Raw genomic sequence first — 234,566 nt, 5'->3', positions numbered from 1 at the left:
GTTTGCGGACGACACAACCCACCACAACTGATCCAGGATGGGAGGAATCTGCTTACAGACAGGAAGTGACACAGTTGGCGCCCTGGTGCCATCGCAACGACCTGGAGCTCAATGCTATTAAGACAGTGGAATTGATTGTAGACTTTAGGAGAGCTCCCCCTCCCCTCCCCCCACTCACCATCAACAACACCACACTCACATCTGTGGAGTCATTTAAGTTCCTTGGAACCATCATCTCCAGAGACCTTAAATGGGGGGCCACCATCGACTCCACAGTAAAAAAGGCCCAACAGAGGATATATATCCTGCGGCAACTGAGAAAACACAATCTGGCACAGGCAATGATGGTCCACTTTTATACTGCCATCATAGAGTCTGTCCTCGCCTTCTCCATCATGGTCTGGTTTGGCTCAGCCTCCAAGCATGACATCCGGAGGCTGCAGCGCATCGTTCGATCAGCCGAGATGGTTGTTGGCTGCAACCTTCCCCCCCATTGACGAACTGTACACTGCAAGGGCCAGGAAGCGAACGGGCAAGATCATCTCTGACCCCTCTCACCCTGGCCACAAACTCTTTGAAGCACTTCCCTCTGGGAGGTGACTCGGGACTGTCAAAGCAGCCACAGCCAGACATAAAAACAGCGTTTTCCCCCCGAGCAGTAACTCTGCTCAACAACCAAAAGTCTGTAGCCTTCTTTTGCTCTGGTATTTTATTTCATTCTTCACATGTGTAATTTATAATGTTTTATTCTTAAGTGTTTATTGTATGTCATGTTGTTACTTGTGAGCAAAGCACCAAGGCAAATTCCTTGTATGTATACTTGCTTGACTAATAAAATTTATTCAATTCAATTCAATTATTAGGCAAGCACATAACATGTCTCCAACATATTCTTCCGGGTGATGCTTTAATGCAGATGCTAATGAGTTAATATAGGGTTAAAATAGGAGACGGAACATCATGTGGAGGAATCGAGCACTGCTCTGCTGAAATCCGCATCTGCAATTTTTAGCCTAACTTTAGACCTACACTCTAATCCAGTAATTTATCTGCCTCAGAAGATCTTCTTGGACCAGAGCCTTTCATAAACTTGGCACTATTGAGGCTCTGCTGTTCTTATTATGGTAAATGCATGCTGCGAAACAGATGCCACAAATACCAATCTATTTTAAAAGTGATACTGAGCCACTCATCAATTCTGTCACTTGCTCAAATGTCACAACATATTGGAGAAGTGGACGTGGCAGGTATGGAGGTGGGGGTGGTGAGGAAACAGGTGGGGGCGCTGAGGAAGGATGTGGGGGCGGAGGTGGGGATGGGGTCGGGGTGGTATGGACTGGGTTGGTGGGGTAGGAGGCAGTAGTAACGTTGGTGGGGAAGGTAAAGGGGGCAGTGGAGTAGGTGATGGGAAGGAGGTGGGGGTATACGGGAAGTAGAAAGGGGTGGTGGGGACAGAGGTAGGGGTTGCCAGTTAAAAAGGAAAAGAATGCAGATATATGAAGCGGTAAATGAGTTCTTGCTTTAACAAGGAACTGCAAATACAAAAAAAGACACAAAGTGCTGGAATAACTCAGCAGGTCAGGCAACGTCCCAAGAGAGCATGGATAGGTGACGTTTCGGGCCGGGACCCTTCTTCAGACTCGCGTTTCAAGACATGAAACATTACCTATCCATGCTCTCCAGAGATGCAGCCTTTACCAGCTGAGTTACTCCAGCACTGCGAGTTCTTATTTTGTCAGTTTTTTACATTCAACCAGTGCTCAAATGTTCTTCAAACAAGCTCTATTCCATCAGGCAGATGTCAGGCAACTTGTGGCAGGGCCTGAAGACCATCCCCGGCATCAAGCCAAAAGGAGGGGTGATCTCTACTCAATGCCTTCCATGCCCACTTTACGCAAGAGGTGAACACTGTTCGGTCCATCATGGATACTGACCATCTCTACCATCCATGGGATCCTCAGGAAAAGCTGATATTGTAGCGGGAGCGATCGGTTCAGCCTGAAATAAGGCTAGATGCCAGGTTAGTCCAGTCGGGATGCTTTATTAACACAACAAGCTGCCAGTGCACATGTTCACTCTCTTCTCTCTCCACAAACCCCTGCTGAGAAAGCCCGTGGACTGGGCAGTCCCAGACCCTGTCAGTCTCAGTGCCGAGGGTTCGGCCAAGGAGTGGCCTAACTCTCAGGAATCGCCACAATATCATCAAAGACCCACACCGCCATGGCCGTGCTCTCATCTTCGGTAAAAAGATGCAGGAGCCTGAGAACCCTGATCTCCAGGTTCAAGAGGAGCAGCAAGTTAGAATTCCATTGCTCTGGTCTGGCAATTAAACACTCTTGAATATCATCAAAGACCTGCACAACCCCAGCCACACTCATCTTGCTGCTACCATTGGCAACAAGATGCAGAAGCCTGAGAACTGTGACTCCCCCGGTTCAAGAACAGCTCTTGAACACGACACAATACTAACCTCAGCAACAATGAACCTCTCTGGACAGTCTGTGGTAGCACTACAGATTTGGGTTTTTGCATGAAAATTTATTGTACTTTTTGTTTATTATATATTTTATGTATTATTGCATTTGTAGGCCTAAAATGTTGCAGCAAGTAAGAATTTCATTGGTCCAGCCCTGGTACATATCACAATCAAACACACTCTTGATCTTTGATATGAACAATTGTTTTTTTTTGCACTAGTATTTGGATTATTAATTGACTGATTATTTTCTGTATTATATTTTATCTGTGTGCATTGTGTTCACAGGCCTGTTAAGCTGCAATATACAAGAATGTCAATGTTCTGTTGTCAGTATACAGTATATGACAATTAAACTCTCTTGATTCTTGAAGGTTTTCTCTGGTGTCAGAGGCTGAGGGGAACCTGAACAAACTTTATAAAATTATTAGAGACATGGATAGCGGAGACAATCAAAGTATTTTTCCCAAGGTGGAAATGTCAAGGACTAGAGTTGTCTGTGCATATGGCAATGAAACACTCTTGATCTGTGACAATATCTTTGACAACAAAGACTTCAGGATTTTTTTTGCATTAGTATTGGAGTTATTAATTTATTGCTTTTTTGTGTGTTATATTATATGTTATCTGTGTATTGTGTTTACAGGCATGTTAAGCTGCTGCAAGCAAGGATATAATTGTTCATGTCACTTAAACACTCTTTCTCCACAACTTTCTCCACTCTCCACACACTACCAATGCTAGTCTCATCTGCAAACATTAATTTTTGCAGCAAAAAAAACAATGTGCTAATTCAGGGAGCATCTGTGGATAATATGGATAGCTGATTCAGTCTCGACCCTGATTCAGTCTCGACCTGAAACGTCACCTATTCCTTTTCTCCAGAGATGCTGTTTGACCCGCTGAGTTGCTCCAGCTTTTTGTGTCTATCTCTGGTTTCAAAAGTTTCAAAGGTTTCAATTGTACCAATTAAGGTTCAGTGATGTGCAAATTACCATACAGCCATACGAAAAAAAAGCAACAAGACACACAACTACATAAAAGTTAACATAAATATCCACCACAGCGGATTCCCCACATTCTTCACTGTGATGGAAGGCAATAAAGTCCAAACTTCTTCCTCTTTATTCTCCCGCGGTTGGGGCAGTCGAACCATCCACAGTCGGGGCGATTGAAGCTTCCGCAGCCGGCGGTTGAAGCCCCTGCATCGGGGCGATTGAAGCCCCCACATCGGGGCGAATGAAGCCCCGCATTGGGGCGGTCGATGCTCCTGCGGCTTGGAGCTCCCAAAGTCAGTCTCTAACCAGGGACCGCAAGCTCCATGATGTTAAAGTCCGCAGGCTCCCATGGTTGGAGCTCCGAGGTCGATCCCCGACAGGGATCGCCAGCTCCACAATGGTAAGTCTCGCAGGCTCCCGCGGTTGGAGCTCCCGAAATCAGTTTCCAGCACAGGCCGCCAACTTGTCGATGTCAGGCTGCAATGATACGATAGGGAGAAAATCGCATCTCCATCGAGGTAAGAGATTAGAAAAAGTTTCCACCCACCCCCACATAAAACAAACTAAAGAACACTATGCACACAAGAGATTAGTGTGCAAAATTAGAGCACATGGTATTGGGGGTAGGGTATTGACATGGATAGAGAACTGGTTGGCAGACAGGAAGCAAAGATTAGGAATTAACGGGTCCTTTTCAGAATGGCAGGCAGTGACGAGTGGGGTGCCACAAGGCTCGGTGCTGGGACCCCAGTTATTTACAATATATATTACCAATTTAGACGAGGAAATTAAATGTGACATATCCGTTTGCGGATGACACAAAGTTGGGTGGCAGAGTGAGCTGCGATGAGGATGCTATGAGCGGCAAGGTGCCTTGGATAGGTTAGGTAAGAAAATAAGTGCAGATGATGATACAAATCGAAGGTATTTATTCACAAAATGCTGGAGTAACTCAGCAGGTCAGGCAGCATCTCAGGAGAGAATGAATGGGTGACGTTTCGGGTCGAGACCCTTCTTCAGACTGGATAGGTTAGGTGAGTGGGCAGATGCATGGCAGATACAGTATAATGTGGATAAATGTGAGGTTATCCACTTCAGTGGCACGAAAACAGGAAAGCAGATTATTATCGGAATGGTGTCAGATTAGGAGAAGGGGAGGTGCAAGGAGACCTGTGTGTGCTTGTATATCAATCACTGAAAGTAAGCATGCGGGTACAGCAGGCAGTGAAGATAGCTAATGGCAATCTGGCCTTCATTGCGAGAGGATTTGAATTTCGGAGCAAGGAGATCTTACTGCAGTTGTACAGGGCCCTGGCGAGACCGCACCTGGAGTATTGTGTGTAATTTTGGTCTCCTAATTTGAGGAAGGACATTATTGCTATTGAGGGAGTGCAGTGTAGGTTCACGAGGTAATTCACAGGATGGCGGGACTGACGTATGATGAAAGAATGGGTCGACTGGGGATGTATTCACTGGAATTTAGAAGGATGAGAGGGGATCTTATAGAAACATATAACATTCTTAAAGGATTGGACAGGCTAGATGTAGGAAAAATGTTCCCGATGTTGCGGGAGTCCAGAATCAGGGGTCACAGTTTAAGAATAATGGGTAGGTTATTTAGGACTGGGATGAGGAAAAACCTCTTCACCCAGAGAGTTGTGAATCTGTGGAATTCTCTGCCACAGAAGGCAGTGGAGGCCAATTCACTGAATGTTTTCAAGAGTTAGATTTAGTTCTTAGGGCTAAATGGGGAAAAAGCAGGAACGGGGTACTGATTTTAGATGATCAGCCATGAAGGGCTGAATGGCCTACTCCTGCACCTATTTTTCTATTTTTCTATAACTCATTGTCACCTTCCCCTCAGCCAAAGATACTAGAGGAGCAAGATGAACCCCTCCATCGAAATCGCGTATACTGAAGTGTTGTACACAAAGGAGCGGAACGTCCGCCATTTTAATAGGCAAAACCCGCCGTTCGCTATGCCTCCCACAGTGTAATCAGTGTTGTGGGGGAACAGTATGTGTGATGATACCATTAAAATGCAGAAAATATTGCATCTATCAACTCATGTTTTTATCATTTTTATTTTTAAATGTTTTCACCCTGCTTATCTCTGATTTTATGATTTCCTACTGTTTCTTCCCATTTCTCTCCCATCCTTCCTCCCCAGCCCCTCTTTGGTGCAGTTTCCCTTGTATTGCTCAAACATACATTCTGCACAGATTTAACATTATATATATCTATATATATGAATGAATGTTTATGTGTGTGTGTGTGTGTGTGTGTGTGTGTGTGTGTTTGTGTGTGTGAGAGGCAAGATAGAGATAAACACATCTCAAAGTTTCTTCTCATGGATCAGAAGCAACTTTGATTTAAAGCAATGCTCTATTTCTCTCCATCTTATTTTTCACATGATGTACATCACAATGCTTGTGTGAGATGGGTGCAGCACTTAAAAAGCACTTATTGTTTTTTAAAGTAGTGTTTTTTATTGCAAGTCACTTAACATACCCAGATCAGCATGGGGCCCCTATGCTCGTGGGCCACCGGGGCAAGTGTTTCGAAAAAAGCACTTAGAGTGTGTCTGGGGGAGAGAGAGAATGGGGGAGGTCTGAGAATGGGGACTGGGGAGGGGGACAACAGGGGTCGTTGCGGAGGGGGCTTGGTGGTGGGGAAAGAGGGGTACTGGGAAAAGGGGAGGTCCCCCTTCCCCCCTCAACCCCTTCCTCCCCCCTCCTTCCCACCTCCATCCCCACTCCCTCCCCCCCCTCCTCCCCAACTCCCTCCCCCCTCCCTCCCCACCTCCCTCACCCCTCCTCCCCAAACTCCCCCTCCTCCCTCCTTCCCTCCATCCCTCCCCCCCTCCCTCCACCCTTCCATCCCTCTCCCCCTCCCCCCTCCTTCCACCCTCCCTCCCCCCCTTCCGGTTACAATGGAAACCCTACGGGGACGGGCCCAATGGGGAAAGAGGGGTACTGGGAAAAGGGGAGGTCCCCCTCCCTCCCCCTCCACACCTCCCTCCTCCCTCCCTCCCCCCTCCCTTCCCGCCTCCTGGTTACAATGGAAACCCCACGAGGACGGGCCCAACGGGGAAAGAGGGGTACTGGGAAAAGGGGAGGTCCCCCTCCCTCCCCCCTTCCCCCCCTCCCTCCCCCCTCCCCCCCTTCCCCCCTCCCCTCCCTCCCCCTCCCCTCCCTCCCCTCCCCCCTCCACACCTCCCTCCTCCCTCCCTCCCCCTTCCCTCCCCTCCCGGTTACAATGGAAACCCTACGAGGACGGGCCCAACGGGGAAAGAGGGGTACTGGGAAAAGGGGAGGTCCCCCTCCCTCCCTCCCCCCTCCCTCACCCTCCCCCCCAACCCCCTCCCTCCCCTCTCCCTCCCCCCCCTCCCTCCCCCTCCCTCCCCCTTCCCTCCCTCCCCTCCTCCCGGTTACAATGGAAACCCTACGAGGACGGGCCCAACGGGGAAAGAGGGGTACTGGGAAAAGGGGAGGTCCCCCTCCCTCCCCCCTTCCCCCCTCCCCCCCCACCCCTACCCGCCTCCGTCCCCTCTCCCTCCCCCCTAGCAGTATATTGCACCAACTCTCTTCAATTTTACATCATTCAAAAATGAACTTCATAAACACTTCTTATTTCTGTCATTGAGACAGACATGTAAGATTTACATCATTTTGTGTGCGAGATATACAGAGTTGCACTGTTTCGCATATCAGCTAACCACTGAAAAGATCAGGTCCTGATTTATACCACCTCTTCACCTTCCCCCCCTTGTTAGAAGAAGGGTCCCAACCTGAAACATCACCCATCCTTTTTCTCCAGAGATGCTGCCTAACCCAGTGATTTACTCCACCACTGTGTCTATTTGAATTGGATTCATGCTTCTGTACCACATCAGGCCACGTCAGTCTGAAGAAGGGTCTCGACTCGAAATGTCACCCATTCCCTCTCTCCTAGATGCTGCCTGACCTCCGAGTTACTCCAGCATTTTGTGATACCTTCGATTTGTACCGGTATCTGCAGTTATTTTCCTACACGCCAGGCAGCATTGGTCATTTTAGTGACTGTCAAGGATTTTTAACTAATCAATTCACCAATTCAAATTTTCTTGGCTCTAAGTATAAAGTTAAATGTCTTTTCAATTATATTGTGGATACAGTAGATTTCTATTGTTTGCAAATGCCTAATGTTTGCTTCCATTACTTTTTAAAATAAAAAAAAGAAATACAGCTCGTGGAGGTGAAATTAAAATGAACAGAGAAAGCAAAGAACAGTTCATTAAATATGATCAATTGGCCTGATACAGAGTGGATCTCCAGTGCAAATATTCAATCAGTAACATCCAAAGTTTAAAGATCACGAAGCAGCAAATTCAAGAAATAGTTATAAATGTCAACTATCATCTTATCCAAGAAGTTGAACAAAAATAATTGTTTGCAAACATTTTATAAACGAAGGAATCGCAGCGAGTTGTGAACACTGCCCAGTCTGCTTACTAAAATGGCGCGGACATTTACCCATGCCCTACTTCGGTTTTATGAGTCGAGTGGTCTATCTTGCTCCTCTAGTATCTTTGCCCTCAGCCAACAATGAACTATTCCACATTTCCATGATCATCGTCTGCTTTGATCGGTGTAGGAAGGACCTGCAGATGCTGGTTTACACCGAAGACAGACGCGAAATGCTGGAGTAACTCAGCATCTTTGGAGAGAAGGAATGGGTGAAGGTGAGGAAGGCTCCGTCTGAAGAAGGGGCTCCACCCGAAATGTCACCTATCTATTCCATTCCCCTTTTCTCCAGAGCAGATGCTGCCTGACCCGCTGAATGACTCCAGCATTTTGTGTCTAGTTCAGGGGACGGTTTTTCAGTAGAAGAGGATGAGAGGAAGGATGAAAGGAAATAAGGTGCAAGTGCGCAAACACCGTGGCTGGGACTGTTGTGAAGGAGAAAAAGCCGTTGCCATGCGTGAATGTTTACCTTTTTCCCGATAGTAAAACCCGTCCGATATCGTGAACTACAACCTCCAGCATGCATTGCGGTGACCATAATCGGCGCAGACGCAGTGATGCGATCGGGTAAAGCGCACGCGCAACGTCCGAAGCGTCCGTCTCCCCGCCCCACGCCAGGGCGCATGCACAAGGACGATGCCCTCCACGTTGTATGAGATAAAATTGGACTACAACCTCCAGCATGCATTGCGGTGTAAGCGCATGCGCAGAAGTGTAGTTGGGTAGAGCGCATGCGTGTGAATCCGGACCGCCCCCGCCTCCCTCCCCAGGGCGCATGTGCAGCCACCATGAAGCGTCAATAAGAGGCAGTAGGTGAGATTTATCCAATACAATGACAAATGTCAGTCCTGTGAATGTTTTTAAACTGGGGGAAAGTGAACTTCTGTGGAGAGGGTTGATGTTTGGAGGGGGAGAAAATATTGTTGAATTCTCATGGGCTTTTAACCACCTCAGGTCAAGTCGAATTTATTGTCAATGTAATTTTACATAACTACATTCTGTGCTTCTTAGCTGGTGTATTTCAAGTGACATTATTTGTATCACCAGGCAAGTCAAGTCTATTGTCAAACGCACAAGGACTGTGAAATACCGGTACAATGAAAAACATTCTTGCAGCAACATCATAGGCATCAAGACTCAGACAAGGCATAAAATAATAAATTCTGCATGCATTACAGTGAAAAGAAAAAAAATGTCGGTTTGCAAAAAGCAATACATTAGTTCAGAACACAAATAGACAAGTCTATGGTAGTGCAAGAGAGACACAGGGAACTGCAGATGCTGGAATCTTGAGTAAAACTCACAAAGTGCTGGAGAAATTCAGTGGGTCAGGCAGCATCTGTGGAGGGAATGGACAGGCGGCGTTTCAAATCGGGACCCTTGTTCAGATAATGGAAGAGGTGACCCTATTGTTCCATTGCCGAAGTAGGATTAGGGTTGTGTAGAACCTGATGGTGTTCCTGAAACTGAGGGCATCCAAAAGGATTTGGCTGACTGACAGTCATGGTCTCAATGTGACAAGCAATTCTTGGACAACAAAACTACATGCATGGAATCAACACATGATCTGTGAGAATGATTTGGGGATAACTAACTATCAGGCAACCTAGTGGTGGAGGGTGGGGTGGGGTGCAAAGCGTTGAAACTCCACTGCTGTTTTATGCAGGGATGCACATCTGAGGAAGGCGGATGTAGCCTGAGTTTATTACATCTGAGAGGTGAATCCTTATATAGAAAGTGCAACTCGTGGAACAAAGGCCACAGTCCAACAGTTCTTGTTGGTGTTTCTGTGTTTATGTGCAACTAGAACTTCCTACAATCTTTCCATATAATCTCGTAGGTACAGAATTATACAGCATAGAATCAGGCCCTTCAGCCCACCATGTCTATGCCCACCATGTCCATTTCTCCAGCACTAGATGTTTTATCTATCTACATTAAAACATAGAAACAATTAACTGCAGATACTGGTTTACAAAAAAAAGACACAAATTGCGGGATCTACATTAATAACATTTACCAGTAAAAAGTTCAATAGCTTTTTTCTTCCCATGCTATAAGGCTACAAACTATTCTGCACTCAGTATCTTTCTGTTTGCTCTGCCTTTTTACGAGTTTGGCTTGATTATATTCTTATGTTGTATTTTCTGATTTGATTTGATAGCATGTAAAGTGAAGCTTTTCAATGTGCCTTGACACACGTGGCAATAATAATCCTAAACCTAATTAAAGTGCTTGTCCAGATACAGCATCCACTCTGGCTGTGCCGAACAGACGCTAATGACTCTATAGGTGAAAAAGTTAATCATTGCCTCTTATTCTTCACCTTAAACCTATGCCTTCTTGTTGTAGTCAATCTGTTATGTATAAAGGTTCTCTATTATCTATACTATTAGTAGCCCTCATAATTTTGTGTACTTTTAAAAATTCTAGAGTTTAGATAAACGGCAGGGAAACATGCCCTTCAGACCACTGAGTCCACCGCGACCATCGATCACCTGCTCACAATAGTTTTATGTTATCCCACTTGCACATCCACTCCCAACACACTAGGGAGTATAAGAAAATAACTGCAGATGCTGGTACAAATCGAAGGTATTTATTCACAAAATGCTGGAGTAACTCAGCAGGTCAGGCAGCATCTCTGGAGAGAAGGAATGGGTGACGTTTCGGGTCGAGACCCTTCTTCAGACACAGAGGGCCAATTGACCTTCAAACCCACACGTCTTTGGGATGTGGCAGGAAACTGGAGCACCCATTGGAATCCCACGTGGTCACAAAGCACCCGGGGTCAGGATCGAACCCAGATCGCTGCACTGGGAGGCACTAGCTCTATCAGCTGCACCTCTATGGTATGATACTTTTGCCAGGTTCTGTTTCCTCGCCTGCCTTTGCTGCAAGGAAAGTGTTTATGGTGCACCTGTGGCGGCACAGTGGTGCTGCGGTAGAGTTGCTGCCTTACCGTGCCAGAGACCTGGGTTCGAACCTGACTACAGTTGCTCTCTGTACTCAGTTTGTACGCGTGGGTTTTCTCCGGGTGCTCCAGTTTCCTCCCAGAATCCAAAGAGGTGTAGCTTTGTAGGTTAATTGGTTTCTGTAAATTAGTGTACGGGTGATCGCTGGTTGGCGCGATCTCGGGGGGCTGAATGGCTTGTTTCTGTGCTGTATCTCTAAAGCCTAAATTGGTAAGGAATCTGTAGAGATTGGTAAGAAATTATTTGAGCAGAAGGGCTGAATAGAGTTATTTGAGAACCCTGTCATATGCAGTACTGTGGCGGAGGAACCGTGGTAATAAAAAAGGAAGATCTCTTGAAAACAGTGGTGTGGAACAATTGTGAAAATGCCAGTTTATCTGGGAGAATAGAATGGAGTCCATGTAGGAAGCAGAGTGGGAGGAGGTCCGGTCAAGCTGTCTCTGGGAGTCAGTGGGAGTGCAATGGATGTTAGTCACTGACCCATTCCTTGCAAAGTTGTCAATTCTCACAGTTTACGGAGGAAAAATATTGAGAAATAGAAGCCAAAAGCAAAATAGATGCAAAAGATTGCTACTTTTTTTTCATTCTTTTGCTTTTAAATTTAGGCAAATGAGTGCATAATATATGCTTTAGAAGCCATTCCTTAAGCCGCCAACCATCCATAAGAATGCAAAGTGCTGGGGTAACTCAGCAGGTCAGGCAGCTTTTCTGGAATACAAAGATAGGTGACGTTTCAGGTCGGGACCCTTCTGCAGACTGATTGTAGAAGGAGGGGGAAAGAAAGCTGGGGCAGAAGTGAGGCTGGACAAAGCGTGGTAGGTAATAGGTGGACACAGGTGATAAGAACATTTTGCTTGACTTATTTAGCATTGTTTTAAGTACTTGCCAGTTACGTGATTATGGTTTAAAGATTAATAACTTGTATTGATCTTGTTATCTGACATCATTTGAAAAAAAAGCGATATCTGAAATCTTAATTAATGCATGGCCAAACTCACTGAGCATTTAATAACAAGGAACCGCAGATGCTGGTTTATACTAAAGATAGATACAAAATGCTGGAGTAACTCAGCAGGTCAGGCAGCATCTCTGGAGAAAAAGGGTAGGCAACATTTCAAGCCGGAACTCTTAGTTTAGTTTAATTTAGAGATGCCGCATGGAGACAGGCCCTTCGGCCAACTGAGTCTCCACCGACCATCAATCACCTGTTCATAAGAAGGGTCTCGACCCGAAACGTCACCCATTCCTTCTCTCCCGAGATGCTGCCTGACCTGCTGAGTTACTCCAGCATTTTGTGAATAAATCGATTTGTACCAGCATCTGCAGTTATTTTCTTATACTACTTGTTGCTCCACTGCGATTTCTCTTTGAGGTATGTCCACCTGTTCATACTAGTTCTATCCCACACAATAGGGACAATTTATTGAAGCCAATTAATTTACAAACCGCATTTTTGGGATGTGGGAGGAAACTGCGTGAGAATGATCAGCCATGATCACATTGAATGGTGGTGCATCCTAGAAGGGCCGAATGGCCTACTCCTGCACCTATTGATTAAAAAAAACTGGAGCACCCGGAAAAAACCCAATGTTGTGACAGGCAAAACATGCAAACTCTACACGCACAGCATCTGCAGTCAGGATCGAACCTGGGTTTTTGGCGCTGTAAGGTATCTGTGTTCTCCAGTGAGGTTGCCTGACCTGCTGAATTCACACCCTTACCACTGCTGCTCTTTGGATACCACTCCTTCTCCCCTATCCCATCAAACAAGATGTACGGAAGTGTGAAAACGCACACTTCCAGATTCAGGCAAAGTTTCCCAGTTGTTATCAGGCAACTGAACTATCCTATCACCAACTGTTGAGCTGGGTTCCTGAGCTACCATCTACTTCATTGGAGAACCTCGGACTATCTTTAATCGGACTTTACTGGACTTTATCGTGCACTAAATGTTATTCCCTTTATCCTGTATGTGTACGCTGTGGATGGCTCAGTTGTAATCATGTATAGTCTTCCCGCTGACTGGCTAGCATGCAAAAAAAGCTTTTCACCTACCATAGTACACGTGACAATAAACTAAACTAAAAAACTAAGTAACTATACCAGATGCAGGGACAGTTTTCTCCCAGCTGTTATCAGGGGAGGTGTGGGGGGTAGTGGGGGAGGGGAAGTGTGGGGGGTAATGGGGGAGGGGAAGTGTGGGGGGTAGTGGGGGAGGGGAAGTGTGGGGGTAGTGGGGGAGGGGAAGTGTGGGGGTAGTGGGGGAGGGGAAGTGTGGGGGGTAGTGGGGAGGGGAAGTGTGGGGGGTAGTGGGGGAGGGGAAGTGTGGGGAGTAGTGGGTTAGGGAGGTGTGGGGGGTGGTGGGGGAGGGGAAGTGTGGGGGGTAGTGGGAGATGGGAAGTGTGGGGGGAAGTGTGGGGGGAAGTGGGAGATGGGAAGTGCGGGAGGAAGTGGGAGATGGGAAGTGTGGGGGTGGTGATGAACACAACCCTTTCCTCATCAACAGAGCTGCTGTAGAAATTAGTGTCTACTTCAAGTTCTTTGGCATCCATATCGCCAGCAAACTAACCTGATCCCTCACACTGATGCAGTGATCAAGGCAGCGCGTCTTGGACATCTGAGATGATTTAAAAAGGATTGTTGAATCTTGTTGAGTTTCAACAAGAATCCTACAAAGATTCTCTCAATCTTCCACAGATGAGCTTTAGAAAGTATTCTGATGGGATGCATCTCAGCCTGGTGGGGCAACTGCTCTGCTCTTGACTGTCTGACTGTGCAGAGGGTGGTGAACACAGCCCAGTCCATCACAGGCTCATCACTCCCTTCTGTCCAGTCCATCTTCACGGTACATTACACCAGGATTGCTGGAAGTATTGTCAGGGATGCCCGTCACCCTGGCCATTTCCTTTTCTCTTTTCCACCTTCTGAGAGAACATACAGGAGCTTAAAAGCTCAGATGTCCAGACTTAAAAACATCTTCCCACTGCTATCAGACTTCTGAACCAATCACCTCTTTCACACCTCCCCCCCCCCCCCCCCCCGCTGCTACTTAACTGTTCCTCATTTGGTTATTCTGTACTATTCTTGTACTTTAATTTTCTTTTACACGACTGTTAAATGGTTTGAAAAATGTTAGAAAACATTTGGACAGGTACATGGATAGGATAGGTTTAGAGGGATGTGGGCCAAATGCAGGCAGATGGGATTCGTATAGGTGGGGCATGTTGGTCAGCATGGGCAAGGTGGGCTGAAGGGCCTGCTTCCACGCTGTATGACTCTATGACTCTGATTTTGTACTTCAACCTTGTGCCACTCTGCTGTCTGCTGTGAAGCCAATTAACCTACAAACCTGCACGTCTTTGGAGTGTGGGAGGAAACCTGAGCACCCGGAGAAAACCCACGTGGTCACAGGGAGTACATACCAACTCAATAGACAGCACCCCTAATCAGGATTGGGTCTCTGACGACGTAAGGCTACAACACTACCACTGCATCACCGTGCCGTCCTACTGGCTAGTGTAAGAGGATCTGTTTAGTCCCACACGCCTGCCACACCCCTAAAACCCTGCAAATTCTTTCCTTTCAGATACATTTTCAGTTGCCACTGGCAACGCACTGGATCCTAACCACCCTCTATAGATCTATAGTACAGCACAGGAACGGACACTTTGGCTCACAATAAGGGCGGCACGGTGGCGCAGCGATAGAGTTGCTGTCTTACAGCGAATACAGCGCCGGAGACTCAGGTTCGATCCTGACTACGGGCGCCGTCTGTACGGAGTTAGTACGTTCTCCCCGTGACCTGCGTGGGTTTTCTCCGAGATCTTTGATTTCCTCCCACACTCCAAAGACGTACAGGTATGTAGGTTAATTGACTGGGTAAATGTAAAAATTGTCCCTAGTGTGTGTAGGATAGTGTTAATGTGCGGGGATCGCTGGGCGGCGCGGACTCGGTGGGCCGAAGGGCCTGTTTCCACGCTGTATCTCTAAATCTAAAAATCTAAATATTTGTGCCGAACATGATGCCGTTAAACTGATCTCATCTGCCTTCATGTGATCCATATCCCTCTATTCCCTGCACTTCCACGGGCCTATCAAAAAGCCTCTTAAGCAGCACTATCGTATCTGCCTCCACCACCATCGCTGGCAGCGCATTCCAGGCCCCCACCACTCTCTGTATAAAAACGAAACTTGCTCTGCGCATCTCCATTAAACTTCCCCCTCTCACCGTATTCTTATGCCCTCTAGTGTTTGACATTTCTGCCCTGTGAAAAAGGTTCTGACTGTCTACCTTATCCATGGCTCTATCTCCAAAACTACAGCTATTCCGTAATTAGTATTGCCATTGTCCCTTCTCTCCTCCCTTCCCTTTCTTTCATAAAAGTCACATATTAACGAATAGTTAGAACACATGTCTGCCACTTTTTTAAAGCCAGTTTCTGTCATTTCAGTCCGAAGAAAAACCCTGTCCCAAAAAGTCACCTATCCATATTCTCCAGAAATGCTGCATGACCCGCAGAGTTATTCCAGCACTTTGTGTATGTTTTTGGTAGCCAGCATCTGCAGTTCCTTGTTTCTCTATTATTTCTACATTATTAATGGCTGCTGCATTTTACCAATCTTGTTTAGATTCAGATTCAGATTCAGATTAGTTTATTGTCATGCACCGGGGAGCAATAAAATTTCTAGTTCACATGAAGTTCACAGAGTAAACAGGGTACATGCAATAATGATAAGTACATTTATTATACTTTAATTTAGTTTGGTTTAGAGATACAGCGTGGAAACTGACCTTTAGGCCCACCGAGTCTGCACCGATTAACGATTACCTGGACACTAGTTCTATCCAACACACTGGGGACAATTTTTACCGAAGCCAATTAATCCACAAACCTGTTCGCCTTTGGAATGTGTGAGGAAACCGGAGCTGTGTCTAAACGCTACACATTTCGGGTCGATAGCTTTCTTCAGCTTCCCGACCCTTCCTAACCCGAAATGTCACCTATCCTTGTTCTTCAGAGATGCTGCCTGATCTTCAGAGTTACTCCAGCACTTTGCATCCTCTCTTTGTAAACCTCCATCTGCAGTTCCTTGTTTCAACACCGTGAGAGCACCTTTAACATGCAAACGGCAGTATTCGACCAAGAGGTTTGCCAATTCCATCCCTGGACATATCATATCATATATCTACAGCCGGAAACAGGCCTTTTCGGCCCTCCAAGTCCGTGCCGCCCAGTGATCCCCGCACATTAACACTATCCTACACCCACTAGGGACAATTTTTACATTTACCCAGCCAATTAACCTACATACTCATAGAAAACAATTTTGCTTGGTTAGAGCTACAGAGCTTGTGCATTAAATTTCTGAAGCTTGTAAGTGCAAATGTTTCTGCCCGTTAAGATCAGGAAATATTTTCTCATTATTAAATAAACTTTTCCAAAATTAATGTCACTTTTTGTTCTTTGTGAATTCTGATTTTACAATTTTAAACCATCATGCAAGTTATCCAAAGTTCAAATATTGCTTGGGCAAATTCTTTCCTTTGAAAGAGTTCTGTGATCATTGGCATGATAAATCAATGCAGGTTAAACTATGCACAAAGGCAAGCTGCCAGTTAATCTACAATATTGGAGTTAGCTATTTCTATGGGGAAGTTCCCAGCTGAAAGAGGGTAGTGCGAGGGGCAAAGGCAAGCATGTTAAGTGGAGGACAGCTTGAAAGAAAACACCTCTTAAAAAAACACACACAACTGAAAATAGTCCAAGTGCAGAATTTTGCTAGATACACCTTGATATTTCAAAGTATGGGATAAATGTTTGTGCATTACTGTTTCTGGTTGGAAAGTTCCAACTTTACTCTCACATAATTTACTGGCTGAGCAGCTTGTGTTAGTCTTACGTAGCTACAATTCAAATTGTCTGGAAGATACAGAATTGTATTATTGAAGTGATTTGTATAGATGTCCTCCTCAAAATTAAAACCTGTTCAACATCAGAAAAGGATTAGAAAACCTTACGTATTCATGCACAGTACCGAGGTGACAAAAGAATACCACAAGATTGATCGGACTATAACTAATCAACTATTACATATGTTTATAATCAAATAAAGATTCGTTTAGAGGAAAATGATTGATTGCTCTCCCTCTCAAAATATTGAACTAATATTGCAAACACCACTATGAGTTAAATATCGGTCCTGTCTATATCATATCATGATATACACAAACAAAGAACAATGAATGTAACAACTTGTTAAACATGAAGCTATTGTTTAATCATTAAGTTGGTGCTGAACTTGACATGCAAGACGGACGTTGTGGAACTAGTGTTCTTCAGTGCATGGCAGTTACATATTATTCAATGGCACGCCTTAGCCCCAAACTCAAGTATTTTCAGTGTCAGTCAGTTTCCTTTTGCACTAACGCCAAATGTACCTTGCCACAGTGTAATGCAACCTAGCTACGTTTTTTTTGTTGCTAATTTACATTTTTTCATCTAGCATTCTTTCTAACAACTCCCACTCCCAGTAAAACATTAAAAAAATGTCATTTAAAAATGTCTGAAGAAGGCCCCAGACCTGAAACGTCGCCTATTCATGTTCTCCAGAGATGCTGCCTGACCCCATGAGTTACTCCAGTACTTGTGTCTTATTAAGTGGTTTTGTGTCTAGTTTTGTCCGATCGTACTCTAGTAATGTGTTATGTTAAAAGGGTTCTATTTCAACATGAGTGTTGCAGCTCCCTAAAATAGAGAATGCAGTTTGATTCCATCCCTACTGTGGAGAGGAGCTGCAGGTGTTCCTCGAATTACACGTATTAGATTTGCCAATTTTTTATGCCGACTTTTTGTCAGTATACAAGATGGCACCCACTCCAGATGACTCTGCATGCTGGTCCCTGAAGTAGATCTGCAATCATTCATTGTAATCGCTCCACTCGTTTAAACCTTTTATCCTGTATTTGTACACTGTGCAACACCACGATTGTAATCATGTGTAGACTTACCGCTGCCTGGATAGCACGCAACAAAAAAGCTTTTCATTGTGCCTCGATACACGTGACAATAAACTAAACTAAACTAAATCTTTTTTGTAAACTTCGTTGTGTCTCCATTTTAAAAAGGAATAGTTCGAAATAATTTCACCCGATCGATATTCCCTTGAGAAAAACCATTTCATCTTTTGCGCTCATTATAGCCATCTGGTCTAGTCGTTGAGTTCAGTAATTTTAAATAATTATTCTACTAACACCATTTGCAGCTCCTTGAGAAGCATCTCTTATTTCTTTTTACCATGCACCCATTACCTGCTTTTGTCATTTAATTGTACCTCCATTCTAGCACTTTCTGACTTGTTCGTTCTTTCCTTCCCATCTCAAAACACTTTTACCTCCCATTTCTGATCAAAGGTCATTGATCTGAAACATTAAATCTCTACACAGATGTTACCTGATCAAAGTGCTGGAGTAACTCAGCGGGTCAGGCAGCATTTGTGGAGAACATGGATAGGTGAAATTTCGGGTTGACACCCTTCTTCACACTGCTGCCTGACCAGCTGAGTTACTCCAGCACTTTGTGTCCTTTTTTGTAAACCAGCATGTGCAGTTGCGTTTTTCTGTGATCTGATCAACTTGGCTTTAAGCAGTATTTGCACTATTTCACAATTTTCTTTCTGCTTTAATTTTCAGCGGCGGCCTTAATGAATACCAGGGAACACGATGTCTATGATCCTGTTTGCCTATGTGGCCCGGGTGAAGGATGGGCTGCCGCTCTCTGCTTCCACGGACTTCGAATACAACACAGAGTTGCAAGAATGTAAAATGCATCTGAAGATTGTGTCCAAAATGCTGGGGCAATTTCCTGGCCGTGGAACCGTGAAGAACAATCAGCTTCACATACAGTGAGTATGCCACGGGACACATTCAGTGTGAACTCTAACGGTGATTTGGAGTATTGCACGCAGTTCTGCTCGCCCCATTACTGGAAAGATGTGGAAGCTTTGGAGAGGGTGCCGGAGGTTTCCCAGAATGCTGTCTGGATTGGAGGGTTTCAGCCACAGGGAGCGGTTGGACAAACTTGGAATACTTCCTCTGGAACATTGGAGGTTTGGGGGAGATTTGATGGAAGTCTATAAAATGATGGGATAAATAGATAGGGTAGACATTAAAAACCTTTTTACCCAGGGTAGAAATGTCCAACACTAGAGGACATAGCCCTAAGGTGAGATGGAGTGCTGCACAGCACTGAAATTAAAGAAAGCTAAAAATCTCCCTCGCCTGCATGTTAGTGGATATTTTTTTTAAGGTTTCCAGCAATTTGTCCAAAATTTGGTTATCCACCCTCTGGCAGGTGCAGATGCAATTCTTTATGACCTCAGTGAGACCACATTTAGGTATAGTGTTCCGTTTGGTCTCGTTAACTAGTATACTGGCCATAGTAAAAGTAGAGTGAAGATTCACTGAAGATAGACACAAAAAGCTGGAGTAACTCAGCAGGTCAGACAGCATCTCTGGAGAAAAGGAATCGGTGACGTTTCAGGTCGAGACCCTTCTTCAGTCTCGACCTGAAACGTCACCTATTTCTTTTCTCCAGAGATGCTGTCTGACCCGCTGAGTTGCTCCAGCTTTTTGTGTCCATCTCTGGTTTCAAAAGTTTCAAAGGTTTCAAAGGTCTTTTATTGTCACGTGTACCAATTAAGGTACAGTGATGTGCGAATTACCATACAGCCATACGAAAAAAAAGTAACAAGATACACAACTACATAAAAGTTAACATAAACATCCACCACAGTGGATTCCCCACATTCCTCACTGTGATGGAACGCAATAAAGTCCAAACTTCTTCCTCTTTATTCTCCTGTGCTCGGGGTGATCGAAGCTGCCGCATCGGGGCGATCAAAGCTCCCGCAGCCAGCGGTCGAACCTCCTACATCAGTGCTGTCGAAGCTCCTACATCGGGGCGATCGAAGCTCCCGCCTCGGGGCGATCGAAGCTCCCGCCTCGGGGCAGTCGAAGCTACCGCGTCGGGGCAATCGAAGCTCCTGCGGCCTAGAGTTCCCGAAGTCGGCCTCTGACCAGAGACCGCGAGCTCTGTGATGTTAGGTCCGCAAGCACCCACGGTTATAGCTCCGAGGTCGATCCCTGGCAAAGGTAAAATCCGATGTTAAAGTCCTGTAGGCTCCCCGCAGTGGAGCTCTCAAAAGTCAATCTCCAGCAAAGGCCACGAATTCCTCGATATTAGGCCACAGTGCGGACGGGATATGGAAAAAAACGCATCTCCGTCAAGGTAAGAGATTAGAAAAAGTTTCCCCCAACCCCCCCCCCACCCCCACATAAAACAAGCTAAAGAACACTAAAAACATCCATTTAACACATACTATTGGTAGACAGACTGACCATTGCTGGTGACACCCGGTGGATTAAACCAGCATCTGTATTCCTTCCTACACATGAAGATTCACTAAACTGGTTCCCGGGATGGAGGGCTTGTTGTTTGATGGGGACATAAATAGCTATGTTCATTTGATGTCGTAGTGCCGGTCTGTGCTTTGTACCATAATTCACATGAACGAAAATAACCATGGGTCAAAAGAGACATGAGTGAAAGACTTAATTTTGTACAAATCATAAAAGTGCATGTGCTGGGAATCTAAAATAAAAATCAGAAAATGCTGGAAATACGCCAAAGGTCAAGCAGCATTGGTGGAGAGACAAACAGAACACTTGTTTCGTTTTTTATAGATGCTACCTGACCTACTGAGTGTTTCCTGCACTTTTTGTTTTGCATCACAGCGCGGGAGACCTCGGGTGTTGTCTTTGGGGTTTGTGCATTCTCCCTGTGACTATATGGGTTTCCACCGGATGCTCCAGCCCCCCCCCCCCCCACACCAAAAAAGACATGTATTTGCAGGTTAATTGGCCTCTGTAAAATGGGATAACATAGAGCTAGTGTGAATTGGTGATCGACGATCGGCATGGACTCGGTAGGCCAAAGGGCCTGTTTTATGCTGTATCTCTGAACTGAAACTAAACTAAGAATGCAGAAACAAGGAACTGCAGATGCTGGTTTACACAAGAGAACACAACATGCTGGAGTAATTCAGCAGGCTGCATCTCTGGAGAAAATGTGTGTGAAGAAGGGTCCCCACCCGAAACGGCATCCATCCATGCTCTACAGAGATGCTACCTGACCCGCTGAGTTACTCCAGCACTTTGTGTCCGAAAGCTAAATTAAACACTGCTTCCTTGGACAAAGACACAGACGAGACTGCCTTTCCTGATAACTCCAACCCTCCAGATGCAGTAACATCCTTGTAAATCTTTATTTGCATCCTTTTCAGCTTAATGACATGTATGTAATGTCTTCTCTTCCAGTTTTACCTCTTCACAGGGTGTTGCCTACATGACCATCTGCTGTAGCTATTATCCTACAACAATGGCGTATTGTTTCCTAGAGGAACTTGGAATGGCATTTGTTTCTTCCTTTGAGGTTGCTAAAATCCAGCTGGTATCAAGACCCTATGCTTTTCTTGAATTTGGTAAGTTGTTCACAGCCTGCCTGACACTTCCTTGGTTTCTGCTTTAACTTCTATCAGCATACAACTGAGTTTCCATGATCACTTTTTAAAATGGACTGCTGTTACATTTAGAACAATACAGCACAGAAACACAGAAACAGGCCCTGTGGCCCACAATCTTTGTGCTGAACATGATGCTGAGTTAAACTGGTCTCATCTGTCTCATGATCCAGATCCCTCCATTTCCTGCACTCACATGTGCCTATCTAAAAGTCTCTTAAACGGCACTATCGTATCTTCCTCCGTCACCGTCCCTGGCAATGCATTCTAGACCCTCAGTACTCTCTGTGTAAAAAAATACTTGCTTCGCACATGTCTATTAAACTTTCCTCCTCTCACCTGATAGCCAAGCCTTCTAGTGTTGGACATTTCCACCCTGGGGAAATAGGTCATAAGGTCATGTCATAAGTGATAGAAGTAGAATTAGGCCATCTGGCCCATCAAGTCTCCGCCATTCAATCATGGCTGATCTATTTCTCCCTCCTAAGCACATTCTCCTGCCTTCTCCCCATAACCTCTGACACCTGTACTAATCATAAATTTATCTATCTCTGCCTTAAAAATATCCGCTGCCTTGGCCTCTACAGCCTTCTGTGCAAAGAATTCCACAGATTCACCACCCTCTGACTAAAGAAACATCTCCTCATCTCCGTCCTTTAATTCTAAGGCTATGACCTCTAGTCTTAGACTCTCCCACTTGTGGAAACATCCTCTCCACATCCACTCTATCCAAGCCTTTCACTATTCTGTATGTTTCAGAGGTATCCCCTCATTCTTCTAAACTCCAGCGAGTACAGGCCCAGTGCCGACAAAAGCTCACTCATGAGTAGGTTAACCTACTCATTCCCGGGATCATTCTTGTAAACCTCCTCTGGACCCTCTCCAGAGCCAGCACATCCTTCCTCAGATATGGTGCCCAGAATTGCTTACAATATTCCAAATGCGGCCTTACCATTGCCTTATAGAGCCTCAGCATTACATCCCTGTTTTTGTATACAAGCCCTCTTGAAATAAATGCTAGCATTGAGTTTGCGTTTGGTTCTGACAGTCTACACTGTCTATGCCTTTCATAATTTTACATACTTCTATCAAGTCTCTCCTCAACCTCTGCTGTTCCAGAGAAAACAATTCAAGTCTACCCAACATCTCCCTACAATTGAAACCCTCTATCCAGGCACCAAACTTGTATTTTCAACATTTCTCCATTTTTTTAACTGGAAGTTGTGATTGATGTAAAGAGTCCAGCTATAGTGGATTAAACCGTCACTGATCAATGTGCAAATGCACTTTTTACTTCAGAGTATGAAAACATATATAAATAGTGAAAGAGAGCACACGTTAGTTTGTTAGTTTGACATGTAAACTACACAGTGTGCTAAAAGCCTGTGCTTGGAAAGCCAGCGAGAAAAAAAAGCATTACATGGGAATCACAGAACTCCAATTCATCCCTAATGTAAAAGCTTCACATATCCACCAATTATTTTGTGAAATTTTGTGAAATCAATTAAGTGTTGTATGCAACGGCTGATGGGGTGGAAGATAAGGACGAGGGGGACTCTGTCTCTGTTGTGACTAGGGGAAGGGGGAGCAAGGGCAGAGCTGCAGGATACCGTGGAGACATGAGTGAGGGCCTCATCTATGATGGGAGAGGGGAACCCCCATTCCCTAAAGAATGAGGACATCTTGGATGTCCTGGTATGGAACTCCTCATCCTGGGTGCAGATGCGGCGTAGACTCCTTCCCATATAAAAAGGCGCGGAGGCGACGGAAGAAAAGCTCTATGTCGTGGCAAACCCGGAACTCATTGAGGTGGGGGCGGAGGGGAACGAAGGTGAGGCCTGTTGAAGACAGACCTTTCCGTATCGGAAAGGGGGAGGTCGGGGGGATGGTGAGGACACGGCAAGGATGGGGGTTGGGGTCAGAGGAGGGCTGGGGAGTGGACAAAGGCCGAGGCGATGTCTGGTGGGGGGGATGGTGGGTGTTCAGAGAGGAGGGGGGCATGAGGGCTATTGTATGGGTGGGGTGTGGTCGGGATAACTTGGTTAAAAGAGGGGGAAGGGGGAGACCCATCACTACTGAGATTCCTTGTAGGAGGGGGGGAGAAGTAGGATCCAACAGAGTCAGACCACATGGTTTAGGAGTCTGCATTGTGGGTAAACTGAGTATGTTTTGTTTGATTGCAGACAATGTGATACAGAAGATAAAATGGCATTATAACCATTCTAACCGTCCATCATTAAAGATCAGCGTGACAAATATCCAGAGGGAGCTAAAGGTGAAGCCACCTCGACAGGTGAATCTGGATGATATTGTGGTCTCCAATGGGACACTGAATGGACATCTACATTTATGTTCTGGCTCTGGTAAGCTCAGATTAGATAATGCCTTATGAGTCGATCGATTTATATCCAAAATATAATTTTCAACAAACCACTCTCACTTAAATAGCTTTGAGTGAGATCAGCAAGAACTTGCAGGTGGAGACACAAGGAACTGCAGATGCTGGGATCTTGGGCAAAACACAAAGTGCTGGAGGAATCTAGTCCATGCCAACCATCCATCACCCATTCTCTGTTTTCCATTTTCTTATCCTCTCCCTACACACTCAGGGCAATTTAACAGAGGCCAATTAACCTTCAAACCCGCACGTCTTTGGGATGTGGGAGGAAACCAGAACACCCAGAGGAAACCCACGCGGTCACAGGGAGAACGTGCAAACTCCACACAGACAGCACCCGAGGTCAGGATCGAACCCGGGTCTCTGGTGCTGTAAGGCTGCAGCTCTACCAGTTGCGCCCCTCATCTGACCTGTTATAAACGATAGCATATCAGTTCAGCATTAGCTATGATAGGCATTCAATGGTTTAGGATGTTGAAGTTTCCATTCAGCATAGTGAAGTGTGAAGTGAGGATTCAGGTTCGTGGTGCTTAGATTCAGAGAGTTATGCAGCACGGAAATAAGCCCTTCAGCCCAACCTGTACGTCTTTGGAGAGTGGGAGGAAACCGGAGCACCTAGAGAAAACCCACACGGTCTTGGGGAGAACGCACAGACAGCACCCGTAGTCAGGATTGAACCCGGGTCTCTGGCGCTGTAAGGCAGCAACTCTACCACTGCACCACCGTTACAAGGTCATATGTGATAGGAACAGAATTAGACCATTCAGCCCATCAAGTCTGCTCCCCCATTCAATTTTGGCAGATCTTTCTCTCCCTCCTAACCCCATTTTCCTGCCTTCTCCCCATAACCCCTGACACCCGTACCGATCAAGAATCTATCTATCTATGCCTTAAAAATATCAGTTGACAGCCTCCACAGCCTTCTGCAGCAAAGAATTCCATGGATTTACCACTAAGGAAATACCTCCTCAACAATCCCATCGGGCTGCCTCTACCAAGAAGGGACTTTGATAAAAATGTAAATTGTCCCTAGTGTGTAGGATAGTATTAGTGTACGGGGTGATCGCTGGTCGGCGCAGACTCGGTGGACTGAAGGGCCTGTTTCCGCGCTGTATCTCGAAAGTCTATACCACTTAGTCTTTCTGCTCTACACCTATTGACAACACCCTGTATAAATCCTGTCAGGGCTTAATTTCCTTCTTTAGTTGATCTAGATCCTGTTGTAACCTTAAATGTACAAATGATGCCACCTACATTATCATCCGAATAGTTAATCGCCAGAGATCCAGCACTGATCACTGCAGTACATCACTGGTCACAGGCCTCCAATTCGAAAAACAACCTGCCATCATCACCCTCTGATTCCTACCACCAAAGGCAATTTTATATCCAGTTGGCCAGCTCACCCTAGTTCCATTTAATCTTAGCCTTCAAGACCCCAGTAAAATGGATCCCTGGCGCACTCATTTAGGGTCAGGCATATACATTGCTTGACATACAATAGAGCTGTCAGAACAAGAGAAAAAATTAATGGTGGGGAAGGTTAGAAGGGTGTGAGATTGAATAAATCTTGCCTTTTGCCTGCAGTTCTGATCGCCCCATTATAGGAATGGTGTGGAGACTTTGAAGAGGGTGCAGAAAATGTTTACCAGAATGCTGCCTGGATTAGAGGGTTTCAGCCACAGGGAGATGTTCGATAGACTTGGATTGTTATCTCTGGAATGCTGGAGTTATAGGGTCACAAAGAGCCATTGAGACGTACAGCGTGGAAACAGGCCCTTCGGCCTAACATGACCACTCCGACCAACATGCTCCATCTAGGTTGAGAGGAGACTATATAAAATTATGAGAGGCATAGGTAGGGTAGACAGTGGGAACCTTTTTCCCAGGATGGGAATGTCAAAGAGGGTATAAGGTGAGGAGAGCAAGTTTTTTTACACAGTGTGTTCCACACATCCACAGAGGTGGAGGCAGATACCATAGTGGCGTTTAAGAGGCTTTCAGCTAGGCACATGGATAAGCAGGGAATGAAGGGATATGGATCATGTGCAGGCAGAGGAGATTAGTTTACCTTGATCTCATGTTCAACACGGACATAGTGGGGCGAAGGGCCTGTTCCTGTGCTGTACGGTTCTGTTTTCTTTAACACGAAAATGTGCTTTCTATCATGATCCATAGACTTCAATCAAACCGTTCAATTAATAAATAGGAGCGGTGGTTAAACTGATTGCTTCTGATCACTATTTCAAACCTTGTTTTATTAACCCGCAGCACCCAGTTACAGGTTGGAAATTGTGAGTGCACTTGGGATCCTATCGGTTATCCTTAACATTGTATGTGGAGCTCTTAATCTCATCCGTGGAGCTCACCTCATCGAATACAACTTTCAGGTAAATGCAATATAGCTGCATCATTTTCACTGGTGCAATGCAATATAGCTGGAATATTTTCTGAATGGTCCTTTGATAAGCTACGCTACTGACTGATTCACCTCTATACTAGGGGCATTGGACTTTGGAACTGATGTACTACAATGCTGAGAACTTTATTCTGCACTCTGTATCTTTTCCTTTGCTCTACCTATTATATTTGAGTTTGACTTGGTTGTATTTATGTTTCGTATTATTTGATCTAATTGGATTGTATGCAAAGCAAAGCTTGTCACGATGAAACAATAATAATAAACCTAACCCTTAACCAGGAAAAGTGCTGGAGTAACTCAGTGGGCCAGGCAGCACCTTTAGTTTAATTTGGTTTAGAGATCCAGCATGGAAACAGGCTGTTTGGCCCACCAAGTCTGCGCCGACCAATGATCTCCCGTTCACTAGTCCGATGTCACCCCACTATCGGATCCTACACACTAGGGGCAATTTACAGAAGCCAGTTAACATACAAACCTGCACGTCTTTTGGAATGTGGGAGGAAACTGGAGTACCCGGAGAGAACCCACACAGTCACAGGGAGAATGTACGAACTGCGTACAGGTTTGTAGTTTAATTGGCTTAGAAACAGCACCCATAGTCAGAATGGACCCTGGTGCTGCAAGGCAGCAACTATACCGCTGCCCCACTGTGCCACTCTCTGGCGAACATAGATAGGAAGAAGGGTCCCAACCTGAAATGTCACCTGTCCATGTTCTCCAGGGATGCTGCCTGACCCGCTGAGTTACTCCAGCACATTGTGTCTTTGTGTTAACCAGCATCTGCATACAGTTCCTTGTGTCTCCTAAACCAGGGCATTTGAAGCAGCTGGCAAAGATTGGAATGAATGTAGAAACTGCGTTGCACGTGCATTTGTTGAATCCTGCCTTTATCGGCATCTACTTCAGTGGAATCTTTTGTTTCTGATCACTCTGTTTTTCACCAGGACAGTATTGAAGAAAAGGGATCAGTTGTTGCATTTTTCGTAGCTTTCATGAGCTGTGCATTTCAGGTAAGTTAACTTTCTTTTTATTCTTGTTAAACGATTAGATCACTGGAAGTTAACGTGCAAAATGCTGTCTGCTTTGAGGAGGATGAATGACACCTTGGTCTTCATTGCAGGAGGGATTTTAGGGCAAGTTGACTTACAAAAATTACTTGGGAAAGAACATAGCTGAACTATTGCATATAATTCTGGTCGCCTTATGGAAAGAATGCAGAAGAGTTTGTGGAGAGTGTTTCAAGGACTCGAGCGGCTGAGTGAAAGCACGAGGTTGGGCAGGCTAGGACTTTATCCCTTGCAGTGTAGAAGACTAAGGGGTGATCTTTTTGTGGTGTATAAAATCATGAGGGGAATAAATAAGGTGAATGCACAGAGTCCAGATAGGGGAAACAAGAACTTGAGGGCAAAGGTTTAAGGTGAGAAGGGCAAGATATAATCAAAACCTGAGAGACAATGTTCTTTACACAGAGGGTGAAGGGTATATGGAACGAACTGCCAGAGAAATTGGTTGAGGCAGATACAACAATAATATTTTAAAGACACAGCTACATGGTTAAGAAAGGTTTCGAAGGATATGAGTCAAAAGCAGGGAAATGGGGTTAGCTTAGATGGGGCATTTTGGTCGGTATGGACGAGTTGGGCCGAAAGGCTTGTTTCTGTGCTGTGTTACTCTAGGGCTCTGACTGCAAGATTTGAGTCAAGTGAGAATATTTTTATTGTGAGGGTCTCTTAAAGAGATATGATTGAAGTGTAACTTGATAGATGTACAGGAATATAAAGGGAATATGATAGAAAAAATGGAAAATGGTCTTGTGGTGTTGGTTGCTGTGCCAAAGCTATTCCTGAACTGGAGGTCACAGTTTTCAGACTCCTATACCTTTTTCCCAATGGTAGGAGTGAATTGAGAGAGTGGCCGGGGTGGGTGTGGGTCTTTGATGATACCGGCTGCCTTTATGAGGCTGCACCTCCTATATACTCTTCCGACAGTGGGGAGGTCAGTACTCGTAACAGGCAGAGTCCACCACTCTCTGTAAATCTCTTCATTCCTGGGCAGTCGAGTTCTCATATTGACCTTTCCTGCATCTAAAAAAATTTAGTTTAGTTTGGAGACACAGGGTGGAAACAGGCCCTTTGGCCCACTGAGTCTGCGCCGACCAGCGATTACCCATACACCAGTTCCATCCGACACACTAGGGACAATTTACTGAAGCCAATTAATCTAAAATCTGCACATCTTTGGAATGTGGGAGGAAACTGGAGCAGCTGGAGGAAACCCACGCAGTCACAGGGAGAACGTACAAACTCTGTACAGATAGCACTCGTAGTTAGGATCGAACCCAGGTCTCTGGCGCTGAACCAAACCTTCCAGTCCTACTGGTCTATACAGGGGCTTACTGTGACATGACCTCCCTCCCACTAGTATTCATTCAACTTTCGGAATGACCTCCCTTCCCTTTTTGTCTCACATTAGTCAGCTCCACTTGCACTTGAGTTCTAGGAAGTGAGTTGTTCATGTCCTTCATTGTGGTGCTGTGGTTTATTTCTGTCCCCTTGCTTCTCTTTGACCTCTAGTTTTGTTCAGATTAAAACTACTCTGGAATGCAAAATTCTGTAGATATTGGAAACTGGAAATAAAAGGCAGGAAACAGTGAAGGACCCAGCAGATCAAGCAGCACCTGTGGAGAGAGAAACAGTTGACGTGATGAATTTTCATCAGAATCGAAGATTAAAGTTGTGATTTATTCTCTACGAGTAACGCTATTTTCCTGATTAATAGTTCCTGCTTTGAAAATCTACATCATACAACAGCGCAACAAAACCCTTTACATAACCTCATGAGATATAGGAGCAGAATTAGTCCATTTGGACCATCGAGTCTGCTCCGCCATTTGATCCTGGCTGATCTATTTTTCCCTCTCAACCCCATCCTTCTGCCTCCCCCATAACCTTTCACACCCTTACTCACGTCAACAACATAGTTGAACAATGTTCCCAGAGTAGTGAGGGTTGAGATTATTTTCCCTAAAAAACAAAATGGTGGGGCAGTAGTATAATTGTTGCCTCACAGCGCCAGAGACCCGGGTTCGCTCCTGACCAAGGGTGCTGTCTGTATGGAGTTTCTACGTTTTCCCCGCGACCTGTGTGGGTTTTCTCTGGGATCTCCGGTTTCCTCCCACATTACAAACTACAGGTTTGTAGTTTAATTGACTTAGAAAAATTGTAAAGTGTCCCTCGTGTGGGTAGGATAGTTTACATATATGGGGATTGCTGGTTGGTGCAGACTCATGTGGGCTGAAGGGCGTGTTTCCCTGCTGTATCTCTAAACTAAACAGCAACGCGAATGACGTGTAGAACATAGAGCAGTGCAGCACAGGAACAGACCCTTTGGCCCACAGTATCAGGGTCGAACATAATGTCAAGATAAGAAATTCATCAGAATAAGATCTAAATTCATCAGCCTACACGTTATCCGTATCCCTCCACTCCCTGCATACCCATGTGCCCATCTAAAATGACAGCATAGTGAAGCAGCAGTGGAGTTGCTGCTTTACAGCACCAGAGACCTGGGTTCTATCCTGACTATGGGGGCAGTCTGTATGGAATTGGTATGTTCTCCCTATGATCTCATGGGTTTAATAGACAATAGACAATAGGTGCAGGACGAGGCCATTTGGCCCTTCGAGCCAGCACCGCCATTCAATGTGATCATGGCTGATCATTCACAATCAGTACCCCGTTCCTGCCTTCTCCCCATACCCCCTGATTCCACTATCTTTAAGAGCTCTAACTAGCTCTCTCTTGAAAGCATCCAGAGAATTGGCCTCCACTGCCTTCTGAGGCAGAGAATTCCACAGATTTACAACTCTCTGACTGAAAAAGATTTTCCTCATCTCCGTTCTAAATGGCCTACCCTCCAGGTGCTCTGGTTTCCTCTCGCATTCCAGAGATGTGCAGGTTTGTAGGTTTTAATTGGCTTCTGTAAATTCTTTCTGGTATGAAGGATAGAACTATTATATGGGTGATCGCTGGTCGGCATGGACCTGGTGGGCCGAAGGGCCTGTTTCCACACTGTATCTCTAGACTAAAAAAAAATTGGTTCTCACTTTATTGAAACTGTTAATCTTGCGAAAATGTCAATAAAACTCCTTTATCAAGAATATTATACAACCCCTTGCTGCATCAGTTGAGTCATGCTTAATTTATGTTTATTAAATTCATCTTCGACCTTAAATCTACTTAATCCCAAAATAAATTAGGTAGGCAGTCAGAATCTTTTTCTCAGGATGGAAATGTCAGTCTTTAAGGTGAGAGGGGCAAAGTTTAAAGGAAAAGTACAGGGCAAGTTTATCACACAGAAAGTGTGGGTGCCTGGAACTGCTGCCAGGGTTGGTGGTGGAGGCTGACACGATAGTGACGTTTACGCGACTTTTAGATGGGCATGTGGGGAGTGGAGGGATATGGATCACGTGTAGGCTGATGAATTCAGACCTTATTCTGATGAATTTCTTATCTTAACATTACGTTCGATCCTGATACTGTGGGCCAAATGGTCTGTCCTGTGCTGTACTGCTCTATGTTCTACACGTCATTCATGTTGCTGTTTGCAGATAGCTTTAAGCCTCTTATATTGTCCAAAAAAGTTATTGATTCAAGGGGTGGAAGGGTGGCTTCCATTGTACGGATCCACGGTCAAACACCAATTGAATTACTCTGCAGTTTTGGACAGAACACTTCAGGGCGACTGTGAGGTTCAAAGCAGATTGACTATAATACCACGTAATATTGATGGGTTTAATTTAGCAAACAGTTGAATTAACTTAATGTATTCCCTGGAGTGTGGAAGATTAAGGGTTGAACTAATTGAGGTGATTAACAGGATAAAAGGCCTCAACAGAGTCGACTAATCATTCCCCATGAAGAAGAATTCACCACAAGGGAGTGTTTTCTTGAAATTAAAACCAGACAATTTAGATGACTAATGGAAATGTGCACTTTTATTCAAAGGGCACTGGTAATCTGGAACCAGAACAGAAGTGCGAGTATTGTGTAGGAAGGAACTGCAGATGTAACTGCACTGAAGATAGACACAAAGTGCTGGACGTCTTGGGAGTCTTGGGAGGAAATTGGAGCACCCGGGGAAAACCCATGTGTCATGGGGAGAATGTACAAACTTTGTACAGACAGCACCTGTAGTCAGGATTGCTGTAAGGCAGCAACTCTACCGCTGCACCACCATAGCGGTGCACAGGGCTGTTTCTCCTTTGCCCGTGGCCTCGGCTCAATCCAGAGCCCTGTCCATGGTTACTGGTGTCCACAGCTGCTGTTCATGGTGCTGATGGTTGACTTCTCCTGGTCTCTGTGCCGGCGACAGGGATCAGAGCGGCCCATAGGGAGGAATGTGTCATCACAAGAGATATTAAATTATGAGAGACTTGGATAGTGTGGGTGGCCACACTCTTTTCCCCAGCCTGCACTGGAGAGCCTGCAGCTCTCAGGATGTTCAGCTGCAGGAGGCAGTCCAAGTGAAGCCTCCCCAACATACTCCCCCATCCCTCCCCAGCTGTCCTGGGTGAAGAGACCACTCTTGGACAGCAGGTGGCAGCACCAAGGAGCGGGCTGTGTGAGATTTGCAGGGTGACTGCGAACATAGTTACACATCCTGACTGAACATTCAACTCCTTGTGGATGGGATCGAGGTCTAGGATCTGAAACGTTGTCTTTCCATGTTCTCCAGAGATGCTGCCTGACCTGCTAAGTTATTCTAGTATTTGATGTCTATCTTTAGTGTAAACCGGAATCTGAAGTTCCTTTTTATTACGTTTTATAAGCATTAAAAGCAGTTGGTTAAATGCCGCTGTGATGCAGATTAACCATGATCCGATCGAATGGGGTTAATTGAATTAGTGCAGCACACTGGAGGAGCTGCTGCCTCACAGCGCCTGAGAGCCGGGTGCGATCCTGACCTCGGATGCTATCCATGCACAGTTTGCACGTTTTCCCTGTGACTGCTTTGGTTTCCTCCTGCTGCTCCGGTTTCCTCCCACATCCCAAAAACATGCGGCGTTGGACCAAATGTAGGCAGGTGGGACTAGTGTAGCTGGGACATGTTGGCTGGTGTGGGCAAGTGTGCCGAAGGACCTGTTTCCATGCTGTATCATTCCGGTTAATGGGTGATTGATGGTTGGCGTGGACTTGGTGGGCGAAAGGGCCTGTTTCTCTAAACTAAACTCTAACAACTTGCCACTTTCAATTACTCGCAAGTAATTGAAACAACTACTTTTGTCTCCTTGGCTAGTCCAACAGCATCTCCCAATCCCAGGTTCTCCGAGTCAATAGCATCCTGATTTGGAAAGGTTTAGAGGGATAAGGGCCAAATGCGGGCAAATGGGACTAGCATAGATGGCGCATCTTGGTCGACATGGGCAAGTTGGGCTGAAGGGCTTGTTTCTGCGCTGTATGACTCTGTCTCGCACTGTGTTCACTGTAGCCGCTGTTTGAATCTCACTTCTCCCAGCTTGCATGGATTTCTGTAAGAGTCAAGTATTGGTGTTAATGGTTGAATGTTCCTTTTTCAGTGTTACCTGTACCTCTTCTACGTGTCAGCGAGAACAATCAAGGCACCTGTCGCGCTGGTTCTCCTTTGTATATGCAATCTTTATTTATTTGGGTTGAGGAACATTTGGCAAATCGTCTTCCACTTGGGTGTGGCGTGCCTGTCCACGCAGCAGATATTGTCGAGGAGGCTGACAGAGAGACTTGCTGACTGCGGCGTCTGATGCCTGAGAACTCCTGTCCCATTGACCACCTCCGGGAAAAGTCCGTCCCTCCAGCGCTCCCTCTCAAACGTGCCTTCCTTGTGTCCGATAACGTTAATGCCATCGCCCACCACCGCGGCCACTGCCTGGACGAAGAGTAGCAGAACGCTGGCAAGGAATCTAAAATGTGCGCGCCGTCTCTCAGTGGAAGATCCGACAAAAGAGGAAGCGGAAGCACAAGGAACTGCGGGTGCTCTTTTGCAAATGAAAAGACACAAAGCGCTGGAGTAACTCAGCGGGTCAGGCAGCACCCCTGGGGAACATGGACAGGTGACCTTTCGGGTCGGGACCCTTGAGTATTCTTTCAAACGAGGGGATGATGATCACTCTAAAAGTTAGTGCGCCATGATGAATTCGGAGGAGCCACTGGATGATACCTCATTGTGTCCATGGAGAGGGTTGAGGCCTTTGTGTTCACTAGGCTGGAGATAATTGGACTTGGGGAATGCCTCGTATTCCCAGTTTAAAGTAACACATTCTTCCTGTAACTATATTCTTTCCGTATGTTGTGGCGGTTCATTTTGGTGAACTGTAGTGCTCTTGAACTGGGGTTGTGCCACTCTGCAGGAGGTGCAACTGTAAGATGACAGGGACAGTTTTTGCCTCAAGCTTTGCACAGAGCAACGTTCATAAATTCATAAGTCACAGGAGCAGAAACAGGCCATTCGTCCCATCGAATCTACTCCATCATTCCATCATTGCTGATCGACCTTTCCCTCTCAATCCCATTCTCCTCTGCCTTCTCCCTTCTCCTGAGGCTGGAAGGAGGGAGTTTGTTGCTCTGTTAGAATGTCCTGTTTCTGCCCCATTCCGGAGGTCAACAATCTACACATCACTTCCCTTACTGATAAACGTGTTGGGCTGGAGACTAGGGAATAGTTTGTGATCATGTTTTTTTTGTATGTAACTTAGGATAATGATCCTTTTCTTAAAGAAAATAATACCGATTAATAGGACAGATCAAGAGATAATGTCTTTAGAATTTAGCCCAGCAAGACCACAAGACACAGGAGCAGAATTAGACCATTCAGCCCATCAAGTCTTCTCTGCCGTTCGATCATGGCTGATCTATATTTCCCTCCCAACTCCATTCTCCTGCCTTCCTCCCGTAACCTTTGACACTCTTACTAATCAAGAACCCATTCATCTCCGTTTTTAAAACACCCAATGGCAGCTCCACTGCCATCTGTAGCAATGACTTCCACAGATTCACCACCCTCTGGCTAAAGAAACACCTCCTCATTTCCATTCTAGAGGGACATCCTTTTATTCTGAAGCTGTGCCCTCTGATCACAGACTCTCCCATTAGTGGAAACATCCAGTTGTTAATTAATTATGTTGTAATTTTATTCTCTTGGGGCTGATGTGTTTTCCTGACGTTTATCCAGTTCAGGGTAGTCCTATTAATTCTGGTGGGGAGGGGTGATATATTAAGGATGTGTTTTAGAGAGTGGTGGGTATATGGAACCAGCTGCCAGGGAACGAAAAAATACACAAAGTGCTGGAGTTACTCAGCGGGTCAGGCAGCATCCCTGGAGAACATGGATAGGTGTTGTTTCGGGTCAGCACCCATCGTCAGAGCTGCCTGAGAAAGTGGTTGAGGCAGCTATAATAATCACATTTAAAAGACATTTGGACAGGTTTGATATAGGTCAAATGCGGGCAAATAGGACTCGTTTAAATGGGCACTTTGGTTGGCATGGACGAGCTGGGCATGGATGAGTGCCAGTTTCCAATTCGTATGACTCCATGAATTGGAAGTGACAGTAGGTCAACATTTGAATGGTGTTCGTTCGTATTCTGCTTGTGAATAGGGTGAGAATTTTATGCTTGTAATGACTACTGATGATATACCATGACTCCCAATGCTTATATTCATTAGTTTAGAGATACAGCGTGGAAACAGGCCCTTCAGCCCACCAAGTCCACGCCGACCAGCGATCACCCATACACTACTTTTACCCTACACACCAGGGGCAATTTACAGAAGCCAATTAACCTGCACGTCTTTGGAATGTGGGAGAAACAGGAGCACCTGAGAATACCCACGTGGCCACAGCGCCCGTAGTCAGGATAATAACCCGGGTCTCTGGAGTTGTAAGGCAGCAACTGTACTACTGCACCACTGAGCTGCCCCAAATGTCGTCTACAGGACTAGTTAGTGAAACCTGAGGCACTGGATGAGAAACACAAAGTGCTGTAGTAACTCAGCAGGTCAGGCAACATCTCTGGAGAAAAAAGGTGGGTGATGTTTCAGGTTGGGACCCTTCCTCACATTCCACAGAGGGGGAGCAGGGAGAAAGGGTCTCAAAGACCTCCCGTCAGAGAGAGGAGAACTTGGGCAGAGGGGGAGCCGTGAGAGAGGGTCTCACAGAACTGGGGGATGAGTGGAGTTTTGTGCAGATTTAATTTGAAAGCCAAGGTGAACTTTTGCTGAACTTGCTAGGTTCCTACCTTTTGAGATACAGACAGCAACAATGATATTGTTGTAGGTTCATTTGACTGGCATTGTTCAGGCAGTGGTTGAGATTTACTGATGGGTACAATGCTCGTCGTGGATGGAGGGTGAAATACAGCACGTAGAGGGCATAATTTTAAGGGCAAAAGGACAAAGTTTAAAAGAGTTTAGCGGGGCTATTTTTTCTTTTACATAGAGGGTGGTGGGTGCCTGGAATATGCTGCCAGGGGCGGTGGTGGAGGCCGATACGATTGTGGCATTTAAGAGGCTTTTAAGTAGATGAGTGGATGTGCAGGGAATGGAGGGATATGGATCACATGCTGGCATAGATTAGTTTAACTTGGTATGTTCAGCACAGACATTGTGGGCTGAAGGGCCTGTTCATGTGCTGTACTGTTCTATGTTGCTTGGATGCAAATTGTTGCTGTAGCAATAGAAGAATAAATCTTAGTAGAAGGAGAGTAGCGCAACAGTAGAGTTGCCACCTTACAGCGCCAGAGACCCGGGTTCGATCCTGACTGTAGGTGCTGGCTTTACAGAGTATATACTTTCTCCCTGTAACCATGTGGGTTTTCTCTGGGTGCTCCGGTTTCCTCCCACACTCCAGACATAGAGGTTTGTAGGTTAATTTGGCTTCGGTAAAAATTGTAAATTGTCCCTAGTGTGTAGGATAGTGTAAGTGTACAGGGTGATCGCTGGTTGGCGTGGACTTGATGGACAGAAGAGGCAGTTTCCACGCTGTATCTCTAAAACTAAAACTAAAAACTAAAACTAAAACGTGCCCTCCGTCCCAAAAATATTAATTTTCATCCAGGCATCATTGTTTCGATCGCCATTTATTGCACATTTCTGGCTGGTTTTGAGAAGATGGTGATGAGTTGTCTTCCAGGACAAGTGCAGTTTGTGTACTGTGGGCTTTAGCTCATTTTTGTTTTTGATTGAAAGACACAGCATGGCCCTTCCTCCCACAGAATCCACCGCGACCATTTATCACCCGTTCACACACTAGTTCTACATTATCACACTTTCTCATCCACTCCCTACACACACGGGACAATTTACAGAGGCCAATTAACCTACAAAACCGCACGTCTTGGGGATGTGGGAGGAAACTGGAGCACCCAGAGGAAACCCACGTGGTCACAGGGAGATCATGTAAACTCCACACACAGACAGCACCCGACGGCAGGATCGAACCTGGGTCTCTGGCGCTGTGAGGCAGTAGCTCTCCCAAGTTGCACCATTGTGTCGCCCTTCTTGCATGGGTGTTCCAGGCTGTGGTGAAACAGTATATGTCTAGAATAATCTGGAAGTCAGATCATTGATCTTGCTTATTCTAATCTGAATGCACAGAATACGTGTGTGTTTGTATTCATGGATTATGCATGCACTATTATTGATTTTAAATAAGTTTTTATATTCATTGTATTTATTCTGTTTGAAATGTAAACTCTTGGCTAACAAATAATTGTAAGTACATTCATGTGTATAAAGTCCATGCTCTCTTAGAGATCTTTAGCAGCCGGTACATGCATTTTGACACCAAACTGTTTTTGCGGTTGGTTCATACATCTCCTTGTGTAAGAAGGAACTGCAGATGCTGGTTTAAACCAAAGATAGACACAAAATGCTGGAGTAACTCAGTGGGACAGGCAGCATCTCTGGAGAGAAGGAATGGGTGACGTTTCGGGTCAAGACGAAGAAGGGTCTCGACCCGAAACGTCACCCATTCCTTCTCTCCAGAGATGCTGCCTGTCCCACTGAGTTACTCCAGCTTTTTGTGTCTATCCTTCATTTACCTACTTACTTGATTTAGTTTAGAGATACAGCGTGGAAACAGGCCCTTCAGCCCACTAGGTCTGCGCCGACCAGCAATCACCCATATACTACTTCTAACCTATGCACTAGGGAGAATTTACAGAAGCCAATTAACCTAAACACTGGCAAGTCTTTGGAATGTGGGAGGAAACTGGAGTACCTGGAGAGAACCCACGTGGTCACAGGGAGAACGTACAAACTCCAGGCAGCTCCATTTATGAAGATTCACTTAATATTCGGCATAGCTCTAAGGTGAGAGGAACACAGTTTAAAGGAGATAGAGGGTGGTAAGTGCCTGGAACGCGCTGCCAAGGGTGGTGGTGGAGGAGGCGGACACAATAGTGGTGTTTAAGAGACTTAAGGATGAATATGCAGGGAATGGAGGGATATGGTTTATGTGCAGGCAAATAAGAATTTGTTCTGGCATCAAGTTTGGCACAGACATTGTGGGCTGAAGGACCTTTTCCTGTGCTGTACTGTTTCAAAGTTCTTTAAAAATATAGTCTTGGCCTGTCTGGTTTGAAGAGATTAGTTTAGTTTAGAGATACATGATGGAAACAGGCCCTTCAGCCCACCGAGTCCACGCCGACCATCGATCACTCTGTTATCCCACTTTCTCATCCACTTCCTACACAATAGGGGCAATTTACAGAGGCCAATTAGCCCACAAACCTGCAAGTCCTTGGGATGTGGGAGGAAACCAGATCATGTGGAGGAAACCCATGCGGTCACAGGGACAAAGTGCAAACTCCACACAGACAGCACCCGAGGTCAGAATCGAACCTGGCTCCCTGAGGCCAGTGCCCTACTAGCTGCACCACCGTGCTGTTCCTGTATGTGTCTCAACATCCATCCACAGAATGAAGCCACTATGTTGTCAATTCTTCTTATTTCTTTTAATGGAGAAGGAGTAGTTTCCTAATGCTTACATTCAAGGTGACGGGATGAGTTTGTGTTTACCTGACTGGTATATCGGACACACTTCGATCAAGTCAGAGAGATAGCCACCAAAAAAGGCCCTTACACAAGTGTTACAGAATGTGCTGGCTCTTAGATTCACATTTAACTGTGACGTTTGGAGCAAGGAACAAAGTGCTGGAGGAACTCAGCATGTCAGGCAGCATCTCTGGAGGGAATGAACAAGTGATCTTCTCATTTCCCTTCTTCAGATTTAACATTTCTTAAGATTGTTCAGAAGTTAGTCGGTGTGAAATTATAGTGCATTGCCTTGATTGGATGGGAATATGTCACCTAAATGCTACACATTCTAACAATGTAAGAAAATAACTGCAGATCGAAGGTATCACAAAATGCTGGAGTAACTCAGCAGGTCAGGCAGCATCTCTGGAGAGAAGGAATGGGTGACGTTTCGGGTCGAGACCCTTCCTCAGACCTTGGGTTGCATCAGGCCCTGGGGATTTATCAGCCTTCAGTCCCATCAGTCTACCCAACACCAATTCGTGCCTAATGTGGATTTCCTTCAGTTCCTCCGTCACCCTAGGATCTCTGGCCACTAGAACATCTGGGAGATTGCTTGTATCTTAGTGAAGACAGATCCAAAGTACCGGTTCAACTCGTCTGCCATTTCCTTGTTCCCCATAATAAATTCCCCAGCTTCTGTCTTCAAGGGACCCACATTTGCCTTGACTATTTTTTTCCTCTTCACATACCTAACAAAGCTTTTACTATCCTCCTTTATATTATTGGCTAGCTTACCCTCGTACCTCATCTTTTCTCCCCCTATTGCCTTTTTAGTTATCTTCTGTTGCTCTTTAAAAGAGTCCCAATCCTCTGGCTTCCCACTCTTCTTTGCTATGTTATATCTCTTCTCTTTTATTTTTATGCTGCCCTTGACTTCCCTTGTCAGGCATGGGTGCCTCTTACTCCCCTTAGAATCTTTCCTCCTCTTTGGGATAAATTGATCCTGTAACTTCTGCATTATTCCCAGGAATACCTGCCATTGCTGTTCCACCGTTTTCCCTGCTAGGGCCTCGCGGGTCGACCCACGGTGGTTGATGAGAGCGTGGGGGAACCGCCGCGAAGGATGGGGAAGAACAATGGATAATGGAGGACCCAGCGAGGGGGTACTGCTGTGCAGGGGAGAACAAAGGAGGAGCTGGCATATTTTGTAACTTTGTCAGCACTATTTGGTGGCCGCTATTTGTATACCTTGGGTATGCAAGCAAAGAATTTCACTGTGCCGTGTCACGTGACAATAAAGCATTGCATTCCACCAACTGGGGGTCTTGCCTTCCGCACCCTGAAGGTCGGCTGTGGGAGGCGCCCCTGGGGCACAAAGATTGAAGGTGGCCAGGCGAGGAGAGGGACGACAGTTCGCTGGACGATCCGGATCATGGCAAGCTGCGGCCAGCTGCAGCTGGGACTTTGAAAATGGCGGCAAAATCTGGCGACTTGCATATGGACTCAGTGGGCTGTTTCTATGCATTCTGTACTTAATCGGGGATTGTACTTATGTGGGGCAGTAAACTGCCTGATGCAAAAAACAAATTTCACTGTACCTTTGTACATATGTCGGAACCCTTCTTCAGACTGATTGTTAGGGGGGAGGGGGGAGGGGGGGGGGGAGGGGGGGGGGGAGAGAGCTGGTAGAGAGGAGGCACAGGACAAAGCCTGGTCGGCAATAGGTTGATACCAGGCAACTGAACAGTCCTCTCAACAGCTGGAGTGTGGTCCTGGCCTCCCAGTTACCCCTTTGGAGACCTTTGAACTATCTATCGAACTTCAGTGTTATATCTTTGCACAAAATGTTATACCCTTTATCCTTTGTCTTTGCACTGTGGATGGCTTGATTATATGCATGTAAGACTTGACTGGATAGAATGCATACCAAAGCTTTCCGCTGTACCTCTGAACACGTGACAATAATAAACTAAACTAAAGGTATTTTGATAGGCAGGTGGTTGGACAAAGACCAGAGATGAAAAGACAGACGGTGTGATAGACAAAGGCCAGAGTTACTCCACTGAGTTACTCCAGCACTTTGTCCCTTCATTTGTAAACCAGCATCTGCAGTTCCTTATTTCCACAATAGCCTACCAATTCTAGGGCGGCACAGTGGCGTAGCGATAAAGTTGCTGCCTTGCAGCATCAGAGACCCAGGTTTGATCATGACCACGGGTACAGTCTGTGTGGAGTTTGCATGTTCTTCCTGTGATCACGTGGGTTTTCTCTGGGTATTCTGGTTTCCTCCCACACACCAAAGACGTGCAGGTTTATAGGTTAATTGGCTTCGGTAAGTTGTAAAATTGTCCCTAGTGTGTAGGGTAGTGTTAGTGGTCTGCGATAACTTAGTGGGCCGAAGGGCCTGCTTTCACGTCGTATCTCTAAAGTCTAAAGAATGGTGGAGTAGAGTTTGAGCAATCTAAAAACCTGCAACACTGGCAAAAGGCGAATGGATGATTCTAATATAGGTTTGGATAATATCAAGTATTTTAAAATGTTAATAATAATAATAATAATGCATTACATTTATATAGCGCTTTTCAAACACTCAAAGACGCTTTACAGGGATTTCTAGAACATAGAGAATTGAATAAATAGATAAATAAGTAAACGTACAGAAAAAGGAGACAGAAGGTGAGGTGACCTTCAGTGGTTGAAGGCAGTGCTGAACAGGTGAGACTTCAGTGATGTTTTGAATGTGGTGAGTGAGGAGGAGTCTCTGACGGTTTGGGGTAGTGAGTTTCAGAGGGTGGGAGCAGCGATGGAGAAAGCCCTGTCCCCCCAGGATCTGAGTTTGGTCCGGATGGGGGGGGACAGGAGATTGGCAGCAGCAGAGCGGAGGGTGCAGGTGGGAGTGTGCCTGTGGAGGAGGTCAGTCAGGTAGGATGGGGCCAGGTTATGGAGGGCTTTGTAGGTCATGAGGAGGATTTTGTACTGGATTCTCTGGGGGATGGGGAGCCAGTGGAGTTGATATATTTATAAGGCATTTTGGAGGTACATCATAAAACAAGGCTATGAGGTTCATCCTGTCTATACAAAATTGGTCTGGTGCAAGCGTGAGTATTGTGTGGAAATAAATCTACAAAAACATTTGAATGAAAACATGAAAATTTAATACCTTTTGCACTGTTGTACGTAACTGAGAAATGATTTTTTATATGTTTCATTTATCATCAACCTCGATTTTTGCATGTCAACCTGAATTTCTCAATACATTGCTGATGAAAGTACTGATGAAATAAAGATCTATTCTGTGAATGTTTAGTTTAGTTTAACTATGCAGAAACAGGCCCTTTGGCTCACTGAGTCCACGCCGACCAACGATCCCCGTGCATTTGCACAATCCTACACACTTGGGACAATTTATGATATTTACCAAAGCCAATTAACCTACAAACCTGTACTGTGGAGTGTGTGAGGAAACCGGAGAATCGAGGGGAAAACCCACGAGGTGACAGGGAGAATGTACAAGCTCCGTACAGACAGCACCCATAGGATCAAATCCGGGTCTCTAGCGCTGTAAGGCAGCGTCTCTATCACTGTGCCACCTTGCCGCCCAATGTATTTTCTTTAAAACCTGCACTATCAGCCCTCATCTCATTTGAAGTCTGAAGAGAAAAACACAATGTTATGGAACGTATGGACAAGCAGGTCAAAATGCATACAGCACGATATACATCATTTACAGATATGGGCAGAGAAATGGCAGATAGAGTTTAATCCGAATGAGTGAGAGGCGCTGCACTGTGGGAGGTAAAGGGAAAGTATACAGTTAATGGCAAGATCCTTAACAGCATTGATGTACCGAGGGTTCTTGGTTTCCAAGTCCACAGCTCCCTGTAGATGACAACGCAAGTAAGAAAACAGCATATGGTATGTTTGCATTCATCAGTCGGTGCATTGACAATTACAGTCAGGAAGTCATGCTGCAGCTTTATAGGACTTTGGTCGGGCTGCATTTGGAGGATTGAGTGCAGTTCTGGTCTCCCCATTACAGGAAGGATGTGGAGGCTTTGGAGAGAGTGCAGAAGAGGTTTACCAGAATGCTGCCTGTGTAGAGGGTATTAAGTATAAGGGGAGATTGGACAAACTTGGATTGTTTTTTTTCTGGAGCATCAGGATCTGAGGGGAGAGCTGATGGAAGTTTATAAAATAATGAGAGGTATAGATAGGGTCGACAGAACCATTTTTTCCCCCGGGGGTGGAAATGTCAAAGACCAGAAGGCATAGCTTAAAGGTGAGAGGGGCAAAGTTTAAAGATGTGTGGGGTAAGTTCTTTTACTCAGAGAGTGGTAGGTACCTGGAACGCACAGCCAGGAATCTTGGTGGAGGTAGAGTATGATAGTGCCATTTAAGAGCCTTTAGGATAGGAACATGGACATGCCGAGATTTGGGGGATATGGATCAGCGCAGGCAGAGAGGATTAGTTTAACGGTATCACGTCCGGCACAGACATTGTTGGTTGAAGGACCTTTTTCCTTGCTGCTGTCTCAGCGCTGAAGTGTTTCTGAGAGCTAATAAAGTTCTCCATGAGTGAATATTGTTCCTTCCCTGCCAATGTGTTACAATGCGGGTTTTCACCTCCCACGTTGCTTTACAATAGATTTTATCTTTGGAGCAGGTTATTATGCCTTCCCAATTTGGGCATTGGCATTCAGAGTTGTTTGCAATCCTGTTTTATTAATCTCAGTTGACAATTGACCAATAGAAGTAAATATACATTGTCATGGCTAGTTGAAACCACTGGGTGATGCTACAATCCAAATATAAAACTCAATGGAAACTGAGAACATAGAACAATACAGCACAGAAACAGGCCCTTCGGCCCACAATGTCTGTGCTGAACCTGATGCCAAGTTAAACTAATCTCCTCTGCCTGCACATGTCGTCCCTCCATTGGCTGTATATCCATGTGCCCAAGAGTGACACAGTGGCGCAGCTGGCAGAGCTGCTGCCTCACAGCGCGAGAGACCTGGGTTCGATCCTGACCGTGGGTCCTGTTGGTGTGGAGTTTGCATGTTCTTCCTCTGACCACATAGGTTTCTGCCGGGTGCTCCGGTTTCCTCTCACATCCTATAGACGTGCGGGTTTGTTGGTTAATTAGCCTATGTAAAAACAAAATGCGCCTGGTGTGTAGGGAGTGGACGAGCAAGTGGAATAACGTAATGTGAACGGGTGATCGATGGGTGGTGAGGACTCGGTGGGCTAAATGCCTGTTTTCACACTGTATCTTTCAATCAATTCAATCAATCTATCTAAAAGCCCAATAAGTGGCGCTATTGTGTCAGCTTCCACCACTGGCCCTGGCGGCAAATTCCTGGCACTCACCACTCTTTGTAAACCTCTGGATAAAGTGTGGAATTGTGCGAGAAACAATGAAAAACCAAACATTTTCAAAAATGATACATTTGGAGTTTCTTAAGCATTTGTGCGTTCCTGTAACAAATCGCAAGTTGAACGTTCGTAGAGGCTATTTGCCAGGTGTTGGTGAGTGTGATTACTGTTGTTTAGAGATACTGCATGCAAACATGCCCTTCGGCACACTGAGCCCACGCCAACCATCGATCACCTGTTCACGCTGCTTCTATGTTATCCCAGTTTCGCATCCTACACGCCAGAGGCCATTTACAGAAGCCAATTAACCTACAAACCTGCACTTCTTCGTAGTGTGGGAGGAAACTGAAGCACCCAGAGAAAATCCACATGGTCACAGGAAAGAACGTGAAAACTCTGTGCAGCCTATGATCTGACCTTCTGATAACAAAAACAGACACTGCCAGCTAAATAGGGAAAATAACAACACATGGGATGCAATGTAAACAAATCAGCCTGTGTTTAGCCAGGGAGATTCTGCTCCAAGTGTGTGTTGTCTGGTGTGGTTTGACAGCGCGGAATTCAAAAGCTCGGAGCAATTGAGGTCAATCAAATAAGCAGGAAAATACATTTAGTTGATAGTTTTAAGGTGAAAGGGAGGTAGTTTAAAGGAGATGTGTGGGGCAAATTATTTACATAGAGAGTGTTGGGAGCGTGGAACTCGCTGCCAGGGGTGGTGGCAGAGGCAGATAGCATAGTGGCGTTAGAGAAGCTTTTAGACAGGCACATGGAAATGCAGCAAATGGAGGAATATTAATCACGTGCAGGCAGAGGAGATTAGTTTATCTTGGTATTGTAGTGAGTCCAAAAACGAGCGTTATTATCAAAAGACTTTATTCTTGGTAAAAACCGTGACAAGGCGCAACGCACTTACTTTGGACACACACTACTTAACTGCTAACATAATCTAATCTCATCTCCCCAGTTTGGCGCCAGACACAACTATACCTCGCGCTCCCGCACCACGTGACCCGTTAGCCCAACCGAGGGTTCGAGACCCCCCCGCCAATCTGTATGTCCCTACATGACCCCCCCCAGAACCCTCGAAACCATACCTCACGGGCGCCCGGACCTCCCTCCCGGAACGCGTACGGAGGGGGGAACCCGATACCGCCAATGTGACGGGAGGTGGGGAGGGCGCCGCCGCCGGAGGCGATGAGGGGCCACGGAAGTGGAGGGCGTAGGCGACGGAGAGCGCTTAATCGGGAACAGTGGCCCGAGCCCAACCATAGGCGGCGGGGGACCGAGAGGTGGCAAACAAGGCGCTTCTGGCGGGACAAGTGGGGCGGCCATAGGCCGGCCCCTGCACGGCGGCTGGGCCACCGACACAGGGAGGTCCTTGTCCAAATGGGCCGGTTTGAGCCGGGATACCGAAACGAGCTCCTGGCGATTACCCACCTGCAAGGTGAAAGTGGCAGCCCCTCTTTTAAGCACCTGGAACGGGCCCTGATAAACCGGCCAAAGAGGGGGGCGGTGGGAATCTTTCCGAAGGAACACGAAATCGCAGTCCCGCAAGTCCGACGGGATGTGGACTGCGGTGCTTCCGTGCCTGGAGGTCGGGACAGGAGCCAGAGAACCCACCCGTGCCCGGAGGGAACCCAACATCGACGTAACGGGTGGCGGCAAGGCGGGGGCGGAAGGGAGAATGTCACCCGGCACCCGCAGGGGCGAACCGTAGACGAGCTCGGCCGAAGATGTGCCTAGCTCGGCCTTTGGGGCCGTACGAATGCCGAGGAGGACCCAAGGCAGCTGGTCAGCCCAATCGTGGCCGGTCAGTCGGGCACAGAGGGACGCCTTCAGCTGCCGATGGAAGCGCTCAACCATCCCGTTGGATTGGGGATGGTAGGCGGTGGTCTGCTGTAAACGAGACCCATACAACTGTGCCAGCGCGGCCCAGAGGGAGGAGGTGAACTGGGCTCCCCGATCTGTGGTGATGATAGCCGGTACGCCGAAACGGGCCACCCAATGCAACGCCAGGGCCCGTGCACAGGAGGCCGCCGAGGTGTCCGACAATAGGAGCGCCTCCGGCCAACGTGTAAACCGATCCACCACCGTCAGCAGATGAGTATAACTCCTGGAGTAGGGCAATGGACCCACCAAATCCACGTGGATGTGGAAAAAACGGACTGGGGGCACCTCGAATCTCTGGTATGGGGGCTGGACATGGCGATGAACTTTGGAGGTCTGGCACGGAATACAGGCCCGTGCCCAGGCCGCAACCTGCTTCCGCAGGCCGTGCCAGACAAACCGGGCGGCCACCATGGCCGAAGTCGCCCTGATGGACGGATGTGCCAGGCCATGAATGGCCTCAAAAACCTTACGCCGCAGGGCGGCAGGCACCACCGGGCGAGGGCGTGGGAGGGAAACGTCACACCACAACTTGGTACCTGTGGGGCCACACGCCACCTGCTCCAAACGCATTCCCAAGGCTGTGGAGGCGTACACCCCGGCCGTTTTTTCCAGGCGCTGAGCCTCCGCTAGCTCCTGGAAATCCACCTGTCCGCCTACCACGGCCACGGAGGGAATGGCCGGCCGGGACAGGGCATCAGCAACAGCATTAAGCCTACCCGCAATATGACGGACATCGGTGGTAAACTTCGAAATTAGGGTGAGGTGCCGCTGCTGGCGAGCCGACCACGGATCAGAAACCTTAGCAAAAGCGAATGTTAGAGGTTTGTGATCCGTGTTGGCCACAAAAGAACGGCCTTCCAAAAAATAAAGGAAGTGGCGGACTGCTAAATAGAGGGCCAGGAGCTCCCTATCAAACGCACTATATTTGAGCTCGGCTCGCGAGAACTGCCGGCTGAAAAACGCCAGGGGCTGCCATTGACCTTCGACCTGCTGCTCCAAAACCCCCCCCACCGCCACGTCTGAGGCGTCCACCGTCAGCGCCGTGGGGGTGAAGGAGCGCGGGTGCACCAGCATGGTGGCGTTGGCGAGGGCCTGTTTGACCGCGACAAAAGCCGTCTCTGCAGCTGCGGACCATACCAACTCAGCGGGGTTACCCGCGAGGCATTGAAAAAGGGGGCGCATGACCCGAGCTGCTGCAGGCACGAACCGGTGATAAAAATTCACCATGCCCACGAATTCCTGCAAACCCTTGATGGTAGTAGGGCGTGGAAAAGAGCGGACCGCCTCCACCTTAGCTGGCAATGGGGTGGCCGATGTAACCCGGTGACCCAAAAAATCTACCACCGACAGGCCGAATTGGCATTTGTCCGGGTGCAGAATCAGGCCGTGGTCCTGCAGCCTCTGGAACATAGTGCGGAGGTGGACTAAGTGCTCCTGGACCGAACGGCTGGCAATCAAAATGTCATCGAGGTAAATAAACACGAACGGCAAACCTCGACCCACCCGGTCCATGAGACGCTGGAATGCCTGAGCTGCGTTTTTAAGGCCGAAAGGCATACGCAACCACTCAAACAACCCGAACGGAGTAATGGTAGCCGTCTTTGGGATGTCCGGCGGGTGGACCGGGATCTGATGATATCCCCGCACTAAATCGATCTTTGAAAAAATTGTAGCCCCCTCCAGGCTAGCTGAGAAGTCCTGTATGTGCGGAATCGGGTAGCGGTCCGGCCGTGTTGCCGCGTTAAGTCGTCGGAAATCCCCGCATGGTCTCCACCCCCCAGATGCTTTGGAAACCATATGCAAGGGGGAGGCCCACGGACTACTTGAAGGCCGCACAATTCCCAGCCTCTCCAAGTTCAGGAACTCCTCTCGAGCCATGGCCAGCTTTTCGGGTGGGAGGCGCCGTGCCCGGGCAAAAACCGGCGGCCCCTCGGTCGGAATGAAATGCACCACCCCATGCTTCTCGGAAGGTGCATCGAACCGCTGAACGAGGAGCTGCGGGAAATCCGCTAGGACCGCATCAAACTGACCGGGGGCCGTGGTGATGGCCTGGATCGCTGAACTGGGTGGGGCAGCGCTTGGAGGGGCCGCACGCCGGCCGAGGGCTGCAGGCCGCTACCGCGGACGTCTACGACCAACGAAAACGCCCATAGAAAATCCGCACCCAAAATGGCCTGGCCCACATCCGCCACGATGAAATCCCAACGGTAGGTCCTGGACTCGAAGGACAGGGACATAGTCCTTTTACCATAAGTGCGGATGGGGCTACCGTTCACTGCAATGAGGGGCGGCCCCTTCCCCCCCACTTGAACTTCACAGTCGTAGGGGGGCACAATACTCACCACCGCTCCCGTATCCACTAGAAAAACGATCCCGGTCTCTTGGTCCGTCGCGTAGAGGCGGCAATTACGGCCAATCGAAACTGCCTCTACATTCGATCGGCCCAGGCATTTCCCGGAAACGCACACGGGGCTCTGCAGCTTCGGGCTTCACCGCCCCACCGCCGATGGAAGAAACACCAGCCGCGCCTATTCGGCCGTGTTGCTTGTGCCCGCGACCAATAAACATGTTCCGCAGCCCCTTCTTGGCTGGCAGACTGCGAAATAGCGGCCGATCCGTCGCTCTCTCGGCCGCTCCACCGACTGCCGCTGGGCCTCGAGACCCGATTAACCGAGTCATCTCGGGTGTGCCGCTCCCTGTCGAGCGCGTCGGCTTTCTCGGCGAACGCTACCGGGTCTTCAAACGAGACGGCGGCCAACACTAGCCTGACGTCCCGGGGTAGCTTCTCCCGAAATGCCGCTTCGAAAACCATACACGGCTGATGGTCGCCCACCAAGGTCAGCATCTCATTCATCAACTCCGACGGCAGCCGCTGCCCCAGCTCTGGTAAATGGAGGAGCTTCAGAGCCCGCTGGTTCTGGCTCCAGCCGAAAGTCCTCAGTAGGAGCCTCTTGAGCCCTACGTACTGCTCCGTTTGGGGTGGACTGGTCAGGTACTGACTGACCCGCGCAGCCACCTCCGCCTGCAGATAGCTCACCAGGTGGTGGAACTTCTCCTGGTCGCTCTCCACCCTCTTGATATGGAACTGTGATTCCGCCTGCACAAACCACAGGTGCGGCTGATGGGCCCAGAACGGCGGTAGGTGAACCTCGCCCGCACTCGCTCCCACCTGTGACATTCTGCGTGTTCGCTTCAGATCTTACGTTCGGGTCACCAATGTCCAAAAACGAGCGTTATTATCAAAAGACTTTATTCTTGGTAAAAACCGTGACAAGGCGCAACGCACTTACTTTGGACACACACTACTTAACTGCTAACATAATCTAATCTCATCTCCCCAGTTTGGCGCCAGACACAACTATACCTCGCGCTCCCGCACCACGTGACCCGTTAGCCCAACCGAGGGTTCGAGACCCCCCCGCCAATCTGTATGTCCCTACAGTATTATGTTTGGCACACGCATTGTGGGCCGAAGGGCCTGTACCTGTGCTGTTCCATGTTGTATTTATCTGAATAATAATCGGGTGGATTTTCATACTGCGATCAATTAACCTATGTAGAAACAAGGAACTGCAGATGCTGGTTTACAGAAAAAGAGTCATAGTCAAATGGCACGGAAACAGGCCCTTCGGTCCAACTTCTCCATGCCGACCAAGATGTCCCATCTACGCTAGTCCCATTGCCTGCGTTCGGCCCATATCCCTCTAAACCCTTCCTATCCATGTACCTGTCCAAATATATTTCAAATGCTGTTGTAGTACCTGCCTGAACTACCTCCGCTGGCACCTCATTCCATATACCCACCACTCTCCGAGTGAAATAGTTGCCCCTCAGGTTCCTATTAAATCTTTCCCCACCCACCTCAAACATATGCTCTCTTGTTTTCGATTCCTCAATCTTGGGTAAAAGACTGTGCATTCACCCTAACAATTTCCATCATGATATGCAGACAATGGAGGGAAATGGATTACATGCAGGCAGAAATGAATAGTTTAACTTGGCATCATGTTCCACAGACATTGTGGGCCGAAGGGCCTGTTCCTGTGCTGTACTATTCCAAGTGCTGCTGTAATATATGTTGTGGGTGATATGTGAATAAAACCACTGGGGTATCTGTGAGAAGGCTCAGCAAGCCATTAGTAGTGACACAATACACTACAGATGCTGGAATCTTGCGCAAGGCACAAAGTGCTGGAGGAACTCAGCAGGTGAGGCAGCATCTGCGATGTGAAATGGTCAGGCAACATTTTGAGTCGGGACCCTTCAGATTAAAAAGAGCAGCGGGGAGAAAGCTGGAAAAGAGAGGTGGGGATGGGTGTGGCAAGTGCTAGGTGGATCACGACAAGGGGAGATGATTATGTGCAGGAAGGAACTGCAGATGCTGTTTCTTACCGAAGATAGACACAAGAAAGGTTCCAACCCGAAAGGTGACCTATTCCGTTTCTCCAGATTTGCTGCCTGACCTGCTGAGTTACACCAACACTTTGTGTCTATCAAGGGGAGATTATTGGCAGAGAGGTCGTGTAAGTGACGAAGGCTGGAGGTGAAAGGGTGTCAGATGGGAGGGGAGAGGAGAGGAGAGGAGGAGATGCAATGAGACATGACCTTGACATATGCTTGAATTGAGTGGCCATTTTAGAGGTAACCACATTGCTGTGGGGCTGGAGTCACTTTTGGTTCCGTGGTAAGAACAGTCATGAGATTGTAAGGCACAGGAGCAGAATTAGGCCATTCGGCTCATCGAGTCTGTTCCACCATTCGATCACGGCTGATCTACCTTTCCCTCTCAACGCCATTTCCTGCCTTCTCCCCATAATCCCTGACACCTTTACCAATCAGGAATCTGGTAATCAGCACTTTAAAAATACCCAGTGACTTGGTCTCCACAGCCATCTATGGCAATTAATTCCACCACCTAATTCCTCCTTATCTCCTTTCTAAAGATATGTCTTTTTATTCTGAGGCTATGTCCTCTGGTCCTAGACTCTCCCACTGGTGGAAAGATCCTCTTCACGTTCGCTCTACCAAGGGTTTCACCCTGGCCTACACCCTGGGAATTGTTCCTGGTGTGTCGGATAGAACTAGTCAATGGTCGGCGCAACCTTGGTGTTTCCATGCCGTACCTCAAAAGTCAACGAAGCTGATGGTTCAAAAACACCATTCGCTCTAGCCAAGTAGTGTAGAACTCAATCGCCAACAGATTTGGTCTGCGATAACCAAAATCCGTTATAAAGTGGGCCATTAGACAATAGACAATAGGTGCAGGAGGAGGCCATTCGTCCCTTCGAGCCAGCACCACCATTCAATGTGATCATGGCTGATCATTCTCAATCAGTACCCCGTTCCTGCCTTCTCCCCATACCCCCTGACTCCGCTATCCTTAAGAGCTCTATCTAGCTCTCTCTTGAAAATGAGGGTTTACTGTACCCTTGTTTGAGGGGCATCTGCCAACATTTAAGCTATTGCTTTGTGACAGAGTCATATAGACCAATCTTTCTCTCCCACACATCCCACGATATCTTGTTCTCCCATCGTACACAATGCACTCACAATGTCATGTCTCGATTACTCATACACTCCAAACAACATGGAATTATTTAATTAGGTTGAACGAATCAATGCTAAATGATTCCCCCATCTCCCTGCAGAGCCATGGAAAACAATGACCATTCGCCTACTGAAATGTTTCTTCTGCAGATTAATTTACAATTTACCTTTCTTTCAGCGTAAGGCCTCGTTTAGTTTAGTTTAGTTTTGAGATACGTCGCAGAAACAGGCCCTTCGGCCCACCGAGTCTGCCCCGACCAGCAATCCTCATACTCTAGCACCATCCTACATATTAGGAACAATTTATAATCTTTACCGAAGCCAATTAACCTACAAACCCACACGTCTTTGGAGTGTGGGAGGAAGCCGGAGCACCCGGAGAAAACCCACACGGTCACGGGGAGAACGTACAAACTCCATACAGACAGCTTCCAGAGTCAGAATTGAACCCAGGTCACTGGCGCTGTAAGGCAAAAACTCCACCGCTGTGTCACCGTGCTGTAAAGCCCCATTCTTTTAACTCATGGTTTCCAGGGCAGTTCATTGCTTCTTTGAAACCATCCTGACAATCGTACATTGGAGTCATGGAGACGTACAACCATGGATACAGGCTATTCGGCCTACCACATCTCTACTGAGCCTTGGGCACCATTCACCCCACCATGGTCGTAATGATGAGGGTTTACTGCACCTCAATTATGTTCCCTTTCACCTTCCTCCAGGGAAGCAGACTCAGCCTTTCTAGTCTGTCTTCATAACCCAAATGCCCCATCTTAGGCAACATCTCAGTGAAAGATAGACACACTTGTTGGAGTAAATCAGCGGATCAGGCAGCATCTCTGGAGCAAAAGGTGGGTGATGTTTTGGGTCGGGACCCTTTTACATACAGAAAGACCATTCTTCTTCAGGCCCCTACCCGAAACGTCACCCATCCTTTTTCTCCAGATATCCTGCATGATCCACTTTAACACTTTGTGTCCATCTTTGATAGGAACTTGTGGAATTTATTGCCACCGATGGCTGCGGAGGCCGTCAATGGGTATTTTTAAGGCAGAGATTGACAGATTCGTGATTAGTAAGTGGTGTCAGAGACTATGGGGAGATGGCAGGATAATGGGGTTGAGAGGGATAAATCAGCCATGATTGAATGGCGGAGTAGACTTGATGGGACGAAAGGCGTAATTCTGTTCCTAGAACTTTTGGACCAGCAGATGCAGTTCCTCGTTTCAACATCCTGGTGAATCTCTCCTGCACCCTCTCCATATTTGGCACGTCCTTCCGTGTGAGCAGTGCCTAGATCCGTGGCGATAAATGAAACACACAGGCTTTCCATGTTACTGTACTCATGAAGGTCACAGCCCAGAGCTCCTCAGGGGCATGTAGAGTCAGGAGTTCTTGGTGTGTCAGAGTCTTGCAGCCCAGAAACAGGCTCTTTGGCCCACCGGATCCATGCCAACCCTTTTGTCCAATCTTCACCAATCTAATATTCCCACATTGAGACCATATCCCTCTATGCGTTATGAGTCTGAAGAAGGATCCCAACCCGAAACATCACCTATCCATGTTCTCCAGAGATGCTGCCTGAGCCGCTGAGTTACTCCAACAATTCATGCCTTTCTTTCTGTGCCTTTCCCATTTAGACTTTAGAGCTACAGCACCGTTACAGGCCCTTCGGCCCACCTTGTCCGTTCCGATCAGCGATCACCCCGTATACTAGCACTATCCTACAACCCGAGGCACAATTTACGATTTTTTACCAAAGCCAATGAACCTACAAACCTGTACGTCTTTGGAATGTGGGAGGAGACTGGAGCACCCGGAAAAAAACCCTTGCAGTCACAGGGAGAATGTACAAACTCCGTACATTCAACACCCGTGGTCAGGATCGACCCTGGGTCTCTTGCACTGTAAGGCAGCAACTCTTCCGCCACTCCACTCTGTCCTCCCCCCCCCCCCAGTATGTATAAATGCCTCTTAAAGATAGTCATTTTATCTGATCCCTTCACTTCCTCTGGCAGCACGTTCCATGCATCGACTAACTCTGTGTGAAGGACTTACCCCTCAGATCCCCTTCGAAACTTCTTCCTCTCACATTAAACCTGCACCCGCTTCTCTGTGATACCTCTAGCATGGGATTTTGACTCTCCATCTTATCTCTACCTTTCAATCTTATATACAGACGTCCCAAGCTTACGAACACTTGACTTATGGACACTGCTACATCCGATCAAGCTCCTTTTATAATGTTAAAGTCAAATATCCTACTGAGGTACGTACGTTCGATCCTGCAAACGGTAGAACTAGTTTCTCCTCTCTCTCCACTCTAACATTGTTCTTTCTCTGGAGCAGTGAGGCAGCAACTCAAGCAGTTTTGTGATGGAACTAGGATTGTTCTCTCTGGTCCCTCGGATGGTGAGGGGAGTCCTAATTGGTTATTAAAATTATGAGAGGCATCAAAAGGGTACCTTTTTCACTTATTATAAGTGATAGGAGCAGAATTAGGCCATTTGGCTCATCAAGTCTACTCTGCCATTCATGGATGATCTATCTCTCCCTCCTAACCCCATTCTCCTACCTTCTCCCCATAACCCCTGACACCCGTACGAATCAAGACTAGAGGGCCTAGCTTTAAGGTGAGAGGAACAATGTTTAAAGGAGTGGAAGTGGAGGAAGATAACGATAGTGGTTTTTAAGAGGCTTTTAAATAGACGCGTGGATATGCAGGAAATGGAAGAATATGGGTCACTTGCAGATGGAGGAGATTAGTTTAACTCGGCTTCATGTTCGGCACAAACATTGTGGGCTGACTGGGCAGTTCCTGTGTTGTACTGTTCTGCGCCTCATTAACTATGTCACTCCATCGAGTATACACCACTGTCGCTGCCATTCAGTTTAACAAAGTGGCAGATCGAATAAGCAGGCTCTCAAAGCAAGGATTTCTGTTCAAGGATTTTACCAGGAAAAGCACTTGAGACTCTCAGAAGGCTCACAATGCCCTCTGTGTCAGAGGTAGATACTACTTATTGCCAGCTGTGGATAGTAAGTGGATTCTTTTCACTGCCCTTGTGCAATAACTAGCAGCCGGCTGTCATTTTGCTCTCCAGGTGGCTCCGAATCTTATCTTTTCAATTGCCTTGAAAAGGGCTGATGGAGTAATAGAAATCTGATAGAATCATAGCAAAATCCGCACCAATCATCAGCCACCCAGTCACACTAATCCTACATTCATCCTGATGTTTTCATTCTCTCCACAATCCCATGAACAGATTCTACCACTCACCCACACACCAGTCAATTTAAAATGGCCAAATAACCTTGAGACCAACGCAGTTTTGGGACATGGGAGGTTTAGTTTAGTTCATAACTTAGTTCATATGTTCATAAGTTCTAGGAGCAGAATTAGGCCATTCGGCCCATCAAGTCTACTCTGCCATTCAATCAGAGCTGATGTATCTTTACCTCTCAACCCTATTCTCCTGCTTTCTTTCCATACCCCATGACACCCTTACTAAACAAGAATCTGCCAATCTCCGCTTTAAAAAAACCCATTGACTCCACAGCAGCCATGGCAATGAATTCAATGCCACTGTGCTGCCCCTTTCTAGGTTCACAGACTAGTTCTGTTATCCCACCTTAATGCCCACTCCTTTACACACCAGGAGCAATATTACAGTGGGCCAATTAACCTACAATAACTAAAGAAGACATAGGAGCAAAATTAGGTCATTCAGCCCAATGAGTCTGCTCCCCTGCATTTCGGTGGGCTGAAGGGCCTGTTTCTGCACTGTATCTCTAAAGTCTAAAATAAAGTCATTGGTATCAGCAAAGATCTTCGTATAGGGTCGTGTTAGCGATTGGATTTGCATGGGTTTCCACAGGTAGCCTATACACTAATGGTGCTGTTGATAAATCAGCTTTTTATCTGTTGCTGGACTCAAAAGATTAGACAAACTCCCCTGGAGTGCAATTGGAGTATCAGTCCATTATCCTGGTGTAATTGCTAGGTAACCACCACATCCCAACTTCATGTTGGCCGTGAAAAGGGGTGGCAATCTGACTGAAGAAGGGTCTCGACCCGAAACGTCACCTATTATTACAATAATGTTTTGCAAACCATGCTTTTCTTCTCCCCTGCCATTGAACTAATTGCTAACTCCAATCCCCTTCTCCTTTCTTTCATTTTAGACAATGAAAATAGGAGCAGAATAGGCCATTCAATCATGGCTGATCTATTTTCCCTCTCAACCCTATTTTCCTGCCTTCCCCCTATAACCTTTGATAATTGGCTTTGGTAAAATTGTAAATTGTCGCTCGTGTCTAGGATAGTGTTAATGTACGGGGTGATCGCTAATTGACATGGACTCAGTGTTTCTGTTCTGTATCTCTAAAGTCTAAAGTAAAGTCAGTGATATCAGCAAAGATCTTCGTATAGGGTCGTGTTATCGACTGGATTTGCATGGGTTTCCTCCAGGTGCTTTGTTTCCACGCCATATCTCCAAAGTCTAAGGACTATTTCCACTTTGAGGGGAAAAAAGATTCTGTCTACCCTATCTATCTATACCTCTCATCAGTTCATCTGCTTCTGTCAGGTCTCCCTTCAGCCTTGGAGGCGGCAGAGAAAACAAACGGAGTTTGTCCAACCTCTCCTTGTACAAGAGGGCTCCACTTTGGTTATTACAGTTTGTTTATATGGTAACATAAAAAAGTAGATTCATTGCAAAGTAATGAACATCACAACTGTGTTTGGTTTGCGATGATGAAGTTTACTCACAATAGTTTATACATTGATTTATGGACAGACTAGAGAAACTACTTTCACGATAGATGGACAGCTTTAATTTCCACAGGTAGCCTATACACTAATAGTGCTGTTGATAAATCAGCTTTTCATCTGTTGCTGGGCTCGAGAGGTTAGACAGATAAAATCTCATAAGAAAGACGGTACTTCCACCAGTGCAGATGTCTTCGGCAGTTAAGACACAAAGTTCTGGAATGATGTAACCTATCCATGTTCTCCAGAGATGCTGCTTGTTTTTTTTGGTAAAGCAACACCTACAGTTCCTTGTGTCTCCTGGAGTTTAATTAGAGAGTCTGTCCATTATCCTGGTGTAATTGCTAGGCCAACCACCACATCCCAACTTCATGTTGGCCGTGAAAAGGGGTGGCAATCTGACAAAAGGGGTGGCAATCGAAGATGGGTCTCGACCTGAAACGTCACCTATTATTACAATAATGTTTTGCAAACCATGCTTTTCTTCTCCCCTGCCATTGAACTAATTGCTAACTCCAATCCCCTTCTCCTTTCTTTCATTTAGACAATGAAAATAGGAGTATTTTTTTATTTTTATTTTTATTTCATATTTCAGATACAGCGCGGAAACAGGCCTTTTCGGCCCACCAAGTCCGCACCGCCCAGTGATCCCCGCACACTAACACTATCCTACTCACACTAGGGACAATTTTTACATTTACCCAGTCAATTAACCTACATACCTGTACGTCTTTGGAGTGTGGGAGGAAACCAAAGATCTCAGAGAAAACCCACGCAGGTCACGGGGAGAACGTACAAACTCCTTACAGTACAGCACCCGTAGTCAGGATCGAACCTGAGTCTCCGGCGCTGCATTCGCTGAAAAGTAGCAACTCTACCGCTGCGCTACCGTGCCGCCCACTGTAGAATAGGCCACTCAATCATGGCTGATCTATTTTTCTTCTCAACCCCATTTTCCTGCCTTCCCCCTGTAACCTTTGACAATTGGTTTTGGTAAAATTGTAAATTGTCGCTCGTGTCTAGGATAGTGTTAATGTACGGGGTGATCGCTAGTTGACACGGACTCGGTGTTTCTCTGCTGTATCTCTGAAAGTAAAGTCAATGGTATCAGCAAAGATCTTTGTATTATAAAGATCATGTTAGCGACTGGATTTGTCAATTTCACAACTTCAGTTAAACTCAATTAAAACGTACGAAATATAAAATTAAATATCAATTAAACATACAAAAAGTAAAATTAAATATTGCAGCATTATAGGCTGTGGCAAAAAACAGATCTCACAGATAATTAGATGGCTAACAGATCCAGTTCTTTAATAATAAGTATCACCAATATCACACCACATTTGACGTAAAAATAAGAGAAAAGCCTGCTTTTATGTAACGCCACAAAACTAAAGGACAATATGTGTGAGCAATAATAACAACTTCACCCATCCTTGAAAATAATAATCAGAAAATGTCAGAAGCACACAGCAGATGTGGGAAAAGTAACAGGTAATATTCCAGGTTGAGGAACTTTCAACTCTGTTTCTCTTCCCGCAGATGCTGTTTGACCTGCTGAGTGTTTCAGGCATTTTCTGTTTGGTTCAGATACCCAGCATCTGCAGTTTTTGATCTTTACATCAGGGTCATTCTCAGAACAGCACAGTTCTCAATATCCAGAAAGGAAATGGATGATCAGATATTACAGGTCAAACCAGGGACTTTGCAATTTGCGTCAACGATCAACACTTTAAGTTAGCACGGTGGTGCAGCTGCTGGGCCATTGCCTCACAGCACCAGAAACCTGGGTTTGATCCTGACCTCGGATGCGGTCTGTGTGATGTTTGCACTTTTTTCCTCTAACCCTGCGGGTTTCCTCCATTTTCCTCCCACGTCCGAAAGACGTGCGGGTTTGTAGGTTAATTGTCCCCCTGTAAAATTGCCCCTACTGTGTTGGGAGTGGATGAGAAAGTGGGATAACATAGAACTACTGTGAACAGGCGATCGATGATCAGCGTGTGTTCGGTGGGCCAAAGGGCCTGTTTCCTTGCTGTATTTCTAAACTAAACTTAGTTTAGTTTAGTTTAGTTTAGAGATGGAGCATGGAAACAGGTCGTTGGCCCACTGAATCCACGCATTGATCACCCGTTCTCACCAGTTTTATGTTATCAATGTTCAATGTTCAATTCTACGTCTGAAGAAGGGTCCCAACCCAAAAGGTCACCTATCCATGTTCTCCAGAGATGCTGCCTGACCCGCCGAGTTACTCCAGCAGTTTGTCTCTTTTTTTTTTTACACCATGTCTAGCTTTATCCTTGTAATAGTTTAACCAGGTGAAAAAAAACACCCACGGCCTTCTCTCCTAATCTCAACCCATTGGGAGTTCAACACTACAATATCAAGAAATACAACAATGATCAATTCCCATCATTTATTTTTTGCTGCATCTTCCCCGGAAGGCTGGTTTTCGAAACAAATCGATGGTACAAAGGTTAGGTTTAGTTTAGAGATACAACATGGAAACAGGACCTTCGGCCCACCAAGTCTGCACCAACCATCAATCACCCATTCACACTATTTCTATATTATTCCACTTTCTCATCCACTCCCTACACACCAGGAAACAAATTACAAAAAGCAATTAATCTACAAACTTACCCACACGTCTTTGGGATGTGGGAGGAAATCGGAGCAGCCGGAGGAAGCCCACGTGGTCACAGGGAGAAAGTGCAAACTCCACACACACAGACTACACCCGAGGTCAGGGTCGAGCCCGGTTCTCTGGTGTTGTGAGGCAGTATCTCTACCAGATGTGCCACTGTGCCACCCTAACTTTGCCCTAGCAAATGTCTGTGCATCTTTGAGTTCCTTCCCAGGGTTAGAGTTCAGCTGAAGCCTGGGTCTGCCTGGACCCAGGAGACGGAGGACTCGGCCTGAATGCTGGAGTCTCTGGTCTTGGGGCTGCACTTGGTCAACATGGAGATTTGGGTGGTGCAGTTGGTGCCATTGCTGCCGACCGAAGGCTGGTGATATTTCATGTCTCCGACCACCCTCTTGACGTGCCAGCGTCTCCACTTCCTCTTCAGCTCCGACCGTACCTGCACACACACACACAGTAAATCAACAATTTTGCATGTCCACAACCATCAGCAACTTCTCTCGATGCGTCGTAGAAAGCATCTTATCGAGATGCATCACAGCATGGTTCGGGAATGGCTCCATCCAAGACCGCAAGAAATCGCAGAGTTGTGGACATAGCCCAGACCATCACCCAAGCCGACCTTCCTTCTATTGACTCCATCTATGCTTCACGCTGCCTCGGCAAGGCCACCAGCATAATTAAGGATCAGTCTCACCCCAACTACTTCCTCTTCTTCCCTCTCCCATCAGGCAAGATGTACAAAAGTTTGAAATTGTATATCTCCAGATTCAGGGACAGTTTCTTCCCAGTTGTTATCAGATAACTGAACGGTCCTCTCATCAGCTAGAGTGTGGTCCTGACCTCTCATCTACCTCACTGAAGACCTTTGAACTATCTTTAATCGGACTTTATTGGACTTCACTGTTATATCTTGCACTAAATGTTGTATCCTTTATCCGTGCACTGTGGACGGCTTGATTGTATTCATATATAGTCTTTGACTGGATGGCATGAAAACAAAAACTTTCACTGTACCTCGGTTCACTTGACAATAATGAACTGGACTAAACAATTCTGACAGTAGTCTTTTCCGACCATTGCTTCAATGGACTGTATGCTGATTCAGAGCATTATCCCGAAAGTGGCTTTGCAGGTGCATAGGGTGGTCATGTTATCCAAGTAGAACATAGAACGGTACAGCACAGGAACAGGCCGTTTGGGTTTGAACATGATGCCATACGACCAGAGGTCATAGGAGCAGAATTAATACATACATATACATACATATTCCTTGAAAGTGGCATCACAGGTAGATAGGGAGGTCTAGAGGGCTTTCAGCACATTGGCCTTCGTCAGTCAGAGTACTGAATATAGAAGTTGGGAGGTTATGTTACAGTTGTACAAGACATCAGTGAGGCCACATTTGGAGTATTGTGTTCAGTTTTGGTCACCCTATTATAGGAATGATGTTGTTAAGGTGGAACAGGTGCAGAGAAGATTAATGAGAATGTTGCTGGGACTCAAGAACCTGAGCTACAGGGAGAGGTTGAGCAGGCTAGGACTTTATTCCATGAACCACAGGAGGATAAGTGGTGATCTTGTAGGGGTGTGCAAGATCGTTAGGGGAATAGATCGGATAAATGCAGAGTCCTTTACTCAGGGTGCGAGAGTCATGAACCAGAAGACATAGGTTTAAGGTGAGGGGGGAAAGATTTAAGAGGAACGTGAGGGGCAAATTTTTCCACACAAAGGGTGGTGGTTAAATGGAACATGCTGCCAGAGGAGGTAGTTGAGGCAAGTACTATCACAACATTTAAAATACATTTGGACAGGTACATGAATAGGAAAGGATTAGAGGGATATGGGCACACGAGGGCAGATGGAACCAGTGTAGATAGGGCAACTTGGTCAGCGAGGGCAAGTTGGGCTTGTTTCCTTGCTGTATGGCTCTATGACTAAATCAGATAATACTATACATAAATACAATCAAGCCAAATTGAAGTATAATGGGTAGAGCTAAGTGGAAGAAGCGGAGTGCAGAATTTAGTTCTCGGGATTGTAGTGCAACAGTTCCAAAGGTAAAGGGGGTACTGAATGATTCACCGCAATGGGAAAGAGGTGAATCAGACAGTACCCGAGCTGATGGAAGGACCATTCAGAATCCTCTTAACAGAGAAGCAGCGGTTCTGTGAAGTGCACCTTTAAGCTTCTGTACCTTCTGCCGGACGGGAGCAGGGAGAAGAAGGAATGACAGGGGTGGGATAAGTCCTTGATTATATTAGCTGCTATCTCGTGGCAACGTGAAGTGTAGAAGACACAATGAAAATGCAATTGGATTCGATCCAATTGTTTGCCAATCTGTCCTTGCCTGATAACATTTCATAAAAATCTGTTTACATTGAAAACGATGCCCATTGGCTTGCAGAGAATTGACAGGAGCACAGACATTTCTGTGCCTCATGTGGCCTGGATGTGGCCAATGCAAAGGTTATTGTAAAGCACTACCATGGTTAGGAGAATGAAACTGCAATATGACATCTTTATATCTATGAATGTTGAAATAGGAAAATAAAATGCAAAAATAGTTGACAGTGACATAAGTTTAGTTTAGAGATACAGAGCGGAAACGGGCCCTTCGACCCACCAAGTCCACACCGACCAGCAATCTCCGCACATTAACACTATCCTACTCTAGGGACATTTTTTTACATTTACACCAAGCCAATTAACCTACAAACCTGTACGTCTTTGGAGTGTGGGAGGAAACCGCGTTCTCGGAGAAAACCCATGCAGGTCACGGGGAGAACGTACAAACTCCATACAGACAAGCACCTGTAGCCAGGATTGAACCCGGGTCTCTGGCGCTGTAAGGCAACAACTCTACCGCTGTGCCACCGTGCCGCCCAAATAAGTGCGATGCTTAGAAATAAAAAGTTGTAGCTTTTGTGCATATGTACATGTAGATACAAGGATGGACACAGAAAGTTGGAGTAACTCAGCGGGTCTATTGGGTCTGATTCAATGGCATATTTCTTCTCCTAGAACTGATGAACATGAGCACGTAGGTACAGATTTAACATATGTAACACAGATTTCTCATCTCGCCTCTCTTACCTCTCCGTTCAGGAAACAGTACAGTATGGCCACAATGAATCCCTGTGGACAAGAATATCAATTCTAATGTGGATTAGAAGTTCAATGCATCACTGTTTGAATAAAATACAAGCTGCCATTCAAAGGGTGGCTTTCCCGTTAATCTTTTCACGTGTACATCTTGAGGTGAAGTCTGCTTTAATGAGTTAACTGTTCAATGCTGAGCATATTTTCGTTTTAAGTATCATCGGTGCATTCTATTAAGAATTATCCAAAATCCTCTTTATCCATGAACCTTATAACAGAAAAAAAAGCAGGATGTCCCCACAGAGAGAGTTTACATGCAAGGTTATTGACCCGAGCTTAAGAAGGGTCTCGACCCGAAACGTCACCCATTCCTTCTCTCCTGAGATGCTGCCTGACCTGCTGAGTTACTCCAGCATTTTGTGAAATAAATACCGACTCAGCAGTATGTACGTAGAGTTCTCTAATTTTAGGTAACTTATCCAATCGCTCCCTTCCCCTCCACTCCTTGCTCCCCCCTTCCCCTCCACTCCTTGCTCCCCCCCTTCCTTCACTAAAGGTTTCCACACCGTATCTCCAAACGAAACTAAAGACACTGTGTGGAAACGGGCCCATCGGCCCACTGAGCCCACGCTGATCAATGATCACCCATACATTAGTTCCATGTTATTCCAGTTTCGCATCTACACACTAGGGGCAATTCACAGAATTCACAATTAACCTACAAACCCTCACGTCTTTGGGAAGTGGGAGGAAACCGGAGCACCCGGAGGAAATCCAAGTAGTCCCAGGGAGAACATGCAATCTCTGTACAGCATTGAACCCGGGTCCCTGGCACTTGAGGCAGCAGCTCCACTGCTCGCGCCACTGTGCAGCTGTACTGTGCAGCTGTACATGCAGGTGCATGTTGCATGTACAGCTCCACCACTGCGCCACAGTGCAGCTGTACATGCAGCAGCACAACAGGTCTGTGCTCACAGTATCACACAGTATTCAATAGAGAACATAATAAACAAACAAAAACTCAATAAACTGTGAGAGGAATCAATTGGGTAAATGCACAGTCTAAGACCCAGAGTGGGGGAAATCGAGAATCAGAGGACATAGGTTTAAGGTGAGGGGGGAAGGATTTAAAAGGAACCTGAGGGGCAATGTTTTCCACACAGATGGTGACGGGTATATAGAATGAGCTGCCGGAGGTACCCGAGGCAGATACGACAACAGCATATAAACCATATTTGGACAGGTACATGGACAGCATAGGTTTAGAGGGATATGGGCCAAACGCAGACTGGTGCGACTGGTGTAGATGGGGCAAGTGTGTCGACGTGGGCAAGTTGGGTCGAAGGGCCTGTTCCATGTTCTATGACTCTAAATAAAAAACATTATTGGTGCAAAACAATAGCCCGTCTCTCATTCGTAGTTCGGAGGTTAGTTGATGTTGTAGGATTCAATAACCTGAAGGTTGTTGGGAAAAAACTGTTCCTGAAACTGGAAGTGTGAAATAAATGGAGGGGAGATTTGGTCAATGGGATTGCTACTTTGTGGAACCAGCAAGGTGTTGATGGTCTCCTGGTGTTGCAATTGGTGTGCAAGCAAAGGTGGACTTTACTTGTACTTAGGGTGAATGTAAAGATGAGTTTATTTATTATTATTATATTATTATTTATTTATTAGTTTATTTATGAGAGTTAAGGGCCTGTCCCACTTAGGCGATTTTAAGGCGATTGCCGGCGACTAGGCTGTCGCTGACAGTTCGCTGGGTGTCGCGGGCATGATCGTGAGGAGTCTTCCAAAAATCATAGTGGATCTCGGCGCGTCGCTGAGAAATCATCCGGAGTGAAATTTCTCGGCGACAGCTGGCTTGTCGGCAGGTATCGTTGCTTATTGCGGGCGCTGTCGCATGCTGTCCCCAGGTTCGATAGGTTCTCTTAGATGCATTTAGAAGCACATAATATTAAAATAAGTAGTCATTTCAAAATACCATAAAATGCTTGTGTTTAACCAATTTATTTACCGTCAGGACATTTGACAGGTAGATTGGAGGCGCCAGTTTGACGGTCAGGTAAGCGTGGGAATTTCGCGATGTTTATGGCCATCAGCCATTACATTTAAAGTGGGCTCCCAACCCAGATATGCAACCCAGAAACCAGATATGCATCTCCCGTAAATTTTCAAAGAATGCCCACACACTTTTCACAAAAATCCACTTAACCACTTAAAATTTTTTTTTTTTTAATACAGCTATTAATAAACTGGAAGTAAATCCAGTTTTTGCCTTGTTACAGTGAAGCTTGGTTTTTAAGTAACCCATACAAGATGTTATAGTTCAAAACTCTCAAGTACTTACCGACTTGTCAGTGATTTCAGCGAAAATTAGGACGCTGGAGAAGCATTGACAGCGTGGGAATTTCGCGATGTTTCCGAAGACGCTGTAATCTCGACCTGACTCGGCATTGTCGTGGTCATTGTCGTCGGGTAAAAGAAAAGTTTGGCGATCTGCTGCGACTTTGACAGTCGCCGGCAGTCGCCAAAAATATCGCCTAAGTGGGACAGGCCCTTTAGATGTAGCTCTTTGGGCCAACGGAATCAAGGGATATGGGGAGAAAGCAGGAACGGGGTACTGATTTAGGATGATCAGCCACAATCATATTGAATAGCGGTGCTGGCTCGAAGGGTCAAATGGCCTACTACTGCACCTATTTTCTATGTTTTTGTTTCTTTGTTTCTACCATTGCCAGGTGTACCGAGATACAGTGAAAAGCCTTTTTGTTGTGTGCCATCAGTCAGCCAAAAGCCAATACATGATTTCAATTAAACCGTTCACAGTGTACAGATACAGGATGAAGAGCACAATGTCTAGTGCAAGATAAAATCCAGTAAAGTCCAATTAAAGATAGTTCTTAGGTCTCCAATAAGATAGATGGGAGGTCAGGACCGCTCTCTAGTTGATGAGAGGATCATGTGATAGGAGAAAATCTTCACATCCACTCTATCCAGAGCTTTCTCTATTCAGTAAGTTTAGTGAATGTGGTCTGACCAGCGCCTTATAAAACCTCAGCATTACACCCTGCTTTTATGTTCTAGCCCTTTTGAAATAAATGCTGGCATTGCATTGCATTGCTCATGACCAATTCGACTTGCAAATTAACATTTTGGGAATCCTGTACCAGCACTCCCAAGTCCCTTTGCATCTCAGATTTCTGAATTTTCTCCCTGGTGGCCTTGCCGTGGCAGCGTGGTGTAGATGGGGGAGTTAGGGCCAGGAGGTTTTGCACAACCTGGATGTAGTGACGGCATGGATCTTACCTGAAAGGATCCCAGAACAAGATCAAAGACAATCTTCACTATTGGGTTGAATTCATCAGGGAAGAAAGCGAATGCAATGTAATTGATTCCAAACAGTGGGATCAGCAGAAGGGTCGACTTTGCCAGCCTCCTGTTCAAAGCAGGTGAAGAGAAGTCACACATTAAGACAGCCACTCTCGTCAGCTCTCACTCGAGTCACTGGTCTGTGCCAGAATAAAGAGGAGACCAGAGAACATAAAACAGGTCCTTCGGCCCACCTACACACTGGGGACATTTTACAATTTAGAGAAGCCAATTGACCGACACGTCTTTAGAGCACGGGAGTACACTGGAGCACCCGGAGAAAACCCACACGGTCATAGGGAGAATGTACAAACTCCATATAGGCAGCACCCACAGCGCTGTAAGACACAATATCGCTGCATCACTGTGCCAGCCCTGTATACCAATACCAATACTAAAACATATCCAGACTTCCTAGTCTTCCCTTATGACCAAAACATTCCACCTCAGGCGAATCTCCTCCACTCCCTCTCCTGTGCCTTTTAATTATCAGAATGTTTTCTTCTTTGCAAAAAAAAAATTAAGCTCTTCGACACTTAAAAAAACAAATGTGGTGCCACATTGTTAAGTGCTTTGTTAAGATACAACACGGAAACTGGCTGGCCAGCAATCACCCTGTACATTAGTTCGATCCTACGCATTAGGGACAATTTACAATTTACACAAGTCAATTAACCTACAAACCTGCACATCTATGGAGTGTGGGAGGAAACCGGAGCACCTGGAGAAAACCCACGTGGTCACGGGAGAACACACAAACTCCGTACAGACAACACCTGTAGTCAGGATTGAACCTGGAGCTCTGGTGCTGTAACGCAACTCCACCGCAGCGCCACCGTGTCGCCTCGCTCGGAGTGCGAAGCCTAGTCTAACTGATGGGATTTACTTCTGATCTCCCCGCTAATCTGAGCAGTGGTATATTCAGCGGAAGACTTACAAGTGCTGGTTGGATTCATTCAGTCCCACGTCAGGGGAGTGCAGCTTCTGTATCAGTATTCGGATAATGCACGTGAAGAGAACAAAGTTCACCTGCAGAGGGAAAGCCATGTTAGTGCTAGAGAGATGGGAGGAGAAAACACTCTCCCTTTAATTGAGCTAATGTCCTTTACTCTATAAGCTCGCTGCTCACTCCGTTTAGACTTTAGAGACACAGCGTGGAAACTTTGGCCCACCTGGTCCACGCTGAGCAGCGATCCCAGTTCACTAGCACTGTCCTTCACACTAGGGACAACTTATAATTTACAGAAGCCAATTAACCTGCAAACCTGTACATCTTTGGAGTGCGGGAGAAAACCGGAGCACCTGAAGAAAACCCACGTGGTTACAGGGAGACCATGTAAACTCCGTACAGATAGAACCCGCAGTCATGATCGAACCCGAGTCCCTGGCGCTGTGAGGCTGCAACTCTACTGCTGCGCCACTGTGCCACCTTGCAATTGGCATAGAGATGGCACTAGCTCCACCTCAGACTCTGAACGTTCAGACTACCCCTCAGGAAAAAGTGAAAACGACAACTGCTTCCTTACCAAGATGGCGATGATGATCGGGGTCCGTATGATCCACCAGAAAGGAGAGTCAATGATCTGCCAACATCTGCAAGGATGAGAACAAGTCAATGGTAGAACACAAAGCGTTGGAGGAACACTGCAGGTCAGGCAGCATCTCAGGAATAGTGTCGACCCAACCCTACCTTACAGACAGGCGGAAGAACAGTCTCAACATCGAACATAGAACAATACAGCATAGGCGGCACAGTGGAGCAGCGGGTGGAGCAGCTGCCACACAGCACCAGAGACTCCAGGTTCGATCCTGACGTCGGGTGCAGTCTGGGCGTGGAGTTTGCACGTTCTCCCTGTGACCGCGTGGGTTTCCGACAGGTACTCGGGTTTCCTCCCACATCCCAAAGACATGCGGGAGATGAAAATAAGTGATGTTACACTGGGGAGGGGAGCGTAAAGGTGTTGAGAATGTGGGAAAGGGAACAAAAAGGGGTGATCATATAAAAACCATGAAGGGGATAGGGTAAATCCCCAGAGCATTTTACCCATAGAAGGGGAATCGAGGACCAGAGGACATGGGTTTAAGATGAGGGAGGAAAGATTTAATGGGATTCTGAGGGGTAGTGGTAGAGTTGCTGCCTTAGAGCGCCAGAGACCCGGGTTCAATCCTGACTACGGGGGCTGTCTGTATGGAGTTTGCACATTCTCCCTGTGTGGGTTTTCTCCGGGTGCTCCGGTTTCCTCCCACACGCCAAAGATGTAGGATTTGTAGGTTAATTGGGTTGGTGAAATTGTAAATTGGCCCCAGTGTGTAGGATAGTGTTAGTGTGCAGGGATCGCTGGTTGGTGCGGATTCAGTGTGCTGAAGGGCCTATTTCCGCACGGTATCTCCAAACTAAACTAAACTAAAACTAACTACAGGCCCAACATCTGCCCTGCCCTCCCCTCCCATCCCCTTCCTGGATAGGTAACGTCTCAGGTCGGGACTCTTCTTCAGACCGACTGTGGTGGGGGGGAGGGAGGAGAGAAAACTGGTAGAGACAAAGGTCCCAACCCGAAATGTCACCTATCTATGTTCTCCAGAGATACTGCCTAACCCGCTGAGTTACTCCAGCACTTTGTGTTCTTTAATGCCACTCCTCCACCCCCCCATCCCCCACTTACAGGCCCAACATCTGCCCTCCCCTCCCCGTTGCCACAGCAACCTCCATCGCACTTGCGTAACTCCTCGCACTTACGCAAAATCATCAAAAAGGACTTTTGTGATGATCCAGATGATAACAAACGGCAGTGGTGTCCCTGTCAAAGAACACAGATGAATTCATTTTAGATGGCAGCCAGGACAGAGCAGTCATGTTGCTCATCATACCCGTCCTCCACCCTAATGGTTCATTCCCCCCCACGACCCCACCCCATCACAGAGTGGCTGCAGGGTGCGCGCGCATTGTCCTCACAACAAATACCAGGTGAATGCATGGGTGCGAGAGAGAGGGCATAATGAACGGCCAGCTGACAAACCCACACTATGAACAGTGAATTCACCATCCTCTACAAAACAATCCTTCCCCACCCTTTCACAACCCCAATAACCCTCCCTTTCACCCACCATTAATTCCCCTTTCGTTTTCCTCCCTCACTTCCACCCCTGGGGAAAATGCTCTGACTGTCTACACTATCTGTGACCCCTAATTTTATATACTTCTATCAATTTTCCCCTCAACCTCTGACATTCCAGAGAAACCAGTCCAAGTCTGTTCAACTTCTTCCAGCAGCTGAAACCCTCTAATGCAGGCAACATTCTAGTAAACCTCCTCTGCACCCTCTCCAAAGCCTCCACATCCTTCTATTGAAGCAGCTACCAGAACTGCACACAATACTCCAAATGCAGCCTAATCAAAGTCGCATGACTTTCTGATACTCCATTCCCCTAGCAATGAAGGCAAGCATGCCATATGCCATCTTCACCATCCTATCTACTCGTGCTGCAACTTTTAGTGCTTTCGTTTTTTAGTTTAGAGATACAGCGTGGAAGCAGGCCCTTCGACCCACCGAGCCCACGCCAACCAGCAATCACTCGTACACTATGCCACGCAGAAGGGACAATTTACAGAGGCCAATTAACCTACCAACCTGCACATTGTTGGGATGTGGGAGAAACCTGGAGATGCCGGAGGAAACACATGCGGTCACAGGGAGAACGTACAAACTCCGTTCAGACACCACCCTGTGTCAGGATTGAACTGGGGTCACTGGCACTGTAAGGCAGCAACTTTACCACTGCACTGCTCTCATAGAGTCCTATCGAGCTACATCAAGACTTCCTGACTCTTATATTCAACGCACCCAGCAATGAAGGTAAGTATGCCATATGCTGGATTTTTCTCTAGCTGTGCCATTCCTATTGAGACACAAGCCTGCGGTATGGACCTGCGATCATCCGTACCTACCCCAGCCGATGAGGATGTACCACCCAAAGTATCGTTTCTCGGAGAAGAAGGAGATAACCAGCAGGGTGTGCAAATAGAGGCCCTCCACCAGGAGCCAGAAGAAGTTTGCCATGATGCAGTATTGAAAGAAGACCACTGCTGCTTTGCAACCAGCCTGGGAGCAAAGACAGGACAACATTAGATTTAGTTCATAGTTTAGTTTAGTTTATTAGTGTCACATGTACCAAGCTACAGTGAAGCTTTTGTTGCTTGGTATCCAGTCAGCAGAAAGACTATACATGATCACAATCAAGCCGTCCACAGTGTACAGATACAGGGAAAAGAGAATAATGTCTAGTGCAAGAAGATTTGATTAAAGATATTTCAAAGGTCTCCAATGAGATAGATGGGGGTCAGGACCGCTCTCTAGTTGGTGATAGGACAGTTCAGATGCCCGATAACAACTGGGAAGAAACTGTCCCTGAATCTGGAGGTGTGCGTTTTCACAGTTCTGTACCTCTTGCTCGATGGGGGAGAGGAGAAGAGGGAGTGGCCGGAGTGAGACTGATACTTGGTTATGCTGGTGGCCTTGCTGAGGCAGCGTGGTGTTGATGGAGTCAATGGAAGGGAGATAGACACAAAGTGCTGGGAGTAACTCAGCACCTCTGGAGAAAAAGGATGGGTGACATTTCGGGTCGGGACCCTTCTTGAGACAGGGACCCTTCAATGGAAGGGAGGTTGGTTTGCGTGATAGTCTGATTTGCGCAAGTCCACAACTCTGCAGTATCTTGCAGTCTTGGATGGAGCTGTCCCCAAACCACGCTGTAATGCATCCCGTTAAAATACTCTCTACAGCGCAGAATGGAACAGATTGAAGTTGGATATATTGACTGGGTGATGGAGTCACACAGCACGGAAACAGGCCCTTCGGCCCATCTCGTCCATGCTGACCGAGATGCCCAACAATGTCATGTTGTTGTTCACCAATAACGGCATCACATCACTGGACGGCATGGTGGTACAGCGATAGAGCTGCTGCCTTGCAGCGCCAGAAACCCGGGTTCAATACTGACTATGGGTGCCGTCTGTATGGTGCTTGTACGTTCTCCCTGTGACCGCATGGGTTTTTTCTGGGTGCTCCGGTTTCCTCCCACACTCCAAAGACGTAGAGGTTTGAAGGTTGATTGGCTTTGGTAAAGATCCTCTAGTGTTTGATAGTGCTAGTGCGCGGGGATCTCTGGTCGGCATCGACTCGATGGGCCGAAGGGCCCGTTTCCGTGCTGTATCTCTAAACTTAAAAGAAACTAAACTTCCTCTCGAGGGTTAAATAATAAAAGCAAGGAGCACAGAAGGGCGATCTGTTGTGATCATGACGTGGATGAACTGTCAAGGCTGGGATTCCCTTGATGCGGGTAGGATTAACTAAGTGCCAGAAGATCAAAATATAGTTTAATACAGATCAAACTATCGGGCTGCTTGCAAATAATTTTAAAACCATTGCCCAATGTTTAAGAATGTCCAGCAGCAAGAAGCAGCAGTGGAGATAATTCTCTTCCAGCCCGTTCTTCAGACAATGGGAGCAGGAATACGCCACTCGGCCCTTGCTTAGTTTAGGTTTAGTTTAGTGATACAGCGTGGAAACAGGCCCTTCGGCCCACCGAGTCCGCACTGATCATCGATCCTCCCACATTAACACTATCCTATACTCACTAGGGACCATTTACACACTTATGCCAGCCAATTAACCTACATACCTGTACGTCTTTGGAGTGTGTGAGGAAACCGAAGATCTCGGAGAAAACCCACGTGGTCACGTGGAGAACGTACAAACTCCATACAGATAGCACCCGTGGTCAGGATTGAACCTGGGTCTTCGGTGCTGCATTTACGCTGGCCTCAATTTCTCCTCTGTGCCAGATCTCAATTGCCCTCAAACTTTCAAATATTTATCTCCATCTTAATTATATCTGATACCCATTCGCTACCACCCTCAGGGGTAGAGAACGTCAGAGATTCACAACCCAATGAAAAATGTCAACCCACCTCTGTTATAAATGATTAGCCCCTTATTCGGTAACCGTGTCCTCTTGCACGTCACTCTCCCTCTAGTGAAAAGATCAATGAATGAAAATTTCCAAAGATGTTGCATTCATTAGCAAATAGGTGGAGGAGTTAGGGCTTTTGTCCCCTCTTCTCAGCTATAAGTCATAGCTCTATAAATCCAGTTCCCTGCACTAACCCCACATTGGCACAGTGGACTGGCAGGTGGAGCCACTGCCTCACAGCGCCAGAGACCCGGGTTCTATCCTGACTTCGGGTGCTGTCCGTTTATGGAGTTTGCATATTCTCCCTGTGACCATGTGGGTTTCTTTCGGGTGCTCCAGTTTCTTCCCACATCCTGAAGTCATGCAGGTTTGCAGGTTAATTGTCCTCTGTAAATTGCCCTGTAAATTGTTTAGGGAGTGGATGAGAATGTGTGATAACATTGAACCAGTGTGAACAGAAGATCGATGGTCGGCGCGTACTCAGTGGGCCGAAGGCCAGTTTCCTGCTGTATATCTCTAAACTAAACCAGCATCTGCAGTTCTTTGTTTCTAGGTCTTGGCATCATGTTCGGCACAAACACAAGGCTGAAGGGCCTGTTCTTGCACATTTTATGCACCCATGTACAGTGAAATTCCTTTTTTGCATGTTTCAGTAAAGATCTTACTGTACATAGGCACAGTCATACTTAAATACAAGCGTGTAAGAATAGTAGATTATTCTGAGACTGTACATAATAGTCGCCACGTTTCTTTTCACAATGCAAATGGATAATAGAGTCCACGGGGATTCGCAACATACACATTCTGTGCAAAAACAAAGATAATTCTTGGACCCGGTCTCTTTGTTTTACTACTGGTAATTATTTGCGCACAAGACGGGGTTTATGGAATATGGGATACAGTCCGAAGGCTGGCATGTGGGACTAGTGTAGATGGGATTTCTTGGTCAGCATGGGCAAGTTCGGCTGAAGGGCCCGTTTCTGTGCTGCATGACTATAACAGGTGTAGAAATTGTATGGTGCCAAAGAAGCTACAGTCAAGTCTGAAGACTTGCTGCTGGAAAATTCACTTGTACACAAAGTCCATGCGTCAGAGGAAAAAAAACATGCTTAATCCACACAGGTTTTTGCGTTGTATTTCCAGAATAAGCAGAGAAAAGCAGATATGTTGTGAGTGTAGGTCAAGAGAGTAAGTTTTCTTTTTTCAAATCAAAATCCATTTGGCTAGCTCATCATTCCCTACCTTGTTGACTGAATATTCTGTTTAGTTTAGAGATGCAGTGTTTGAGTCAGACCCTTTGGCCCACCGAGTCTGCACTGACCGGTGATCACCTGCACACTAGCACTCTCCTGCAAACTAGGGACAATTTACAGGAGCCAATTAACCTACAAATCTGCACAATGTGAGATGGAAACCGGAGCACCCGGAGGGAACCCACGCAGCCACAGGGAGAACGTACAAACTCCGCACAGACAGCACCAGAGGTCAGGATCATATCTGGGTCTCTAGAGCTGTCAGGCACAACTCTGCCGCTGCACCGCCTAAAATAATAGACCCAGACAGGGTTAAGAATCTAACAAAGTTTCGCAAAAGCACAAAAAAAAATTAAGGATTATATTTCAATTCTGAAAGTTCAAATTCATGGAGCAGATTTTCCTTTTGTCAAACATGTCAGTTCACACCAGGTTCAGAGTGGATTCAATGACGCACATTGGAGAAATAAGTAAACGTTGGCCGGGTGAGGCAGAGGCGGTGATAGAGTTTGTCTTCCCCTGCGCTCCACCAACAAACAACGCAATCACCTCCCTTTGACCTCAGGCACGATCTTCCATCTTGGTGCGTCAGTTGGCCGCCACCTATTCATTGCGTCCCTTCTCAGAAACGAGACTGTGATAATCCAACCAATTGCTCACCAACCTCACAGTCAGCCATCAGTCCAATCTATACAATGACACCTACTGTACGAGTCTGAAGAAGGGCCTCGGCTCAAAACGACACCTATCCCTTATCTCCAGAGATACTGCCTTACCTGCCCAGTTACTCCAGCACTTTGTGTCTACCTTTATCAAACGTTCTACTTTATTGGGTTTTGGCTGTCAACGCCAAAGCTGGACATGGCTTTGCAGGGCGTCCACTTGACCAAGTCGGAAGGTTGAGGGTTGAAGTCTCACGTCAGAGATGTGAACTGCATTGGTCTGGCAATTGCAGCACTTTGAGGAGAGTGGGTGTCACTTGAGATCCTACCCTTATGGTGAAAAGCAAGGGCAGCTACCCTTGATGTCTAACCCCAAGTTCATAAGTCATAGAGGCGGAATATGAAAGATTGAAAAGACTAGGCTTGTGTTCACTGGAGTTTAGAAGGATGAGAGGGGATCTTATAGAAACATAAAATTATAAAAGGACTGGACAAGCTAGATGCAGGAAAATTTTTCCCAATGTTGGGCGAGTCCAGAACCAGGGGCCACAGTCTTAGAATAAAGGGGAGGCTATTTAAAACTGAGGTGAGAAAAAACATTTTCACCCAGAAAGTTGTGAATTTGTGGAATTCCCTGCCACAGAGGGCAGTGGAGGCCAAATCACTGGATGGATTTAAGAGAGAGTTAGATAGAGCTCGAGGGGCTAGTGGAATCAAGGGATATGGGGAGAAGGCAGGCACGGGTTATTGATTGGGGACGATCAGCCATGATCACAATGAATGGCGGTGCTGGCTCAAAGGGCCGAATGGCCTCCTCCTGCACCTATTTTCTATGTTTCTATGTGATCAATGGTCGGCGTGGACTCGGTAGGCCAAAGGGGCTGTTTCTGTGCTGTGCCTCTTAATTAAATTAAGTCTGAAGTAGGGTCATGACCCGAAACATCACTTATCCATGTTCTCCACAGATGCTGCCTGACCTGCTGAGTTACTCCAGCACTTTCTGTCTAGCTAAATTAAAGTTTATTTTCGTTTAGTCTGATTCTGAAGAAGGGTCTCAACCCAAAACATGGCCTGTCCATGTTCTCGAGAGATGCTGCCTGACCTAAAAAATCGGAGGTGTTTCAAAGTGAGAGTATTCTGGCTTCACTTCTGAAACTGTGGCGTATTTAGTTTGCTGGGGAGCGACATCTATCGTTTGTAACCTACCGTCACTTTGAAGCACGGGTCCAGCTTAAAGACAACCAGGTCCTTGACAAAGACAGCGATGGCCCTCAGGATAAACGATATGAAGAGGTGCATGTGGATGTAGTTCCTGGTGCAGTGCAACTTGCTGTAGAAAGAGCAAACGCACCATTAGTGCCAGGTCGTTACAAACTAAATAATGCAAGCGGTAGAGTTGCCTGCCACAAGTGGGAGAGTCTAGGAACCAGACGACACAGCCTCAGAATAGACAATAGACAATAGACAATAGGTGCAGGAGTAGGCCATTCAGCCCTTCGAGATGTACCGCTATGAGGTGGAATTTCTTTGATCAGAGGGTGGTGAATCTGTGGAATTTGATGCCACAGAAGTCTGGAGGCCGTGAATGGGTATTTATAAGGCGTGGACAAATTTGTGATTGTAAGGGTGCTATAGAGAGAAGGCAGGAGAATGGGGTTGAGAGGGGAAGAAAGTTTAGCCATGCTTGAATGGTGGAGCAGACTTGATGGGCTGAATGGCCTAATTCTGCTCCAATCACATTATTATGAAGGCCCTTCGGTCCACAGAGTCCATGCCGACCATTGATCACCCGTTCTTACTGGTGCTATGTTATCCCACTTTCCCATCCACTCCCTACACACCAAGGACAATTTAGAGACAATTAATCGACAAACCTGCACGTCTTTGGAATGTGGGAGGAAACTGGAGCACCCAGAGGAAACCCACGGAGGTCACAGGGAGAACGTGCAAACTCTGCACAGACAGCACCAGAGGTCAGGATCAAACCCACATCTATGGCGCTGCGAGGCTGCAGCTCTGCCGCTGTGCCACCCCTAACTTCTCTGAAGCTCCACAGATGCCGCATGAGTTTGGGACTTCCCTCGTTTTGTCATTCACGTCCACACAAACATACCTTTCTTGTGAAATGTGCACTAACACCTGCCCCTGCATCTCAGCCCAAACCGTAAACCACCCCCTAAGTCCACGTTCATGCTGGAGGTAGGATGTTACATGATTGTGACGGTTAAAGAGGGTTTTAGATAGGCACACGGTCATACAGGGAACGGAGGGATATGGATCTGGACCTGGATATGGATGACTTGAAGGGTGAGGAGATTAGTTTAACTTGGCATTGTGTTTGACATGGACATTGTGGACTGAATAACCTGTTCCTGTGCTGTACTGTTCTACATTCCATGAGAGGGAGAAGTTTAAAGGAGATTTGAGGCGTATTTTTACAGGGAGTGGCCGGTGCCTGAAATCAAGAGTGCTTAATAGTGCGAAGATAGACACAAAAAGCTGGAGTAATTCAGCGGGACAGGCAGCATTTCTGGAGAGAAGGCATGCTTAATAGTCCTATGTACCAAAACGGAACAATTATTTTTTAACGTGCAGCAATGTAACACGTCTGTATACACAGTATTCAATAGAAAATATAAAACAAACAAAAATAGAAATTCAATAAATAAAACAAAAGCCCAAAGTCCGTAGTGCAACCGAGACAGTTTGTAGATCGAAGTTTAGTTGGTGTCTGTAGTCTCCAAGAGCCAGATGGTTCCCGAACCTGGAGGCACCATATTTCAGACGCCTGTACCTTCTCGCTGATGGCATGAGAGATACGAGAGTGTGGCCAGCATGGTGTGGGAACTCAATGATGCTGGCTGCCTTTTGAGGCAGTGCCTTCTATAGATCTTTTTGATGGTGGGGAGGTCAGTACCCGTGATGGACCGGGCAGTGTTCACCACCTGAAGGTGAGAGGGGCAAACTTTAACGGAGATGTGCAGTTTTGTTTTATAAACAGAGGGTGGTGGGCGCCTGGAACACGCTGCCATGGATGGCGGTGGAGGCAGATATGATGGTGGGGTATAAAAGGCTTTTAGATAGGCACGTGGATATGCAGGGAATGGATCACGTTCAAGTAGATGAGATCAGTTTAACAAGGCATCATGTTCCGTACAGACATTGTGGGCCATAGGGCCTGTTCATGTGCTGTTCTGCTCCAAGTTGTAGAACAACATCGTCCAACAGCCTTGGGACATCCCAAAGCTCTCCCTGTGCAACAGCGGACATTTTGACAGTCTCGTCCCTGGTAGAACATGGGAAAGAAGCTGGGACTGAGCCCAATGCAAAGAGGTGGACATCCTACCTGAAGAAGCAAAGGATGACTATGGCCACTGTCAGAGAGAGCAGCGTGAGGCTGTATCCTATGGTGTAGCCAATCTTGGTCACTCTGTAGAACTGTTTCTAAGGGAGGGAACAGGAGGAGAAACATTAGCAATGAAAGGGGCTGTCCTGGATTTGCTCACCAACACACAGCCAAAAACACACACACACACACAGCCAAAAACACACACAGACACACACACACAGCCAAACACATAACACACACAGCCACACACACACACACACACACACACACACACACACAAACAGACACATATAGGCGGCACAGTAGTTGAGTTGCTGCCTTACAGCGTCAGAGACTCAGATCTGCCCTAACAGCACCAAGCATGCTGGATTATTGGAGTTTTACTCTTGGCATTCAATAGGTCAAGAGTTATTTGACTAACCCAACGAGTCATAGAACATGGTAACAGGCCCTTCAGCCCATCTTTCCCCTGCCGACCAACATTCCCCATCAACACTAGTCCCACCTGCCCGTGTTGGCCCATAACCCTCTGAACATTTCCTGTCCATGTACCTGGGCAAATGTATTTTAAATGTTGTTATAGTATCTACCACAACTACCTCCAATGGCAGCTCGTTCCATACACCTACCATCCTTAGTGTGTAAAAGTTACCCCTCAGGTTCCATTACATATTTCCCCCCTCACCTTAAACCTCTGGTTCTCAATTCCCCATCTCTGGTTTAGTTCTAAAAACATGATTATTGAAGAGTAATTAAATAGGAGTACATGCTGAGGGACTCGCTGAAATTTGGTGAGGCTCCATGGTAGAGGACTACAGGCTCCATGGTAGAGGACTACAGTCTAAGGTGCTTCCGTTGCTACAAGAGACACTTTGTTAACCTCCAGGTTCAGGAACAGCTTCTTCCCAACGACCATCAGGCTATTGAACACTACGAACTCCAACTCAACCAAGAGCTGCCCTGGTTTCACTAGGGACTATGAGAGTGGTCCAACTCACCCATGTTTCACTAGGGACTATGAGGGTGATTTTGTTTTTGTATTTTATTTTTTAATATACATTCTTTTTTTTGTTTGTTTGTTTATTATATTAACTATGAACACTGTGTTGACAAACCTGTTTGTGCTTCTGTTCATAGTCATAGAGTCATACAGTGTGGAAACTAGCCCGTCGGCCCAGCTTGCCCATGCCAACTAACATGCCTCATCTACACTAGTCCACCTGCCTGCATTTGGCCCATATCCCCCTAAATCTTTCCTATCCAAATGTCATAACATGAAATAATTTTATTGTTCTGCTTCAACAAATATGACCATCAAACCTCTTGACTCTTTATTTAAAGATAGATATGGACACTGCTGAGACACTAAAAAATGACTGTATAAACATGGAGAACGTCTGAAGCGTTATTGCACAGGTTTTGTTTGTATTTATTTTTGACTCTGAATAAAGTTTACTTTTGGAAATAAAATTAATCTACAGTTAAGCCCACGTTCCTGGACAGCTTCACTCATTTTACAATAACAAGGAACTGCAGATGCTGGTTTACCAAAGAAAGACAAAGTGCTGGAGTAACTCAGCGGGTTAGGCAGCATCCCTAGAGAACATGGATAGGTGATCAGACCCGTCTATCCTTTGTGCTGTTAAACAGCCAGAGTTAAAATGGCCCAGACATTCTACTCAGGGTACAGCCTCTGAACAACGACGAAGATAGATTTATTACCACTCTCACCCCAACAGCTGTCAAACAGCAGTAGGAATATTTCACCTCAGAACTCCCTCCTGTTACATGTCAATAAAATCCCACAGGAGACAGGCTCCCTCTGACGAATGCTAGGCTAACAAATAAAGGTATAAACCTTCAATAAATTCTATCCCAGCCATTAGCTTTCTGCCGCTGAAGCAAATGCCACTGTAAATATTTTACTTGATGCGATAAAACTTGGGCAGGCGAGTTTACGTTTTTGCTAATATAAATCCTTTGGTATCCCGTGGAGGGGTGGACAGGTGATGATTTGGATCAGGATGCAACTGTAATCAAAACCATGAGGGGAACAGATAGGGTGAATGCAAAGAGACTTTTACCCATAGTAGGGGAAATCAAGAACTAGAGGACATACAGTAGATTTAAGACGAGGAAAGAGTTCAAAGGTTTCAAAGGAGGAAGGTTGAATAGGTACCCGAGGGGCAACATTTTCCACAGCGGGTGGTAGGTATATGGAACGAGCTGCCAGCAAAGGTAGTTGAAGCACATACAATAGCAGGATTTCATAGGCACTTGAACAGACACATGGATGGGAAAGGTTTAGAGTGATTCGGGTAAAATATGACTAGCTTAGATGAGGCAGTAGAGATGAGTTGGGCTGAAAGGCCTGTGTTTGTGCTGTATAACCTTATGAATACAACACCATGGGCAATTTCTAATGGGGGAACCCTAGCTTCTAATATCCATTGCTGCCAATCTCTGCATTCAGCTGACTCCGTAACTCCGTAACTCCACAGATAGCACGTCATATCAGAAAATGTGTGGATGTAGTGTTTGGTTGGGGTGGGGAAGGTTGGTGTGAGGGCAACACGAGGTGGGAGAACCTTGAGGTGGTGACAGTCAGTTACTTCCTGTGCAGACAGGAAGTGCTACTTAGCAATGACCATCGATCACCCGTTCACACTAGTTCTATGTTTCCCCACTTTCTCATCCACTCCTGACACACTAGGGGCAATTTACAGAGGGCCAATTAACCTACAAACCCACACATCTTTTGGATGTGTGAGGAAACCTGTACATGACCCACACGGACATAACCCAAGTTCAGGATTGAACCTGGGTCTCTGGCACAGTGAGGCAGTGGCTCTACCACCTGTGCCACCATCATTACAAGGCAACTACTTGCTCCAGAAACACTCCCTAGCACTTTGTTTGCCTTTCTACATTGTTGGTTTAATTAGTTTAAGAAATAGGAACCAAAGGCATTGTGGGGAGGGGGGGGGATTTTCTTCCCCTCAGTGATGCAAAGTCAGGCTTCGTGAAGGGAGGTGAACAAACCTTTTCGGCAGACGGAGTGCCGTTCTGGTTGTATCCGCAGACTGACATATAGGGGTCCAGGAGCGCTGACCATCCTGTGCTGGTGCAGTTTCTGCTGACGTTGGCTGCAAGACAAGGAGTTTGCACGGGTTAACATACATAGAACTGTACAGCACAGGCCCTTCGGCCCACATTGTCTGTGCTGAACATGATGCCAAGAACAACTCATCTGCCTGCACATAATCCGCATCCCTCCATAACCAAGTCTCTTAAAACTTTGGAAAAATTCACTTTGGAAGTAAGAATAGAAAGGCAGATTATTATCTGAATGGTGTCAAGTTAGGAAGAGGGGATGTTCAACGAGATCTGGGTGTCCTAGTGCATCAGTCACTGAAAGGAAGCATGCAGGTACAGCAGGCAGTGAAGAAAGCAAATGGAACGTTGGCCTTCATAACAAGAGGAGTTCAGTATAGGAGCAAAGAGGTCCTTCTACAGTTGTACCGGGCCCTGGTGAGACCGCACCTGGAGTACTGTGTGCAGTTTTGGTCTCCAAATTTGAGGAAGGATATTCTTGCTATTGAGGGCGTGCAGCGTAGGTTCACTAGGTTAATTCCCGGAATGGCGGGACTGTCGTATGTTGAAAGGCTGGAGCAATTAGGCTTGTATACACTGGAATTTAGAAGGATGAGGGGGGATCTTATTGAAACATATAAGATAATTAGGGGATTGGACACATTAGAGGCAGGAAACATGTTCCCAATGTTGGGGGAGTCCAGAACAGGAGGCCACAGTTTAAGAATAAGGGGTGGGCCATTTAGAACGGAGATGAGGAAGAACTTTTTCAGTCAGAGAGTGGTGAAGGTGTGGAATTCTCTGCCTCAGAAGGCAGTGGAGGCCAGTTCGTTGGATGCTTTCAAGAGAGAGCTGGATGGAGCTCTTAAGGATAGCGGAGTGAGGGGGTATGGGGAGAAGGCAGGAACGGGGTACTGATTGAGAGTGATCGGCCATGATCGCATTGAATGGCGGGCGGTGCTGGCTCGAAGGGCTGAATGGCCTACTCCTGCACCTATTGTCTATTGTCTATTGTCTAAAACACCACTGTATATCTGCCTCGACCACTACCCCAGCACTACACCCATCACCCTCTTAAAAACACATTGCACATCTCCTTTAAACTTTGACCTGTTCACCTTAAAGCCAAGCCCACTTGTAATTCGTTTTTTCATCCTGGGAATAAGGTTCTGATTGTCTACCACATCTTTGGCTCTCAATTTTTTTAAATATATACTTTTCTCAGGTCTCCCCTCAGCCCACTGGCATTCCAGAGAAAACAATTCAAGTCTGTCCAACCCCTCCCTGCAGCTAATACCCCCTAATCCAGGCAGCATTCTGGTAAAAGCCGACACATCCTTGTAATAGGGTGGGTCAACTGTGGGAGAAACTGTTCAGTGATGAACATATATACACGATGGGTGACTTTGGGGCGTTGGTAGCCGATTGATTGAAAGGCACAGCATGGAAATTGTTCCTTCAATCCCCACTGACCAGCAATCATCTGTTCACACATTAGTTCTATGTTATTCCATTTTACAATTCTATGTTATCCCACTGAGGAAGTGGGAGAACTTGGTTTGATGAATTCAAAACCGGCTTACAGATGGAAGCTATTTCCAGTCGTGGGAGAGACTAGAACCAGAGGGCACAGTCTCAGAATAAAAGGACATACCTTTAAAATAGAAACGAGGAAGAAGATAGACAGGGTTGGGTGGAAGGACAACATTTAAGCTGGTGGTTGGGGACCAGTGGAGTTCTGAAGGGCACGTTTCCTTGTGATAAAACTAAACTCTGCACCCACACACCAAACTAGAAGATTGTGTGACTTGCAGAAGGCATAGAGTGGCAATAAAGGGAGCCTTTTCTAGTGGTGTTCTGTAGAGGTTATTGTTGGGTCCGCTACTTTTCAATTTATATTTTATTTATCTGGTTGGTGAATGGATGGTTTGTGGCCAAGTTTGTGGATAAAGCGAAGATAGGCAGGTAGTGTAGAGAGAGCAGGGACTCTACAGAAGCACTTGGACAGGTTGGGAGAGTGGGCAAAGATGTGGCAAAGTGTACGGTCTTGCACTTTGGTAGTAGGAATTAAGGTGCGGACTATTTTCTAAATGGGGAGATGATTCAGAAATCAGAGGTGCAAAGGGACTTGGGCGTGCTGGTACAGGATTCCCAAAAGGTTAATTTGCAGGTAGAGTCGGTAGTAAGGAAGGCAAATGCAATGTTAGCATTCATAGAGAGAACTAGAATATAAATGCTGAGATTTTATAAGGACCTGACGAGGCCATAATTTGAATATTGCGAGCAGTTGTCATATCTGAGCAGAGATGTGCTGGCATGGGAGAGGGTCCAGAGGAGGTTTATGACAATGATCCCGGGGATGATTGGGTTTACATAGGAGTGTTTGAAGGCTCTGGGATTGTACTCACTAGAGTTTATAAAGATGAGGGATCTTGTTGAAACCCACCAGATGATGAAAAGCCTAGAAAGATTGGCTGTGCAGAGGATGTTTCTACTAACGGGAGAGTCTAAAGCCAGAGGGCACAGCCTCAGAATAAAAGGACGTACCTTTAAAATGAAGACAAGGAGGAATTTCTTTAGCCAGAGAGTGGTGCATCTGTGGAATTCATTACCACAGATGGTGGTGGAGGCCAAGTCATTGGGTACTTTTAAAATTGACAGAGATGGAGATAGACAAGTTCTTGATTAGTAAGGGTGTCAAAGGTCACAGGGAGACCGCAGGAGAATGGTGTTGAGAGGGAAAGATAGATCATTCATGATTAAATGGTGGAGCAGATTTGATGGGCTAAATGGCTTCATTCTGCTCCTATGTCTTATGGTCTACACACACCAAACTACACCCCCCCCCCCTCCATTACAACTATCAGATCAGCACAAAAGGGTCTGGAGTTTGGGTTGAACTCATGGCCTTTCAGCTAATGGCAGCGTTCAGTCAACCCAAGCAAATCACTACGAGGCTGAAGGTCGAGGTCGAGGCCGAGGGCAGCCTCTGCTCAGACAGATATGTGGGGAGGCACCAGATAAAGGAACTTACAGCACGAGTGAGTGTGTGCCCTCTGGTCACTACTTTATGGGAGGTTGCATCTAATCTCAGCCATGACACACACAGCTTTAAAAAAAGCAGCAAGTCTTTACCCAGCCAATGGACCTCATGGACTAGGGTCAGCACAATGGCGCAGCAGTAGAGTTTCTGCCTTACAGCGTCAGAGACCCGGGTTCGATCCTGACTACGGGTGCTGTTTGTATGTAGTTAGTATGTTGTCTCTGCTTGTGACCGCGTGGGTTTTCTCTGATTTCCTCCCACACTCCAAAGTTTTGTAGGTTAATTGGCTTCGGTAAAATTGTAAATTATCCCTGTTGTGCAGGATAGTGCTTGTGTCTATCCTACACACCAGCATAGTGTGTGGGTGATTGCTGGTCGGCAGGGACTCGGTGAGCCGAAGGGCCTGTTTCGGCAATGTATCTCTAAAATCCAAAGACAAAAGGCGGCAACAGAAGTCTTAACTTACCTTCGTGGTTCAGGAAAAGGCCAGGCAGCCGCAAGCAAGGCACCACAACTACTTCCCCATCTCTGGCAGGAGGCCAACACGTGAGATTGTCCCACATTCTGTTGCACGCTGCAAATAAGCACACTTGTTCTTGAAATAATAAAGACTTTTATTACACTGCAGAGCGTCAGAGCCGGGGGTGGCACCGTAGTGCAGCGGGTGAGGCTGATGTCTCGCAGCGCCAAACACCCAGGTTCAATCCTGACCTCGGGTGCTGTCTGCGTGTGGAGTTTGTATGTTCTCCCTGTGACCACATGGGTTTCCTTCAGGTGCTCCGGTTTCCTCCTGCATCCGGAGATGTGCAGGTTTGTAGGCAAATTGACCTCTGTAAATTGCCCCTAGTGCGTAGGGAGTGGATGGGAATGTGGAAGAACATAGAACTAGTGTGAACGGGTGATCAATGGTCAGTGTGGACATGGTGGGCAGAAGGAGTCTGAGGAAGGGTCTCCACCTGAAATATCACCCATTCCTTCTCTCCAGAGATGCTGCCTGTCCTGCTGAGTACTCCAGCATTTGGCTCATTTTGTGTCTACCTTTGGTAGGCAGAAGGGCCTGTTTCCATGCTGTATCTCAATGACTAATAGAAAAACCTAAAAAACTTGCATTTAACCAACAAAAGGCAGCTTTCAATTTAGGATTAGCGCATTGTGGCATTCTGGCCCAAGGAACACTTCCAGGAATAAAGAAAAACAAGGTCACCTCTTCACAAATAAACCCTCAATTTTTGGCTCACTGGTTGAACTAATAAAGAACTGGCTGGTATGTATAGCAAAATAACTGCAGATGCTGGTTCAAATTGAAGGTAGACACAAAATGCTGGAGTAACTCAGCGGGTCAGGCAGCATCTCAGGAGAGAAGGAATGTGTGACGTTTCGGGTCGAGACCCTTCTTCAGACTGATGTCAGGGAAGGGGGTGGGACAGAGATAAGATGTAGTCGGAGACAGGAAGACAGTGGGAGAACTGGGAAGGGGAGGGGAAAGAGAGGGACAGAGGAAGTATCTGAAGTTGGAGAATTCAATGTTCATACCGCTGGGGTGTAAACTGCCCAAGCGAAATATGAGATGCTCTTCCTCCAATTTGCGCTGGCCCTCACTATGGCAATGGAGGAGGCCCATTACAGAAAGGTCAGACTGGGAGTGGGAGTTGAAGTGCTGAGCCACACAGCAACCAGGCAGCATCGCTGGAGAACATGGATAGGTGACGTCTTGGGTCGGGATCCTTCTTCAGACCGATTGTAGTGTGGGGGGGGGGGGGGGGGGGGGGAATGGCGCCTAGTAAGTGATAGATGGATACAGGTGAGGGGAGTTTGGTTGCAAATGCGCAAAGACCAGATTTGAAGAGGAGACAAAAGGGTGTCAGACAAGGAGGAAAGAAGAATGAAATAGTATCTGTTTCCACCACCACCTCTACTGGCAGCATGTTCCAGACCCCCACTACCCTCTGTTTAAACAAAAAACTTGCCCTGCATGTCTCCATTACACCTTCCTCCCTTTCACCTTACAGCTTTCTTTGGCACATTGGCCTTCATCAGTCAGTATTGAGTATGGATGCTGGGAGGTCATGTTGCAGTTGTGTAAGACGTTGGTGAGACCGCATTTAGAGCATTGTGTTCAGTTATAGAAAAGATGTTGTCAAGCTGGAAAGGGTACAGAGTAGATTTACTAGGATGTTGCCAGGACTAGAGGGTCTGAGCTATAGGGAGCAGTTGAGTAGGCTGGGGCTCTATTCCCAGGAGCGTAGGAGGATGAGGGGTGATCTTGTAGAGGTATATAAAATCATGAGTTGAATAGATTGGGTAGATGCACAGAGTCTCTTGCTCAGACTATGTGAATTGAGGACCAGAGGACATAGGTCTAAGGTGAAGGGGAAAAGATTTAATAGGAATCTGACGGGTAACTTTTTCACACAAATGTATGGAACAAGCTGCCAGAGGAGGTAGTTGAGGCTGGGGCTATTCCCATGTTTAAGAAACAGTTAGACAGGTACATGGATAGGACAGGCTTGGAGGGATATGGACCAAACGCAGGCGGGTGAGACTAGTGTAGCTGGGACTGGTGTGGGCAAGTTCGGGCGAAGGAACTGTATCCAGACTGTATCACTCTCTGCCCTCAAGTGTAAGGCATTTCTAAAACCATTCTGACAGTCCACCCTATCTATGCCTCTCATAATTTTATATACTTCTGTCAGGTCTCCCCCCAACCTCCAACTTTCCAGAGAAAACAATCCATCCAGCTTTTCCCTGTAGCTGAAACCCTACACTCCGGGCTGCACTCTGGCAAACCTCCTCTGCAGCCTCTCCAATGTTTCCACGTCGGGGTAACTAGAACTGTACACAATGCTCCAAATGTGGCCTAACCAAAGTCCTATAGAGTTGCATCAAGACTTCCTGTCTCTTATATTCAACGCCCATAGCAATGAGAGATTGCAGATTTGGTGTTTGGGCTTATTATTGTCACGTGTACCGAAGTAAGGTGAAAAGCTTGGTTTTGCCTGCTATGCTATCAAATACACTCAACTTAAACTCAAGTACCCTAGGTAGGGCAAAGGGGAAGATACAGAGTGCAGTATATAGTTCTCAGCATTGTAGCGCACCAGCTCCAGAGACAAAGTCCGCAATAGGGGAGAGGTGAGTCGGACAGTACCCTAGCTCATGGAAGGACCGTTCAGAAACCTGACAGAGGGGAAGAAACTGTTCCCGAGTCTGGTAGTGCGTGCTGTCAAGCTTCTGTATCCTCTGCCTAACTAAATGTCAGTGAATGTAGAATGAAAATATTTACAGTGCAGGAAGCCATTGTGTGCATGCTGATGCAGAAAAAACCTCCAATCCAACCCCATCTCACAGCACTGTGTCCATAGCTGTGCAGGCCATGGCTTGTCAAATACTATCTGACTGAGTCAAGGCTGGTGTTTAATTGTCATATGTACTGGCAACAGTACATAAGACATTTTTATTTAGTACAGCTTAACAGGCTTGTAAATGCAACAACATTCAGATAATATGATAATCAAAAATACAAATCAGTGACCATATTAGTTCAAAATCCATAGTGCAACCGAAGACAGTCTATAGAAGTCCATGGTTGCTGAGGTTAGTGTTGTGTTGTGTTCATGAGTGTGATGCTTTTGAATGCTATAAATAACATTTTACTTGCAAGAGTAAAGTAAAGGATTGCAGAATCACTGATTATGGAGTGGATGATAATTAGAAAAGCAACTATGAAACCAAGAATAATTTACTGGAATCGTGCATCCATCTTTCCATCAAATGGAAACAGTCCCCTTGGCCCACACCGACCATACTTTCACATCAGTTCTATGTTACCCCATTGTATCATCCATTCCCCGCACACTAGAAGCCAATTAACCTACAAACCCACACGTCTTTGAGATTTGGGAGGAAATTGGAACACCCAGAGAAAACCCACATAGTCACAGATAGAAGGTGCAAACTCCACACACAGACAGCACCCGAGGCCAAGATCGAATCAGAGTCTCTGGCGCTGTTAGGCAGTGGCTCTACCAGCTTTGCCGTCCATACTTTTCTTTGGAACTTACCACTGAACCAATCTTGGATCCATGTTGAAACGCTCCCTCCAGCATGGGCGGCACAGTGGCACAAAGATAGAGTTGCTGCCCTACGGCGCCAGAGACCAGAGTTCGATCCTGACTAAAGGTGCTGTCTGTATGAAGTTTGTTCTCCGTGAAAGTGGGTTCTGTCCGTGTGCTCCGGTTTCCTCCCACACTCCAAAGACACACAGCTTAGTAGGTTAATTGGCTTCAGTAAAATTGCAAATGGTCCCTACTGTGTAGGATAGTGCTAGTGTTTGGGGATCGCTGGTCGGCACGGACTTGGTGGACTGAAGGGCCTGTTCCCGCGTTGTATCTCTAAAATCTAAAGATCCCGCCATTTGTTTTTTGCCACATGGGAACTGTTCAGGAGCCTTGCTAAATCTATGTAGACTACAGGGCGGCACGGTAGCGCAGCGGTAGAGTTGCTGCTTTACAGCGAATGCAGCGCCGGAGACTCAGGTTCGATCCTGACTACGGGTGCTGCACTGTAAGGAGTTTGTACGTTCTCCCCGTGACCTGCGTGGGTTTTCTCCGAGATCTTCGGTTTCCTCCCACACTCCAAAGACGTACAGGTATGTAGGTTAATTGGCTGGGTAAATGTTAAAAAAAAATTGTCCCTAGTGGGTGTAGGATAGTGTTAATGTACGGGGATCACTGGGCGGCATGGACTTGGTGGGCCGAAAAGGCCTGTTTCCGGCTGTATATATATGATATGATATGATATGAAGTGCACTCCCACATGGACCCTCCTTTCAGCCAAATTATTCAGATACAACCGTTCTTTGACAAACCAAGGCCAGCCATCCCCAATTAATCTTTCTACAATATATATTTTTAAATTTCACTCCCATAATCTTTCAGGCCTAGTTACACAGTGTGGAAACAGGCTCTTCAGTCCAACTTGCCCATGCCGCCCATCATGCCCCATCTAAACGTCTCACCTGCCTCCGTTTGGCCCATATCCTTTTGCTATCCACGTACTTATCCAAATGTTTTATTTAAATAAATCAATCTAAAAATAAATCACGTGAGTTTTCTCTCGGTGCTTCGCTTTCCTCTCACGCTCCAAAGATGTACAGGTTTGTAAATCAATTGGCTTTGGTGAAATTGTAAATTGTCTATTGTGTAGGATAGTGTTAGTGTACGGGCTGATCACTGGTCAGCACAGACTCACTGGGCCGAAGGGTCAGTTTCCACACTGTATGACTAAGGACCTAGTTGTATTAAACCAAAGCTTCCCCATTTTGCCACATCTTGCCCCCTGCACACCTCATAACCAGCAAAGAGAGGTCTAGAATCTTCAGTCTCACCTTCTGTCCCCTCGTATCTCCTACTTAAATGCCTCATTGCCCAGGGACCAATTACACCTACAAATAGCCGCATCTAGACCACTCTTACCAAATCTCTCCTCGGTGAAATAAAAATTTCCCTCCTCCACTTTCCAACCTCTTTAAGAAAACCAAAACTGCAGGTGCTGGCAGTAAGAAATTAAAACAGAAAGTGCTGGAAGATTGGGCAGCATTTGTGAGGGCTGGTAAAGTTGATGAACTGTCTCCCTCCATAGATGCTGCCTGAACTATTGAGTGTGTCTAGCACGTGGGGTGATAGGTTGGGAAGCAGATGGGGTCTGGTGTTGAGGTCACCATAAGAGTGGCGCAGTGGTAGAGTTGCTGCCATACAGCGCCAGAGACGCAGGTTCGATCCTGACTGCGGGTGCTGTCTGTATGGAGTTTGTACATTTTCCCTGTGACCCTGTGGGTTTTCTCCAGGTGCTCCGGTTTCTTCCCACATTCCAAAGACATGAAGGTTTATCAGCTTCTGTAAATTGTTCCGAGCGTGTAGGATAGAATTAGCGTACGGGTGATGCTGGTTGGCACAGGCTCAGTGGGTCAAAGGACCTGTTTCCACATTGTATCTCTAAACTAATCCGCCATTATTGTCACATGTACTAAGATACAGTAAAAAAACTTTGTTAGAGTGCTGTCCAGTCAAATCGTACCATATACGAGTACTTTCATGCCATGCACAAGTACAACAGGTAGTGCAAAGAGAAAAATACCAGAGTGTAGAATAGTGTGTTATTGCATTATAATTTTACAGTTACAGAGAAAGTGCAGGTAAAAAAGTGCAAAAGGACACAAAGTGCTGGAGTAAGTCAGTGGGTCAGGCAGAATCTCTGATGAACATTCAGAGGTGAAGTTTCGGGTCGGGACCTTTCTTCAAGCCAATCGCACCCTCTTACTCACCGTGTTGTCCAGAGATGCTGCTTGATCTGTTGAGTTACTACAGGACTTTGTGCCCTTGTGTAGACCAGCATTTGCAGTTCCTTGCTTCTACAACAAAAAAAAGTGCAAGGTCTGCAATGAGATAGGTTGGAAGATCGAGACTGCACCCCAGCTTATGGGGTTACGGTTTAGGAATCTGACAGCAGCAGGGAAGAAGCTGTTACCGAATATGATTGTATGTGCTTTCACGCATTTATATCTTCTGCCCCACAGGGGAGGGATGAAGAGGGATTGACTGGGGCCAGAGGGGTCCTTGGTTATGTCGGATGCTTTCTGAGGCAGTGTCAATGGTGTCACGTAGGCACAGCACATTGAAATTCTTTTGCACAACCACAAAATGCAGTTGCTACAATTTTGGCGCCGTTTAAAAAAAGTATGGTGTAGATGGAGTTGATAGGGAGGAGGCGGCTCTATGAGATGGACTGGGCTCTAGTCACAAATAATTTCTTGCGGACTTGGGCAGAGCCATTGACTCACAGGCCCAGTGATGGTGGGAGAGAGCTAGTCATCTCCAGAGTTCCTTGCCCACCTTGTTCAAATTCACAAACCAGGAACATGGAATAGATTTTCACGAAGTGTCAGCTACACCTGCCTGCATTATCCGAGTCACCGACTGTTTGCTATTCCCGATATGTCTGGTGTGTGTCACGTGGATCAATAGCGCTCACTAATGAGAAACAGGCGCCCGTCGCTTCACAGTACGTGGGAGGCAATGAACTAACAGCCACTCGCACGAGAATTATTGAGGATTGTTCCAATGGCAGCAATAAGTAACGAAGAAGCATTTACAATGCCATGGGGAAAACTCAGTGCAATGGGGCTAAGTGAATGGATTGCAACAAAACCAACTCTGCTGGATGAGTCAATGCCATAAGTTACAAGGTGTCTAGACAGACCAGCATACACACAATAGATAAAAGTGCACATTCAAATAATGTACATTTATGGGTTTCAATGCATCTATATTGGCCGCTCAAAAATCAATGAATTCGTCTTCCCTGCATCATAAACATTAGTCCCTTTGCAATATGCAAAGATTAGCATGTCAACCACACGAAACACATGGATTTACTTACAACTGCACACAAAATCCCTGCTAAATAACCGATTGCAGTCACCCATCAGAGTTCTAGCTATTGCATGGTTGAAATTAAATGCATCTCTGCAGGGCTGCACAGTGGCACAGCTGCTGCCTCACAGCGCCAGAGACCCGGGTTCAATCCTTACTATGGGTGCTGTCTGTACGGAGTTTGTACGTTCTCCCCGTGACCGTGTGGGTTTCCTCCCTCATCCCAAAGACGTGCAGTTTGTAGGTTAATTGGCTTCTGTAAATTGTTCCTAGTGTGTAATGAACTAGTGTATGAGTTGCTGGTTGGTGAGGACTCCGTGGACCAAAGGGCCCGTTTCCATGCTGTATCTCTAAACTAAACCATGGATAGGATAGGTTTAGAGGGATATGGGCTAAACGCAGTTGGGACTAGTGTAAATGGGGCATTGGTTGGTGTGGCAATGTTGGGCTGAAGGGCATCTTCCCCTTTGCTCTACCCATTGTAGTCAACTTTGATGATAGCATTTATGTATGCCAGACTATTTCACTAGTCATTGGAGCAAAATTAGGCTATTTGGCCGATCGAGTCTACTCTGCCATTCAGTCATGATGGGTATATCATTCCCTCTCAACCCCATTGTCCTGTCTTCTCCCCATATCCTTTGACATCCTTACTATCTGATTGGTCTGAATAGCCTGCAAAACAAACGTTTTTACTGTACCTTGGTACACACATCTACCTACTCTCTGACATTGCACCTCCTGGAATCAGAAGAGCTGCACCCAGTCAAAAAGAACGCCTCAGGCAATCAGAGGATGAAAGACACCCCCTACATGACCACCCTTTGCTACCTCAGCATTTGAAATCACGCAGTAATTTCCTCTCTTCTGTCCATCCCCTGGACTGCAGTGCATCGTCCAGAAGGCTCAAACTCTGGGAAGAGAGACTTGAGAAATCTCCGGAAGACACTCACATGGCAATCGATCCCTCTGAGAAACTCCCACCAGGTTTCGACCAACCGTGGATAACCTGGCGCAGTCTCAACAGGCTGCGGACAGGCATGGGGAGGAGCAAATCGAACATGCTGAAGTGGGGATCTACTGAAGATGCGGCAGACTGCGAGTGTGGGCGGGGCCTCCAGACTATGGAACATCTCCTGAGCTGTGACGTGCTGCATGACACATGCACTGTAAAGGATCTTGCAGAGGCCAACGACGTGGCACTAAAACTTGCTCGCTATTGGCAAACAGTTGTGTGATGACACCAATAATTAAATAAAAACACCCAACAATAATATACTCAAACCCAAAGATGGTTGTGATTGGGTGAGAAAGGTGGTATTACTTCCAAGAAGTGCAGTGGGATTGTCCATAGTGCCCTGGTCAAAATTACTAACGCAGATAACATAATTACCGTTTGTTTGATCTTCTTTTTGGTAAATTGGCTATCATGTTGTCTACGTGACATATAGGTGTAGGGCAGAGTGTGAACCGACTGGTTGTATTATGGTTTAGTTTCTTGAATGCCAAAGAACGACAGAGGCTGCAGAAGGTGGTGGACACTGTCTGGTCCATCAAGTGTGCTGAGTTCACCACCACAGAAGGGATCTACAGGAAGCACTGCCTCAAGGAGACAGCCAGTATTATCAAACACCCATACAACCACTGCCACCCTCTCATCTTACTGTTACTATCAAGGTGGTACAGGAGCCTGGGAACCGTGATCTGCAGGTTCAACAACAGGTTCAAGAATAGGTTTTCAAATGACTATTAAACATTTGACAAAGCAAATAGGTCTTTAATTGACTGTAATGTACTTGTAAATACAGGCCCCCTCTTCCTTTGGAAAGAGGCAAAGTACTGGAGGTGGCACAACAATAGAGTTGCAGCCTTACAGCGCCAGAGAGCCAGGTTTAATCCTGACTACGGGTGCTGTCCGTACGGAATTTGTACATCCTCCCTGTGACTGCGGGGGTTTCTCCGGGTGCTCTGGTTTCCTCCCACACTCCAAAAACATGCAGATATTTAAGTTAATTGGCTTCTGTAAACTGTCTCGTCTGTAGGATAGAACTAGTGTATGGGTGATCATTGGTCGGCGCAGATAAGGAAGGCCGAAGGGCATGTTTCCACGCTGTATCTCCAAGCTAAACAAACTAAAACTAAACTCAGTGGGCCATGAAGCATCTCCGGAGAACATAAATAACTGATGTTCCAGGTCAAGAGCCTTCTTCAGGCTCAACCCAAAACATCACCGATCGATGGTCTCCAGAATTGCTGTCTGACCTGCCAGGTTACACCAGCATTTAGGTGTCATTTCTTGGGAAACCAGCACCTGCAGTTCCTTGGTTCTACTGTCCCCTCTTCCTTCCCCTTGTCCCCTCCATCGACGTAGGTGCCATTCCCACAGCCCACCCTGTCCTCACCTGTCTCCAAGCTCTGGTTGTCTCTTTCAAAGTTCCACTGACATTCATCGTACAGTCGTGCGACCTCTGACACAATGTTGCAATCTGGATGCACGCACAGCACCTAGAAACAATGCCCCATCATTACAACCCCAGAGACAATGCCCCATCATTACAACAACCCCAGAGACAATGCCCCATCATTACAACAACCCCAGAGACAATGCCCCATCATTACAACAACCCCAGAGACAATGCCCCATCATTACAACAACCCCAGAGACAATGCCCCATCATTACAACAACCCCAGAGACAATGCCCCATCATTACAACAACCCCAGAGACAATGCCCCATCATTACAACCCCAGAGACAATGCCCCATCATTACAACAACCCCAGAGACAATGCCCCATCATTACAACAACCCCAGAGACAATGCCCCATCATTACAACAACCCCAGAGACAATGCCCCATCATTACAACAACCCCAGAGACAATGCCCCATCATTACAACAACCCCAGAGACAATGCCCCATCATTACAACCTCAGAGACAATGCCCCATCATTACAACCCCAATGCCCCATCATTACAACCTCACAGACAATGCCCCATCATTACAACCCCAGAGACAATGCCCCATCGAAAAAAACACTTCAATTGGCCCATAAACAATCTCAGACAGCAGTCCCATAAATAAAAACAACCTCTCATGCAGAACTGTGGAACAACCATAAATGTTTTTCTTCTGAAAATAGACACAAAATGCTGGACTAATGGTGGATGGCATGGTGGCGCAGCAGTAGAATTGCTGCCTTACAGTCCCAGAAATCCAGGTTCGGCCCTGACCACAGGTGCATGTCTATACGGAGTTTGTCCATTCTCCCTGTGGGATTTCTCTGGGATTTCTGGTTTCCTCCCACACAGGTTGTAGGCTGATTGGCTTCGGTAAGAATTGTAAATTGTCCCTAGTGTATGTAGGATAGTGCTAGTGTATGGGGATCACTGGTTGGCAGGAGAAACGGGGCCGAGGTCAGTGCCTTTTCCCTGCCCCCCCCCGCCGCCCACGGCCAAGGGGGTACTCCCCGCCCAGCAATGGATCCAAGGTTGGGCTGGGAGGGGGGGGGGGGGGCGGAGAGGGGGGGAGGCTGCACCAATTGAGGAGAGCTTTGGACCAAACGGGTCCACTTAGTCCAGTCTCTTACTAAAACTCTCATCTTGTTTGTTCCCCCGTTTGTTTGTTCCGTTTATTTGTGCCGTTTGTTTGTGTCCGTTCATCCGGAAACACAGCCAAAACAGTACACGATAGTGCAACAATTTTTAGGCCCATCTTACTCACCATTGTCCTGGGGTCTGCAGTGGCAAGTTTTGTTCAAATTGGTCTTATATTTTTAACGTTATTGGCATTTTAAAGTTAAAAAAAATCACTTTTCCATTTACCCTGGCCGTCAGCCGCGTTCGACGCCACAATGGGACCCGCCAGAGTAACGGGAGTGGTGGTCAATGAGGGGGGGCGGGGGGCTGCTGAGCCGTCGAGCTGAAACTTTAATAAATGTGTCCCGCCTGCTGGGAGGACCGGCGCCTGTCCCGGCGCCTGTCCTGGCGTGCCCCACGCCTGACCTTCCTCCCGTGGTGCATCGCGGCGGCAGAGGATCAAGGTGACCTCCCTCCCGACATCACAATGGGAGTAGGCCCGCCCGCGCGTGTGCAGTTGGGGCCCGTTGATCTAATACAGATGCTCCCTGACTTACGATGCTTCGACTTACGATATTTTGACTTTGCGATGGTGCAAACGGCGGGCGGTGTCTGTACGGAGTTTACACGTTCTCCCTGTGACGACGTGGGTTTTCCCCAGGTGCTCCGGTTTCCTCCCACACTCCAAAGACATGCTGGTTCGTAGGTTAATTGGCTTCAGTAAATATCGTAAACTGTCCGTAGAGTGTAGGATAGCGCTAGTGTATGGGGGTGATCATTGGTCAGCGTGGATCCGATGGACCTCTTTCCGTGCTGCATCTTTACAATAGAGCTACATTTGGAGTACCGAGTGCAGTTCTGTGCAACACATTACAGGAAAGTCATGGAGGCTGAGGAGAAAGTTCACCAGGGTGTTGCCTGGATTGGAGTTCATTAGCCAAAAGGCAAGATTGGAAAATCTTTGATTGCTTTCTCTGGAGTACTAGTAGCTGAGGGGTGACCTGATGGTATATAAAATTATGAGAAGCAGAGATAGATCTTAACCATCCATCCATTCGCCCAGGGCAAATATGTCAAATATTAGAGAGATACAGGGAAATTTAAGTGATGCAGGGAAAGCTTAAAGGAGATGTGTGGGGCAAATGTTGCATTTAGAAATAGTGATAGGTGCTTGGAGCATATTGCCAGGGAAAGTGGTGGAAGCAAATGCCACAGTAATTTTTAATAGGCATTGACATGAACAGGATGGGAACAGAAGTGCATGAACCATGTTTAGGCAGATGGGATTTGTTTAAATTGGCATCATGGTCAGAGCAGACATTGTGGCCGAGTGGTCTGTCCCCCTGTTGCACCGATAGAAAAATAAAGCACGGAAATAGACCATTCAGCCCATCGCGTCCACGCTGACCATTGATCACCCATTCACACATGTTCTATATTATCCCACTTTCTCATCCTCTCCGTACACATTCGGGGCAATTTACAGTCAATTAACCTACAAACACACGTCTTTGGGATGTGGGAGGAAACCAGAGCACCCAGAGGAGACCCACGTGGTCACGGGGAGAACATGCAAACTCCACACAGACAGAACAAAACAGAACAGTACAACACAGGCACAGGTCCTTTGGCCCATTGAGTCAATAGACAATAGGTGCAGGAGGAGGCCATTCAGCCCTTCGAGCCAGCACTGCCATTCAGTGTGATCATGGCTGATCATTCTCAATCAGTACCCCATTCCTGCCTCCTCCCCATACCCCCTGACTCCGCTATCCTTAAGAGCTCTATCTAGCTCTCTCTTGAATGCATTCAGAGAATTGGCCTCCACTGCCTTCTGAGGCAGACAATGCTGAACATGTTAGCAAGTTGCCTGCACGTGATCCATATCCATATGGATCTGCCTTCACCACCACCCCTGGCAGTGTGTTGAAGGCACCTACCACCCTTTGTAAAAAAGAATTTGCCATGCACATCTCCTTTCAAATTTGTCCCTCTCACCTTAAAGTTATACCCTCTAGTCTTGGATATTTTCATCCTGGGGAAAAAGGTTCTGACTGTCCACCCTATCTATGCCCAACCATTCTATCAGGTCTCCACTCAGCCTCTGACACACCACAGAAAGTAATCCTAGTTTAATTTGAACAGTCAGGATTATGCCTAGGTCCCATTCAAGTCTGGGGGGGGGGGGGGGGGTGGGGGGGGGGGGAGGTTGCCGAGAGATCAAGATTGTTGAATTCCAGACTCACTTATCCCTCACCTTAACTCAGAGCAAACTGAAACCAGTCTTCACTGTGCATATCACTCCTGTTCTTGCCCTGCTTTGCAAACAGATACCCCTCCACCCCAATGCCAGCTCCAACAATGGGTGACACAACAGACTGCTAATGCAAAATCTTGAGGGGAAGAAACAGAAACAAAGTGCTGAAGGAACTCAGTGTCAGACGCTGAAGGGAGATCTGGAGGAACGGTGCAGGTCAGGTTTATTGTCACGTACTGAGGTACAGTGAAAACCTTTGTTTTGCATGCTATCCAAACGGGTCAGATAATATATATACACATACACAGATACAATCATTAAACTAACTATATGTATGTTTTTACATAGTTGGCTAATAAATTAATTACAATTACAATTGGTAGAGCAAAGTGGAAGATACAGAGTGCAGAATATAGTTCTCAGCATTGCAGTGCATCAGTTCCATGGACAAAGCCCAATGTCCGCAATGGGTTAGAGGTGAATCGGACAGCACCCTAGCTAATGGAAGGACCATTCAGAAGCCCGATAACAGAGGGGAAGAAGCTGTTCCCGAGTCTGATGGTGCGCACTTTCAAGCTTCTGTACCTTCTGACAGACGGGTGCAGGAAGAAGAAAGAATGACCGAGTTTGATTATATTGGCTGCTTTTCCGAGCCAGCGTGACATGCAGATGGAGTCCATGGTGGGGAGCTTGGTCTGTGTGATGGACAGGGCTACATCCACAACTCTCTGCAATCTCTCGTGGTCTTGGGCAGATGCAACCCGACATCTGTGTTTTCTATAGTGCTCCTGTAGCAGTTTGTAAGATCCCTAGAGACATGCCGACAGGCAGCATCCATGGAGGGAAATATGAAGGATCCCACTCCAAAATGCCTTCTCTCCGTTTCCCACCACAGATGCTGCCTGACCCACCAAGTTCCTCCAGCACTTTGTGTGTTTTGGTCTAAGGAAGGGACCCTGCTCCAGTCTTCCCACAGATTCTGCCCGACCCACCGAGTTTCTCCAACATTGAACTAACCCACCACCAAAAGACTCGAATTCCAAGTTCCACACTTGCAGCAACATTTTAAAATTGCTCCATTTAAAAAGGGGATTAATTTCCACCTGGCGTTCATTGGCTGTGAAATAAGATATTCTAAAGTACAAACATAAGAATCATTCTAAAATATTTGGCATTGATCACTTACTAGAAACCTCCCATACAGTTATATCTCACAGATCCCAGATCACCGTCTCTCAAATCCATTCCACTGGTCTGGTGTGATATCCGAGCAGAATAGACAATAGACAATAGGTGCAGGAGGAGGCCATTTGGCCCTTCGAGCCAGCACCGCCATTCAATGTGATCATGGCTGATCATTCTCAATCAGTACCCCGTTCCTGCTTTCTCCCCATACCCCCTGACTCCACTATCCTTAAGAGCTCTATCTAGCTCTCTCTTGAATGAGGCCATTCATCCAATCAAGTCTACCCCACCATTCAATCATGGCTGATCTACCTTTCACTCTCAACCCCTTTCTCCTGCCATCACCCCATAACCCCTGACACATCTTACGAATCAAGAATCTGTCAATCACCACCTTGAGAACATTCATTGACTTGGGCTCCACAACCATCTGTGGCAAAGATTTCCAGACTCACCGCCCTCTGACCAAAGACATTCTTCCTCATCTCATTCCTAAAGGGACATCCTTTTATTCTGGTCCTAGAGTCATCCACTAACGCAAACATACTCCACATTCGCTCTATCCAGGCCTTTCACTATTTATTCAGTGATGTTCAACGCGTCTCCATATCTGTCACCCTCTCCCCGACTCTCAATCTGAAGGGTCTCCACCCGAAACGTCACCCATTCCTTCTCTCCAGAGATGCTGCCTGTCCCGCTGAGTTACTCCAGCGCTAGTCTGTCTGTCTTTGGTGTAAACCAGCATCCGCAGTTCCTTCCTACAAGTTTCAACGAGGTCCCCCTCCCCTCCCCTCCCCTCCCTCCCAGATCCAATCCTCGGATCTCCGTATCTCAAATCCTATCTCTATCTCAGTTTGTCTGACCCCTTGATCTCGGGGGTTTCAGTGATTTGATTCCATCTCTGTTGAAATCAAACACTGGATATACAAACGACGTGATTATTCTTATTGGTCTTATTGTTGAACTGCGGGTAATTTTTTCATTTCACTGCACATTTACGTGTATGTGACAAATAAATGACTATTGATGGCTATTGAAGCTTTCGATCGCGTCCCCCCCCCCCATCCACCACCCACCCCCCCATCACCACCCGACACAGTTTTATAAACGTGAGCATTGACTTACCCGGGGGACGGGGCTCTGGGTGAGGAGGAGGATTAGGAGCAGCGCGGAAACTTGGGCGAAGTTCATGTCGCTGGAACTTGCGGCGCCGCCTCCAGGGGTTCGTGTGTCTGACTCCTCGTGTGTCCGACTGCCTCAGTCAGTCAGTCAGTCACACACACACACACGCACACGCCCTGCCAACCCCGGCCACCTCAGTGACAACGGGAGCGCACTCCTCCCCTTGCACTTGATCTGTTGGAAATGGGAGACAAATCAAAGACATGCCCCTATTTACGTTGGCCAGAAGTGTCCATGCTGCATCTTTCCGAGCTGCTGGCTTGTGCAAGTTGCTGGATGCACCTTCACCCACTCCCATCCTGCGCTCTCCAAGCGCCCACAGACACTCGTTTATATTATCCCTGGGTTTGGTTGACAACGGCAGTGGCCGTTCAGGAAACAGGATGCGCTGTCGTTCGCCAATCGCAGCGCGGTAACGGGGAGGGGAGGGGATGGATGTCAGGTATCTGACTCCAACTCACCCGCACGGCCATGCATCCAGTCCAGTCACACAGCATGGAAACAGCACCTTCAACTGGCCCATGCCGACCGACCGACCGACCGACCATGCCCCATCTACACTCGTCCCACCTGCCTGCCTGCCTTTGGCCGGTATCCCTCTAAACCTTACCCAGCTACGTCCCTATCCAAGTGTCTTTTAAATGCTGTGATAGTACTTGCCTCAACTACCTCAGTCTGAAGAAGGGTCTCGACCCGAAACGTCACCCATTCCTTCTCTCCTGAGATGCTGCCTGACCTGCTGAGTTACTCCAGCATTTTGTGAATAAACATCACAAACATTATTCTGGATACAAGGAACCATTTACAAGACAAGGCACAAAGTGCTGGAGTAACAGCAGTTCAGGCAGCAACTCTGGAGGACGTGGATAGGTGACGTTTCAGGTTGGGACCCTTCTTCAGACTCTTCTAGTTCAGATGATTCTGGGTTGCATGTTTATTGAGGTATTTACAAACAAAAGGTGAAGTTTTCAACAGCCAACATCCACTGCCTTATCCTCATTGCTCACCTCCTCAAAAAGGTTTAGGTTTATTATTGTCACATGTACCGAGGTACAGTGAAAAGCTTTGTTTTGCAAACTTTCCAATTAAATCAGATAATACAATATATGAATCCAATCAAGCCAAATTAAAGTATGGAAGGTAGAACAAAGGGCAAGATACAGAGTGCAGAATATAGTTTTCAGCATTGTAGCGCATCAGTTCCAGAGACAAAGTCCAATGTCCGCATTGGGGTAGAGGTGGATTGTACAGTCTCCAGCTTATGGAAGGGCCATTCAGAAGCCTGACAACAGAAGCTGTTCCTCAGTCTGGTGGTGCACATTTGCAAGCTTCTGTACTTTCTGCCTGATGGGAGCTGGGAGAAGAAGGAATGACCGGGATGGGACGTCTTTGATTTTGTTGGCAGAGTAGAAAAAGATGTTACTTGGTTTCAAATATTTGTTCATTTTTGTAAGACATGACCTGCCGTGTATGAAGCTGTGCTCACTGTGGCTTAAAGTTAATGTGGCCAACTAAATTCTGTACAGCATTCATATTCAGGATTCATAATTCATCACACAAACCACACACCTCCCTTTCATTGATTCTATCTACACTTCACATTGCCTCGGAAAGGCCACCAGCATAATCAAGGTCGAGTCTCACCCCAGTCACTCCCTCTTCTTCCCTCTCTCATCAGGCAAGCGGTACACAAGTGCAGCGGTACAGATTGATTAGTCATGGTGTCAGGGGTTATGGGGAGAAGGCAGGAGAATGGGGTTGAGAGGGAAAGATAGATCAGCCATGATTGAATGACAGAGCAGACTTGATGGGCTGAATGGCCTAATTCTGCTCCTATGACTTATGCACTTAAGAACTTATGAATGAAGAAGTGTGAAAACGCTCAGCTCCAGATTCAGGGACAGTTTCTTCCCAGCTGTTATCAGACAAATGAACCGTACCATCAACAACGAGAGAGCGGTCCTGAGTACTATCCACCTCATCGGAGACCGCTCAGGCTATCTTTTAACGGACTCTAGTGGACTTTATCTTGCACAAAATGTTATTCCCTTTATTCTGTATCTGTACACTGTGGACGGGTTGATTGTAATCTTGTATTGTCTTTCCGCTGACTGGATAGCACGCAACAAAAGCTTTTCACTGTACCTCGCTCTGTACACGTGACAATAACCTAACACAGTAGATGAAATTATGGTTTTGACCTGAGAGTGAACACAGAAACATGGTTGTAAGGCTAAGGCCTCGAGGTCAACTAGTTGGAATCTGGACAGGAAATTAAATGAAGAAGTGTAGCTTAGTTAGTGACGGATGTGGTTAGGGCCAAAATGAGAAATGTTCTCGACTCAGAAAGTCAAAAATCCAGAATAGACTTGTTGGTGAGAAGAAGCAGCCAGGGGAAGGAAGTCACTGTTGTGTGCAAACTACAGGCCTATCAGTGGTTAAACTGTTGGAGTGTGAATGGCACAACTTGCCCTTGCTGACCAAAATCTACCCTAGTCTCACCTGCCTGTGTTGGAAACAGGCCCTTTGGCCAAACGTGCCCACACCGACCAACCTGTCCCATCTACACTATGCGTTTGGCCCATATCCCTCTAAACCTTTCCTATCCATGTACCTGTCCAAATGTCTTTTAAACGTTGTGATTGTACCTGCCTCAGTATGGTTTGGGGAGAGGGCAGGAACGGGGTACTGATTGTGGATGATCAGCCATGATCACATTGAATGGCGGTGCTGGCTCGAAGGGCCGAATGGCCTACTCCTGAACCTATAGTCTATTGTCTATTATCTATTGTCTATAACTACCTCCTCTGGCAGCTTGTTCCATCTACCCACCATTGTTTCTGTCAAAAATATCCTATTAAATCTTTCCCCCCTTACCTTAATCTACAGTATGTAATCTGGTTCTTGATTCCCCTACTCTAGGTACAAATACTTTGTGCATTTACCCTATCCATTCCCCTCATGATCTTATATAAGATCACCCCTCATCCTCCTGCGCTCCAAGGAATAAAGTCCTAGCCTGCTCAACCTCTCCCTATAACTCAGAACCTTGAGTCCTGGTAACATCCTCATAAATCTTCTCTGTACCCTTTCCAGCTTTATAACATCTTTCCTATGACAGGGTGACCAGAAACTGAACACAATGCTCCAAATCTTGACCAAAAACATAAAATCTTAAGACACCCTTCCTGGGAGCAATAAAAAACAATGTTTGAGGAACTCAGCGGGTCAGGCAGCATCTGTAGAGGGAGTGGACAGATGACATTTAGGGTCGGGACACTTCTTCAGAGTGATGGAGTCAGAGAAAGTTAGAAAAGAGAGGTGGAGGGGGTTGAGACAAAGCCTGGCTAGTGAAAGTTGGACAAAGGTTAAGGGGTAGGAATGGCAGATGGGTGGAGTAAGTGACAAAGGCTAGAGGCTAGAGGGTGGCACGGTGGCACATTGGTAGAGTTGCTGCCTTACAGCGAATGCAGCGCAGGAGACTCAGGTTCGATCCTGACTACAGGTGCCGTCTGTACGGAGTTTGTACGTTCTCCCCATGACCTGCGTGGGTTTTCTCCGAGATCTTCGGTTTCCTCCCACACTCCAAAGACGTACAGGTATGTAGGTTAATTGACTGGGTAGATGTAAAAATTGTCCCTAGTGTGTGTAGGATAGTGTTAATGTGCGGGGATCGCTGGGCGGCGCGGACTCGGTGGGCCGAAGGGCCTGTTTCTGCGCTGTATCTCTAAAAAAAAAAGGACACAAAAGGGTGATTGATAAGAAGAGAAGTGGAAGAATGAAATGTAAAGCTGGAGGGATATGGATGGAAGAGGACAAGGATGGAAGGGGAATTAATCATGTAACTCAGTTGTAAAGTGCCACCCCTTCATCATAACCGACACCTTTAGTTTAGTTTATCATTGCCACATGTACCGAGGTTCAGTGAAAAGCTTTTGTTTGCGTGCTATCCAGTCAGAGAAAAGACTATAAATGATTACAATCCATCCACAGTGTGCAGCTAAAGGATAACGGGTACATCATTTAGTGAAAGATGTAATATTGAAGTCCAATAAAGTTTGATTTAAGATAGGTCTCAGGTCTCCAAAGAGGTCGATGGGAGGTAAGGGTCGCACTCCAGCTGGTGAGAGGACCATTCAGTTGCCTGATAACAGCTGGGAAGAAACTGTTCCTGAATCTGGAAGACCTAGTGGAAATGTAGAACATAGAACATAGAACAGTGCAGGACATGAACAGACCATTCAGCCCACAATGTCTGTGATGCACACGATACCTCTTTGAACTAGGTAAAACACAAAATGCTGGAGTAGCTCAGCAGGTCAGGCAACATCCTTGGATAAAATGGATACGTGATGTTTAAGGGCTGGGATCCTTCTTCAGTCTGACAAGCTGTGTTAAGCATTTTGTGTCATGTTGTAGCGACCATAGAGATTGGTCCTGGGAGTCGAACCCTCAGATTGGCCAGCAAGGTCACTTGTGGGTGCGACCATAGGGATTGGTTCAGGGAGTGAGCCCGCTGATTGGACAGCGTCGTCACGTGTGGTTTTGGCGCCCAAAACCAGTGAGTTAGGAGACTTCTTCGAAGTGAACAGTTAGAATTAATGGTTGTCTGTAATCTCGTTCGTTATACTTGGTGATCGAATATTGCTGTCGCAATAAACTTCTTCAACAAAGAACGAGCCTCCAGACTCGCCATATTGGTGACCCCGACGTGATCCAGCCGATCACCTACCATGAGTGAACAGGACGCCTCGTCTTTGGTTCCTATGCCCGGCACACTGCAGCTAAGCGCGGTCAGCGTTCACCTTCCGTCGTTTTGGGCATATCAACCACAATCTTGGTTTGTCCATGCCGAAGCCCAGTTTCACCTAAGAAACATCTCAACGGACGCGACAAAGTACTATTACCTCGTCAGCGCCCTACCACCGGAGACGTCCGCGTGGGTGATGCGGTTCATCGTCAACCCTCCTGCAGAAGACAAGTACGAGGCACTGAAAGTACTCTTGTTACGGACCTTCGGATTCAGTAGGCATGACCGAGCTAAGAGGCTTGTGCACCTACCGGATCTCGGAGATAGGCTGCCGTCCGTTCTCATGGCCGAAATGTTGGCGCTAGCAGGTGAACACACGGATTGCCTCATGTTCGAGCAGGCATTCCGAGAGCAGCTTCCCGAAGATGTCAAGCTCATGCTCACGGATTGTCCTTTTAAGGACCCCGTGGCATATGCAGAGAAAGCTGATGCGCTCATGGCATCCAAATCAAAAAGAAACAGTTCGATCAACAAGGTCTCGGCATCAGCGGGCGGGCCACAGCGGCATCAAGATGGCGCCGCGTCTCCCGCCAATTCTCCAAATCCCGCCAAAAGGATCCGCACAAGCGTGGCTGGTGTTATTACCATCTACGATGGGGTGGAGAATCCCGCAACTGCCGCTCACCTTGTACCTTCTCGGGAAATGCCTCGGCCGATCGTACATAGAGGCGGTTGCGATTGGCCAGAACCGACGCCTCTAAGTCCGAGATCGATTCACGGACACGGAAATTTTGGTTGACACAGGAGCCGTAGTCAGCATCGTGTCGCCGACCGACCTCGAGACCCGATGGGTAAGACAGGGCCTACCCTCATCGCGGTTAACGGCAGCCCCATCCGCACGAACGATACGCGGACAATGTCCCTGGCTTTCGGCACCCGCACGTACAAATGGCCATTCATCATCGCGGAAGTCGGTCAGGCGATCCTGGGCGCAGATTTCCTCTGGGCCTTTTCACTATCCCCGATGTCCTCGGTAACGGTCTTCGACCCTCCGCCAACAGCGATGAGCCCGCCGCTCCACCGGCCGCCACCCCGCCCAGCCCGACTGTCCAGGCCGTCGTCGCAGCCCCCGACCCGTATGCTGCGGTCCTGGCGGAATTTCCGGAGCTGCTCGTCCAGCGGTTCGACGCCCCTTCTGCCCGTCACGGCGTAGTCCACCACATCCGCACCGAGGGGCCCCCCGTTTTCACTCGGGCCAGGAGGATATACATTAATGACTTAGACGAAGGGATTAAAAGTACCATTAGCAAATTTGCAGATGATACTAAGTTGGGGGGTAGTGTGAATTGTGAGGAAGATGCAATAAGGCTGCAGGGTGACCTGGACAGGTTGTGTGAGTGGGCGGATACATGGCAGATGCAGTTTAATGTAGATAAGTGTGAGGTTATTCACTTTGGAAGTAAGAATAGAAAGGCAGATTATTATCTGAATGGTGTCAAGTTAGGAGGAGGGGGAGTTCAACGAGATCTGGGTGTCCTAGTGCATCAGTCAATGAAAGGAAGCATGCAGGTTCAGCAGGCAGTGAAGAAAGCCAATGGAATGTTGGCCTTCGTAACAAGAGGAGTTGAGTATAGGAGCAAAGAGGTCCTTCTACAGTTGTACCGGGCCCTGGTGAGACCGCACCTGGAGTACTGTGTGCAGTTTTGGTCTCCAAATTTGAGGAAGGATATTCTTGCTATGGAGGGCGTGCAGCGTAGGTTCACTAGATTAATTCCCGGAATGGCGGGACTGTCGTATGTTGAAAGGCTGGAGCGATTGGGCTTGTATACACTGGAATTTAGAAGGATGAGGGGGGATCTTATTGAAACATATAAGATAATTAGGGGATTGGACACATTAGAGGCAGATAACATGTTCCCAATGTTGGGGGAGTCCAGAACAAGGGGCCACAGTTTGAGAATAAGGGGTAGGCCATTTAGAACGGAGATGAGGAAGAACTTTTTCAGTCAGAGGGTGGTGAAGGTGTGGAATTCTCTGCCTCAGAAGGCAGTGGAGGCCAGTTCGTTGGATGCTTTCAAGAGAGAGCTGGATAGAGCTCTTAAGGATAGCGGAGTGAGGGGGTATGGGGAGAAGGCAGGAACGGGGTACTGATTGATAGTGATCAGCCATGATCGCATTGAATGGCGGTGCTGGCTCGAAGGGCTGAATGGCCTACTCCTGCACCTATTGTCTATTGTCTATTGTCTATTGATACCGCCCGACAAGCTGGTGGTGGCGCGGGCAGAATTCAGGAAGATGGAAGAAATGGGCATTGTCCGTCAGTCCGACAGCCCGTGGGCCTTGCCGTTGCATATGGTCTCCAAAGCATCTGGGGGGTGGAGACCATGCGGCGATTATCGGCGCATCAATGCCGTCACCACGGCCGACCGCTACCCCATACCACACCTCCAAGACTTCTCGTCTGGGCTGGAAGGTGCCGTGGTTTTCTCCAAGATCGATTTGGTGCGGGGCTACCACCAGATCCCTGTGCGTCCGGATGACATACCAAAGACTGCCACGATCACTCCGTTCGGGTTGTTCGAATGGTTGCATATGCCTTTCGGTTTGAAGAATGCGGCACAGGCTTTTCAGCGACTCATGGACCGTGTTGGTCGAGATTTGCCTTTTGTTTTCATTTATTTAGATGATATCCTGGTCGCCAGCCCCTCGGAGCAGGAACACCTGGCCCACTTGCGGACCTATTCCGGCAGCTCCAAGACCACGGGCTCATCATCCAACCCTCCGTGTCAATTTGGCCTCCATTCTCTTGATTTCTTAGGGCACCGAATCACCCCTGCCGGCGCCACCCCTTTGCCCGAGAAGGTGGAGGCTATCCGTGCATTCCCGTGGCCCACCACAGTGAAGGGGTTGCAGGAGTTCGTGGGCATGGTGAACTTCTACCATAGGTTCGTCCCGGTGGCAGCACGGGTCATGCGCCCGCTCTTCCAGTGCCTCGCGGGCAAACCTGTGGAGTTAGAATGGTCCGCGACCGCTGAGTCGGCCTCTGCAGCTAAAGCGGCTCTGGCAGACGCCACCATGCTTGTCCACCCGAGCGCCTCCGCCCCCACGGCCTTGACGGTCGATGCGTCGGACGTGGCGGTGGGAGGGGTTTTGGAACAGCAGGTGGCGTTTTTCAGCCGACAGCTGAGTTCGGCTGAGCTGAAGTATAGCGCCTTCTGGCTCTCTATTTAGCCGTCCGTCACTTTAGGTATTTCCTAGAAGGCCGCCCGTTTGTGGCCTTTACGGACCACAAACCGTTGACTTTTGCTTTTTCCAAATTGTCCGACCCATGGTCGGCCCGCCAGCAGCGGCACCTGACTGCCATCTTTGAGTTTACTACTGATGTCCGTCATGTCGCGCGTAAGCTTAATGCCGTTGTTGATGCCCTGTCTCGGCCTGCCGTTTCCCCCATTTCAGCGGTGGACTGCGAGGTGGATCCCCAGGAGCTCGCGGAGGCACAGCTCCTGGCAGACACCGCCTCGGCATACCAGTCCACCACTTCGGGGTTGAAGTTGGCTCAGGTGGCCTGTGGGCCTGCGGGCACAAAAGTCTGGTGTGATGTTTCCCTTCCCCGTCCCAGGCCGGTGGTGCCGACCTCCCTCCAGCGCCGGGTGTTTGATGTCATTCACGGGCTGGCGCACCCGTCCAACCGCTCCACCTCTGCCTGAGTGGCCGCTCGGTTTGTGTGGCATGGCCTGCGAAAGCAGGTAGCCGCTTGGGCCCGTTCCTGCGTTCCCTGCCAGACCGCTAAAGTTCACCGCCATGTTCAGCCCCCGGTGCAAGAGTTCGCGGTTCCAGCGGTCCGTTTTTTCCATATTCATGTTGATTTAGTTGGACCTTTACCTTCCTCCCGGGGCTACACTCATCTGCTCACGGTGGTGGATCGATTCACCTGGTGGCCGGAGGCTTTCCCATTGTCCGATACCTCCGCTGCCTCGTGTGCCCGGGCTCTGGCCCTCCATTGGGTGGCCCGTTTCGGTGTTCCGTCCGTCATTACCACTGACAGGGGATCCCAGTTCACCTCTACCCTCTGGGCCACGCTGGCGGAGCTGTACGGCTCCCGATTGCAACACACCATGGCGTACCACCCACAGGCTAATGGGCTCGTGGAGAGGTTCCACCGGCAACTTAAGGCGGCCCTCAGTGCACGGCTGGAAGGCCCGGACTGGGTAGACCAACTTCCCAGGGTCCTTTTGGGCATCCGGACTGCTCCTAAGCAGGATCTCGGTGCTTCGTCCGCGGAACTAGTATATGGCTCGCCACTTCGAGTACCTTTCTTTTATTAGGTCTCTTCCCCGGGGCGCAGCTCGGCCTGCGGTCAATATACACCAGCATTAAAGAGACAGTTATCGACATTGAGACGGGTGTTATTTATCAAATAAGCTACCTTTTGGAAGGGGGGGCCTTTTTAAAGCAAAATTGTAAGAGTTCAGGGTTCATGAGTTTAGGATTCCCTCACAAACTCCTCCCTTCCTCCCCAGGTACTTTCCCCAGCAATAGTAGGAGGTGCAACACTTGTCCCACCACCAAAGGGTTTGGAGAGGGTGCTGGAGGTTTACAAGAATGTTGCCTGGATTAGAGGGTATTAACTATAAGGAGAGGTTGGACAGACTTGGATTGTTTTCTCTGGGACACCAGAGGCTGAGGGGAGATCTGATAGAAGTATCTAAAATTACTAGAGGCAAGGATAGAATCGACAGTCTTAACCTTTCTCCCTAGGATTGGAATGTCAAAGCCCAGGAGGCATTGCTTGAGGTGAGAGGGGATAAATTTAAAGGAGATGTGCTTTTCAACAGTTCAACAGTTCAACAGAGCTTTATTTGTCATTCGGTACCAAGGTACCGAACGAAACTACATAGCAGTCACAAATTGTAAGAGTGGTAAGAATGCAAAGGGTGGTGAGTGCCTGGAGGGGTGGTGGTGGAGGCAGATACAATGTGGATTTTAGATAGGTACAATGTGCTGGTGTAAATCAGCGGGACCGACAGCATCTCTGAAGAAAAAGGATTGGTGACTATTTGGGTCAGGACCCTTCTTCCAGAGATGATTCTCTTGAACCTCTACAGGTGTAAGAGTGGAGAGCATATTGACCGAGCATATCGCCCGGTGCGGCTCGGCCGCGGGGCCTTCCATTGCCCGGCGCGGCTCGGCCGCTGGACTTAACATCGCCGGTGCGGCTCGGCCGCGGGACGTTTCAGTGCCCGGTGCGGCTCGGCCGCGGGGCCTTCCATCGCCCGGTGCGGCTCGGCCGCTGGACTTAACATCGCCGGAGCGGCTCGGCCGTGGGCCGTTTCAGTGCCCGGTGCGGCTCGGCCACGGGGCCTTCCATCCCCTTGCGGGGGCTGTGCGTGTCGGTCGTCTCGGTAGGGGTCGAGCTGCCTGTCCGTGGGCGTGGGGGGAAGAGAGTGGAAGTTTTGTTGCCTTCCATCACAGTGAGGGGTGTTTGGAGTCACTGTGATGGAAGCTTGTGTTGGGGTCGTGTGTCTTGTGTTCTTTTCTTTTTTGTTGTGTTCTGTGACTGCTGTAATTTCGTTCGGTACCTCGGTACCGAATGACAATAAAGTTCTGTACTGTACTGGTTGTACCATGGCCTGGTTCGGCAACATGAATGCTCAGGAGCGAAGAAGACTGCAAAAAGTTGTGAACACTGCCCAGTCCCTCACGGGTTCTGACCTCTCCATCATCGAAGGGATTTCATCATATCATATCATATATCTACAGCCGGAAACAGGCCTTTTCGGCCCTCCAAGTCCGTGCCGCCCAGTGATCCCCGTACATTAACACTATCCTACACCCACTAGGGACAATTTTTACATTTACCCAGCCAATTAACCTACATACCTGTACGTCTTTGGAGTGTGGGAGGAAACCGAAGATCTCGGAGAAAACCCACGCAGGTCACGGGGAGAACGTACAAACTCCTTACAGTGCAGCACCCGTAGTCAGGATCGAACCTGTGTCTCCGGCGCTGCATTCGCTGTAAAGCAGCAACTCTACCGCTGCGCTACCGTGCCGCCCAGAGTCGCTGCCTCAAAAAGTGACCCACACATTCATTTCACCCCTCCCATCGGGAAGAAGATACAGGAGCCTAAACACTGTAACGTCCAGGTTCATGAACAGCTTCTTCCCTACAGCCATTGGACTATTAAACACTACAACCTCCAAATAAACTCTGAACAACATAGACTATTCTTGTTATTATTGCACTATTCTTATTATTTTTTTTAACGTGTACGTATGTGTGCATGTGTACATGTACATATGCATGCATATATGTAGGAAAGAACTGTAGATGCTGCTTTTAATCGAAGGTAGACACAAAATGCTGGAGTAACTCAGTGGGACAGGCAGCATCTCTGGAGAGAAGGAATGGGTGAAATTTCGAGTCGAGGCCCTTCTTTATATCGACATACCCACCCATACACCATATATATATATACACATAGATATATATATATACACACACACACACACACACACACACACACACACACACACACACACACACACACACACACACACACACACACACACACACACACACACACACATGTGTATATATATATGTATATATATCTATTAGTGTGTGTGTGGGTGGGTATGTGTATATATACACACACTGAACTTTATTTCTTGTTTATTATACTGTTTATAGTGTACTATATTTACATATTCTGTTGTGCTACTGAAAGTAAGAGTTTCATTGTTCTATCTGGGAAATATGACAATAAAACACTCTTGACTCTTAACTCTTAACTCTTCAGACCCTTCTTCAGTGTAGATGGATGGATATACAGGCAATGGAGGGATATGGATCATGTACAGGTAGGTGAGATTAGTTTAATGCCATCATTTTCAGCAGGATCATTTTGGGCCGAAGGGCCTGATCCTGTGTTGTGCAGTCCTATGTTGAATGTACGGGGGTCAAAAATATTCTGGGATCAATGATTCAGCCTGACAGCAAAAAGGGTTATGAGCTATTAGTTTTATGGGTCCTCATAAACTCAATACACACCAGCATGAAAGAGACAATTATCTGCACTGAGATAAACATTACATCCTACATCCTACATCCTACATTGGGAAGTGGGAGATTTTTAAACGTGAGATTGTAAGAGTTACACCACTTGCACCATCCCCTCCCCACACACGCTCCCTGGCAAGTTTCAACCCTTCTCTCTCCCAGCAGCCCCCACTGAGTGCATCTTTTTTTGCTCAAGAGTTCAGGACCAATGTATCCCTATTAGCATGAACATAGAATAAGCATAAATGGTGGAGGCAGATACAATAGTGGTGTTTAAGAGGCTTTCAGATGGGCACTTGGATATGCAGGGAATGGAGGGAAATGAATCATGTATTGGCAGAGGAGATTAGCATAACTTGGCGAAATGTTCGGACCATAGGGTAGCTCAGTGGCACTGCGTAGACCTGCTGCCTCACAGCACCAGAGACCCGGGTTCGATCTTGACTGCAGGTGCAGTCTGTATGAAGTTTGTCCCTGTGACCACGCAGGTTTTATCTGGGTGCTCGTTTCCTCCCACATCCCAAAGATGTGCAGGTTTGTGGGCTAATTTGCCTCTGTAAATCGCTTCTAGTGTGTAGGATGTTGATCGAGTGTATGGGTGATCAATGGTTGGCATGAACTTGGTGGGCCGAAGGGCCTGTTACCACTGTATCTCTAAACTAAACTACACATATATCTCAAGCTTCAATGGATAATGTTGGGGTCCTGAAGGAGATATTTAATTTTGTTTCTGGTGTGGTGCCAGATGACTGATTGTTAATAAATAAAGAGAGGGGGTAAGTTTAAAGGAGACATGTGGGGCATGCTTTTTTTACACAGAGGCAGAAAGTGGTGGGTGCTTGGAATGCATTGTCAGGGGTGGTGGTGGAGGCAGATACGATAGTGACTTTTAAGAGACTTTTAGATAGACACATAGATATGCAGGGAATGGAGCGATATGGATCACAAGCAGGCAGAAGGGATTAGTTTATCATGTTCAGCACCGATGTCATGGGATGAAGGGCCTGTTTAGTTTTTAGTTTAGGAACAAAATTGCAGCTACTCGTTTACAACGAAGATAGGCACAAGATGCTGGAGTAACTCAGCGGGTCAGGCAGCATCACTGGGGAAAAGGAATAGGTGACGTTTGGGTCGAGATGCTTCTTCAGACCCGAAGGTTTTTAGATCTTAGAAGTAAAGACCTAAAGTGTTTAGTTTAGTTTAGTTTATTGTCTCGTGTACCGGGCTACAGTGAAAAGCTTTTTGTTGCATAACTTGGCGAAATGTTATTTCGGTCCGGTCAGCAGAAATACTATACATGATGTTTCTGTGTTGTAATCTTCTATGTTCCATGTTCTTAACTTTATGAACCGTTTGTTAGGCCACAGATATTTGTACTATGTACAGTTCTATTTGTCACACAGTAAGAAGGACATGATTGCACTGTAGGAGATTCACCAGAACATTGCCTGGGGTGGAGATTTCATTACAAAGAGGGACTGGCAAGGCTTTACCTGGAGCAGATGAGAATGTGAGAAACCTGACTGGAGAACAGACAGGGTAGATCCTGAAAGCTTTTCTCTTCAGCAGAGGTTTCTGTGATCAGAAGGCGTAGCTTTCGGGCAGCACAGTGGCGCAGTGGTAGAGTTGCTGACTTATAACGCTGGAGATCTGGGTTCGATCCTGACTACAGGTACTGTCTGTACGGAGTTTGTACGTTCTCCCTGTGATCACATGACTTTTCTCTGGGTGCTCTGGTTTCCTCCCACACTTCAAAGACAAGCAGGTTTGTAGGTTAATTGGCTTTGGTAAATTATAAATTGTCCCTGGTGTGTAGGATAATGCCAGTGTATGAAGTGATAGCTGGTCGGCACAGCCTCGGTGGGCCGAAGGGCCTGTTTTCATGCTTTATCTCCAATGCCTAAATTCTAAACATGCAGGTTAGTAGGTTAATTGCTTTCTGTAAATTGTCCAAGTGTGTAGGATGCGAAACTGGGATAACATAGAACTTGGTGGACACAAAATGCTGGAGTAACTCAGCGGGCAGGCAGAATCTCTGAAGAGAAGGAATGGGTGACGTTTCGGATCGAGACCCTTCTTCGGACATAGAACTAGTGTGAGTGGGTGATCATTGGTCAGCATGGCCTAGGTGGGCTGAAGGGCCTGTTTCCACGCTGTATCTCTAAACTAAACTAAATTTGGAGTAAGCAATTGGAGATTTGGTGGGGATTTGTATATATTTCACCCAGTGAAATATTGGTTGAGATACTGGTCATATAGACATAGAGTCTTACAGCGTGGAAACAGGCCCTTCGGCCAAACCTGCCCATGCCAACCGACATGCCCCATCTACATTAGCCCTACCTGCCTGCATTTGGCCCATATCCCTCAAAACCTGTCCTATCCATGTACCTGTCTAAATGCTTCTTAAACAGTGTGATAGTACCTGCCGTGACTACCTCCTCCAGCAACTCGTTCCATACACCCACCACCCTTTGTGTAAAAATGTTTCCCCTCAGGTTCCAATTAAATCTTTCCCCTCTCACCTTAAACCCATGTCCTCTGGTTCTCAATTCCCCTACTCTGGACAAAAGACTCTACCTGATCTATTCCTCTCATGGTTTTGTACACAAGTGGAATTCGAGTCTCTCAACAACATTTGAGAAGTATTTAGGTGCTTACCTGAAAATGAAGGTTATGAGCCGAGTGTAGGAAAATATGATCAATAAATATCCGGCGTAGAGTAAGTTGGACAATGCATCTGTGCAATGCTGTATCTTCCACCACTATCACCCTCACTCTGCTGCAGAGCAACAACTATATTGCTACCAAGTTTTGGTGTTAAAATGTCATTGGTATTGGTTTATTATTGCTGCGTAGACTATAAAGTGAAACGCTTTGTTTCCCTGCTATCCTGTCAAGTCATATCATGTATGATGACAATCAAACCATAGCAGAAGTAAAAACAATATCTGGGTGAAAAATATAGTGATACAGCATTATAGTGTTACAGTTACAGAGAAAGTGCAGATAAGAAAAAAAGTACAAGGTTCACGGTGTGGTAGGTTGGGAGATTGGGACTATACTCTGGCTTGTGGGAGGTCCGTACATTGGTCTGATAATAGCGGGGAACTAGCTGTTCCTGAATCTGGAGGTGTGTGCTTTCAAGCTTTTGCATCTTCTACCGGGCGGGAGAGGGGAGAAGAGGGAATGTGAGTAGTGAGCGTGTGAGTGGTTCTTCAGTGTGAAGTGTGGATGGAGTCAATGGGAGGGGAGGTTGGTTTGTGCGATGGTCTGGGCTACATCTACAAGTCTGCAATTTCTTTTGCTCTTGAATAGAGCAGTTGTCAATTCAAGGTGTGATGTACCCCGATAGGATGCTCTTTATGAGGCATCTGTAGAAGTTGGCCGGAGTCGTTGGAGATGTGCCAAACTTACTTAGCCTTCTGAGGAACTCGAGGCATTGGTGTGCTTTCTTGGCCTTAGCTTCATTGTGGTTGGTCCAAGATAAATTGTTGGTGCTATCTTTACCTGGGAACTTGATGCTCTCAACCATCTTGACTTTGGCACTGTTGATGCTGATTGGGGCATCTACACCACCTCCTTTCCTGAGGCCAATACTAGTTCCTTTGCCTTGCTGGCACCATGTTACTAAGCTCTCTATCCCCTTCCTGTTCTCCGTCTCGTCAGTGTTGGTGATCTGGCCCATCAGGGTGGTGTCATCTGCAAACTTGCAAATAGAGTCAGGGCAGAATTTGGCCACACAAACATGACTTTAGACTTCAGACTCTAGAGATACAGTGTGGCAACAGGACCCTTCGGCCCACCGAGTCCACGCCGACTACGGTCATCCCGCACACCAGCACTATCCTACACACTAGGGACAATTTACAATTTTTATCGAAGCTAATTAACCTACAAACCTGTATGTCTTTAGAGTGTGGGAGGAAACCGGAGTACCCGGAGAAAACCCACGCAATCACAGGAAGTACGTACAAACTCCGTACAGACAGCACCCACAGTTGGGATCGAACCCTTGACACTAGTGCTGTAAAGCAGCAATTCTATTGCCGCGCCAATGTCCGCCCCAGCGTGTATAAGAATTATAGTAAGGGGCTGAGAACCTATCCTTGCGCACCTGTGTTGAGAATTATCTTGGAGGATGTTTTGACGTCTATCCTCACTGTTTGTGGTCTATGGGTCAGGAAGTCGAGGATCCAGCTGCAGGTTGGGGAGCTGATTCCTAGGTCCAGGAGTTTGGAGATGGATTTGATTGGAATGGTAATGTTGAAAGCAGAGCTTTAGTAAATAAATAGAATGTCATTATGACAAAACTAAATAATAAATCATGTGGGACCATCAATTTGTCGTGATGACATTTGTCAATAATTAAATTCTTGCTTTAAATGAAAGGAATGCAGATGATAAAACAGATATTGTACATTGGTATAACCTTTTAAGTTACTTCAGATCTCAGGAGGTGGCACAGTGGCACAGCTGGCAAAGCTGTTGCCTCACAGCGCCAGAGAACCTGGTTCGATCCAGACCTCGGGTGCTGTCTGTGTGTGGAGTTTGCACGTTCTCCCTGTGACCGCGTGGGTTTCCTCCTGGTGCTCCAGTTTCCTCCCACATCCCAAAAAGATGTGCGGGTTTGTAGATTAATTGACCCTCTGTAAATTGCCTCCTCGTGTGTGGGGAGTGGATGAGAAAGTGGGATAACGTAGAGCTAGTGCGAACGGGTGATTGATGGTTGGCATGGACTCGGTGGGCCGAAGGGCCTGTTTCCATGCTGGAACTCTAAACTAAATTAAGCTAAACAGTCTGGGCAAACTACTTCTTTAAGCACCTAATGGTTCAGAAAACCATTAAGGGCTTAAGTCTGAAGAAGGGACTTGACCCGAAACATCACCTATCCATGTTCTCCAGTGATGCTGACTGACCAGGCAATTTACTCCAGCACTTTTTGTCCTTTTGTGTATTAATAGAGGGCGGCATGGTGGTGCAGCAGTAGAGTCGCTGCCTTACAGCGTCAGTGAGACTGAGGGTGCTCACTGTACGAAGTTTGTAAGTTCTCCCCGTGACCTGCGTGGGTTTTCTCCGGATGCTCCAGTTTCCAGCCTAATTGTCTTGGTAAAATTGTAAATTGACCTTAGTGTGTGTAGGATAGTGTTAGTGTGCAGGGATCGCTGGTCGGTGCGGACTCGGTGGGCTGAAGGGCCAGTATCCACGTTGTGTCTCTAAACTAAACTAAAGTAAAGCAGCATCTGCAGTTCTTTGTTTCTACGTTCTGAATCCAATGCCAGACTCGGCAGTCTCCCAGAGTTGTTCCAATTTAATTGCTGGGTTCAGTGAGATTATATTGTTTTGCCGACTGACACACAATTGACAGCGAGGCAGGGTGGAGGAGAATACTAACAGAAGGTTTTCAATGGAACAGGAGGAGCTGACAGGCATTCTTCACATTCAGAACTTCTCCTCGTGAGTTTATTGATTGGCCACAGTCACAGTCTTCAGGGGGGCAGGTTGTGTGGGTTTGACAGTCTGTGTGGAATGAGAAGTTGATTGCCATGCTACCCTTGAAGTCATCAACTGGTGGGGTTGAATTTTCTCCATTGTTTAGCCTCTCTGCTTCCACTGTGCTTGAGTGACCAGGGAAAATAAAATCGAGCCAATTCCTGAAGGACTTGCTTGAGCAAAAAAAAACGATGACTAGAAATCCCTCACACTTGCTTTTTTATTTCCTTAATAAGGAGCTTTAATTACACATTCACAATTTTCAGAGTAATGCAGAAATCAAAACTGCTATTTACTTGTGCAGTGTACACGCATACGAACTATCGCGGAACATTTGGACAGGTACATTGATAGGTTTAGAGGGATATGGGCCAAATGCAGACAGGTGGGACTGGTGTAGATGGAGCATGTTGGTTCGCATAGGACAAGTTGGGCCAAAGGACCTGTTTCTTCACTGTATGACTCGAGACTCCATCGACCATCAGAGTGGAGCAGCAGTAAAGTTGCCACTTCACAGCACCAGAGACCTGGGTTCGATCCTGACTATGGGTGCTGTCTGTACGGAGTCTATATGTTCTCCATGTGACCGCGTGGGTTTTCTCCAGGTGCGCCGGTTTCCATCCACACTCCAAAGACGTGCAGGTTTGTCAGTTAATTGGCTTTGGCAAAATTGTAAATTGTCCCTAGTGTATAGGATAGTGTTAGTGTACGGGGTGATCGCCGGTCGGCGTGGACTCGATGGGCCGAAGGGCCTGTTTCCTATCTAAAGTAAATAAAGTCCACTGCCCAAGATCAATATAACGCAATGGAAATGAAGGCAGAAAATGCTGGAAAACAGGAGTCAGCTTACCAGGTGCCTGAGACTCCTTCAGAACGCATGACTAAAACATTATCATGGAGTCTGCAGTCTTTGACATTTATCCGTTGTTAGTCTTTGAGTCAGAGACTATACAGAAACTCGTAGAGGCTGCACAGTCTTTGACTCAGAGGCTACACAGGGCGGCACAGTGGCACAGCGGGTAGAGCCGCTACTTAACAGGTCCAGAGACCCCAGTTTGATCTTGACCTTGGGCGCTGTCAATGTGGAGTCTGCATATTCTCCCTGTGACCACGTGGGTTTCCTCTCCGTACTCCCGTTACCTCCAACACCCCAAAGATGTGTAGGCTAATGGACCATGGTTAATTGTAACCTAATGTCCTGGTGTCATATTCAGTGTGCACCCTTTACTCTGTGAACTTCAGATGAACAAGGAATTTCATTGCACCCCGGTGTATATGACTATAAGCTTTCCTTTAAATTTTATTGACTTACAATAAATTGGCCAAGTTAAAGGACAAGGTAATAATACTGGAAATTAAAAAAGGACTTTGATTATGTTTCTCGAATTAACTTTGTGAATTCCCTTTCAAAATGTGAAAGTTTTATTCAAGTCGCTGCCTCACAGCGCCGGGGACCTGGGTTCGATCCTGACCTTGGGTGCTGTCTGTGTGTGGTGTTTGCATGCTTTCCTTGTGACCGTGTGGGTTTCCTCCAGCTGCCCCCACATCCCAAAGACGTTCGAGTTTGTAGGTTAATTGGCCCTCTGCAAAATTGCCCCGAGTGTGTAGGGAGTGGATGAGAAAGTGCGATAACATAGAACTAGTGTGAACGGGTGACTGATGGTCGGCGTGGACTCGGTGGGCCGAAGGCCCTGTTTCTGTGCTGTATCTCTAAAACTAAAATTAAAACTAAAACTCAAAGTCTTCACTTTTCGCAAATAAACTATAATCAATGTCCTTTTCTTATTTCCAGTAGTATTACCTTGTCCTTTCCGAGGTTTACCAGATCTGCAAAGGTTACTGTCAAACACAACAATAAAGAAGTCTCTGATTTGTGCTCTGTTCTTTCACGAAAGAAACATATTACTTAAAGTATCATAAAACTGCAGATGCTAGAAATCATAGTTAGTTGTAGGGAGGAGAATGGGTGGGAGCAGAAAGTTTTCTTCGGTAAAGATTCACTATAACTGCAATCTACGTTTCAAAGTGCAGAAGGGTCTCGACCCGAAACGTCACCTATCTATGTCGTCCAGAAATACTGCCTGACCCGCTGAGTTACTCCAGCATTTTGTGCTCTTTTGTGTAGAAGAACCATTGGGTTTATTTCTGAGAGATTATTGACTTTTCAATAAGGATATATACAGTGGTGCAGTTGGTAGAGTCGCTGCCTGACTGCACCAGAGACACGAGTTCAATCCTGACCTCGGGTACTGGCTGTCTGTGGAGTTTGCACGTTCTCCCTATAACCACGCGGGTTTCCTCTGGGTGCTCCGGTTTCCTCCCACATCCCAAAACGTGCGGGTTGGTAGTTTAATTGGCCTCTGTAAATTAGGGAGTGGATGAGAAAGTGGAATAACTAGCATGGAAAGTGGAAGAACTAGCATGAGCGGATGGTTGGCATAGACTCAAGGGGATGGCAGGCCTGTTTCCATGCTGTATCCCTTTTAGATACCCTTGGTTTAGTTTAGTTCAGTTTAGATACACAGTGTGGAAGCTCGTCTTTCGGCCCACCGAGTCCATGCTGACCATCGATCACTCGTACACTATTTCCATCCAAACACATTCAGTTTAGTTTAGTATAGAGATACAACGCGGAAACAGGCCCTTGGGCCCACCACGTCCGCATAGACCAGCGATCCCTGCACATTAACACTACTGTACACACACTAGGGACAATTTACATTTATACCAAGCCAATTTACCTGTAAACCCGTATGTCTTTGGAGTGTGGGAGGAAACCCACGAAAGTCACGTGGAGTACAGACGGGCACCCGTAATCAGGACTGAACCCGGGTCTCAGGCGCTGTAAGGCCACATCGGGCCAGGTATCACAAAATGCTGGAGTATCCATTCAGCAGGTCAGACAGCATCTCAGGAGAGAAGGAATGGGTGACGTTTTGGGTCGAGACCCTTCTTCAGACTGATGTCAGGGGGGCGGGACAAAGAAAGGATATAGGTAGAGACAGGAAGATAGAGGAAGAACTGGGAAGGGGGAGGGGAAGAGAGGGACAGAGGAACTATCTAAAGTTGGAGGTCAATGTTCATACCGCTGGGCTGCAAGCTGCCAAAGCGAAATATGAGGTGCTGTTCCTCCAATATCCGGTGGGCCTCACCATGGCACTGGAGGAGGCCCATGACAGAAAGGTCAGACTGGCAGAGGAAGGGGGCGTACACTTGCCGCCACACAGGGCCAAGTTTACAGAAGCAAATTAACTTTCAAACCTTCACGTCTTTGGAATGTGGGAGGAAACCGAAGCTCCCAGAGGAAACCCACGCGGTCACGGGGAGAACATACAAATACCGTACAGACCACAGCCATAGTCAGGCTCGAACCCCGGTCTTTGGCATTGCATGGCAGCAACTCTACCGCTGATTTATTCACAAAATGCTGGAGTAACTCAGCAGGTCAGGCAGCATCTCGGGAGAGAAGGAATGGGTGACGTTTCGGGTCGAGACCCTTCTTCGGACTGAAGGGTCTCGACCCGAAACGTCACCCATTCCTTCTCTCCCGAGATGCTGCCTGACCTGCTGAGTTACTCCAGCATTTTGTGAATAAATCGATTTGTACCAGCATCTGCAGTTATTTTCTTATAACTCTACCGCTGTGCTGCCCCAGTGGTGTTTGGCTAAGCTCTGATCACTTAAAAAAGAATCAAATATCATTGTTATCTTTTTCCTTGATAACAGGCGCAATAAAGATATTATTCTTTCCGCCTTATCACAGTCTGATTATCTCAAGCTTCCCATTGCTGGAAGATGTAGCAGTGCTCCAAGACCACGATCATTGTCATATTCCCAAGTGTGGTGAGGTACAGGTACAATGAAAATCTTGTTTGCAGCAACATCACATAGACTCAGACAAACACAGAAAAACAAATTAGATTGCACATAATATTCTGCAAGACAGTAAAAGAAAGCAAAAAGTGCAAAAAAACAAGTATCAATTACAAAACAAAATGAGCCTGTGATAGTGCAAGAGGTGGTCTGTGGTGTTCTGTTGCTGAGGTGGGTTTAGGGTTGTGAGGGTCGGTCTAGGAACCTGATGGTTGTAGGAACGTAACTGTTCCTGAACCTGCTTGAGACTCCAGGTTTCTGTACCAACGGTAGCTGTGAGAAGAGGGCTCTTGTCTCAATAGACAATAGACAATAGACAATAGGTGCAGGAGTAGGGCATTCGACCCTTCGAGCCAGGTTAATTCCCAGGATGGCACGACTGTCAGATGATGAAAGAATGGAGCGACTGGGCTTGTATTCACTGGAATTTAGAAGGATGAGAGAGGATCTTATAGAAACATATAAAATTATTAAGGGATTGGACATGCTAGATGCAGGAAACATGTTCCCGATGTTGGGGGAGTCGAGAACCAGGGCCATAGTTTAAAAATAAGGGGTAGGCCATTTAGAACGGAGATGAGGAAAAACTTTTTCACACAGAGAGTTGTGAATTTGTGGAATTCTCTGCCTCAGAAGGCAGTGGAGGCCAATTCACTTGATGCATTCAAAAGAGAGTTAGATTTAGCTCTTAGGGCTAGCGGAATAAAGGGATATGGTGAGAAGGCAGGAACGGGGTACTAATTGTGGATGATCAGCCATAATCATGTTGCATGGCGGTGCCGGCTCAAAGGGCCAAATGTCCTCCTCCAGCACCTATATTCTATGTATCTATGTAAGAAACAATTAAATAAGTATCTGGATAGGACAGGTTTAGAGGGATATGGGGCAAACACAAGCAGGTGGGACTAGTGCAGTTGGGACATGTTGGCCGGTGTGGGCAAGTTGTGCCGAGGGGCCTGTTTCCATGCTGTCTGACTCTATGGCTCTCTCGCCTCAGGGGAAGATCCAACTGTCACCCGTGGGGGATGCTGAATGATCACCACTTCTCCTGCAACTACTGGGTCATTGAACCATTCGTCAGACTGAGGGCCGGATTAATTTGACACTAATGCGGACATGGAGAGGATGCTTCCTCTTGCGGGGGAGTTTAGGATAAGGGGCCACTGTTAAAAATCGGGAAGGTCCCACTGAAGACTGTGTTCGGTTTTGTTTAGAGATATAGCATGGAAACTGGCCTCGGTTCACCAAGTCCACAACGACAAGCCACTTTGTCATCCCACTTTTGTTTCCTGTACACTAAGGACAATTTACAGAAGCCAGTTAACCTACAAACCTGTACATCTTTGGAATGTGGGAGAAAACCGGAACTCCCGGAGAAAACCCATGCGGTCAAAGGGTGAACATACAAACTCCACACAGACAGCACCCGGGTCTCAGGACCCTGCAGAGGTACGTGTACTCCGAGTGCCCTATCAGATGGCACTCGCTGGCCACATTCTTTTTCTGCTGGGGGCGCTGCCTCCAGGAGGGATCACGGCTTCCGGTAGCGGGCATGAGTCAGCGCGCTAGGCGGGAGTTGCCCGTTTTTTACCGTGATCTGAGAGCCAGGAATTTGGTCACCTTCAGCCAGGGCGCTGCTCCTCAGGGGGAGGGGGGTGCTCTGGTTGTGAGGGGGGCCGGTCCTCACCCTGTCACGATGGGTGTCAGGGAGAGGCGTGTGCGTGAAGCGATTCCGACCGGGATTACCCCCGCTCCGTCGGAATTGCTCATCAGGCCCACGGCCTGGGTCCCTTCCCGAGAGCCAGCCCCAGGCAATATGAGCCGCCTTTCCCAGATGCCCAGCGTGCCGTTCCGTGATGCGGAGAGGCGCGTCTTGTACAAGCTGCTCCTGCACATTCTCCACTTCCTCGCTCTCGTCTTCTGTCCGGACACGCCCTGGCGGTCCGTGTTACCACCTGACGGCGGGAGTTCTCTCTATAATGGGGTCCTCCCGCTTTACATCGGGGACCTAGGGTGGAGAGTGTTGCATAAGGCTGTGGCCTGTAAAGGGACTTGAGCCGGTTCACGGTCTCGTCTGCCGCCTGTCGCTTCTGCGGCGAGGAGGAGACCGTGTACCATTTGTATATAGAGTGCGTGAGGTTGCAGCCCCTGTTCGAGTATCTGAAGGGGCTGCTCCTCAAGTTCTGGCTCCATTTTAGCCCTACGCTTTTAATTTTTGGGCACCCGGTACAGAGGGGGGAGGGTCGGGAGGGAGGAGGGGGTCTCCCTGTCGGTCTGTTCCTGGGCCTGGCCAAGATGGCCAGCCGCGGGTCCAGGCAGCGGGCAGTCGACGGCCTGACAGAGGTCGGCTGCCTACCCCTGTTCTGGGCTTACGTCCGTGCCCGCGTGTCCCTGGAGAGGGAACACGCGGTGTCCACGGGGACTCTGGAGGCCTTCCGTGAACGCTGGTCGCCGCGGGGGGTCGAATGTATTGTTGACAGAGGTGGTGGGATTTTAATGTGATAATTGTTTATTTTGTAAACTGCCGATACAGGCGGCTTTTGTTTGATCACATTTTGCTTAGTATGTTTGCATGGTTTTCTTTGGAATAAAACTTTTATATTTAAAAAAAAAAGAAGAAAAAAAAGAGGTCAGGATTGAACCTAGGTCTCTCGTGCTTTAAGGCAGCAACTCTACCGTTGCGCCACCGTGCCGCCCCCGAAGACATGAGGGGAATTTTTATCTTTCAGGTCTTTGGAAAGAAGCCGAAGCGTTGACTATTAATAATTATAATAATATATCCTTTATTCGTCCCACACCGGGGAAATTTTCAGTGTTAAAGCAGCAAAGTGGATAGCAAGAGAGAGGCAGAGGGAGCTAAACTCTTGATAAGTAGCAGGGTTAAATATTACCGGCGTAGGAGGGAAATGAGCTGTTGTTACAATCAGGTCAGCCAGCACGGTGGCTGAACAGCCTCTTCATGCTCCAAACTCCATGCTTCACACACACCACCAGGTCCAGGAACAGCTATTTCCCTACGGCAAAACACAAAGTGCTGGAGGTATTCAGTGGAGGAAAGAACGCAAACGAAGAAGATTCTGAACACAGATTCTGAAGAAGTCTGAAGAAGGACACCGAACCGAAACGTCGCCTCTCCATTTCCCACCACAGATGCCGCCTGACCCGCTAATTTCCTCCAGCACTTTGTATTTTTCTCAAGTTTCCAGCATCTGCAGTTCTTTGTGTCTCTATTCCCTAATCCTGTATCTGTATACTGTGGACGGTTTGATTGTAATCATTTCTTATCTTTCCGCGGACTGGATAGAACGCAACTAAAAAAGCTTTTCACTGTACCTTGGTACATGTGGCAATAGTAAACTAAACTAAACTAAGCTGTCTTCCTGTGATGGTGACACAGTGGCGCAGCGGTAGAGTTGTTGCCTCACAGAGCCATGGACCCGGGTTCGATCCTGACTAAGGATGCTGTCTGTACGGAGTTTGTACATTCTCCCTGTAATTGAGTGGGTTTTCCCCGGGCGCTCCGGTTTCCTCCCACACTCCAAAGACGCACAGGTTTGTAGGTTAATTTGCTTTGGTTAAATTTGTAAATTGTGCCTCGTGTGTAGGATAGTGCTAGTGAATGGGGTTCACTGGTCGGCGTGGACTCGGTGGGCCGAAGGGCCTGTTTCCACGCTAACTCTAAACTAAACCAAACCAAACCAAAGTCAATTAAACTTGATGAGGAGAAACGTTTTCGCACAGAGAGTTGTAAATTTGTGGAATTCTCTGCCTCAGAAGGCCAATTCACTTGATGCATTCAAAAGAGAGTTAGATTTAGCTCTTAGGGCTAGCGGAATAAAGGGATATGGGGAGAAGGCAGGAACGGGGTTCTCCAAATATTTTGACCGAATGGCGCGCAAAACAATGTTTTTCACTGTTAATCGGCAATACACATGACAATAATAAACCAATACCAATAGCAATTATTCATTCACTTCAGACTTGGTCATTGCTGTCAATGGCAGTATTTATTGCCCACTCACAATTTGCCCTTGATAAATAAGGTTAGTGAGTTTGACGTCCTGCACCACAGCCACCCTCTGCTGAAGATGCTCCCACGGTACTGTTGGTGGGGGAGGGGGTTCAGGATTTTGACCCATAGAGGAAGAACAGGGATAGGGGCAGAAGGGCCTGATCCCATGCTCAACAGTTCTATGTCCTGTATGGAAGATTAGCATTGTCCAATCTATTAACATTGTGCCAGTAACAATGTTACTCTTGATTGTAAACTGGCGATTGAGATGTCTGTCAAGCCTGGGTAGAGAAGGAACAAGCCTGGGAGATTTATCACAGCCTCAAAAAGTTTGAAAGGAATCATAGATAACGAACCTCTTGACAATAGATGGATAAAACGCCACAGAAAATCGGTTGGTCGCATTATATTTCTTTCATCTGTACGACAGTCGAAAAATAATTCGATTTATATAACTGCAAGGTATCAGGAAAGAATGAAGCATCTTCAGAACACTGATATCATTTCTCTAAAAGGATTGCAATTGGGACTAAAATCTAGAAGAAGTAGTTTTTAACCTGGAGAAAGGCTTTAACCTTTCTCCAACTTAGACGTGTTCAATCATAGTGACAGAGTAACACAGCACGGAAACAGGCCTTTCAGCCCAACTTGCCCATGCTGACCAAGATGCCCTGTCTACTGTAGTCCCACCTGCCCGCGTTTGGCCCCATATCCCTCTAAACCTTTCCTATTCATGTACCTGTCCAAATGTCAAATGCTATAATTGTACCTGCCACAACTACCTTCTCCGGCAGCTCATACCATATACCCACTACCCTGTGAAAAAGTTGTCCCTCGGGTTCCTATTAAATCTTTCTTCTTTCATCTTCATCCTACGCCTTCTAGTCAGAAAGATATTGCCTGGAAACAGGCCATTCGGCCCACAGAGCCAGTGTTGATCATTAAGCACCCATTTACCCTGGCCCATTTTACACTCCTCACCCGTGTAGGTGACTTCTTCTGGATTCTAGCCCTCTGTTGCACATGAGGGGCAGTTTTCAGTGGCCAGTTAACACAACAACCCCCACACTTTTGGGATGGTGGGAGGAAACCGGAGCATCCGGAGGAAACCAACGTGGTTGAAGGGAGAACGTGCAAACTCCACAGAAACAGTGCCCGAGGTCAGGATAGAACTTCGGTTGCATAAGCTGTGAAGCTTGCATTTGGCCCGTATCCCTCCAAACGTTTCCTATCCCTGTACCTGTCCAAATGTCCTTTAAATATTATTACTGTGCCTGTCTCAACTACCTCCACCGGCAGCTCATTCCATGTCCCCACCAAGCTACCCCTCAGGTTCCTATGGGTGCAGCGGTAGAGTTGCTGCCTTACAGCAAATGCAGCGCCGGAGACCCCGGTTCGATCCCAACTACGGGTGCTGTCTGTACGGAGTTTGTACGTTCTCCCCGTGACTAGCGTGGGTTTTCTTCGAGATCTTCGGTTTCCTCCCACACTCCAAAGACGTACAGGTTTGTAGGTTAATTGGCTTGGTAAATGTAAAAAATGTCCCCAGTGGGGATAGGATAGTGCTAATGTGCGGGGATACTGGTCGGCATGGACCTGGTGGCCCGAAAGGGCCTGTTTCTGCGCTGTATCTCTAAGCTAAACTAAATTAAACTAAACTAAATCATTCCAGTCACACCTTAAACCTCTACCCTCTAGTTCTTTTTTTCCCACGACCAATCACCCTATTAATTCCCCTCATGATTTTATACACCTCTATAAGTTCATTCCTCAACCTCCTGGACACCGTATTAAAGGCCTAGCCTGCCCAACCTCTCCCTATAGCCCTTGAGTCCTGGCGACATCCTCGCAAATCTTCTCTGCACGCTTTCCAGATTAATGGCATCTTTCCTACAGCTGGGTGACCAAAACTGAACACAGCGCTCCAGGTGCAGCTTCACCAACCTTTTGAGTGGCTGTAACATATAGTTTGTGAGGGAGGGCTGGAGAGGGTGCAGAAGAGGTGTCCTGGAATACTGCCTGGATTCCGCCGCCTCCGCCTCCAAGCCTTTTTCCATGGCAAGGAGTCCCGACCCACCACTGATGACCCCTTCTCCCGTCTCCAACGGACCCCCTCCACTTTTACCCCCCAGTATGGCCTACTACCCCCACTAGAACTTTTTATTTCAAACTGCCGGCGTGACATCGGCCGCCTCAAATTTTCCACTCCCCTGACTAACTCCAACCTCTCCCCTCCTGAACGTGCAGCCCTCAACTCACTCCGCAACAACCCGGACTTAATAATTAAACCCGCTGACAAGGGAGGGGCTGTGGTAGTCTGGCGTGCTGACCTCTACCGCACCGAGGCCAGACGACAACTATCAGACACCTCTTCCTACCTATCCCTGGACCATGACCCCACCGATAAACACCAGACCTTCATCACCAGCACCATCACCGACCTCACCAACTCCGGCGAACTACCCCTCAGTGCCTCCAATCTCATAGTTCCCCAGCCCCGCACGGCCCGATTCTACCTCCTACCCAAAATCCACAAACACAATTGTCCCGGCAGACCCATTGTCTCTGCCTGCTCATGCCCCACCGAACTTATCTCTACCTACCTCGACTCCATCCTATCCCCCCTGGTCAAATCCCTCCCCACCTACGTCCAAGACACCTCACACGCTCTCCATCTCCTGGATAACTTCCGGTTCCCAGGCCCCCACTCCCTCATTTTCACCATGGATGTCCAGTCACTCTACACTTCCATCCCCCACAAGGATGGTCTCGAAGCCCTCCGTTTCTTCCTCGACCGTAGAACCAGCCAATCCCCATCGACCAACACTCTCCTCCGCCTAGCAGAGCTGGTTCTTACCCTCAACAACTTCTCCTTTGACTCCTCCCACTTCCTCCAAACCAGAGGCGTGGCTATGGGCACTCGCATGGGCCCTAGCTACGCCTGCCTCTTTGTTGGGTACGTCGAACAATCCCTGTTCCAGACGTACACTGGCCCCATCCCCGAACTCTACCTCCGCTACATCGACGACTGCATTGGTGCTACCTCTTACACCCATGCAGAACTCACTGACTTTATACACTTCACCTCCAATTTCCATCCTGCTCTTAAATATACCTGGACTATCTCTGACATCTCCCTCCCGTTTCTGGACCTCACCATCTCCATCACAGGAGAAAAACTAGTGACGGACATTTATTACAAGCCCACCGACTCGCACAGCTATCTGGACTACACTTCTTCCCACCCGGTCCCCTGCAAAAAGTCTATCCCCTACTCCCAATTCCTCCGTCTACGCCGCATCTGCGCCCGGGATGAGGTGTTTCACACTAGGGCTTCCGAGATGTCCTCGTTTTTCAGAAAACGGGGCTTCCCCTCCTCCATTATAGATGAGGCTCTCACTAGGGTCTCTTCTACATCCCGCAGCTCCGCTCTTGCTCCCCATCCCCACACTCGCAACAAGGACAGGATCCCCCTCGTTCTCACCTTCCACCCCACCAGCCAGCGGATCCAACATATTATCCACCAACATTTCCGTCACCTACAACAGGACCCCACCACTGGCCATATCTTCCCATCCCCTCCCCTCTCTGCGTTCCGCAGAGACCGTTCCCTCCGCAACTCTCTGGTCCACTCGTCCCTTCCTACCCAAACCACCCTAACCCCGGGCACTTTCCCTTGCAACCGCACGAGATGCAACACCTGTCCCTTTACCTCCCCCCTCAACTCCATCAAAGGACCCAAACATTCTTTCCAGGTGAGACAGAGGTTCACCTGCACCTCCTCCAACCTCATCTATTGCATCCGCTGCTCTAGATGTCAGCTTATCTATATCGGCGAAACCAAGCGCAGGCTCGGCGATCGCTTCGCTGAACACCTGCGCTCGGTCCGCATTAACTTTTTTTAAATTTTTTTTTATTTATCAAAAAATACTTTATTCAAGTAATAAATATCATTTACAAAACATCTTTTTTAAACAAACCCATCCGACATTTCCGGAGGTTACATATTCAATACAGGCATTTACTTAGACATTTACATACATTTACATACATATCCCTTATTTGGAGGGGCGTCTATCTCCACCACACCCTGCCCCCCATGTCCGCATTAACGCAACTGATCTCCCGGTGGCCCAGCACTTTAACTCCCCCTCCCATTCCCAGTCTGACCTCTCTGTCATGGGCCTCCTCCAGTGCCATGGTGAGGCCCGCCGGAAGTTGGAGGAGCAGCACCTCATATTTCGCCTGGGCAGTTTGCGGCCCGGTGGTATGAACGTCGACTTCTCCAACTTCAGATAGCTCCTCTGTCCCTCCCTTCCCCTCCTCCTTCCCAGATCTCCCTCTATCTTCCTGTCTCCACCTATATCCTTCCTTTGTCCCACCCCCGACATCAGTCTGAAGAAGGGTCTCGACCCGAAACGTCACCCATTCCTTCTCTCCCGAGATGCTGCCTGACCTGCTGAGTTACTCCAGCATTTTGTGAATAAATCGATTTGTACCAGCATCTGCAGTTATTTTCTTAAGCTATTAAGAGAGGTTGGACAAACTTGGATTGGTTTCTCTGGAGTGTCGGAGTTTGATGGGATACCAGCTCAAAATATATAACATTACAAGAGACATAGAGAGGGTATACAGCCAAGACCTTTTCCCCTGGATTGAAATGTCACAGACTAGAAGGTATAGCTTTAAGGTGAGAGGGTCAAAGCTTAAAGATGTGCGGGGCAAGACGTTTTTACACAGAGTGTGGTGGGTGTCTGGAATGTGCTGCCAGGGGTGGTGGTGGAGACAGATACAATAGTGGTGTTCAAGAGGCTTTTAGATAGGCACATGGATATGCAGGGAATGGAGGGATATGGATCACGTGCAGGTAGAGGAGATCAGTTTAACTTGGTATTATGGCGAGTCCGGAAACTTGTTGGTTGTAGAAGAAGTTTATTGCAGCCGCAATATTCGAATACAGAGTTAAACAACAAGGTAAAGGACAACCATCAAAAACTTACTGTCTTCTTCGAAGACTTCGCCGAACTAACTATTTCGGGCGCCAAACGCGCACATGACATCGCTGGTCAATCAGCGATGTCGCTCCCTGGACCAATCCCCATGGTCGCGTTCACACGTGACCTCGCTGGCCAATCCGAGGGTTCGACGACCTGGACCATTCTCTATGGTCGCTACATGACCCCCCCCCAGAACCCGAGGTGCGGAACCTAGCAGGGAGCCGGATTTCGCGACCATAACGAGTACGGAGAGGGACAGCCTGAACCACAGGAGCCGGGGGTTCCGGACTTGGCGGAACAGCCGGAACGGGAGGTCCTGGAGGAACTACCGGAACGGGGGGTCCTGGAGGAACTGCCGGAACGGGGGGTCCTGGAGGAACTATCGGAACGGGGGGTCCTGGACTGAGCGGAACTAACGGAGGTCGGCCTCTCCTAGGGGTTTGACCGACCAGGACTGGTTGATCCGGATCCAAATGTGCAGGTTTGAGCCGGGACACCGAGACGAGCTCACTCTTGCCGCACATGTCTAAGGTGAAGGTAGCCGTTCCCTTACGCAAAACCCGGAACGGCCCTTGATAGACCCTCTGCAACGGGGCGCGATGGGAATCTTTTCGCAGAAAAACGAACTCACAGTCCTTCAGGGAAGGCGGTTCATGTACCATGGGACACCCATGACGTGAAGTCGGAACTGGAGCCAGGGAGCCCACCCGTTCCCGGAGAGATGCTAACACTGATGGGACTGTAGGCAGCTGGTCTGAAGGGTCCGGAAACAGATCTCCGGGTACTCGAAGTGTCGAGCCATATACTAGCTCTGCGGACGACGCACCGAGATCTAGCTTAGGAGCAGTCCGGATGCCCAAAAGAACCCAAGGGAGCTGGTCTACCCAGTCCGGGCCTTCAAGCCTTGCACTGAGGGACGCCTTAAGTTGGCGGTGGAACCTTTCTACGAGTCCATTTGCCTGGGGGTGATATGCAGTCGTGGGTTGTAACTTGGACCCGTACAGTTCTGCGAGCGCGGCCCAGAGGGACGAAGTGAATTGTGGGCCTCTGTCAGTGGTAATAACTGCCGGGACCCCGAAACGAGCTACCCAATGAAGGGCCAAAGTCCTAGCACAAGACGCTGACGAAATATCAGACAATGGGAAAGCCTCTGGCCACCGGGTGAACCGATCCACCACCGTGAGGAGGTGGGTGTAGCCCCGGGAGGAAGGCAAAGGACCGACCAAATCCACGTGGATGTGGAAAAAACGAACAGCCGGGACCTCGAAATCCTGTACGGGGTGCTGGACATGGCGCTGGACTTTAGCGGTCTGACAGGGAACGCAGGCACGCGCCCAACCCGCTACCTGTTTCCGTAGGCCATGCCAGACAAACCGAGCTGTTACCAAAGCAGAGGTGGAGCGGATGGACGGGTGCGCCAGCCCATGAATGGCATCGAAAACCCGGCGCTGAAGGGAGGGCGGTACTACCGGCCTGGGACGGGGAAGAGAAACATCGCACCAGACTTTTGTGCCTTCTGACCCACAAGCTACCTGGGCCAACTTCAATCCCGAAGTGGTGGACTGGTATGCCGAAGCGGTATCCGCTAGAAGCTGTGCCTCCGCAAGCTCTTGGGGATCCACTTCGCAGTCCACCGCCGAAATAGGGGGAAAAGCAGGTCTAGACAGGGCGTCAGCAACGGCATTAAGCTTACCCGCGACATGACGGACATCGATGGTGAATTCGGAGATAGCAGTCAGGTGCCGCTGCTGGTGGGCCGACCATGGGTCAGACAATTTGACAAAAGCAAATGTTAATGGTTTATGGTCCGTAAAGGCCACAAATGGGCGGCCCTCAAGGAAGTACCTGAAATGACGAACAGCTAAATAGAGGGCCAAAAGCTCTCGGTCAAATGCGCTATACTTCAGCTCAGCCGAATTTAGTTGCTGGCTGAAAAACGCCAAAGGCTGCCAACGGCCACCGACCTGCTGCTCCAGAACCCCGCCCACCGCCACATCAGAGGCGTCAACCGTCAGGGCCGTGGGGGCGGAGGGGCTCGGGTGGACCAACATGGTGGCGTCTGCCAAAGCTGCCTTAGCTGCTGTAAAAACCGACTCTGCGGTCGGGGACCATATCAACTCTACCGGATTCCCTGCAAGGCATTGGAAAAGCGGGCGCATGACTCGCGCAGCTGCCGGAACGAACCTATGGTAGAAATTAACCATGCCTACGAACTCCTGTAGCCCTTTTACTGTGGTGGGCCTGGGAAATGCCCGGTGTGCCCTAGAAAATCAAGAGCAGGAAGGCCGAATTGACATTTGGAGGGTTGGATTATGAGCCCGTGGTCTTGGAGCCGCTGGAAAACGGTCCGCAAGTGGGCCTGGTGTTCCTGTACTGAGGTGCTGGCAACCAGGATGTCGTCTAAATAAATAAACAAAAAGGGTAAATCCCGGCCCACGCGGTCCATCAGTCGTTGGAAAGCCTGTGCCGCGTTCTTTAAACCGAAAGGCATACGCAACCATTCAAACAACCCGAACGGAGTAATCGTTGCAGTTTTCTGTATGTCCTCCGGTCGCACCGGGATCTGGTGGTATCCTCGCACCAAATCGATTTTGGAGAACACCACCGCTCCTTCCAGCCCAGATGAAAAGTCCTGTAGGTGCGGTATGGGGTAGCGATCAGCCGTGGTGACAGCATTGAGACGCCGATAATCGCCACATGGTCTCCACCCCCCAGATGCCTTGGAGACCATATGTAACGGCGAGGCCCACGGGCTGTCAGACTGACGAACAATTCCCATTTCCTCCATCTTCCTGAACTCTGCCCGTGCCACCACCAGTTTGTCTGGCGGTAGCCTCCTGGCCCGAGCCAAAACAGGAGGGCCTTCGGTGCGGATGTGATGGACCACGCCGTGCTTGGCCGAAGACGTGTCGAAACGTTGAATGAGCAGCTCTGGAAACTCCGCCAGAATCTCAGCATACGAGTCGGGGGCCGCGACGACGGCCTGGACAGTAGGGCTGGGCGAGGAGGCGATTGTCGGAGCGACGTGCTCATCTTCGGCGGAGGGTCGGAGGTCGTTACCGCGGACATCAGGGACCAGTGAAAAAGCCCAGAGAAAATCTGCTCCCAAGATCGCTTGTTTGACGTCGGCTATGATGAATGGCCATTCGTACGTGCGGAGGCCTAACACAAGGGACATCTTCCGTATACCGAAAGTGCGAATTGGGCTGCCATTAACCGCGATGAGGGTGGGACCTGTCTTACCCGATCTGGTTTCGAGGTCGGTCGGCGGCACTATACTGACGATGGCTCCCGTGTCCACCAAAAATTCTGTGTCCGTGAATCGATCATGGACATAGAGGCGCCGGTTCTGGCCAATCGTAACTGCCCCTATGTACGATCGGCCGAGGCATTTCCCGCGAAGGTACAAGGTGAGCGGCAGTTGCGGGATTCGCTACCCCATCGTAGGTGATAATAGCACCAGCCGCGCTTGTGCGGATCTTTTTGGCGGGCTTTCGGAGAATTGGCGGGAGACGTGGCGCCATCTTGCCGTCGCTGTGGCGTGGTCACTGATGTCGAAACCTTGTTGATCGAACCGCTTGCCTGGTCCTTTGCCTTGTTTTTAGCCGCTATGAGCGCGTCCGCTTTCGCTGCATATGCTTCGGGGTCCTTAAAAGAACAATCCGTGAGCAGCAGTCGGACATCCTCAGGAAGCTTCTCGCGGAATGTCTGTTCGAACATAGGGCAATCCGTATGCTCACCGGCTAGCATCATCATTTCGGACATGAGGACGGAAGGCAGTCGGTCTCCAAGATCCGGTAGGTGCAGAAGTCTTGCCGCACCACCATGCTTATTAAACCCGAAGATTCGCAGTAATACTTTCTTCAGGGCCTCATACTTGCTTTCCGCAGGTGGATTAACGATGAACCGCATCACGCGCGTGGTCGTCTCCGATGATAGAGCGCTGACGAGGTAGTAATACCTCGTGGAGTCGTCCGATATCTTCTTTATGTGAAAATGAGCTTCGGTGTGTATAAACCAAGATTGCGGTGCGTGCGTCCAAAACCACGGAAGGTGAACGCTTACCGCGCTTGACTCCGGTGTGCCCGGCGCGGCCATCGCCGACGAGGCGTCGGGTCCCTGCATAGTCGGTGATCGTCCACATCACGTCGGGGTCACCAATATGGCGAGTCCGGAAACTTGTTGGTTGTAGAAGAAGTTTATTGCAGCCGCAATATTCGAATACAGAGTTAAACAACAAGGTAAAGGACAACCATCAAAAACTTACTGTCTTCTTCGAAGACTTCGCCGAACTAACTATTTCGGGCGCCAAACGCGCACATGACATCGCTGGCCAATCAGCGATGTCGCTCCCTGGACCAATCCCCATGGTCGCGTTCACACGTGACCTCGCTGGCCAATCCGAGGGTTCGACGACCTGGACCATTCTCTATGGTCGCTACAGTATCATGTCCAGCACGGACATTGTGGGCAGAAGGGGCTGTTCCTATGCTGCACTGTTCTGTGTTCTATGAGACAGTACAGTTTGTCATGGGTTACGTGTAAACGTGGAGACAAGCAGATGGACTACATTAGTCTTCAGTTTTGGCGGTTATTGCCCCTTTAAATTGGCATGTCCGTCTCAAATCTGAATTGCAGCAAAAGAAGCTTTAAAGCAAAGTTAATTTGACATTAATTATTGCATCGTTAGGAGGCAAATGTAGCCCTGGGGTTGTTAGTCAGTTTGTGGCTGGGCTGATAATATATAAGGCAAAAATAGGAGCAAGACTGTATAATGTGATTACTCTCATTCCAAGTCAAGGTAGAGGTAAAAAACATTTGCGTTTATTAAGGTAACTTCAATTCAATGCTTCTTATCTTCATGATGTCTTTATTCTGGTTGCCGTGGATATCTTCCCTAATGACATCAGTCGCAGTATTATGTTGGTGATCATATCTTAAAGCTCGTCTAACCTTCTTCTCACATCAGTTTTGAAGTTGTTTCGACTCCACGTTAATGTCCAAACTCACTGGTAAAGAGGCACCGACATTGCCACTGCCTGCCTCTTTTTTACTGGGCTCAGGTCAGAGAACAACACAGGAACAAGCCCTTCGGTCCACAATGTATCTACCAAACATGATGCCGTTAAACTGATCTGATCTACATGCACGTGATCCATATTCCTCTATTCCCTGCACTTCCATGTGCCTGTTCAAAAGCCTCTTAAGCACCACTATTGTATCTGCCTCCACCGCTAGCATTGACAATGAGTTCCAGTCCCCCAACACCCCCCTACTGTGTAAAACACCTGCCCTGCACGTCTCCATTAAACTCTCCCGCTCCCACCTTATAGCTATGCCCTCTAGTCTTGGCCATTTCCACCCTGGGGAAAAAAGGTTCTGATTGTCTACCCAAATGCCCGTGTTTGGCCCACGTCCCTCTCAACCTGACCTATCCATGTACCTGTCCATGTGTCTTTTAAATGTTGTCATAGTACCTGCCTCAACTACCTCCCCTGGCAGCTCGTTCCATATACCCACCACCCTCTGAGTGAAAAAGTTGCCCCTCAGGTTCCTATTCAATCTTTCCTCTCTCACCTTAATCCTATGTCCTCTGGTTCTTAATTCCCCATCCCTGATTAAACAACACTGTGTATTCACCCTATCTATTCCTTTGTGATTTTATCCACATCGTTAAGATCACCCCTCATTCTCATCCAATGAAGTCCGAACCTGCATAAGATGAGCAATGGGGTTGAGGAATGGATAAATAGGCAATTAAGACATTGATGAGGCCACATTTGGAGTATTGTGTTCAGTTTTGTCACCTTGTCACAGGAAAGATGTTAAGCTGGAAAGGGTGGAGGAAGATTTACAAGGATGTCACCAGGATTCGTGGGCCTGAGCTACAGGGAGAGGGTGAGCAGGCTAGGAATTTCTTCTTTGGAATGCAGGAGAATGAGGGGTGATCTTATAAGAAGTGTACAAGATCATGAGGGGAATGGATAGTGTGAATGCACAGAGTCTTTTACCCAGGGTAAGGGAATCAAGAAACAGAGGGCATAGGTTTAAAGTGAGAGGGGAAAGATTTAATAACACCATGAGGAGCATTTTTTTCACACAGAAGGTGGTAGGTATATGGAAGAAGTTGCCAGTGGAGGTAGTTGAGGCAGGTACTATTACAATATTTCAAAGACATTTGGACATTTGAACATGGATAGGAAAGGTTTAGAGGGATATGGGCCAAATGCAAGCCGTTAGGACTAGTGTAGATGGGGAATGTTGGTCGGCATGGGCAAGTTGAACCGAAGGGCCTGTTTCCATGCTGTATAACTCTATAACTATGGGTGTGGAGTGGGCAAGGAGACAGTTCTTATGGCGTGGAATCAATGTAGGCAATCACACCATCCAGTGTCTTTTGGAAGATAAAAGAAATGGTTCCATAGATCAACTAACTGCCCAATAAAAAAAAAACTATTCCAGGCATGAATCAGGCATTCTTCACTCTCTTTATCAGATTTAAAAAAATCTTTGCAGCAATTTGCATATTATGTGGAGTTTAGTCAGTTATTTTCTCCGGTGAAGACTATCATTTGGATGAGTAATTTATTGTTAGTAAAACAGTGAGTGACAATAATGAGGGAGGATGTGGAAATGTCTTTTTGTGAAGGTTGAGTTCACAGGATGGCCTTTTAAGACAGGCAGCAGTAGCTATTTATTCACTGCCTGGTAAAGCTGATTCATTTTACAATACGTGTACAAAGGAACTGCAGATGCCGAAGATAGACATAAAGTGCTGGAGTAACTCAGCATGTCAGGCAGCATCTCTAGAGAAAAAGGATGGCTGACATTTTGGGGTGGGACCTTTCTTCTGACACAAACGTGTCTACCTTCATTTCACAGTGACAGTTGGGCAGAAGCTTGGAAAGGATGAGAAGGTGAAAAGGGAATGCCAATGAGATTGGGTCTGATTGCAAAGAATGGGCAAGAAACAGGCCCTTAGGCCCACCGAGTTCACACAGAACATCAATCACGTTTAAAATAGTTCTATGTTATCCCACTTTCTCATCCACTCCCTACACACTAGGGGCAAATTAACCTACAAACCTGCACGTCTTTGGGATGTGGGTGGAAACTGGAGCACCCAGAGGAAACCCACACGGTCACAGGAAGAACGTGCAAACTCCGTACCGGGTGTTCCGGTTTCCTCCCACATTCCAAAGACGTACAGACGTTTGTAAATTAATTGGCTTCTGTAAATTGTGAATTGTCCCTGGTGTGTAGGATATTGCTGGTGATTGCTGGTCGGCGTGTACTTGATGGGCTGAAGGGCCTGTTTCCAAATTGTATCTCTAAAGTTTAAAGTCTAAAGGCATTAAAAAAGAAAAGTCTGCTGATGCTGACAACAATGAAATAAATTAAATAAATCCTGGGACTGACACAAAATGCTGGAGTAACTCAGAGGGACACGCGGCAACTCTGGATTGAAGGAATGGGTGATGTTTCGGGTTGATACCCTTCTTCAGACCCTGAAGAAGGGTCTCGACTTGAAACATTCCCCATTCCTTCTATCCAGAGATACTGCCTGTCTCGCTGAGTTACTCCAGCATTTTTGTGTCTATCTTGGGTGTAAACCAGCATCTGCAGCTCCTTCCTAAACAATATATCCTGGGCAGTTAAGTGGGAGGATGTTACCCATGACTGGGGCATCTAGATCGAGGGGGTCAAAGTTTTATGTTCCCGGACAGGATATCTTGGCCTGGAGTGGATGTGGAGAGGATGTTTCCACTGGTGGGGAGTTTTATGTTCCAGGACAGGATATCTTGGCCTGGAACCATCCTATTGACAACTAGAGAGCGGTCCTGACTTACCACCTACTTCATTGGAGACCCTCAGACTATCTTTAATCAAATGTTACTGTACTAAACTAAACATTATTCCCTTTATCCTGTATCAGTACACTGTGAACAGCTTGATTGGAATCATGTATAGTCTTTTTGCTGACTGGATAGCACGCAACAAAAAAGCTGTTCTCTGTACCTCGGTACACGTGGCAATAATAAATGAAACTCTAAACAATGGGCGGCACGGTGGCGCAGCGGTAGAGTTGCTGCTTTACAGCGAATGCAGCGCCGGAGACTCAGGTTCGATCCTGACTACGGGTGCTGCACTGTAAGGAGTTTGTACGTTCTCCCCGTGACCTGCGTGGGTTTTCTCCGAGATCTTCGGTTTCCTCCCACACTCCAAAGACGTACAGGTATGTAGGTTAATTGGCTGGGTAAATGTAAAAATTGTCCCTAGTGGGTGTAGGATAGTATTAATGTACGGGGATCGTTGGGCGGCACGGACTTGGTGGGCCGAAAAGGCCTGTTTCCGGCTGTATATATATGATATGATATGATATGATAATGGTGATGATAATGATGATGATGATACTTTATTGTCACATCGCAACAACCTGGTGCTCAATGCTCTTAAGACGGTGGAATTGATTGTAGACTTTAGAAGAGCTCCCCCTCCCCTCCCCCCACTCACCATCAACAACACCACACTCACATCTGTGGAGTCATTTAAGTTCCTTGGAACCAACATCTACAGGGACCTTAAATGAGAGGCCACCATCGACTCCACAGTAAAAAAAGGCCCAACAGAGGATGTACTTCCTGCGGAAGCTGACAAAACATAATCTGCAACACACCCAGTTTATACTGCCATCATTGAGTCTGTCCTCACCTTCTCCATCACGGTCTGGTTTGGCTCAGCCACCAAGCATGACATCCGGAGGCTGCAGCGCATCGTTCGATCAGCCAAGAAGGTTGTTGGCTGCAACCTTCCCTCCATTGATGAACTGTACACTGCAAGGGCCAGGAAGCGAATGGGTAAGATCATCTCTGACCCCTCTCACCCTGGCCACAAACTCTTTGAAGCACTTCTCTCTGGAAGGCGACTCCGGACTGTCAAAGCAGCCACAACCAGATATAAAAACAGCTTTTTTTTCCATGAGCAGTAGCTCTGCTCAACAACCAATGCTTGGCCAATGCGTGTCCAATGCTTGGCTGAGTAGACATAACTTTTCAGCACTCCCGAAAACAAAGCCCTAAACTGCTAAAAAAAAGACGAACTAAAGGAATCAAGTACTTTAAATTAAATCAGAAAGAATACAGAACGTACGGATGCCTTCCAAGAATGTAAAAGGAGGAGTACAACTGCCACAGAAGCAAGCAAAGGAATCAAGAAAAAAAATCGAAGGTAGGCCCACAGCTCTGATGGAGCCGGGGACTAGATTTGGTGACCCCTCGGCAGGCGGTGAGTCTGGGGAGGGCTCCGGTATGAAGCTGGAGTCTACTACTCCCAGCAAGCGCTCTTTGACTCGGGTCAAAATACGAAGGAGTCGCCGTGAGTTACCAAAAAGGCCCACTGTTTGCCAAGAGGCTGCTGATGTTTTGTCTGGAGTTTCGGACTCGAGTGACGATGAGGTAACGGAAGACTCCACTAGCAGTGGAAGTGGAAATGAGGAAGAAGAAGAAAAGCAAGAAGATACAGAGACTAATATGAAAACGATGCTTCAAGAAATTATTAACAGGCTCAAGAAAATTGAAGGAGATAACAAATTAATGAGGAGAGATAACAAGAAATTTCGTAAGGCTTTGAAAAAAATGGAGGAGAAATTTCAAACAGTGACAAATAAAGTGGATAATATGCAAATGGAAAATGAAATGTTAAAATCTAGAGTGGAAAAAAATGAAGACAGTATTACTGCAGCAGCAATTGAAAGCAGCTGCTTTGGATGCCTTGGAAAACTATAGCAGGAGAAATAATGTTAAAATTGTTGGTTTGCCAGAGGGAGTGGAGGGGGAAGACCCAATTAACTTTTTTCAAGATTGGATAGTGACCACTCTGGGAATAGATAAACAAGGTCCGGTGGAAATAGAAAGAGCACATAGGGCTCTAAGACCGAAACCCTTGGCTAATCAAAAGCCAAGATCTGTGTTGATTAAATTTTTAAGATACCAAGATCGAGAATTGGTTTTCAAAACAGTCGGGAATAATATAAGAGAGGGAAAACCAATAGAACATGAAGGTACTAAAATAATCTTTTACCCAGACATCAGTAATGCCTTGTTGAGCAGAAAAAAAGAATTTAATAAGGCAAAAAATATTCTATGGAAGAAAGGCTATAGGTTTATTTTACTGCATCCGGCTACTTTGAAGATTATGATCAACACTGGAGAAAATAAATTTTTTAAAGACTTTGTCAAAGCAGAAGAGTATGCGGAAGAATTGCCATCGAGAAATGCTTAAGGAGATTCATGAATGATTGATTATTAATAATATCTGTATACTATAGAGGGGATTAACTGCATTAAGGATTGTTAATTTTTAGAAGTACTTGATATAACGGGGGGGGGTTGGAGAATGTGGATGCTCCACCATAATCATGGGCACAAGTGTGGTGCGGACCACACCTCGTATAATAGAGGGGGGTAATGTTGCTAATCTATTTATTAACAACATTAGAGGGAGGGTCTATTTCTCTATCTTTCTTATTTCTTTTCTGTTTTTATACCTGGACTATGGAGAGGAGCACACTGAAATATGGCACAATGAAAATACCGGAAGAGGTATCAAGGTAAGGAAAAATGAAAAAAAAAAAAAAAGGAAAAGGGAAATAAAAAAATTAAAAAAAGGAATGAATGGATAACACATAAAAAATTTTAAGCTATAATGTGAATGGGTTAAATGGACCGATAAAAAGGAAGAGAATTTTAACACAGATGAAAAAATTGGAAGTAGATATAGCTTTCTTGCAAGAAACACATCTAACGGAAAAAGAGCATCAAAAGTTAAAGAGAGTTATTCACAAAATGCTGGAGTAACTCAGCAGGTCAGGCAGCATCTCGGGAGAGAAGGAATGGGTGACGTTTCGGGTCGAGACCCTTCTTCAGACTGATGTCGGGGGTGGGACAAAGGAAGGATATAGGTGGAGACAGGAAGATAGAGGGAGATCTGGGAAGGAGGAGGGGAAGGGAGGGACAGAGGAGCTATCTTTTAACTCAAAAGCAAGAGGGGTTGCTATCCTATTTAAGAAAACGCTACCAATTAAGATACAAAATATTGTAAGTGACCCAGTAGGTAGATTTGTAATGGTACATTGTCAAATTTTCTCAGAATTGTGGACCTTAATGAATATATATGCACCAAATATAGATGATGAGAAGTTTGTGCAGGGTACCTTTTTAAATCTGGCGGAAGCACATGAAAATATATTGATAGGGGGAGATTTCAATTTTTGTTTAGATCCAGTAATGGATAGATCATCAAGGACAAGGACAAGAGCAGCGAAGACAACCTTGAATTTAATGGAAAATTTAAATTTAATAGATGTTTGGAGGAAAAGCCATCCCAGAGAAAGAGACTACTCCTTCTATTCCAATAGACATGATACATATTCTAGAATAGATCTATTTTTGATTTCAGCTCAATTAAGGGGTAGAATAATACAAATAGATTACAAGGCTAGATTGTTATCGGATCACTCACCATTATTAATGAAAATTACGATGCCAGATAAAGAACAGTCAATCTATAGATGGAGACTCAACTCTTTACTATTGAAAAGGCAAGACTTTTGTGATTTTATTCGAGGACATATTGGATTATTTTTGGAAACAAATTTAAATTCAGTTGATGATAAATTTATTGTATGGGATGCAATGAAGGCTTATTTGAGAGGCCAAATTATAAGCTACTCATCTAAGATAAAGAAAGACTATAGGAAGGAATCTGAAAGATTAGAAAAAGAAATCACCGTATTAGAAAAAGACTTACAGAAAACTTCTTCAGATACGAAAAAAACACAACTTGCAAATAAAAAATTTCAAAACAATACTTTACATACTTACAGAACAGAAAAACTAATATTACGAACTAACCAAAGATATTATGAATTAGGAGAAAGAGCGCACAAGGTATTGGCATGGCAACTGAAAGAAGAACAAATATCAAGAACAATAAATTCAATTAGAACAGATCAAAACATTATTACTTATAAACCTAGATAAATCAATGAGGTATTTAAGCAATTCTACACTAATCTGTACCATTCTGAATCTGAAAAGGATGAAATTAAGATAAATAATTTTTTATCCAAGATACAATTACCAACAATCTCTAATGAGGAGCAGATGGGACTAAATGCCTCCTTTACTTTGAGAGAGGTGGAGGAAGTATTATATTCTTTACCAAGTAATAAATCTCAAGGGGAAGATGGTTTCCTGCCTGAGTTCTATAAAAAATTTAAAGATTTGTTGTTACCAGTATTTATGGAAGTGATACATCAAGCGGAAAAAACTTCTACATTACCAGAATCCTTCTCACTGGCAATTATAACCGTAATTTTAAAAAAAGGAAAAGACCCTTTAAATGTATCTTCTTATAGACCAATATCATTGTTGAATGCAGATTATAAAATAGTTGCTAAACTTTTGGCAAGGAGATTGGCAGAATATTTACCGAAGCTGGTTAAAGAGGACCAAACTGGATTTGTCAAAAAAAGGAAAATATCTGATAATGTAGCAAGATTTATAAGTATTTTACATTTAGCACAGAAAAGAAAGGAATTGAGCGTAGCAGTTGCTTTAGATGCTGAAAAGGCGTTTGACAGGTTAGAATGGGATTTTTAATTTAAAGTATTAGAGAAGTACGGATTAGGAAATGGTTTCATTAACTGGGTAAAAGCTCTTTATAAACAACCTAAAGCCAAAGTGGTGACAAATGGCCAATCTTCTCAATCATTTAATTTGGAAAGATCTAGTAGACAGGGATGTCCCTTGTCACCGGTTTTATTTGTATTGGCCATTGAACCTCTGGCAGAGCTAATAAGATCAGATTTAGACATTGAAGGATTTAAAGTGAATCAGGAAAATCACAAAATTACTTTATTTGCAGATGATGTTTTAATTTGTCTTACTAGACCATTGGAATCCTTAAGAAAATTATATTTCAGACTGGAAGAATATGGGAAAGTATCAGGATATAAAATTAATAAAGATAAAACTGAAATAATGCCTCTTTCTGAAGGTAATTATGATCAATGTAAAAGAGAAAGTCAGTTTAAATGGCAAAAAGAAGGCATGAAGTACTTAGGGGTTAAAGTAGATAATAAGTTAAATAATCTGTATAAACTAAATTATAAACCACTAATTAAAAAAATTGAGGAGGACTTGAAGAAATGGATGAATCTTCCAATTACATTGCTAGGGAGAGTGAACTGTATTAAGATGAATATTTTTCCGAGGTTACAGTATTTATTTCAAACACTGCCTATACCTTTACCAAATAATTTTTTTCAAGAATTGAATAAAATTGCGAGAAATTCTCTTTGGAAAGGTAAAATGCCAAGAGTGTCTATGGAAAAATTAACATGGAAATTTGAATTAGGTGGACTGCAATTACCAAATTTTAAAAATTACTATCTGGCAGCACAAATGAGTTTTATTTCATCCTTTTATCAAGAGGGTGGAAAAACAGCATGGGTTAAAATTGAAATGGATAAAATAAAAGAACTATGCCCAGAAGAATTTATCTATAAATGGGAAGCGAAGCTATTAGTTAAGGATCAAGAGTCACCTTTGCTACAACATTTAATTAATATATTGTTGAAAACAGTTAAAGCTAATGATAAAAGATTTTTTCTAACAGCTAAAACTCCATTAGTAAAAAATAGATTACTGCCGTTTGCTTGGAATAATCAAATATTACAAGTCTGGGAACAGAAGGGTATTAAATATATGGGAGATTGCTACGAAGGAAATAATTTTTTGACATTTTCTCAATTGAGAAACAAATATCAAATTCCAGGGAATAGTATTTTTTTCTATTATCAATTACAATCTTATTTAAGGGAAAAGTTAGGTAATTCAATGTTTTTATTTCAAATTAAAGGAATTGAATCCCTGATTCAGGGCAAGGGAAAATTATATCTTCAATGTATAAATTGTTACAAAAATCTAGTCCAAAGACAGGAATTCAAAAATCAAGACAAAGATGGGAAACAGATCTGAATATTAGCATTGATGAACCAAGTTGGGAAAGATTGTGTTTAGAAAGTATGAAAAATAATATTAATGTGAGATATAATTTAGTACAATACAATTTTTTACATCAACTATATTTAACTCCGAAAAAATTAAACAATTTAAATCCAAATTTACCTGAAATTTGTTTTAGATGCAACCAGGATGTGGGTACTTTTTTACACTCCACATGGGCATGTCCTAAGGTAACTCCTTTTTGGAAAGACCTAAAAAACTTTTTGGAACAATTGATGAATAAGACCATACCATTGGATTCAAGGTTGTTTTTATTGGGAGATACTAAAGGAATATTACCAAGATTAATTTTAGATAAATATCAGGAAAGATTTCTCAAAATAGCAATAGCAATAGCAAAAAAATGTGCGGCGGTCACTTGGAAAGATCACAATGAAATAAGAATTGCAAGATGGTATGCAGAAATGCGTAGTTGTATCCCATTAGAAAAAGCTACTTATAATCTGAGAGATAAATATGATTTCTTTTTGAAACTTTGGAACCCATTCACTTTAAAACTAGGATTAAGAATTGGAAATATTTAATTTCAGGATTGTTTTGATACCCCTAAAAAGAATTTAATAAGAAATTAGCCGGAAGTGTTTCCTTCTTCTCTCCAGGTTCCCTTCTTTCTTCTTTCTTTCTTTCTTTCCTTCCTTTTAAAAAAAAATTATTTCTTTATTTTTCTTCTTCTCCTTTTTCCTCTTTTTTCTAACTGGGGGGTGGGGGGAGGGGGGTTGTGGGTGGGGAGATAATACAGAACAATACAGGTATAATCGAATTTAAATGTATAATCAAATTTATAATGTAGGTACCATCGCGTACTATGAGTTCATACATGTATTTGTTTTGTTAAAATTTAAATAAAATTAAAAAAAACAAAAAAACAACCAAAAATCTGTAGCCTCCTTTTGCTCCGGTATTTTAATTCATTCTTCACATGTGTAAATTATGTTTTATTCTTAATTGTTTACTGTATGTCATGTTGTTACTTGCGAGCAAAACACCAAGGCAAATTCCTTGTATGTATACATACTTGGCTAATAAAATGTATTCAATTCAATTCAATTCAATTCAATTCACTTCAATTCAATTCACATGTGCCTAGGTACAGTGAAAGCCTTTGATTTGCATAGAATACACAGTGTGCAAGCAGTCGCCATATGACACCCACAAATTTACAAAGTTTTCATTGTAGTCACGATGATCCCTCGTCATTCTCGGTGCCCCTCCCCCTCATGCCGGGTCCCTCTCTGTTCTCAACAGTCCCCCCACTCCAACCCCCCCCCCACTCCAACCCCCCCCCACCCCTCTGTGCCAGGTCCCTCTCCGTTCTTAACAGTCCCCCCACTCCCCCCCCCACCCCTCTGTGCCAGGTCCCTCTCTGTTCTCTCGGCGGCCCATTCCCTTGCCCCCCATGCTGGGACCCTCTTGGTGCCCCTTCCCCCTCCCCCACGCCGGGTCCTTCTTTGTTCTCTGCAGTGTATCCTTGCCCATCCACCGGCACTCCCTTGGCCCATCGTCGGCCGACCGCTGCCGAGTCCTTTCTTGGATGGCTCCAGGGCACCAGTCCTTCACGATGTTATTGTCTGATGTCGATCGATTGAATGATACAGGATGGAATCAGACTCGGTGGCCCACTGACCCCACATCAACCATCGATCACCCATTCACACTACTTCTATGCTATCCCACCTCTATGTTATCCCACACTTGACACAGTTGGGTGATTTACAGAGGCCTAAGCAAAAACGTAATGATTTTAATGTAGCCTAACCAAAGTCTTATACGGCTGGATGTGATGGGCCGAGAGGCCATCCTCAATCTGAGACACTCATGAGATGGTGGGCCGAAGGGCCTGATTCAGAGCTGTATGCCTCTACATTTTACCGAAGACAGTCTTCTCAGAACCAGGGTTTTTTTTACCAACAGGGGTGTTATTATCGTGTCACGCACTGGGATTGATGCTGGTGAAAGAATCAATTATGAAGACAATACTGACAGGAGGGACATACAGTTAATCGCATTGAATTCTGAACAAAGAGACCCTGTTGCTTCTGAAGAGGTGAAACGCTAAACCTAGTAATTCTGACAATTCTGTGGGAGAAATGGCTGTCAATTTCCTATTGTCTCGTAAAAAAACCCAGAGAATAATTATTGTAAATTCCAGATTTAACTTGTTTTAAATTCATTCATGAGTGTGGGTGTTTCTGCAAAGGGCAGTGGAGTCATAGTCACCTGGCAGGGAAGCAGGCCCTTCGGCCCGCCATGTCCATGCCGACCAAGACAATTCAAGTTGGCTTTATTTTCAAATGCAGAAATCCAATGAGGTATAGAGTTTAGCCTCCTTCTGTGCTTTTCCCTGAGATTCTTAGTTTAATTTAGTTTTGTTTATCATTGCCATATGTACTGTGGTACAGTGAAAAGCTTTTTGTTGTGTGCAATCTAGTCAGCGGAAAGACTACACATGATTACAATCAAGCCGTCCACAGTCTACAGACACAGGATAAAGGGAATAACGTAGCAGGGAACTACAGATGCTGGTTTATATCGAAATGCTGGAGTAACTCATCGGGGCAGGCAGCATCTCTGGATAGAAGGAATGGGTGACTTTTCGGGTCGAGACCCTTCTTCAGACTGAGAGTCAGGAGAGAAGGAGATACAGAGATATGGAAGGATGAGGTGTGAAAACAAGAGATCAAAGAGGACGAAGTTCAAGGAAAATGTAGAATAGATCATTGCTAAAACTAAATTTTATCTTTGTATGCCCCTTTGTCACCTTCCCCTTGCTCCACCTTTCCTTGGTCACCGGTGCTGGCTTTGATTTGTTCTAATCCTTTCATACCTCTAGTTTCCCTGCCCCCTGACTCTCAGTCGGATGAAGTGTCCTGACCCAAAACGTCACCCATTCCTTTTCTCGGAAGATGCTGCCTGACCCGCTGAGTTACTCCAGCGTTTTGTGTCCATCTTTGGTGTAAACTGGCATCTGCATTTCCTTCCTACACATTCTAACTTCACTTACTTTGTCTCTGACCCTCCAGCTCACAGCTTCACTTCCAGTTGACATTCTCCGCCATTGCCTTGGTTCATCTGTCACCCTGCCTGGGTCTGTTGACAGTTTTGTGCAACTATTTCCATTCCTCCCAGTTTGACTGGCAACTAATGAGCATTGCATTTATCTATAAGGAAAAAAACATGAAATGCTTGAAACATCCTTCTTCTTTCTGAAACTCGTCCGCTGCTTGCAGGAAGCAGGATGTTTAGTTTATTGTCACAGGTACCGTGATGGGACAGGTTGGTCGGTGTGGGCACGTTTGGCCAAAGGGCCTGTTTCCAACACAGGCAGGTGAGACTAGGGTAGATTTTGGTCAGCAAGGGCAAGTTGGGCCATTCACACTCCAACAGTTTAACCACTGATAGGCCTGTAGTTTGCACACAACAGTGACTTCCTTCCCCTGGCTGCTTCATCTCTCCAACAAGTCTATTCTGGATTTTTGACTTTCTGGGTCAAGAACATTTCTCATTTTGGCCCTAACCACATCCGTCACTAACTAAGCTGCACTTCTTCATTTAATTTCCTGTCCAGATTCCAACTAGTTGACCTCGAGGCCTCAGCCTCACAACCATGTTTCTGTGTTCACTCTCAGGTCAAAACCATCATTTCATCTACTGTGTTAGGTTATTGTCACGTGTACCGAGCGGGGTACAGTGAAAAGCTTTTGTTGCGTGCTATCCAGTCAGCAGAAAGACAATACAAGATTACAATCGAGCCATTTATTGTGTATAGATACATGATAAGGGAATAACGTTTAACCAGTAAAGTTCGATCAAGGATAGTCCAAGGGTCTATAGTCCACTGCTCTCTGGTTGCGGTGGGGTGATTCAGTTGTCCGATTACAGCTGGGAAGAAACTGTCCCTGAATCTGGAGGTGTACGTTTTCAAACATCTATTCCTTTTGCCTGATGGGAGAGGGGAGAAGAGGGAGTGGCCAGGGTGCGACTTGTCCTTGATTATACTGCTCGCCTTGCCGAGGCAGCGTGAGGTATCAATGGTGTCAATAGAGGGGAGGTTGGTTTGTGTGATGGTCCGGGCTATGTCCACAATTCGCTGCAATTTATTGGGGGTTTGGATGGAGCTGTTCCCAAACCAAGTTGTGATGCATCCTGTGTTTTAAAGAGGCCAAGTCATTGGGAATTATTAAAGTGGAGATTGACGGGTTCTCAATTAGTAAGGGTGTCAAAGGTTGCAGGGAGAAGGCAGGAGAATGGGGTTGAGGGAGATAAGTCGATCAGCCATGATTGAAGATGCATGGTGGCACAGCAGTAGAGCTGTGGCCTTACAGCACCAGAGACCCGGGTTTGACCTGACTGTGGGTGCTGTCTGTACAGGGTTTGTACGTTCTCCCTGACACTGCGTGAGTTTTCTCTGAGTGCTCCGGTTTCCTCCCACATTCCTTGTAGGCTTGTAGGTTAATTGGTTCTCTTTAAATGGTCCCCATGTGTAGGATTGACCTGTTTCCATATTGCACAACTAAAGTAAAGTCCCTGGAGGAAGCAGGATGTGTTTTGAAGAGGCCAAGTCATTGGGTATATTTAAGGCGGAGATTGACAGGCTCTTAATTTGTAAGGGCATCGAAGGTTATGGGGAGAAGGCAGGAGAATGGGGTTGACAGGTAAAGATTGATCAGCCATGATTGAATGGTGGACTAGACTTGATGGGCTGAATGGCCTAATTCTGCTCTTATAATTTATGAACATTAATTTATGAAGCGAGCTGTGTTGTTGTATCAGCACTTAGAGTTTAGACTAGAGTTACAACATGAAAAGAGGCCCTTCGGCCCTGCAATTTCAACAATTTCCAAGCAGAATAAGCAATAAACTCTCAGCATGCCTGGCAGCATGAATTTAGAACATTGAACAGTACATAGAATCTCTGCATCCTCAATGCCCAGGCCCATGAAAGCAAATATAACATATGCCATCTTAAACACTCTCTCTACTTGTGTTGCAAGAAAGCATGGCCCGGATGGAGGAGATCCTTGATGATAGATGCCTCTTCTCCAGGCTTCTCTCATGTAGATGCTTTCGATGATGGGATAGACCGCTGTGCGCAAGATAGACCGGGCTGAGTCCACCACACTCTGCAGCCTGAGCTGAACACATTGTAACAGCAGGTCAAGCAGCATCTGTGGAAGGAATGGACAGATGATGTTTCAGGTCAGGAGCCTTCTTTGAATCTCAAGAATGGTTCTAACCCGATTACATCTCCAATCCATTCCCACTATGGGTGCCACCTGACCTGCTGAGTTACTCCAGCATTTTTGTATTTTACTCAGGAGTCCAGCATCTGCAGTTCCTTGTATCCTACTGTCCCACTATGGGCAACACAGTGGTGCAGCGGTAGAGTTGCTGTCTGAAAGCACCAGAGACCCAGGTTCAATCCTGACTGCGGCCTGTACGGAGTTTGTACGTTCCCCCTGTGACTGTGGGTTTTAACTGGATGGTCCGGTTTCCTCCCACACTCTAAAGACGTACAAGTTTGTAGGTTAATTGGCTTCTGTAAATTGTAAATTGTCCATAGTGTGTAGGATAGTGCTGAATGGTGTGGACTTGGTGGGCACTTTATATGTTGTGTCTCTAGTCTAAAGTCTAAAGAGCTGTCCAAATATTTCCACATTGGTCTCACCATGTATAGGTTTGTAGGTCATTGGCCCCTGTAATTCTACCCTGATATGTAGGATAGAACTTAGTCTCCAATCTCCAGCTCCCTCAGGTCGGCCGACTTGGGGCTACTGACTATCCCGCGGTCTAAGCTTAAGCTCAGGGGTGACCGCGCTTTTGCGGTTGCAGCTCCTAGACTGTGGAACAGCATCCCTCTCCCCATCAGAACTGCCCCCTCCATCGACTCCTTTAAGTCCAGGCTCAAAACCTATTTCTACTCCCTAGCGTTTGAGGCCCTCTGAGGGGGCGCTGTGAACTGTTTATGTATGTGCTGTTATGTTTGTGTGCCATTGTATGTTCGTTCTTCGTACCTGAACTGATGTACGGCACTTTGGTCAATGTGGGTTGTTTTTAAATGTGCTATACAAATAAAATTGACTTGACCTGACTTGACTAGTGTACGGGTGATCATTGGTCAGCATAGACTCGGTGAGACGAAGGTCCTGTTTCCTTGCTGTATCTCCAAACTAAACTAAATCTACTGCCTCTTGCTTTCATGTGCGTTGGAATTACCGTACCGGGCTATGATGCAAGAACCAGCCAGGATACTTTCTGCATCACATCTGTAGGAGTTTGTTACAGTATTTGGTGACATTTCAAATCTCTTTAAAATTGTAAGAAAATAGAGTATGTCTGCATAATTCCTCTGAAAGTGCTTTGTTAAGCAACTGATGAAGGCAGGCGAGTTAAAGGTGCTGTCAGTGTTTGCCGTTGGACTGTCATTCATTGGTGTTCAGTGAGTGCATTCTTTGGCTGGGGTTGGTGGGTGGGTGGACAGTAACGTGTTCTTCTCGACTATCCCTTTGAAGCTTTTCGTTGCCACGACAATCTCATCTTCCCCTCCATTTTACCTCTCATTCTCAGCCGCATTTACAGTACTTTCCTTCAAGGTTTACGAAACCTAAAATCATTAACGGGATACAGATCAGCTACAGTAGTGGCCCGATTTCTTTTAGTTTTAGAGATATGGAATGGAATGGGATACTTCATTGCCACATGTGACATGCACAGTGAAATTCTTTGCTTGCATACCCAAGGTATGCAAATAGTCGTCACATAAACGGTGCTGACAAACATAGAAACATAGAAAATAGGTGCAGGTGTAGGCCATTCGGCCCTTCGAGCCAGCACCACCATTCAATATGATCATAGCTGATCATCCAAAATCAGTACCCCGTTCCTGCCTTTTACCCATATCCCTTGATTTCGTTCGCCCTAAGAGCTAAATCTAATCTCTCTTGAAAACATCTAGTGAATTGACCTCCACGGCCTTCTGTGGCAGAGAATTCCACAGATTTACAACTCTCTGGGTGAAAAGGTTTTTCCTCATCTCAGTCCTAAATGACTACATCTAGCCTGTCCAATCCCTTAAGAATTTTATATGTTTCTATAAGATCCCCTCTCATTCTTCTAAATTCCAGTGAATACAAGCCCAGTCAACCCATTCTTTCCTCATCTGACAGTCCTGCCATCCCAGGAATTAGCTTGGTGAACCAATGCTGCACTCCCTCAATAGCAAGAATGTCCTTCCTCAAATTAGGAGACCAAAACTGCACACAATACTCCAAATGTGGTCTCACCATGGCCCTGTACAATAGCAGTAGGACCTCCTTGCTCCTAAACTCAAATCCTCTCGCAATGAAGGCCTGCTGTTCACTGCCTGCTGTACCTGCATGCTTACTGCAAAGTTGCAAAATACCCAGCACCGGCTCCTCCTCTGTTCTTCCCCCCTTCCCCCACCCCAACGGCAGTCCCCCCCACGCTGGGTCCTCTTTTGTTTTTCACCCTCCCCCCCCCCCCCCCCCCCCCAGGCTCCATTGCCACCGCGAGGCTCCACTGCCACTGTGAGGCTCCACCGACCCAGGCAGGCTTCGTGGCCCGGCTTTTCAGCAGCTTCCTGGGAGGCGATACAGTGTGGAAACAGGCACTTCAGCCCATCGTCCGTGCTGACCAGTGATCACACCTACATTAGTTCCATCCTACACACTAGGGACAATTTTTACAGAAGCCTTTAGACTTTAGAGATACAGTGCGGAAACAGGCCCTTCGGCCCACTGAGACTATACTGGGCAGCGATCGCCCCGTGCACTAGCACTATCTTACACACTCGGAACAATTTTACAATTGTACCAAAGCTAATTAACCTACAAACCTGTATGGCTTTGAAATGTGGGAGGAAACCAGATCACCTGGAGAAAACCCACACGGTCACAGGGAGAACGTATAGGATTTAACCCAGTTCTCTGGTGCAGTAAGGCAGCAACTCTACCGCTGCACCACTGTGCTGCCCAATGGATGGAGTTTAATTGGATCAAGTATGGGATGTGGTGCACCTTGGGAGGTCGAATGTAAGGGGAAAATATACAATTAATGGCATGATCCTTAACAGCATTGATGCACAGGGATCTTGGGGTCCTCGTCTATTCCTCCCTGAAAGTGGCAACACATGGCACAGCTGGTAGACTTGCTGTCACACATCGCCAGAGACCCGGGATTCGATCCTGACCTGTGTGGAGGCACAGAGGGGAGCAATGAGAGAGCCTCCTGTCGGAGAGAGGAGGAGAACTTGAGGAGATTTCGCAGTGGAGCAGTAAAATGGAGAAAGAAGGAACTGCGGATGGGGTTTACAAAAAAGAGACACAAAGTGCAGGAGTAATTCAGTTAGTTAATACACAATGAACTGCAGATGCTGGTTTACAAAAAAAAAGTCTCAAAGTGCTGGAGTAACTCAGCGGGTCAGGATACAGGGACTGCAGATGCTTGTTTACATCAAAAGACACAAAGTGCTGGAGTAACTCAGCGGGTCAGTGACACAAGGAACTGCAGATGTTGGTTTTGCAAAAAGATATAAAGTGCTGGAGTAACTCAGTTCGTCAGGACACAAGGAACCGCAGATGCTGTTTTACAAAAAAAAAGGCTTCTGTAGACCCTTGTGTCACTGACCCGCTGAGTTACTCCAGTACTTTGTGCCCTTTTCTGTAAGCCAGCATCTGCAGTTCCTTGTGTCGCCTAATTTCTCCTCTCTCTTATGAACATAGAACATAGAACAAAACCGCTCTGGAACGGGCCCTTCAGCCCACAATGGTTGTGCCAAACAATATGCCTAGTTAAATTGATCTCATCAACCTGTACATAATCCATATCCCTATATTCCCTGCACTTCCATGTGCCTATCTGCTCTTGTCATGAGAATCACTATCTTTGTTCACTTTTTTTATTTATCAAAACATACTTTCTTCCAGAAATAAATATATACAAAACATGTACCTTTCAAAACTCCACCCGACATTCCCGGAGGTTATACATTCATTCAATACAGATATTCATTGCCAAATTTATACAAAATTATACAGAATCCCTTCCCTTATTTGGAGGGGCGTCTCCACCACACCCTGCCCCCCATGTCTAGCAGCGGAAGGACCCTAGACTGTGGTCTTCCTCCATAGAGCCTTGGCGTTGGCTGCACCAAGCTTCAGAGCGTCCCTCAGCACGTACTCCTGCAGGCTGCAGCGGGCTAGTCGGCAACATTCCCCGACAAGAGAAAAGACACTTGCTCTCAAAAGGAATAGAGCTGAATATGTACTACATAATTATAAATTGCACTGTGATGCAGCTGGTAGAGTGACAGCCTCACATCACTAGATTCGATCCTGACCACAGGTGCTGTCTGTGTGCAGAGTTTGTACGTTCTCCCTGTGACCACGTGGGTTTTCTTCGGATGTTCCAGTTTCCTCCCACATCCCAAAGACGAGCGGGTTTGGAGGTTAATCGGCCTCTGTAAATTGCCCCTGATGTGGAGTGGATGAGAAATGGGGTTAACATAGAACTAGTATGTAGAAACAAAGAACTGCAGATGCTGGTTAGTAACCTAAGATAGACAAAAAGTGCTGGAGTAACTCAGTGATTCAGGCAGCATCTCTGGAGAAAAGATGATGTTTCAGGTCAGGCCGGGTCTGAAGAAGGGTCCCGCCTAAAACGCCATCCATTCTTTCTCTCCAGACATGCTGCCTGATCCGCTAGTGTGAATGGTTGATTGATGGTTGGCGTGGCCTTGGTGGGCCAAAGGGCTTGTTTCTATGCTGCATCATTTAATCAATCAACCCCATCTTAGCCATTCAGTGCCAATGCATTAGAGGTGATATCTACGCCAACTATTTTGTGCTGTTCAAAACCTTTCACCTTTCTCCATGTAGTTTGGTGAGTTGCAGAAACAAGGATCTATTGATGCTGGTTTACAAAATAAAAGACACAAAGTGCTGGAGTAACATGGATAGGTGATGTTTCTGGTCGGGACCCCTCGTCAGTGTGGGTTTGTAGGTTAATTGGCCTCTGTAAATTGCTCCCATTGTGTAGAGAGTGGATGAGTAAATGGGATAACATGGCACTAGTGTGAACGGGTGATCAATGGTTGGCATGGACTTGGTGCGCCTAAGGGCCTGTTTCCATGCTGGATCTCAAAAAACAAAGTGGAGAACTGTGAAACTTGTAAAATGACTAGAGAGGGGGAAGGGGAAGGGGGGGGGGGGGGTAGGAGAGGGGTGTATGAGATGGGTGAAGATGGCCTCCTGTTCCTTTATCCCATGAGGCAGATGCGATAATTTAAGGGCCTGTCCCACTTTAGACGATTTTAAGGCATTGCCGGCGACTGTCAAAGTCGTAGCAAAAGAAAATAACAGCAGATACTGGTACAAATCGAAGGTATTTATTTCATAAAATGCTGGAGTAACTCAGCAGGTCAGGCAGCATCTCAGGAGAGAAGGAATGGGTGACATTTCGGGTCGAGACCCTTCTTCAGACTGAAGAAGGTCAGTGGTAAAGTGGATTTTTGTGAAAAGTGTGTGGGCATTCTTTGAAAATGTACGGGAGATGCATATCTGGTTTCTGGGTTGCATATCTGGGTTTGGAGCCCACTTTAAATGTAATGGATGATGGCCATAAACATCGCGAAATTCCCACGCTTACCTGACCGTCAAACTGTCGTCTCCAATCTACCTGTCAAATGTCCTGACGGTAAATAAATTGGTTAAACACAAGCCTTTTATGGTATTTTGAAATGACTTTACTTATTTTAATATAGTGTGCTTCTACATGCATCTAAGAGAACCTAGCAAACCTGGGGTCAGCAGGCGACAGCGCCCACAATAAGCAACGATACCTGGCGAGAAATTTCACTCCGAGAAATTTACAGCCGAGAAATTTCACTCCGGATGATTTCACAGCAACGCGCTGAGATCCACTACGATTCTTGGAAGACTCCTCACGATCATGCCCGCGACACCCCGGCGAACTGTCGGCGACAGCCTAGTCACCGGCAGTCGCCTTAAAATCGCCTAAAGTGGGACAGGCCCTTTAAGGGGCTTTTAGATAGGCACATGGATATGCAGGGAATGGAGGTAAATGGATTATGTGCAGGTATTTAAGAGATGGTCTTGGCATCATGTTCGGAACAGACATATCATATCATATCATATATCTACAGCCGGAAACAGGCCTTTTCGGCCCTCCAAGTCCATGCCGCCCAGTGATCCCCGCACATTAACACTATCCTACACCCACTAGGGACAATTTTTACATTTACCCAGCCAATTAACCTACATACCTGTACGTCTTTGGAGTGTGGGAGGAAACCGAAGATCTCGGAGAAAACCCACGCAGGTCACGGGGAGAACGTACAAACTCCTTACAGTGCAGCACCCGTAGTCAGGATCGAACCTGTGTCTCCGGCGCTGCATTCGCTGTAAAGCAGCAACTCTACCGCTGCGCTACCGTGCCGCCTTACATGTTGGGCTGAAGGGCCTGTTCTTGTGCTGTACCGTTCTATGTTCTATGTTGTATGTTCTATGTGCAGGCAGAGGAGATTAGCTTACTTTGACATCAAGTTCGGCACATGCATTGTGGGCTGAAGGGCCTGTTCTTGTGCTGTAATGTTCTATGTTCTATTATTGTGAACCATTCCAATGGCATCCAAGGACAGCCTTAACTGAAGCAGCACATCTGGGAGGATGAGTCAATTACTCCAACAGCATATTTTACCAGTGTTTAATGCACCACCCATTTCTGACCATAACTCTGCCAGACATATGGTTTAGAAGAGCTTAGAGTTGTTAGAAACACATAAATCATTTGGATTGGGAAGATTCTTAAAGATCTTGTTTTTAATTCACTTAATTAGATCAAGAATTATATTAAAAGGCACAATAAGATAAGTGTTTGCCTCAAGAAAACATTTTGAACTATGATTGATAACATCAGCAGCTAATTATTTGAGCGCAAACATTGATATGAATGCGATGCTCCTTGATCAGAGAGATCCAGAACTTTCCATATTGATGGAAAACCATTGATGTGGGTGCTTCCAAGAAAAATAAATCAAATCGGATTCTTTCTTCAGGTTTAAATATTTAAAATGTTGGCGTATTTGAGGCTCTGTGGAATCTAAACCTGACCAATTTATCACGACTGTGTTCTAAGTGAATCTTTTTAACTGTTTATGGAGAGAGCTTACACCTTAGCGCAATTCAAATTTTAGCAATCTGCGCGAGAGTTTTGAGCCTTGAGGCTTCAACTTGTTCATTGGATCTGCAAATCTAATTAATAACAATTAGATTTGTCCATTCATTAGATTTTAATACTGTACTTTTTTGTTATTTGAGCCGTACAGTGGCTCAGCTGGTAGAGCAGTTGCCTCACAGCGATAGAGACCCGGGTTCAATCCTGAGGGCGGGTGCTGTCTGTGCATGGAGTTTGCCTGTTCTCCCTGTGACCGCGTGGGTTTCCTTTGGGTTCTCCGATATCCTCCCACATCCAAAAGACGTGCGGTTTGATTGGCCGTCTATAAATTGTCCCAACAGTGCTTTTTTTTGCAAACAAAAAAGATAATGGTACGCATATTAATGAAAAATTAAGCTACGTCTATCAACAATTAGTTTAAAGATACAACATGGAAGCATTTCACGTCTCCTCTCTCCTTATCTGATGCCCTTTGTCTCCTTTTCATCTCTGGGGTTTGACCACCCATCAGCTAATCAAACTGGAGACCTGGATAAACTCCAATAAACTGATTAATTGGAGACCCTCGGACTTCATGTGAGAGCCTTGGACTGTCTTTAATTGAACTTTACTGGACTTTATCTTGCACTAAATGTTATATACCTTATTCCTGTTATGAGCTATCTGTATAATGTGGCTGCTCCAAATGTAATCATGTATTGTCTTTTCGCTGACTGGTTAGTGCACAACAAAAGCTTTTCACTCTACCTCGGTACACGTGACAATATACTAAACTCAAACTTGAACCTCTCAAGGTGATGGGGGAAGGTTTTAATAGGAACCTTTTTTACACAAAGGGTGGTAGTATATGAAATGAGCTGCCAGAGGAGGTGGCTGAGGCAGGTACTATCACAACATTTAAAAGACAATTGGACAGGTACATGGAGAGGATAGGTTTTGAAGAATATGGGCCAAGTTCAGGCAGGTGGGACGTGTAGATGGGGTATGTTGGTCAGCATGGGCCTGTTTCCACACAGTATGACTCTACGTCTCTATGACCTATGTCTGCCTATCACTTTACAGGCTTTGTCCCATCCCCACCTCTCTTCCAGTTATATCCCCCCTTGCCACAGGCTTTGTTCCATCCCCACCTCTCTTCCGGCTTTCTGAAGATTTCATTGAATTAGGTCCATATCCCTCTAAACCTTCCTATCCATATATCTGTCCAAATTCCTTTCGAGGGATATCGAAACGATAACTGAGAGCACAATGGTCAGCATAGGTGTGATGGGCCGAATGGCCTGCTTCTGTGCTGCACAACACTAGGACTCCACCTTCAGGTGCTCCCACAGAAGAAGGGTCCTGACCCGAAACGTCACCTGTCCATGTTCTCCACGGATGCTGCCCGACCCGCTGAATTACTCCAGAACTTTGTGCTCTATTTTGTTAGTTATGTGACTCAGGTAAACCTTGGAAAACTGCTGCCTGAGTGTGTTATGGAACAGAAGCAATAACACAGATTTATATTGTGATTTCCTTTCTGTTTGTTATATGGAGTCGCTGAACTGATCTTTACTGCCAAGAAAAGCAACTCCTTCATGTTTTGTTATAAACCCAACGATGGCAGCTAATTTGATTTGAGTTAATGAGTAATACCTTCATTTCCACTGCCATTAAGGCTTTAGTTACCTATTGATTTTTTTCTGTAAATTTTCCCCCTTCGCTCTCCTATGGATAAAAATAAGTGATGGAGGTTGTGGTGTTTAGATATATCACCAGTGTTAATATCAAAGGCATGGTAGACAAAATGTAATAAAAATGAACTGCAGATGATGGTTTATACCAAAGATAGACACATAGTGTTGGAGTAACTCATTGGGTCAGGCAGAATTACTGGTGAAAATAGGTAGATGACATTTCAGTTCGGGACCCTTCTTTTAGTACTCGTTTAGTACCTCGCCTACATCAAAACCCAAATACCCTCCTTTATCCTTGAGTGGTCCTACCTTCTGCTTAGTTATCCTCTAGTTTCTAATGTAGGTGTAAAAAGACTGAAGGGATTTTCTTCAATTTTCTTTAATCCGACTTGCTAAAGCCATTTTATGCTCCATAGTCTTTAGTCTTCAGAGGTCGAGCGTGGAAACAGGCCCTTCGGCCCACCGAGTCTGTGCTGACCAATGATCGCCACGTACACCAGCACTATCCTGCACACTAGGACAATTTAACTGGGTCGGAGGGGGGAAGTGCGGGGTGGGGTTGGGGGGAAGGCGGTGAACGGATTTTGGGATGGCTGTTTCTTTCACTGGGGAGCACTGTTCTAGCTTCTGGGGGGAGAGGCAATGTGATTAAGGCAACTCTGACAGCAAGGGAACTATCACAGGGGTAGTGCCAGGTGGCACAACAGTGGAGTTCATGTTCATAAGTTGCAGGAACAGAAATGTGGCCGTCCCGCCCATCAGGTCTACTCCACCATTCAATCATGGCTGATCTATCTTTCCCTCTCAACCCCATTCTCCTGCCTTCTCCCCGTAACCCCTGACTCTCTTACTAATCAAGAACCTATCAATCTCCACCTTAAAAATATCCATTGACTTGGCCTCCACAGCCTTCTCTGGCAACGGATTCCATAGATTCACCACCCTCTGACTAAAGAAATTCCTCCTCTTCTTTCTAAAGGTACGTTCTTTCATTGTAAATTTATTTTAATTTAACTTATCCAAAAAGGTACGTTATAGGACCTCTGGTCCTAGACTCTCTCACTAGTGGAAACATCCTCACCATATCCACTCTATCCAGGACTTTCACTATTCGGTAAGTTGCAATGAGATCCCTCCTCATCCTTTTAAACTCCAGCGAGTACAGGCCCTGTTTGTAGGTTAATTGGCTTCCATAAAATGATCAATTTTCTTTCAACATCTCTTTCAACACCACTTACTTAATCGGAACCAATGAGGGTCACTCTCTCTTCTCCCCTCTCCAAGCAGACAAGAGGTACAGAAGTGTGAAAATGCACACCTTCAGATTCAGGGACAGTTTCTTCCCTGCTGTTATCAGGCAACTGAACCATCCTATCACCAACTAGAGAGTGGTCCTGAAGAAGGGTCTCAACACGAAACGTCACCCATTCCTTCTCTCCAGAGATGCTGCCTGTTCCGCTGAGTTACTCCAGCTTTTTGTGTCTATCTACCATCTACCTCATTGGAGACCCTTGGATTATCTTTAATTGGACGTTGCTGGAATTTATCTTGCACTAAACATTATTCCCTTTACAGTTATACAGTGTACAGTGATACATTCCTGAGGTACAGTGAAAAGGTCTGGTTTGCGTCCTATCCAGTCAAAGAAAGGATTATACATGATTACAATCAGGTCATCCACAGTGCACAGATAAAGATAAAGGGGATAGCATTTAGTGCAAAGATTTATGGCGGTTCATTTGTAGAGTTGCTGCCTTACAGTGCTTAAGACCCGGGTTCAATCCTGACCTCAGGTGCTGTCTGTACGGAGTTTGTACGTTCTCCCTGTGACTGTGTGGGTTTCCTCCGGGAGCTTCGGTTTCCTCCCCCACTCCAAAGACGTGCAGGTTTGTAAGTTTATTGGCTTCTGTAAATTGTCCCTAGTGTGTAGGATAGAACTAGTGTACGGGTGATTGTTGGTCGGCACGGACTCGGTGGGCCGAAGGGCCTGCTTCCACGCTATTTCTAAATTAAACTAAGCTAATATAACATTGAAACTCTTGCCTGTTCTCCGTACTCTCGACCACGTCTGACCATTAATAATGACAGCAGGCGATTTTGCAACTTGAATCACCAGCAGGTCGACTCTTTTTAAAATTCAGACGAAGTTATAAATCAACAAGTTAACGCGAAAGGTATTTAAGGTGTCTAATGTGAAGCCGGAGGTGAGATTGCTGCCTTTGACTGATTTCGCCAATGCACTTAACGTACGCTGTCTCCACGTCTGATGTGCCTTTTAATGATATTGTGCCTGCTTTTGATGCATGTGAAAGAGGAAGATTTGATATCCTGTTGATTTGCTGGTTGGAAATGAAACCTCATTTGTTTCCATAAAAGACACCTACGAAATAGCGAATTAAAACAAAATCTGGTCGGCACGAGTCACCTCACGATCCAAGTAATGAAGCAAGCCCCTTAATTATAAATTATTTTCTTAAAATTGCATAAAAAGATTGAGGCAGCACATTAATGACTGCCCTCTGCATTGCCCCTCGTCTGATGAGACTTTAAACTGAGGTCTCTGGTCTCTTAAATGGATATAAAAGAACTTAGGGCACCATCTCAATAAAGAGCAAGGGGACTTCTTCCTGATGGCAAAATTAATTCCTCAACCAACACTAACTAAACTGATTAAATATCCATTAACGTATTACTGTTTATGGAGCTTGATATGGGCAATGTGACATTTTGCCTCCAATACAACAGTGTTTTAAAGGTTTCTTATGGAGGTGTTCAAAATCATGAGAGGAATAGATCAGGTAAATGCACAGAGTATCTTGCCCACAGTAGGGGAATCGAGAACCAGAGGTTTAAGGGGAGGGAGGGAATGATTTAATAGGAACCCGAGGGGTAACTTTTTTTACACAAAGGGTGGTGTGTAGAATGCTGCCAGAGGAGGTAGTTGAGGCAGGTACTATCAACGATGAAGAAATATTTCGACAGGTACATGGATAGGACAGGTTTAATAATAATAATAATAATAATGCATTACATTTATATAGCGCTTTTCAAACACTCAAAGACGCTTTACAGGGATTACTAGAACATAGAGAAGAAAATAAATAGATAAATAAGTAAACGAACAGAAAAAGGAGACAGAAGGTGAGGTGACCTTCAGTGGTTGAAGGCAGTGCTGAACAGGTGAGACTTCAGTGATGTTTTGAATGTGGTGAGTGAGGAGGAGTCTCTGACGGTTTGGGGTAGTGAGTTCCAGAGGGTGGGAGCAGCGATGGAGAAAGCCCTGTCCCCCCAGGATCTGAGTTTGGTCCGGATGGGGGGGGACAGGAGGTTGGCAGCAGCAGAGCGGAGGGTGCAGGTGGGAGTGTGCCTGTGGAGGAGGTCAGTCAGGTAGGATGGGGCCAGGTTATGGAGGGCTTTGCAGGTCATGAGGAGGATTTTGTACTGGATTCTCTGGGGGATGGGGAGCCAGTGGAGCTTGTAAAGGACGGGGGTGATATGGTCACGGATCGGGGAGTGGGTGAGTAGACGGGCAGCGGAGTTTTGAATGTATTGAAGTTTACTGATGATTTTTGAGGGTGCGCCATAGAGGAGGCTGTTGCAGTAGTCCAGACGGGAGATGATGAAGGCGTGGATGAGGGTTTCTGCAGCTGTGGAGGAGAGGGATGGACGGAGACGGGCGATGTTTTTGAGGTGGAAGAAGGCTGTCTTTGTGATGTGTTTGATGTGTTTGTCGAAGGAGAGGGTTTGATCAAAGATGATTCCAATATTCCGGATGTGAGGGGAGGTGGATACTGGGAGACCATCAATATTGAGGATGAAGTTTTGGGTGGATTTGGTGAGCGTTTTTGGACCAATGATGATGATTTCAGATTTGTTGCAGTTGAGTTTGAGGAAATTTGATTGAAGCCAAGATTTTATTTCAGTGATGCAGTTTGTCAGTGTAGAGTGTGTGGTGGTGGAGATTGACTTGGTGGAGATGAGGAGCTGGATATCATCGGCGAAGCAGTGGAAGTTGAGACCATGACGGCGGATTAATTGACCAAGGGGGAACAGGTAGAGGATGAAGAGGACGGGTATGGACCATTAGATATGGACCATTAGCAGGCAGGTGGGACTGGTGTAGATGTTGGTCGGTGTGGCAAAGTTGGGCCGAATGGCCTGTTTCTACGCTGTCTGACTCTATAACTGTCTATCTTATAGAGATGCATCACGAGTCAAGAGAGAGTCCAGAGTGTTTAATTGTCATATGTACCGGCAACAGAACAACAAGAATCATGAGGGGCATAATCAGGGTGAATGCAGAAAGTCTTTTTTCCCAGGGTTAATGAGTTAATAAGTGGACGACACTACAATGAGAGTGGAAAGATTTAATAGGAACCTGAAGGGCAACTTTTACATGGGTATATGCAACAAGCTGACTGAGCAGATAGTTGAGTCAGGTACAATAACAATATTTAAAAGACACTGGGACAGTTACATGGAGAGGAGAGGTTTTGGGGGATATGGGCCAAAAGGTTTAGAGACAAAATAGGACGAGTTTAGATGGGACATCTTGATTGGCATGGATGAGTTGGGCTGAAGGGCCTGTTTCCGTGCTGTGTGACTCCATCACTCTATTCTGCGCCATAAGCTCATAGAGTTTAGTTTAGTTTAGAGATACGGCGTGGAAACAGGCCCTTTGGCCCACCGGGTCTGCACTGACCAGTGATCACCTATACATTAGTTCTATCCTACACACGAGGGACAATTTACAGAGGCCAATTAACCCAAATACCTTTGGAATGTGGGAGGAAACCGGAGCACCCGGAGAAAAACCCACGCAGTCACAGGGAGAACGTACAAAATCCACACAGACAGCACCCGAGGTCAGGATTGAACCTGCGTCTCAGGCACTTTGAGGCAGCAGCGTGACCAGCCCATGAAGTGTCTACTTTACTTCAGAAACACAAAAGAAATGGGAGCAAGAGAATTCTTTTGAATGTGCTCTGAAATCTGTGCTCTGAAATCAGTGGGTGAGTATCTCAGCACCTCCAACAGTTTTAGAAAGTCTGAGGAAGGTTCCTGACCCAAAACATTTTCTGTCCATTTCCCTCAACAGCTGCTGCCTGACACGCTGAAGTCTTACAAACCTCTGCAGATGCTCCTCAGAAAGTATTCTGTTGTGTTGCATCACAGCTTAGTTTGGGAACAGCTCTGCCCAAGACTGGGCATGCCTACAAGGTGAGAGGGGAAAACTATAATAGAGATGTGAGGGGGCAGACATTGTGGGCCGAAGGGCCAGTTTCTGTGCTGTGCAGTTCTATGTTTATGATTTCCCCAAAAGCCAAGAATCTCTTTCAGTGGAGGGAATGTTTGAAACCACACTGTGGCACAGCCGGTCGAGTCAATAGAAGGTTTGGGATGGAAATGTGGCGACTCTTGTGTAAGTTTAGTTTAGATACGCAGCGCGGAAACAGGCCCATCGGCCCTCCGAGTCTGCGCCGACCAGCGATCCCTGCACATAGAAACATCGAAACATAGAAAATAGGTGCAGGAGTAGGCCATTCGGCCCTTCGAGCCTGCATCGCCATTCAATATGATCATGGCTGATCATCCAACTCAGTATCCCGTACCTGCCTTCTCTCCATACACCCTGATCCCTTTAGCCACAAGGGCCACATCTAACTCCCTCTTAAATATAGTCAATGAACTGGTCTCAACTACCTTCTGTGGCAAAGAATTCCACAGATTCACCACTCTTTGTGTGAAAAAAAACTTTCTCATCTCGGTCCTAAAAGACTTCCCCCTTATCCTTAAACTGTGACCCCTTGTTCTGGACTTCCCCAATAACGGGAACAACCTGCATCTAGCCTGTCCAACCCCTTAAGAATTTTGTAAGTTTCTATAAGATCCCCCCTCAATCTTCTAAATTCCAGCGAGTACAAGCCGAGTCTATCCAGTCTTTCTTCATTAACACTACCAAACACGCACTAGGGACAATTTACACTTATACCGATCCAATTAACCTCCAAACCTGCACGTCTTTGGGGTGTTGATGGAAACCAAAGATCCTGGAGAAAACCCACACAAGTCACGGGGAGAACGTACAAACTCCGTACAGACAACGCCTGTAGTCAGGATTGAACCCGGGTCTCTGGTGTGGTAAGGCAGTGGCTCTATTGCTGCACCACCGTGCCTCAGTGTATCTACTATCTTACACTTGTATGTATGATTGTGCCTAATATACAGTAAGATTGTACAACAGGCAAACAAAGCATTTCACTGCACCTAGGTACATGTGACAATAAAGTATCATTGAAACATTGAACCATAGAACAGTACAGCACAAGAACAGCTGTTCAGCCCACAATGTCTGTGGTGAACATGATGCCAAGACCGTCTCATATCTACTTACACGTAATACATACTCCTCCATACCTTGCATATCTGTATGCCAACCCAGATCTCTAAAATACCACTGTCGTATCTGCCTCAACCACCACCCCTGGCAACATGTTTCAGGCACCCACCCACTCTGTGTAAGAAAATTGCCACCACACATCTCCATTAAACTTTGCTCCTCTCACCTTAAAGCTATGCCCCCTGATATTTGATATTTCAATACTATTTACAAGGTTCTGACTATCTACCCTATTTACACCTCTCGTAATTTTATATACTTCTATCAAGTCTCTCCACAGCCTCTGGCGGTCCAGAGGAAACAATCCCATTTCTCGCTATTGCTAATCCCTCCTAATCCAGGCATCATTCTGGTAAACCTCCTCTGCACCCTCTCCAAAGCCCCCACACCCTTCCTGTAATGGTGGAACCAGAACTGCAAGCAATACAACAAATGCAGCCTGACCAAAGTTCTTTCAAGCTGCATCATGACAACCTGATTCTTATTGGTTGGGTTCAGAGACACAGCGCGGAAACAGGTCCTTCAGCAAACCGAGTCCGCGCGACCAACGATCCCTATACACTAGCACTGTCCGACACACTAGGGACAATTTACAATTGTACCAAAGCCAGCTAACTTACAAACTTGTACGTCGTTGGAGTAAACCGGAGCACCCAGAGAAAAGCCGTGCGGTCACAGGGAGAACATACAAAGTCCATATAGACAGCACCAGTGGTCAGGATTGGGAAGAGAATGCGCAAGTGCCAACGGGCCTTCTCGGCTGCCTCCTCTGCCCGGATCAACTGGGGAAAATGTTCCAGACTCTTGTGGGTCCTCGGCACATGAACTCCCTCCCGGAGGAGATGCGGTCTTTCACGTGGAGCACCATGTGCCTCCTCTTTGGGAGTTTGGGAGTCTACCTGTGCCTAGCTGCGGAGAGCTGGCCGGCAAATGGCAGGAGTTAGAGACAAAAGTCGTCGCCCGGCTGGGGCACTGGTTGGGTCTCCTCAGAGCGCTTTCCTACCGGGGCAGGGTGTTGGTCATTAACCAACTCGTGGCCTCCCTGCTCTGGTACAGATTGACCACATTGGTCCCATCAGCCACCTTTGCCGGGATCATCCAGAAGAAGTTGGTGGACTTCTTCTGGGGCAACAGAAAGCACTGGGTCTCTGCAGCGGTCCTGAGTCTCCCTATTGAGGAGGGCGGGCAGTCGCTGGTGTGCATCCGCACCCAGTTGGCGGCTCTCCGCCTCAGGACTCTGCAGAGATACCTGTACTCGGAGCGTCCTCCCAGGTGGCACGTGCTGGCGACGCACTTTTTCCAACGGGGCCGCTGCCTTCAAGGAGGTACGCGGATCCTGATGGTGGGCATCAGCTGTGCCGTTCTGCTGGGGATGCCCGGCTTCTACCGGGACTTGCTGAGTATCTGGAACTTGGTTGCTGTCGACCCGCCGGCGGAGGGCGATGGCCCGGGCGTGAGAGCTGCCAGCCCTTGTCCCGCTCCACTGGGTATCGGGGAGGCTGGAACGTGTGGAGTTTACTTGCGGCTGAGCAAACTCCCGCTCAGCCATAAGTACTCGTCAGACCCAGGCGCCGTAATCCTTCACGGGAGCCGGTGTGACCCTGTAACTATTACCTGACACCTGCCAAAGCCTGCTGTTCGAAAGCAAAGGTGTTCAACGAGCAATGATTGACTCCACTAGGACTAAGCGGTGAAGGCAGATGTACCTGCCTACCTGCTTCACAGCCGTCTTGGACTCTGGAAGGGACATTTACAACTTGACAAGAGGCTTCGTTATCCTAACACGTTTCTACACTGAGCTCCACAATCACGAAATCAGCCACAATTTGTACTCTTGCATTTGATTTTAATAGCAAAACAGCACAAAACACTTCACTGAAATAAATGCTGGGCCACATTGGGGACTTTAAGGATGAGCGATCAGAAATGTTGCCAAAGGACTCGGTTTTAAGGAACACGTTAAAGGTGTATAGGGTGTCAAGGGTTATAGGGAGAAGGCAGGAGAATGGGGTTGAGAGGGAAAGACAGATCAGCCATGATTGAATGGCGGAGTAGACTCGATGAGCTGAATAGCCTAATTCTGCACCTATGAACTCATGAAGAAGCTGTTCCTGAGTCTGGTGGTGTTGGCTATCAAGCTTCTGTATCTTCTGCTGGACAGGTGCAGGGAGAAGAAGGAATGATAGGGGTGGGACGTCTTTGATTATGTTGGCTGCTATTACGAGGCAGCGTGAAGTGTAGATGGAGACAATGGTGAGGAATCTGGTCTGTGTGATGGACTGGGCCACATCTACAACTCTGCAATTTCTTGCTGTCCTGGACAGAGCTGTTCCTATGACTTATGAACATGAATTCTCTGGAATTCTCTGACCCCGAGACATCATTAGATATATTTACGATGGAGCCTGAAGAAGGGTCCTGATGTAAAGCATCATCTATCCATATTCTCCATAGATGCTGTCTGATCTGCTGAGTTACTCCAAAGCTTCATGTCCTTTTACATTTAAGGCGGAGATAGATAAATAAATGAAAGGTTGAGGAATTGAGGGTGATGGGAACTGGCACAGAAGAGGAGAAGATTAACCCTGATCACATTGAATGAGTAAAAAATATTTGGACAGGTACATGCATTGGAAAGGTTTAGAGGGATATGGGAGATGGGGCTAACATAGATGGGGCATCTTGGATGTGGAAAGGATGTTTCCACTAGTGGGAGAGTCTAGGACCAGAGGGCACAGCCTCAGAATAAAAGGTTGTACCTTTAGAATGGAAATGGGGAGTAATTTCTATAGCCAGAGTGTGGTGAATCTATGGAAGTCATTGCCACAGATGGCGGGGAAGGTTTTTAAAGCGGAGATTAATAGGTTCTTGATTAGTAAGGGTGTCAAAGGTTACGGGGTGAAGGCAGAAGAATGAAGTTGATAGGGAAAAGTAGATCAGCCATGATGGGCTGAATGGTCTAATTCTGCTGCTGTGTCTTGTGGTCTTACTGGGCTAAATTCTAAAGACCTTATCTGTCCTGTTAATCGGTATTATTTTCTTTAAGAAGGGAGATGAGAAGGAATTAATGCAGGCAGAGGGTGGTGAATCTGTGCAATTCATTGCAACAAACAGCTGTGGAGGCCGTCATTGGAGTACATGGAGTGTAGAATGTACAAGTGTATATTATGCTGTACTGTTCTATGTTCTTAGACCGATCTGCAGGGAATGGAGGGATATGGGTTATGTTCAGATAGATAAATGATGGTCTTAGTATCATGTTCGGCACAGACAAAGTGGGCCAAAGGGCCTGTTCTCTTGCTGCACTGTTCTATGTTCTTTGTTCTATGTAAAAACAAGGTGTTGTTGCTTTAGTATTCCGTAATGTATTTTGACTAACGGTTCTGATCCATGGGTGTGTTGTCTAATAAAGTCACAGCTATGAAGGGCAGTCCATTAGGCATTAAGAGAACTTATGCCTACACTAAATGGGTAAGTGACAGTCCGCTACTTGAAACAGCGTCTCTGCTGATGGTGCTGGTTTGAACCTTTTGATTAGCAAGGTCTGAAATCTCATTGAGAGGCTTTGAATTCAAAGAGTTTGGCAGCAGGAAAAAATAGCAAATAAATCTGCTTTGATAATTGGAAGCCACACTAACTGGTTATCCGAGATCGGAACATGCAAAGCGGGTTTCTTGTCCATTGTAAGAAGTCCATCTTTAATGAATGCACCCATTAGCTGGGGAAATGGGAGCAGCAAATGTGCATTAAGTTGTAGTTTTAGAGAAAGGCCATGGAAACAGGCCCACTGAGTCCACGCCGACCATCGATCACCCATTCACATGCTAGTTCTATGTTGTCCCACCTTCTCATCCACTCCCCACACACTAGGGGCACTTTTGTAGCAAGGCACTGTGAATGTCAAAGCTGTGTGACGTGGGGGATAGGAGGGGGGGGTGGGGGTGGGAGTAGGTGGGGGTGAGGAGAGGTGAGGGACGGGGAGGGGAGAGGGTGAGAGAGGAATGGATTGGAGAAAGATAGAGGGAAGGGTGACGATGAGGGTTTGAGAGTGGGGGAGAGAGTCAGAGAGAAAGGGGGAGAGGGTCGGGGAGAGAGAAAATGGGAAGGAGTCAGAGAGAGGAGGAGGAGGAGAGTCAGAGAAGAATGGCAGAGGAAAGAGGAGAGAGAGGGAGGGGACAGAGACAGGGATAAGAGGGGGGGGGGAGGAGAGAGAGAGAGAGAGAGAGAGAGAGAGAGAGAGAGAGAGAGAGAGAGAGAGAGAGAGAGAGAGAGAGAGAGAGAGAGAGAGAGAGAGAGAGAGAGAGAGAGAGAGAGAGAGAGAGAGAGAGAGAGAGAGAGTGATCAATTGACTTCTGTGGAAACAAGGAAGGTTACAGAAAAAGACATAAAGTTGTGGAATAACTCAACAGGCCAGGCAGCATCTCTGGAGAACGTGGATAGGTGACGTTTCAGGTTGAAACCCTTTTTCAGCAACAGGTGACAAATTGGGTCGGGACCTTTTTTCAGTCTGAAGAAGGGTCCTGACCCAAAACGCCACCTATCCATGTTCTCCAGGAATGCTGCCTGACCCGTTGAGTTACTCCAACACTTTGTGGGGTTTAGACTCCATCTGTTGGCGTAACGGTGAACTACAGGCTCGGGTGTCCAATTGTTGAATAGTTGCCAAAGAGTAGCGCAGCGTGGTCAGGCAGCACAAAACCTAAGGAAGGGTCCCGTCCATGTCCCCCACAGATGCTGCCTGACCTGCTCAGTTTCTCCAGCACTGTGTGCTTTGCTCAAGATTCCAGCGTCTGCAGTTCCTTGTCTCTTCTCGACTATGTTTAGCTTAGTTTGGAGATACAGGCCCACCACCGATTTTCTGGCACCCTGGGTTCCAGAACCTTTCTGGATTATCCATTTTGTCGGACCAACAGAAGTCAGGGACCCCACGAGGGATCCAACGGTCCCGGAGTGGCTCGCCTAGGCCGCCGTGGGGCTGAGATATTGGCCCGCAATGTCGGCCACGGAAGTCAGCTACAGGAGCGGATCTGGCGGCTTCAGCCGAGCCAGAGTTCCAGAGGCTCAGCCCAGGCACAGGGGGCAAATTCAACACACCGACCGGCCGCATAAGTCCCGATGAGGTCGAGATCTGCCGCCTTACCCAGCGCCACGTTTTCGGGGGGACTTCCGGAGAGGGGAGGGGGATTTCACATACGCTCTCGGAATTTTGTCCGGATTAAAGGAGGTGCCAGATCATCAGTCGCCAGAAAATCGGTGGTGGACCTGTCCAGCACAGAAACAGACCCTTCTACCCACTCAGTCCGTGCTGAACATCGATCACCCATTATCACTAGTTCTACGTGATCCCATTTTCTCACCCACTCCCGACACAGGAGGAACAATTTGCAGAGGTCCGATGAACATATAGATCTGCATGTCTTGGGATGTGGGAGGAAACTGGAGAACCTGAAAGAAACCCACGTGGTCACAGGGAGAATGTGCAAACTCCACACAGAGAGCAACCGAGGTCAGGTTCGGACTGAGTCTCTGGCGTTGTAACTTTCCTACAGGTGCTTTGGTTTCCTCCCACATCCCAAAGACATGCAGGTTTGTCGGTTTAATTGGCTTCAGCAAGTAAAAATGTTTAATTGTCCCAAGTGTGTAGGATAGTGCTAGTACACAGGGAGATCACTGGTTGGTGCAGACTCGGTGGGCCGAAGGGCCTGTTTCCATGCTGTGTCACTAAAGTCTAAAAGTCTAAAGATGCTGCCTGACCAGCTGTTTTTCCTGTGATTACTGTTTTTCTAACCCACAACTGAGGTTCGTAGATCGGAAAGGTTTAGAGGGAATCTAATAATGAGGAACTGCCGATGCTGGTTCACACCAAAGAAAGACACAATGTGCTGGATTAGCTCAGTGGGTCAGCCAGCATCCCTGGAGAACAGTTGTAGGCGATGTTTTGAGTCAGAAGAAGGATCCGTCACTTATCCATGTTCTCCAGAGATGCTGCCTGGCCCAGCTGAGTTACTCCAGCATTTTGTGTTTTTTTAAGGTTGAGAGGAAAATGGGCCAAAAGTGGGCAAATGGGACTAGCTTAGATGGGGCATCTTGGTCGGCAAGGATGAGTTGGGCCGAAGGGCTGTATCCATGCTGTATGACTTTAATTCTCAGTTCCTCTACAGTCACCTGTTACTATTACACAGATATTTATTTCCTTAATTTAACTTAGTTTAGTTTAGTTTAGTTTATTGTCACATGTACCGAGGAACAGTGAAAAGATTATGTTGCATGCTAACCAGTCAGCAGAAAGACAATACATGATTACAATCGATCCATTTACAGTGTATAGATGCATGAAAAGGGAATAACGTTTGTTGCAAGGTAAAGCCAGCAAAGTCCATTCAAGGATAGTCCGAAGGTCATCAAAGAGGTGGATAGTAGTTCAGCACTGCTCTCTGGTTGTGATAGGATGATATAGTTGCCTGATTACAGCTGGGAAGAAACTGTCCCTGAATCTGGCAGTGTGTGTTTTCACACTTCTATACCCTTTGCCTGATGGGAGAAGGGAGAAGAGGTAGTGGCCAGGGTATACAGCTCATCCTTGATTATGCTGCTGGCCTTGCCGAGGCAGCGTGAGGTATAAGGAGGTTGGTTTGTGTGATGGTCTGGGCTGCGTCCACGATTCGCTGCAATTTCTTATGGTCTTGGATGGTATTGTTCCCAAACCAAACCAAACCAATCATTCTTTATTCAGCTTTCTTTTGGGGTTTATTTTCCTTCCTTTGTTAAATAACAGTGTGAATATATAACTCAATGGCAAAGAGGAAGCAGTATATTTTGCGTGGGTGGCTCTCTTGTGCCCTCTGGTGTGTGAGGCAAGAATAACAGGGCATTGGGGAAACAGAACTGCAGATGCTTTGTTTTAAACCAAAGATAGACACAAAGTGCCGGAGCAACCCAGCAGGTCAGGGAGCATCTCTGGTGAAAAAGGATGGGTGACGTTTCCGATCTGGACCCTTCTGACTGAAAGTAGGGGGTGGGCGGGGGACGGGGGGAGTTGGTGAGGGGGGGGGGGGGGAGAGAGGGAGATGGAGCTGTAGGTGAGAAAAGACAGGACTGATCGAGGCCGGCCACAAATGACCTCAGGCAGATCGGTGCCTGGTAGGTCCATTGTTGGCTCGGGACGATGTGATCCCAGGAGACACAACGTGGAGAACTGTGGAACTGGTTAAACAACTAGTGTAGAGGAAGGTGGCAAAGAGGGAGGGGGAGAGGGGAATGTAAGTTGAAGTTATTTAAAATTAAAGAGTTCAATGTATGTTTATTATTGAGACACCAAGGAACTGCAGGTGCTGGAGTCTTGAGAAAAGCAGAAAGTGATGGAGGAACCCTTCGGGTCAGGCAGCATCTGTGGAGGGAAGTGGAAATGGACTGGCAGTGTTTCAGGTCGGGACCCTTCTTCAGACTGATGCTTTATTTATTCTTGTCACAAATTGTGTCAATTGATTTATTATTGTTGCGTGTACCGTGATTTAGTGAACCTGAAGAAGTGGTCTTTGGTTTAAAGAAGGGCCCCGACCTGAAATGTCTGCAGAAGTGTCCTGACCCTAAACATCACCGATCCATGTCATCTGTCCATTCCTTCCACAGATGCTGCCTGACCCGCTGAGTTCCTCCTGCACTTTCTGCTTTTCTCAAGACTCCAGCACTCTGTGTTTTACAGTGAACAATCCAGGCAAATCATACCATAAACGAGGATATTAGACTCCAGCACTCTGTGTTTTACAGTGAACAATCCAGGCAAATCATACCATAAATGAGGATATTAAGTGAAAGAAGCTGGTGGCCGACCACGAGTAGCCGGAGTATCGATGGTGGACTTGTACTTTGCGTTTGATCACTGATTTTCACTACGACAGGATTCTAACCAGCCCACTCTCACCTCACCCCATCGTTTGAACCCTTTCCTACAGATGAGAGAACAACTTTAAAAGCATAATACAAACCGATAAGGAGTGCTGAAGTCACCGAATGTTCCTGTCCATTCACAGTCATCAGGTTTAATTTGAGCACACTTTGGCTCAAATTAATTTGCTAATTTCTCAAAGTGCAGGAGTAACTCAGTTGAACTGGCAGCATTTCTGGAGAACATGGATCGGTGATGTTTAGGGTCAGGACACTTCTGCAGACTGATTGTAGTAGGGGTGCAAAAAGCTGAAAAAGAGAGGTGGGGGCAGGACAAAGCCTGGCAAGTGATGGTGGATACAGGGGCCCAACCTATCCATGCCAATCATGATGCCCCATCAGCGCAAGTCCCATTTACACACCCTTGGCCCAAATCCCTCCAAAGAATGAGAAGGTGGTGGTGAAGTCGCAGACTTCTTTGCAACCATCCTGCTCTGGTTTACTGGAAAATTAGGAGTCAATCAGGTTGTTGTCTACATCAATCTGGCAGTAAAAGTTGGGAGATTTAGCTCGATTCCTTCAGTCAAGAATAACTTCAGGACTGTGCATGATTCACTCTTAGAAGGCTCAGAGTTTATGAGAAAGAATAATATTTGTTAAAGCACACGGTGTCAGGTTGGAATGAAAAAAAAATCTGAAACGTCATCTTTAACGCCAGTGATAACTAGGTCTGGTTCCACAGTCCAATGGGAGAGAGAGGGGGAGAGACAGAGACAGACAGTGAGACAGAGAGATAGAGGGGAGAGAGGGAGAGGGAGAGAAAGAGAGAGAGACAGAGAAATAGAAACAGACAGACAAACAGAGAGAAAGAGAGAGAGAGAGAGAGAGAGAGAGAGAGAGAGAGAGAGAGAGAGAGAGAGAGAGAGAGAGAGAGAGAGGGAGAGAGAGACTGAGACAGAGGGACAGACAGACAGACAGACATACAGGGAGAGATGAGTGGAGCTTGGTGATCCAAGCTCTGGTCCAGTCCGTAGCTGAGGCTTCTTTAACTACGGCTGAGTATGGTGGTGTGTCTTCTAGTCCCTTCTGCTGGATGAGAGCAGGGAGAAGAGGGAATGACCGGGGTGGGACAAACCTTTCATTGTTGGCTGGTTTCCTGAGGCAGGGTGAAGTGCAGATGTAGTCAAAGGTGGGCAGTCTGGTCTGTGTGATGGATTGGGCTACATCCACAAAGGCCTCACCAATGTCTTGTACAACCATAACACAATGTCCCAATTTCTACATTCAACTGCCTGACTGATGAAGACCAGCTTGCCAAAATCATTCTTCTCCACCCTATCTACCAGTAACGCCCCTTTGAGGGAATTCCTTGTTCTCCTAGATCCCTTTGCTCTACAACACTCTCCAGAGCCCTGCCATTCACTGTGAAGGTCCTGCCTTGGTTTGACTTCTCAAAATCCAGCACCTCCCACCTATCTGAATTAAACTCCATTTGCCATTCCTTGGCTCATTTGCCCAACTGATGAAAAACCATCTTCATTCTCTACACTACCACCCATTTTCATGTCATCTATAAACTTACGAATCATTTCTTCAAAAAAATTCTTCAAAATGTCGAAATGGTGGTGGAGGGGTAAAGCTACTGCCTTCTGGTGGCAAAGACCCAGATTCAATCCTAAATATGGGTGCTGACTGTATGAAGCTTGTACGTTTTCCCCGTGACCACGTAGGTTTTTTCCGGGTGCTCTGGTTTCCTCCCAAAGACGTACAGGTATGTAGGTTAATTGGCTGTAAAATTGTAAATTGTAAATTCTCCCTAGTGTGTAGGATAGTGCTAGTGTCTAGGGTGGTTGCTGGTCTGCCTGGACTCAGTAGGCCAAATAGCCTGTTTTCACACTGTATCTCAAAAGTCTCAAAACTTCTTCAAAAACTTAGTCTGAAGAAGGGTCCTGACCCAAAATGTCACTTGTCCATGTTGTCCAGAGATGCTGGCTGTCCCGCTGAGTTACTCCAGTAGTTTTTGTCCTATTGTGCATTAACCAGCATCTGCAGTTCTTCGTTTCCACTCTATAACTTATGAATCAGGCTTTGTACAATGTAAAAATATTTGTCCTAGTTAAAGTCTAACATTACATCTCTTTAATAGAATCTCCGGTCCTTTCTCATCTTGTTTTGACCAAGAAGTCTAAGACTGATTTACAAAATGAGACTGCATAGAAGACACACTCTCTTTGATGGATGATTTTGGGCAGCTATAATATAGTTTATACAGTGCATTCAGAAAGTATTCACACCCATCACTTTTTCCACATTTTTGCTACGTTACAGCCTTATTTTAAAATGGATTCAATTTTTTTTAATCATCAATCTACACACAATATCCCATAATAAAAAAACAAAAACAGGTGTTTAGAAATTTTTGCAAAGTAATTAAAAAGAAATAACTGAAATATCACATTTACATAAATATTCAGACCCTTTGCGATGACACTCAAAATTGAGCTTATGTTCATCCTGTTTTCATTGATTATCCTTGAGATGTTTCTACAACTTGATTGCCGTCCACCAGTGGTAAAGTAAATTGATTGGACATGATTTGGAAAGGCACACACCTGTCTATACAAGGTCCCACAGTTGACAGTGCATGTCAACCAAAACCAAGTAATGAAGACGAAGAAATTGTCCGTAGAACTCCGAAACAGGATTGTGTCATGACACAGATCTGGGGAAGGGTATAAAGCAATTTCTGCAGCATTACAGGTCCCGAAGAGCACAGTGGCCTCCGTCATTCTTAAATGGAAGAACTTTGGAACCACCAGGATTCTTCATGGAGCTGGCCGCCCAGCCAAACTGAGTAATCGGGGGAGAAGGGCATTGGTCAGGGAGGTGATCAAGAACCCGATGGTCACTCTGACAGAGCTCCAGAGTTCCGCTGTGAAGATGGGAGAACCTTCCAGAAGGACAACTATGTCTGCAGCACTCCACCAATCAGGCCTTTATGGTAGAGTGGCCAGACGGAAGCTACTCCTCGGTAAAAGGCACATGACAGCCCGCTTAGAGTTTGCCAAAAGGCACCTAAAGGAATCTCAGACTATGAGAAACAAGATTCTCTGGTCTGATGAAACCAAGATTGAACTCTTTGGCCTGAATGCCAAGCTGGAGGAAACCAGGCACCGATCATCACCTGGCCAATACCATACCTATGGTGAAGCATGGTGGTGGCAGCATCATGCTGTGGGGATGTTTTTCAGCAGCAGGAACAGGGAGACCAGTCAGGATCGAGGGAAAGATGAACGGAGCAAAGTACAGAGAGATCCTTGATGAAAACCTGCTCCAGAGCATTCTGGACCTCAGACTGGGGTGGAGGTTCACCTTCCAACAGGCCAACGACCCTAAGCACACAGCCAAGACAACGCAGGAGTGGTTTTGTGACAAGTCTGTGAATGTCCTTGAGTGGCTCAGCCAGAGCCCGGACTTGAACCCGATTGAACATCTCTGGATGGACCTGAAAATAGCTGTGCATCGGCGCTCCCCATCCAACCTGACAGAGCATGAGAGGATCTGCAGAGAAGAATGGGAGAATTTACCCAAATACAGGTGTGCCAAGCTTGTAGTGTCATACCCAAGAAGACTTGAGGCTGTAATCGCTGGCAAAGGTGCCTAAACAAAGTACTGAGTAAAGGGTCTGAATGCTTATGTAAATGTGATATTTTAATTATTTATTTTTAATTACTTCGCAAAAAATTTTAAACACCTGTTTTTGCTTTTTTATTATGGGGTATTGTGTGTAGATTGATGATAAAAAAATGAATTGAATCCATTTTAAAATAAGGCTGTAACATAGCAAAATGTGGAAAAAGTGAAGGGGTCTGAATACTTTCTGAATGCACTGTATATAATTTTTTACTGGGTTATTTTAAAAATACAACAGTTCCAAACAACCATAAACCAAACCCGAGGTACGTTTATAAATGAGAATCAACATTCTCTTCCTCAAGTGCATGTATTTCTAGCGAGTAGAAACAAGGAACTGTAGATGCTGGATAATATATAAAAGAACACAAAGTGCTAGAGTAACTCAGCAGGTCAGACAGCATCTCTGCAGAACATGGATAGATGACGTTTCGGGTCAGTCTGAGGAAGGGTCCCGACCCAAGATGTCACCCATACATGTTATAGAGTCATAGAATCATACAGTGTGGAAACAAGCCCTTAGGCCTAACTTGCCCACACCGACCAACATGTCCCGTCTACACTAGTCCCACGCCCGCGTTTGGTCCATATCTCTCTATACCTATCCATGTACTTGTCTAAATACTTCTTAAATGTAGTGACAATCTCTGCCTCAACTACCTCCTCCGGCAACCACCCACCACCCTTTGTGTGAAAAAGTTACCCCTCAGTTTCCTATAAAATCTTCCTCCCTTCACGTTAAACCTGTGTCCTCTGGTTCTCGATTCCCCCACTCCATGCAAGGGACTCTGTGTGTCCACCCGATCTATTCCTCTCATGATTTTATACACCTCTATTAGATCACCCCTCATCCTCCTGTGTTTCAGTGTGTAGCAGGGTCCCAGCCTGCACAACCTCTCCGTGGAGCTCAGATTTATTCACAAAATGCTGGAGCAACTCAGCAGGTCAGGCAGCATCTCAGGGGAAAAGGAATGGGTGACGTTTCGGGTCGAGACCCTTCTTCAGACGTATAGCTCAGATGTTCACCAGAGATACTTTAACTTGGTACATCCGGCAATAATAAACCAATACTGATACCAATACCAATACCAATTCTCATGTTTCTTTCTCTCACCATTTCCAGAATCTCTGTTTTTATTCCATATTTTGTTTATTTGAGAACCCTGGATTGGAGTGAGTTGATATTATCTTCTCGTGGGAGAGGCTCTGCTGTAAAGCCCTTGAGGAGAATAAACAGTGAGAACAGGAACAAAACAGCTGTATGCTGGAGGGCAGACTCGGGTGCACATTGGACAGCTGGATCCTCCCACCACAAAGAAGCTTCAAAACCTTTTAACCACTGTCCCCTGTCACTAAATATCTCAAACACAGGAACAAAACATCCAAAGTGCCTTGTGGAGGCAGATCCCAAGGGTGTAGCATGAGTTTGAAAAAGAGAGGATTCTCGAGTGTGGGATTGAATGAACCAGCTGCCTCTGTCCAGGAGTTAGTTGTTGGGGATGGGATTGGGGCAAAGGGCATGTCCAGAACCTGAAGCACCTTGACAGAGGAGGCTCTACAGATACAGCATGGACACAGGGCCTTCGGCACACCGAGCCCACACCAACCAGTGATCACCCCGTACGCTAGCATTATCCGACACACTAGGGGCAATTTATAATTTATAGAGGCCCATTAACTTACAAACCTGCATATCTTTGGAGTGCCCGGGGAAAACCCACGCAGGTCACAGGAAGAATGTAAAACTCTGTACAGACAGCAAACCACAATCAGGATCGAACACGGGTCTCTGGGGCTGCGAGGCAGTAACTTTACCACCTCGCCACCCGTGCCGCCCAAAAGACATTGAGGGGATATAACCTCAATGGAGATACTAAAATGATGGGTCACAAAAGGAACTGCAAATGCCTGAATTTCGAGTAAAAGGCAAAGTACTGGAATAACTCAATGGGCCAGGCAGCATCTGTGGAGGGAATGCACAGGCAATGTTTCAGATTGTGCCCAACTAGGACTCACAGTTTGCACCCCAGCCTTTTTTGAATGGCAGCATCTTTCCACGGCAGCGTGAAATGTAAATGGATTCAATGACGGGATGCCTGGTCTGTGCGATGGACTGGGCTACGTCCACAACTCTCTGCAATTTCTTGCAGTCTTAGGTGGAGCTGTTCCCAGACCAAGATGTGATGCAATCCGACAGTATGCTTTCTATGGTGCATTGGTAGAAGACTCATCAGAGACATTCCTCAGGAAGTAGAGGCATTGGTGTGGCTTCTTGAGTGTTGCGTCAATGTCCAAGAAAGAACATTGGTAATATTTACACCAAGGAACTTGAAGCTTGAAGCTTGAAGCTCTCAACCATTTTCCTCTCCAACTGCATTGGTTGCAAAGGTTTAGACATCTTGCAGTCAATGGGGAGGGATTGAGTTGCAAACTGGTGGAGTGAGTGACAAAGGCTAGAGATGAAAAGAAGGCAAAAATGGTGCTAGATAAGGAGGTGAGAATCAAGCGCGTCTAATTGTCATTGGTGACAAAACGGAACAGTGAAATTCTTACTACCAGCAGCGTAATAGGTCTGTAAACACAGTACTCAATAGATAACACAATAAGCAAACACAAAAAAGTTCAATAAATTAAAAAAACCAATATTAGTTAAATTACAAACCAAAAGCTCGAAGTCCCTAATGCAACCAAGACAGTTTGCAGTTCAACGTTTAGTTGGTGTTTGTAGTGTTCAATAACTTGATGGCTGTTGGGAAGATGCTGTTCTTGAACATAAGAGGCCACAGTTTTCAGCCTCCTATACCTTATTTCCGATGGCAGGAGTGAAATGAGAGCGTGATGTGGGTATCTGATGAAGCTGGCTGCCTTTTAGTCGCAGCAACTCCTATAGATCCCTTCGATGGTGGAGAGGTCAGTGCCCGTAATGGTCTGGGCAGTGTTCACCACTGAGGGAAATGTAAAGCCAGAGGGAGGGATATAGGTGGAAGGGGATGGGAATGTTCACTGTATCTCGATATACAGGACAATAGTAATAAACTAACACCACAACCAAACCAAATCATACCCTACAAGAGAAATTCCCTGGAGCGCAGGAGGATGAGGGGTGATCTTATAGAGGTATATAAAATCCTGTAGGGGAATTAAGAACCGGAGAGCATAGGTTTCAGGGGGAAAGGTTTTATAGGAATCTGAGGGGTAATTTTCTCCCACAAAGGGTGGTGCGTGTATGGAACAAGCTGCCGGAGGAGGTAGTTGAGGTAGGGACTATCGCAACGTTTAGCAAACAATTAAACAGGTACATGGATAGGACCGTTTTAGAGGGATATGGGCCAAATGCAGGCAAGTGTGACATGTAAATGGGACATGTTGGCCAGCGTGGGCAAGTTGGGCCGAAGGGCTTGTTTCAACACTCTATGAGTCTGGCTGTGACACTTCAGAAGGAAGTGCTCAAGCTAAAGATGATACAGGATAGTGCCCCAACAAGTTGGGGCTGTCTGCCTTGCAGAGAGCTTGCGTTGATGTTGTGGCTGCTCTGGAGAGCAAGCCGTCAAGAGTTCAAGTCCTCCTCTGGGAGTTAAGAGAATGAATTGTACCACTTCACTGCATTAGTCTCTCAACTGGTTGTTAAAGGTTACATATCTGAAGAAATATTCTGCATCTTATAACCATAACTCATCTCCCAACAAACGGCACTTGTTAATTTTATCTACCCGAGCTGTTTTCCCAAGCAGAGAACCGTGTAACTTGTTTTCTCCCTGTCTACTTCTCTTCCGTGAACACGGCACACATTTAATAATAATAATAATAATGCATTTTATTTATATAGCGCTTTTCATATACTCAAAGACGCTTTACAGAGATTTTGAGAACATAGGGAAATGAATAAATAGATAAATAAGTAAATAAATAAATGAACAGAGAAAGGAGACAGAAGGTGAGGTGACCTTCAGTGGTTGAAGGCAGTACTGAACAGGTGAGACTTCAGCGATGTTTTGAATGTGGTGAGTGTGGAGGAGTCTCTAACGGTTTGGGGTAGTGAGTTCCATAAGGTGGGAGCAGCGATGGAGAAAGCCCTGTCCCCCCAGGATCTGAGTTTGGTCCGGATGTGGGGGGATAGGAGATTGGCAGCAGCAGAGCGGAGGGTGCAGGTGGGAGTGTGCCTGTGGAGGAGGTCGGTCAGGTAGGATGGGGCCAGGTTATGGAGGGCTTTGTAGGTTATGAGGAGGATTTTGTACTGGATTCTCTGGGGGATGGGGAGCCAGTGGAGTTTGTAAAGGACGGGGGTGATATGGTCACGGATCGGGGTGTGGGTGAGTAGACGGGCAGCGGAGTTTTGAATGTATTGAAGTTTATTGATGATAAGTTTATTTATATAGGCACATACCCAATTTTATAAGACCACTAGCCAGGCGTGGACCCGTTGGGTCCGAACCTCTCCTGCGAGCCCGGCAACCCACTATGCAAACCCTCCCCCAACTGACGACACTCACCCACTCCATCCCCGTCAACACCCATTAAAACTCCCCCGGGGCTGGGGGCGGGCGAAGGGAGAGAGGAACGGTGAGAGGGAGCCACTCACCTCAGCCCCGGGCGGCCATCACAGCAGCCAGCAGCAGGAGAGCTCTCCTCACCCACCCTCATTGGCCGCCACTCCCGTCACTCGGACGGGTCCCGCCCCCCCTCCGAGCGGCAACCCTCCCCCAACTGCGCATGCGCGGATCCGGCGGCCATCTTACTGTTGTGACGCAAGATGCCGTTTGCACCATCGCAAAGTCGAAATATCGTAAGTTGAAGCATCGTAAGTTGGGGAGCATCTGTATTAGATCAATGGGCCTCAACTGTGCAGACGGGTCCTGTTGGGTTCCCATTGTGACGTCGAACATGGCTGACGGGCTGGGCAAGTGGAAAAGGGGTTTATTAAAGTTTAAACAGTTGTAGGGGCACAGGGATTGGTCCAGACCATCGAACCCTCTGATTGGTAGAAGGTGAGGTGGTGCGCAGGTAGAAGGACTGGGCAGTCTGGTTTAGAACTCCGAGAGAGACAGTAAGATTTATGGTGTCTGTCGTTTGGTGCGTTGGTTGTCACGGTTGTTAATATCACAATAAACGTCTACCTCAACGTACTTCGCCTACGACTCGCCATAGTGGTGACCCCGACGTGATCACAGATCACCAAGATGTCCCATCGGGAGGCATCGACGCCGAACGCAGTCGGCGTTCATCTGCCCCCGTTCTGGGCCCACCAACCACGCCTGTGGTTCGCCCAAGCGGAGGCACAGTTCCACCTCCGGGGAATACAGGAGGACGAGACCAGGTTCTACCATCTACTGAGCGTCCTGCCATCGGAAACGTCCGCACGGGTTGCACAGTACGTCACCGACCTGCCAGAAACCGACAAGTATGCGGGCCTCAAGTCGCTGCTGCTGAATACCTTCGGCCGCAGCCAACAACAGTTGGCCAGCACACTCCTGCACTTACCTGAGCTCGGGGACCGACCGCCGTCGGTCCCCATGACGGAGATGATGACTCTAGCGGGAGAGCACACCAAATGCCTCATGTTCGAGGAGGCATTCCGCGAGAAGCTGCCAGAGGACGTCCGCGTAGTCCTAGCAGACGTTACTTTCGGGGACCCGATGGATTTCGCAGAAAAGGCGGACGCACTGGTCGCGGCAAAGACGAGGTGCCCCGGCTCAGTAAATCGGGTTTCAACACAGGTGAGCGACCGACTGCGCGGCCAAGATGGCGCCCATCCGCCCGCCACTTTTCAAAAAACCCGCCAGGCTGCTACGTCGACGGCGGCCATCTTGAAACAGGCCCGCGACATAGAAGCACACCAGCGCGGCTGGTGTTTCTTTCATAGACGGTGGGGAGCAGCGGCATGCAACTGTAGAAGCCCCTGCACATTCTCGGGAAATGCCTCGGCCGATCAAATGTAGAGGCAATCTCGATCGGCCAGAACCATCGCCTCTACCTCGCTGAGCAACATACAAGTACCGTTTTCCTCGTGGACACCGGGGCGATCGTCAGCATTGTGCCTCCATCCTGCCAAGAAGCGAGATCAGGTAAGACTGGCCCCCCACTCATTGTGGTCAACGGCAGCCCTGTCCGTACCTACGGAACACGGGACATGTCCCTGTCCTTTGGTTCCAGGACCTACAACTGGACTTTCATCATCGCGGATGTAGGCCAGGCAATCCTGGGAGCGGATTTCCTTTGGGCTTTTTCGTTGATCCCTGACGTCCGCGGGAAGAGCCTGCAACCGTCGGCCAGTAACGTTGACCCTCCCGCTCCTTCGGTTTCCGTGTCATCCAGCCCGACCGTCCAGGCCGTCACCACGACCTCCGACCCGTTTGCTGCGATACTCGCTGAATTCCCGGAGCTCCTAGTCCAGCGTTTCGACACACCTGCCGCCAAGCACGGAGTCGTGCACTTCATCCCTATGGAGGGACCGCCTGTTTTCGCCCGAGCCCGACGCCTACCCCCTGATAAGCTGGCAGTCGCTCGCGAAGAGTTCCTCACTTTGGAACGGCTGGGGATCGTGTGCCCGTCGGACAGCCCGTGGGCCTCACCGTTGCACATGGTCCCAAAAGCATCTGGGGGTGGAGACCATGTGGCGATTACCGGCGTCTGAACGCCATCACCACGGCTGACCGATACCCGATCCCGCATATTCAGGATCTCAAAACTGGACTTAGTCCGAGGGTATCACCAGATCCCGGTTCGCCCCGCAGACATTCCTAAGACCGCCACAATCACCCCGTTCGGGCTTTTTGAGTGGCTGTGGATGCCTTTCGGCCTCAAAAACGCCGCCCAAGCGTTCCAACGCCTGATGGATCATGTGGGTCGGGGTATGCCTTTTGTATTCATATATCTGGACGATATTCTCGTGGCAGGTCGGTTGGCTCACAAACACCGGTCCCACCTGCGCTCCATATTCCAAAGGTTGCAGGACCACGGTCTGATCCTACATCCGTCCAAATGCCAATTCGGACTATCCTCAGTAGATTTCCTGGGCCATCGGATCACACAGGCCGGTGCCGTTCCCTTGCCTGAGAAGGTGGCTGCTATCCGCTCCTTCCCCCGCCCCGACACTATCAAAGGGTTACAAGAGTTTGTAGGCATGGTGAATTTTTACCACCGCTTCGTCCCGGCGGCAGCCCGGATCATGCGCCCCCTTTTCCAATGCCTCGCGGGTAACCCCACCGAGCTCGTGTGGTCCCCTGCTGCCGACGCGGCTTTCGCGGCAGCCAAGCTGGCCCTCGCGAACGCCACCATGCTCGTCCACCCGCGCTCCTCTGCCCCCACCGCCCTCACCGTCGATGCCTCCGGCGTGGCGGTGGGAGGCGTCTTAGAACAGCAGGTTAACGGCCTCTGGCACCCTTTGGCGTTTTTCAGCCGCCAGCTCACCCGCCCCGAGATAGCTTACAGTGCCTTTGATCGGGAACTCCTGGCCCTCTACCTGGCGATCCGTCATTTTCGCTATTTTTTAGAGGGTCGCTTTTTCGTGGCGTTCACTGACCACAAGCCACTGACGTTTGCTTTATTGAAGGTTTCCGATCCGTGGTCGGCCTGCCAGCAGAGACACCTCACTTTCGTTTCGGAATTTACCACCGACGTTCGGCACATTGCGGGAAAACTAAACGCCGTGGTGAATGCCCTGTCCAGACCGGCGGTTTCCCCGGTTGCCAAGGTAAGTTCCGGGGTGGATTTCCAGGAGCTCGCGGAGGCTCAGCGCCTGGAAGACACCCCCTCCCTGTACCCCCACACCACCTCGGGGTTGCGGTTGGCACAGGTAGCCTGTGGTCTCACTCATACCAAACTCTGGTGCGATGTTTCTCTGCCCCGCCCCCGCCCGGTAGTGTCCACTTCCATGCAGCGCCAGGTTTTCGACACTATTCACGGCCTGGCACATCCGTCCATCCGGGCCACTTCGGCTCTGGTTGCGGCTCGATTTGTCTGGCACGGGCTGCGGAGGCAGGTGGCCGCCTGGGCCCGCTCCTGCATTCCGTGCCAAACCTCCAAGGTTCACCGGCACACTTGGCCCCCCGTCCAGCAGTTCACGGTCCCCGCAGTCCGATTCCTCCACATCCATGTGGATCTCGTCGGCCCGTTACCCCACTCCAGGGGCTACACCCACCTCCTCACGGTAGTCGAGCGGTTCACCCGGTGGCCAGAGGCGCTCCCGTTGTCTGACATCTCAGCAGCCTCCTGCGCTCGGACTCTGGCACTAAATTGGATTGCCCGTTTCGGCGTCCCAGACGTCATCACTACCGACCGGGGCGCCCAATTCACCTCATCCCTGTGGGTGGCTCTGACTCAGCTGTGCGGGTCCCGATTACAGCAAACCACCGCCTATCACCCCCAGGCCAACTGGAAGGTGGAACGGTTCCACAGGCAGCTTAAAGCGTCCCTCACTGCCCGCCTGCCCGGCCCCGACTGGGCCGACCAGCTCCCATGGGTTCTCCTGGGTATCCGCACGGCTCCGAAGCACGATCTCGGAGCTTCCTCGGCAGACCTGGTCTATGGCTCGCCCCTGCGGGTACCAGGCGACGTTCTCCCCCAATGTTCCACCCCCCCTCCCTCCATGCCAGCACTCTTAGCTTCACTCCGAGCGCGGGTGGGGTCCCTGGCCCCGGTCCCTGCTTCTCGCCACGGGGATCCCCCTTCACGCGTCCCGCCGGCCTTGGGCGACTGCAAGTTCGTTTTCCGGCGCATCGATGCCTACCGCCCCCCTTTCCGACCAGTTTACCAGGGTCCGTTCAGGGTAGTGAAGAGAGGCACAGTCACCTTCACGTTAGAAGTGGTACACGACAAGAGGTCGTCTCGGTGTCCTGCCTCAAGCCTGCCTATTTGGACCCAGACCAGCCCGTCACAGCGGCTCAACCTCCTCGCCGGGGCCGACCTCCGGCCGCGGCTCCCGAACAGCAGTTTTCCCCCTCGCTGCCCCCGTTCGGGACTCCGCTTCCCCCGGTCGCCTTGCCACTGCCGCCTCCGGCTCCGTCAGTTCCCCCTCCTCCCGCGGTGCCGGTTTCCCCGTCCCCACCCCCGGCGGGGCCTCCCTCTCCTCTCCGCACCTGCTCCGGTCGGGTGGTCCGGGCACCTGCCCGGTACCACACCGAGGGTTCTGGGGGGGGGGGTCATGTAGGGGCACAGGGATTGGTCCAGACCATCGAACCCTCCGATTGGTAGAAGAGGTGAGGTGGTGCGCAGGTAGAAGGACTGGGCAGTCTGGTTTAGAATTCCGAGAGAGACAGTAAGATTTATGGTGTCTGTCGTTTGGTGCGTTGGTTGTCACGGTTGTTAATATTACAATAAACGTCTACCTCAACGTACTTCGCCTACGACTCGCCATACAGTGATTTTTAAAGTTTAAAAAGTGAATAACTTTTAAAATATAACAACCATTTGAACCACAGGGCAATGGGTGAGTAAGGTGGGCCAAAAATTGTTGCGCTAGCGTGTACCGTTTAGGCTGTATTTCGGGTACGCACGGGTACGTACAAACAATCAAATATATGTATAAGATGAGAGTTTTAGTAATTATATAGATGTGCCCCACAGTAACGAATATTGAAAGGCCTGGATAGAGTGGATGTGGAGAGGATGTTTCCACTTGTCGGAGAGTCCAGGACCAGAGGGTACAGCCTCAGAATAAAAGGACATAACTTTAGAAAGGAGATGAGACAGAATTTGAGTTGAGTCAGAGACTCTCAAAGCATTTAACATGCGGGCTGTACCCTGGTTATGCAAAGATTCCACTGCTAAGAACTTTCTTTAAGCCGATTTCTCCGTAAATTAGAAATATTCTCTTTCAGGAAAGGATGAGAGGTACTGGAAGGTTGAGGGGGGACCATCATTGAAACTTACCGAATAGTGAAAGGCCCGGATAGAGCGGACCTGGAGAGGATGTTTCCACTAGTGGGAGAGTCTAGGACTAGAGGGCACAGGCTCAGAATAAAAGGATGTATCTTTTGAACTGAGTTGAGGAGAAATGTCTTTAGTCAGAGGGTGATGAATCTGTGGAATTAGACAATAGACAATAGGTGGAGGAGTAGGCCATTTGGCCCTTCAAGCCAGCACCGCCATTCAATGTGATCATGGCTGATCATTCTCAATCAGTACCCCGTTCCTGCCTTCTCCCCATACCCCCTGATTCCGCTATCCTTAAGAGCTCTATCTAGCTCTCTCTTGAATGCATTCAGAGAGTGTGGAGTTTGTACGTTCTCCCTGTGACTGTGGGTTTTCCCCGTGTGCTCTGGTTTCCTCCCACACTCCAAAGACGTACAGGTTTGTAGGTTAATTGGCTTTGGTAAAATTATAAAAATGGCCCTAGTGTGTAGGATAGCACTAGTGTACGGGGTGGTCGCTAGTAAGGGGTGTAAGGGGTGATCGCTGATCGGCAAGGACTCGGTGGGACGAAGCCTGAAGAAGACTCCCGACCTATAACTTTGCCTACTCGTGTTCTCCAGAGATGCTGCCTGACCTGCTGAGTTATTCAAGTACTTTGCGTCTTTCAATGAAACTATCGGACATTTGAAGAATGACCAAAATGCCCCACAGACCACAAGGGACACCAGGCCTTGCAATAAATCCCGATGACCTTTCCAACTCAAGCCTGAAATAGCCAACAGCTGGCTATTCCTGTGTAGGAAGGAACTGCAGATGCTGGTTTAAACCAAAGATAGCCACAAAAACTGGAGTAACTCAGCAGGTTAGACAGCATCTCTGGAGAAAAGGAATAGGTGACGTTGAAGCCACTGAAATCTGAAGATGGGTCTCGACCTGAAACGTCACCTATTCCTTTTCTCTAGACATGCTGCCAGATCCGCTGAGTTACTCCAGCACTTTGTGTCGATTAGCCGGTTATTCCTGGTACAATTCTCAAGAGGAGAGCCACTATCTTATCAGCATTCCTCCACTCATTCCTGGCGGCGCTGAGAAATGGGGCCAAGGGGAAACAGACCATGGATAATGTCGGATGCATCATTAATCTCAGCCAATTTAAGCTGGGAATGAATCCAAGAAGTTAGCAGAGATCTTCCACCAGTGCACAAGAAGGATAGGGTTCAATGTTCAATGATTCAATGGTTCAATGGTTTCTTTATTATCACATGTACCAAGGTTCAGTGAAATACATTTTTTGGAAAGAAATTGAGCCACTGTGCTATTGTGCTACCTTCAGGGCAGCATGGGGATGCAGCGGAAGAGTTGCTGCTTTACAGCGCCAGAGACACGGGTTTGAACCTGACAACGGGTGCTGTCAGTACGGAGTTTGCACATTTTCCCCGTGACCGCGTGGGTTTTCTCCAGGTGCTCCGGTTTCCTTCCACATTCCAAAAGTTTGTAGGTTGATTGGCTTGTGTAAATTGTCCCTAGCGTGTAAGGTAGGAGTGTACGAGTGATTGGTGGACAGCAAGTTCCCTTTAAACACACAATACCATGTAGCTCTGAATGCCGATGAACTTTTTAAAAGCATTCTTCAGACAAGGACAGTGATCCGATTTCCTTGAGGATTGTTTGCATCATTTTGGACCAGCTGTTAACCATCCAGCCTGTTGTTCCACAGTTTATCTCATTTCTTTCCAGTAATTCACTCTGTTTCTTGGAAGATTCATCTGTTTTCCAGTGAGTTGAACAGGTTGCCTTTGGCTCTTTTGTAATTTCACAAGCCAACAATGAGGCGGCCATTTTCTTTTCAGCCAAATTTTTCACCGGCAATGTGGCGCAGCAGGTAGAGCCGCTGCCTCACAACGCCAGAGACCCGGGTTCGATCCTGACCTCGGGTGTTGTCTGAGTGTGCAGTTTGCACGTTCTCCCCTGTGTTTGATGATATTTAATTCTTCCACAGTAATTTCCGATATTAAGAGGACTGAGGCAAAATATATTCGGTCGCTCTGTTGAAAATCAAGTATTCCTCAGCCCACCTGCCCAACTGCAATAACTGACAACACCATCTACAATACCACCCACTTTAGTGTCAAAATTAGCCTATAATCTCTGCCCGTAACTAAAGTCCTCCAATCCTGGCATTATCCTGGTGAATCAGCGCTCACGGGGAGATCTGCGCTCTCTCCAGAGTTGTGAACAGAACAGGGAATAACACTCCAGTTGTTACCCAACCATTGGTTTGTACTGCTTTGACATCATTGGTATTGGTTTATTATTGTCACGCGTACCGAGATACAGCAAACCGCTTTGTTTACATGCTAGTCAGTCAAATCATACCATTCATGAGCACAGTCAAGCCACACACAACTACAACGGGGTAGCACAGTGGGGCAGCGGTAGAGTTGCTGCCTCACAGTGCCAGAGACCCGGGTTCCATCCTGACAATAGATGCTGTCTATGCAGAGTTTGCGCGTTCTCCCTGCAACCACATAGGTTTCTTCCGGGTGCTCCTTTTTCCTCCCACGTTCCAAAGACGTGCAGGTTTGTAGGTCAATTGGCCTCTGTAAATTGCCCCGAGTGTATAGGATAGAACTAGTGTACGGATGGGTGATCATTGGTCGGCGCTGACACGTTGTGACGGAGGGCCTGTTTCTATGCTGCATCTGCAAAGAGAAAAGGTTGTGCAAAGAGAAAATGGTCAGAGTGCCGAATATAGTGTTACAGCATTATAGTTGCAGGGAAAGAGCAGATTTTTTAAAAGGTGCAAGGCCAGCAATGGGAGATCGGGACTACATCCTAGCTTATGGGAGGAGAGTTCAGTAGGCTGATAAGGGAGAGGGAGAAGCTGTTCCTGAAAAGATTCCCAGCACTTGTATTCAATGCCTCCATAAATGATCCCCAAAATCCCACGTACTTTAGGCGCCGCTCTCTCACCTTGTCCTGCAACTCGCAGTAGCTGGTGCACATGTCCGCGTAATTCACCGTGTCTGTGCATTCTCTTTGGAAAAACACCATTTAATCCCTTGAGCCTCTCATTCCTACTGACCATGGTAATCAATCAATGCACACTGCTCTGAATATTATTTCATCTGTCACTTCTTTGCCATTTCAGACACTCTCTGTCATCCTGCAATCAATTACTATCCTCCAGGCCGTTTATGAGTTCCAAACTTTAAATCATCAGGGGGGTTTGGAAATATTAATCATCTCAGAGATGGCCAAGTTATCGTAGATTGTTCACTGGTTCTTTGGAAACACTACTGATTATTCAAGGAGACACAAGGATCTGCGAGATGCTGGAATCTCGAACAAAGCACAACGTGCTGGAGGAACTCAGGGGGGTAGGCAGTATTTGTTTAGTTTAGAAAGGAACTGCAGATGCTGGTTTATACCGAGGATAGACCAAAATGCTGAAGTAACTCAGCGGGTCAGGCAGCATCTCTGGAGAAAAAGGATAGGTGACGTTTCAGGTCAGAACCCTTCTTCAGACTGAAGGGTGGGTTTCCTCCGGGTGCTCCGGTTTCCTCCCACATCCCAAAGACGAGCTGGGTTAATTGGCCTCTGTAAAATTGCGTAAAATTCTTCAGACTGAAGAAGGGTTCCGACCCAAAACGTCACCAATTATTTTTTCTCCAGAGATGCTGCCTGACCTGCTGAGTTACTCCAGCATTTTGTGTCTATATGTTTAGTTTAGTTTAGAGATACTGTGTGGAAACCGGCCCTTTAGTCCACTGTGTCCACGCCGACCATCGATCACCTATTCACACCCGTTCTAGTTATCCTACTTTCCAATCCACTGGGGGCAATTTTACAGGGGCCAATTAACCCAGCAGGTCTTTGTGATGTGGGAGGAAACCCATGCAGTCACAAGGAGAACATGCAAACTCCGTACACAGACAGCACCTGAGGACAGGATCAAACGTGGGTCTCTAGCACTGTGAAGCAACGGCTCTACCACTGGGCCAATGTAAACCCACTAATTCACTCTGTCGGTGGCATTCCATTTAGTCCCTTTAGCCTCTCATTCCTGCTGATCATGGGCATCAATCACTGCTCACTGCTTCATCTGTCACTTCTTTACTATTTCAGACATTCTCTGTCATCCTGCAATTAATTACTATCCTCCAAGCCGTTTACCAGTTCCAAATTTTAAATCATCAGCAGTTTTGGAAATTTAAATCTGTATACAGATGTCTCAGTCATTAATATATGTTAAAAAATTCCTCAGTTTGCTCACTGATTGCTAGTAAAAAAAATCAATCACGTTTAACAAAGAAGGTACAAGGAATTGCAGATGCTGGAATCTTGAGCAAAACGTAAAGTAGGTCAGGCACTATCTGGGAAGGGAATGGACAGGCATTGTTTCGGGTCGCGATCCTTCTTCAGACTGATTGTTACAGGGGAGAGAATACTGATAATGAGAAGTCATGGAGTCAGAGGGTCATTATTTTATTATTCATCAGGTTTCTATAAGGTCATTGGTTTAAACTCCAGCGAGCACAGGCCCGGTGCTGTCAAATGCCCCTCATGAATTAAGCCAATCAATGTCCAGGATCATTCCTTCCTCCCTCACACCTGCTCTGTGCTCCCGGGCAGCCATGTTCCCCGCATCGCCGTGGGAACAAGGCGACAATAAAGTCCCTCCAAGCTGGGAGAAGGTGCTGCGTAAATGGATGATTCCATCACCTTCACTTGGGTTTCCATAGCTGTCAGAGTCGACAGTCATTATTATTCTTCACTCTATCTACCTTTGGCAATAACAAGACCCGGCATAGCCAGAACTTGGACATATTTTTATTATGGAATAAACTTGGAGGTAATGGGTGCCAGGTTTTGCATTATCAGTCAGTGACTCACATTCTTCAGTGTAAACTACCTGACCACCTTGAATAGACAGTTTCCCAAACTCATGAAAATATTAGTCCCTGTGGACTACAACTGTCAATTGCTGTTATGTCTTCTTAGACAAGTACTGATCAGATGGAAAAGTGACTCTAGGTACAAATGATTCAGAGATGCTTGCTCCATTGAGCTTGGCCAGAACCACACAGGCCAGCTCCATCGACTACATCAACTAACCCTTTCACCCAAGAGGTTTCTCTTTGTTCTGTTGACCTAAAGGGCTTCTCCTGCTTTGTACAATGAGTCTTATCCACAGAGAGTTGAAGCAGCTCCAGTATTATTCTGCCAGTCAGAAAATTCCAAACTAGTTGAAGACTCTACCTGACTCCGAACCTATCATATGTGTAGGATAGAACTGCAGGTGCTGGTTTACACCGAAGATAGAGACTAAATATTGGAGTAACTTAGTGGGTCAGGTAGCATCTCTGGAGAAAAAGAATAGGTGATGTTCCTTCAGTCTGAAGAAGGGCCTCGACCTGAAATGTCACCTATTCCTTTTTCTCCAGAGATGCTGTTAGTCCAGCATTTGGTGACTATCTCCTGACCTACCGTCTACCTTGTTGGAGACCCTCAGACGATCTTAAATCGGACTTTAATGGTTCAACTGTTCAATATGCAAGTGCACAGTAAAATTATTTTCATACAAACAGTCTAGTAGAGCATTGCCATACCGAAGCACATCCCCCGATAAGCAAGTGTACAGAAATAGTCCACTGAGGCCTCATGCAAGAGGCGCCATGTTTTGGAACCAAAGTCCAGTCCATGCTCTGGTTCTTATGAGTGGTCAGCAATGTGTAACCTTTGCCACCTTGACCTTTACTGGTCTCAGTGTGACTTCAGACCAAAAGCCATTTAATTGATTCTTAATCTTCCTCTGACACAATTCATCAGGCCGTTCAATTATAATAAAACACAGTAAGAAAAACACTTGGCAACAATCTGTTGAAACCTGAGGCACGGGATCAGCTTGCCAGGTGCTACACGCTACTTAAAACACTGCTCATGCTGCTGAGCAAATGCCATAATAGAATCTATACAAATTCCAATTTTATGTACATAGGAATTATTTTATTCAGAACGAGCAGAGTACACGTCAATGCTTCAATAATTCCACGATTCAATGATACTTCATATACCTCGGTACAGTGAAATGCTTTGTTTTGAGGGTAACATCATACAGCAGACCTCACTTCGGCAGTACACAAGTGTCGCCATGTTTCTAGTGCCGACAACGTTACAAAAGTTCACCGAACAGTTCTATCTACTGCCTGCTGCCACATGCGGTGGCTGGCTCCACTCTCTCCCCCCTGGTTCCTCCTTTGTTCTCGGTGGCCCCTCCCCCGCCGGCTCCCCCCATTCGTTCTGGGCAGCCCCCACCAGGTAGTTCTTGACCATCCCGCTCTCTCTTGATTCTCCCCTCGTTCTCGACTTACTAAAAACGTAGCTTACTGGGTCTTCAAAAGTTAAACAATTCTTCTTGCCCCTGGTAAACACACAGAATAAATCATTACTGGACTTTGCACCAAACTTTATTCACTTTTCCCTGTATCTGTACATTGTGGAAGGCTTGATTGTCATCATGTATTGTCTTTCCGCTGGCTGGATAGCACGCAACAATAAATCTTCTCACTGCACCTCGGTCGGTACATGTGACAATAAATTAGACTAAACTAAACTAAACTGAACTCTGACTCTGAAGAAGGGTCCCGACCAGAAACGTCTCCTATCCATGTTCTCCAGAGATGCTGCCTGACTCACTGAGTTGCTCCAGCACTTTGTGTCCTTTTGTGTTGTAACCAGCAACTACAGTTCCTTGTTGCTACATAAAAACTCTGCCCCTACATCCCCTCGACATGTCATGTGATAATAGTGCAAACTGAAGTAGTGTAACTTAGGCAAAGTCCACTGTAGTTTAGTTTGGTTTAGTTTAGTTTAGTTTAGTTTGGTTTAGTTTGGTTTAGTTTAGCCTAGTTTCGTTTAGAGATATAGAGTCGAGCAGGCCCTTCGGCCCACTGAGTCCACACCGACCAACGATCACTTACACTAGTTCTATGTTATCCCAGTTTCGCATCCTACACACTAGGGGGCAATTTACAGAAGCCAATTAACCTTCGAATCCGCACGTCTTTGGGGTGTGGGAGGAAACCGGAGCACCCATAGAAAACCCACGCGGCCACAGGGAAAACGTACAAACTCCGTACAGACAGCACCTGAGGTCAGGATCGAACCCGGGTCTCTGGTGCTGTAAGGCAGCAACTCCACCGCTGCACCATTATGCCACTCAGTAGCTCGGAGCTGAAGGAGGGTTGTGGTAGGTTTTTTCCTGATGGAAACATCTTTTTGTCAAATTAAACCAAAGTTTGGAATGTGATTTAATTTCCTCCATCGTTATTCATAGAGTAATGAAACAAGTCCTTCTGCCCAACTTGCCCAGACTGACCAAATGTCCCATCTACAATAGTCCCACCTGCCTCAACTACCTCGTTCCATTCACCCACCACCCTTTGTGTAAAATTTCACCCCTCAGGTTCCTACTAAATCTTTATCTCCCTCATCCTAAACCTATGTCCTCTGGTTCACGATTTCCATGTGGGGAAAAGATTTGGTGATTGCTGGTCGACGTGGACTTGGTGGGCACGTGGCCTGTTTCCACGCTGAATCTCTAAACTAAACTAAACTAAACCTGTGACTCATCATGTCTGCACTGAGTCTTCATAAATGTGACCTAATAGAGTCTTGCATTTATTCTCCTCCTAGAGTTATAGAATCATATAGCACAGAAACAGGCCCTTGGGCCCAAGTTATCCATGCCGATCAAGATGTCCCACTACACCAGTTCCACCTGTCTACATTTGGCCCGTATCCCTCTAAACCTATCCTATTCATGTACACATCCAAATGCCTTTTAAATGCTGTCATTGTACCTGCCTCAACTACCTCCTCTGGCAAGTCATTCCATATATTCATCACCCTCTGAGTGAAAATGTTGCCCCTCAGGTTCCCATGAAATCTTGTCCCTCTCACCTTAAACCTATGTCCTCCGGTTTTTGATTCCCGTACCCTGGGTAAAGGACTCTGTTCCCCTATCTGTTCCCCTCGTGATCTTATATACCTCTATAAGATCGCATCTCAGCCTCCTATGCTCCAAAGAACAAAGTCTTAGCCTGCTCAACCTCTCCTTATAGCTCAAGCCCTCGAGTCCTTGCAAATTTCCACATGAACAAACTCATCACACACCAGTCTGCGTAATTACAAAATTAAGGCCCCAAGTTGCCCTGCTTTTAGCACAGAAAATGCAAAAGCTATTTTAGCGTTTTGTCACTTGGCTAATGGGCCTTTAATGGCACCATTAGTTTACCAGCCAGTCATTCTATGCAAATACAAGCTGTACACAGATTAATATTCAAGGACAACATAGCAAATAGAAATTTGGAGGCAGACCGATTAGCGTACATCACCAACAACGTAGGCGGAAAATCCGTGACAATAATTACAGTTTATATGATGTCCCTTTTAACAGATTCATCTGTGCTCTCCCTTTTCCACAAGTAACCCTGCTGCAGATATTGTTGGAGATCAATAATTATTATTGATCAATAATTAAAGCAATAAATCTCATACATAGATGCTATATTAAGGATAGAACTAGTGTATGGGTGATCAATGCCGAAGGGACTGTTTCCACCCTGTTCCTCTAAACTAAACTAAACTGTTATTAATAAGGGAGGGCATTATTAATTTTATTTTTAAATTAAAAGTGGCAACTACATTACAAAATCAGAAAAGAGCATCCTGAAGGAACGAAGAGGTGGTTCAATGGTTAAACGATTCTTTATCGCCACGTGTACCTAAGTACAGTGAAATTCTCTCTTTGCGTACAGTTGAGTGACAATCCTGGAGCAACACAGCAGGTCAGGTAGCATCTCTGAAGAAAGAAACAGATGACATTTTGGGTCGGAACCATTCTTCAGACTTCCGACCCGAAATGCCACTGATTATTTTTCACCAAAGATGCTGCCCAATCTGCTGAGTTGCTTCAGTATAAACCAGTATAAACTATCTTCAGTATAAACCAGCATCTGCAGTTTCTTTCTACACTCAGTGACAATCCTGCTATACATGAGGCACACTCATAGTAAGTACAAGTGTAAGATAATAGTCAGTAGTTTAGTTTAATTTTGGTTAGTTTTGGTTAGTTTATATAGTTTAGTTTGGAGATACAAAGGGAATGTGGAAACAGGCCCTTTGGACCACCGAGTCTGCACTGACCAGCGATCACCCGCACACTAGTTCTATCCTACACACTAGGGACAATTTACAGAAGCTTATCAACCTAAAAACATGAACGTCTTTGGAATGTGGGAGGAAATCTGCACGGTCACAGGGAGAATGTGTAAACTCCATACAGACAGCACACGAAGTCAGGATTGAACCTAAGTCCAAGGCGCTGTGAGGCAGCAGCTCTACTGTGGCGCCACTGTGCTGAATCTCTGACACAGAGCTGAACCAACCTTCATTATCAGTCCTGTTCACCTGCCCTTCTGTGCCTTTTGCAGTTCATTTCTGGGAAAACATGGCTGGAAACAAAGTGGCCCCCTTCCAAAGTTTAGAATTACCCTGTAAAAAATATTTAATACTTCAGTGATCTCTTGCCAACTGGAAAGTTTCTGTGATATTAAAACATCCCTACTGAAACATTTTACAACTCCTCTTAAAGATTTCATGAACGCTCGTGGTGAACTCTGAACTGTTCATTGTAACAGAACTGACCTTTTTAGTTACACTGCTAAGCATCCTTTTTGTGACATATTGTCCAAAGCATTTGACCACGTAAACCTCATGTGCAGGTGGGTGTGGGTATCGGGGGCTGCTGTGGTGGGTAGATTTGTATTAGTTTAGTTTATTGTCACATGCACCGAGGTTCAGTGAAAAGCTTTTGCGGTGTGCTATCCAGTCAGTGGAAAGACTATACATAATTACAATTGAGCCGTCCATTGTATACAGATACAGGATAAAGGGAATAACCTTTAGTGCAAGATAAGGTCCAGTAAAATACGATTAAAGATAGTCCGAGGGTCTCCAATGAGGTAGATGGTGGGTCAGGACTACTCTCTAGTTGTTAGTAGGATGGTTCAGTTGCCTGATAACAGCTGGGAAGAAACTGTCCCTGAATCTGGAGGTGTGCGTTTTCACGCTTCTGTGTTTCTTGCCTGATGGGAGAGGGGAGAAGAGGGAGTGGCCAGGGTGCGACTTGTCCTTGATTATGCTGATGTCCTTGCCGAGGCAGTGTGAGTAAACTAAAGTAAAAGCCCTGTGCAGATAGCAGTAAGCAATTCAGCGTTTAATGTCATCCCTTTGTGGGTCAGGCCTTTGCAATTTATCAGTTTTAGAAACCTTCTCGTAAATGAAATGTGATGAAGTGTTGAATCTTTTATGTCGAGTGATTAAAAGAAACTAGAGCCTTGGCAGAGGGCAACTGAAGTGTGATCCTGTAGCAGTCACTGAAGAATCCGTCAGTTCTGTAACACTGACTGCCTCATCAAATCTCTCAACAGCACCTCAAAACGACACAGATCCATAAAGGGCCAATTGGGCATCGACTGACTGAAGTTTAGTTTAGGTTACCGAGATACAGTGAAAAGCTTTTTTGTTACGTGCTATCCAGTCAGCCAAGAGACTATGCATGATTACAATTAAGCCGTCCACAGTATACAGATAAAGGATAACGGGAATAACATTTAGTGCAAGATAAAGTCCAGTAAAGTCCGATTAAAGATAGTCCAAGGGTCTCCAATGAGGTAGATGGAAGATCAGGACTGCTCTCTAGTTGGTGATAGAATGGTTCAGATGCCTGATAACAGCTGGGAAGATACTGTCCCTGAATCTGGAGGTGTGCGTTTTCACACTTCTGTACCTCTTGCCTGATGGATGAAGGGAGAAGGGAAGTGACTGGGGAGAGACTGGTCCTTCTTTATGCTGGTGGCCATGCCGAGGCAACGTGAAGTGTAGAGGGGCCAATGGAAGGGAGGTTGGTTTACCTGATGGTCTGGGCTACTTCCACAACTGTCTTTCCACTAACTGGAAAGCGCGCAGCAAAAAAAGAGTTTCACTGTACCTCGTTACCCATGACAAGAAACTAAACTAAACTAGGGGCTGATCCCACTTCAGAAGGAGAGTTGATGGGATGGGCACTTAGGAAGTATCTGCAGAGAAATAAGTTAAGGAATGTAACTGGAACTGCAGATGCTTGTTTACACCAAAGGTAGACACACAATGTTGGAGTAACTTAGCGGGACAGGCAGCATCTCTGGAGAGAAGCAATGGGCGACATTTCGGGTCGGTAGAAGGATCTCGACCCAAAACATCACCCATTCCTTCTGTCTAGTGATGCTGCCTGTCCCGACGAGTTTCTCCTGCATTTTGTGTCTATCTTTTGAGAAACGTGACTTGAGATTGCAGCCCTGGGACTCAGTAAAAATGCAATGAGCTCAATGGCAACACCAAGAACTGCAGATGCTGGAATCTTGAACAAACTACAAACAGCCAGAGTAACTCAACGGGTCAGGCAGCATCCCTGGAGGAAATGGATAGGCAATGTTTTGGGTCGAGTCCCTTCTTCAGACTGATTGTATTAGGAGGGAGGAGTAAGCTGGAAAGAGATTTGGGGTGGGACAAAGCCTGGTGAGTGATAAGTGGATACGGGTGAGGGGAATTGATTGGCAGAAGGGTGGAGTAACTGACAAAAGCTGGAGACGAAAAGGATGGAAAAGAATGCCAGATAAGGAGAGGAGTGAAATGTAAAGTGTGAGGGAGGGATAGAGGTAGAAGGGGATTGAGGATAAAGTGGCATGATCAGCCACAGAAACTGGCCCTTCGGCCCAACTTTCCCATGCCGCCCAAGATGTCCCATGTATGCTAGTCCCACCTGCCCGCATTTGGCCCATCTCCCCGAAACCTTTCCTATCTGTACCTGTGCAAATGACTTCAATGTTGTTATGGTACCTGCCTCAACCACCTCCTCTGGCAGCTCGTTCCATACACCCACTGCCCTCTGTGTGAAAAAGTTAGCCCTTGGGCCTCTCACCTTAAACCTATGTCCTCTGGTTCTTGATTCCTGTACTCTGGGTAAAAGACTCTCTGTATTTACCCGATCTATTCCCCGCATGATCTTATACACCTCTATAAGAACACCCCTCAGCCTCCTGTGCTCCAAGCAATAAAGTCCTAGCCTGCCCTAACTTATTCTACCTTTCCCCCTCATGATTTTAAACACTTATAGAAAGATCGCCCCTCCGCCCCTTGTGCTTCAAGGAATAAAGTCCTAGCCTGATTAATGTGTTTAGATTCATGTGTTTTAAAATGAATATTTCCTTTGATGGTTTACATTTTTGTGCAACGGTCTTCACGTGTCATTGACAATCCTCAGGGACATTTGACAAGAACTGTAACACTGTAAAACTGTAACATAATATTCTCTTTAGTTCTGTGTTTCTCTTTACACTACCTGTTATACTTGTGTGACAGGTGGTGCATGGTACACCTGAGTGTTTGATTGTACTCATGTATGGCATGATTTGACTGGATAGCATGCAAACAAATATTTTCACAGTCTCTCTTTACACGTGGCAATACTGTAAATAAACCAAACTAAACTAAAACCAAACTCTTTCTCCAATTACCATCTTCTCTTTCTTATATTTATTGATGCGTGCCAAACACCAACACCAATACCAGTACCCATAAACCAATGCCAATAAAACCAATACCAATAAACTGATACCAATAAACTGATACTAATACCTGTCCCACTGAGTTACTCCTGCATTTTGTGTCTAACTGATACCAATACCACTACACCAATACCAATAAACCGATACCATACCAATACACTAATACTAATGGCAATAAACCGATACCAATGCACTAGTATTAATACCAATACCAATATCAATAAACTAATAGCAATAAACCAATACCAATACCTGTCAGTGAGCCATCAAGGCAATCTGTGGGTTGGACTTCACCATCCACCCCCTATGGCCTATTTATCTCCCACAGCCTGTTCTAGCTTGTGAATTAGAGTCACTGAGTCATACAGCATGGACACAGGCCCTTCGGCCCAACTTGCCCATGGTGACCAAGATGCCCCATCTACACTAGTCCCACCTGACCGTGTTTGGCCCATACTCCTCTAAACATTTCTAATCCGTGTACCTGTCCAATGATGAGGCATTAATGCTATCAGCACCCAAGCGAGTCCCGTGGCTATGAATGATCGGTGCAACTAGAGTGGGTGGTAATTGTGAGGCAGGTGTTGGGTCAAATTCCATCAGGCTCATTGCATGAAGGATTCACATAGTGTCCTAGCATGGAAACATGACATTTGGCCCACCATGTCCGCACTGACCCCACCGTATTAAAGTGTACATAATCATAAGAAATATTTACTTAAAACACGTGGTTTTATAAATCCATGCTTTATTCTGGTTGCTGAAAGCAACAGCGAGGGCAGCACAGTGGCACAGCTGGTAGAGTTGACGCCTCACAGCACCATAGACACAGGTTCGATTCTGACCTCGGATGCTGCCTGTGTGGAGTTTGCATGTTCTTCCTGTGACCGCATGGGTTTCCTCTAGGTGCTCCGGCTTTCTCCCACATCCCAAAGAAATATGAGTTTGTAGGTTAATTGGCCTCTGGCCCTAGTTTGGAGGGAGTAGATGTGAAAGTGGGATAACATAGGTGTAGTGTGAACAGGTGATCGATGATCGGCGTGGACATGGTAGGCTGAAGGGCCTGCTTCCATTCTGCATCTCTAAACTAATCTAAACTATACTAAACTAAACTATACATAAAACTAGTGTGAACAGGTGATTGATGGTCTGCGTGGGCCTGTTTCTCTAAAGGGCCTGTTTCTCTAAAGTAAACTAAACATATGATTGAGTTGTCACTAAGTAAGCACAACAGCCTATGTGCTTCCATGTTGTATCTCTAAAACTCTAAATATAATTTTGACTGCTCTCTGAAAGAAGATTATGTGACCATGTTCTGGGATTCTGGGATGGATCGCGTTGACTGTGGATAATTAGATGGCTGAACAGTGGTTGGGGAGAGGGGAAGGGTGGAGTTTTCTAAGATGGGTGATTGGATGTGAACTGAAGAGGCATCCTTTACAAATAGTTTCTGAGCCTTATCTTTAAAGAAAACAGTTCCATGGTCAGAACATCTGAATCATCGTAAATATTTCACCAAAAATCCTCCTCTTGTATCTCTTCAGGGGATAAGGATTATCGGCTTTGTTTTAATGTTCTCCAGCTGCTGAATCAGGCAATCATTTCTCCTTGCTAAGCCAAGGAACCTATTTATAGTTTGTTGCGATGATAGACCCCATCTGTCTGGAAAGCACTCTGACAAAGTGCAGCAACCAATTCCACTCCACCATCAGGAATCCCACAAGTCTTTTCCCTTTCATTCCTGACCATCAGATCCATTAGGAGCTCTGTGCAGTCCAACAGCCTTGCAAGCATTGCATTCCAATCAGCCGTTGGAAACTGGTTAAAAGCAAGCACCCCAATTAATGGAACAAGATGTCCCGTTCTAAAGGACACTGTGACGCAATGGGTAGAACTGGCTCACAGAGCCGAACACCAGGGAGCAGTCCTGACCTCGGTGCTGCCTGTGTGGAGTTTGCATGTTCTCCCTGTCACCGCATGGGTTTCCTCTAGGTGCTCTGGTTTTCTCCCACATCCCAAAGAAATATGAGTTTGTAAGTTAATTGGCCTCTGGCCCTAGTTTGGAGGGAGTAGATGTGAAAGTGGGATAACATAGATGCAGTGTGAACGGGTGATCGATGATTGGCGTGGACATGGTGGGCTGAAGGGCCTGCTTCCATTCTGCATCTCTAACTAAAGTAAACTAAACTAAACTAAACTAAACCAAATTAAACTAAACTAAACTAAACATATAACTAGTGTGAATGAGTGATTAATGGTCGGCGTGGACATGGTGGACTGAAGGGCCTGTTTCCATGCTGTATCTCTAAACTAAACTAAGCTAAACTAAACTAAACTAATCTAAACTAATCTAAACTAATCTAAACTAATCTAAACTAAACTAAACTATACATAAAACTAGTGTGAACAGGTGATTGATGGTCTGCGTGGGCCTGTTTCTCTAAAGGGCCTGTTTCTCTAAAGTAAACTAAACATGCGATTGAGTTGTCACTAAGTAAGCACAACAGCCTACGTGCTCCCATGCTGTATCTCTAAAACTCTAAATATCATTTTGACTGCTCTCTGAAAGAAGATTATGTGACCATGTTCTGGGATTCTGGGATGGATCGCGTTGACTGTGGATAATTAGATGGCTGAACAGTGGTTGGGGGAGGGGAAGGGTGGAGTTTTCTTAGATGGGTGATTGGATGTGAACTGAAGAGACAACATTACAAATAGTTTCTGAGGCTTATCTTTTAAGAAAACAGTTCCATGGTCAGAACATCTGAATCATCGTAAGTTTTATAAAGCTGCAACACGTCTTGTCTTGTACACAGAATCATCTGTGTGTGGAGTTTTCACGTTCTCCCTGTGACCATGTGGGTTTCCTCCAGGTGCTCTGGTCTCCAGTTTGCACCCACGTCCCAAAGACATGCAGGTTTGTAGGTTAATTGGTCTCTGTAAATTGCCCCTAAATGAAAATCTCTCCCCTCTCACCTTATCTGGCCATTTCCATCTGACATTTGGCCGTGTTGTTCTCTTTCTATTAGTGTGGCCTACCCTGCTGGGCATGTCCCGGGCCTTACTATCAGCACACATAACACAGACAAGGAAACATGATGGGGTTCTGATTGCCACTTTAATGCCTTTGGCCTCATCCTAGCACAGATATTCCCGTTGTTTTGTTCTATCCACCTCCCACATTCACTGCCACTGAAAACCAGTTTTAAGAGTCTCTGATCTGAAATGTTACCTCCGTAGTCTCACCACAGATGCTGCCTGGCCTGCTGAGTGTCCCCAGCATTCACTGTTTGCATTTTGTTGTTTCAACATCTTCAGGATTTAAAAAAAAATTGGTTGTCATTTTATGGTTGTGCAGATGTAGTTATGCTGATAACATGCGAGGCTGATGTTGGAGGGCCAGAAGCGTCAAGAGTCAAGAGTGCTTTATTGTTATACTAGACCAAGTGGACCCGTTAGGCCAAACCTCTCCTGCATTGGTGCAGCACCCTCTCCTCCCCCCTCCCCCTCCCTCCCCCTCCCCCTCCCTCCCCCTCCTCCCCCCCTTCTCCTCCCCCCCACTCCATCCCCCTCAACCCCCCCTTATCCTTCCTCCCCCCTCCCTCCATCGGAGATAGATTTAAACTAAAATGTGAATAACTTTAAAAATACAACACCGATTTCAATGAAACTTCTTCCATTAGCACCAAAGGGACGACGGTGAGTAAGGTGGGCCTAAAATTGTCATGCTATCGTGTACCATTTTGGCTGTAGTTCAGGAACTAACAAACAAACAAACGAGAGTTTTAGTATATAGATGTCCAAAAACGGAACAATGAAATTCTGATTTTCAGCAGCACAACAGAATATGTACACATATTACTCTGTAAACCCATAATGAACCACAGAAAAGTACAGTATATTTAAAAAAACAGACAGATAGACAATAGTAGTGCAAAGTCAAAAATAATGTCCTCATCTCTATATTGTTTGGAGCCTTTTTGGAGGTTGTAGTATTTAATAGCCTGATGTTGGGTTGTTGGGAAGAAGCTGTTCCTGTATCTAGATGTTACATTTTACAAGCTCCTATACCTTCTTCCTGATGGCAGGAAGGAAATGAGAGCATGGCCTGGGTGGTGTGGGTCTCTGATGATGCTGGCTGCCTTTTTGAAGCAGCGACTCTTGTAGATCCCTTCGATGGTGGGAAGGTCAGTCCCGAGATGGACTGGGCAATTGATGGGCTTTCTTTAAGATTGCATCAATGTGCTGGGTCCAGGACAGATCTTAACAGATATACACGCCCAGGAATTTGCAGCTTTTGACCAGGGTAAACATCTGGTAAGTATACTGGATCCCTCTCCCCAAAATGGTGATGGTTCTGGCATGGGCAATCTGTGGATGTAAATAGGGTGTTGGTTGATGAGGGAGAACTCAACTAGAAATGATGAGGTTGGAAGAGGTGGATATATATGTATGTCTGGGTAATAGAGTAGCACTAAGTATAAGAGGTGGGACATATGTTCATTAGTTCATACGTTCTAGGAGCAGAATTAGGTCATTTGGCCCATCAAGTCTGCTCCGCCATTCAATCATGGCTGATCTATCTTTCCCTCTCAACCCCATTCTCCTGCCTTCTCCCCATAACTCCTGACACCCTCACTAATCAAAAATCTCCCATTTAAAAATATCCTTCGATTGGCCTCTCCAGCTGTCTGTGTTCCACAGACTTACCACCCTCTGACTAAAGAAATTCTTTCTCTTCTCCTTTCTAAAGGTACGTCATGTTTATTCAGAGAATTGTCTGAGTACTGTTCCATGTTCGATGTACTATGACACAGTGGTCATCTATGGCATAGTGGGGCAGGCTTGAAAATGAGTCAGTGCCGTCTAACCGCCATGCGCACATCGGAAGTGAAAACGTTAAAAATATCCTCAAAGAATGCACGTCCACTTTAAACCTATCATAATACCGTCATGAACAAGCCAGTCACTTTCCTGCTGTTGACTTTGGGCATCGGATGCCTAAATATTACTATTATCAACTCTAAATTTATCTCTGGGCAATTATCTTTGTTGCCTTTAAGCTGACAGATTTACAGTTTCACAACACCTCCATTGACAACTCGCAGCTGTTGGGGAAAGATTGCTGAATGCCTCACCACTTTATTTTGCTGCATCATATCTGAATATATCTCAAATATTTAGTCACAAGGATTAGGCTATGTTTCCCCCCTCATCAGTCAGGGCATTGAGTACGAGAGTTGGGACGTCATGTTAAGTCTGTACAAGACAAGACGTGTTGCAGCTTTATAAAACTTTGGTCAGGCTGCTTTTGGAGCATCGCATGCAGTTCTGGTCGCACCATTACAGGAAGGCTGTGGAGGCTTTGGAAAGAAAGCAGAGGAGGTTTACCAGAATGATACCGGGATTAGGGGATATTAACTCTAACCAGAAGTTGGACAAACTTGGATACTTTTCTCTGGAGCGTCAGAGGTTGATAGGAATAGAAAAAAATTACGCAAGGCATAGAAAGGGCAGACAGTCAGAACCTTTATCCCCAAATTATTTATGTCAAAGACTAGAGGGCATAGTTTAAAGGACAGAAGATGGACACAAAGTGCTGAAGTAACTCAGCAAGTCAGGCAGCATCTTTGGAGAAAGAGGATAAGTGGAGTTAGTACTCATCTACACAACCAGATGGTTATTAACCCAGATGGTTCAGTGGCTTTTGTTTGTCTGTGTTTTTTGTGTGTGTTTTCTATTTGAGTTTTCCCAAGGCTCGCAGACACTAAAATGAGAAGGTACACGATTAAGGCGAGGGGGAAAAAGATGAACGTTTTCACACTGAGGGTGGTTTTTAGAAGCTGCACAGCGGTACGGTGATAGGGATGGCACAGTGGCACAACGGTATAGTGCCAGAGACCCGGGTTCGATCCTGACTACAGATGCTGTCTGTATGGAGTTTGTACGTTCTCCCCGTGACTGTGAGGGTTTTCTCCAGTTTCCTCCCACGTTACAAAGACATGCAGTTTTGTGGGTTAATTGGCATCTGTAAAATTGGCCCTAGTGCGTAGGGTAGAACGAGTGTTTGGGGTGATCGCTGGTGGGCCGAAGGGCCTGTTTCCGCACTGTATCTCTAAAGTCAACAAAAAAGCAGCTGCCAGAGGAAGAGATTAAAGTGGGTAAGATTACAACATAGAAAAGATATTTGGACAGGTTCATGGACAGGAAAATTTAATGCTTAATGGGCTAAACACAGGCAAATGGGACCAGCTCAGGGAGTTTTGTTTGTGCTGTAGAATTCCATGCATCATGACTCATTTCAGCTGTCTCCATTTAGAAAGAAGGAAAGATAATTGGCCTCTGTAAATTGCCCCTAGTGTGTAGGGAGTGTATGCGAAAGTGGTTTAACATAGAACTAATGTGAACGGGTGATCAATAATCAACGTGGACACGGTGGGCTGAAGGGTCTATTTCCATGTGGTTTCTTTCAATCAATCAATCAATTACAATTACAATCTATTAAGTAGTTAGACCTGCTTTCTTGGACTTTAGTTTTCGTTTAGTTTAGAGATGCACTAAGTCTGCAGAGACCAGTGTACACTAGTTCTATCCAATACACTAAAGACAATTTAAGAAACCAATTAACACACAAACCTGCACATCTTTGGACAGCTCTCGTAGTCAGGATTGAACCAAGGTCCATGGTACTGTAAGGCAGCAAATCAACCATTGTGCTACTGTGCTGTCCAGAAGAATGTTTCTGACTTGAAACATCACCTATCCATGTTCTCCACAGATGCTGCGTGACCCCCTTTGTTCCTCCAGAACTTTGTGTTTTGTTCAAGATTCCAGTATCTGCATTCTCTTGTGTAACCAATTGATTTTTTTGTTGTCATTGAATCGTACAGCACAGAAATAGACTCTTCAGACCCACTTGCCCAGGTCGACAATCCACACCAGTGTGTAGAAAGGCACTGCAGATGCTCAACGGGTCAGGCAGCATCTCTGGAGAAAAAGGATGAGTGACGTTTCGGGGTCTAGATTCTTCTTCAGAGTCAATGTTTCGGGTCAGGACCCTTCTTCAGAAAGGTCTGAAAAAGGGTGCTGATCCGAAACGTCACCCTTTTTCTTCAGAGATATTGCCTGACTCGCTGAGTTACTGCAGCACTTGGAATCTATCTGCACTTGTCCCAGTGTTAGGTCCATATCCCTTTAAACCTTTCTTATCCATGTACCTGTCCTAATGCCTTTTAAATGTGTAAAACTACCTGCCTCAACTACCTCCTGAGGCAGCTCGTTTCATATACCCACCATTCTCTGTGTGAAAATGTTACTCCTCAGGCTTCTCTGAAATCTTTCCCCTCTCACCTTAAACCTACATCCCTTGGTTCTTGATTCCCCTCCTCTGGTTAGACTCTATGCTTTTACCCTATTTATTCCCCTCATGGTCTTATACATCACTACAAGATCACCCCTCAGCCTCCTGCACTCTGTGGAATAAAGTCCTAGCCTGCCCATCTTCTCCCAATAGCTCAGGGCCTCGGGACCTGGCAACATCTTCATAAACTTCTCTGCACTTTTTCCAGCTTTATCTTCCAACTCTGTCCTCCTCCAATCCTTGCAATGTCACCCCATCTTCAGTGCAATCTGCCCACAATTCTCAGTAACTCTCACTTACACAACCATTCCTTAAGCCATCTGGTTCAGTGGCTTTTGTTTGTCTCACTATCCAGGCACCTCTTTCCTCAGGTGGATGACTGATAAGGCAAATAGCCACAGTCTTTTTCCAAGGATCGCAGAGTCTAAAATAAGAAAATACATGTTTGAGGGTGAGAGAGAAAAAGATTCAAAAAGGACTTTATGGGCAACTTTTTCACACAGAGGGTGGTGGGTAGGGTTGCCAACTTCCTCACTCCCAAATACGTGACAAGATGAGGTCACCACCCCACGCCCCACGTGACCTCACCCAGCCAGTGGCCACGTGCTCCCACTCCACCCATGGCGGCCACCTGGGCCGAGAGGCGGATTGCTACGCAACCTCCATTAGGCGGCGCCCGGGCCTACACCGTCCGGGCCTACACCGTCCGGAGCTAAAATGTCGGAAACCTACAGTGTCAGGGCCTACAGCATCCGGGCCAACAGCGCCCCCCCCAGGCCTAATACGGGAGACAAGGGCGGTCCCGTACGGGTCAAAAGAATTTATCCCAAAATATGGGATGTCCTGGCCAATACGGGACAGTTGGCAACCCGAGTGGTGGGTATAAGGAAGCAGCTGCTTGAGGAAGAGATTAAAGTGGGTAAAATTACAACAAATAAAAGACATTTGAACAGGCTCATGGATAGGAAAAATTTAGTCCGATATGGGCCAAACGCAGACAAATGGGACCAGCTCAGGGAGTCTTGTTTCAGTGCCTTTTTGTTTGCAATGTCACCCCAGCATCAGTGTTGACTGCCTATGGGATCTCACTTACACTACTATCCCTTAAGCCATCTGCTTCAGTGACGTTTTGTTTGTTTCACTATCCAGGCACCCTTTTCGTCAGATGGATGACTAATAACCTTTTCTGTTCTTTGTCATCCTTTGAACAAGTTAATGCTTCTAAGGCCATAAATCCAGAAACACTGATTAGCACTAATGGGTTTGATGCCACTGTGACTTTCCACCCAGTTACATGAGCCTTACGTGTGCACTGATGGAAAGATGGGGCAAGTCTTGGGACTCGAAGCAATTAGTTCTGTTTGTCTCCAGTTGTGTGGCTGGCTGCAGGAGGCAGTGGTTTAAGTCCCAGGACTGTCTGCACTCTGGTCTGATAATAGAGGGGAGGAAGCTGTTCCTGAGTCTGGCGATCATTGTCCCGTTGACGGTACATGTGACAATTTAACACTCTTGACTAAAGAAGGCGCAACTGGCACAGACGCTGCCTCACATCCAGAGACCCGTGTTCGATCCTGACCTTGGGTGCTGTCTGTGTGTGGACTTTGCACGTTCTCCCCGTGACTGTGTGGGTTTCCTCCGGGTGCTCCGGTTCCCTCCAGCATTCCAAAGACGTGCGGGTTTGTAGGTTAATTGGGCCTCTGTATATTGCCCCCAGTGTGTAGGGAGTGGAAAGTGGGATAGTTTAGTTGAATTTAGTTTATTGTCACATGTACCGAGGTACAGTGAAAAGCTTTTTTTGTTGCACACTATCCTTATAACTTAGAACGAGTGTATACAGGCGACCGATGGTCAGCGTGGTCTCGGTGGGCCAAAGGGTCTGTTTCAATGCTGTATCTCTAAACTAAATAAGACAAAACAAATAAAGATTGGTAGGTTCTGTGTTTACGTTTGGCCACTGGAAATATTCTTTGGAGTCGTAAAGTCAAACAGCATGGAAACAGGCCCTTCGGCCCATCATATCAATGCCAACCATCAAGTAGTGTCGTAGAGTCATACAGCATGGAAACAGCCCTTTGGCTCAACTGGTCACTGCTGATCAAGATACCCCAACTAAGCCCATCCCATGCTCCTAAATGTTGTCCATATGCCTCTAAAACCTTGCCGAATATAACTATTAATGTAACCAATATTTTACCCATACTCTTCTGTGCCTTGGGGAATTCAAATGCTCGTTTATATGCTTCTGAAATGTTGTACGAGTCTTTGTCATCACCACCCCATCAGGGAGTGGGTTCTAGTTTCCAACCACCATAGTGGCAAGCAAGTTCTTCATAAAGAGGCTCTTTAAGCCTCTTGACTCTTACTCTCAACCTATACTATAAAGTATTGTCTTTTTGCCATTTCTGGTTAAATGGGCTTCAGTCCTCTCCTTGGTACTCACATTATTGAGGTTGGGGAAGTTTTAGTTTAGTTTAGTTTTAGAGATACAGTGCGGATACAGACCCTTCGGCCCACCGAGTCCGCACCGACCTGCGATTCCCGCACTTTAACACTATCTTATACGCACTAGGGACAATTTACACTTATACCAAGCCAATTAACCTACAAACTTGTACGTCTTTGGAGTGTGGGAGGAAACCGAAGATCTCGGAGAAAACCCACGCAGGTCATGGGGAGAACGTACAAACTCCGTACAGACAGCGCTCGTAGTCGGGATCGAACCCAGGTCCCCAGCTGTGCAAACGCTGTAAGGCATTGCGTCACCCTGCCACCTTTTTTCGCTTTTTCGTTTTAGAGATACAGTGTGGAAATAGGCCCTTCAAACCACCATGTCCATGCCGACCAACGATCACCCTGTACACTAGTTCCATCCTACACACTATGACAATTTACAGAAGCCAATTAATCTACAAACCTTTGAAATGTGCGAGGAAACCAGAGCATCCGGAGAAAACCCATTCGGTCACAGTGAGAATGTGCAAACTCCATACAGACAGCACCCCAAGTCAGGATCGAACCTGGGCCTCTGGCGCTGAAAAGTGGCAACTCTACCGCTGCGCCACCCCAAGTTCTTTAAACCGCCTCTTCACAATGACTATTAATCGTTCGTCGTAGCATATTATTTTGTTTTTAATATGTTTGATTAGTACCCTTCCTATTTAAGCACCTTAGAAGCATAGAAACATAGAAACATAGAAAATAGGTGCAGGAGGAGGCCAGCACTGCCATTCATTGTGCTCATGGCTGATCACCCACAATCAGTAAACTGTGCCTGCCTTCTTCCCATACCCCTTGATTCCCCTAGCCCCTAGAGTTCTATCTAACTCTCTTTAAAATTCATCCATTGAATTGGCCTCTACTGCCTTCTGTGGCAGAGAATTCCACAAATTCACTACTCTCTGGGTGAAAAAGTTTTTTCTCATCTCAGTTTTAAATGGCCTCCCCTTTATTCTTGGACTGTGGCCCCTGGTTCTGGACTCCCCCAACATTGGGAACATTTTTCCTGCATCTAGTTTGTCCAGTCCTTTTATAATCTCATATGTTTCTATAAGATCCCCTCTCATCCTTCTAAATTCCAATGAATATAAGCCCAGTCTTTCCAATCTTTCCTCATATGACAGTCCCGCCATCCCGGGCATTAACCTTGTGAAGCTACGCTGCACTGCCTCAATAGCAAGGATGTCCTTCCTCACATTAGGAGACCAAAGCTGCACACAATACTCCAGATGTGGTCTCACCAGCGGTCTGTACAACTGCAGGATCTCTTTACTCCTGTACTCAAATCCTCTCGTTATATAGGCCAACATGCCATCAGCTTTCTTTACTGCCTGCTGTACCTGCATGTTGACTTTCAGTGACTGGTGTACAAGGACACCCAGGTCTCGTTGCACTTCCCTTTTTCCTAATCTGACACCATTTAGATAATATTGTGCCTCCTTGTTCTTTCCGCCAATGTGGATAACCTCACATTTATCTACATTATACTGCATCTGCCATGCATCTGCCAGGCATCTGCCATGCATCTGCCATGCATCTGCCATGCATCTGCCATGCATCTGCCATGCATCTGCCCACTCACTCAACTTGTCCAAGTCATCCTGCAACCTCCTAGCATCCTCTTTGCAGTTCTCACTGCCACCCAGCTTTGTGTCATCTGCAAATTTGCTATTGTTACTTTTAATTCCATCATCTCAGCCATTAATATATATTGTAAATAGTTGCAGCCCCAGCACCTTGGGGCACTCCACTCGCCACTGCCTGCCATTCTGAAAAGGGCCCGTTTATTCCTACTCTTTGCTTCCTGTCTGCCAACCAATTCTCTATCCATGTCAATACCCTACCCCCAATGCCATGTGCTCTAATTTTGCCCACTAATCTCCTGTGGTAGACCTTATCAAAGGCTTTCTGAAAGTCCAGATACACTACACCCACTGGCTCTCCTTCAACCATTTTACTTGTCATATCCTCAAAAAATTCCAGAAGAATATTGTTTCTAGGTTTAAGTTTATTATTTTCATGTGTACGGAGGTACAGTCTATAGCTTTGTTCTGCATGCTATCCAAACAGGTCAGACAAGACTATACATAAATACAATCACATCCAAATCAATTACATTAGACATGTGCCAGTGATGCAGAATTTATGTGTAAATAATGTGTAATTTATGTGTAATTTATATATAATTTATGTTTTTTTGTGTTGTCTGATATTAATGGCCGGGCGGTTTAATTTTATGTTTATTATTGCCACATGGACCGGGGTACAGTGAAGAGCTTTGTTTTGCATGCTATCTAATCAAATTAGATATACTATAAATAAATACAATGAATACAATCAAGTTAAGCTCGAGTACAATAATATGAGCAAAGGTGAAGATGCAGAGTGCAGAATATAGTTCTCAGCATTGTTGTGCTGCAGTTCCAGAGACAAAGTCCAATTGTTTGTCTCAGTCTAAGTGCCAGTGGTGCAGAATTTGTGTGTAATTTATGTATAATTTTTGTGTGTTGTCTGATATTAAAGGCTGGTTGTTTCGGTTTAGATTTAGGTTTAGATTTATTGTTGTTACCTGTTCCATGGTATAGTGAAAAGCTTTTGTTTGCACGCTATCGAATTAAATCAGACAGAACTATACAAAGATACAATCAAGTCAAACTCAAGTACTTTAGTTTTAGTTTAGTTTAGAGATAGACAATAGACAATAGACAATAGGTGCAGGAGTAGGCCATTCGGCCCTTCGAGCCAGCACTGCCATTCACCGTGATCATGGCTGATCATGCACAATCAGTACCCCGTTCCTGCCTTCTCCCCATATCCCTTGACTCCGCTTTCATTAAGAGCTCCATCTAACTCTCTCTTGAAAGCATCCAGGGAATTGGCCTCCACTGCCTTCTGTGGCAGCGAGTTCCACAGCTTCACAACTCTCTGAGAGAACCAAGATGCACCAAGTCTGTGGTGACCAGCGACCACCCGTACACTAGTTCTATCCGACACACTAAAGACAATAGGAAGAGCAAAGGGGAAGATACAGAGTGCAGAATATAATTCTCAGCATTATAGCGCATCGGTTCCAAAGACAAAGTCCAATGTCCCCAATGGGTAGAGGTTAATTGGACGGTTCTCGAGCTTATGGAAGCATGGTTAAGAGCCTGATAACAGAATGGAAGAAGCCGTTCCCGAGTCTGGTGGTGGGTGCTTTTAAGCTTCTATACTTTCTACCGGCTGAGAGCAGGGAGGAATGACCGGGGAGGGGCAATATTCTCTTTAACATTATCTTTGGTTGTGAACCATACCCAGTATCTTGGGAATGACAAGATATTTACACAGTTAATCCGACATTCAAGGGTGAGACATATGTAGTTTACACTGGCAGTGAAGCTGCTGGGAGTGCCAATGCTGTCATTTTGAATAATCTATGTGTTTTAGAACATCACCCAAATAAATCTCTGCTGTTGTTTTTTTGATGCAGAGTGTCGGATATTTTGCAGCTGTGGCTGAATCAGAATCCCTCTTCTGATTAACCCTACAATAGTCAAAATACACAAACCTAATGGCACAGTGGCACAGCGGTAGAGCTGCTGCCTCACAGCGCCAGAGATCCAGGCTCGATCCTGACCTTGGCTGCTGTCTGTGAGCGAGGTTTGCACGTTCTCCCTGTGACCTAGTGGGTTTCCTCCAGGTGCTCCGGTTTCCTCCCTCATTGACTGTATACTTTCTCTTACATTTGACCCCACAGTGTGCAACACCTCGCACTTGCTCAGATGAAACACCATCTGCTATTTCTCTGCCCATTTCTCGGCAATCTGCTCCTGTTGGGAGGCAGGGTGGCACAGCGGTAGACTTGCTGCCTTTAAAGAACCATTGAACATCAATGTTGTTGTCAGATGCGGACTTGCTAACCAACCCGCCTACATTTTTATCAAAGACATTTATATGCAGATATTCCCATGGGCAAAGTCAGCATGGGCATGTGGGCTGAAGAGCCTCCTTCTTTGTTTAACACTGCAACTCCCTGATGTTACTGAAGTTTCACACGATTTATCGATAGAATAGGACATACCTTTAGAAAGGAGATGAGCAGGAATTTATTTTGCCAGAGGGTGGTGAGTCTGTAAAATTCATTGCCACAAATGGCTGTGGAGGCTAAGTCAATGGATATTTTTAAGGCATATTGACAGATTCTCGATTAGTATGGGTGTCAGGGGTTATGGGGAGAAGACAGGAGAATGGGGTTGAGAGGAAAAGATAGATCAGCCATGATTGAATGGCGAAGTAGACTTGATTGGCCAAATGGCCCAATTCTGCTCCTATAACATAATATTATAACTTTACAGAATTATAGGTGTAAAGCCCCTTTAAGAGGTTGATTAGCTGAATACAGGCCAGTAGTGTGGGATGGATTATTACTAATATATTTACAAAAGAAAATGCTCTTCAAATTATGCCAAGCACAAATGTTAATTGCATATAATTGGGACATATGATCACATATTGTTAATTAATTATACTATTACCTTCAGTGCTGAGAGCTGTTTTAAGAATTAAATACACTGGACCACGTTTACAGTGAGAATCTGAACATTCCACATCATTTTGAAGTCAAATATGTTATGCAGGCAAAGAAAGCAGTGGGTAGGAGGTAAATAGATAATGTTTGACTGCAGGGTCAGTATTAATCAGGTTATAAACTCCCTCCTAATATTCAAGTCGTGTTGTGAGTACTACTCCCCTTTCGCACCTAAATATCACCGAAAGTAAATATCACCAGCAACTTGTCCTGGACCAGCCATATCAAAGCAAAGACCAAGAAAGCACACCAACTTCCTTAGAAGGCTTAGGAAGTTCGACATGTCCCAAACAGCTCACACCAACTCCTGCAAATGTGCCGCGGGATGCATTTTATCGGCATGCATCACGGCATGGTTTGTGAGTAGCTCCATCCAGGACTGCGAGAAATTGGAGAATTGCCCAGACTATCACATAAAGCAACCTCCCTTCCCATGACTCCATCTACATTTCATGCTGCCTGGCCAAGGCCATCAGCATCATCAAGGACCAGTCTCACCCTGGCCACTCCCTCTTCTCCCCTCTCCCATCAGGCAAGAGGTACAGAAATGTGAAAACACACACCTCCAGATTCAGAGACAGTTTCTTCCCAGCTGTCATCAGGCAACTGAACCGTCCTATCACCAACTGGAGAGTGGTCCTGCGTTACCATCTACTTTCATGGAGATCCTTGGACTATCTTTAATCGAACTTTACTGGACTTTATCTCGCACTCTACATTATTCCCTTTATCCTGCATCGGTACACTGTAGACGGCTCAATTGTAATCATGAATAGTCTTTCCACTGACTGGACAGTGCGCAACAAAAAGCTTTTCACTATTCCTCGGGACCTGTAAAAGTAAAATAAACTGAACTAAATGGAATGAATGAAACCACCAACAGGCAAACTGCTGGTTCATAGCACAGAAACCTGGGTTTGATCCTGTCTGTGTAGAGTTTGTATGTTCTCTCTGTGACCGTGTGGGTTTCCTCCGGGTGCTCTGGTTCCCTCCCACATCCCAAAGCTGTGCGGGTTTGTTGGTTAATTGGCCTCTAAATTGTCTACAGCATATAAGGAATGGGTGAGAAAATAGGATAACATTGAACTAGTGTGACCGGGCGATCGATGATCAGCATTAACTCAGTGGGCCAAAGGGCCTGTATCTGTGCTATATCTCTGATAAAGAAAATCGCTAGCCTTTAACACTCTTTGCCTTTAATTATGGAAGACTATATTGAGTTTTTTATCACTGAACTTCATTTATTTTTGTTTGTTTCTTACATTATCTATTGAGTACTGTGCTTACAAACCTGTTGTGATGCTGAGTGAGAATTTCATTGTTCCATTTCAGGACAAATGACAGTAAAATACAAAAGGACACAGAATGCTGGAGTAACTTAAGGGGTCAGTCAGGCAGCATCTCTGGAGAACATGGATACATGACGTTTCAGGTTGGGACCCTTCTTCAAATCGTAAAACACTCTTTTTAGAATATCAATCATTCTTGACTCTTGACTCTCGAGTACAATTGCTGTGGTCAACATGATGTCCTGTGTGGCACAGCTGGTGATCAATGTTCAGTGTAGACCCGGCAGGCTGTGTATCTCTAAACTAAACTCTAAACTACACCCCAGCCTGCGACCCTTCCTTCAACGAGCTTGGGTATGTCCATCAGCGCGTACTCCTGAAATTCCCAGTTTAGGAACTTGAGCAGAGCAATGAAGGCTTATTCTCCAGTAGTATAGTTTAGTTTAAGTTTAGTTTAAGTTTGGTTTAAAAGTTTAGTTTTGTTGAAGTTTAATTTAGTTTAAGTTTAGTTTAGTTTATGTTTATTTTATTCTAGTTTAAAAAGTTTAGTTTAGTTTATTATGCCTCAGAGGGCAGTGGAGGCCAATTCTCCGAATACATTAAAGAGAGAGCTAGATAGAGCTCTTAAGGATAGCGGAGTCAGGGGGTATGGGGAGAAAGCAGGAACGGGGTACTGATTGAGAATGATCAGCCATGATCACATTGAATGGCGGAGCTGGCTCGAAGGGCCGAATGGCCTACTCCTGCACCAATTGTCTATTGTCTATTGTCTATTATTATCACATGTACAGTGAAAAACTGTTTTGTTGCATTCAATCCATGCAGCGAAAACACTATATATGATTAGAATCAAGCTGTCCGCAGTATACAGATACAAGATAATAGGAATAACGTTTAGTGCAAGATAAAGTCCAGTAAAGTCCGATTAATGATAGTTTGAAGGTCGCCAATGATGTTGCTGGTAGGTCAGGACTACTCTTTTGTTGGCTTTAGGATAGTTCAGTTACTTGATAACAGCTGGGAAGAAACTGTCCCTGGATCTGCTGTGCGTTTGCAAACTTCTGTACCTCGTGCCTGATGAGAGAGGGGGGAGTGACTCGGGTGCGACTCATCCTTGATTATGCTGTTGGCCTTGCCGAGGCAGCCTGGTGTAGATGCAGTCAATGGAAGGGAGGTTGGTTTGCGTGATGGTCTGGGCTGCGTCCAAAACTCTCTGCAGTTCCTTGTAGTCTTGGATGGAGCTGTTCCCAAACCAGGCTGCGATGCATCCCGGTAAAACGCTCTCTACGGCGTATCTGTAGAAATGGGTGAGGGTCGTTGGGAACATGCCAAACTTTTCTTGTATAATCCTGGAGGAATGATGTGCTGTCAGAGATGGTGTCTGTCAGCCAAGACCCTCTGGTACGGACGTCATATATATCTCTCTTTTTAATGCAGGGAATTATCTTCGATATGCGAGCTAGTCAACATGGCTGCAGTAGACTGTCTGGTCAACATCACATTGCTTTTGTGATCCCACAACTGTATGGGTGTTGGCAGCCAAGCTATGACATTCAAACAGTGAGCATAATTCAGCAATAATCCAATGACAAAATGGTACACATAGTGAGGACAAGTAATATAAAACAGAAAACACGGGAGATGATCAGTGACTCGGCATCTGCGGAACGAGAAGATCGGTCTTCATCCCCCTGAATATTGCGTACAGATGTTGGGAGGTCATATTACAGTTGTATAAGACATTGGTGAGGCCACATTTAGAGTACTGTGTTCAGTTTTGGTCACCCTGTTGTCGGATAGATGTTGGTGGTTATATAAGCTGCCGGAGGAGGTAGTTGAGGCAGGTGTAATAACGACATTGAGAAGATATTTGGACAGATCGGCGGTTGGCGTCGACTCGATGGGCTGAAGGGCCTGTTTCCCTGCTGTATCTTTAAACTAAACTAAACATATCAGTGGGTTGTTACTGGGCAACCACAACAATCTACGTGGTTCCACCTCCATAATTCTTCTGATAATTTTTAATGGATTTAGAAGAATTAATCACCATGTTCCCACGGGATGGAATGAATCGCTGTTAAGGAAATGGACAGCAGGCTTAGACTCCTGGTAACGCAACTGTTGCATGCTCTACAAGGCTGATTTATATATCATTCGTTTTGATTTAGGTTCCAGCTTCCCATCAATCAGTGTGCAATATTGCGGTCAATATTTGCAGCTTACATACTGACGGGCCGGCACAACTGGGGAGTGAGTGGCTTTTATGAAGAGCAGTCACACACAAACACAATAGAAGCAGACACCATAGAAACGTTTCAGAGATTTGGACGGGCACAAAAACCAGCAAGGTATGAGGGACATAGACCGCATATTGGATTAGTTTCCATTGGCATTGCGTTCAGCACCGGCACTGTGGGCTGAATGGCCTGTTCCTGTGCTGTCCTGGTCTATGCTCTATGTTCAAAGACTTTGGTTCACCCATTGATTTAGAAAGTTCCAAAGACTCACAACCCTTGTAGAAATAGTTCACAGTGGTGCAGCTGGTAGAAACACTGCCTCACAGCGCCAGAGGCCCAGGTTCGATCCTGACCTCAGCTGCTGTCGGTGTGAAGTTTGTACGCTCTCCCTGTGATCACGTGGGTTTGCTCTGGTTTTCCTCCCACATTCTTAAGACACGTGGGTTTGTAAGTTAATTGGCTGCATGTAATTGTCATTTATACGTTAATTGGCTCTAGAGGTAAAATACCACTAATGTGTGGATGAGAAAGTGGGATAACAGAATTAGTGTGATTGGGTGATTGATGGCCTGCATTTACTTGGTGGGCCAAATGGCCTGTTTCCATGCTGTGTCTCTAAACTAAACTAAACTAGTTTCAGAATCTTAATTTGAGAATGTATATCCTTGTTGTTGATTAATATATCAAAGAAATGGTTTCTCTGTATCTATTCCTTTCAAATTCCTTTCATGCTTTAAAATATTGTGCTTAGATCAATATACAGTCTTCAAAACCCAAGGAATGCAGGCAGACTTTCCAAACTCACAACTCTTCCCATTTACTATCCTGTCACGGGGAGGGCCAATTGCTTTGTAATAACTTTAGGATTGATACCTTTAAAAAATTAAACATAACACAGATCAATCCAAGGATTCTATTCCTGTTTGCAGATCTTATAAAGGACAAGAGGCACCTTACCTCTTCAATTGATATGCAGACTAACTAAGATTTGCATTTGATCTCAATACAATATGGAGAGATTAACTCAGTAAATTTATAACAGTGGGGAAGAAGCTGTTCATAAATTATAGGGGCAGAATTAAGCCATTCGGCCCATCGTTTACTTCATAGCTCTATCTTTCCCTCTCAACCCCATTCTCCTGCCCTCTACCCATAACCCCCTGACACCCGTACTAATCAAGAATCTATCAATCGCCACCTTAAAAATATCCATTGACGGCCTCCAGAGCCGGCTGTGGCAATGAATTCCACAGATTCATCACCCGCTGACTAAATAAATTCTTTCTAATCTCCTTTCTAAAGGTACGTTCTTTTATTTTGATGCTATGACCTCTGGTCCTAGACTCTCCCACTAGTGGAAACATCCACTCTATCCAGGCCTATCACTATTCAGTGAGCTGCAATGAGATCCACCCTTGAATCAGGTGGTACGTTCTTTCCAGCGTTTGTATCATATGCCTGATGGGAGGGGAGAGAAAAGGGGGTCACTGGGGTGTGAGTAGTCTTTGAGTATTGATTGAATTGGTTGAAAGATGCAGCCCACCTGATTCAAGAGCAGCTTGAATACAACAGATCTTTATTGTTTATTGTTTATGACCGCATGGTAACGACAATTTCATTCAAATTTATTTTGAATGACAATAAAAGCAATTTGATTTGATTTGAATACTGAGTTAATCTCTCCATATTACATTGAGGATTGAGATTGAGGGACAAAGGGCCTGTTTCCATGCTGTATCACTAAACTAAACTAAACTTAACTAAACTAAACTAAACTAAACTAAACTAAACTAAACTAAACTAAACTGAACTTCAGAAACAGGGGATAGAAAATCAGGAGGAAACATGTCCAGTATTCTTGCTTCAGTGTCTTTCCTTTCGTAGATTATCGTTTGTCGATCTAAAGAGCAGCTGAAAGCACTTCCCACTCAGTCTGCTGCAGACTCACCCACATAGGTTCTGTGCTCTTTAAAGCCAAACCAGCATTGTACGGCTGGTGAAAGGTGGAACCAATCGTGACTGAAGGCTGGAGAATAATAAAGACTTGAAGGGGAACCCCTTATTAACAGCGAGTTAGTAACTCTGTTAATCTGGTGCAAACATCCATCTTCTCCTCTCTGTGTGATAAGTGGAAATGGTTGAGAGCTTCGAGTTCCTGGGCGCTAATATTACCAACGATCTGTTGTAGACCAACCACTGCCAAGAAGCTCTCCATGATTCTATGTGGACTCTCCAGCTGAATGGTCTTCTTCCCTTTTTTTGTAATCATTTTTGTAATTTAGGTTTATTATTATTGTAGAAACAGAAGACCACTAAGTGCTGGAGTAACTCAGTGGGTCAGGCAGCATCACTGGAGAAGGGTTGTCCATGTTCTGCAGAGACGTTGCCTGACCCGCTCAGTTACTCCAACACTCTGTGTCCATCTCTGGAGAACGTGGATAGGTGACGTTTTGGGTCGAGACCCATCTTCAGGCTGATTGTAAGGGAGGAGGGGGGAGAGAGAAAAAAGCTGGAAGATGGGAGAGTCAGGACAAAAAGTGGCAGGTAATAGGTGTTCACAGGCATGGGAGGTGCTTGGTTGGAACAAAAGCCAGAGATATTATAATTGTCACGTGTACAAAGATGGTTCATCCCCTCTTCTCCAGGGCAGCAGGGAGGGGCACCAGTTCCTGTTCGTGCACCTCCAGTAAATCCTATTTATGAATGAATCTAAATAACCCAGTGCTGTCTCCAACCGAACGACTCTGTATACATTTCCATGGAACAATGGGGGTATAAATCAGTTGGCTGTCAAACTTTGTAGCCTTCGGAGCTAAAAGGATTTTCCAGAGCAGTCACATGCATTGCAATTAAGATAACCTGACAAGATAATGCAAACAGTCCCCTTTCCTCCCAAATGGATTTTACATCAAGTCAAGTCAAGTCAACTTTATTTGTCACATACATATACAAGATGTGCAGTGAAATGAAAGTGGCAAAACAGAATAGAAACATTTTTTTAACACAAAAAATAAATTAATACAGTAAATTAAATTAGTCCCTGGTGATATGAGAGTTAACAGTCCTGATGGCCTGTGGGAAGAAACTCCGTCGCATCCTCTCTGTTTTCACAACGTGACAGCGGAGGCATTTGCCTGACCGTAGCAGCTGGAACAGTCCGTTGCTGGGGTGGTAGGGGTCCCCCATAATGTTGCTGGCTCTGGATCTGCACCTCCTGATGTATAGGTCCTGCAGCAGGGCGAATGTAGTTCCCATGGTGCGTTCAGCCGAATGCACTACTCTCCGCAGAGCCTTCCTGTCCTGGGCAGAGCTAATCCCAAACCAGATTGTGATGTTTCCGGACAAGATGCTGTCTACAGCCCCAGAGTAGAAGCACTGAAGGATCCTCAGAGAGACTCTGAATTTCCTCAACTGTCTGGGGTGGTAATGGCACTGCCTTACCTTACTCACCGTTGCGGCAATGTGTGTTGTCCATGTCAGATCCTCTGTGATGTGGACTCCCAGGTATTTAAAGCTGCTCACCCTAACCACAGTAATCCCACTTATCTCCAGTGGTGTGTACGTCCTCAGATGTTGAGCCCTTCTAAAGTCTACAATCAGCTCCTTAGTTTTTGTGACATTTTGTGACATCTTGATTCAGCTGCTGAGCAAGAACAGCAGTCCCTTCGTTCATCAAACATTTCAGCAGATTATTAAAGGCCGGGCAGAAACAGCCAAGAAGATGGCTTAGAGCTCATGCAGAAGCAAAGATGCAGGTAAATACACTAAAAGACACAAAGTGCTGGAGTAACGCAGCAGGTCAGGCAGCATCCCCAGAGAACACTAATAGGCAACGTTTTGGCTAGGGACGTTCTTCAGACTGATTGTAGTGGTGGGGGTTGGGAAGAAAGCTGGAAAAGGGGGAGGGGTAGGACAAAGCCCACCAGGCAATATGTCGGCACAGGCGAGGGGGGAGGATTTGATAGGAGGGAGGCAGAGTGGTGCAGCGGTAGAGTTGCTGCCTTACAGCACGAGAGACCCGGGTTTGATCCTACTACGGGTGCTGTCTGTATGGGTTTTCTACGTTCTCACTGTGATCTCCGTGGGTTTTCGCTGGGTGCTCTGGTTTCCTCACACCACTCCAAAGACCTGCAGGTTTGTAGGCTAATTGGCTTTAGTAAAATTGTACATTGTCCCTAATGTGTGCAGGATAGTTTTAGTGTACGGATGATCGCTGGTCAAAGCGGACTCGGTGGGCCGAAGGGCCTGTTTCCGCGCTGTACCTGAAAAAAACGAACTAAACAATGATGGTTGGAACGAAGGCCAGAGATAAGAAAGGAAGCCATGAGACAGGTTTGAAGAGTTGCGGATTCTGAAGTAGCAGGAGGGGAATGGGTGGGGGGGGGGGGGGTGGTGGGTTGGTAGTTGGGTGGAGGGGAGACATAGGTGAGAGTCTAAGTGAGGGGGGGGCGATTTGGTGGGGAAAGAGGGGTGGTGTTGAGAGAGGGGTCAGTGAGCAGTTACCTAAAATTGGAGAATTCAATGTTCATACCGCTGGGTTGTAAACTCAGTCTAAGTCCACAACTTTGAAACAGTTCTGTGCCCTACCATTTTAATTGCGGCAGCTATGGTTCCTGACCCTGCTTCTAAACAATAGTTCAATGGTACTTTATTGTAACATGTAGCTGAGTATAGTGAACCCTAGATTTAACGGACCACTTTACAACAGATTTTGGTTATAGTGGACGGACCTACCCCCGATGGCTCTCGCCACCTCCCCGGCTGCTCACAGCCCCGGCTGCCCCAGGCCAACCACACTACCACTCCAGACCTGCTGCCTCCACTACCGGCCCACACAGCTTCCTCGGCCGCTCTGAGGGGGCGCTGTGAACTGTTTATGTATGTGCTGTTATGTTTGTGTGCCATTGTATGTTCGTTCTTAGAACCTGAACTGATGTACAGCACTTTGGTCAACGTGGGTTGTTTTTAAATGTGCTATACAAATAAATTTGACTTGACTTGACTTGACTGTACTCCAGCTGCCCTCGGGCCATGACCGATCCTCGCCTCTCTCCGGGCCACCAGCAGATCAGGGCCATCAACTCACCTGCACTCCAGGCCCAGTTCCCCATCGAGAGTCTGAAGAAGGGTCTCAACTCAAAACGTTCCCTCCAGATACGCTGCCTGACCCGCTGAGTTACTCCAGCACTTTGTGTCCTTTTGTGTATTAACCAGCACCTCCAGTTGTTTGTTTCTACTAATACAATGATGATCCCTTATTCAGCTACAGCAGACAATGAGCAATAACAGGCACCACTATCCGCCACTCTGGTCCATTACAACGAGGCTTTGCTGTGCAATGAAATTCCCTTCTTGCATACAGTTCAGTAAAAATCCTATTGTACACAGGCAGATTCATACTTCAGTACAAGTGTAGATACAGTAGATTACACTGAGACAGTACACAAGAGTCGTCCCATTTCCGACGCCGTCTTGCACCTCTCAAGTTCAAAGTTGTTCAAAATGTTAGTGTCTTAACTTGGCCATGAAGGCCCGTTGTCCTGGCGACAGCACTGCGTTACAGTTGCAGGGATCGGCTCGGTCTGGCGACGTTGACGATGACCCTTAAACACTGCTCCGCCACTCCATGCCGCTGCAGGCCACGTTCGATCCTCGCGCTCGGCCTTTTAGAGAGGCGCCCGGTCCAATCGAACCCCAGGCTGCTGCAGGGCCTCCAGCGGCCCACTCCACTGACACCTAGATCTGGAAACGTCGACTCGCGATCCCCCATCCTCTCGCCTCCCGCGGCCACCGCTCCCTGGGGCGCCTCCCGCAGCCACCGCTCCCTGGGGCGCCTCCCGCAGCCACCGCTCCCTGGGGCGCCTCCCGCAGCCGACCAAGGAGCACCCAGAGCATCTCCGAGGGTGCAGGAGGGGAGGACGATTTTATTTCTGGGAAGCTCATACAAGTTAATTGCACGCCAGAAACAAGGAATTGCAAATGCCGGTTTACTAAAACCCAGGTCCGATCCTGACTACGTGTGCTGTCCACAGTTTTTGTACGTTCTCCCTGTGACTGCAAGGGGTTTTCCCCGGGTGCTCCGGTTTCCTCCCACATTCCAAAGACATGAGGGTTTGTAGGTTGATTGGCTTCCGTAAATTGCTGGTCGTCGGGGACATGATGAGCCGAAGGGCCTGTTTCCCCGCTGTACTGTATCTCTAAACTAAACTAACACTAAATTAAATTAAACTCAGCAGGTCAGGCAGCATCTCTGGAGAACATAGATGGGTGAGGTTTCGGATCGGGACCCTTCCTCACACTGATTTTGGGGGGAGAAGAAAGCTGGAAAAGGGGAGAGGCAAGACAAAGCGTGACTGGTCGATGTAGGCGAGGGGGAGGTTTTTATAGGCAGATGGTTGGAACTTTGTCCAGCTTTCTTGTCTACTCCACAATCAGATTTAAAACGTCATTTATCTACATTCTCCAGAGATGTTGTTTGACCCGCTGAGTTACTCCAGCACTTTGTGTCTTTCTTTCATTTCATGGCCCGCCTTTGTTGTTGTTAAAGTATATCCTTTTTATAGCCCAGAGGCTTTGGAGTTTTACAGGTGTAGAGATTGGTGAATAGTGTAAATCTGCGGCATCTCATAACTGTTACTTTATAGTGTTTGTTTACTCCGTAATTGTCCCCATTAAACTATCAAACAGATGACTTCACCAGTTGCTTATCAAGTAGAGTTTATTGCACAGGTACGGTGAGGTGCAGGTACAATGAAAATAAGTAGTTCATAAGTCAGAGGAGCAGAATTAGGCCATCCGGCCCATCGAGTCTACTCTGCCATTCAATGGTGGCTGATCTATTTTACCCCACTCAACCTCATTTTCCTGATGTCTTCCAGATCTTCCAGATGTCAACTTTACACCAGCGAGACCAAACGCAGGCTCGGCGATCGTTTCGCTCAACACCTTCGCTCAGTCCCCCTTAACCAACCTGATCTCCCAGTGGCTCAGCACTTCAACTCCCCCTCCCACTCCCAGTCTGACCTTTCTGTCATGGGCCTCCTCCATTGTCAGAGTGAGGCCCACCGCAAATTGGAGGAACAGCACCTCATATTTCGCTTAGGCAGCTTACACCCCAGCAGTATGAACGTTGATTTCTCTATAGATAGCTCCTCTGTCCCTCTCTTTCCCCTCCCCCTTCCCAGTTCTCCCACTGTCTTCCTGTCTCCAACTACATATTTTCTTTGTCCCGCCCCCCCCCTGACATCAGTCTGAAGAAGGGTCTCGACCCGAAATGTCGCCCATTCCTTCTCTCCTGAGATGCTGCCTGACCCGCTGAGTTACTCCAGCTTCTTGTGTTACCTTCTCATTCTCATGCCTTCTCCCCATCATTTTTGACACTCTTGTTCATCAAGAATCTGTCAATTTAAACTTTAGACTTTGGACATTCAGCACGGAAACAAGTCCTCTGCCCACCAGGTCCGTGCCGACCAGTGATCACCGCGTACACTAACCCACACACTGGGGACAATTTCACAACTTACCAAAGCCAATTAACCTATAAATCTGTACATCTTTGGACTGCGGGAGGAAACCGCAGCACCCGGAGAAAACCCATGTGGTCACAGGGAGAACGTACAAACTCCATAAGGACAGCACCCGTTGTCAGGATTGAATCCGGGTCTCTGGCGTTGTAGACCCTCTACTGTTGCACCACTGTGCTGCCTCAAATCCCCACTTTAAAAATATACATTGACTTCCATTGAATATCCATTGAATATCCACAGCCATCTTTGGCAATGGATTCCACAGATTCACCAACCTCTGACTAAAGCAATTCCTCCTTACCTCTTTTCTAAAGGTTCATCCTTTTATTCTGAGGTTATTTCCTCTGATCCCACTAGTGGAAACTCTCACACGGAGTAATACAGCACGGAAAGAGGCCGTTCGGCCCAACTTTTTCGATTCCAACCAAGATGCTACATCTACATTAGTCCCACCTGCCCGCATTTGGCCCATAAGGCTCTAAACCTTTCCTATCCATGTACCGGCCTAACTGTCTTTTAAATGCTGTTATAGTATCTGCCTCAAACTACCTCCTCTGGCAGTTCATTCCATACACCCACCGCCCTCAGAGTGAAAAAAATGCCCCTCAGGTTCCTATTAAATCTTTCACCTCTCAACTTAAACCTATATCCTTTGGATCTTGATTTCCCTACTCTGGCCAAAAGACTCCGTGCACCAACCCTTTCCCCCTCATGATTTTGCACACCTCTATAAGATCACGCCCTCAGACTCCTGAGTTACAAGGAATAAAATCCCAAAGACCTGCGAGTCAGTCAGTAAATTGGCCGCTGTAAATTGCCTCTCCTGTGTAGGTGATGGTAGAATCTGGTGTGGGGTTGATGTAATGGTGGGAAGAACCAAATGGAATTAATTTAGGGTCCATGTCAATGAGCGTTTTGATGGTTGGGATGGACTTGATGGGCTGAAGAATCTGTTTCCGTGTGGTATCTCTCCCTGTAATGGCAGTTACTCTAATGTAATGGCAGTTTCTATACCTTCTCAAAGTCCAACTTCGATGGCCATTACTGCTCGGGGATGGAATGGAGGTTTAGCTTACCCACACACCGCACTCTGAGATAACAAAAACAAATCTTCCAAACGCTGTTTCTTGATTAATTGGTCTTTATTAAAGTAGCACAAATCAAAGAGTAATTCATAACTTTTCGTTCTTATCAACTGTTTCTTCTTCAAACAATACAGTAAAAATCGTGTAGTCGTTACCGTGTGGTCCTTGTGAGTGTGGCTGACGTGAGTGTGGTAAAAAACTGTATTCTCTCCATCCTCCGAGACTAAACTGACCCACGATCTTTGTCGTTATGTTAGCCTCCTCCCATGTAGACACTCCCCATTACTTATCAAATCACACCCATAAGCATGTAAAAAAGACAGAAACTAGAAATATTAAAAATAGCCATAATACAATGACAGTAACTAAATTAAGCGTAAATGGCTCCTACATTCTCTATGACTATATTCTGTCATTTACTTTGAAAAGGGCAAAGCCTTCATCTAAGAAGGAGTTGAAGTCTTCCATGACGTATTATGTCTGCGTAAATCAATCACACTACTGAGAATAATGTCAATCCCCAACTGTGTTGACGTAAAACATTCAAATATTTTCATTGTGATAAGGAGAAATTTAGTGTCTTTTAAAGCAATTACTTTTGCATTTGTATCTAGCTCAGTCTCATTAGATAACAAAAGAGGTCAAAGTCTATCCAGTTCCTCTCCCACCGGTAGCCCAAGTTACAATGATATTGGAGGTATTGGTCAATCGTAGCAACTAAACTGATTAAAGAAACAAGCTGCTGAAGCAACTCAGCGGGTCAGGCAGCGTCCGTGGAGGGAAATGGACAGACGGCATTTTGGGCCGGGATCCTTCGTTAGTCTGTCTATTTCCCTTCCCAGATGTTGCCTGATCTGTTGAGTTCAATGGTTCAATGGTCCTTTTATCAAAGGTACAGTGAAACACTATTTTGCATACAGATCAGAGATTATTGGCGTACACAATACAATACAATACAATATATCTTTATTGTCATTGTACAGGAGTACAACGAGATTGGGAATGCGCCTTCCATACGATGAAATAAATTAATTCTCTAAATTTATACAACCCAGTGAAACAAAATTAAAAACAGTTTTAAAACAGTACAAAGTGCAAGTAGGTCTGTGCCGGTTCATTGTGCGATGTGACCATCCGGCTCAGCAGGACCGGTTCATAGCAGCTATGGCCCTGGGGATGAAGCTGTTCCTGAGTCCGGAGGTGCGGGCGTAGAAGGCCTTGTATCGTTGTATCGTCTGCCCGATGGTAGAATTTCGAACAGACTGTTGCAGGGGTGTGAGGAGTCTTTGTGGATGCTGGTGGCTTTTCTGAGGCATTGTGTGTTACAACATCTTTGTAGATGCCCTCCAAGGCTGGTGGCTGTGTTCCGATAGTCTTCTGAGCTCTATCGATTATCCGCTGAAGAGCTCTCCTCTCTGCCTCCGTGCAGCTGAGATACCACACAGGGGTGCCATGCGTTAGGATGCTCTCTATGGTGCAGCGGTAGAAGGTCGTCAGCAGCTGTTGGGGCAGACCAGACTTTTTCAGTGTTCTCAGGTAGAACAGTCGTTGCTGTGCCTTCTTGACCAGCGCAGCACAAAGACAATCCCCAATTAAGTACCCCGTGCAGAGAAACAGTCCATATGTAATGGGAGGAATTTTTTAGTCAGAGGGTGGTGAACCTGTGGAATTCGTTGCCACAGACGGTTGTGGAGGCCAGTTCCATGGATAATTTTAAGGTGGAGATTGACAGATTTTTGATTAGTAAGGCGTCAGAGGTTATGGAGAGAAGGCAGGAGAATGGGGTTCAGACGGAAAAATAGATCACCCATGATTTACACAGTAGACTTAAATGGATGGCCTAATTCTGTTCCTGTAACTTATGAGCTTAAGAACATGAATAGTTGTCAGAATTTGGCGGCGTTTTCCACAGTCCCAGCTGCAACTGGCCACAAAGGCATGTGGCAGCCACCACCTCCTTTGGATCACCAGTGAGCCGCTTTCTCTCCTCTCTGGGCCTTCAGCCTTTCTTCCCTAGAGGACTGCCTCCCACAGACGCCTCGAAGGCACGGAAGGTTAGACTCTTCCCCGGCCCCCAGTTCACCGACCGGCCCTTTGTTCAGTGCCGCCGACTCTCTCCTCCTCCGGTTCCGGACAAGAATGGATAATTAAGACCTTTTCCAATGGGAAGCTGAGGCACCAGGAGAAAACCCACACGGTCACAGGGTGAACATGCACACTCCACACACAGATAGCACCTGAGGTCAGGACCTAACCTGGGTCTCTGGCGCTGTGAAGCAGTGGCTCTATGGGTTGCCCCACTCTAGCGCCCTCTGTAGTCAAGAGCATTTAATTGTCATATGTACTGTCGATAAAACAATGACCACCAGGCTCAGGAACAGCTTATTATCCCTCTGTTATCAGGCTTCTGAACGGTCCTTCCATACGCTTGGCTACTGTCTGATTCACCTCTTCCCCATTACGGACATTGGTCTTTGTCCATGGAACTGATGCACTACAATGCTGAGAACGATATTCTGCGCTCTGTATCTTCCCCGTTGCTGTATCTAGTGTACTTGAGTTTGACTTGGTTCTATTTATGTATGGTAGTTCTGATCTGCATGGGCAGCATGCACAACAAGACTCTGCCTCCGGTGGGTGAGATCCATGAATCCAATGGTCTGTCCCTTTCCTCACACCCCTCATAAATGATTACCAAAGAACAAAGGACAAAGAAAATGAAACAAAGAACAAAGAAAATGAAACAAAGAACAAACACTGCCATTGCCCTTCCACCTGAACCTTGGAGTTATGGCATTGTAGTTAAATATTAAGTGATTTAATTTAAATTTTGTTTGTCCTTGACCACCAGCTCAGGAAACTGAGCCGTTTGGTAACAATTTAACTCCCCTTCCCATTCCCACACTGACCTTTCTGTCCAGGTACTCCTCCACTGCCAGAGTGAGGCCACATGCAAACTGGAGGAGCAGCACCTCATATTCCGCTTGGGTAGTTTCCCACCCAACGGTGAATGTTGAATTCTCTAATGTTAAGTTGCATTCTCCTTACCTTCCTCTCACTCTTTCATGTGACATCCCCCCCTCCCTGGCACATGCTCTTTTCTCTCACGGTCTCCCCCCTGTTCTCTGCTCCCCCCACCATCCCCTTCCACCCATATCCGTCCGTCCGGCTTTACGTTTCACTCCTCCTCTCCTCCCCTCACTTGACACCCTTTTATCTCCCTTTCACCCCTAGCCTTTGTCACCTACTCCACCCATCTGCCAATCAAATGGCGGCACAGTGGCACAGCGGATGGAGCCGGAAATCTGGCTTTGATCCTGACCTTGAGTGCTGTTGGCGTGGAGTTTGCACGTACTCCCTGCCCTCTAAATTGTCCTAAATTCCAGATGTGGACTCGAGACCAAGTGTAGACAGGGCCATCGTTTCGCTGAACACCTCCGCTCAGTTCGCCGAGGCCTACGTGATCTCCCGGTTGCTCAACGCTTGAACTCTCCTTCCAATTCCCATACTCACCTTGCTGTCCTGGGCCTCCACCACTGTCAGAGTAAGGCCCAATGCAAATTGGAGGAACAGCACCTCATATTTCGCTTGGGCAACTTACAACTCAGTGCTATATTGACTTCTCTAACTTCAAGTAACTCTTGCTTTCTCTCTCTCCGTCCCTCCCCATCCAACTAGTTTCAATGTGCTCCTGATTAATTGTACACTTTGTATGCCACCTTCCCCTCAGCCAACAAAGAACCATTCTATATTTCCTTGAGCATTGTCTGCTTTGACCTGTCGTTTTCAAACCTTTCTCAGTCTGAAGAAGGGTCTCGACCTGAAATGTCACCCATTCCTTCTCTGCAAAGATGCTGCCTGACCCGCTGAGTTACTCCAGCATTTTGTGTTCATCTTTGGTGTAATTCAGCATCTGCAGTTCCTTCCTACACTTTGTATAGGTTGTACTTTGTCTTTGGCTTGCACTATTATGGTCTGGTTACCTAGTATTACTGCCAATTAATTAGACTCATAGAGTCAGACAGTATGGGAACAGGCCCTTCGGCCCAACCTATCCATGTCAGATGCTCTTTCCTAGCTATTCCCATTGTGTATTGTTTATATTTATTTGTTGTATCGGTGCATCAATGTGCCTGCGAATCTCATTGTTCTGGTCCCGATGCACATGACGATAAAATCCGCTTGCCTCTTTTCCACTGTGAGCAGCCGTAGAGTTTCCCAAGAGATGCTTCACTTCTTTAAGGAGGATTAGAACAATAATAATATGGATGGGAAAAGTTTGGAGGGATATGAGCCAGGCTCAGGCAAGTGGGCAACTTGCTCGATTGGGCAACTTGGTCAGCAGGGACAAGTTGGGCTGAAGGACCTGTTTCCCTGCTCATTGGTTTCTGTGTTATTACTTGTTCCAAGGTACAGTAAAATGATCAGATCAGTAAGATTATTGCCCTACATAAATACAATCCCTGATTAAGTACTGAGTGCATTGAAACAGCCCACTGTCCATATGCAAGAGACGCCAGGTTTTGGCATCATTTTCAAGATCCCGGCAGCAGTTGGCCGTAAAGGCCGTTGCAGCCGTCACCTTTGTCTGGATCGTCCAGCGAACCATGGTCCCTCTCCTCTCCCGGCCACCATTCAGCCTTTGTGCCCCGGAGGTGCCTCCTGCAGCTGACCTTGAGGGCGTAGAAGGTAAGACCCTCCCCCCCCCCCCCGCTCTTCTGACTGGCGCTTTTTTCTAGCGTCTCCAATGCTGTGTAGCTTGATGACACCATGACTTTAATTCACCATGAATTATAAACGTAGCATAAGGGATATATTTTGAGGAACAGCACCTCACATTTTGCTTGGGCAGCTTGCAAACCAGCCGAATGAACAATTTTATCTGTAAGGAGTTTGTACGTTCTCCCCGTGACCTGCGTGGGTTTTCTCCGAGATCTTCGGTTTCCTCCCACACTCCAAAGACGTACAGGTATGTAGGTTAATTGGCTGGGTAAATGTAAAAATTGTCCCTAGTGGGTGTAGGATAGTGTTAATGTACGGGGATCGCTGGGCGGCACGGACTTGGTGGGCCGAAAAGGCCTGTTTCCGGCTGTATATATATGATATGATATGATATTTCTCTAATTTCAAGTAATTCCTGCATTCCATTTCACTCCTTCTCTCTCCTCCCCCTCCCCCCCCCCCCCCCCCCCCGCCCATCCTAGTTGTTCCTCTAGATCCACTGCTTGTATCCCTATAATTAGCACATCTTCCCCCACAGCCAACAATGGACCATTATGGCCTCCACCCTTCCTGCTGTCATCGGTTTCCTTCTAGCCTTCTCTATCTTTCAACCTGGAAAAGGATTCCGACCTATTGCCTTTCCCCAGAGATGCTGCCTGACCCGCAGAGTTAATCCAGCATTTTGTGTCAATCTTCGTTATAAACTAGCATCTGCAGCTGCTTCCTGCACAATACATCTTGTATGTTTGCCATGTTTTCTGTAACCCCTGACATTAGCTGTCTTGGCACCTTACTCAAAATACTCTCCCAGTCTCCGCCAGCTTACGAGTCCAGTCTCCAGCTTTAAAGATCCATCATTCAATTCTTCATAAAATGAACACTCTTATGATAACAATTTTTCATTTTCAATTTCTTAAGAGTCCGATCATATTATTATGTTATGTCTAAATAAGGGATTTTAAGTGAAAGAATTATAGCAACATTATAGTTTCAAGAAGCTTTTATTGGAAAGTAGAATCATGTGCCTGCTACATTCAATTGTAATCTTCAATCCAAATATTTAGTGGTGAAATTCCATGGACTTTACTCCATCTCTGATTATGAACTTAATTTATCCCTCTCGCCAAAGACAATGACCTCATCCCAAACTCTCGATAATTATTCAAAGAATAAAGAATAAAGAGAACCAGCTCTCTTCACTAACTGGCCAACCAATTATTCCAAAACACTCACTGGCTGAGATAGAGCCACAGTAGAAAGCATTTTATTAGATGCATGACAGCATGGTTTGGGAACAGCTCCATCCAAGACCGCAAGAAATTGCAGAGAATTGTGGACGCAGCCCTGGCCATCACACCAAACCAAACCAACCTCCCTTCCATTGACACCTCACGCTGATCGGCAAGGCCAGCAGCATCATCTAGGACGAGCCCTACTCTAGCCACTCCTTCTTCTCCCCTCACCCATCAGGCAAGAAGTACAGAAGTGTAAAAACGCACACACCTTCAGATTCAAGGACAATTTCTTCTCAGCTGGTATCAGGCAACTGAACCATCCTATGAAATTAATTTTTATTTTGCATTTCCCTGAAGTGAATTAATCGTGCAGCAATCAGTGCACCCGTCATCATTTACATATACCGGCTGGATTTATTTTGGATTGGAACGGCTAATGTTGGATCTTTAGGGAGGTAGAAATCAAGAACATACCAGGGCAGCACAGTGGTGCAGTGGTAGAGCTGCTGCCTTACACAGCGCCAGAGACCAGGGTTCGATCCTGACTACGGGTCCCGTCTGTATGGACTTTGTACCTTCTCCCTGTGACCGCGTGGTTTTTCTCTGGTGCTCCGGTTTCTCACACTCCAAAGATTTGTAGGCTAATTGGCTTCGGTAAAACTTTTACATTGTCCCTTGTCATTGTTGGTCTACCCCAACAGCTGCTGACGACCTTCTACCGCTGCACCAATCTCGTTGTACCCCTGGGTACAATGACAATAAAGATATATTGTATTCTATTGTAGAGAGCATCCTAACGCATGGCATCCCTGTGTGGTACCTCAGCTGCACGGAGGCAGAAAGGAAAGCTCTACAGCGGGTAGTCCATAGAGCTCAGAGGGCCATCGGAACACAGCTACCAGACTTGGAGGGCATCTACAACACACGATGCCTCAGAAAAGCCACCAGCATCCACAAAGACTCTTCACACCCCTGCAACAGTCTGTTCGAACTCCTTCCATTGAGCAGACGATACAAGGCCTTCTACGCCCGCACCTCCAGACTCAGGAACAGCTTCATCCCCAGGGCCATAGCTGCTATGAACCGGTCCTGCTGAGCCGGATGGCCACAACGCATAGATCAACTTGCACTTCACCCTGTCTAAACTGTCACAATTGTTTCGTTTCGTTGGGTTGCTGTTGTCTAAATTACTTAAATTATTGCATCGTATGGGAGGCGCATTCCCAATCTCGTTGTACCCCTGGGTACAATGACAATAAAGATATATTGTATTGTATTGTATTGTATTGTATTGTGTGTGTAGGGTAGTGTTGGTGTGCGGGGATCATTGGTCGGCGTGGACTCGGTGGGCCGAAGAGTCTGTTTCCGCGCTGTATCTCTAAACTAAACTAAACTAAACTAAACTAAACTGAACCATCTCTTATCTGCCTGCACATAATCCATGCCCCTCCATACCCTGCATATGCATGTGCCTATCCAAAAGCCTCTTAAATATCACCATCTAATTTTAGAGTGCTGAGTTCCAATAGATTTATAGCAAATAGAAAATTGCCGGAGAGACTCAGTGGGTTGAGCAGCATTTGTGGGGATGAGAGGTTGAGATTCTACATGCAGGGTCGCGATGTGACAATTCTCCGCCCCTCCCCCCACAACCCCACCAACAGGTGCTGCTCATAGAATTACACAGCAAGGAACCAGGCCCTTCAGCCCAACTCGTCCATGCCAACCAAGTTTCCCCATCTAAGCCAGTCCCACTTGCTCACATTTCGTCAATATCCTTCTAAACCTGTCCTATCCATGTACCAGTCCAAATGTCTTTTAAATGTTACTACAGCACCTGGTTCAACTAACTCCTCTGGTAACTCATTCCATATACCCATCATCCTCTATGTGAAAAAGTTGCCCCTCGGGTTTCTATTAAATTTTTCCCCTCTCACAAACCTATGCCTGTAATTTGTTGCTTGTTGATGAAGGTACTCCTGGTCTGTTAGCGCCAAGATCTTCATGTGAACGGTCGGTGTGGACTATGTATTCAGTGTTTCCATACTGTTTCTCTAAAACTAAAACTAAATTTCGGTTTAGGTTTATTATTGTCCCGTGTACCGAGGTACAGGGATTTCCGGGTTCAATTTGTTTTCAATTTCATGTTCGGAGCCGACTGAAATCTTAACGGTTGCTCTCGCCTCAAATGCTGCCTGACCTGCTGAGTGTTTCCAGCATTTTTTGCTTTGACTCCTGAGAGGGTTAATTGAAGTCATCCTATGATTGAGGACAGAAAGTGCTGGAGTAACTTAATGGGTCAGGAAGCATCTCTGGAAAACATGGAAAGGTGATGTTTTGAGTCAGGATGTTTCTGCAGATCGATTGTAGATAAATGGTGGGTGGGTGGGTGGGGGGGGGGGGGGGGGGGGGGGGGGGGGAAGAGAAACTGGAAGAGAGGTGAGGGCAAGCCAAAGCCAGGCAAGCAATAGGTGGACACAAAGTGCTGGAGTAACTCAGCGGGTCATGCAGCATCTCTGGAGAAAAAGGCAAGTTACTCCAGCACTTAGTGTCTATCTTTGGTATATACCAGCATCTGCAGTTCCCTCTACAGAAACAACAGATGAATACAGGTCAGGAGGGTTTCATACATGATTTCCAAGTACATCCATTCTTCAGATCTTGAAGAGATTTCACATTGGGGCAGTCAAAATGGAGAACCAAGGAACTGCAGACACTGGTTTACAAAAAAAGGACGCAACGTGCTGGAGTAATTCAGTGGGTCTCAAGAAGGGTTTCGACCCGAAAAGTCACCTATCCATGTTCTTCAAAGATGCTGACTGACCCACTAAGTTACTCCAACACTTTGTCCTTTTTCTGTAAACCTGCATCAGCAGTTCCTTGTTTCTACATGAATCCTACGATTAGCTGCAAGCAGTAGATGCAAATAAATCTGTTCTTGCACTGATGGTTTCTCATGAGACCGAGTGAATTACTTTAAGTGTTTGTGTCTCTTAGTGATTTGAGATCCTTTCGTTACATTTGATTAGTTACGTTTCAATGCTTTTACTGAGCTATTTTCAGCAGTGCACTAATTTGAATCTAAGCCAGAGTAAATGTACCAGACAAATGTGAAGAACTCAGGCAGAAAATACATAAGCAACACTTTTAGGTGCTGAGATTTAGATGGTAGAATTCCTCAGTGATGGTTCAAGATGGATGTTTTGATGTAATTAAGTAGCTGTCCCATTATCTCATAGTTTGCACCTTCTCTTAATAATAATAATAATAATAATATTCATTTATTGTCATTGCAACGAGTACAACGAAATTAAAAAATAGCCAATCCTGACGGTGCGTACAAACATATATGCAATAAATGCAAAAACAAATAAATACATAAATACAATTAAATACAATTATGTTAAGTACAAAGATTTTTTAGTGTTGCCTAGTGCAAAGGTAGTGTTCAGTTCTCGTATGGCCCTGGGGTAAAAACTGTTCTTAAGTCTGTTTGTTCGGGATTTTATCGACCTGAAACGTCGACCAGAGGGCAGATGAACAAACAGACGGTGGCCGGGGTGGGATGGATCTTTTATTATTTTGCCTGCTCTACTGAGGCAGCGTAGGCTGAACAGGTGCTCCAGGGAGGGCAGTGAGCAGCCGATGATTTTCTGGGCCGTCGTGATGACCCTCTGAAGGGCCTTCCTGTCCTTTTCTGAGCAGCTGGCATACCATGTGGTTATACAGTATGCCAGCACACTCTCGATGGAGCAGCGATAGAAGGACAACATGAGCTTCTCCTGCAGGTTGGTTTTCCTGAGGATCCTCAGGAAGTGGAGTCTCTGCTGTGCCTTCTTTACTGTGGTGATGGTGTTGGTAGACCAGGTGAGATCCTCTGCGATGTGCGTACCCAGGAACCTGAAAGCTGGTACCCTTTCCACACAGACCCCATTGATGTAGAGTGGGTCGTAATCTCCACTGGTTTTCCTAAAGTCAATTATAAGTTCCTTTGTTTTGGAGGAGTTCAGGACCAGATTGTTCACTGAACACCATGCTGCCAGCCTTTGGATTTCATCCCTATAGGCTGTCTCATCTCCTTCTGAGATGAGTCCAACCACAGTCGTGTCATCCGCGAACTTGATGATGGTGTTGGTGGGATGGGTGGGGGCGCAGTCGTGAGTGTAGAGGGAGTAAAGGATGGGGCTCAACACACAGCCCTGTGGTGAGCCGGTGCTCAGTGTAATGGTGGAGGAGAGGTGAGGGCCTATTTTGACTGTCTGGGGGCGGTTGGTCAGAAAGTCCTTGATCCATTTGCAGATGGTTTGGGAAAATCCAAGGTCGGAAAGTTTGGTGACCAGTCTGCTCGGGATGACCGTGTTAAAGGCAGAGCTGAAGTCGAGGAAGAGCATCCTCACATAGCTCCCCTGGTGTTCAAGGTGGGTCAGTGCAGTGTGAAGAGCAGTGTCGATGGCATCCCCTGTAGACCTATTTGCTCTGTAGGCAAACTGGTGTGGGTCGAAGGTGGGTGGGAGGCTGGCTTTGATGTGCTGCAGGACCAGTCTCTCGAAGCACTTTGTGATGACCGGTGTGAGTGCTACCGGACGGTAGTCGTTAAGACTGCTGATGACAGACTTTTTCGGCAGTGGGATGATTATGGCGGACTTCAGGCAGGGAGGGATGGTGGATTTTAAAAGGGACAGGTTGAAGATTTTTGTGAAGACCTCAGATAATTGGTCTGCACATTCCCTCAGCACTCTGCCCGTCACACCATCGGGGCCTGCAGCTTTCCTGGGATTCACTGCTCTGAGCACGCGCTTAACATCATACTCCTGCACAGTGAAGGTGTTGCTGTCAGGTGCTGGAGAGGGTGCAATGTCTGCCACTGTAGCTTTCACCTCGAAACGAGCAAAGAAACAGTTAAGTTCCTCAGCCAGCGAGGCGTCGCCGTCGGCAGTCGTGCGGTTGCTGGTCTTGTAGTTGGTGATGTGCTGGATGCCTTGCCATACCCGCCGTGGGTCATTGTTGGAGAAGTGGTCTTCAATCTTCCTCTTGTAGGACGCTTTGGCATCCTTGATGCCTCTCTTCAGGTTGGTTCTAGCAGCACTGTATAGAGCTCTATCACTAGACCTGAAGGCGGTGTTACGGTCCTTGAGGAGAGACCTGACATCCTTTGTCATCCAGGGTTTTTGATTGGGGTACAACCGGATGCGTTTGTCGATGGTGACATTGTCAACACAGTTTTGGATGTAGCAAAGTACAGTTGATGTGTACTCCTCCAAGTCCTGATCCTCAAAAATATCCCAGTTGGTCCTTTCGAAGCAATCCTGCAGCTGCGAGGAA

At 46.6% G+C, this 234,566-nt stretch overlaps 2 protein-coding genes across 8 annotated transcripts; one reads left to right on the top strand and one right to left on the bottom strand.

The window, feature by feature from the left end:
• Positions 1-1,974: 1,974 nt before the first annotated feature.
• sec22c (SEC22 homolog C, vesicle trafficking protein) lies at positions 1,975-136,788 on the top strand. Of its 6 annotated transcripts, XM_078423778.1 has the most exons (8): positions 8,111-8,792; positions 18,645-18,856; positions 21,330-21,493; positions 23,716-23,895; positions 26,202-26,320; positions 27,297-27,362; positions 109,620-109,680; positions 136,713-136,788. In XM_078423778.1, the coding sequence occupies exons 2-8, from the start codon at positions 18,675-18,677 to the stop codon at positions 136,736-136,738; spliced, it is 798 nt and encodes a 265-aa protein (XP_078279904.1). In that variant the 5' UTR covers positions 8,111-8,792; positions 18,645-18,674; the 3' UTR covers positions 136,739-136,788. The 6 variants fall into 6 exon arrangements, with proteins under 6 accessions (XP_078279887.1, XP_078279904.1, XP_078279914.1 ...); XM_078423761.1 differs by lacking the exons at positions 8,111-8,792; positions 109,620-109,680; positions 136,713-136,788 and adding exons at positions 1,975-2,020; positions 32,930-37,256; XM_078423788.1 differs by lacking the exons at positions 109,620-109,680; positions 136,713-136,788 and adding an exon at positions 39,394-39,989.
• LOC144607104 (vasoactive intestinal polypeptide receptor-like) lies at positions 55,932-98,360 on the bottom strand. Of its 2 annotated transcripts, XM_078423711.1 has the most exons (13): positions 98,010-98,360; positions 92,268-92,370; positions 82,902-83,009; positions 79,342-79,445; positions 76,297-76,394; positions 74,157-74,280; positions 69,012-69,165; positions 67,803-67,863; positions 66,592-66,658; positions 66,003-66,094; positions 65,003-65,132; positions 61,691-61,732; positions 55,932-59,033 (listed from the first exon to the last, which is right to left on the bottom strand). In XM_078423711.1, exons 1-13 carry the CDS (start codon positions 98,073-98,075, stop codon positions 58,821-58,823), a joined length of 1,362 nt encoding a protein of 453 aa, XP_078279837.1. In that variant the 5' UTR covers positions 98,076-98,360; the 3' UTR covers positions 55,932-58,820. The 2 variants fall into 2 exon arrangements, with proteins under 2 accessions (XP_078279837.1, XP_078279846.1); XM_078423720.1 differs by lacking the exon at positions 61,691-61,732.
• Positions 136,789-234,566: the final 97,778 nt, after the last annotated feature.

The sequence above is a fragment of the Rhinoraja longicauda genome, chromosome 2 (assembly GCF_053455715.1).
Source record: "Rhinoraja longicauda isolate Sanriku21f chromosome 2, sRhiLon1.1, whole genome shotgun sequence".
NCBI lineage: Eukaryota > Metazoa > Chordata > Chondrichthyes > Rajiformes > Arhynchobatidae > Rhinoraja > Rhinoraja longicauda.
The sequence above is the reverse complement of the archived record's forward strand: the minus strand, read 5'-3'. Positions and strand labels throughout refer to the sequence as shown.

Bases quoted from the DNA above. Each gene is read 5' to 3' on its own strand.
- sec22c (XM_078423761.1), top strand. From the start codon at position 18,675: ATGTCTATGATCCTGTTTGCCTATGTGGCCCGGGTGAAGGATGGGCTG. The intron at 18,857-21,329 runs GTGAGTATGCCA...CTTCTCTTCCAG, and splicing joins AACAATCAGCTTCACATACA to TTTTACCTCTTCACAGGGTG. The intron at 27,363-32,929 runs GTAAGTTAACTT...TTCCTTTTTCAG, and splicing joins TCATGAGCTGTGCATTTCAG to TGTTACCTGTACCTCTTCTA.
- LOC144607104 (XM_078423711.1), bottom strand. From the start codon at position 98,075: ATGAACTTCGCCCAAGTTTCCGCGCTGCTCCTAATCCTCCTCCTCACC. The intron at 83,010-92,267 runs GTGAGGACAGGG...GCTTATTTGCAG, and splicing joins CAACCAGAGCTTGGAGACAG to CGTGCAACAGAATGTGGGAC. The intron at 59,034-61,690 runs GTAAGAGAGGCG...GTGTGTGTGCAG, and splicing joins ACTGTTTCCTGAACGGAGAG to GTACGGTCGGAGCTGAAGAG.